Raw genomic sequence first — 218,597 nt, forward strand, 5'->3', positions numbered from 1 at the left:
TGACCTGCACATTTATATTTATATTTATATTTTTTATCTTTTATTTTATTTTATTCTCTTATTTTTTCTACTTTTCTTTTTCTTAATATCTGTATACTTTATAATTGCACTGTCCTTGGAGCGGACCTGACTTACATTTCACTGCTGGTTATACCCTGTATAATTGTGTATGTGACAAATAAAAATCTTGAATCTTGAATCATTGATCAATTTGCTGTTAACTTCACTAATCTTGAACCTTACCCTTTTTTTATTATAATGCTTTCTGTGAGGATTTTGGATTTTTCCCAAAACTGGGATCTCGAAATGTAAATCAGGACGAAGAGGAGTGTGCTTAATGTTTCAGCAGGCGTATACATGACACGCTATTATGGGACAAGTTGACCTTATGTTGGGCCATGGCGGTGTGGATCGCGGGCGCCCCCTTTCGGTCGCTACTGCAACTGCGGGCTTTCCTGGAGGTACAGATGAGGGAAGCAACCAGTTGCGTGAAAAAACTAAAAGACAGTTTAAATTACAGCAGCCGGACAGTGGTTTTTGCAGGTCAAAATAGCGTTTTGACAACTTTTTTAAATTTGTTTATAACACTGATAGAGGAAAAACAACACCATCACTGTTTAGGTATTGTAAGAAGGTTAATGGAATGCGCGAGGTTTCTGGAAAGAGATAAAATACCCGGATTGAGTCCAGAGAGAATACATTAGGCTGGAGGAAAAGTGAGCAAACTGTGACTACGCCACGTCTGAACCTGCCCTGTCAGTTCCTTTCAGCTCAAAACCCGCAGAAGAAGCCGGAGGAAAGAAGGAAGCTTTAATTAACTAACGGTACAAGCAAACAAGGAACTTTTTTCACTTTGTGTTTTGCCCCTCAGTTCTCCGAGCAGACGGAACAGCTGCGTTCGCTCAGCAAGCACAAAAACGGTTCCGCCTTTATAATATCCTCCAACGTCTGCTGTTATTTAAGGGGTTTGTTTTTAGTCTTTTCTGTGATCTCTCTCGGATATAAAGCGAAATTTCCGGAGGACGCCGTTCGGTTTATGGTTTAGATTTAAGAGGATTGTAACGTTTATTTTAGTGATGTATAGGTCGCTATTTAATGCCCTGTCAGCAGCCCAGCTGTATGCAAAATGATTTTGACGTCGGGATTATTAAAAAAATACCATGGTAACCATGTTTTCCGCCAGAATACCTTGTCTACTACAGTTGTTAACGTTACAGCTGTAAAATTTTAATAAATTCTCATTCAGTGTTATCTGTCATTGATTAATTTCTTTTATGACAGAAACATCACAGTTTTATCATAGTTACTATGGTATTTTTGAAAACTCTGCATGGTTACCACAGTCATTCTCAAGGCACCTGAGAATTATTTTATTTTTTCCTTTAGAATATTGTTGTTCTATGAGACGGGTTGTGGCTTGGACCCCGGGGCATTGAGCCGAGATTTCTGAAGCATCCAGAAGCAAGGCATTGCTAATGAAAAATTTGGTTACACTTTATTTCGATAGTCCACTTTAGACATGCTACTAACTATAAGTAACTTTGTAACTACATGTCAACTAATTCTCATTAAATTGCAACTACATATCTACTAACTCTCAGAGTAGACTGTTAGGGTAGGTTTAGGGTTAGTAGAAGAAGTTGACGTATACTTGCAAAGTTTCTGATTAGTATACGTTAGTTAGTATATTGTATGTTGTGGACCCATAAAAATAAAGTGTTAGAAGATATTAAACAGATAGTCTATTAATCCTCTAATGACTGCTAGTTGACATGTAGTTGCAAAGTTACTTACTGTTAGTAGAATGTCTAAAGTGGACTATCGAAATAAAGTGTTACCAAAATATTTAGGTAAACAGGGCTTGAATGTATGCCAGTAATATAATTAAATACAATAAATTAAAATCAAACAATTTTGGAGAGTTTCCATGAGGCTGGTGTCCTGAAGAATTGCAGGACCATAATCCATCCTCAGGGTTCAGTAGTTAAACATCAGTTAGTATTTGTAAAGGTAGATGCAGTAAAAGTGTGTACTAAAATGGGACTGGTTTTTATCCATTGAAGACTGACTAGAATTATGAAAAGTTGGTGTTACATACCAGAATAATAGGAGTTGTATGTAATTTTTTAACTGTACAAAAGCATAAAAATGGCTTAATATGTGTGCAGATATTTAAGAAACATGCTAAATTCAAATATTTGTTTCTCCAATATGATGCAGGCAATTATTCTGAAATGTGTGTTTCATGTCAGAATGTCTGTTTTGGTCTGTGTGATTCCACCCACTGCCTATTTACTTTACTGTATTTCAACACCCCGGGTTGCCAGTTGGTGGAAAACGTAGTGTCTTGCATCCATGGAAGCTAGCAAACCAACTGGGGTCAGAGATGGCAGATTCTACTCTGCCTAAAAAGCCCCGGCTCACCAACTTGCAGAAGTTGGAGTGCAAGTCTTGTCGCCATCTTTAGCATCGAGTCTGAAGTGGAGGGGGCGAGAGAAACAATGCTGTCCAATATTTTGAATTTGGACTGCAGAACTCATTTCAACTGCTAGCTGTCAATGTTACATACAGCATATTTAAGCATTTGGAAAAATAAAAGTGTTTGACATCAGTCGAAAAGAAAGTCAGAGCGGTGGAGCAAGAAGATAAACATTTCATTCTTTTTAATTTGGTGCAGCAATTAATGAAAAAATTAATTAATCCACAATATAAACTGGAATGTGTTGTATAAAGTAAATTAGATCAGTTTATTTTTTTATGTTGACTCTACTTAGAATTTGTGGAATGATATATTAATATTTCTCTCTCTTTTCTCTTCAGTCCTACAATGGTGCCCATTTCTCCTGTTCCTCTCCTGTTTCTACTAGTGTTGGCTCTGCAGAGCGTCTGGTCATCTGCTCCACAGGAACAGAAAGTTCAAAGCTCCCCTCAGCCAGAAATCTCCAGTTTACATCACCCCACCTGGAGCCTGGGGCTGCAGCTGTATAGGTCGCTCCGCATCGACAGTTCCCAGACCAACACCTTCATCTCTCCGCTTCTGTTGGCCAACTCCCTGCTGGCTTTAGAGGGTGGAGCTAAAGGATCCACAGCAGGCCAGTTTCATGATCTCCTGAGAATCACCAATAATGATAAGGTTGTTGGAGAAGCTTTGACCAAGGCACTGAAATCTGTGCGTGAAGCTAATGGAACCAGCTACACATTGCACAGTTCCTCCGCACTGTTTTGCAAACAAGTCCCAAAACTGGAGAAGAGCTTTCTGGAAAAGCTCCAGACCCACTTTGGGTTGCAGCATGTGACCCTGGAGGATGCACAGAAACAGACTGATATGGAGAAGCTCCAGTCCTGGGCTAAAAGTGGGATGGATGGAGAAGAGACAGCAGATCTGGAATTGGCACTGGAGACCAAACCTGGAGCCATGATCCTGGCCAATGCACTGCACTTTAAAGGTGAGAAGAAAGAATAAGTTGGAAACTAGTTTAGCTGGCTTCAAATAATGCTAGAAGAACACAATTCTAATATGATATTGTGTTGCGTTAAATAATGAGGATAAGGAAAGTTATTTTAATCACTGAGTGCAAATACCATATAACAGGACCTGGCATATCACAGACTAATAGATTAAAAAGCTTCTGTGAATAACATGCTTTAGGAACGGCCATTAGACACAGTTAAAATGAAGGTGTGGATTGTCTACTGTACTTAGGGGATCAGGATAGTTGTGTCTAATTTTGAAGCTTTATGGTCCATTATGTGTTTGGACTTTAGCCAGACAGCATTGCAGAATTCATGGTTTCATCCTTCTTCACTGATGCACTGTAAAACCTGACTTTACTTGGGACGTGAATACTATTATTTTCTATAATTTGAGTTCTTAGTGATGTTTTGTTTGTGAGCTAATCAGTGTTTTTGAATGAATTTTAGGCATGAAAGATTTGTAGACATGTGCATTGTAAAGATTATATTAGTGGTTGATTCCTGTTCTGTAATCATACAGGCAGATCAGTGTTCCAAGAACACTGATGTAAATTCTAACAGCAATGGGATTCAAATCATGAATTCATATGGGATTTGAATCATTGATTCAATTGATTTGTTTCAGGAATGGAACAAGAGACTGCTTGTATGGCTGTGTTCCACTTTGCTTTAGACACACACTTCTGAACTTCCCTAAGCACTTCCCCTCGGGGCAATCCCCGCAGCTATTTTGAAGTGCGTTCCACTTTGTGAAGTGGACGAGGGAAGTTTATATGGGCAGACCCTTGACCCCTCGATTTTGAGTCTACTTCATTTGTACACAGCTTCATAAACCACAATGCAACACTGTTGTGATGTCAACACAGGCCGTGTTTAATTGACCCGACCCCAAACAAATCTATGATACATGCAATCTCTTTTCAATATTTAAACAACCCCAGCATATCTATATACATATAGAATGTGTAATGTAATCAATGACGTACATCCGAGTCAACAAGATGTAAGATGAAAGTTAGTGAGAGAAGGACATTAACAACGAAGTGGAACACAGCCTATTTGTGAATCACTGAATCATTTATTCAACTGATTTGTTCAAAAGCACTTATTCATTCAGCAAACAAAAAGTGACTGCCACGAGTGAGTCATTGACTCTTTACTCAAATGACTCGCTTGCAAAATGATGTAACCTGAAAAAAGATTCAATGAACAAATCTTTTTGGTGAACTGATTCAAAAGAGTCAATGGGATTAATTAAAATCCCCAACCCTATATGTTATACTTATTAACCAGTTTATCTAATGCAGCTCTTAAAATTTAAGGCAACCATTAACCGTTTTAAAAACTCAAACAATAGGTAGAATATACATTTTGCTTAAATATTTGTAGTTGAACAATAAATGTGACATGTAGAATTTTAAACCTATGACTAAGAGTATTTGTATGATAGCACTAACTGTAATGGGGTAATCAAAATAGTCTTTTTATTCAATTAGTCTGTGCTTTTTTATTATTTTATTTTTTAGTTTAGTAAATGTAACTTCTGCTTTAAAAGCATATTGTTACAATATAATGTGATTTTAACCCTTTTTAATATATGCCTACATGGATGTATTCACTTTATTTGTTTAATCTAAATACAAAAGCGTAGAAAATACAGAGATATATACCGTATACCACAAATCAGCCAAAAAATACCGAGATATGAATTTTTGCTCATATCACCCAGCCCTAACAATAGGCTACTTTTTCACATGTTAGTTTTTCTCAGTTCCAATTCCAAGGTCATTGGTGAGTTAATACAGTTTTACACCGATATTGATATCCATTCGTACTGTATCTAAAAAAAAGGCAAGAAGTGATATTTGAGCCAAACAGGATCAGACAGAGTGGTCATAGCACCGCTGGACTTCCGCTCTCTTGCGTGCTGGAGAATTAGCTAGTACAGATTGTGTTGCTTCTTCTTGATGAATGGACTATAAGCAGTTGCACGACTGATGCTGAAGGTGAAAATTTGCTTGGAGGATAAGGAATCACACTTTAGGGGGTGTGCAAAACATACGTGTGTGTGTGTATATGTGTGATTGTAGTGATTTACACTGCCAAAACAAAGGAGATCGTTGTAGACTACAGGAGTCAAGAAAACAACAGGAGTCAAGAAAACAACACCCCCCCCCCCCCCCCCCCCCCCCCCCTACATAAATGGTGAGGAAGTTGAGAGGGTGAATGACATCAAATTCCTGGGTCTACACATAACAAAAGATCTCACATGGACCGTTAACACATCCCACTTAGTGAAGAAAGCGCAACAGAGACTTTTTTTCCTAAGAAAACTCAAAAAAACAAAAGTGCCAACCCAGCTCTTAGTAAACTTTTACAGGAGCACAATAGAGAGCACTGCATCACAGTGTGGTACTCCAGCTGCACTGCAGAAAACCGCCGAGCTTTGACCCGGACCGTCAAAACTGCTCAGAGGATCATAGGAATCAAACTCCCGAACCTTGACATGATCTATGCTAGCCGTCTACAGAAGCGAGCTAGCAACATCATCAAGGACCCAACTCATCCAGGACACAGACTTTTTGTACCCCTCCCATCAGGGAAAAGATATAGGACAATCAGAACCCGCACAAACAGACTAAAGAACAGCTTTTTCCCCAGAGCTGTAGCCTGTGCTACCCCCCCCCCCAACACACAAATAGTTAATCCTTCCTCTCTTCTCCCTTCCTCATGTTTGCTGCTAATGCACAAAGACACTTATTGGACATTATTGTTTGCACTAAATTACCACATTGTAAATAGTGTTATATTTTATTATCTAGACACTCTGTGGGACATTCATGTCTGCACTCAACTACTATACTGTAAATACTGTTACATTTCTATCCTTAAATTTATCTTGTCTATTATTATACTAAGTGCCTTTTTATTTTATACAGTAATTTTATACTTTTACTACATTTACTATGTTCTGTGTGCTGCTTTCTTGTTTTATTGCTGCTGGCCTCTGTGAGCTACCAAACAAATTTCGTTGTATAACTACAATGACAATAAAGTCTCTTTACTTTTTACTTTACTTATTTATGTTGGTGTAGCAAATGCATCTCTGAAGTGCATGTTTACTCATGTTTGTATGTATTTGTGTACTGTATACACACCTGTTTGTGTTCACGCAGGGAAGTCTGATTTATTTTAGCGAACTGGCGTTTAGTGAACAAAGTGGTTGAAATAAATGATTCATTATTTCAATACAGTTTTTATTACAGTTTCCATTACAGTTTCCAAACTACATTCTAGTGATTTACGCACTGTAAATCGGTCTTAACAAAGCATTTAATAAAAGTATCGGTTCAAAAGAATGATGCTTTTATAAATCAGACATCAGTAGTTCATGCATTCTCCTTCACACCATCATCAACCGTGTGACGACCATCAAAGTGTGGCCAATGGGAGCAGAGTCTGTACTTCAGGACAAGTTTCAACACATGGACTGGAGTATGTTTGTTTCTCAGGCTGCCAGTGGCTCTCACACGGACATTGATATCTATACCACCTCTGTACTAGATTACATCAATACCTCCATTGACCGTGTTACAACAGAGAAACCGATCACAACGTACCCTAATCAGAAGCCATGGATGAACAAGGAGGTGCAGCTCCTGCTGAAAGCCTGCAACACTGCTTTCAGATTAGATGACGCTCAGACCTACAGCATATCCAGGGCTAACCTGAAGAGGGGCATCAAGAAGGCCAAGCACTGCTACAAGCTAAAGGTAGAGGAACATTTTTCCAACTGTGACCCCCGATGCATGTGGCAGAGCATCCAGGTCATCAGTGACTACAAGCCATGCAACTCCACTCCGACGGTCACAGACGTCTCCTTTAATGAGCTAAATGTCTTTTATGCTCGCTTTGACAATAACAACAAGGAGACAGCCACCAAGATCACACTCTCAGGAGACCATCAGACCCTCAAACTCACCTCCACAGATGTCTGCACAGCATTGAGCCGGATCAATGCACGCAAGGCTGCTGGCCCCGACGGCATTCCTGGATGTGTGCTCAGGACATGTGCTGAGCAGCTCGCAGGGGTCTTCACAGACATTTTCAATCTGTCCCTCACCCAAGCAACTGTGCCAACATGCTTTAAGTCCACATCCATTGTGCCAGTGCTGAAACACTCCTCCCCGACGTGCCTGAATGACTACCGCCCCGTAGCACTCACACACATTGTTATGAAGTGCTTTGAGCGACTGGTCCTGGCACACCTCAAGAACTGCCTCCCACATCACTGGACCCACACATCGAAGCAATAGGAGTACTGAGGATGCAGTATCCACAGTACTGCACTCGGTACTCACACACTTGGATAACAACAACACATATGTACGGATGTTGTTTGTTGATTTCAGCTCAGCATTCAACACCGTCATTCCCTCCAAGCTGACCACTAAATTTGGAGACTTGGGTGTTAACACCTCCCTCTGCAGCTGGATTATGGACTTTTTGACCAACAGACCTCAGCATGTTAGGTCAGGCCACACCTGCTCCACCACCATCACACTCAACACCGGCGTACCACAGGGCTGTGTGCTGATCCCATTTCTCTACTCCCTCTACACCCATGACTGCAGGCCTGTGCATGGATCCAACTCCATCATCAAGTTTGCTGATGGCACCACAGTGATTGGCCTCACCAGAGACAACGATGAGACTGCCTACAGGGAGGAGGTACAGCACCTGGCTGCATGGTGCGCTGACAATAGCCTGCTCCTCAACACCAGCTAGACAATAGAGCTTATTGTGGACTTCAGGAAGAGGAAAGGTGGCACGCATGACCCATCCACATTAACGGGATGGTTGTTGAACGTGTCTCCAGCTTCAAGTTCCTGGGAACCCACATCTCGGAGGACCTGACACCTTGCACAAGGAGGGCAAGACACAAAAGGTCATTGCTAAAGAGGCTGGCTGTTCACAGAGCTCTGTGTCCAAGCACATTAATAGAGAGGCGAAGGGAAGGACAAGATGAGGTAGAAAAAAGTGTACAAGCATTAGGGATAACCGCATCCTGAAGAGCATTGTGAAACAAAACCCATTCAAAAATGTGGGGGAGATTCACAAAGAGTGGACTGCAGCTGGAGTCAGTGCTTCAAGAACCACCACGCACAGACGTATGCAAGACATGGGTTTCAGCTGTCGCATTCCTTGTGTCAAGCCACTCTTGAACAAGAGACAGCATCAGAAGCGTCTTGCCTGGGCTAAAGACAAAAAGGACTGGACTGCTGCTGAGTGGTCCAAAGTTATGTTCTCTGATGAAAGTAAATTTTGCATTTCCTTTGGAAATCAAGGTCCCAGAGTCTGGAGGAAGAGAGGAGAGGCACATAATCCACGTTGCTTGAGGTCCAGTGTAAAGTTTCCACAGTCATTGATGGTTTGGGGTGCCATGTCATCTGCTGGTGTTGGTCCATTGTGTTTTCTGAGGTCCAAGGTCAACGCAGCCGTCTACCAGGAAGTTTTAGAGCACTTCATGCTTCCTGCTGCTGACCAACTTTATGGAGATGCAGATTTCATTTTCCAACAGGACTTGGCACCTGCACACACTGCCAAAGCTACCAGTACCTGGTTTAAGGACCATGGTATCCCTGTTCTTGATTGGCCAGCAAACTCGCCTGACCTTAACCCCATAGAAAACCTATGGGGTATTGTGAAGAGGAAGATGCAATACGCCAGACCCAACAATTCAGAAGAGCTGAAGGCCACTATCAGAGCAACATGGGCTGTCATAACACCTGAGCAGTGCCACAGACTGATCGACTCCATGCCACGCCGCATTGCTGCAGTAATCCAGGCCAAAGGAGCCCCAACTAAATATTGAGTGCTGTACTTGCTCATACTTTTCATGTTCATACTTTTCAGTTGGCCAACATTTCTAATAATCATTTTTTTTGCATTGGTCTTAATTGATATTCTAATTTTCTGAGATACTGAATTTGGGACTTTCATTAGTTGTCAGTTATAATCATCAAAATGAAAGGAAATAAACATTTGAAATATCAGCCTGTGTGTAATGAATGAATCTAATATACAAGTTTCACTTTTTGAATGGTATTACTGAAATAAATCAACTTTTTCATGATATTCTAATTTTATGACCAGCACCTGTATGCTTGAAGGGCTTAAAATGAGTTTTTAACATGCCGGTGCTATATGCTGTTCTACTTCACCAGAGTTCTGTCTCTCTCTCTTTTTGTGCATTGTCTCAACCGCATGCTGGAGTCTTGTTCTACTCATCGATTTCTTTGTGTTTAAAATAGAATCAAAGCACCTGCCAGTATTACTCAGACAGAGCGATGGGAACGGAGCGGTAGGAGGAGAGCTTCTCTCTACTACCAAACGCAACAGGAAATAAAGTTTGGATTGATCTTAGGCTGATAAGCAATCTAATTAGTTTCTTTTGTTTTATGTTTTGACTTAATTACACCCCCCCCCCCCCCCCCCCCCGTTCGCAAGCAAGAAGCGGGAGTCGGTGGAAGTTCATTAATTCAGTCGATGAAATATACAAATTAGATCAGACAATAGATTGGGCCTTGTGAATGAGATTATGAAAATTGAATTCATAGTTTGGATTTATAATTTAAAGGCAGTCAGTAGTCGCACCGCTTCAGGGTTCTATAGTAATTCATTTAGTCGCCAGTGTAATATTAACTGTGTCCGAAGCTTTTTCATTGTCTGTCTGATGGGTCGTTTGTGGACTTTTAAGCTTGGTGTTAATCTGAGAGCAGTTTTCTCTGTTCTCCTGAAATCTGTTCAATCATGCATGTGCCTGCTTCAGACGTTTGAGCCAAGTGGATTTGGATTGTTGCTTTTAAAAAAAAATATTATTAGCATTTTTCAAGAATAAGTTACAAATGTTTTATAGGAAAAAGTGTTTAAAATTGCTGTGCCTTATGCAGATCATTTACTTTATTTATAACAGTAATATATAAGTAGTTATAATACTGTATCTATATATCTGTATGTATGTGTGTCTATATATATGTATGTATATGTACTCACTGAAAAAGTAACATCCTCTCACTTTCAATTGATTTTATTTCCATATATCAAAAGTCATAGTGAGAATGTGTGTCCACCAGCTGCTTTAAGCACTACAGTGCATCTCATACTTACGAACAGCCAGTTCTTCTCGTGAGATGTTACTCCACTCTTTCACCAAAGCACTTTGAAGTTCTTGAACACGTCTGAGGGGACACATGGTTATATGTGGTTTTCCACTCCAAGGACAATCAGCTGTCCTTCCTGTCTCCCTGTAGCACTGTCTCAGGCGTCTTACATTACAGACATTGCAGTTCATTGCCCTGACTACATGTGCAGTTCTCATGCCTCCCTGAAGCAGGACAATGGCATGTTCATGCAGGTGAGCAGGAAATGTGGGATTTTTACTTCTGGTGTTTTTCAGAGTCTGTATGAAGGTCTCTCTCTCTTTAATGTCCGATGTTATTATAACTGTGACCTTAATTGCCTTCTGCCTGTAAGCTGTTTCGCATGTCCATGTGCAAAAATTGTTTATGGTTCATTGAAAAAGTATCAGAAATATTGTTTAAACCCTTTCCAATAAAAATGTGTAAAGCTTAATTGGACTTTACAAAATTATCTTTAAAATACAGTATTAAAAAAAATATTATCATCTTTTTTGATGATATTCCTGCCTGGAATGAAAATAGTAGGATTGGCTAAAGTCCTCTGGTACATGTACAATTCATAATTCCAGGTACGCTGAAACAAATAGCCAGGCACCATGGAGAACTGGATTGGAGCTCACATTAGGGGGCAAATGGAGAGCCACAGGTGTGGAGTGAAGCAAAGACAGAGGTGAAAGATAAGATCATTTTGAGGGAATGGTCAAAGGCTTTAAAGGAAGAAAAAGGGTACTGTAGGCCGATTCCTGGTATGTCATGATGGTGGGAGACACCACACTAGCTCATTACCTCAGTCTTTGTGCTCTGTACAGCAAACCCCAAAAAACAAGCACACATACTTAAACCCCGAACAGCAGCCCTGCTCCGAGCACCAAAGAGAAGATGAAAGCACTTTAATTCACAGCGTTTTAGCTTTATTGTTTGTGGCTCGGTTATTACTGAAAATGGGCATGAGAGAGCCTTCAAGATGCAAAACCACACAATAGCTGCATTGTCTTTATGCTCTGTAATTAATGAAGAAGGTATGAGTGTCTCCCTCTTGCGAATGCTCGTTGGGTAATTCTGTTTCTCTCTTTCAGTCACAGAATCTCCCAGGATGTTTTCTTTCTTTTGATTGCCACCCAAGACCGCAGTGACAAGAATCCTTGTGTGGCATTTCAGAAACTCGCATGGCAGAATTCCCCTTTTAACGCTCGCAGTTCCAAGAGCTTTGCCACCCCATAATAACTGACAGATACCATGCCATGGGTTTTGAACTTTAGGCTGATCAAATTTCATCCCCCTGTATAATTATTGAAATCCAACTGCTCTGGCTCTTGGCTTGCGTTCACAAGCTTAAAGGGAACTGCTAGCATACCATTGAGGCACATGCAAAGCTTGGCACGGGGCCGAACGGAGAGGTTTGCTTTCCCTACACAGGATCAGGTGTTTCTCATAATAAATGACAGCTGAGCGACTCGTCTCGGGTTTATGAAATGAGACTTTTCTTTAAAGAGGAATTCTACCCTAGTTTCTGTCTCTTTGTTTTGTTTATTTTCTGGTTTTGTTAATGGTATTCTAATTATACGCAAGTAATATGTTTTGAATTCCGCAGGAGGATGTTTAATGCTGAAAGCAGTGGTTTTAGGACCAGGAGTGTTTAAGGGTGATTATGGAAATTTCATCTTGGGTGGCACATTCCTTTTTAAGGCACAGCAAAACTGAGGCCTGGATAAACTGTAGCTATAAAAAAACTAGCACCAAATTAAAAAGGGGCTAGTGATCATTATAATACTGGTAAAATATTCAACAACACTGAAAATATATTTTGAACATATAAGCCACATTTAAAGATGTATGAATGCCATTGCATCAGAAAAAAAAAGAATCAAGTGGTATTTATTTAAAGAAAAATAGCACAAGCACTCTATTTTTTTTTTTATTCCTGTGATGACAAAGCTGAATTTTCAGTGTCGCATGATCCTTTAGAAATCATTCTAATATGCTGGTTTAATGCTCAAGTAACATTTCTTATTATTAGCAATGTTAAAAACAGCAACAACAACATGATACATTTTCTTCTTCAGGATTCTTTGAAAGCTCAAAAGAACAGCATTTATTTGAATTTGAAAGATACTCTAAAAGTAGCTTTAATGTCCATGTTCGCAGTTACTGTAATAAGCTGCACTGATGGTGACTCAGGACACCTGTGTGACACATTTGCAGTGAACACATTCGCTAAAAATGTCCTTGGGACCTGTTTAAAAACAATTGTAAAAATGGCTCAAAAAACCAAAAAGAAATTCTTGCTTAATTTTTGCAGATGACACTTTAACATTTTGTATCGGACACAAGGAGATTCAGACATTTTAAGTGTGTCTTAATTGTAATACTTTTTGGGGCCAGTGCAGGTCCAAATAACACATGGCAAGGTTCAAATTGAGTTGCAGAGGCCGTTGAATGCCTTATGTGTTTGTCTCTTCTCTCCTGTTCAAGAGCAATATAATGCTTCTGGTGCCGCGAAATACAATAACATGGCCTGGCTTAACCCCATATTGTCTTGCAATCATCCTTAATATTTGATTTGACTTGATACTGCTTTTTTCGCACTTTCTTTCTCTCTCATTCTTTATCTTTCCCTTGACTAATCCAATAAGGTGAAAAGACTGTGGAAAAGAACATGTGACTGTAATACTGCTAATAGTCTCTTTATCGAATCTCATCTTTGTCAGTGAATTTAATGGGTGTAATGGGCTGTAATAATATGGCCTCTGCCTCCCCTGCACCGCTCCTCTCGCCTTTTCTTTCTTTTATTTTTGGTTCTTTTTCTGGCATGGTGTCTGTAATATTCCTTTGTATGGTTTGACTCATCAAAGCCTCAGTGTATGTCAGATCCAAACAGTCTGCCTGTAAGAGAATTGTAGCCGATGTTTTCTAATAGTTTGCGTCAAAATATTAAAATGCTTGTCCGGGTCATGACGTCCAAGTCATCTATTCACTGTCCTCATGTGATTTTTCTGTTTGTAGGATTTTGGGGTCGAGGCTTTTACCATGAAAACAAAGATTTGCGCAGCTTCTTAGGCACAAAATACACAAAAGTTCCCATGATGCACAGATCAGGTAAGTTTCACCATTCATTTATCATTGAAATACACAGCAAAGATATCCAAACTACCAAATGTTTGTTTTCCCAGGGGTATACCGTCACTATGAGGACATGGAGAACATGGTACAGGTGTTGGAACTGGGCCTATGGGAAGGGAAGGCCAGCATGATCCTGCTTTTGCCCTTCCATGTGGAGAGTTTGGCTCGGCTGGACCGTCTGCTGACCCCGGATCAGGTGGAGAAGTGGTTGGGGAAACTGAACTCCACAAGTATGGCATTATCCCTCCCGAGAACCAAGATAAGCAGCACGGTCAATCTACAGGTAATAGTCTAAATATTGTACATATCACTTCCTACACGGCCGTTATGAGTGTGTGAAATACAATTTGAAAACATTACGTTATAGATAAATATTCTTAATATACAATGTAGATGAGACTCGTTTAGAAAGCTAATGGAAGATATCCAGATATGATATTAGCATAATGAGAACGAACCATAGGTCATAGATTATTCTCATTCAGTGGGAAAGCTATTTTCCTTTTAATGGAAATTCTATTTGCGCTGAAATTGCAGTCAGGCTTTGGAATGTGGTTTTATGTCTTAGGACACTAAGTTATGGTCTTTATTCTTTAAAACATTTCTCAGATGCTCATTGTAAGTGCTTCGATTGTGCTGCTTTCTTTTTGAACACCAGCAGGCTGAGCGTGTTGCTTTGTTGACCTGTAATCAAGATACAGATTACAGAGTTTTTTTATCAAAAAAATATTTTATCTTTTGATGAATATGTCCTTTAAATTCACTAAATATTTGGTGTCATGTTAATTTTGGTCCATTTTAAACCATATTTAATCACATCTTAGGTGGCAAAAGCATTATTTTAATTCAAACTAGGTTTTATTGCTTGTCTGTGCAAAATTCATTGTACCAGGGCATTGCTTTCTTGACTTCTTTTTAGCCTCTTTCAAACGGTCAGTTCAAATCCGATGTTGTGCATATCCAATTGGAATCTGATCAAGACGACTGACTGTCCAAACAGTGTATCATAACTTTACGTTTTATGTGGCGTGATAATGTGAAAAAGCTTCGCTAAATCTGATCTGACCAGTCAGACTGAAACGGATTTCCAGGAATGCGATTTGAATAGGATTCAAAACCACATATGAATGTAGCTCCAAACGGATTTCATGTAGTGTGTTGCTGCTCAGACTATCTAAATATGACCGGATTTCAATTGGATTTGCACTAAAATTGGATTTGGACTGACAGTCTGAATGAGGCTGGTGTTTTAGGCGGCTGCTAGGCGTTTCTATGATATTCTGGTCCCTATATATAGTGCAGGTTACTAATTTAATGGGATCTGCCATGCGAGTCTGTCTTATACTGTAGATTTACAGTACAGTTCAAAAGTTTGGGGTCTGTAAATTTTTTTGGAAAAAAATTAATAGGACTTTTACATGATTACAAAAAAAACAAAAATCAAGCAATTGTTAAAGTATCACCTTTTAAATATTAAGCAACACCACTGTTTTCAACACCAGCGTATTAGAGTAATTTCTGATGGATCATGCGACACTGAAGACTGGACTAATGTTGCTGAAAATTCAGCCTTGCCATCACAGCAATAAATTAATTTCTAAAATATAGAAAACTGTTTTTACTGTTTTTATTTTAGTAAACTGAACACATGCACACCCTAAACATTCATGTAAATGTAGTAACTTTAAAATTGACACAAAGAAATTAACGTAACTGCTTCAAAATGCGCTTTTTTTTGTATGGGTGGGTGTAATTGACACTCTAGAGCAAAACATCCAAATTTCATCAGTTTCTGTTTACCACAGACCTTGTTTTTCTCATAAATTGAAAAACCCCATTTTAAAAATCCATAGTAAAACTAAAGGGAACCCCATGGTGTTTTAGTCTTCCGGATTTTAACATCACAGCTGCAGTACTCTGTTGGTGTTGTGCAATACAGACCTCAACAGAAAGTCATCCTATAATTGCATGCCTGCGATCCCTCTAAGTGTTTCCCATACAGACTAATGACTCTCCTGGCTTCCCAAACATTTGTGCTCCTTCAAGGCCTGGGCCCTCAGAGAGATGCCATGCTGGGTTAGAAGCTCAGCAGGAGTCTCTCCAGCAGCTCGGCCACAGGAAGCAGCCTGGACTTAGATAGCGAAGAGTGACAGAGTTTTAGAATAGCACAGATGGTTCTGTCTGCACTGCTGAACAGATCTGGATTTGGACGACAGAGAGTGACAGTGACTGTGGCAGGCTTGTTTGGGCTGTTGAGTTCAGTGGATGAGACCGTGTCTGGTATGATTGGCTCGTGGGTAAGCACATTTGGAGTCTTTGGTTTCTTGCGGTGGGTGGATATGTCAAGCACGTCTTCATAGTGCTCTTCTCGTGGATCGCGGAGGTGAAGTGTTTTGGAGCTTGATGAATGATTTTGTGACACATGCTACTGGCTTTCCTCTCTCCTCGCTCACCTTGGTCTTCTTTCTCCTTCCTCGTCCCTTTCCTGTCTCCCTGCCTGTTCTTTGTATTTGTCTTTTCTCTCTCTAGCTACCTCTTCGTCCTCCCTCTCTCAGCGTCTGACCTCAGCTCATCTATCTCCTGCCCGGAGTCCACTGGTTCCTCCCACTCATCTTTCATCTCTCTTTCTTTATTCATCACTTCATCCACCACCTCAATCTTTGTGTCTGCCCTCTCATTCGCTCTCATTTCTAGCTGGTCAGAGTCCCTGTAGCTCATCTTCTGTCTTGCCCCTTTTCTTCTCTCACACTCATTCTTTGTCAAACTCTCATATTCCCTCTTTACCGCTTTTTAATATTTACCTGTCTTATTTTTCTTATTTTCTTTAATTTTTTCTGTCCTCTAATATCTGTGAAATATTTCACTTTTTATTCTTTATTTAGTAGAATCAACTGTGACCTTTTGGACCTTTTTTGTGGTCAAAGACTACTTTTTTTCAGTTTTTTTATGAATGCATCTATTTTATTGTATGTACAGTATAGGTGGATGTGGTCTGTTTTTGCTTATTGTTTTTTTGTGAATTTCATGATAAAATTGACAATTTAAAAATTAGTTTTTGCTCATTTCTACACAGACAACTTTTTGTGACTTCCGATTCAAACTGATAAGAGTATGTCACATATGGGAGAGAAAAAAAAGAGTAAATAATATATATATATATATATATATATATATATATATATATATATATATATATATATATATATATATAATTCAGTTATATTATAATATATCACATATATATATATTATAATTATATATCATATTTACACAAATATATAGATATAAACACACACATATGTGTGTAATTTTGATTGTTTTTGACAGTATTTTACGGAAGAAAACAAGGTTTAATATATAAAATAAATGAATATATAATGAATGCACATAATATATATTTTTTTACATTCTAAACAATATAAAAATAAATATTCTTATTAATAGTAGATAATGATACAGTATATTATATATAATTGTATTTTCTTTCATTTTAATTAAATTTATATATATATATATATAAGCAACCAGCCTGATCAGGCTTTAGAAAGCAAAATGAAACAAATATTCCTTTTCAGTTTGATTAATGTAAATATGAAGTCGTCGTCAGGGTTAAACATATTTCCTTAATATCTAAATCTGTTTTTCTCTTATTTTTTGCTGACCCCTTGCACTCCCTTGTGGCCCCCATGGGTCCCCAGAGCCCATTTTGAAACCCTTGCTGCAGGGTCACTGTCCCTGGGTAATGCTGCAGGCAGATGACAAACGATCTAAACCACAAGGTTGGTTTTATCCTCATGGTGGACAGCAGATGTCAAGTCAAATATGTCAGTAGGAGTCCAGTGAAAGAGAAGGGTAAGAATTCAGAGAAGCAGAGGTTAAAAGACACAGAGTAGAAAAAAGGTACAACAAAAATTACAGTTGTTGAACTAGGCAGGTCAAGTGGGGCACAACCGTTCCCAGGGTGCACAGAGAAGTGAACGGTCGCTGTAGTGCAGGGCAGCATTTTGTTAAAGTCTTGTAATGTGGAGCGAGAAATATAAGCCCCCACATGCCATGTCCGCTTATGCAGCTCTGCTCAGAAGAACAAGATTTTGACATTAACATGAGCGGTAAGGATGCCCAAGAGAGACCTAGAAGCTTGCTTTAAAAGAAACCCACCGACAGCCCAGACATAACTCCCTTTTTTGGACTTGCTGTGTTCACATAAGTGATGCCCCAGTGTGCGGAAAGAGGCCGAAAAGTCCTGCCACGGCTGCATGACATGAATAGAGCTGTATCACTTCTCTGACAAGTCCTCCTGCTGCTCCCTCGCTCTCCACATCTTTCTGCTCTCTGTCTGTTTCTCTGCTCTTTCATGCTCTCATCTGGCTTTTTATTTTTTCTGCCACACACATACACACTCTCTTTCTTGTAATATCTGAAGAAAAATCACCGTAGGTCAGAGACACTCGATTCCTCTGCTTTTATATGGGCAGTGACAGAACAGACGCGCCGAGTGCAGCTTCCCTCTCCCTTTCCGATCGGGTTGAAGTGAGCAAACACAGTCTCCATCTCGAGGCGTTAATAGCGTTTCCACCTTTTATCTATCATCTCGCCTCAGAGTCTCAGCCTCCAACATGGCCGCCAGACGCTCGGTCACTCTCAATTCGCTCTAGGCCTTCTGTCACGCTCCTGCGTGGACGTCTTCGGTCTCAGGAGGAGCTGCCATTATCCTGATTTCCAATCCGTGCTCTAGCGTATGCGTTAATGTAGCCGTGCTGCGTAGCTATGGGGGCCTGGCTCGGGGCAGGATGACCCAAATTGGACTGACGTGCAGCTGGAGAGGTGAGTGGTTGTGAGGGAGGTGGAATGGGGTTGAGTGCTGGTGAGAGAGAAAGAGACGGGGAAAGGGCAGGAGAGCGGACGAGCCGGATAAAAATATCCGCTCTGGTGGTGAGGCAGCGGGGCCAGAGCTCAGCAACGGTTAGTGCCAGGCAATAGCGGCTAACAAGAGATTGAGTCTGGACTTCATAACGAGCATGAGGGGTCGAGGGGTCACCGTCTGCCTGATGCCTGGCAAACACACACAGCCAGACACACTGACCTTAAAGAGTCTGACGCAGGGATACACAGAAAACACTCTCTCTCTCACACACACACACGTAGCGTGCCAAGGCCTGTGGATGCCAGTGTGGCTGTAATTGGATTGCTCAGTTCTCTGTGTGTGCCAGAGAGACAGAGGGAGTCAAGCTAACATACACACACTCATTGATGAGGTCATGAAGTGGATGTGGTGTGTATGCCAGGACTTGGGAAAAGCCTGTTGTGTTTAGACAAGTGTCTTAGAGCGCTGTACCACGCCGTGATAAAATGCTTATTCGTAATCTAATACAAATATTAACATATCCTGTTTATTATGTATAATAATAATATACACTCACCGGCCACTTTATTAGGTAGACCTGTTTAATTGCTTTGTAACACAAATTTCTAATCAGCCAATCACATGGCAGCAACTCAATGCATTTAATTTATAATTTATTGAAGTTTAGAACTGGCTTTTTTAAAAACCATCATCACATTTGCCAAAAACAAGTGAATTTATATAATTATTTGTCATAAATATTTCTTGCCAGCCATGAAACTGTATTCTATTAATTACACTAATTATTTTTTTAGTGCTTCTGAAGAAAAAAATGAGACACTGTCCTTTTTTTTTTTTTTTACTGCCCTTATCAGTCCGGCACCAAATGAGGAGATCATTTCAGTTGTCAACAGAGAAAATGAGAAATAGATGTAATTATTGTAAAAGGTATTTTAATGAGGGACAGAAGTGTCATAAATGCAGTCTAATAATTAGCCCTAACTATATTAAATAAAAACAAACAAAAGTTGTTAGCACATGAATTAATTCTTTTTACAAAATGACCCCTGAAATTCTGCCATCAGTTTCTCTCATGTTGTTCCAAAGCCATTGAAACTTTGAAACACATATGAAAATATTTTTAATGAAACCTAAGAGATTTCTGTCCCTACACTGAAAGTCTATTACATCAAAACCTTCATAAATATATCTATATAATTGGAGTGGTTTATTCCAAGACATGATTGAAATATGATGAACAGATTTAATTTAGGCTTTTATTTACATATAAACATTGATCAAGTCACATACATAGAGCACATCAAAGTAAACATCTCTCAGGTTTAATAAATCCGTATTTGTGTTTTAAAGATGAATGAAAGATCTGTGAGTTTGGAACAACATGAGTAAAGAATTAATGACAACATTTAAAATTTTTAGGATGAAGTAACCCTGATGAAGTATCTGTTTACAGATACCAAAGAAATTAATATTTTAGTGCTGTAAAATGATCTCTGCCTTTTAAAATATATGTGTGTTTTCTCTTATAACAGTTATTTGTGTTAGCAGACTCCTGATGGCTACCCTGTATGACCCTATAGCATTATACATCTTTTAACTTAAGTTGGAGGCTCCCCCTGGGGGAGGGTTCTGTAACTGCTTAGACTGATTCAGAAGTGTTTTTGATTCACTGTGCAACCTGCTCATTTGGATATTGGTTTGCAGTGATCACACTGTTCATTTAAGTTGAGCATCAGTTGTTCCTCTATATAGTACAAAAAATTTTTTGTGATGTATTAAGTATATTATATATAATTTATAGCAAAAGTTCTGTTAACAAAATGAAACATTTAGGAAATCAATCACTTCAGATTTTTTAGATTTTATATATATATATATATATATTTATCCAATTTGGAATCAGTGCTGGTTTTCCCAGCACGGTTTATGTCATTAGCATTTGAAATGTCAATGAAATGTCAATGTCAATGACACACTAATTCTTCAACTTTAATATATCCATTTCATGTGTGTTAACACAGCTCTGTTTTGAACCAGTTTCTCTTGTGTGCAGTTGTTGTGATTGTGATTCCAGGAAGCCGATAAACAGTGTGAAGCTCTTTGTGACAAGTGTGATGCAAAGGATAAACAAATAATAATAATAATATTGTGTGTGAAGAAGAAGGGGACGAAAGTGAAAAAGAGAGAGACAGAAAATGTAAATGAGACATTGACAGTGATACAGAACTCTACCACTGAATAATCTCCAAGACGTTTTCTGAAAAGCAAACTGACTGCCGTGATGCTGCGAGGCTGAATACAACAGTTGCTGGAGCTGCTTCCATGTGCCGCTGCTGGGCCATCTCCACCCCTTACATCCCATGCACCATCATGTTATATAGAAAATGCAACATTCAGTCGACTCCAGGGCTGTTTCTTCTTGTGCGTTATTCATGAGCTGTATGTAGTTGTGTTTATTGATGTATGTGCTTGAATTATGCTACAGTATAATGCAGTTTGCTGAAAAATGGAGAGCAAGGGCTGCATTTGGAATACTTTGGCTTGAGAAAAAAACAGACAGAAAGAGAGAATGAGAAGAGAGGAAAATAGAGACGGTCCATTTCCACCCAATGAGCAGCATTAGAGCTGAACCATGTTTACACAGCCCTCCTCCTCGCTCCATCTCTCTCCCTCTCTTGTTTTCCTCCATCTGCCCATCACATTTACTGCATTAGTTGGGAGTCTGTGTGCCATATTACTACATGATATTTAATAGCCTCCTTTCATCTGTTTCCAGTGAAGAAACTACTGTACTCATCTGCAGACCCATCACTCAATCCCGCTACCTGCTGGGCATGTCATTTCTTCACAAACGTGTCATTAATTCATTTGGGGCTCACTGCACCTAGGGAGGTTTTACCTGTTCCTCCTCCGGGGCGTCCTGTGAGCTCCATCGAATTTTGTAGAAGCGAGGCCAAGCTTCACTAGCTTCAAATGACTCAAAGCTAATAGCTGTGTGGCATCTTGGAGATCTGGATTAAATGAATATGCGAAATGAGAAATGTTTTTGACCGTCGGGCCCCGGGGGGGCTTCTAGGGTGAACGCTTGCACGACGACAGCCCACGTTCAATATTTAAACGCTGATTGTTTTTAAAAATGAAGTGACCTCAGCAAATCCGCACATCCCGAGAGGTGCCGCCATCCCAAGGAGAAAGAGCGAGATGTAGCGAGACAAAGAAAGAGGTGTGCTATTTATAAATCCTGTCATAATGCAGGCTGTGAGATGTCTGCTAATGTTGCTTGTGACTCTAATTGCTGGAGACAGCATTGTCGTAGTAACACACGGCGCCATGTCATGGTTGTGGCAACAAGCTGCTTCAGGTCAAGGCTACGCATCCAAGGAGCGGATCTGCGTCTATAGTGCCGGAAAGCATCAAAGTTACAGTGGGAAAGCTGGAGAGGTTCAAGGATAAACCCTCGGAGACCACACAGAGAATTAATTAACGGGAAATAAATTTGCCCAATGCAGTGTCAGCCTGAATAGCAAGGACATGACCTACATTTCACTGCTGGTTATACTCTGTATAATTGTGTATGTGACAAATAAAAATCTTGAATCTTGAATCTTGAACATACAGCGTGAGAGAGGGTGAGAAAGCCTCAGGAGACAGAGAGGAAAGACCGTCACTCTCCGGAACATAAATACATGCTTAGATATAAGCCTGAAAAAGACAGGGAGCACATGAGAGCAGGCGAGAGAGGAATTAAACAAGTGGCGGATGGCCAGATGAGGGATGAGGATGCCACAGAGGTGGCTGAGCGGCCGACAGGATGAGGCAGTGATGAAGAGATGGAGGAAAGAGGTAGTAGAAGGAGAATAATGGATGAGGACAATAGAAGTGCATTAGTGCAGGTGTGTGCCGAGACTGTTAAGAGAGAGAGAGAACCGCAGAGGGTCGAACAGTGTTAGCACAGGTGACAGCCTCCCCCACCTCTCTGCCTCATTATCAACCTCTCCGTCCATCTTTCTTTTGTTTTCCACATTTTTTTCCCCTTTAACAACCTCTGATTCAAATCACTATGTCAGAGCCTGGGCTGGGTTGTGCACCCATTCGGAATTGAATTGAGAATGGCTTTTAATTGCTGAATTTGAATTGAGGTAGCAAAACAGGATGCAGAATTACTTCAAAGTCCCTTTCGAAGAAAAGCCAGTTCACTCTGTGGCCATATTTGCAATGCCTCCGGGCGACTATTTTAGGCATGCAAGACCAACTCCTATCTACTTGAACGAGAAAATAGTTAAATCTCAAAAACTGATTGGCAAACTCACATTTAAATAAAATTTTTCAAATAGAAACAAAACCTTGTCATGAACTATCCCATAAATATAGTTACTTGTTCTCAAATAGCATAAAAAAGCATATATTTCAAGGTCTCAAGACGTTTTTAAAAAGTCAGACTTATTTTAATTTGAGCACAATGCCAAGTCATGTGCAAGACTGTACAAAAGTCAAAGACGTGCGTTTACAGAGAACACTATGGGAAACAGAACCAGTGGAATACAAAAACGCATTTTGTCTGAACGCTTCTTTATTCTGCTGAAAGTGTGGGTTGCACTTACCATCTTGGTATATACAGTGTTTGAACGCAATTCAAGTTTGATAGCCTCATGGGCAGCGCCCAACAAACTGTATGGCGTAGTTGTGCTTCGGGTGTCCCAAGTTCGAATCCCACCATGTGGGCATTTCCCAATCCCATCCCTGTCTCTCTCCCACTCGCTTTCGTGTCAGATTTCCACTGTCATTTCAAGAAAAGTGAAAAAACAACAAAAAGGTTTGTATTTAAATAAATAAAAATGAATTCCAATGAATGCATACTGTAATTTTTACAGTATTAACTAGAAAAGCAAATTTGACCAAGCCTTGCTTCGTGTAAAAATAAATAGGTTTATAGAACTTTTCTTGGTCCCACTTTATATTAGGTGGCCTTAACTACTATGTACTTACATTTAAATTAATCATTAGATCCAATGCACTTACTGTGTACATACATGTTTTTACATTGTACTTATATTTTTTTAAATACCTATATGTAATTACATCTGTAATTAATTTCTGTAATTACATTTATAATTACACTGTTGACCCACCCCTTACACCTTAACCCACCCTTAAACCTACCCATACCACCCTAACCTATCCCACCTCAATAGCAGCAAGTGTTTTGCAATACAGTATGAACACAATAAGTACATTATACTTATTTTTTGATGTAAATACATAGTAGTTAAGGCCACCTAATATAAAGTGTGACCCTTTTCTTTTCCCAGAATGCATACGTTTGTTGAATTGCTTTTCTGTCATTCTAATGCAAATTCCAATTTAACTTCCTGTCAGGTAAGGACAATTCAATTAGATTTCCAACTTATTAATTGATTTGGAGCCAATTCTTTAATTCTGAGATTTGCACAAATCTAGCTAGCACGCCAACTCAGCCATTCCCAGTGAGCTTGCATCATTTTTGCAACAAGATAGAGTGTGCATGCGCTCTGTTTTAATTACAATAGTCATTTAGGCGAGAGTGCTTAATCATTCAGTTAAAGCACTTGCCATTCGGTCTCGGCTTTCACAAACACGTTGGGTGTCTCTCAATCTTCCCACAGCAGTTCACTTATTATCTCCTCTTCCTCATTTCGCCATCTCTCTCGCAGTCTCTCTCTCTCTCTCTCTCTCTGTGGGTAACTGTCGTTTACCCAGGATCTCATCCAGGGGGAATATAAAATACCTGTCAGCGAGCATCTTTCTGTCAAATTCATATCTGAAAGGAAAACAAAAGCGGGCCGAGGTCAGAGAGATCTTTTTTAAATTATTCATAAGGAGATCTCCCTCGGCCACCGTCTTCAGCTCCTGTCGCATGCTTTGTACCGCCCGCACTGCCAACAAGGGCATCTGTCATGCCTTTAAAATAAAGGGGAGACAATGAAAAGAGGAAACAACCGAATTTTTGAAACATTATTGATTTAGAGTGACACTCTTTATGTTTTGCTTTCATTTGTCCTTTCTGCCTGTCTGAAGAGGACTGGTCTGTGTGTGTGCGTTTTTCCATTTCCAGCATTGGGAGTCATAAAAGAGCATGAATGTTTAATTTTTCAAGGTCTCTATTGGCTCATAGTGGAGCTTTTCTTTTATGTAGTCTGCATAATTGATTCGCACCCTCTTAGTCATTTGGAGCAGAGAAGGATTTTGGGGTCTAGTGTTCACCTGCCTTCTAAATCAGAAATCATTTTGTATGAAAATACATTAAATTCTCTCGTCTGTTTTTTTCCCCTCTTTACTTTCTCTCAGAAGCAGCTAGCCTCATTAGGCCTGGTAGATGCATGGAACGAGACATCAGCTAATTTTTCCACTGCGTCAAGCCTGGGACGGGGGAAGCTCCATTTGGGAGCCGTGCTGCATTGGACATCCCTCGAGCTGGCCCCTGAGTCAGGCAGCAAGGACGGTATGCATGAGGATGAGGATGTGGAGAAGCCAAAAATCTTCTATGCAGATCATTCCTTCATTATACTAGTCAGGGACAACAGCACTGGGGCATTGCTCATGATTGGTGCACTGGACCAGACTGATGGCCCTGCAATTCACGACGAGCTGTAGAACCAAAATACTTCACCTTCTGGCACTGACAGTCGGCTGAAGAGCCCAAATGGCTGACCTATGTCACGCACAGATTAAAAATGTTTAATTTATCGGTTTTAGTATTTGAATTTTACATGCTGATTTCTATATCAATATATTCTATCATTTACTTATTGTTTATTTTTATACTAATAATTGTATATTACTGTTAAATGAAAATAAAATAAAAATTATATATATATATATACACACACACACACACACACACACATATATAATCTTTCTATTATTAGTCACTTCCCAAAATGATTTTTATTTTGTATTTGTTATAGTTTTTTGTTTTTCAATTTTAAATACAATTTTTATCAATACCATTTATCAGTTATTGGACATAATATATATTTTTTAAATTATTGGCTTATCAGTATCAAAATATTGTTTATCCTTACTTTTTAGGTTGGTAAATAAAAACAAATGGTGAAAGATTAAAGAAAACTGAAAGATTAGAAAGGGGAACTTTTATTTCTATATTTATTTAATCCATCAAACTACAAAAACGCAGACTTGTTACTAAAATTGCCTATAAATTGCTATCAGTGTTGGGAAGGTTACTTTGGAAATGTAATAGGTTACAGATTACAAGTTACCCTGTCTAAAATGTAATAAGTAGTGTAACTATTTCAATTTACTAAAGTAATGTAACTGATTACATTTTTTTATTACTTTTATAAATTTCTAATGTTTTCAACTGTTAATCATTTTCAAACATGTAAACCAGGCAGGGTTAACCTTACGGTACTCAACACTGCTTAGTGTCATTTTCAAAATTCTTCATTAAGATTATAATAATTTCATTTTAAAGCACAGCTACCACAAAATAAGACTTACTTTGAGATCATTCTGAGGTTAAATACAAATTTAAAACCCCAGTCACTTGATGTTTATTTCTGCTTTGTAGCCCTACCCAGTGAAATCTTACTGGTCCAAAATCCTGTTCGAATCAGAGTGCAGATTCTATGTGTGCCTAGTTACATTTAAAAGACCCAGTGTGAAGTGCTTTTGGTCAGTTAGGACACCAGTGAATACACTAGTACATGTGTTTCTATGTCTGCAAGCTCTTCACAGCAGAGACACTGACTGACAGCAACACTCACCGTGGTAGATGTGCACTGCGATGAGATCGTCAGTGGGAAGCTCTGGAGCTAGTGTGGTGGGTGTCAATTACACTCATATTGATACACTGACACAACTCATTCCCCACTGTTACTGTAAGGAAAACCACCATGGTGACAGCCGAGTGAATACATGCTGATGTTGAGATACTGCTACAGACACCACATACTCTTACACTGCAACGCAAAGTGATTCCAACCGCTGTCAACATGTAAACACCAGGGCTGCCTGCAGGATTTCATCTGAGGGCACACGCATGGAAGGGATTTTTGCAAAACACTAAAAAGTATATGCTAATGTTAAAAATCCCATTTGGAGAGTTGTTTTCATTTTCTATAATATATAACTATTATGCATATTATTCAGACCAAACGATCAATGAGAGCAACAGTACACTTCAGCAAAATGAAAGTCTCTTGATGCATTTTTACCTTTTAAAACCAACATGAAAATGGCAAAAACCAATGAAACACTCATTCATCTAGATGTTCATATAGGAAAACAACTCCGCAATTAGACACAAAAACACTTTTGAAGCAAATGACTGCTTATTAACATGAAAGCTAAATTTTCACCTATCCAAAAGTAGCTTTTTGTTTCAATCATATGTGAACATCCAGTTCATCCAGCACTTTTGTTCTTAAGTAACTGACTGAGAAATCGCTTCAGATAATTCTAAGAAAGAGCAGTCCAAATTAATGCAAATAAATTCAGACCATTTTGCAAACCTGTTTGGCCAGTTCAGTGAAAAGAGAGAACTGATTCAAAATAATTATTTTATAATTATAAGAATGGTTCACCCCAAAATTAAAATTTTCTGAAAATCTACTCACTCTCAGGGCATAAAAGATCTAAAGGTATTTGATGCGTTATTGGAAAATATTTGGAGAAATTTTGCTTTACATCACTTGTTTTTCAGTGGATCCTCTGCAGTGAATGGGTGCCGTCCGAATGAGAGTTCAAACAGCTGATAAAAACATCACAATAATTTGTTAAAACCTCGCAGCTTATTGCTTCAGAAGACATTAATTGATGGACTGTAGCTGGTTTCTGATGTTTTCATCAGCTGTTTGGACATTCTGATGGCACCCATTCACTGCAGAGGATCCATGAACAAGTGACGTATGCTACATTTCTCCAAATTTGTTTTGATGAAGAAATCACATCATGGATGGCATGTTTGGGTGAACTTTTCCCTAAAATCTTTCTCAGGTCAGACAAAGAGGTACACTACAGCTGTAGCTGCAGGCGCCACTGTGCCACGGTTTTGAAGTTTACAGTATATGTCTTCACTCATTCCTCTGAAAGATGTCACCTAACCTCGGCTCTGAGACAGGAAAGTCCCCGTTTTCTTTCTCGCTCTCTCCTGTCTCACATCATCTCTCTCTCTTAATTTCTCCCACCATTACTGGACAGACTTACCCAGGGACTCCAGAAGAGCAAGGGCTAAGCTGCCTGCGCTGTCCCTGCCCCGGGATCACTCTCTCGGGGAACCGGATCACTCACCCAGACTGTTATTGATGGGGTAGGCTTAATGCTAATGGCGCTAATGACTCCAGACTGCCATCAACAACGCAGACAGATGATAAACCTTTTAATCTTTTAATGCCTGCCCCAATCAATGAAGGCTATGGCCATACCACTTCATACCAGTTAAACGGTGAACAAATCATGCCATAAATTAAGAATTTGCATATTTATTTTGCACCCCAGGACTTAGCATTTGTTGACTGTGGTAGAAGGGAAAGCTCAGCTGTGCATGACTGGGGAAAAATGACTGTACTGTAAAGTAGTGTTTTGTAGAAGTGCATGTAATATGGCTTTGGGTTATAGTGCTGCGTTCAATATACTTAGTGCACCCAAAAGTTAAATAAACAAATAAGCAAAACAAGTAAAAATGCAATATCTTAAGCCAATAAAGCTGTTTGCAAGGCGGGTTTACAAGGCTATAAGGGTTTTAATGTTTCAATGAGCATATTAATCAGCTTCCATTTTATGGAGCGCTTTATTCATTTAAATTCTCCAGAGTGGAAACCTCTCAAAGAAACATAAAACGAAATAACGAATAACCGTGTTATAAAAATGGCCAAAGCTCTGTATCCTTATTCAACCCCTGTCCGATAATTACATGAGCGACTGGACCAGAGATATTAAAAGTAGCTGTGATATTGGAACCATCAGGCCTTTTAAGCGCAGACGCTAATTAAGGGCCGCTGGAAAAAGTGCAGTGGCCCGACAGATTTATCATCCTCTCAGTGACGGTTCTTTCAGCCAATACCGCACATAAACACAAACTGTTAGTTTCGTCCCTTCGCAAATGAATTATTGAGAAATAAAGAAGAAGGAAAAAAGAGAATCCCCTTGCTGCCATTAATCTTAAAAAAAGAGTGTCCCTACATGGCCATGTTTTATTAAAAGCTTTGAGGACAGTTTTATTTGATTACCTCAGAATGCTCGGTTCCCCGCGCTGGAAACATATTTTTAGAGGGCTATTATTTTTACAGACCGACTGTGTTTGCGGGTAAAAGGGGTTATGAAAGGGCATAGATGGATTATTTTAGATGGAAAAAAGTGTAAATGCATTGTACATTTGTCCACATAAGGAACATCAGATGTTTGGCCCTGTTCGTGATGAATGCATAATGTCAAAACGTGCGCATTGCTGCCGGCTGCTACCGCTTCTACAAGGCCTCAGCGTGCCCTGTGAATGCAGAGCGCAATATGTGACGATGTTAAAAAATGAGTTACGTAATTATCCTCCCTGAAAACCACAAGAAGAATGTCATTATTCATTTACAACTTCTAAAACTTTTAGAGGGACCCAGATGTTGTGTTCTGGTGATGACATAAGGCTTTCATAACCCTCTTGACTTTTATAAGCGTGTGTGAAACAGAACCCTGCATGTGAGCTTGTTTCCGCACACGTGTGTGAACGCGTCCATCCGTTTCGATGTATGGTCTTCATATATCATGTGCGTTGTGAACATAAAGCATGCTGTGCTGCTGTCTCAGAGTCTCTGAGGCCTGAGGCCGTGCAACGAGAGAACATTATTTTTGCCCAAGCTCTCATTAGCTTCACAGCTGATTCGTGCTCACTTTCTATTCCAGTCAAATTCATTCAAATCCATTTTATGGCGTGTCTCCCTGCTGAGACATACTCACCCGTACATATAGGGTGCTACAGTGATATATTTTGTAGGCTAACCTTGAAGTTATCTTCATCCTGTTTTCCTCAGCAAAAACCCAATAGGATTTTTCCATTTGTTTTTAGATTATTCCAGAAAATATGCTATGTGACCAACAAATGACTTTTTAGGATGTGGATGCATTTGCGATATTAGTGAAAATTTGATGGCAAAAAGAGATCCATTGTTTTATGTCAATAGCATAGCAATGTTTAAAATGCAGAACTCACTTTTAAACCAAGCAGCTTTCTATTGGTCAATGTGGTGAATTCACGCAAACAACTTGAAATGAGCAAAATCTGTAAAGGGATTTTTTTTGGTTTTACTCAAAACTTCTGATTGAGTGGATTCCTATTGGAATGACTCCAATTGGGACTGGAATTTCACTTGCAAAATTTTGCTGAGCAACAGTAAAAGTGAAAGCACCATTTTGCTTATCATGGTAATCTTCACCAATGAACACAACTTTTATGAATTTTGAAGCCTAAATCCATTCCCTATAGCTATAGATAATCGATAAATGTAGGCTATAAACGAATTACACCAAGGCTGCAAGCTTCCGACAACTCTTTCAATTAAACAATTCCCTGAAAGTTTGAGTTCGAATAGTTAGTACGAGCACGATTATAAACACAATGAGGCTGTTGAAGTAAACTAGTGAGTATGAGTTTATTTGTTCTGTGATGACAATTAACGTCCCCCAAAACCTTTGTAGTCCCATTTAGCAACTTGTTAGCATCCACCTTTTTCAAGACAATCAAAAGCTTTAAAAAAAATCGGATCACTGATGTATTTTATGTCATAAAATAAAACATAAGCTTAAGCTTATGTTAACCACAGACCATATTTCAAGCATTAAAATAAAAACCCATTCTAAAAACCCATTGACTTTGGGACGATGAAGAAGGGCAAAAATGCTTACTCATTTCTGAGGTTTGGCTGAGAAAAATATGTCATCCCTGAAGCTCTCTCTCTCTCTCTCTTTCTATTATAAAAAATTATCATACCTCTTTTGCCTCCATTTATTATTTCAGGCCTATATTTCACTGCTCAAGAGGATGATATTTTTGTTAGCTCATAATTTAATATACGGCAGAAGACAATCCAGTGAGCAATGCAAAGCTGTTTGCCATAGCATTACGGGGAGCGTTTTAGGTCCCAGTGGGGAAATATAGTTTGACTTGCACTCAGATTTTCGGAGGGGTCTGTCAAGGCATATATCTCAGTAGAATTTGCTTGGGTGAGAGAGAGAAATGTAGGGAGTGTCCGCCTATGTGTTTGTCTGTGTCTATAATCAAAAAGTGGAATGCATTATGGGTGGAGGTTGAATGAGTGCGAGTGACATTATCAGACACCAATAATGATTATAACCCCGATTATAAACCCGAGCCATGAACTTCAACTCCCATTGCTGCCTTTTGACAAAGTCCTGCTCCTCACCATTTTGATGCAGGGAATGAAAATGGCATCTGGGGATTTGTGCACCATCTGAGTAGCTGTACTTACATAGAAAGAGTGAATGGAGGCTCACAGATCGGCTCAGGGGTCAGATGACTTGTACAAATCCTACAGCTTGTCCATTTGCACTCAGAGCCATTTTAAGAGTGGTAAGATAAGAGATAAAAATGACAAACAAATATTTGGGGTTTTAAAAGATGTGGGGCAGTGCTTGAACTTTGATAAATCCACAAAGGCTGTTTTGGGGTCTATTCATGTATACATGTCTGTATCAGTGCACTCAGTCATTGATGATGCCTCCAGATGTTTTCCAGTTACTTGTGGAAAGGAGTTCAAAGCGTACTGCTGAGTTTTATTAAATAGACCTTCATCTTAAAATGGCCCTTTTATCTTTTACTAACTAAACAGTAGCTACAATCAGCATGTCTTTTTTCACCCATATTCTATATTTCAGTAGTTTAATGCATCCTTGAGCAAGCCTACTTTGAATTCAGTAAGGCAATAGGTTGTCATCAGTGCTCGAGAAAGAATAATAATCATGTCTTCTCTGGAGACATGGCCATGTGTGACATTGGAGTATTATAAACCAACATAATATATAAACATACTGCCATTCCACATCTGTTGAAGTCAGTCAGAAGGAAACCGCACATCTTCCCTTTCGCCATTTTCTGATCCAGCGGCACCGAGGACAAATGTTTTTCTTACCCCCACTTTAAAAAAATGCATTATAATTATTATTACATATTTACAACAGCAACCGATGGTTTATGTTTTCATTTACAGCGTCAATGACATAAGTAATAGCGCAGTTTCCATGGAGACGCGTCCACAGAGTTACCACGCGCAGCAGCGTCTGGTGTTTGCTGCTTTAAACCGTTTGAAAACTTTGACTTTAAGCATTTTTGGTTATTGATATAGTGCTATATTTAACTTCACACGGTGGAAGACGCTGTCAGAGGAAGTATTTCAGAGGTGAGAGTGATATTTTGCTTATTCATTTGAAACAATTCATCAGACTGTCGAAATTACACCGGTTGTTGCTTGAGAGTTTAGCAGTTACCTGACTTATTTAACTTAAATTACGTACTTATTTGGCTATTTGATGTCTTATTTTGAATGTGTTTCAGGAGAACTAGTGCAATTGAACTTTTCTAACAGCTTAATTGATTTAAAATAACCCTATCAATCCGTAAATGAAGAACGAAGAAAGATGATAATCTCACAGGATCATATTTAGATCTTTAGAAGCTTACAATTGTATTCAATAAAGAGCCTAAATTCCTGAAGTCCTTTATAATCAGCCTGTTGCCTCCCACAGTCTTGGCTTTGTCATTTCATCTGATGCAGTGTGGCTCACAGACTTATTTTATCTGATCAAACTCACCTGCTTTCATCTGATCTGATGGGATCTGCAGTTTTAAAATGTTTTCCATTACTCACAGACTCCCTGTCTTACCTTTTCATCCTTTTGTATTGCCTCCAAATTGTCTGCTTTATTACATACAGCACTCAACAAAACTGACAAGTTGGGAACTGAATCAAAGCTTCAATAAAAAAAGAGGGTCTGCTGGTGTTGACAACTCAATGTGGAAATGGAGGGAGAGACATCAGCTTGGAAAAGATAAATAGTTTATGAGCTAGATATTTTTGCTCTCGCTTCCTGACTGAGGCAGATCCAGTGAGGCAGATTTATCCATATCGCCTGTCTAGGAAGAGACTATGAGAGAACGCAATATTGTGGTGCTTGGAGACTGGTAGTACGCCTATGCTAAAAGGATCTTTTCCATCTCTGATGTTCAAAATGCCTGCTTGCATTAGCTGCTGCTTTTATTTACTTTGACCATGCATTGCATCTGGGGAAATCACAGAGCTCTTAGACAACTGATGAGGCATCATTAGGATGTTGAGCACATATTGTAACTGAACCTTTCCAACTGTCAAATCTATATGTGCACATTTATTTGTGTGTAGTTTGGGGTTGGTAAGATTTTGTAATGTTTTACGCATTTTATGCTAAACAAGGATGTATTCGTTTGTTAAAAATACTACAAAACCAGTAATACTGTGAAATATTATTACAATTCAAAATACCTCTTTTCTATTTTAATATATTTTAAGATGTAATTTATTCCTGTGATAGCAAATCGGAATTGTCACCAGTTATCATTCCAGTCTTTGGTTATAATATGCAGATTTGGGACTCGTGAAGCATTTCTCATTATTATCAATGTAGAAAATTGTCATATTTTTATGGAAACTGTGACTTTTTTCCCCAAAATTTGTTGATGAACTGAAAGTTTAAAAGAGCTAATTTTGTTCATTAGGTTGCATGCTGTTTTGCAAGCCGTATTATTTAAGGTATAGTTCATGTTCATGGCACGAATGGGATGCGATGAGTTATGTGCCAAAGTTAGGGGTTTGTTCAAATTCAGAACCATATATATAAACAATTATCACAATGATACCTATTTTAGCGAACACCTCTGAAAATAGAGTACTGTATGTGGTTATTGTATGACTAACTATACTTTTGCCTTACTCATGCTGAAAAGTAAGCGTGCCCACAGAGGTATCAGTCTCTCAGGATGGCTGACCCAGGGACCCCCCAGCCTGCCCGTTCATCTTCCAGCATATCTATGCAGTCTGATTCAGGGAAAGGTCACTCCAAGAGCAAACGCATATCCTCCACTCTGGTCCCCAGCGATGTCCCTCTAGAAGTGCCAGAGGTTGCAGGTATGAAATAGAAACAAGCGTCTTCGTGTTGTTGGTGTTTGCCTCCCACTTGTAATACTGTACAAGCAGCTCTCTGATCTGGCAGTTATTTACATTATGCTAAAAAATGCACTGACTTTGACGTCATTATGTATTTAAAATGCTGCCAGCGTAACGATATAGTGGTTCAGAGTTATTAAGACATAAACTGTGACAGAAAGCTCTTTTACAGCTACTGCACACTAACATTTAATGCACTCACACTTATTTTCCTTTTTTCTACTTGCTACTTTCATTTTTTGCCAAGCCAACAAGACGTGCAAAGGGGTTTTCAGTAGGGAAGGACCTGCAAATGGATTAGTTCTACCTTAATCTAATTGTAGGACCTGTGCATCTGTAACATTGTATATTTGTGGTTACTTTCACACTTCTTTTTTGTGTTCACACTTTGGCATTCTGACACATTTCGCGTGATATGTTTTTACTTATTCATCATTTCTTGATCGATTGTGTTTTCGGGCACCATGTAAAACAAAGTTATTGCAGAAGAACCATAATATTATTTTTCTGCTCTTTCCACTAAAGGTCAGCTAGACCTGAACTGTGGTGCAAAATGTTTTCTAATCTGAACTGTGCTGGTTGTTTGAATTATTCTTTGCATTATGTGTTTGTGTGTATGTTTTTTTTCTCAGTTGAGAAAGAGAAGCCTGTCTCAGAGGTGGATGCTTCAGCACAGGAAGAAGATTCCTACACAAAACGGCTGGTAATTCACTCATACATGCTAAATTACCAGCCTTTAGGCACAGACACTGATGAATCACCTCACAATGATTGGGATTCTTATCTGATTATAATCTGCAATTTATAATTTTTCCCGCTTGAGTCTCGCGCCTGCGGTCCTGGCTTACTAATCAGTGCTTTCATATCGGCGTTATTGAGTTCTTCTAATGATGTGAGTGAATATTTCATCCGCTCTCCACATGTTCCGTGGGCTTAAAGGTCTTGTTTTTGGCCCTGTTCACTTCTTAGACCTCATCATCGATCACACAAATCCGGAGGACGGCAGCAAGTTAGTGTGAGAAACATTGTTAAATTCCACCCAATGTTCTTCAAAATAGAGGAAGAAGAGAAGCATATTTTTGAACTGTAATTTCTGTTACAGGCTCATGCATACGCATGACGAGGTCTTTGGCTTAAACAAGATAGATAACCCATAGTCACAAATGATAGCTGATGCAAATAGCACAAGAGAAAGAAATGACTGAGAAAGTGAGAAAGGGCGAGTGGGCAGAGCCAGCCAGCGAATTTACAGCATCTTTGTCATTTCATCAATGAGGTTAATAGAATTAATTACAGCCCTCTGGCTGGAAAAAGGCAATGGCATTTACATGCCGTGGCTCAGTGTGTCCGCCCCTGCTGGGAGACCCTGTAGAAAAAGCAGCTGGTGAGCTGGTTGTAATGACATTTGTTATACAGTAGTAATGCACATTCACTGACATTAGCCCTTTAGACAAATATCAATGTTTTTGGTAGTTATGTGGTGCTTTTAGCACAGAGATAAGACTAATTATTATTGTGATGTGTTATGCCATGCAACTTCTGAGAGGATGATGGAGGTTTTGATGAGAGTTTTTCATCCAGTTTGACATGCAAAATGCTGTCATATAATTTGATGTTAAGCCATATCATGTTTCATCCAGTTTGGCCAGTCTGTTAATTCAAATCAGCTCATTCGCTCATCACATATGCCCTGCCACATGACAACAGTGTACCAGTGACAAAAAAAGTAGTTGCTACATTGTTAGTAGTGTCACGCCATATAAAAAATAATGATGTAAATATACATAATGTTACAAAATATTTCACAATATTACTGTTTTTACTTTTTTCTCAAATAAATGGATTCTTGGTGAATGTAAGAGTCTTTTTAAAAAAAAACAAAAACAAAACAAAAAAACATTTTAAAAATCTTACTGACCCCAATATTTTCAATGATTGTTTGAACAAAATTAAAAAAAAAATTATTTAAATTACTTAGAATGGTTATAATTAACTGATCTTTATTTCCACCAGAGAGAAGCATTTAAACGGTGTTTAGTATTGAGTGGTGTGTCCTGGACAGAGGAAAGTGAGCGAGCCTTGGATAAATTAATCTCAGACTTTTCTGTCAGGCTTCTCATTGTCTACCATGACCCTTTCACCGGCCTACTCGTGGACTACGCCATACCAGCTCAGGTATGCTGCAGCTCTATTTTGAGAAATGACATTTAGCGTCCCAATCAGAGCCTTTTGTGTCACAGTCTAATAAAGACTGTGAAGATTATTCAGGGGTTGGTCGTGCTTGTTTTTATAATAATATTTTGAGCTTCAATTTAATGAAGGAATTTGCAGGGGTTTCTCAATAAATTTATTCTTCATGCGTTGTGTTCATTTCTAATGCATCTGGTGACTTGCCAGGATACCAAAGATCTCATTGTTAAACTGTGTGTGATGACCTCTGGTGATCAATTAGCACTCTTCCATCACTCTCTCTCTCTCTCTCTCTCTCTCACTCCCCCCAGGTGGTTGAGCACATGTCCTACTTCATTCGGGCAGAGGACAGCATAATCACAGAGGAGAGTTTTAGGAGCTCGGTGCTGTTTGGTTCTATAAGGGGAGGGGCCATAGAAGGTCTCCTCAGGCTGATGAATGGCGTTCACACACCTCAGGTCACCCTCAGCACTGCCTGGCCAGAGACCGCCAAGAACAACTACTCTATAGAATTGCACCACTTCCTCAGCAAACTTACAGGTAATGACAGACAGTCACAGCGCCATCTTGTGTGGGTCCTCCTCAGACGGTAGCAGTAACCTCCTGTATACACTTGTAAGTTATCTGTCACGACTTTACAGTTGGCACAGCATGAAGTAACATGCATTAATAGAAAAGGGGGCCATGAAGGGTGTCTCGGCAGTTTTAAAATCGTGTACATTGGGAATAAAATTAAAATTTTTCAAAAACTATTTGTTTTCTCGGAAATTGCTTGTAAATTCCACAAATAATTAAGAAGAGAAACAAATTGAATTAAACACGAAGAAAAAAGCCTGAAATAGTATTTTCTTATAAAACATACTCCAGTAATCTTTATTTAGTTTTGAAAAATCACTTTTTACAGTGCATGTACAGTAGTGAGCTGCCTGAAGTACATACAGTCTTTGATTAATGTCTCAAACTCTTTCAAAAGAAACTTTGTGACACATTTTGCACAGAATTTTCTTTTTCATTAAAAAAAATAAATAATGAAAGTACAGCGTTGCAGCCCGGGTCCTTTATTATTTACATGCTCACTGAAGTGCACTGACCTCTCTTTTACTACCACCTTCTATTTCAATTCACATTTATGTTATTGATCCCTCCTTTCATTCATATTGCAGTCAGTGGCTTTCTTCATATATGTTTCTTTCACATTAGGCTAAGCCAAAGCACTACTGACCTGAGATCAGATTCCCATTTTGATTTGCTCTCCATTGGCTTAACAGGCATAGCTGATTCATAATCAGTGCTTTTGTGGTGGGGTTTTTTTGCAGTCTGACTGAGCTTTTCCACTGTCAGCCATTCAGAGGTAATCACAGGGCACTGGCACAGTGGAGCACCGTGATGATTCAATTATTATGCTCATCAGTCCAATCAGCACACCCACATCACCCAGAGCAGCACGACTCCGACTAAACAGAAATAACACAGCCACCAATCACAGGCTCTTCTTACACAGGGAAAGGCACTGCCGCAGTGCTCCCGGGTAATCAGAAAGCCGTTCGACAATTTTAAAAATTCGACTTTTGGTTCGCCTCTTTTGGCACATAATTCTGTAGATCATGTTTGAGGCGTTAAGACTGGGTGCCAAGAAATACATTTTCAACACCTATGGAGATGTATGGAAAGATGATTCAAATGCCATATTTTTGCCTTGAATCTGTTTTAATTAAGCTAACAAATAACAGTGAGTTCACAAAGTGCTCTTGAGTGATGTGTTAAGCTGGTTAAGTGGTGTAATTTAGAGGGAATTCAGGTTAAAAATGAAAGAAGTGAGTAAGAGCCACAGGTATATTGATGTTAGCCATGCCTTTTACAAAAATAACAGCACAGGCTCAGTTCATTCTTACTCCGTGAGGTAAAGCCTTGCCAATTCGTCTCTCTCATTTACCTATGCTGAAGAATTTGGCTTGGAATTTGTATTGAATAAATATAGACACTGTATACCCACTCCTACACAAAAATGCCACACACTCTATAGGATTAGACACACAAATATGCACACATGCACATTTTTCGCTTCTCAGCCAGCTTCTCTCGCTTCTCAGACTCATTCACTTTACGGCTTTTTTTTGTTGATGTCTCATTATTTTCTCTCTTGTGTATCCCGTTTGCTTGTCTCTGATTCTCTCTGTAAAGGCCAATCGAATGCTGTCATTATGTTCCTCCACTCTCTTTATTTCTGTCTCATAACTGCCGTCACAGAATGAAGCAGCTAGTCGAACTTGTACACATTGGCCTTGTTCCTTGTAATCTTTTCATCTCTCAATATGCTACGCACTTTTTGTATCTCGCTCTTTCTTCTGTCTCCCTCCATCAGACTTCTCCTTCCAAAAATGTTATGTGACAGACCTCTATTATCTTTTTATCTGCCTTTCACCCTTTAAATGCCTGTTAAAGTGGTTGCAGCAAGCATTGTTTTAATGTCCAGCTTGAAAGGAGCAGCAGATACCGTAGAAGCCACAAAGAAAACGAACAGCAGTCGTAAAAAAACTTTTTGACGGCTGACACGTGCCACACGGGCATAAAAGCATAGCAGTTTGCAGCACCGCCCAGAGGAGGCCGTCACGAACAGGAGTCTGGTGCAAAGGCTGGAGAGTAAGGCTGCGGTCGTGTGTGTATGGGTGCTTGTGTGTGTAAATGGGTGTGTGAGAGCTTGATTAATTTCTGGAGGAGTGGACTGTGAGGAATGAACAGTGTGAAAAGTACATAAGACGCTGTATGCAGGAAATGACATCTACCGTGACAGTCCGTGGCTAGAGTCTGTGAGTGTGATTTACACAGTAACCACAGCTGAAGGGCAAAAATAAAGGGCTAATTCAATTCAACACTGCCATGCTGCTCTAAGACGGTTAAAGGAGTCTTTATTAAATTTGGCGGTCCTGGAGGGGTCCAGGGTTCCCATCTCTCACGTCCTCCACTCTTCCCTCACACACTTGGACAGCAACAATGGGAATTATGTAAGGCTTCTATTCATTGACTATAGCTCAGCTTTCAACACTATAGTGCCCATCAAGCTGGCTTCTAAACTCACAGACCTCGGCCTAAACTCCTCACTCTGTGACTGGATTCAAGACTTCCTCACCGGCAGACCTCAAGTGGTGAAAGTTGGCCAGTTCACCTCAAACCCCATCACCCTGAACATAGGAGCACCACAGGGCTGTGTCCTGAGTCCCCTGCTTTACTCTCTCTACACGCATGACTGCGTGTCCTCTCACAGCTCTACATCTATTATCAAATTCGCTGATGATACTGTGGTTCTGGGCCTCATCTCCAACAACGACAAGACCGCTTACTTGGACGAGGTAGAGAGACTCACATCATGGTGCCAGGACAATCGTCTCTCTCTGAATGTGAGCAAAACTAAAGAGCTGATCATGGACTTTAGGAAGAGATAGCAGCAGCCCTACACTCCTCTTATGATCAGTGGGACCCCTGTGGAGAGGGTGAGCAGCTTCAAGTACCTCGGTGTAAACATCTCCGAGAACCTGACTTGGACTACACACATCCAAACACAGGTTAAGAAAGCCAGGCAAAGACTGTACCATCTGCGACAGCTGAGGAAATTCAGGGTCTCACCAGCAATCCTGAAAACTTTCTATTCAGGGACCATGGAAAGTGTATTGACTCAGTGCATCTCAGTGTGGTATGGAAACAGCTCAAATCAGGACTGCAAAGCACTACAGAGAGTTGTGCGCTTAGCTGAGCGCATCTCAGGGTCTGCTCTCCCCTCTCTGCAGGACATCTACCTCAAACGCTGCAAAAATAGAGCTGTCAAAATAATCAAGGACTCAAATCACCCTGGTAACCATCTATTCACTTTGCTTCCATCTGGTAAGCGCTTCCGTAGCCTGATGGCAAAAACTGAGAGACTTAGGAGGAGCTTCTTCCCCCAGGCCATCAGGCTCCTAAACTCTAACTCTGTGTCATAACATCACATGACTCCATGTAAATATCACCATATCAATAGCTATTCATAATTTTTCTCTACCTCATATTGCTGCTATTTAAATACCCTGGACAACTTTTTGCACATTCTTTTTGCACATTCCTCTTATTACTATTTAAGTCAACAACATACTGACCTGCACATTTATATTTATATTTTTTATCTTTTATTTTATTTTATTCTCTTATTTTTTCTACTTTTCTTTTTCTTAATATTTGTATACTTTATAATTGCACTGTCCTTGGAGCGGACCTGACCTACATTTCACTGCTGGTTATACCCTGTATAATTGTGTATGTGACAAATAAAAATCTTGGATCTTGAATCTTGAGGGTTAAAGGGACATACTGGGGGCATTTGGAGGAGTTGGAGAAAAAAGGTATTTTAGAAGCTAACTTCTAAAAAAAGAAACCACAGGACATGGTATGAATGATACTCCACTCTGGGTCTTTTACAGCAGGCCGCAGAGCAAAGACTGTTTGTCCTCCAAATGCTTTTAATTAAAATGTCTTCACTGTCTTAAAGTTATCTTTTCTTTATACAGGCTTAGTTTAATGTGTTTTAATATATACCGTTCAAAAGTTGGAAAGATTTTTTTTTTTTTTATGTTTTTAAAAGTCTATTATGCTCTCCAAAGCTGCATTTATTTTTATCAAAATACAGCAAAAAATATTGTGAAATATTATTACAATTGAAATGAACTGTTAAATTTTCAATTTAATATGTTTTTTTTTTAAAGTGTCACAAAATATGTGATGGCAAAGCTAAATTTTAAACAACCATTACTCTGGTCTTCAGTGTCACATGACAGATGAGATATGTGCTACTTAATATTTTTGTGAAAATTGTGATCCTTTTTTTAAGATTATTTGAAAGTTCAAAAGAACGTCATTTATTATTTTTTTTGGTAAAATTATACTATAATTTTCATGAATTTAATGGGTCCTTGCTGTATAAAATATTAATTTCTTTCAAAAAACAACAGACAAAATCTTACTGACCCCAAGCAAATAATATTATTGAGATACAGTATCTCACAGAAGTGAGTACACCCCTCACATTTTCGTAAATATTTTATTATATCTTTTCATGTGACAACACTGAAGAAATTACACTTTGCTACAATGTAAAGTAGTGAGTTTACAGCTTGTATAACAGTGTAAATTTGCTGTCCCCTCAAAATAACTCAACACACAGCCAAAATCGCTAAACACAGTCTAAATCGCTGGCCACAAAAGGGAGTAAACCCCTAAGTGAAAATGTCCAAATTGGGCCCAAAGTGTCAATATTTTGTATGACCACCATTATTTTCCAGCACTGCCTTAACCCTCTTGGGCATGGAGTTCACCAGAGCTTCACAGGTTGCCACTGGAGTCCTCTTCCACTCCTCCATGACGACATCACAGAGCTGGTGGATGTTAGAGACCTTGCGCTCCTCCACCTTCCGTTTGAGGATGCCCCACAGATGCTCAATAGAGTTTAGGTCTGGAGACATGCTTGGCCAGTCCATCACCTTTACCTTCAGCTTCTTTAGCAAGGCAGTGGTTGTCTTGGAGGTGTGTTTGGGGTTGTTATCATGTTGGAATACGGCCCTGCGGCCCAGTCTCTATGTCACAGTACATGTTGGCATTCATGGTTCCCTCAATGAACTGTAGCTCCCCAGTGCAGGCAGCACTCATGCAGCCCCAGACCGTGACACTCCCACCACCATGTTTGACTGTAGGCAAGACACACTTGTCTTTGTACTCCTCAGCTGGTTGCCGCCACACACGCTTGTCACCATCTGAACCAAATAAGTTTATCTTGGTCTCATCAGACCACAGGACATGGTTCCAGTAATCCATGTCCTTAATCTGCTTGTCTTCAGAAAATTGTTTGCAGGCTTTCTTGTGCATCATCTTTAGAAGAGGCTTCCTTCTGGGACGACAGCCATGCAGACCAATTTGATGCAGTGTGCGGTGTATGGTCTGAGCACTGACAGGCTGACCCCCCCACCCCTTCAACCTCTGCAGCAATGCTGGCCGCACTCATTTCCCAAACACAACTTCTGGATATGACGCTGAGCATGTGCACTCAACTTCTTTGGTTGACCTGTCCTGTTAAACCGCTGTATGATCTTGGCCACCGTGCTGCAGCTCAGTTTCAGGGTCTTGGCAATCTTCTTATAGCCTACGCCATCTTTATGTAGAGCAACAATTCTTTTTTTCAGATCCTCAGAGAGTTCTTTGCCATGAGGTGCCGTGTTGAGCTATTGCTGTATGTAATGCAGCATTACAAAAGCTTTCTGGTCCTGCATCGACAGCAACGGAACTACCACGTTCAAGGCCCAGAAACATAAGAAGGACATTGTTAAAATAATCCATGTGACATCAGTGGTTCAACCTTAATTTTATGAAGCTATGAGAATACATTCTTTGGTTTCTACATCAGAATGCCGGCTCCTGCGTCAGCAGCACCACACGCCAGCATCGTGGTACTGTGGTGAACGCACGGCGGTGAATGACGTGAAACAGAAGAATTGTTGAATAAAGTCATTATTTTAGTTTTCTTTGTGCACAAAAAGTATTCTCGTAGCTTCGTAAAATTATGGTTGAACTACTGACTACTATTTTAACAATGTCCTTAATACGTTTCTGGGCCTTGAATGTGGTAGTTATATTACTGTCTATGGAGGATCAGAAACTGGGGTCGACAATATAAATGGCCCGGTGGCCCGGACGTACTTTTAAAACCGTCAGGGCCACCAGATCGCTCCAACCACTAGCCCGGTGGGGCCAGTAAAAATAATGCCTCGATTAAAAAAAGTCTAATTTCACATTAATTACCTGTGGTTCTGTGTTTTGATTTCTGTTAAATCGTCTCGGTAACCACCGCTAACACGTTACGTGATCCCGACAGCCTTACAGATGCAGCGGGTTTATGCGCTCCGTCTGCACCGCCTTGCTCGCTCCCGCGGTTACGCGCGCAAACTGCACACTGCTGCTCAGCACCTACCTATAGCTACTATTAAGCTAGGCTACTTGTTTCTGAAACCCCCATCACCCGGCCAAACGCCGGGTAAAAAAGAGAAGGCAAGGAAGAGAAAATCACCATAGGAATTGAGGGAAAGCGAAAGGGAATACGAAAAGAAAAGGCAGAGAAAGTTTCAGCCCCAGTGGTGAGACCGCTGGAATTGGCTGGGCTTAGGGGTGTGCGATATGACGATTTTTGATCGTGGACGATAAAAATGTCTCCACGATCTGCTTTTGAAGAAATATCGTAGTATCGTGCTACAGCACACATTATGTCAAATACAGTTCTGGTGCCTCCGTCTCTATATACTGTACAACACGACATATAGCAGTAGAGTTACTCTGACAGGACACTGCACTTATTCACGATCGCAAAAGTACATTATTTGCACACAAGCCTTGCTGGTTAAATGTTTCATTCGCGCGCTGGTCTAACGTGCGCTTTTTCTGAGCACATACACCTGAAGCACGCGCACTAAAAAGCCTGTCTAACAGCGCCTGATTACTCAACTAACTTATCTTTTGCGCTAATACTGTCAAAACACACAACGTTTACATACAGACTCAGTTGGTTATCTCTAAAATGAAAGTAAATAGTTAAGAGAGAAACGGATGCGTGTCTGTGTTACACCCTGATAAAGGGGGAAAATAGACATAAATAAATGAAGACAGACTCGTGCTGTTGTCTCTGCGTCAGTCTGTATTGGCTGTGTTTTCTTTCATCAACAGGTATTACTTGAATAACAGAACCGTGAAATAAATGAGTACATCAGTACATTAAATCACATCAATATGTATCTGAAACCAATCGTACAAATACATCACTTCTTCTATAACAATTAACAACTTAACACCTTCCTGTCTGTCCTTTTCCAACTGATAAATGAGTTATTCCCTTGTGATAACAATACAGTTCTTTTGTGTTCACTATCAATTGATTCTTCAGTAACGATTCCAAATGAGAAAACGATTCAGAGTTCCAACTCGATAAACAGTATTTCAACAGTCCATTATAAACACTGAACTCATTATGAAATACACAAAAAAAACTTAATTACACATAACATTCAATTTCAATTAACATTGTACAAATATACCCTTCTGTTCCACTTAAACCACTGTGAGATGCATCTCATTAAGTTTTCTCCACCATTTTATGTTTAGCATGCCGATTAGCACAGACAACCTTATAGTCTTTGTTTGAATCAAACACCACGCTTTCTCATATATTCACGGATTTAACCAGTCTCATGACTACTATGTTACTTTAACTCATTATGAAAATACTCAGTTGTGTATTTCATACCTGATAAAGGGGGAAAATAGACATAAATAAATGAAGACAGACTCGTGCTGTTGTCTCTGCGTCAGTCTGTATTGGCTGTGACGCACAGCACAGCTCGCGTCAGTCACAACCTGCAACCTCAGAGCTCCCCCTAGTGGACACTCCAAATATTACACAAATCAAATTGTTTTTAACTTTTTCATTTACTATTTTTACAGTTGGATCATTTTGAATCCGTCCTTTATATGATCATTTTGATCTTTGATCTTTTTAACCTCTACACACTCCCCCGCAAAATTTAGATGTCGTCCCGACATCTTGAAATACATTTTTTTTCTTTCTTTCAACTTTGGCTATTCTACTTTAACCGTATCAGTATTTTCTTAGCCTGCATTATGCAACAGTCTAGCTCTGATATCCGTACATAAGATATGGGTAGGGATTATAAAATGGCACTGGACTTGGCCATGGTGGAAGTGCTTGCTGTCCAAGGTAAGACATATTCTGATACTGCTGAACTTCATCACTGCAGCTTGTATGATAGCAGGTGGGGGTTCCAAGGTAAGTAAGCAGTAAGTAATAAGTAAACAGTCGAGGGGCTCGTCTTTCTCTCTGTGGTCTTTGATGTCTCCCAGCTACCATAGAATCATTGCATGGCTCAAGTGATATTGTATTCTCAACTTCAATCCGTTCCTTTTCACGGTATCCTGTCACTAATGGGTCCTCTACTTGAATCAGCTCTGCATCCCCATCTTCACCTAAGCATTCTTCATGTGAAAGCTCAACAGTGTCCACTCTTTCTCCTACATCCTCACCATCCGTGGTCTGCCCGACCAGTCCACTAGTCTCCCTTTCTAACTCATCCGGATCTCTGTCACTCCCTTCTCCATGGTACTGCTGCTGGTTTGGTGAGTAATAAAGACAGAACTCGTCCTCATCCTCTTCTTCAATTTCATTAGATTTTACAGTATCATTTCTCTTCTGCTTTGTCATTCTTTTTTCTACATAATTAGCTGTGTCAGATTGTACTTCCATTGGCAAGTGATCACATGACAGCAAGAGGTTACGGTGCAAGACCCTTGACCTTCCTTTTCCTATCTCTGGCTTCACTTCATAAATCGGGAGATCTTCTTTCATTCTCCTCACGACAGTATGGATGGTCTCTTCCCAGTGGTTGCGCAATTTGCCCGTGCCTCCTCTTGGTGTCAGGTTCCTAACAAGTACACGGTCGCCCGGATACAGAGTTGTACTTCTCAGTTTCCTATCATAGTGTTTTTTACTTCGCACTGCAGCTTTTCCCACATTCTCTCTTGCTATTTTGTGTGCTTCTTGCATCTGTTCTCTCCATCTCTGCAGGTATTCCTGGTGGCTCACTGTTCCAGTGCTTTCTTCCAAACCAAAGAGTAGATCCACTTGTAGTCTGGGATGCCGGCCATAAAGAAGATAAAAAGGTGAGAATCCTGTTACCTCACATTTGGTGCTATTATATGCAAAGATCAGTTTATTCAGGGATTCCTTCCAGTTTGTCTTCTGTTTGTCTGTCAGTGTTTTGAGCATTTGAAGTAAGGTCCTGTTGAATCGTTCCGTCTGACCGTTCCCTTGCGGGTGGTACGGTGTTGTTCTGGAACTGAGGACACCACAATTCTTTGTCAGCTGGGCTAGAAGCTGGTTTTCAAATTCACCACCTTGATCGTGGTGTATTCGTCTCGGAAATCCAAATCGCAGAGCATAGTCATTAAACAGGCGATCAGCTACCGTTTTAGCAGACTTTGATGTTGTGGGGTACGCCTGTGCAAACCGTGTAAAATGGTCAACTATCACTAATATGTATTCGTATCCCCCCTTACATTTATCTAAATGGAGAAAGTCAACAGATACAAGCTCAAAAGGCTGAGTTGTCATGATATTAACGAGAGGAGCCCTTGTCTCCCTACAAGGCTTCTTTTGCTTCAAACATTGGCAGCTTTTTGCAACATAATGTTCAATCTCTTGTTGCATATGGGGCCAAAAGAAACGATCTCTGATCAGTGATATCGTACGATCAACTCCTTGGTGACCCATCTCATTGTGTAACTTATTCATTACCACTGCCTTGTATCTTTCGGGTAGGACCAGTTGGTGTCTATTGGCTGTCTTCCGCTTTAGGATGCCGCTCTCATCCAAATGAAGCTTCTCCCATTCACGAAGAAGACATCGGCTCTGAGGGGTAAGAGACTTCATTTGTTTGGGGCAAGGTCGGATACCAGTTAATTTATTTTTTATTACAGGCCCGATGTGTGGATCCTCCCTTTGACTCTGCTGTATTTTAGCCACAGGAAGAGGTTCATTGTCACCCATGTCAGGGGAACATGGAGACGAATCAGTTACTATGCAAGGTGAGGTATCTTCCTGCACTTCTACAGCTTGTGTGGTGGCTGCAATGCAGTCTGATGACATTTCCTCAGTACAGTGTTCTATCATCCCTTCAATGTCTAGAGGTAATCTTGATAAACTGTCGGCATCTGCATTCTCTCGGCCAGGGTGGTACTTTATTGAAAAATGGAAGTCGGCTAACTCCGCTACCCACCTACAGCCGGTGGCATTGAGTTTTGCACTGGATAGTACATACGTGAGAGGGTTATTATCGCTAAAGACTGTGAATGTAGGTGCGTAATATAAGTAGTCTCTAAATTTCTCCGTTATTGACCACTTGAGAGCGAGAAACTCTAATTTACCGGAGTGGAGGTGGTAATTTCGTTCGGCAGCTGTGAGGGTCCGAGATCCATACGCTATTACACGGAGCTTACCCCCCTGCTGTTGATACAATACTGCCCCCAGGCCTTTGTTTGAGGCATCCGTATGAAGAATAAAAGGCAGTGAAAAGTCTGGAAATCCAAGGATAGGTGGTTCAACCAGATGATTTATCAATTTTTCCAAGATCTCTTGGTGCTCATCCTTCCAAATTATTGGTTGGTTCGAAGGCACTCCTTTGTGCTTCACTTTACTTCGTCTGGAATTCTGGTAAGTGTTTTCCATTTCCGGGGTGTTCTTGAGTAAATCATACAGTGGTCCAGCAATCTTTGAAAAATTCTTAATATATTGTCGGTAGTAACTTAAGAGGCCCATCACAGTTCTCAGCTGCCCGACGGTACTTGGTCTCTTCTCCTTCCAAGCTCGCACAGCCTCCGTGTCAGCTGGATCCACTTTGCTACCTTCAGCCGACACGATCCTTCCGAGGTAGCGGATTTCCCTTTTGAACAGTCCACATTTGCTTGGCTTCAATTTTATTCCATATTGTCTAAGCTGCTGTAATACTTCCCGCACATGGTGGACATGAACTTCGAAGGACTTGCTGTAGACTAAGATATCATCAAGGTATGGCACACATATCCGGTCTCTCAAACTCTCCAAGCATTCCTCCATACACCTCTGAAAGGCAGCTGGAGCATTCATCAGGCCAAAAGGAATTCGTATCCACTCATACAATCCCCACGGAGTTACAAATGCGGTCAGGGGCCTACTCTCCTTTGCCATAAAGCCTTGATGATATGCTTTGCCCTGATCTAATAGTGAAAACCATGAATTTCCACCCAGGTTGTCAAGAATATCTTGGACTCTGGGAATTGGCTGACGATCTGGGTTGGTCTTCTTATTCAGCTCCCTGTAATCCACACAAAGGCGGAGGCTTCCATCCCTTTTTCTCACACAGACAACAGGTGATGCATAAGATGAGGTTGATTTAGATATCCAACCTTGAGCAATCAGGTCATGGAGGTAATCTTTTACTTCCCTATAAAGTGGTTTTGGCACAGAGATATATGAGCGTGCAACAGGAACTGTGTCCTTAAGGGATATCTTCAGGGTTAAGTTTTCTATGCACCCGATGTCATCATCTGACTTGGAGAATGACGCACATTCCTCTCGTAACATCTTGCATACTATTTCCTTTTCAGGCTGACTCAGATGACCGAAATCGACTGGAGGGTCCCAAGTGTTACTGGCAAACTCAGCACTGCTTGTTTGGATGGGATTCACTGAAGCAGGTATGGACTGAATTGACTGATCCAATGACATGGACGGATAAACAGCTTGTACCCTATGTGCTGTTCCTATGACTGTTTTTCCACACAGGATAATGTCATGGTCCGTAGGATTCCGAGCATCAAGTACAATGTATGGTGGAGCCCCCTTCTTAACCTTTAAAAGTGTCTCCTGGAACTCTAGCCCTTCTGCCCATTTGGGATCAAGATCGGGTTCAAACATCAAAGTAGTGTCCTCCTTCAGTGGGCTCATCTTTATTCGGCACTCAACCTGCAAAGAGGTACGCTTGGGAATTAATACCTTTTCTCTAGGAGTTCTCACCACATACTCATGTGACTTTTCTGCCTTTAGAAGTCCTAGGAAAGCTTGAATGTGATTTATCTCTAATCTTGGGAGAGCCATATTCACTAATCTCTTTAACTGTTCCTCACATGCTGGATCTGCGCTTTCACTCGTATTGTCCGTCACTATGAACTCAATTGCATTGTAACCAATGATGGGATGGGAGAGGTGTTTCCCCTCTGTTACAAGCATTGGAATGACAGAATCTATGCGGTCACTGTTTCCTCCTGGCAGCTGAAATGTGACTTCTATCCACCCAACATAAGGGATACCTTGTCCGTTTGCTGCTACTATTTGAAGTGTGTCAGGTGCATCGATTATTTCTGAAAGAAGCCTTAACCTCACATCAGGTAATATTTCATTTTTCCACCACTCATCGATGATACAAACTTGAGATCCAGTATCCCACAATGCTGTTGTTTTAACTCCCTGAATATAACAGTCAATGAGACACTGTTTTCCCACTAAAGCGGCCATGCTCAGTGATCTGTTTGAATTTGTTCTCATTGTGGCACTTAATTCTTTCATATCCGCCCGCCTTTTCTGCTGGCAGTCTTTCTTGTGTCTACTCCAGTGACGAGCCTGACATAACTTGGAGCAGTAGAGAGCTTTGTGGCAGGATGTGCATACTCTCAAATTGTGGCCACCTCCCTTCACCCCACACCCAGTGCATCGTTGATGGGACCCTAACATGTGGCAGGTTACTCCCGGTCCCGTGGAAGTAACCCTCTCTCGTTTAAATAAGCATCCCTGGATGAGTTTACTGCCCTTGCTCTACAGCCCGCAAAGAAATGCTCACTGCTTCCACATCTATAGCAGTGGGTGCAATAATGTTCAGTGTCACTCTGCTGACAGTTGAGGCATCTTCGTCGCTGGCTTCTTGTCTGGGTGGAAAGACGGTGTGGTGCAAATCCTTGCTGGAACTGAGCCGTTCTCCCTCTCTGTCCTGAATTGTAATTGGGCCAGTACCCAGGGAATGGGCATTCAGGGTGAGTAGCTGAGGCACAGTTTCGAAAACCTGGCAAGGACAGACCCTGTTCCACAGCTGTCTGGGGTAATTGAATCGACTCTCTGATCTGTGACACTTCAGCACTGAGGTTCTTTAATAGTGCCATGTCTGATTTTATTTCTCTGAGTTCATTTAGCAAATCAGGGTTAAGCTTATTTTTAGTTTCCTGAAATGATGTTTTTCCTTTCTTTTCTGCAGGTGCTGGGATATCGTTGCATTCCACCGAATGCACCACCACTGGACGATGCTGGACTGCAGTTTTCTTTTTGTTTTGTCTCTCTGTTTCAGTCATACAGGCAAGGTTTAATTTTTCTAACAATAGCTCGTCACTCACATCTGTTTGTTGTAGGTATGGCTTCAGATCCCCTCTGATGTAGTCATTTTGCAGACCGGTAAGAACTGTGTGCAGAAACATATTTTGCACCAGAATGGGATCATATTTGAGACTAGACTCCGCTTCCTGCGATGCAAATAAAATCTTCTGCCTAAGATCTAAAACACGAATTAAAAAGTTCTGGGGTGTTTCCTTACTGTCTTGGGCTTCTGACATCAGTTGCTTGTACAGCTCTGTGGCGCCCCTCTCCTGGTAATGTGAGCGAAGGATCCTTCTCAAGTTAGGCAGTGTTAGATTTGCTTTTCCCTCTAGATAGCTGCGTAGCTGCATGCCAGGGACGATGGCTTTAATTACTGCATGGACTATTTCGTGTTCAGGGACATTCTTATTTTTTCCGTTCTCGATTTGATGGGCCAAGCTGGAAAAACTAAGTTTATCTTTCTGCCCTGGTTCCCCAATCTGACCAGATATTTTAAACTCCCTTTGCCACAGAAATGATTGGGTAAGGTCTTTTGTTGAGGCACTGCCCTGAACTGTCGGATCTTTTTGACTCACTGTCTGTACATCCTGTTTTGATTCACTCTCTTTCGACTGCAATGATAACTGTAAAGCTAACTGAAGCGCTTCAATCTGTTTTTGCAGTTTTTCTTGTTCTGACATCTGAGTTACATGCAATTGCTCTTGCTGTGACTCTACTACGTTTTGTTTTGACAACTGAACTTCAGTGATTTTGTCTTTCAAGTTAAGGAGAAAAGACATACCCTGGTCTTCAAGTTCCTCTACCTCATCTCTTTCAATATAATTTACAATATGCGCGATCAGAAATGAACGACTTTTTCCCAAAATGTTCTCTCTTTGCGTACCAGCAATATTTAGAAAGTCACATACTGCAATCAGATGATCACTGTTGAGTGAGTAAAGTGTCCCCACTACTTCCAGTCTCAAGTCCTCCATTGTGTTCAAGTTGTTTGTGGATAAGTGAACGGTGTCAGTGTAAAGCAGAATGTCTACTTGGTTGGGAAGGATTTGCGGCTCTCCTGGTTGGGTGAGGAACCTCAGATTACTCGCACTTCTGCCCGTCCAGTTGTGAGACTACTGTACACTGCTGCCCTCTTATCGTGGTAGTTGTGGTTGCAAGGTGGGATGTCGTCATATGGCACTACCTCGATCGGCAGGACCAGGAACCATCCAAAACAATCCTCGCTGGGGCCTCCAAAATGTTACACCCTGATAAAGGGGGAAAATAGACATAAATAAATGAAGACAGACTCGTGCTGTTGTCTCTGCGTCAGTCTGTATTGGCTGTGTTTTCTTTCATCAACAGGTATTACTTGAATAACAGAACCGTGAAATAAATGAGTACATCAGTACATTAAATCACATCAATATGTATCTGAAACCAATCGTACAAATACATCACTTCTTCTATAACAATTAACAACTTAACACCTTCCTGTCTGTCCTTTTCCAACTGATAAATGAGTTATTCCCTTGTGATAACAATACAGTTCTTTTGTGTTCACTATCAATTGATTCTTCAGTAACGATTCCAAATGAGAAAACGATTCAGAGTTCCAACTCGATAAACAGTATTTCAACAGTCCATTATAAACACTGAACTCATTATGAAATACACAAAAAAAACTTAATTACACATAACATTCAATTTCAATTAACATTGTACAAATATACCCTTCTGTTCCACTTAAACCACTGTGAGATGCATCTCATTAAGTTTTCTCCACCATTTTATGTTTAGCATGCCGATTAGCACAGACAACCTTATAGTCTTTGTTTGAATCAAACACCACGCTTTCTCATATATTCACGGATTTAACCAGTCTCATGACTACTATGTTACTTTAACTCATTATGAAAATACTCAGTTGTGTATTTCATACCTGATAAAGGGGGAAAATAGACATAAATAAATGAAGACAGACTCGTGCTGTTGTCTCTGCGTCAGTCTGTATTGGCTGTGACGCACAGCACAGCTCGCGTCAGTCACAACCTGCAACCTCAGAGCTCCCCCTAGTGGACACTCCAAATATTACACAAATCAAATTGTTTTTAACTTTTTCATTTACTATTTTTACAGTTGGATCATTTTGAATCCGTCCTTTATATGATCATTTTGATCTTTGATCTTTTTAACCTCTACATCTGTATATTAGATGCGTGCAGCTCTTAAAGGGGCAGGACACTAAACATGCTGTCGACTGTCATTAAAGGGATAGTTCACCCTAAAATTTCATTTCTGTCATTATTTACTCACTCACATGTTGTTCCAAACCTCTATTAATTTCTTGTGCTGAACCCAAAATAAGATATTTTGAAGAATGAGGGTAACCAAACAGTTGCTGGTCCACATTGACTTTGATAGTATGAAAGAAAAATCCTATGGAAGTCACTGAGGACCAGCAGCTGTTTGGTTTTCCACCTTCTTCAAAATAGCATTTATGTTCAGCAGAAGAAAGAAACTCATTCAGGTTTAAAACAACTTTTGAGTAAATGATGGTATAAAAATAAAACATTATGACAGAATTGACAGACAGATGACAGAATATTTATTTTTGGGGGAACTATTCATTTAACGTTAACAAAACAACAAAACACAAAGAGAAAAATCACTCACTATTCTTGACTGAAAATCTTTAACACAGTTGCTTTAGGAATCAGTCTATCTAGTGTTTTATTTTTATATTTGTTCATTCAATTTCATTGAATGCTCTGCTAAATACACCTATTGTACCTGAAAATAAAGCACTGTTTGTTTTATTTGTATATTATGTGTATTTGTAATGTGTATCTTTGTTCTTATTTTTTAATAAGAAAGATAGAATGATGACAAAGATTTTTATCTTCTCCCACTTTGGCCTAAATATCTGCCATGTCTTTTTTTGTTGTTTTTTGTTACCTTGAAAGGCTTTGTCTTTCTAGTTTGGCTGTAATGCTCAAACAACTTGTAAAACCAAAATAGTAAAACCAACATGACAAAGAATCGTGATAAAATCGTGAATCGTGATATGATATTTTTCCCATATCGCCCACCTCTAGCTGGGCTACGATCAAGAAAAAAAAGAGGTTTACTGTGAGCTCTGCAGATCAATGCCCACATATGCAGACAAGTAAGTTAGAGAAAAGTTAACGTGTATGAAACCTATGGTATGAACAATGTAATGAATTGCTGTGTGACTACGGAGAATGAATCCTATGCAATAGGTTTATTTGCACTTGTTTCATGTTTTTGCACAGTTTGCTGCACTTTGCACTAAACCTACCTTAAAAAAAAATAAATGTTATTCATGTTGTTCAAGCAAACTGTTCTTTTTCGTGATTATTGGGATCAATACCCGACGCGTTGACCTGGGCCAGTGAACTTCAAAAGACAAATTTCCCTTATTGTCTACCCCTAAAGCTCTCGGATTTCATCCAGAATATCTTAATTTGTGTTCCAAAGATGAACGAAGGTCTTATGGGTTTGGAACAACATGAGGGTGAGTAATTAATTACAAGATTTTCATTTTTGGGTGACCTATCCCTTTAACAGTAATTTAATTCTAGTCAATGTAAGCTGGTCACGGCCAAAATGCCAAATAGCAGTAGATTTGAAAACAAGCATTACCAATGGGATGTGATGAGATGCTCTTGAGGGTGAACTTGACCTTCAACATCCATGTCCTCAAAAAGCCGCCTCTAAAGTGAGATTTGATGGAGTTTGAGGAGCAGAGTAGTCATCCAAAGCCACAACCGCATTCATCTTGCTCCATTCTAGGATGGAATACACACTTTTCACTATTCTATAATTGTCAAGTAGTTTAAATTTTAATAGTTAAATACTGCATGGTAGAAGAGTACTACACCATTCAATACAGCATACAGTATTTAATGAAAGATCATGCAAGGGTCTATAGAACTTTGTGAATGAAGGACATTTAAATGAAACTTTCTGCTGAATTCTGTAGCCAAAGATTCGGTGCAGAATTGCTGATTTGATCAAATAGAATGCAGCTCCTCACAAACCCCTTTTTCCCCTTTCTGTCTACCAGTGATGATGATCCACTGGACACGTCAAATAAAAGCAGTGCTGAGTGCTCAACCCGTAAGTGACATAGGAGACACATCGGGCCTCCTGGAGGAGATCTCTTTCTGGAAGAGCCGCTGTGCTGATCTGGACAGTATTAGTAAGCAGCTGCAGAAACCTGGAGTCTGTCATATACAGGCGATTCTGCAGCTCTACGCATCAACCTACATCCCACCCTTCTGTAAACTAGCCAAGCAGATCCAGGTACAGCTGAGCATCTACATGTGTGTGTGTCCATGGGTGTGTGAAAATATGTGTGGGGCTACATGGCAGGAATTGAGCCGAGGGGTAATGGGCTGAACAAGAACATGGCTGCTGATGATTTATATGCGGCTTCTGAATGGCTTCTCCTCACCCCTCGGAAATGAGCCCGTCTCACATTCAGGCTTCGCTATTACGAGTTGGCCCGGCTTCTGATTTCAACAGGAGACGGAGCATTTCTGTCAGCTCTACTTCAACGCTTAGTGTCGCACCCTCATTGCCCCTTAACATTGATTTTGGATCAGTTTATGGTTGTTCTTATAATGACTCAATATTGGGGTTAAGATAGAGGAAGCTAGTCCTGCATCAGTGTGGAGGACACGTGTCCTTTTTTTTTTTTTTTTTATACCTCCTGCTTCATACTGTGCAAAACTGCAAGGCTGCAGCAACTGCCGTCCTTCATTTCATACAATCGCCAAAGCCTCTAAAAAAATCAATGTGACCAGAGTGAAATAATTAAACATCAGGCCTATTTAACCTTCAGGGGCACCCATGGCTGCTTGTAATAGTGATGTTGTAGAGTCAGCTGTGCTTGATCACTGCCCCGTAACAGCCACTGTTGTGTATGGGGGCAGTCAACAAAGGGTGTTAATCCAAGAACAAGTCCCACTGGGGTAAAACCCTTTAAGCTTATTCGGATATCACTGAAGCTGACCTTAACTGTGCCAAACTAACTTTAAATGAGTGAAATCGGGGCAATGTAAAGGTGTTGTTCTCAGTTATTTGACCTGGTTTAGGTAGTGCTAAATTTGGGAGGAACATGCTCATCAAATCCTGTATGTTACAGTAAAAGGATATTTATCTCAATTATTTTATAACAAAACACAAGAATGTTTATCTCAATTCTATCTATCTATCTATCTATCTATCTATCTATCTATCTATCTATCTATCTATCTATCTATCTATCTATCTATCTATCTATCTATCTGTTTATTGAATTAAAAGTATTGCATGTGATATTGCTAAAATGCTATATTATGGATAATATGTAATCCTTTTTTTAGTATTATTGCATCATATGTACATTCTACAAATGCAAATCTCCTGTGCAGAATAATTGAGTAAAGCGATACATTATATGATAGGTTACCTCTTTATGATATCATTAAGTTAATTGATTTTCAGTGCTCCGACAATGAAGATTGATCCACTACACCTTTTTATTGTTATGCACAACCCTTTGTCTAGGCTCACAGATCAATCACTTCATGCATAATTTTGAATGAATCAGCTAAGCTCTCATGCTCAGAGGTTTTCCCTCAATCCACTCACACAGACCTGTACAGTCATACTAGTACCTGCTTCCTGGATCCCACATCCCCCCTCCTCTGCTTCCTGTACATCAAAGTTCGGATTGGTTTGGGCTCCGCCACATAGATAAGCCATCAACTGCAGTGGCGTAGCACATGCAACACATGTTCTTCAGATCAGAGGAGCAGGGCCTTGCGTCTCTACGCCACCCGCTCGCATCGCTTCACTTGCTTTTCATTTCCATCCCTGGCTCCTTGAGAGCATCAGGGAAACTGCTTCTGTAATTACGCTCTGACCCTTCCTCTGCTGAAATCACATGGTACCACTGCCACTTTGTTTCTCTCTCTTTTTTTGTCTGTTTCGTTTTTCTTTTTTCCTCTCTTTCATTCTCTTCTTTGAAAACACGTCAAGGCAAATCGGACTGCTACAAAAACATTTGGTTTAATTGTTTCCTGAGGGGTGAGATTGTGTGCACATGCTGAAATGCCCGCATTGAATTAGCAATTGTTTTCCAGAGGGACATTTTTTTTCTGTGAGGTCACATTTGCACCTTTGACCTGCATGTGCTGAATAAGTTTAAGCCTAGACAATCTTTTGCCGTTTGTTTCGCTTTTGTTCAAACTTAAAGGGATAGTTCACCCACCAAAAACACAGATATATCTAGAGCCCTTCTTTTAGTCTGCCATAAAATTACTTCTGTTCATCCACAACACTGTAATTCTTTACACACTCTTACCCAGGCCAAATACCTGTGGTTCAGTCAAGTGAGCTCTCTGCACTTTGTTCTTACTTTGTCAAATACACAGACTATCTAATGTGAAAAGTTCTATTGTGTTAGGTCAGTGCTTGTGCTATAAAAATGGCTTCGGTTATGCTATAATGATTTTTGAAGCGAAAGAAAGCTCTCTTCTACTGCAATGAAAACATTTACATTTATGCATTTAGCAGACACTTTTATCCAAAGCGACTTACAGTGCAGTGCATTCAGGCTATACATTTTTTTATCAGTATGTGTGTTCCCTGGGAATTGAACCCATGACCTTTTGCGCTGAACAGGATAAGAGCCTTCATCAGTTTACATGCATTTAATATATATATATATATATATATATATATATATATATACATATACAGTGGGTACGGAAAGTATTCAGACCCCCTTAAATTTTTCACTCTTTGTTATATTGCAGCCATTTGCTAAAATCATTTGTTCATTTTTTTTCCTCATTAATGTACACACAGCACCCCATATTGACAGAAAAACACAGAATTGTTGACATTTTTGCAGATTTATTAAAAAAGAAAAACTGAAATATCACATGGTCTTAAGTATTCAGACCCTTTGCAGTGACACTCATATATTTAACTCAGGTGCTGTCCATTTCTTCGGATCATCCTTGAGATGGTTCTTCACCTTCATTTGAGTCCAGCTGTGTTTGATTATACTGATTGGACTTGATTAGGAAAGCCACACACCTGTCTATATAAGACCTTACAGCTCACAGTGCATGTCAGAGCAAATGAGAATCATGAGGTCAAAGGAACTGCCTGAAGAGCTCAGAGACAGAATTGTGGCAAGGCACAGATCTGGCCAAGGTTACGAAAAAAAATTCTGCTGCACTTAAGGTTCCTAAGAGCACAGTGGCCTCCATAATCCTTAAATGGATGACGTTTGGGACGACCAGAACCCTTCTTAGAGCTGGCCGTCCGGCCAAACTGAGCTATCAGGGGAGAAGAGCCTTGGTGAGAGAGGTAAAGAACCCAAAGATCACTGTGGCTGACCTCCAGAGATGCAGTCGGGAGATGGGAGAAAGTTGTAGAAAGTCAACCATCACTGCAGCCCTCCACCAGTCAGGGCTTTATGGCAGAGTGGCCCGACGGAAGCCTCTCCTCAGTGCAAGACACATGAAAGCCCGCATGGAGTTTGCTAAAAAACACCTGAAGGACTCCAAGATGGTGACAAATAAGATTCTCTGGTCTGATGAGACCAAGATATAACTTTTTGGCCTTAATTCTAAGCGGTATGTGTGGAGAAAACCAGGCACTGCTCATCACCTGTCCAATACAGTCCCAACAGTGAAGCATGGTGGTGGCAGCATCATGCTGTGTGGGTTTTTTCAGCTCCAGGGACAGGACGACTGGTTGCAATCGAGGGAAAGATGAATGCGGCCAAGTACAGGGATATCCTGGATGAAAACCTTCTCCAGAGTGCTCAGGACCTCAGACTGGGCCGAAGGTTTACCTTCCAACAAGACAATGACCCTAAGCACACAGCTAAAATAACGAAGGAGTGGCTTCACAACAACTCCGTGACTGTTCTTGAATGGCCCAGCCAGAGCCCTGACTTAAACCCAATTGAGCATCTCTGGAGAGATCTAAAAATGGCTGTCCACCAACGTTTACCATCCAACCTGACAGAACTGGAGAGGATCTGCAAGGAGGAATGGCAGAGGATCCCCAAATCCAGGTGTGAAAAACTTGTTGCAGATTTCCCAAAAAGACTCATGGCTGTATTAGATCAAAAGGGTGCTTCTACTAAATACTGAGCAAAGGGTCTGAATACTTAGGACCATGTGATATTTCAGTTTTTCTTTTTTAATAAATCTGCAAAAATGTCAACAATTCTGTGTTTTTCTGTCAATATGGGGTGCTGTGTGTACATTGAGGAAAAAAAATTAACTTAAATGATTTTAGCAAATGGCTGCAATATAACAAAGAGTGAAAAATTTAAGGGGGTCTGAATACTTTCCGTACCCACTGTATATATGATATAGACTCTCTCTCTGGAGATTTTTATGTTTTTACTGTGATTCTATGAAATAACGTTGCCATTTTTCTCATGGCAGTTCCACCATGCCATGAATGTGCTGTGAGTTAAAATCACCCGCTAAGGTCCATTAATGTGCACTGACTTGAATTTTGTACCTGGTTCACAGATTTGGCACACTGTCCTATAGGACTGATGGGGGACCAACTTCCCTGGCCAAACTTGAAATGAAACATTTTAGAATAAATTGAGGAAACTGTTCTAAAATCAGAGTTTAATTGTGATTTCTATCAACACCCATAAACAAATACATCTAAATGGTCTGTAAAGTCCACCTAGCACTTTGGTGTCATTGGCTGCGTGCAGTAGCGTGTTAGCAGTGCTGTGTTTAATGAAGGTCAAATGGGCCCCGGTATTTGCACTCTTTTTTTAGTGGGTTTCTCCCCCTCTAAGACGTAAAATAACATAAGAAACCTGATTATTTCAGCAGGGAAGCATTTTATTGTGCTTTCAGTGAGGAAGGAGAGAAAGAGCGGAGGTAGAGAGAAAAGACATGGAGCAGAACTTGCTTTCTTGATTCAGTTTCCAGTCAGAGGTTTCCAGCTAATACTTTCCAATCAGAGGGCATTTGAGTCATGATGTGTGTGTTTGTGCGTGGATTTGTATGTGTGCACGACCACCTTCCCTTGTCTCTCCCTCAGGGCTTTAGCATTTATTTTATTTGTTTTTGGTTTGTTTTTCCCCCCGTCCTATTTCTCTGAGCTGGTAGAGCCTACATTGGTTTTAATATCATTTTCCAATCAGCCAGCGCTAGGGGCCACGGGCTTTGGACTCTGATGTGCTTTTCCGTTTAATACCAAGAGAAAAAAAACAAGAGGTAAAGAAAGAGTTCAAATACATAAGGCCTTCAAAAGAATAATTTGTAATAATTGTGCAGGCATTCTGAGACTGATGTGCTCATTGTTATTTCGTACATGGGATTCACGGCTCTATAAGCTGTCTGATTCCCACTGTCTATTCCCTGATATGAAACACCATCTGCCAGGGTTTCTTAAAGCTCAGCGTCTGTCATCTATTCTTACCTCCTACGTCCACCTAACCCTACTCTCAGCTCCCCATAGAAAGCCTAATTTTTTTCCCCTGCGCCAAAGTTAAGACACGCTTCTCTGCTGATTTTCAAGAGCTGCTGTGAAAGAAATGGAAGAAACATCTCTGATTGAACAAAGCCTTAGAAATCTCTTGAGATGCAGGCGTTGGGACATGTGTTGTCTTCATTTACAGATGGTTCTTTTTTTCTCTTCATAAAAAGAGGAATGAAAAAAATAAATATATTATGAACTCATATAAGCTGTTTAATTCTGTGGCTCTCTTAACCTTTTGCTTAAATGAGAATTTTGAGTCATTTACATATCAATTTAATTTCCTCTTGTTTTGTGCCTCCTTTATTAAAACAGGAATTTGCCTGGTACTGTAATCAGTGTGTAGTACACATTACTGCAGCATGGCACAAACACACACATATACACTTTTTCTTTCACATACACATTTTTCCACTTTCCCACAGAGACAGTGCCCTCCATAAGTATTGGAACTGTAAAGACAAAATTGCTCTGTTGGCTGTGGAGTCAAGACATTTGCAATTATGATTAAAAGATGAATATGAGACAAAATTACAGAATGTCACATTTTATTATTAGCTGTTTCAACACATACATGTTTTACCAAATAAAAAGAACAGCACTTTTAGAGTTCATCCCACTCATTGATGTGAGCATAAGTATTGGGACAGTTGAACATAAGGCAGATATAAAAGATTAAAAGCTATTATTTAGATGGAGATCCCTTGCACACAATCACAGCAGTGAGTCTGTGACCCATAGACATCACCAGACTCTTGGTCTCATCCTTTGAAATACTTTTCCCAGCCTTTAATGCAGCCAATTCCAATTGTTGTTTGTTTGGGGGAGTTTCTGCCTTTACTCTCCTCTTCAGCTGGTGAAATTCATGTTCAATCGGATTTAAATCTGGAGATTGACTTGGGCAATCTAAGACTTTCCATTTCTTTGCCCTTATAAATTCCTTGACTGAACTGGCAGGGTGTTTTGGGTCATTGTCCTGATGCAATATGAAGCACTTCCCAATGAATCTGGTGGCATTTTCTTGAATATTTGGTAGGCAAGATGTTTTTGTACCCTTCCAAATTCATTCTGCTACTGTCATCATACATTAAGTCATCAGTAAAGTTGAGAGGGCCTGTTCCAGAGGCAGCCATGCATGCCCATGCCATGACACCACCTCCACTATGCTTTACAGATGAGGCTGTATGCTTGGGATCATTTGCAGTTCCCTTTTTTTCTCCACATTTTTGCTTTCCTATCACTTAAGGTTCATAAAGGTTCATCTTTAACTCATTGGTCCATAAACACAGTTCCAAAACTCTTCTGGCTCACCTTTGTTCTTTTTTGCAAACTCTAATCTTGCCTTTCTATTTTTGGTGCAGGTCAGAGGTTTGCATGTTGCTGTGTAGCATCTGTAATTCTGTGTCAAAGTCTCCTGAGGACAGTAGATTGTCAGAGTATCACCCCAGCTTTCTGGAAGTTGTTGGTGATTTTACAGACACGTCTTTTAGGATTCATTTTCACAGCTTTTATGATTTGTCTGTCATCAACTACTGTTGTTTTCTCAGCCGATCAAGGTAGTTGTTGGTTGCTGGTGTTGCTGGTGGTTTCTAAACTCTTGATTTCTCCATGCCCTTTGTTTTTGCTATAGCTCTAATTGACTTCCTCTTTTTTTAGCATCCAAATTGCTTGCGTTTCTCTCAAAGTTAGCTCCCTCATCTTCATCCTGGTTTGTGTGTGTCATCATCGAATGCAAGATTCAGAATGCAGAAGTAATGGATATAACTGATACAACACATTCCCTGCTTTTAATATCTGAAGAATTAATGCAACAGGACACAGCTGATCACTTAGAAAGACCTGTGAGGCAACTATACCTTTAGAATTTCTACAGTTTCTATGGTTAACTGTATTACTAATACTACTTGTATGGAGAGAAATCTCAGAATTAATGTATTTAAAAAATATGATTCCCAAATTTGAAAGCTAATGTTTAAAGAAGTTTCTTATGCTCACCAAGACAGAATTTATTTGATCAAAACTACTGTAAAAAATGTGAAATTCTAATTTAAAAGAACTGTTTTCCGTTTTAATATTTTATAAAAATAGAATTTATTCACGTGATGACAAAGTAAATTTTTTAGCAGCTATTGTTCCAGTATTCAATATCACATGATCCCTCAGAAATCATTTTAAAATAGGCTACAGATTTGGTGATTAAGAATAAATTCTTATTATTATTATCAATATTAAAAAACGTTTTCAGTGATTCTTAATAATTTTGTGGAAACTGTGATACATGAATTTTTTAAGGATTCTTTGATGAATAGAAAGTTCAAAAGAACAACATTCATCAACACACACATACACATACTCAAACACACACACACACACACACACACACACACATATATATATATATATCATGGACTTTAGGAAGAGACAGCAGCAGCCCTCCACTCCTCTAATGATCAGTGGGACACCTGTGGAGAGGGTGAGCAGCTTCAAGTACCTCGGTGTAAACATCTCCGAGAACCTGACTTGGACTACACACATCCAAACACAGGTTAAGAAAGCCAGGCAAAGACTGTACCATCTTGCGACAGCTGAGGAAATTCAGGGTCTCACCAGCAATCCTGAAAACTTTCTATTCAGGGACCATAGAAAGTGTATTGACTCAGTGCATCTCAGTGTGGTATGGAAACAGCTCAAATCAGGACTGCAAAGGACTATAGAGAGTTGTGCGCTTAGCTGAGCGCATCTCAGGGTCTGCTCTCCCCTCTCTGCAGGACATCTACCTCAAACGCTGCAAAAATAGAGCTGTCAAAATAATCAAGGACTCAAATCACCCTGGTAACCGTCTATTCACTTTGCTTCCATCTGGTAAGCGCTTCCGGAGCCTGATGGCAAAAACTGAGAGACTTAGGAGGAGCTTCTTCCCCCAGGCCATCAGGCTCCTAAACTCTAACTGTGTCATAACATCACTTGACTCCATGTAAATATCACCATATCAATAGCTATTCATAATTTTTCTCTACCTCATATTGCTGCTATTTAAATACCCTGGACAACTTTTTGCACATTCCTCTTATTACTATTTAAGTCAACAACATACCGACCTGTACTGACCTGCACATTTATATTTATATTTTTTTATCTTTTATTTTATTCCTCTTATTTTTTCTACTTTTCTTTTTCTTAATATTTGTATTCTATATAATTGCACTGTCCTTGGAGCGGACCTGACCTACATTTCACTGCTGGTTATACCCTTCTTGAATCTTGAATCTTGAATATATATATACTCTAATCTCATACCCAGCCATACGATATTTGCCGATACCTCAAAAAATTCTATGATACGATTACGATTCGATTCGATATAGGAGTATATAGATATAGGATTCGATTCGAAGTCGTGGCCTAATGGTTAGAGAGTCGGACTCGTAATCCAAAGGTCACGAGTTCGAGTCTCGGGCCGGCAGGGATTGTAGGTGGGGGGAGTGAATGTCCAGCGCTCTCTCCACCCTCAATACCACGACTGAGGTGCCGTTGAGCAAGGCACCAAACCCCCAACTGCTCCCCGGGCGCCGCAGCATAAATGGCTGCCCACTGCTCCGGGTGTATGTTCACGGTGTGTGTGTGTTCACTGCTGTGTGTGTGCACGTTGGATGGGTTAAATGCAGAGCACGAATTCCGAGTATGGGTCACCATACTTGGCAGTATGTCACTTCACTTCATATATCAATATTATGATATATAATACCTATTTTAAACAACCATCTACATTTTTATTAACTCACAAATGCAACCAAAATATATAACATAAACATTTATCTGAAATTTTCACATCCTGTACCTCAATTGGGGACATTCACAAAAAAAAAAAAAAAAAATAGGCCTAAACCTTTTTTTAAATAATAAAGAAAATAAACAATTGGAAAAGCAATTCTGGCTGCTACTAGGGGCTTAGTGCTAAAACCTTTTCTACAGATAACCAAATTACAAGCAATAGCAGAAAATAAATAAATAGGACAAAGACACAAGCTCAATAAACAGTGCTTTTCAGGTTTTTCAGCTCAGTCTAAAATAAATTTTCAGGTACACTACAGAAATGTAATAATCAAATGTAAAATAACTGCATAGTCTTCACTGTATAAATTAAATATACATCAATCATTTTTGATGTTACAAAGGTCATTTAGTCAGGAGCAGTGAGCACTTGTATTTTTCTTTGACAGCATTAGATTTATTATTAGTTTTCTTTCACTTTTAAGAACGAAAGCACGGATTTAATATACTAATACACGTGTTTTCTTTCTCAACTGTTTACATTAAGACATATGCCTAACCAACTGTGTTTACTAGAATATTCACCAAAACGTGCATTTTGATGTAATTTTGTCTGTATTTATTCATCCATGCACAAAAAAGCGGAAGAGAGCTCAATTTAGTAGGGCTGGACCAGACTATACGATTCAATTTAAAATTTTGAGATTCGAATATCCTTTTTATTTTTTCTCTCGAACACCTGGCATCCCCTGCGAAACGGTTCTCAACTTGTCCGCCTGGCTGAACATCTGCACCAGCAACAGAGCGTTCGCCAATGAAAGACGTTCGTGCTGACCTATAGCATGCATATATTTCATAAAAAAATCTTCTATTATGAGCGCGCTTGCCGCACATTGACATTTGAAATAATGAACTTAAGCGCGCAAAAGACGGAACATGTGAACGGACCCTCTGCTATCACAAAACCGAATGCGATGCATGCGTTTTCTTCTGTCAGATGCGAGCGAAAGTCTTGGGTCAGCGTGCGGTAGCTCTTGTAGTGCAGACGAGATGCGCCGATGTGAAGCCGATTTGAGAGAGTGAAAGAGAGAAGACGCGGTACAGCCAGGGGCGTAGATTAAACGTAAATTCGTCCCCCGCACTTTTTCATTGGACAGTTGTGTTCTCGACATGTTGAGGTTTTAATGGAGCGATGTATATAAATGCAGAATGATTTAAAATTCAAAGAGACAGGATCATTTATACATGACGTTTACGTTTCAATGGCAATCAGTCACTCAGTTTGTGACGTCACGACATGCCCAGGTCTCGCGCCCGCGGTCCCGCGCTGTATCCATCATTCATTAGAGGTCGAGATGAGTTCAAAGCGGCAAGAAACTCTACACTACTTTTTTACGAAAAAGTCAAGCAGCGTAAGTTGGCATGTGGTATCCAACTTGATTTCTCATATAAACTTGATTTTCATCAAAAAATGATGGCTACGCCCCTGGTGTATATATATATATATATATATATATATATATATATAGTAACAATGTAAAAGTCTTTGTTGTGGTATTTGATGAGTTGAATGTATCCTAGCTGAATATGAGTATTAATTTATATCTTTAAAAATGTTGTGTTACCACAGCCTCTGTTTGGCTAGTCCGGATTCTATTTCATAGTCACCTAAATGTTTGCTTTCTTCTAGTTCTCTTCTGTCTGAGTCAGCTGTACATAGATAGTTTTCAGCGCCTGGCATTCCTTTCTATACAGTAGCTAATATAGAGCATGCTTTAAGCCTATATTATTTACTGCCGGTCCTCCTCTCTGTCTTTCAGCTTTATGGCCCTTCCTCTCCCTGTCATTTCCACCATCACCATCACCCAGTCATCTCAGCTTCTCCACACAATTCTTGCGCTCACGCTCTCTCTCTTTCGCAATGGAATTGATACCGCTGCTAAATGAGAGTGCCAAAGCTGTTCCGTGATTGCAGCCCTCCTGCTAAAAAGAACAGCATTTTACGGTGCGATGACAGAGTTTCTTCTTCAAAGTGATGGCAACTTACAGCCAAATGACAGAGGCTGAACACTGCAGCATCCATTTGAAAGGAGCTCTCTCAGAGTCATCTCCCAGAGTTTTTTACTGCACTTAGGTTTAGGATGGCGCTCCTTCTTCAGGTGTGGTGAAACTTTGCAATACTGTTTCATCATGTCTCAGCAGAATGTGGTGTCTGCTTCATAGCATTCTGCCGTAAACTATGGCATAACTCATGGTGGCTGTGATTTTTAAAGATGTTAAAAGTGTAGCAAATGCTGTATTGTTGAAGCTGAATGTAACAGATTCAGTGGGAGGGATACTCTGTAGAGAACAAACATTTATTTCCTAAGCAAGTCTTCCCTACAGGATACAGCCATTCAGTTATGGCTTTTAAAAACAGCAAGGGGCTCCAGAGGTATTTTGCGGAAAATAATGTGCGGTCAACCAAACACAACACAATGTTCTTTGTGGGTTACACCCTAAGGTCTCTCGCTTTCACCCCAACCCTGCAGTTTTTTTGCATTGCATCATATTTTTAGTGTTGTGGGCCTGCTGGTAGTATATGATGTTGGCTTCATTTGTTGTGATAAAAGCAAAGAGTTTGTTTTGCCCCGCAGACACAAGAGATCTCTGATCCTTCAGTTGAGTAGCTGACCTCATCCTTCAAAATACAGCCAGTGTTCAGACAGCACAAAGAATACAGTGTTCCACCTCTCCTCTCACCTCTCACTGTACAATGATTCTTACTCTAGATGTAGATGCAGAATTACCATATGTACTGGAAAATTGCAGAATTATTGAATATTTTTGTTTACTCACTATTCCTAAGTGCTATCAACTTTAAGGAACACAAGTATGCGTCTCAATGCAGCTCTTCTGTCACGATTTACTATTTAAAAGTTAAAACAGGCCTACCTTAATTCAGTCCCACTTTCCCTTATGGTCAATTATGGTTGCTTTGTTTGACTGTTTTATTTACATAAAATTTGGTGACAATCACATTTACTTAATTGAGTAGATTAATTAAACTTTATAAAGCCATGCAAATTCTTGTCTATGTGATATTTTGAAGAATATTTTTGGACATACAATGAAAGTCAATGGGATCCAAAACAACTTTGGTCCCAAAAGACCTTCACTGGACAAAAAAAAATGCTATTGATGTGCAAATGATGACTGAATATTTATTTTTGCCTGAAATTCCTTTATCATCCTCTTGACATTTCTTGATTCATAACACTGACAACACTGGCGTAGTCGTGGATCTGATGTTTTATTTGATGGAGGCAGCACGGACATCCAGGGTATTCATCAAAATGGTATACTCAGATTTGTGCTTCTGTTCTATAGAGTCTTGTTATTTAAATCCCACTTCAGCGATGAGATCTATAGTTTTTTTTGTTGTTTTTTTCAGTAAAGATACTATGTTTACTGAATGCACTAGAGCAGGGGTGTCAAACTCAGTTCTCGGAGGGCCGGAGCCCTGCAGAGTTTAGATGCAGCCCTAGTTAAACACACCTGATCCAACTAATCAAATCCTTCAGGTTTATTTGAAAACTACATGGGCCGAAATCGCCCCCTATACCCTCATTCACTATTCCCTACATTAATCCACTCATACAGATCACTTGAAGGAGTCAATAAAAACGAGTGAGTGAATTCGAACGCTGAGTGCACCAGAAGGACTGCCGCTTTTGCATAGTTTGCTTGCTGTTTGATAATCATTTGATACAGGCAGCTCCAGTAGTAAGATTGAAGGATTTATCCTGAACTCTGTCACAGAAATTATGTATAAACCCTAATAGTCAATTTACAATTAATTTTGTACATGTGTTGTATTATGCTGTATTACGTTGTGGACGAGCGCTTCTAAAATTAATGGATGGATGATTCAGATGCGGGTACCATCTTCTGGCGAGACGCGGGAATTCATTTGGCGTGCGACTCTCAGAGTGCATTCTGGGGATTCTCTAGTGTACATCGGTTGTACACTCGTTTTTGCGGTGCATTGTGGGATTGAATGAGTGCACTCGAGAACATCCACTATGGTTTCGAACACCACTTAAAATGGCTGTCCCCTCAAATAGTGCACTATTTGAGGGTATAGGGGCCGATTTCGGATACAGCCATGGTTTGTGTGTTTGAGCAGTGTTGGAACAAAACTCTGCAGGGCTGCGGCCCTCCAGGAACTGAGTTTGACACCCCTGCACTAGAGCATCAGGGTTTTAGAACTTGTGAATAGAATTGTTACAGAAGAGCATGTTAGTATTGTTATTATGAGCCATTTGTTGTTGCAGTACCATTAATGGCCTGCCAGTTGCAGCAATAATAGCCTGCACTCTTGTAGCCTGAGCCGATGGCAGCACTTGAACAGAATCGATTGCTGCACTAGTAAATTCAATACAGTGCTGCAACTAAAAACTTAAGGCACGGCAGGCCTCCGAGGTAGGATTTGATTGTCCCTGCTTTACGATGTATTGAGTGCGAGAGTGAATGCCCTGTGTAAAGCAGACAGCATTATAAATGGCCAATGTTAAAGCTGGATCCAGATGCTTGAGGTTTGGTGTTAAGCAAAGAAAGCCTACTATTTTCAGTTTGAGAAGGAAGACCGTTATGCACACACTCGCAAATGTCTTCAGAGTTCAGCTCTGGGTCGACGTCTTGGAGACTCGTGGTCATGTGTATTAGTAATAAACAGCAAGCAAATGCCCTTTATCATATTTTACCATCATTGTGTTGGTTTTTGCATTGACAGGAGGAGCAGAAAATTAGCAAGTGTCATTGGCACTTTTGCCGTTCACATCACGTCAGATACTTTCAAAGAAATGATTTATCAAAGCTGGCTGTCAACTCTATCAGTCTGGACAGCCATGAATCAAAGGTCACCTGTGTTTTTCTCCAGAGCTATTTTACTGGCATCATATGTATAAGTAGGGATCACTTAAGCTGGTTTGCTCAACCTCATGGTGCATGTGTATGTTTATATATGTGTGTGTTGTGACATGATTAATGTGGTGTTAGCAGCAGCATGCCCTTTATCCTCTGTCCTCCTGGTGGCCTCTCTTTCGCTCTCTCTTTTTTTGGTTTTGCATTTTCACTCACTTTATCATTCAATCTCTTTTTTTGTTGTTGTTGCATTGAACACTTTCTTCTCCACCTCTTTTTTCACTTTCACTCTCATATGAAAGAAAATCACAAAAATGGCATCTCTATAATATCTCAAGAGATGTTCCTGGACAGTAATGAGATTTAATGGAAAGCAAATGGAGTCTTTCCTGAAGAAATGATGTTACATGTTTCCAAATTTCAGAAGAGATCTCAACAGTAACACAACTGTGTGCTCAGATTTGCCAAGATACTGTGATCTGTAATCAAACATCAAAGGCTATGTTTTGGATGCAATACTAGCTTTTTAAATAATAAGTCACTGTCCGACATTTTTTTTTTTTTTTTGATAATCATTTTTACTTGGATGTACTTCACAGTACAGAAGAAAAGATGAGACAACGTTGATACTGAAATGAAACAAAACTGAGAACTTGAACTAAATGAATGAAATAGTGAAAAAATCAATAAAACATCAAACTCTTTCATTGTCTCCTCTTTGCCTTTATTCTTTCATTCAAGTTCTCTTTCTCTCCACCACTCTCTTTTCCTTTAACTCCCTCTTTTAATTTTTTTTATTGAATTTTTATTCATTGAATTACGAGTCAATCATGTCAGATTTTCTAGACAATACCTTTATGAATCGTAACCCTTGTGGTCAGCCTGGTTATTCTTCTGTATACTGATTTAGCTTAAAGACCTTCTGAAACACAGATGACCTCATAAAATATCTGTCATGGTTGGAAACATTGCCATGATACCACTGCCACTAACTGTTCAGGGAGTTGTGCTTTGAAAGAAAGATATGAAGATTATGTTTGTGTGCATGAGTTTAAATGCACAGAACATATTTTAACTGGTTAATGAGTCACACCGATTTACTGCTTTGCCATTTTGTTACATTGTGTGTGTGTGTGTGTGTGTGTGTATAAGACTGTTAACTTTAACACTAGATGTTCATTACATATTTAATTTTACAGATCAAATTCTCAATTTCATCATACACTTTTGATTTTATAGCATTTCTTAATGTTAAAATTGCCACTGACATCACAGCTATGATGAAAACTTGTATGACAGCTACCAGTGAGAGCGTTTTCATTCATGTTCACTTTTAACCTAACAACTTAAAGATAAAATGGGTGTTACTTTGAATTCACAGGCATAAAAAATTCAGACAGAAGTTGAAAAAAATTGAACATCCGAGAATATTTTTATGTAACAACAAAATCATTTTTTTCCCCTCCGACTGAGAGAGAATCTTATTACATTTAATTTAAACTGCCCCTAACACAGTTGTCACCCATCTACCTTCTGTATTGTCTGGTTAGGACCAATAATGGAGGAGACTTGTTGTAAATACTTATCTCATTTTAATTAATATTTTGTCTGTTTATGTGAAAATGCAGTCAGTTGTTTGCATTTCACTGATTTCACTCATTTATTTTCCTTAAGTACTTAACTTCTTAGTCTGATCCACTCTCTCTCATACTGTTTAAATCAACATCTCTAACCTTGCTGAATGTTGTAATAGCGTTTTATCATGGTTCATGGTATGCAGTAACTCGTTCAAAGGGATGTGACCCTGGAGCCAGAGAGCGTGTAAGAGAATAAACATAAAGAAAGCTTATCGTCTGTAATCTGTGTTACTGCCTATGTATGACATTCACCTCTGTGTCCTCCTGTGTGTTTAGACAGTGCATTCATCACTTTGGGCCCAATGACGACCTTCTCTGAGACCTACATCACTGGATCATGTCTCTCTCATAATCGCTTACTCTGTCTCTCTCTCTCTCTCTCTTTCCCAAACCAACCGTGTTCATCTCTTTTTGTCTATTATCCTTCCTTCCAATCCCTCTTTTAGTTGTACAAAAGTTGTCCTCCCCCGGCCCTCTTCCTTCCTTTCTTTTGCATGACAGCCGTTTATTGGAGCATTATTACTCCCCGTATAAGCCCCTCTTTAATTAGACACCAATTTGGACGGATTTACGCTTTTTCACATGCCAAAACATTCATATTGGCTGTTTATCCCCGTGGTTAAAGGGCATAGCTGTCAAACTGACCACAATTCATGGCAATATTAAGTGTTTCACAGTGAACTGAGCATCATGGCGCAGCTCCGTTCCTTCCGAAATAACATGGGCCTAACTGGTGATTAAGGATTTAAAAGACGAAGTGGAGATGCTCGTGCCGGGCGGTCCTGTAAATGATTCAGGAGAACTGATTTCTGGTGCACGGCTCACCGTCATTTCAATGTGTTTTTGAATCTCAGTCATTAAAGTTCAGGCCGCATTTCAATTTAAGCTCTAATCCTCCGCTCTGGCAACTATGATCTCTGTGCAAGGCGAAAATCGTAATTTAGTCGTTGCGCCAGACGGCGGTGGTTATTTTTCTCTTTAATAATAAATATATATTTTTTTTCTTTGCATAAATTAAAGTAGTATGAAAGATGAAAAAGGAATTTGGGTTTTATGCGTGGAGACCTTATCTGGTGGCCTGTTATTACCCAACACATTCTGATATAGGGGCCGCACATTAAAAGAAATTGCAAAACGCTGGCAAGCGGATCGTTCTAAATGATCAATGTCCCATTGTATCTTGACATTAGCTTTGAACTGTGAGGAAACCGAGAATGAAAGACAGAAATGGCCAGGTAAGGGGTCTGGTTTCATATGAGGACCAGTCTGACAGAGTTCTTAGCAGTGGCGATTTCTTTTTAAGACTGCAAGGGAAGCTCAGCTTCCCCTATAATGTCAAAAAATTAATGGTCAAACATGTACTGTGTTAACATTTTATTGATTAAAAATGCGTTAGAACACGTTCATCTCAGAGACGAGTTCGTTCAGAATCAGCTACATATAGCAGGTGACTCGATTTCCTTCTCATATATTCCGGTAGCATCAGTGTATTTGCCTGTTGAAGCCCAGCGTCCGTTGACTTCTATGGGGCTGCTTTGAACAGTTTTTTTCAGTGCTTCAAAACTAGACGGTCATTGGATAAATGCTGCGATTATGTCCCGCCCCCGGACGCTCAGCGTCTCTGGGGGTGAATGGAGGAGTGGGCGGGACTGGACTCCGGGCTTCTGCGTGATGATTGGAGGGTTTGTCGAAAGACTGCATCTCCTTTTGATTGACAGCGATTGTGTCCTATAAGAAGTCGCTGATGCTGAAGCTATTCGAGCCAGTGTTGCCAACTTAGACCACCCTAGCGACCCTTTTCCCCAAAAGTGACTAGTGACAAATCTAGCGACTTCTTTGACAAACCTTAGCGAGTCTCTGTGATCGCTGGTACTACCGCAACGGCGCGAGGTCAGCGCGCACGCACCTCTTTCTCTGTTCAGTGAGCGGCTGAGAGGAGCGCGTTCAGTTCAAATAGATATTATGTTGCTTCTCTAATTTTACATGCAAATATAGCCGAAATCACAGCACAGGAATTGTCTTATCTTGTATGTATTATTTGATTTAATCAGACGACGGCTCGATTATAAATTAGGATTTTTGTGCAGACTAACTTCTTGGGAGGGAGAGCTGGGTATTCTTAAAGGGCTGCGTTTCAGTCACTATTTCATATTTATCCCGTTGACTGACAACATAAACAGTAAAATATATAAAGGAAAACAGTTTTATTGAGAATTTGGCTGCATTAAAATACAGTATGAGCACAGAGAAGTTACCTAATGGTTACCTAATGGCCTAATGGTTACCTAATGGCCTAATGGTTAGAGAGTCGGACTCGTAATCGAAAGGTTGCGAGTTCGAGCCCCCGGCCGGCAGGAATTGTAGGTGGGGGGAGGGAATGTCCAGCGCTCTCTCCACCCTCAATACCACGACTGAGGTGCCCTTGAGCAATGCACCGAACCCCCAATTGCTCCCCGGGCGCTGCAGCATGGCTGCCCACTGCTCCGGGTGTGTGTGTGTGTGTGTGTGTGTGTGTGTGTGTGCGCGCATTTGTTCACTACTCACTGCTGTGTGTGTGCACTTGGATGGGTTAAAACGCAGAGCACCAATTTCGAGTATGGGTCACCATACTTGACAATACATCACTACTTTACTTTACTTTAGAGAGACAAACAAATGTAAAAGGCAATATGACGCGATGACGTAATGGATATGCTAATTAGTGCATGACGTCATCTGGCGACATTTAGTGACTTTTCAAACTGGCTTTAGCTACTTTCCATCGAAAGAAGTTGGCAACACTGATTCGAGCTCAGTCCCATAGTGGACTTTGCAAGTGTAGTCAAAAGACAAACTGCTGCAACCGATTTCTTGATATTTGCTTGGAGAAATTGCTGGCCAATTTTCATTATACATTTCACACAATTATACACCACATTCCTTGTTTCAGTTTAACCTAATTCCCACATTTCCTCCATCGAGTTTAATGTTTTTTTAGATCGTTTGTTCATTCATTCATTCATACAGTAGGCCAGGCGGTGAACTAGCCAGCTAGCAAACTGCACACGATGGCAGAATTTACGTATAAATAAATGGACAATTTTTATGATGTAGGCCGAAAATGAGCTTCCCCTCTTTGAAAGACCAGCAGCCGCCACTGGTTCTTAGTTCCAAGATAGCAATCCCTCTGAACAAGGCCATGGATTTGGTCTGTCCCTTTGACTAAATCACTCAATTTACATGTACTATCACGCCTATCTGGTAACAGAATCATCCCGCTGAAGGCTTAGGGTGCTTTCACGCTTGGTTCACTAGCCTGGTCCGAACCCGAGTTTGATTGCTCACCCCCTCCCCCTGCCCCCGCTGAACTGCGTTCATATTATATTATTTGGGTCCGGTTTGTTTGCGTCATCAAGCCAGCAGCTGTTTACCCCATTGCTTAGTAACGATGGCGCGGGAGAAGGCGGCAAAATGCATAAGATTGCTTTCTGCACTTTTATATATTTACGTTTTTGAACCGTTCGTTTTGTTTACAAAGCTTCAGTGCATAAAGCATTTGAGTCTCCCTTACGAATGTACTGCAAATATTCGAAAGAATGCTGAAGGCGAACAGAAATGAGACATACAGCTCTCAGTCACGCTCGTCAGGAAAGTGAGTGAAACACACACACAAACACATTTTGAACAAATAATGCGTCATTAATAGCGGTTCACTTCCGTGATTTGGTACGATTGTGTTCACATCAGCAGCGAACAGTACCAGAGTTCACTTGAACTGAACCACCCTTTTTAAGCGGACTCGGGTACGGTTCGTGGGTGCGCACCTGAGGTCGGAAGACAGCGTTCACATCATCCAAACGAACCGAACTCTGATGTCAATCAAACCCGGGTGCGCACCAAAAGCGCTAGTGTGAAAGCACCCTTACTCTCATTTTCTATATATCTCTCTTGCGCTCCCTCTCTTTTCCCCTTCCTGTGACCCTGGCTTCCTCTCTGCCCCACTAAAGGTGTTTGTCTGTGAGCGGCGGTGAGGATTACCTTTCCATCAGTAGAAGAATGAGGTGTGAAAAGCAATCTGAGGAACGCTAGGTCGGCTGATATGGAACTTTGGCGGATGCAATTATGCCTATGACAGATCATTTCTGACCTGATCCCTCGCTGTAGAAACAAAAATGAGGATGAAGATGTATTAATTTCACACTTTTTGTTTTTCTTGAACTCTTTATCTTTGTCTTTTTAGATACTCTTCCCAAGGGTGGTCGCTTGACCAGATTACCATTTTTGCTCTGGTGGATTCCTTTGTGCCGAGATGCAAAGATCTGATAGAGGTGAGCAAACACTACAAAATGATGCAAACACACACACACTCACAAACTGTTCATTTTCCAAATGCATGCAGAATTTTTACACCCTACTTTCTGAAGCAACAAATCCAGAGAATATCCTCTCACATTTCTCAATAATTCACATCTCTGTGTGTCTCTATTGCTTTCATTTCTCATATTTCCCAGGACTCCTGTCCTTGATGAGAGCAGTTTTTTATATCACTTGTCATTTTTATATTTATTCATGCACATTTTTTGCAGTGTGCTCCTACTAGTTCCTCACACTCTTAGTACTTTCCACAAATAGGGCTTGAAACTCTTTCTCTTTCAACAAATGGTTAGTGAGAGGAGATGCTTAAAGTCCCCCTGTAGTCAAATATTTTATCCCTTAAAACTTATCTTTGATCATCACAATTACATATTTAAATGTTTTTTCTTGTGAAAATAATTTTCTCATGCCTTAAAATAGCTCAACTCCCTTGCCTCATTTACTATACTCTAATCTATGAATATGCAAATTAGCCCCGCCTCCTGATCCACTGAACTGTTGTAAATACGAAACAATGGCATACACGGATAATGCCTATTTTTTTACTAGCGGACAACTACAGTGAATACTGTAAAATTCATTAAAGTTACTTACTTGACAATGTTGTGTCCTCAAAATGCCGTTAAGACTGAAAGCAGCCATTTGTGATTCTTCCCACTGCGCAATGTGACGTCGTAGTGACGTCTTTTCCATGTCATTTTGGACGTCCAATTTCCGTCCATTGATGGGGTTGTTTTGTAACGCCAGGCGACGTCTTTTTTCGACGTCTACCGCACGTCTAATGTGTATATCACAACTGCCATAGACGTCCAAATGACGTCCAAAACAAATAAGCCAGATTAGGTCAAATGTTGAACGTCAAAATGACGTCCAAGTTGGGTCATGGTTGGACGTCCAAATAGTGGACCTAGTTTGGACGTCGAATAGATGTCCAGAATTGGTCATGGACCGACGGACCCAATATAGACATGATCTGCACGTCTATCCGACGTCCAATGTTTAGCGGGTTAATTCACGCCCACGAGCATACGCGTGTGAAGTGCAGACACCGATGCGGGAGAGGTGGGCCTGACTCCGGGCTACTTTCGCACTGTTGCCACGGGTTATAATGCAAGTTAGCGGTTCTAAATCACATTAAACCACGGCTTTATGGGTTTTTTCCTCTAATTTATGTTTGGTTTTGTCCTGGTATTGGTAGATTTTGCATGCTAGTGATAGGAATCCATCCCTTGACGTGATTGGTTATTGGTTTGTAATGTAGCAAACCGAAAGCCGCATTTCTGGGAGTGTCAATGGGAAACTACAGTTTTAAGGAGAAAATACTCAGCAATGGTGTTGATTAATGGATTGGCACATGGTTTGTCTAAAAGCATATTAAAAACACCACATAGACAAATAAACAACATAAAAAAAATAGATTTTCACTACAGGGGGACTTAAAAAAATTTTATCTAAAAAAAAAAAATCTAATTAAAAAAAAAAATTGCATAGGTTTCTTTCTCTAATACATTCTCTTTATTTCAGGTGTGTGAGTGTCAGCAACAGTTTGCTCGATGGGAAAAGGGTGAGCGAGTGCCGTTGCCATGCTTTTTAGGATGTCAGGGGTCAGAGGTCACTCAGAGACTGCTGTACATAGAGGCATCCTTTGACAACAGCCTACAGGTCCTGCACTCTGTTAAGGACATCCTGGATGTCAGAAATCCCTCTTGGCATGAGGACTACAGCAGGTGCAGTGTGTTTGTAAATTGATCAGGGCACAGAGAAAAAGAGAGGTACTGTGAAATAGCTGGCTTTGATTGTTAAAGGAGCTACAATCTGTCCATGTGGTCAACACGATGTCTACACTGGAAGCGACCAGTGTTGCATTTGCTGGAAGCTGCGCATCACCTCTGAATCAGATGTGAGCTTTAGGTTAGACTTCATCAAGATTAAATCGAAAATGCATTCAATTAATATTAAAAGCCTACTTACATTTTTTACAAATGAGCCATTGGTATACAAATATTTTATGCATGAGCATTTTTAGGATAACATAATTTTATAATATAATAATTTAATATATAAATACAAATATGCCAATTTAAGTAATATTAAATACATTACATACATTCAAAAGTTTGAAAGAAGTCATTTACCCTCACCAAGGCTGCATTTATTTAATCAAAAATGAAATTACTGACCCTTTTTAACATTTTAATGCGTCCTTTCTGAATAAAAGTTTCTTAATTTCTTTCATAAAAAAATTACTAACCCCAGATTATTTTTAAATTATTTTTAAAAGTATATATAAAATGGATCTTCATACAGATAGGAAAAATAAGCTTGAGTTGCTGTGGTATTTGTAAAATGTAAAATCTGGCGCTTGCACTGTAGACGGCTCCATTGACTATAATGCGAGCGATCTAGTTTTGTTGTGTAGTGACACGCAAAATGCGTCAAATTGCGTGTCTGTCTTTCCGCTAGCCTGGCTATGAGACAGTCAGTTCTTCTGGTTGTCATGTATATTTATAAATGTTTGTCAATCTTGGCTGCTTATTGGCCTGCTGGCCTGTTGGGAATTTCCATACATCTCGTATTAGCATATCTTCATAAATATGCATATAATGACCCACATATTCGGATCATATAGATATTTTTTCATGAATATTCTGTCTAAATGTATGTGCAGTGGGGAGAAGATCACTTTGCCTTTCTGTCTGAGCCCAGCGTGCCCCTATTGTCATTCACAACTGTTTGTGACAGCAGGCAGTTTGGCTGCTTTTCCGAATACCATCATGACCGTCTGTGTGAGGGAACCTGGGCTGCCCAACAGCCTCCAGAGACCATTATCCCCTCGTACCCCCGCCCCAGGCACTGACGGACCTTGGGAAAGGGAGCAGTGTGTGAGCGGGCTTGTGCATCTGATGGCCATGATGGATTGGGGCCGAGGCGGGTCATAGGGTTAGGATGTTGTTGCCAAGACAAACAGCTGTGCTTGTGTCTGGGGCAGGTGTTTCATAGCGTCTCAGCATATTGAGAGCACCCAAATCAATACCAGCCTCCATTTATGGCTGAGAGTGTGTGTGTGCTGGACTCTGCCTTTGAATAGAGGGCACTGATTTGTGTTTGGAATGTGCTGTACAGCTTCTGCCCACTTCTGTTGTTTTGTGTCTCTTGTTTATCCTTGTGTGTGTATGTGTGTTTTTAGGTTCCGTGGTAAAGTGAAAGATCTGGAGATGATGATGCAGAATTTGATCACTTCAACCTTCGAGACAGTGAACTGTGTGGAGGAAGGAGTACAGCTGCTTGACGTGTTTCAGCACCTGTCTGGACGAGAGGTCTTTCTCACACACACTTAGCCTTCAATTCACACACACTTTATCACCTCTTTTAAAACCTTGCACACTGTCAGACTGCTACTCTTCTTAGCAAATACAATGAATACAAATGTCTCCGGCAGAACAGACCACACACAGACTTCTGATGTCACTTCCTTTTCACACTCATTTACTCAGGAGGTCAGTAGCAGGACCTCACGCACACATATAAGCCCACTGCTCTCTCACCTGTGTCACCAGTCTCTTTAGTTGTTGTCATTAAGATACGTTTACCTCGTTAATCACCGTCATCTCTCCTGGCTTTTGCCTTCCCCTTCAGTCTTATTCAGTTTTTTTCTCCTTCTTCCTTTCATTCTGTTATTCATCTTTTCAATTTCAAAATTTGAAGTGCTGCACTGGCTAGAATATTTTACATGCATTATAGCTAAAGCATTAGAATGAATAATAAAAAGTTGAAAACAAAAAGGTGCTAGTGAAGGTGAAACAAGCTAAAATAAAAAATAAAATAAATAATTTATAGAATAACAAGGCATTTGGCAAACAGTATAAAGACAACTAGTTAACAACGATCATAGCAATAATTTGTTAGGTTGTGGTTTCTGAGCGTGTTCATTCACATAAAGAGGCAAGCCATAAGAGGTTGTGCATTACAGTCATTTTACCACAATTTACCACATTTCCTGAGTGTTTCTCTTTTATATATTTCTTAGGCAATCAAGCGGACCATTGACAGAAAGACGGTGGATGTATACGCACTGCTTAGTGCTGAGCTGAGTGATATCAATTTGGTGATGTGCAGGCTGTCATCTCTCACTCCTGCTCAGATGCCTCAACATGCAGGACAGGGGCATTGGACCCGAGCACTCCGATCACGGATAGAAAGACCCATGGAGGTGATTTTAACATTAAAGAGAGGTTAACATTAAAAAAAACAAACAAAAAAAACTATAAGATCAGGGTTGTGAATCAAGAACTCTTTTTGATTAAGAACTGTTTGCATTTTTTTTTTCATCCAATACCAGTACACAATGATTTTAATGAAATTCCGACAATGCAAAAATACTGTCAGAGTGTTTTCTGTACTGGTGAATTCAGAACCTTTCATTTTAACGTTTTAATAATTTTATGTGCTTTTGTCATAGCTTTAATTTTTATGTCAGGTTTAGTAATTTTGGTAATTCAACTTATTTAACTTATTTTGGTATTTAAACTTATTTATTTCACGTATCTCAAACTAAAATGACTCAATAACAATTTTCTTTGTAGTTGATTTAAAATAACCCAAGCACTTAAAGGATTAGTTCACTCCAGAATTAAAATTTCCTCATAATTTCCTCACCCCCATGTCATCCAAGATGTTCAAGTCTTTCTTTCTTCAGTTGAAAAGAAATTAAGGTTTTTGAGGTAAACATTCCAGGATTTTTCTCCATATAGTGGACTTCAACAGGGACCAATGGGCTAAAGGTCAGAATTGCAATTTTATTGCAGCTTCAAAGGGCTCTATGATCCCAGCCGAGGAATAAGGGTCTTATCTAGCGAAACGGCCATTTTCTAAAAAATAAAAAAAATAATATCCTTTTTAACTACAAGTACTTGTCTTGCACTAGCTCTGCAATGCGTGTCCATGACTTGACGCATTATGTAATCACATTGGAAAGGTCACGTTTGTTCCTAGTGGAAGAAATCTTTTAGTTTTCAAAAGATTTAAACATCCAGGATACACACAAACAGACCAATAAACTGATACAGAGACATAAATATTTGTCATTCAACATAAAACAGCTTTTGAACAGTCCTCCTTCTCCACACTTGTAAACACTGGGTCGATACTTCCGCCTACATCACGTGTGACCTTTCCAACTTGACTATGCAATGCGTGAAGCCATGGACGCGCATCGCAGAGCCACTGCAAGACAAGCATTTGTGGTTAAAAAGCATATATAAAGACAAGAACCTTATTTGGCTAGGATGGTTTAGAGCCTTTTGAAGCTGCGCTGAAACTGCAATTTTGACCTCAAACCTGTTGGTCCCCATTGAAGTCCATTATATGGGAAAAAAATTCTGGAATGTTTTCCTCAAAAACCTTAATTTCTTTATGACTGCAGAAAGAAAGACATGAACATCTTGGATGACATAAAGGTGAGGAAATTATCAGAAAATTTCAATTCTGGAGGGAACTAATCCTTTAAGGTTTTGTGAGATCAGTGTAATAAAATGGACTTCCTCAAAAAAAAAAAAAAAAATGAATGGAATTGCTGAATCAGACTGATGTTATGTTAGTATGTCATGTGAAAATGCCCACAGTCAAATCAAAGCATCACAGGTTCCTGAAATATGCACCAACAGGATGTACGTTAGGAGACCACATAGTGACTAATCAGTCCAATCCCAGCATGCACTAGGCCGTACCCTTTTTTCTCACCCTTTGTACAGTAGGTGAACTCTTGTTGGGTTTTATGGACAATGAATCAGATTCCAACCCAAAAACCTCCATCAGGGTAAATTTGAAAGGTGTCACAAGAAAGCTTAACTCTATTGATGAGCGCTTGTGTTGAGCTCAGAGCCTTGTGTCAGAGGCCAGTGAGGGGCCCCAGCAGAGGCCCTGGAGCCTAGCCAGCATCCAGCCACACAGGCCCTAATGAAGTGACATACTGCCAAGTATGGCGACCCATACTCGGAATTCGTGCTCTGCATTTAACCCATCCAACGTGCACACACACAGCAGTGAACACACACACACCGTGAACACACACCCGGAGCAGTGGGCAGCCATTTATGCTGCGGCGCCCGGGGAGCAGTTGGTGGTTCGGTGCCTTGCTCAAGGGCGCCTCAATCGTGGTATTGAGGGTGGAGAGAGCACTGGACGAGACTCGAACCCGCAACCTTTGGATTACGAGTCCGACTCTCTAACCATTAGGCTTCTAACCACGACTTCCCCAATGCTATTAAAGCCATCTGTGCCGCCACATACTCGCTCTCTCGTTCTTTTTGTCACTTTCCATTTCACTCACCCTTCCTCTCTATTTCTCTCTCATGCTTTCTTTTTTGTTTCTCATCTTTCTCTCATTCTTCAGTTTGCTTACAAAGCACATCGCCTTCTCCATTGTGTTTAAATTCATTTTCCGCTTTCTTTAAGAAGGGAATTAAGAGCGAACATAAGCTTTAATTGGACACAGATATGATTGTTGCATTTCCCCACAATTGATCCCAAAAAGGCCCATAGAGAAACAAAAGGGAGACAGAAACCAGAGCTTAATGATGGTCTGATTAGAATGTTTACATAGTTACTGCATAGCCTGAGACATTCCTAGCAGGAGTGAAGTTTAGCCTTCAGTTGTTTTTATGTTTACCTCTGGTTTGTTTAGCTTAGCTGTGCTCTGATGGTTGTTTTGATTGTTTGTGACCTTGCATGTGTGAGTCGGTAAGATTTCAAGACGTTGTTTGTTTGTAAGTGATGAGATGTGTGTTCACAGAAGGCTCTGCATTCTCTCTGAGCTCTTCCCATCTGTTTGCATGGATTTTTCGCACGTGTGGTCTAGGTTCTCCGGCGCGCTCATTTCCTGCCACACATCAGCAGTGGAGAGGAAGTGCATGTGAATTATCCTAAACTGTGTCAGACTCTGGATGAAAAGGTGAGGAGGATCTTCACAGACTGGAGTCAGAGTCTGAACAGAGAGTGTCTCAGCAGTCTCAACCAGCCACTCATGATCCGCTGTAAAAGGAAGACAGGACTGCTGGACATCAACTTTAACAAGTACGTGATTACACAAACACACATGCATACAGGCCCTCCAGTACCTCTGTGCTCACTGTAATTGTCAGTATAATTAGACATGCCTATTTTACTGACCAGGGATGTTTTTATCCATGGTTTTATGGCACAAGATTCAGTGCACTGCACGCTATAAAAAATATATTTGTTTTTGGAATTTTTCATCAGAAAAACATTACCTTTTTCGCTTTAATGTAGAGAACAGTATACAAATATCATAGAACATCTACTTCTGCTGATGGAAATAAATCATATTAAATAATAATATTAATCCAATTGATCGCAATGGATTAAATCCTATGCTACACTGAATATTCTGTTAGACTTGAAGTTGAATACATTTTGAATGCAGTTAATTATTGTCCTTAAGCAACCCATTCAAACCCTTTCAAATATTTAAATTATTTGTCATTGCGCTGGTCTTAAATCATTTATGCTCTGTAATCATAATACATGACCATTACTGAAGTTGTGTTATACATGATGAATATTCTAGTGTAAGCACAAATGCACAGACTTTGAATGTACAACTGTGTTTATGTGTTCAGGAACCTGTTGAAGATGTTTAATGAGATTCTTTACTGGGACCGACTGCTCTTCGAGATCCCTCACTATGTCACAGAGGTGTATCAGCGCAGAGAGGAACTCCACAACCTGAGAGAGAATGTCCTCCTAGTTGTTAGAGACTATAAGAGGTTGGTATGGCTGACAGAGACTGACTTTTTGGATGTCCCATACAGTACAAGTTTATTCTTCATAAAACATTATTTTTTTAATAATAATAATAAAAAAATGGTATTTTCCACAAATCCCAAGTTTTTATTTGATATTTATTATTTTATTTAATATTATATCTATTTAGGTGTGATATTTTTACTGTTTATTGCTTGAAAAAAACACAATCTGAGAAATTAGGCTTTTAAGTTGTATTTGCAAACATTATGTAAAATAATTAAAACAGCTCATAAAATTTAGTTTTGACCTCCTGCAGTTGATACGGAAGATTCTGTCATGGTTAAGCACCTCCTTTCACTGTTTTAAAAGGACATTTTTTAAAGTTTTTCTGTCCCAATTTTGTACTTTATGGAAAGTTCCACATCCTAACTCAATGCCTTCCAGACATTTGCATTTGAATTTTTTGTTCATTCTGTTCTATTAAATCTTATGTTTGTATTAAGTTTATAAAACTATTTTTTATATATATATATATAAATTGAGAACTAAATTAAGAAGTTAGATGTTATATATTTGTGAGGAAAGTTTCCACAACTTATTTTTCATAAGTACAAAAAAACAAGTGCACTTTCACACACGGATGCATACTTACCAGTCACATACATATTTAAATGGTGAACTTGTCAGGTAACTTCACATCTTTAATATGCATTGATATTACTTTTCACCTCTTCGGCCTACACACACTTGCACTTCGATGCAAACTGAGTATTTACATTCCATCTGCCTCAATATACACATCTCTATTCAAGACTTAAGCACATCCAATCTGGAGAAAACACTTGAATTAAATGCACACACACACACACACATACTTCCACTGAACAAAACAATTCACACTTATGTCCCTCATTCTGTAGTGAATAATAACCTCCTCCTGTCTCACATAAGCGCATACACACACACGCTCTTCAGACTGAAGGACTCATTGTAACTCTCAGAGGGACAGAGTGAGTCATCTCTGTCAGTATTGTTACCACATTTAATGCATTCTACACATGCCAGCTGGAAACAAACACTTAAAGCCAACACAAGCTAAACAGGCCACTTGCCCCAAATGGCAAAGCACATCCACTAAGACTTGTTAATACATTTTTACCACCCTCTTGTTCTGTTATGCTTTTAAAATGGCCTTGCTTGTTTTTGAAAAATGCTGTGAAAGAAACTTGTCAATGCCTGTAAGATCTAAAATGAAAAAGGGGAAAAAAACAACAACAGTGAACCTAACCTTATATGTTTGTGTTCACTCTCAATTAGAATCATTAAGGCTCTAAATGCAGATGAGCTGGGTCTCTTTTCTGAGAGAATTCGGTTCCTGGATAGGAAAATCCAGCACTGGTCCACAAAAGGAACAGCCAGCGTCTTTATCAATGTCTGCAGAGTGCACGCCAACAAGGTCAGTAGTTTCTGACACACACACAAATACACACAACAGAAAACTGTGGCCAAAAACCGTGTCTCGCTTGCGACGGACGCTCCCTCACCGGTTGGGGTGCGGTCACGAGTGCCCACCCTGCCCGCGGTCTGTGGAGTGGTCGCCACCTGACGTGGCATATCAACTGACTAGAGATCCTAGCAGTTTTTCCGTGCACTCAAGCACTTTCTCCCAGACCTAAGAGACCACCACGTGCTGGTGCGCACCGACAGCACAGCAGTGGTCTCTTACACCAACCACCAAGGAGGTCTGCGGTCGCGCCCCTTGTACAAGCTGGCACACCAGATCCTTGTGTGGTCCCAGGGCAAGCTCCTATCACTGAGAGCTGTGCACATTCCTGGGTATCTCAATGTGGGAGCAGACATCCTGTCGAGACAGGGGCCGAGGCCCGGGAAATGGATGCTTCACCCCTGAGGTGGTGAAGCAGATTTGGAGTGTTTTTGGGCACAGGTGCACAGGTGGACCTCTTTGCGACTCGAGAGTCAGCACAATGTCCCCTCTGGTTCTTGTAGCCCCTCCAGCTCCTCCGGGACTGGATGCTATGGTACAGACCTGGCTGAGGCCTCGTCTGTACGTCTCTCCCCCCGATCGCTCTGCTCCCGGGAGTTCTGGCGAGAGTGCGCCGGGACGAGGTCAGTCTACCGTTGGTAGCGCCGTTCTGGCCGGGCTGAGTATGGTTCTCGGACCTGATTTCTCTTCCAGACGGCACCCCGTGGCCGGTGCCGATCAGGAGAGATATCCTCTCACAGGCCAGGGGCACCATCGTGCACCCTCGCCCGGAGTTGTGGAAGCTGTGGGTGTGGCCTCTGAGAGGGCACAACTCATAGCTTCCGGTCTGTCAACCGAGGTTGTCGAGACCATCCTCCAATCCAGAGCTCCCTCCACGAGGAAACTGTATGCCTTGAAGTGGAAATTCATCACTTCTTGGTGCGGGGATCACCAGCTCGACCCAGTCAACTGCCCGATTCGTGCAGTTCTGGAGTTCCTGCAGGCCCGTTTCTCCGCAGGGTTAACCCACTCCACTGTTAAGGTCTACGTGGCAGCTATTTCGTCATACCACACCGGCAGCTATTTCGTCATACCACTTATCGGTGGCCAGTCAGTGGGTAGACACCCCCTAGTTACACGTTTCCTCCGCGGTGCGCTGAGGCCGAGGCCGCCTGTACGATCACGTGTCCCCACGTGGGACCTGGCTGTGGTACTGGAGGCTCTGTGCGTGGCACCTTTTGAGCCTTTTGAGGAGATAACAGACAGACTCCTCACCATCAAGACCGTCTTCTTGTTTGCCATCACTTCTCTGAGGAGGGTGGGTGACCTTCAGGCCCTGTCTATGGCCCCTTCGTATATTGACTTTGCGCCCGGCTAGGACGAAAGTACTTTTGTACCCCCATGCGGGGTACGTACCGAAGGTTCCAGCGGTCGTACCACAGCCAGTCGTACTCCAGGCCTTCTGTCCTCCTCCCTTCAGGGAGCCAGACCAGGAGAGGCACAACTGTATGTGTCCAGTGCGAGCACTGTGCACGTACGTCCACAGAGCTGCCCTGTGGAGAAAGTCAGACCGACTGCTCGTGTGCTTTGGTCCGCCTAAGAGGGGTCTTCCTGCTACGAAGCCCACTCTTAGTAGGTGGATAGTGGATGCCATCCATCTGGCATACGAGGCCTCGGAGCGTCCCCCGCTGTCGGGAGTCAGAGCGCACTCAACACGAGGTGTGGCAGCCTCCAAGGCCTTCTTGGCAGGTGTCTTTATGCAGGACATCTGCAACGCTGCTGGGTGGTCCACGCCCCTGACATTCGCCAGGTTCTATAACCTTGACATCCGAGCCACTCCAGGCTCCTCCGTCCTTTCGTCCTGACACCAGGCAGGGACTTGTCAGTCTGGCGGCGTGGTATCTCGTTCCCATAGCGTTTTCGGATGCAGCTCGAAGTTCCTGGAAGGGAACGTACCATGTTACGTATGTAACCCAGGTTCCCTGAAGGGAACGAGAGCTGCGTCTTGTAGCCACACTTCCGGCATCCCTGCCAGCGCTTGCTTCATGACTTGAAGCTAACGCCGGCTCCGCCGCACGTGCTTATATACTTCCTGGTCATGGCGTCACCCCGCCCGTGACACCTCGCCCTTCTATTTGACTGATTACAGGTGATATTCAGAGCGTGGTCACGCTGAAGGCGTTCCCATAGCGTTTTCGGACGCAGCTCTCGTTCCCTTCAGGGAACCTGGGTTACATACGTAACCTGGTACGTTTCCCCTCCATAGAAATGCATTTTTCACTACATTGAAAAAAGACCCAACCAATTAATAATATAATTTTTTTGTATTTATTATTATTTCCTTTATCAGTTATATATTTCATTTAATAGCTATTTATTTAATAATCTGGTATGCAAAGTTTCACCCTTGTCCCACAGGTTTTATTAGTGGCACACAGAGTTTTGTGAGTACCGCAGGGCTCTGGTGAGTGGGGGTTAAGATGTGGTCTGAAATTTGAACTCTGTAACAGACAGCAAATCCTGCTCTAGAATTAGTGGTCAGATATCTGGCAGGTGCTGTTTTTATTAAACAAGATCAGGAAGGCCAAATTTAAGCTTACTGTTTAAAAGGTTATAAAGGAGACATCCATAGTGAATGACAGATGTTTACAAGAACGTTTAGACAAGAACGTTTGGAATTCAGTTATAGCTCGTTTTTAGGAGTTTAGAACTTTTCTCACATGTTGGGAGTTCTCACATGAGGGTTTGGACTGTGAGAAGAAGGGCTGGCTTTGACAAATAAATATAACAGTTGGCTGGAACTTCATTTGGAAGACATCCAAAAGAAAATATGAAGAATTAAATCAACTATATAAATCCCATATTATCCCATTCATACCACCATTCAAAGGTTTGGAGTCTGTAAAGTATTTGAAAGAAGACACTTACACTCTTTCTAAGAAAACCGTAGAAACCGTGATACATTTTTTTAGGATTCTTTGATAAATAGAACATTTTAAAGCATTTAGATTAGATTAGATTAGATTAGATTAGATTAGATTCAACTTTATAGTCATTGCACATGTAAGGTACAGGGCAACGAAATGCAGTTAGCATCTAACCAGAAGTGCAATAAGCAGAGGTACAGGATATACAGTGCCTACAATATGTTACATATGTACAGAATATACAGATAAGGCAGTAGTACTATGGACATAATTTACAAGTTTTTAAATACTATCAGTATGATATACAGATGGGTGATATGAACATACTATACAGATGGATTGTGCAGTAAATGTATGTACACTATGAGCAAAAACTATGAAAATAATTACAAATGGATATGAATAAGCTATAAATTAAGATATATAAACACTAGTGCAATGAACATTGAAAGTGCATAGAAATAAAAATTTACAGTACATAGTACTCAGTGTGTAGATTGGTTGTTTTTTTGTTTTGTTTTTTTTAATCGATTTGATGATGGGGAGGGGTGAAAAGTTTGTAGTGGTGTGTGAGGGGGGGGGGGGTATTATTGGGCAGAGTTTAGTAGGGAAACAGCTGTAGGGAAAAAGCTGTTCCTGAGTCTGCTTGTCCTTGTTCGGAGGCTCCTGAAGCGCCTCCCAGAGGGCAGTAAGTTAAACAGTCTATGGTCAGGGTGAGAGGAGTCCTTAAGAATGCTGCGAGCTCGACGTAAACAGCGTTTTCTCTGGACGTCCTCAATGGCAGGAAGTGGTGTCCCTGTGATGCGTTGGGCGGTTTTCACCACCCTCTGTAGTGCCTTGCGGTCAGCAGCTGAGCAGTTCCCATACCAGACTGTGATGCAGTTGGTCAGGATGCTTTCAATTGCACACCGGTAGAAGTTCAGCTGGATGGTTGGAGACAGGTGGTTCTTCTTCAGTGTCCTAAGGAAGAAGAGGCGTTGGTGTGCCTTCTTGACTAGGCTGGATGTGTTGGTGGTCCAGGTCAGGTCCTCCGAGATGTGGGTTCCCAGGAACTTGAAGCTGGAGACACGTTCAACAACCATCCCGTTAATGTGGATGGGGTCATGCGTTCCACTTTTCTTCTTCCTGAAGTCCACAATAAGTTCCTTTGTCTTGCTGGTGTTGAGAAGCAGGCTATTGTCAGCACACCATGCAGCCAGGTGCTGTACCTCCTCCCTGTAGGCAGTCTCATCGTTGTCTCTGATGAGGCCAATCACTGTGGTGTCGTCAGCAAACTTGATGATGGAGTTGGATCCATGCACAGGCCTGCAGTCATGGGTGTAGAGGGAGTAGAGAAATGGACTCAGCACACAGCCCTGTGGTACGCCGGTGTTGAGTGTGATGGTGGTGGAGCAGGTGAGGCCTGACCTAACATGCTGAGGTCTGTTGGTCAGAAAGTCGATAATCCAGCTGCCAAGGGAGGTGTTAACACCCAAGACTCCAAGTTTAGTGGTCAGCTTGGAGGGAATGACGGTGTTGAATGCTGAGCTGAAATCAACAAACAATATCCGTGCATATGTGTTGTTGTTTTCCAGGTGTGTGAGTACTGAGTGCAGTACTGTGCCTACTGCATCCTCAGTGCTTCGATTGCTTCTATAGGCAAATTGGTGTGGGTCCAGTGTGGGTGGGAGGCAGTTCTTGAGGTGTGCCAGGACCAGTCGCTCAAAGCACTTCATAACAATGGGTGTGAGTGCTACGGGGCGGTAGTCATTCAGGCACGTTGGGGAGGAGTGTTTCGGCACTGGCACAATGGATGTGGACTTAAAGCATGTTGGCACCATTGCTTGGGTGAGTGACAGGTTGAAAATGTCTGTGAAGACCCCTGCGAGCTGCTCTGCACATGTCTTGAGCACACGTCCAGGAATGCCGTCGGGGCCAGCAGCCTTGTATGCGTTGATCCGGCTCAATGCTGTGCAGACATCTGTGGAGGTGAGTTTGAGGGTCTGATGGTCTCCTGAGAGTGTGATCTTGGTGTCTGTCTCCTTGTTGTTGTTGTCAAAGCGAGCATAAAAGTCATTTAGCTCGTTAAGGAAGGAGACGTCTGTGACCGTTGGAGTGGAGTTGCATGGCTTGTAGTCACTGATGACCTGGATGCCCTGCCACATGCGCCGGGGGTCAGAGTTGGAAAAATGCTCCTCTACCTTTAGCTTGTAGCAGTGCTTGGCCTTCTTGATGCCCCTCTTCAGGTTAGCCCTGGATATGCTGTAGGCCTGAGCGTCATCTGATCTGAAAGCAGTGTTGCGGGCTTTCAGCAAGAGCCGCACTTCCTTGTTCATCCATGGCTTCTGATTAGGGTACGTTGTGATCTGTTTCTCTGTTGTGACACTGTCTATGGAGGTATTGATGTAGTCCAGTACAGAGGTGGTATAGATGTCAATGTCCGTGTGAGAGCCACTGGCAGCCTGAGAAGCAAACATACTCCAGTCCGTGTGTTGAAACTTGTCCTGAAGTACAGACTCTGCTCCCATTGGCCACACTTTGATGGTCTTCACTGATGGCTTCACACGGTTGATGAGGGGTGAATACTTGGGGGTGAGAAACAAAGAAAGGTGATCAGACTGTCCGAGGTGGGGGAGGGGAGTCGCGATGTAAGCTCCAGCGATGTTTGTGTAAACATGATCCAAAGTTTTTTCTCCTCTAGTGTGGCAGGAGACATGCTGATGGAATTTGGGGAGCACTGTCTTTAAGTTGGAGTGATTAAAATCACCCGCAACAATAAATGCAGCTTCCGGGTGTACAGTCTGTTGTTTACTAATGGCCGCATGCAGTTCGTTCATAGCAAGCTTGGCATTAGCATCCGGTGGAATATAGGCTGCAGTTATGATGGTGGAAGTGAACTCCCGCGGCAGATAGAAAGGTCTACATTTAACCATGAGAAACTCTAGGTTAGGTGAGCAGTGTTTTCCAACAATGTCAGAGTTCGTACACCAAGCTTTGTTTACATAAATGCATAATCCTCCGCCTCTGGTCTTGCCGGAGTCATCTGCCGTTCTATCTGCTCGGAGCGTGTAGCGTCCGGTTAGATCAATAGCATTATTGGGTATGTCGCTATGTAGCCATGTTTCAGTGAAAACCATGACATTGCAGTCCAAAAGTTTCTTACTATGGGTGATGCGAAGTCGTATCTCATCCATTTTGTTCACCAATGACCGCACATTAGCGAGGAAAATGCTGGGTAAAGAGAGCCGGTGCGGTGTTAGCTTTAGCTTAGCTCTTAGTCCTCCGCGCTTTCCCCGCCTTTGTTTACGATCTCGGCGCCGCCTGTGAGCACTTCCGCCCGGCCGAGCAGAGTGCGTAGCCTCGGGTGTTCTGGAGATCTCCGGGATGAGTCGATGATTGGTTATAAGATTGTTGGAAAAGTGCAGACCGATATCCAAAAGCTCCTGTCGGGTGTATGATGTTAAGGCAAAGCTGTTCAGTGAGAACATTTACATTTACATTTACATTTAGTCATTTGGCAGACGCTTTTATCCAAAGCGACTTACAATTGGGGAATACAAAAAGCGATTCATCTTGAAGAGGCAGTCAGACAGAGGAAGTGCTCGTAACACCAAGTCTCAGTCATTGTTCAAATAAGTACAAGCTAGTAGGTGGAGAGAAAGATAGAGGGAAAGTTTTTTTTTTTTTTTTTTTTTTTGAGTTTAGGATGAAGTCAAGTACTGCCGAAAGAGATGAGTTTTCAGTTGTTGCTTGAAGGTTGCCAGAGATCCGGCGTTCCGGATAGGGGTGGGAAGATTATTCCACCAGCCAGGAATGGTGAACGAGAATGTTCTGGAGAGTGATTTTGAGCCTCTCTGTGCTGGTACCACAAAGCGTCGCTCACTAGCAGATCTCAAACTTCTGGAGGGGATGTAGGTTCGTAATAGTGAGTGGAAGTAGGAGGGTGCCGAGCCTGTGGTAGATCTGTACGCAAGCATCAGTGACTTGAACTGGATGCGAGCTGCCACTGGTAGCCAGTGCAAGGAGATGAAGAGAGGTGTAACATGCGCTCTTTTGGGCTCGTTGAAGATCAGTCGTGCCGCTGCATTCTGAATCATTTGTAGAGATTTGAGTGCGTTTGATGGCAGACCAGCCAGAAGAGCATTGCAGTAGTCCAGTCTAGAAACAACCAGGGCCTGGACAAGAAGTTGCGCAGCATGCTCTGTCAGAAAGGGCCTGATCTTTCTGATGTTGTGTAGTGCAAACCTGCAGGAACGAGCAGTCTTTGCAATGTGCTCTTTGAAGGTCAGCTGGTCATCAAAGATTACACCAAGATTTCTGTCCGAAGTTGATGGGGTAATCATTGATGAGCCGAACTGAATCGTGAAGTCATGCCGTAGAGTCGGAGTGGCAGGGAAGACCAGAAGTTCCGTCTTTGCCAGGTTGAGCTGCAGGTGATGTTCTTTCATCCATGCCGAGATGTCCGCCAGGCAGCCTGAGATCCGTGCAGCTACCGTTGGGTCATCTGGTTGAAAAGAGAGATAGAGCTGCGTGTCATCGGCGTAGCAGTGGTAGGAGAAACCATGTGCATGTATGATGGGACCCAGCGATGTAGTGTACGTGGAGAAGAGGAGGGGTCCAAGAACCGATCCCTGAGGAACTCCAGTGATCAGTTGATGTGGTTTGGATACCTCCCCTCCCCAGGTCACCCTGAAGGATCTACCGGTGAGATAGGATTCAAACCAGCGAAGAGGAATTCCAGTGATGCCCAGTGAAGAGAGGGTAGACAGGAGAATCTGATGATTGACAGTGTCAAAAGCGAAGCATTTAATGTAGGTTTTTTGATCAGTGGGGTTACCCGAGCCTGCTTGAATGCTGTGGGGAAGACGCCTGTGAGGAGAGATGTGTTGATAATGTGTGTGAGTGCCGGTAAGAGTGTGGGAGAGATTGTTTGGAGAAGATGTGAGGGGATCGGGTCGAGAGGACATGTTGTAGGATGGCTGGAGAGGAGAAGTTTGGATACTTCTGCCTCGGTGAGGGGACAGAAGGAGAAGATGGGAGCTAGAGCGGTGGATGTGGGTGATCGGAGGTCCTGCGGAGTTGAGAACTGGTTGCTGATTGTTCTAGTTTTGTCTGTGAAAAAAGAGGCAAAGTCATCAGCGGTTATCAACGTGGTGGGAGGTGGAGGGGGGGGACAGAGGAGAGAATTAAATGTTCTGAAGAGATTACGCATGTCTGGAGCACTGGTGATCTTGTTGTGGAAATGTGAGGATTTGGCAGTGTGGACTTCAGTAGAGAAAGATGAAAGCAAAGACTGATACCTACTCAGGTCCGACGGATCGTTTGATTTGCGCCATTTTCTCTCTGCCGCTCTGAGTTTGGTCCGATTCTCTCGAAGAACATCGGATAACCAGGGGTTAGAAGGAGCAGCCCGTGCTGGCCTAGAGGAGAGAGGACAGATGTCGTCTAGACAAGAGGTTAAGGTAGAGCATAAAGTGTCAGTGGCTGCATTTACATCCAGAGAAGAGAAATGGGTAGGCGAGGGAAGAGAGGAGGACACTACAGAGGAAAGAAGGGAGGGGGAGAGGGAGCGTAGGTTGCGTCTGAAAGTAACCGGTAAGGGAGATGGAGGCACCTGAGTTGCAAAATGTAACGTAAATGTAATGAAGAAATGGTCAGAGATATGAAGTGGTTGTACCAGAATGTTATCTGTAGAACAATTGCGTGTATAAATTAAGTCGAGTTGGTTACCAGATTTGTGCGTGCTAGTAGTGGTGAGAACAGACCCGAGATGAGCAGGAAAAATACTGCAAAATTGCAAAAACTGGTGAGACGCTGAGCCTCGCGATGTGTTCGCGCCGCCATCTTGGTCATCTACTTTATTTATGTGAAATAGTAATTTTTTGGAAACAATGTAAGTCTTTACTGTCACTATTGATCAGTTTAATGCATCTCTGCAGAATAAGAGTATTCTTTTCTTTTCTCTCTTTTTGAACAGTGTATTTTTCAATCAAATATAGTGCAGAATACATCTTCTTGGCAGGTAAGAAATATTTATGGCTAGTAAACTTTCTCACGTCAACCACTATCGGCAGGTGTAGCAAAAAAAAGAAAAAAAAAAGTTAATTTGTACCCTAGCTACGGTTATTCAGGAACAGAAGATTTTGCTCTTGTTTTGTTCTGATACAGCCGTGTCCTTTTTGCTGGCCGATATTGCTTTTGTAATGCAAGAATAAGGCACCAGGCTATACTGAGAATGGAAGCGCGACTCAGTGGAGACCAATTGTGAAATCTATTCACTTCCTCTGCTGGCTGTCCATCACTCCTACGTTGTACAAGGCAATATGATATTAAAGCACTGGCAGTGCCCTTTAGCCATGTGGTAAAGACACACACGCACACACACATACACAAAGGCATGCAAGCAGAATGCCCCATCTACTTTAATAGAGGCCACACAGGCATCTCTCAGTATAAACAGCCCCAGCGTTCACAATAAAAGGCAGCCAGCCTCTTTCCTGCCGCCACTGTGCCCGGTTTTCTCTCACTTGCTGGAGAGAGCTGGGGGGGAGAGATCAGGTTCATGTCAGAGTCAATGTCAGACATCCTTCGAGCCCAAAACAGAGCTGGCAACAGCTTCAGTGGTAATGGAGAAGTGTGGAGAACATGACACATCTGAGTTTACACACACCCACACACACTTTGAAATGCAAGTATACATTCTACACCCTCCTGCACGTAGAGTAATCTTCCCCTTTGAGGCTTATTTCATGTGACATGTTTTATCCCATGAAAAGTCATGAGACGAGCTGGATCCAGAGCTGGAAGGAAGAGTGAGATTATGCGGCATGTAAGATGCTTCTGAAAACCTCTGTGCAAACTCTCAAAAACATCTCAGTATTGCTGCCCTCCACAGATTGAATAGAGAGCTGTTGGATGAGAAAGCTTGATGCTTTGTGGATAAGAACGGCCTCCTTTAATTTTAAGCACAGGGATAGGTTGAAATCAAATGCTCTATTTCTGTAGACGAGTGAGAGAGGGAGACATGAGCTGGAAAATCCTGCTGGAAAACCCCTGCTGCTCTGTTTGAATGTGTTTTCCATTCTTCTCCCACCACATTCCTTTCACACCCGTTCTGCCTTTCCTTTTCTTTTCTTTTCTTTTATTTGTTGTCTTTTGTGTTGTTTTTGCTATTTTTTTGTTTGTGTTTTAGGTTGTTTTTAGTGTTTAAGTTTTTTGTTTGTGTTTTGTTACATACTTACGCCCTAGCATTGTGGTGGTAAGTTCTGCATTGGCAAGCACCACTCAGATTTTAAACCAGACTTTTTTTTGCTAAGCAATGCAATGCAATTTTCCTCATTAATTTGGTCATTAGATTGGACAGCCTAATGGAGGAGCACCTGAGCTTTTAATGGTTGCTTTGTGCTATAACTGTTCTCAGAGCATTTAGTCAAAACTAATTGTGTGTTGCTCCTCACTACACAGGTAAAACATGTATTCCCATATGTAAATGCTAAAGTAATGTTTCACAATAGCTTAGAGTTTTTGGAACGCCGAAAGACCAGTAAAGTGGAAGCTCATTTTAATAATAGTGCAACAACATCAAGAATAGGTTATGCCGTGCAATTTTGTCTGCAATATGCATTAGAACATTTGTTAATGTAAACGATCCAGGAACATAGTGTTTGACATTGAGACCAGCTTGCTACTGAATTGCTGTGTTGAGAAGCTTTGTGTACAAAACTGTTATAAAGGAAATGATCAAATCCTACAGTTTACTAAGATGTGTGTTTTGGGATTAACATATGCACTCTCTCTTTGTTTTTCTGCTTTCTCTGATTTTGATCTCTCATCTCTCCCACAGGTGCAGTTAATGGTGGATGAGTATAAGGCAGCTAACTTAGCCGCCTCTAAGCTCTGCGAGCAGATCAGTGAGCTGCTTTTGGTGCATGTGGATGGCAAGATTGTCTATGGAGACCTGGAGTTCCAGGAGGATCAGCAGAGTCATCAGCACAGCCAGCTGTTCCGACTGCAGAACGCTCACCAGGACATCATTAAAAATCATGGCCAGAGTCTGCGGGACCTTCCACCTAGATGGCCCAGAGGTTGGGCTGTCTCTTTGTCGTGTCTTAGGATCTTTACTACTAAAGCAATACACTTTTTGAGATTGTGATTTAATGATTTACCTTGTTTAAGGAGTTTTGTTGGTGTAAAATCAGCACAATGCACAACCTAAAGTAGCCTGAGGCTGTCATGGTAAGGACTTCCCATTGACTTCCATATTTGTGTGTTTTTTCATGTGCAACAGCATTGGGTGTCATACATGGAGAAGATGGACCGAATGGTTGAGGAGGCGTTTCGTGTGAATATAAAGCGCTCTCTACAGGAGCTCTCTAAAGCCATCAATGGAGATGGCAAGACATCCCCGAACCCCTTATTCAGAGTAGAGGTGGTACTGACACAACAGACTCCTCGATCTCCTGCTCAGGTACACACAGACAGACTCTATTTGTCAAATCTAGTAATGCAGTGGCTATTGATAACATTGCTTACATGACGAGGTGACCCTTACCTAACAATTAGACATCACAAACATGCCCTTTGTGATTTTAAGGCAAAAAGTATAAATACAATAACTGTGTCAGTGCGAATCTTTGTGCTGGTCACGGAGAGCTGCTGGCCATGTGTTTTACATACAGCATAAAGACACTATCATACATCAAGCAGATGGCATTTAGAACACCACAACCTCTATAAATCACAGCTGTGTCAGCACTGCTGCGTTATTCAGCACTCTACTCTATTGCTCAGCTCTACAGAGGTATATTTGGACTAAGGCCTATGGGTAATGTCCCATGATGCTTAGTCAGCTAAACACTGTGAGAAAGGAAAAGCAGAAACGTTAGTGTGACTTAATTGAGTGTATTTTAGGGACAGTGGTTGCATTGGTCTGTGGAGACAGACTGCCTCAGGCAAAGCGCTGCCTCAGGCAAAGTGCCAGAGGGAAGGGAAATGCATTAATGCTAGCTCAGGACACACCATTAAAGGCCCTTTCACACTGAATGCAAAATGAATAAGCAAAACAAATCATTGATGAATGGTCTGTTAACACCAAGAGCGAAACGAATATCCGTCAGGCTGATCGACAACCGAATTCACACTTGTACAATAGTTGCTGCGACACTCCTTTTCCAGCTCTTATAGTGACATAAACCACAAGACACTGGACAAGCTAGCAAGATCAAGATTCTGTTATATTTCGGCAACAAAAATAAAAATTGATTTTGAGACACATGATTCCATATTTGGAAACTTTCCTACATTAGAGTAACATTTACATACTTTTGTGATGAAACTTTACATGAGAACAGTCAAAACATTGTTGGGCTATCAACATGAAAATTGATGCAGTCTTCATTGACATAATTTGATTATTTGCATTTTTGTGAATAATTTTGTGAACAATTCCTGTTCGGTTCATTTACATATTTATTTCCTTAAAGCTGTGTTAATGTGTTCACTACAATAGGAAAAATACACAAAAAGTTTGGGGGAGGTTTAACAAATATTAAAAAAAAAGAAAAAAGAAAAAGTAAATATTTACAATTCAAAATAGCTTTAATATATTTAAAAAAATGTAACTAATTCCTGTGATGGCTTTAATTAATCCAGTCTACATTGTCACATGATCCTTCAAAAATTATATGCTTAAAGGCTGATTTGGTGATCAAGAAACATTTTTTTATGGTTCTTTGAATAAATATGTATATATTCTTTGAAAGTTCACAAAACAGTATTTATTTTCAACATAGATATTTGTAACATTACTCTGTTGCAAAATGTCTTTACTATCACTTTTGATCAATTTAATGTATCCTTGCTGAATAAAAGTATTAACAAAACATACTGATACCAAACTTTTGGGCTATAAATAAATCACAAAATTAATACCATTTAATTTTTGTTATCATTTGGCAGCCCTAGTTTGTTTTTAATGAATATAATGATTATAAATCGTTTCCCCCTGTTTGTTCCACAAATTGTTTTTCACTGTATATGTTTGTGTTTGTTTGTCCAGGTGGATTTCTCCCCTTCTCTCCAGAAACTGGCCCACATAGTGAACAGCATTAGCTCTCAGCTCATCAAGACCATGTCAGGGATCAAACGTCTGCCAGACCTGCTGACCCGCCAGCTCTCGCAGTGAAAACCTATCCACAGCATCATCGGTACACCATCTCCATCTCATTCGCCATATCCCCCCTACATTTACCATGTATGCCCTCTTTTTATTCCTCTTTCCTCACCTTCATGCCAACTCATATGAATTTCTTCTATGGGACACAAAATGAGAAATTATGAAGAATTGTATGGATCCACGCTCTTTATACAAAATCCTCCTTTTGTGGTCCACTGAATGAAGAAAGTGAATGACACATGGGTGACTAATTGATGATGAGAATTTTCATTTTTAGGTAAAAAAAAAATCCATTCACATCATAATTTGTGTAATGCTTAAAGTAATCAGCGGTTGTTTGAGATCAACAATGCTCCCTCTTTTTCTGTTTCAGAGCAAGATGAAGCGATCTGTAAGATCCAGGGAGCCATAGCTGCAGGAATGGTGACTAATGCATCTTACCTGCAGACCTACCTGAAGACCTGGGATAAACACAGAGAGATCTGGGAAATTGAAAAAGACGGCTTTATACAGCGCTACCAGCGCTCAACCCTACACTAACCTCCTTTGACGCTGACATAGCCAGGTCTGTAACTTTCCTTCATTCTCTTTTTTTAGAAGCAAAATACATTTTTAAGATTGTAAGCAGGGTCTAAATGGTCTAAAAAGTATGCGCTAGTAAGATTTGTGAGCTTATGAATTATTTGCAGTGCTACTAGTAAAATAAAAGTTTCTAAAGGATTCACCATGTTTCTCTCACCATCATACATGCATCTGTTTTCATTTAAAATGCATGAGTTGTGATAGCACACTAGAGCGCTGTGTTTGAGGTCACTTGAGAAACGATGTGATGGCCTTTCAGACTATTGACGTGTCTGTAGCACAGAGGTGCCAGTCCTGAGGGTAGGGTCAACATCTCTTCCTTATAGATTTGATCTGCACTCGCCAAATCGTTATCATGTCAACAATGGATGCTTGGGTGTGTGGATCAGAAAGTGAGTGTGGGCAGTGACTGTGAGACAGAGACTTTGTGTGTGATTGTGCATTAATGACCTTGTGCATGTTGGGAGGACACTTATGTGTTGCCTGCTGCCCCGTTAATGTTTTAATGGCGGTTTAAAGTTTTTTTCACATCAATTAATGCATGCACAGACAGATTTTATTTTAAATGATTATGTTAATGTAACTCCTTGCTTTATCTTCACACTCACAAAATCAAATGATGCTGAACACTGTTTTTTTCTTGAAAAACTAATTTAATTTACAGTAGGTATGTTGTACTGAGATGACAAATTAAATTGCTATTAATAGGGCAACCATTATGAGTGTCTTTGAACTCTTTTGAACTCCAGTTATATGCAAAATTGTTGCTTTCACAAAATACCATAGAGTGTTGCCATTTTGAAAACTTGCTTGATAATCACAAGGTGGTTTTTATTATATTATAATGGTAGTCATGGTAGAAATGTTTTTTTTTTTACACAACACCAAAAAATGTATTAAACCAAAATAAGACATTAAATGATTGGTAATCTTTGTTTAAGAAGGAGCACATCTCTTGTGTTAAAATGTACATAATATAATTTTTTATATATACATTTTCATTGTGCTATGGTTTAAGATTAGTTTCATGAGAATCATCTACTTCATTTATGCTCTGTCTCTCTCTCTTTGTGCAGATACACAGAGGTGGCGAATAACGTCCAGAAGGAGGAGACAGTGTTAAGTCTGCAGTTTGTGTTGCTGGACTGTTCTCCACTCAAATTCTCTGTTGCAACATTGTAACGAGTGGCAGAGCAAGTTCACACAGCTGCTCAGCCTTATGGCCAGTGCCAAACTAAAGGAATTGCACAGCTTCCTGCAGGAAAACGCTCTCAGGTGTGTGAGAGCTCTGTTCCAAAATCCTGCCTCGCTGACTGCTCTCTATATAAGCAGCTGGGATCCTAACTAAAATGAAACCTCAAAAGTGACCGATTTGAAATGCTCTTCATGGGCAACGACCCTTTTAATAGTCACTCATGCATGCCACAGCAGTTAACACCCCTCACGTGAAGAGCATATGAGACTCGACAAACCTCTCTGTTGATTCTAATAGAGTCTGGCATTAGCTTGTTGCTAAGCTAATGGCCTGCCACTCTAATGAATAGTTCAATCGACTAGCAAGAGAATATCGCGGAGATTCAGGGATGGGCTCTTTTGACTTGAGCCAGTGTTATTTTGATATCACTAACCAGGTTTCCATCCAAGGATTTTTTGGCGAAAAAATATTTAGCGCTTTAAAATGTTTACGATATAGCTGCTGGAAGTGCCAATTATCGATTAAATTCTGTCGACAAAATCTTTTTCCGTTTAACTTTAGCGCATAAATTCCATATCGATACTTCAAATGTCGCAAAAATTTGTTTGGAAACACTTTTTGTCGAGAAAAGGGGCTTTAACACAAATAAATGTGGTGTCACGTGACAGAATTAGCCTATAGGCAGCATCTGTGTTCATGGTGTTGCTCACGTTAAAGCAGCGTTTCCCTGTAGTTCAAAAGTGCATTAAATCATATTCATATTATTAAATTGTATCTAAGATTATTTTATACATGGTAAGAAACCTCTCAAACATACTTAATTTGGTGTTAGCAGGCTAGCCTACGTTTACATGATTATTATTATTATTTTTACAGTGCACTGTTCAGTTTAAATAGCCTGTAGTCCATGCCTTTCAGCTTGATCACCATAACCCCGTGATATTATGCCAAGCATATTTTGTTTTACATATTGGAACATGAAGTACAAAAGTTTAAATGAATTAGTTTTGGCTTGTTAGCTTCTTATATTTTTATTCTTGCTTTGTTCTGAGTTCTTTCTACCGTTAAATTTAAATGATTTGTTGTGGAGTGAGGGGAAATAAAATATTTTTTTCATGTTTCTTCGATATTTTTGGCTGATTGTATTTTATTATGATATGAAACCGCTGCGTTGTGAAGTCAGTAGGCTATGCTTAAATGCGCGCGAGGCGCCGGCACGATTGCTTGTTTATTTTTTTTCCCTTGTAAAAGTGGAAACAACTTGCACTAGCCTACTCCTTCATTTGTGGTCATATAAGAGTAGGACATTATTCAAAACTATTCAAAATATTTATTTTATTTGTGTACATTCACAATAAAAAACAAAACATACTTTTGTGAAATAAAGGAAAACTGCCGCTTTCTCAAGAGTGCATCACAAAAATGAACCGACATTCTGCATATAGACTGCTAATTGTTGCAGTTTTTTTTCTTTCGTTTTGTTAATTCATTAATTATTTAGAAAAATATATTTTGCATATGGGCCTGTTTCTTTTATATATAATAGCTTATGTTTTTGTCTGTTTGCAGAAGCGCTGCAGGTGCATGAATCCTCACGTTCATGTTGTTTATGCTGCTTTTTGCGTGTGTAAAATAAATCCCTGGAAAGCAAATTTAGGTGTTTGTAATGGGTCAAGCCACCTATCAATTTAAATGTAATTTAATTGTAATTTAACATAATCTTGTCGGTTAACGGTTAATATGGCTTAACGACCGTCGGTTAGGAGAAATAAAATAACTGAATGAATATTCCTATTTCCTATAAACATTAATCAGAAAAATGATAATAATACAATTGCAACTGTTTATGATCATTGCTTGATTATCAACAGTGCCCTATCTATATAGTCTATAACAAAGTACAAAAAAAAAAAAAACTCATGACACTTAATAAACATTATTTTATGTAGGCCTATACAATAATATAGGCTTTTTTTTATTTGTTTCAAATGGATGAAGAACAGCTAGCCTAGCCTATAATTTACACAATAGGATAAATTATGCATGGAAACAGCTCAAGGGCAAACTTTTTTTGCGATACACCAAAACTTATGCGACAATTAGTTTTTTTAGGGATGACGTCATTTTATCGGTAAAAGGCCAGTTGGATGGAAACAGGCTGTAGACAGCAAATTTCGCAAAGTTTTTTTTAATGCATATCTCTTTGTCGATAACAAAACAGTGCAAAATCTGGATGGAAACTTTATTACTGAGATACTGTTATAGTTTTTAATTAATATTTTGAATTGGCAGTAGTTTTTATTTCTGTTTTCATTTGATTGTAGTTAAAATTTTTGCAATTTTTAGCACTTGATTCAATAGGCATTAAATATTTACCATGCACATAGAATCATTGGCTGTGTGTGTGTTTTCAGGGTGTCTCAGACTCCGCCGGAGTTGGGAGAGAGTCTAAAACTTCTGGAAACTCTGCAGGCAGATCTGAGTAAAATAGAAAGTCAGATTCTACCCATCCACGAGCAGTTTGCCATCCTTGAAAAATACGAGGTTGCCGTCGACCCCGCTGTTAGTGTCGCGCCACACACACATACACTCCCTCAGGTGTTCCAGTCAAATCGTCTTCTAAATACACTTTCATCTCTTGCCTCCATTCCATATTTAACTGTGCTTTTATTTGACTCAGCACACTTAGATTTTCTTTTTCTCTTGCTCTTTCTTTCCATCTCTGTAGGTGTTGGAGATGCTGGAGGCTCTGAATTCAGACTGCGTGTGGTTCCAGCAGGTTGTGATTGACAGTGACATCATGTTGAAGAAACACAAATACATGATGAAGAGTGGGTTGATCCTCTCCTCTGAGGAGTTTAAGAAGAAGACGCAGTCTGCCCTGCAGAGCTTCAATAGCAATGGTGAACACACATACACATCAACGTGAGAGATTTGAATGTTACAGAATGGGAAAACACACAAACACGCGGTCAGCAGGATGACTGCCAATGCTGTCTCAGACCCTACTGTGAGCTTCACATCCCAGCATGCCTCTTTTTGTGTAGGTCAGTTCGCTACATGGGCGGCACCGTAGGCCTTTGCTTTCTGGGACCGTGGGTGTTCTGCGTGCTGGGGACTGCTGGGTAGAGCCATCAACCTCCCACATGCCCCACGGCACATCACAACCAATTAGCCTTGAGATAATGTTTCAGAACGCCATGGAGCCTCACCTACAGTAGAAGTGACCATCACGCTGACATCCTGCCCTTGACTGCACTCTCAGCCTGTCTGCCGCCCTGTTTCTTTCTTTCTCTCTCTCTCTCTCTCTCTCTCTCATTGTACTGTAATGCTGCTCCACCTCCTGCTGGTGTCTCTGCGCTGGTTATTCTCTGCTCTATTAAAAACGGGATTGAAAAATAATTTTTTCTGTCTCGGGCTGCCACCTCTTTTCACGAACAAAGTCACGTTGTGCCGAACTGTATCAAAGAGGACAGAATTTTCATCCTACTTTTCCTTCCCCCTTCTTTCATTCTTCCCTTTTTCTTGCACTTCTTTGCTCACTCGCTCCCCATCTCGTTTCCATTGTGTTTGCGTTACCTTGTGATCGTTGATAGCTCTGTGAAGTCTGTTGTTTTTCAGTTTGATCTCCTGCCATTCCTTCACTGTCTTTTTCTTCTGTTCTTCTCCTCCCAGTATGAGTCCAAAAGCCTTTCCGTCTTGATTCAGACAAAGTTAGAGTTTGGGCACAGCCGATTAACACGAAAGCTTTGCGCTAAATCAACACGTGGCAAACACACTCAACGCTCACCGTCATTATTTCCCACAACCCCAGAATTTCCGAATGTGGGCGGCAGCTGCTTAACTTGTTGAGAACGGCAGGATTGTTTGGATTGTTCCTGCAAACAATGGCGGGCTCCTTCAGGTTAATGAGGCCAGGAAGCAGCTTTGTGCAGGGAGAAATTTGTATTCAAGAGAGAGACAGTTTCAATAATATCATTCATTCAGTCCAAACACATACTACTGGCCCCTGCCAAGGTGCCCCTTCAAAATCTCATCTCCTGCTCTCCATGGAACCAGCGTGACTTTCCCTCTCAGATCCGGCACGGAGGAAAAATACAACATTGCATTTCTCAGCGCAGAGCCAATTAAACATGTATGATTGGTTGAAGTCTCCAAGGCAGATTTATCAAAAATTTAGTTTCAAGTTTATTTGTATAGCGCTTTTTACGATACAAATCATTGCAAAGCAGCTCTACAGGAAATTAAGTTTCCACAATATATTTATATATTGCAGAACCTTAATATATTTAACTTATGGCAAAATTTGGTAATTCTGTATGTTGTCTGAGCGTTGGCATCCTCTGAGGTCCTCTGAGGGGTTGGCATTATCTTTTCTCAGGTGTTCGGTCATCTCAGATCAGAGTGTGTCTGAACCCCGAACGTTATCAGGAAGGCTATTCCAGAGTTTGGGAGCCAAATGTGAAAAAGCTCTACCTACTTTAGTGGACTTTGCTATCCTAGGTACTACCAAAAGTCCAGAGTTTTGCGACCTTAGGGAGCGGGTTGGATTGTAGCGTGGTAGAAGACAAGTTAGGTACGCAGGAGCTAAAACATTTAGGGCCTTATAGGCAAGTAATAATATTTTGTAAATGATACAGAACTTAATAGGTAGCCAGTGCAGAGACTGTAAAATTGGGGTAATATTATCATATTTTCTTGACCTGGTAAGAACTCTAGCCGCTGCATTTTGGACTATCTATAGCTTGTTTATTGAAGATGCAGGACAACCAGCTAGCAGTGCATTACAATAGTCCAGTCTAGAGGTCATGAATGCATGAACTAGCTTTTCTGCATCAGAAACAGGTAGCATGTTTCGAAGCTTGGCAATGTTTCTAAGATGGAAGAATGCTGTTTTTATAACATGGGAAATATGATTTTCAAAGGACAAGTTTCTGTCTAATATAACACCCAGATTTTGGACTTTAGAGGACGTAACAGCGCATCCGTCTAGTTGCAAATTGTAATCCAAGAGATTCTGTGTAATGTTTTTGGGTCCAATAAGTAATATCTCTGTCTTATCTGAATTTAATAGGAGAAAATTATTGGTCATCCAATCTTTTACATTTTTTACACAATCTATTAGCTTAGATCGTTTAGAAGTTTGATCTGGTCTTGTTGAGATATATAGTTGAGTATCATCAGCATAACAATGAAAACTAATCCCGTATTTTCTAATAATATTACCAAGAGGCAACATGTATATTGAAAATAGCAGAGGACCTAGGACCGATTCTTGTGGTACTCCATACTTTACTGGTGATAATTGAGATGACTCCCCATTTAAATGAACAAAGTGGTAGCGATCGGACAGGTAGGATCTAAACCATCTTAAAGCCTGCCCTTGAATACCAGTATAGTTTTGTAATCGATCTATGAGTATGTCATGGTCTATACTCTATAGTGTTGAACGCAGCACTAAGATCAAGTAATACTAGCAATGAGATGCAGCCTTGGTCTGAAGCAAGAAGTATTTGTAATTTTAACAAGTGCAGTTTCTGTACTATGATTGGGCCTGAAACCTATCTGAAATTCTTCATAGAGATCATTTTTTGCAAGAAGCAGCACAATTGAGCAGACACAACTTTTTCTAAAATTTTAGACATAAACGGAAGATTTGAAATGGGTCTGTAATTTGCCAGTTCATTAGAATCTAGTTGTGGTTTCTTAATAAGAGGCTTAATAACCACCAACTTGAATGGTTTTGGGACGTGACCTAAAGATAACGATGAGTTAATAATACTGAGAAGCGGTTCTTCTGCTACAGGTAACAACTCTTTCAGTAGTTTAGTGGGTACAGGATCTAATAAACAAAAATTTAGCACATTTTAACATTTGCTAATTAGATTTTCTTTACGTTTTACTCAGGCACAACGGAGAGAGAGAATGGGCGTAATCAAACCTCTCAACACCCGTGCTCCTGAATTCGTTCTGCTCCAGCGACGCACTTCAACATATGCTAAATGCTTCAGTAAATCAGACTTTACACAAATATTGACTGGAGAGCCCCGATGGATCTTCTCATGCTGCTTAATGGCTCGCCTTAATGCTGAATTGTGTAAATGTGTGTTTTTTGTAATTGCCGGAGATGCAAGTGTGTGACTTAGCCAGTGTATTTGATGGAATCCATTATAAACGCTGACAGACGTAAACAGTCGCGCCTATAAACATATCACAGAGGCCTCTGGGGCAGATAATGGGCCCTGCTGCTGTCTGTGTGAATACATTTCTGTGTGTTACTGTAAATGTTGTGTGTTGTCGTCCTGAGATGAATGAGGCGCTTTTCAAAAGATCAAATATCTCGTAAATCAAAGCTGTCGCAAGTGCGCGTGGATCGTGGGAGTCCGGGCTTGTGAGCTGAGCTGGGTCTGAGCCAGAACTCACACTCTGCTCAGGAAAGAGACCTACTGACCTGCTGAGCTCCCAACTGTGAAACCACATTAATAGCACATCGTGAGAAACATGCTCACTTTGCTAACTTTCTGGCCAATAAGAATCCATTGAGCTTTTTTTAGAGCGACAAGCTGCTCTCTGGGGAAATGACAGCTGAATGTGCAGTTTTTTAATCATTAACCATATGCATCTGTGTGCTTGTGTGTGTGGTCTTATCTTTGTCTTCATGTATATGATCTTATTTGTGTGTATATGTATGTGCAGGTCCATTTGGCAGCAGTGTAGCCCCAGATCCTGCACTGCAGCAGGTGTCAGAGCTGCGTGCCCAGTTGGAGACTCTTAAAGAAGAGCAGCAGAACATACGCTATGGTCTCAACATCTTTAATATTGAACAACCAGCCTCTAAAGACATCCTCACTCTTGAGAAGGTGCCTATTCACTGCTGTTACAGTAATAAAAACCTTTCTTCGTACAATACATCACAGACACACAACACAAAGCAGCACAACAGAGCGCAAACTGGCTAAGGGCGATTCATTGGTCCTGCGTGACAGCAAATTGAACAATATTGATACTGTTGGTGAAGGTCACTTCTGGTTCAGTATGCACTGATGTTTAGATTGTGTTTGTGTGTATGTGTGTGTGTTTGTAGGATACGAATTACCTGCAGCAGGTATGGGAAATTGCCCAGCAGTGGGAGGCTCTGTGGGACGAGTGGAAGGGGGGTCATTTGGCCTCTCTACAGACCTCCCAGACCATGTTCAAGAGACTCCACACACTCAGAAGAGAGTTCAAGGCAAGCCAGCGCAAAACACATCCTATACCTTTGGTGGTAACTCAACTTTAGTCAGTTCCATGGCTAAACTGACATTTATGGGAGTTTCCAATAAACAATGTTAGTCTTCAGAATAGTACAGAATTTGTTTAGGCTATGTAGTTTTATGACAATTACACAAAAAAATTGTAAAACATAACACTAATACAATACATAAATATTAAGTATATAAAAAAAAATGCATAAAAAATATATACTTTTTTTTTTTATTACGTTTTTTTTTATGTAATTTTTTATTTTTACACTTTGATTTGCTAATATACCTGGAAGTTATGCACGTGTTTCATCGTTTTCAGCACAGATTCTTGTTTCTTTCCAGGTGTGGTACTATGTATAATATATAAAAATAATACAAATATTACTTGTTAATATGCATTTTTAATTTTAAATTTAATTAAGCACCACTATGAACAGGTAGAGTACTAAGACCTTCACATAAAAAACTAGCAGCCATCAGGACCCACTTAACTGTTATCAGCGGCGTCAGTGATGTCTCAGCCTCGCACTCATCTTCTACTGTACTCACACACATACTGATGCTACTTCATTAGGGTCCAGCAGAGACTCTCATTTCTTCGTTTCTCTTTGTAACTGTGATAAAAGCCCTTTTGTGTAGCTAATTACCCTTTAAAGCTAATTTAGCTTCTCTTCTCACCAGCCTCTCATTATCCTGACATTTAGCTTTAAGCAGATTAGAAACACCTGCTTAATTCAGACCCTTTGGGTGCTTTTCCACTGACAGGAGATCAGTCCATCACAACACAGCACTCAGCATTTTACACTGCAGCTTGCAGTGGGATCCTGACTATTCCAAATGTGTGTGTGTTCTTTCAGGACAAACACTGGGAGGTTGCGGACGTCTCTAAGAGCAGGATCGTGCAGTTTAAGAAAATCATCCCACTGATCACAGACCTCAGAAATCCAGCCATGAGAGAGAGGTGGGTGTCTCTCTCACGCACACACACACACACACACACACACACACACACACAAAGACACACACATGAATCAGTGTCCTCAGCATAATGAAGTGTCATTCTCACACTAATCCTCCTTATCAAGAGTGGTTCCTGACAAAATGACACTGTCGTCTTTCATGTTGTCTCTTCTGTGCACAATCTCTCTTTGTAACTTCTCTCTGTTTGGGATATTGCCCTCTGTAGTTTGTGACCTGAGGTCTGCTGTAAAGTCTGACTGTGATAATCATCAGCGGCAGAGTTTGCTGTTCTAGGATCAGCTGTAATCCCACACCTTGATAGCCAGCCCTCAATTACAACTCGTCACCTCTCTCTTTTCTATCACGCAGAGCGTTTGTGCACTCCGGCGCCATCCCTGCCGAGAGAAACGTGACGTTTTCCGCTCTTCATTTTTCTTCTGCGCTGTCATTCGCTCCCTAAGCCATCTGATTTGATCTGGCATTCCCAAAACAACAGCCCATCGGCCCCAATCAGGCGTGCTACAACAGCTCTGTTGGAGATGGCAGATACAGGCCTCACGTTCCCCTGATGACAGTCGGCTAATCACACTGATGTAACCCTCTGAAAGATCTCTGTTAGCGTCTCCCGCTGGCCGGTGCTGCACATCGGGGAAGCAGATGAAAATAAACAGAGCTCCAGCCTCAGAAGTCCATGACCGACAGAATGGGAGACAAGAGGAGCGAAAGAAAAACAGGCATTCGTAGGAGAGATCGCATCCCAGAATGCTCGGGCCCGATCTCAGATGGGCCAGTCATTGGCAGGATGTTTTTTTGAAATAGCGGTGTTGTGTTTTGTTGTGGATCAGATGTACTGACGGTCTCTGTGGATTTATTTGAGAGAAGACAACAAGCTGTGCATCATGGCTGCGGGATCTCTCACAGGAGAATTCAATCCTTGCGCTGTCGCCGCCTGTCACACCTGTTTATTATGACAAAATCTGACCGTCAACATGACCAGTCTTTTGTGACAGAGCAGCGCAGTGGACTGTTTTTCTTCAGCTCTTGAAATATTCCAAAGAACACGCATTGTTTGTAATTTTAGCTTAGGAATTTTGTTTCACACCTTTAATCAATGAATTACTAACAACATTTCTCCTAACGGCCTACACAATAGCGCTGTTTCAAAACCTATTGGGCTGTATAAGCATGTATATATAGACATATTGACATATGTAAACATTGGATAAGATCATTTATTTTTAATTACAACTTTTTCTTACATATACAGTATAATACTGAAAATTATACATACATACATACATACATATATACATATATATATATATATATATATATATATATATATATATATATATATATATATGCATTAGAATGTATTAGAACTTTTTAATGATTTAAAAAGAAATACTTTTCCTCCATCATGTATTTATCTGTTATTGTATTTCAACGCAATGTATTCTGAGATTGTCTTTTCTATGAAGGTTACATGCAAGTTTAGAATTTGGACAAATTTCAGGAGGCAGCATAATTAAATTCCTTTTGGAAAAGCCTTCATCTCAGAAACTGTGTCTATGTTGTCTTAAAATGCTGGCCCGTAAGCAGCTCATTAGGTTTTGGAATAGATCAAATGGCTTTGATAAAAGGTTTTTCCACCCTATGAGCTCAGATTCATGTCTGTGTCAATGTCAAAGCGTCTTGGCCAGTCAGATTTTATCTTCAAAAGATGGTGTGGATCTGTTTATTTTAGACATTGGGATCAAATAAGGCAAGAAGTGCAGCAAACATTTGACCCGACCAGTGCAGACTTCACTCTGGAGAAGATTGTGGCTTTGGGTCTGGACCACATGCAGAGCGGATCAGTGACATATCAGGAGCGGCCAGCAAAGAGCTCTCAATAGAACACGTAAGATAGCCTTCGTCAGAACTCTCTCTTTCTCATTTGGGCTAATTTATTTCCTTTTGTCACTTCAGACTGGAAAAGATTCTTCAGTGAAAGATTTTAGAGTTAATAAGAAAAGTTCTTTTCTGAAACGAAAGGGCAACAAAGAACCCATTTTCTCATTGGTTTTGCCACTGTGTATGGTTTATTCAAATTTAGTTGTTAGGTTCTTCAGATCAGAGTATTGGATTTGGGGTTTTTTTTAAGCAAAATATAAATTGTCCCTGATCCTTCGAAGGAGTTTTTGAAAATGTACTTTTACTGATTAATGCACTTAAATCATTGTGAAAACCTGAAAGCCAAATTATAACATTATAAGTGGACCTCATAGGGAAAAATTAAATGATTAAAAAGCATATCATATGATTCAGAAAGTGTGAAGCTGTAAAACCCTTTCGATTATAACTGGAACCTTTATTTTTAAGAGTGTCTTCCTTATTCACTTTTGTTTCTATCTCTTTTGTCTCTGTGTAGGACTGTAAGTTCATCAAGGTTCAATTCTCTCTGCTCCTCTCACAGTGCATAAGCTCCTCAGAGGTTCGGTATGTTAAAGAGAAAAGAAAAGTCACTGTCAGGAGGATTATGGTCAGAGGTCGGGTTTAGAAGGTCAAAGATGATATCCTCAGGGTGACATCCGGTAGTCAGACCGAACCCAGCAGAGAATCATAGCAGAGAGCCCCAGTCTAAGAGGCTGTAGTGCAGATGTGGTTTTCATTAGTCAAACAGTTTGAATGTAAAGTCAGTAGTGTTCATGAGTACAAAGCTATCAGACTGCTCTAGGGTTATACTACAGTCAGATTTTAATTTTTTTGAAAACAAAGGCCTGTCTCACATATTGCATTTGTGGCACTACAGGCACATTTATTTGGATCCCATTTGGTGTCCACATTACAGCATTTCAGCACATGAGCAGCAATAAAAGTAGCACTTCAGTGCTAAGTTTTGTTTTACTGCATGTCATTACTGGTTTCTGTCTCAGAGTAAAAAATAAAAAAAGGTAAATTAAATAATCATATTATGACATAAGTCACTATTATGAATAATATTTACAATTTACAACTTTTAAAATCACATTGAGTGAATTAAAGTCACAATCACAAGATATCAAGTCGCAGTTAACTTTTTTACTCTACTGCTCTGATGTTTAGTTTTTTAAGAAGTTAATGTTTTTATTTAGCTTGAAAGCAATAAATTAAAACACCTTTACAAAGTTATAACATTAACATTAGTTATAAAATTAAATTCTCTTAAATTTCTATTAATCAAAGAATCCTAAAAAAATACATAGTTTTCCTCAAAATTATTAAGCATGCATATGTATAAATTACATTCTAAAATATTTTCAAATACGAAAGTTATTTTAAATTGTAATAATATTTCACAATATTTAACAAATTTTGCTGTCAGGTTCTGTGCTCTGTTATGCCTTAGATTCACCACTTGATGGTGCTATTTTCCCTGAGTTTCCTTGTCTCTGCTAATTAGGATTATTAGTTCCAGCCCTGACTAGTTTCCACTGCATAGTACGGCACGGTACAGTTCAGTACGGCACACTTTTGAGGGGTTTTCCACTGGGTACAGTACCTGGTACCTGGTACTTTTTTAGTACCACCTCGGCCGAGGTTCCAAGCGAGCCATACCATTACTAAAATGTGACGTGTAGACCCTGCTGATCACTGATTGGCCGGAGAGAATCATCTCTGCCTGCGTCATTGAACTTGCAGCACGAGACACAACAGACCCGCTAGATTTAAATCAGCACAGCCAGAGAAGGATCGAATGCAACTGTTTTGAATGGGCGCACCTTTTTAACAACCAAAAATGGCTGTTTCGTTGTCTGTTGAGGAAGTACAGACTGTCCTCTGGTTGATAGCCGAGGAGCGGATCCAGTGAGAGTTTGATGGAGCGACGCGGAATTAAAAAGTTTTTCAGGAGTCACGGCAGTAGAGGCAGCACGAATATAATGACATGTGCCGTGCTGTTCTGAACCGTGCCGAGTCGTACAAAATAAAAAAGCGCCATATGTGGTCTTTTTTTTGTCACTCTTGCTTGGTTATTTGAACTATGCTGGTGCCTCTGGCTTCTCTGTAAGTTTACTTCAGTTTCCTTTTGAGAGGATTTTTGCTCTTTGGAGTACTTTATTTTTTGGAACTGTCTATTGTTTCCAAGACCAGATTTTTGTTGGGGATTGTATGCTAAGACCTTTTGTTTTTGCTCTTGGCAATAAATAACAAATTTTTTGTGACTTTTTTTTTGGTGTGCTTTGGATTTGGGTCCAATACCCCTCTGTGTAACAGTGGTAGAGCATCACACTACGGCACCGGAGACCTGGGTTCGAGTCCCGGTCCTGACAGAATAACCAAGCCATCACATGGACCCAGCCGAGTCCTCCGCTAAGGACCTTTTGGGAGTGGTTGCTCAGCATGAGGCCACGGTTAAGCACCATGAAGCAGCTCTGTCACAGCAGGAGGCACTCATGGAGAAACGCTCCCACCTACTTTCTGATCTCACGACCTCAATGCGCCACTTGTTTGAGAGACTGCCCCAAGCCCCGGACCCTGCTCCTGCTCCCACACCTGCCACCTCTTCTGCTGGTGCAGTTCCCCCATCAGTTGAACCTCGCCTACTCCCTCCTCAACGGTTCTCTGGAGATCCTAAAGCATGTGAGGGATTTTTGACCCTTACATTCCAGTTGCAGCCGTCCACCTTCCCCTCTGACCGGGCCAAGATTGCTTATGTCCTTACCCTCCTGGCAGGTAAGGCCTTGGTCTGGGCCACGGCTGTCTGGAATGCCCAAGCCTCCCTGTTGCACTAGTTACTCTTCTTTTAAGGGAGAGTTTAAGCGGGTATTCTATCATCCCCTCTCCGGTTGACAGGCTTCTAAGCAGCTTCTAACTCTTCGCCAGAGAACTCACAGTGCAGTGGAATATGGCATCCAATTTCGTACGTTTTGAGAACGGGCTCTCGGAGGAGCTCAAGGATGAATTGGCTACCCGAGATCCAGTGTACTCTCTGGAGAGGCTTATCGATCAGGTCATTCTGTTGGATAGTCACCTGAGACAAAGACGGACACGTAGACCTAACACTCCTTCTACTCAGTCCTTCCGCCAGCCTTTTACCTCGGGTTCTGTACCCCTTGAGTCTCCATAGCCCATGCAACTAGGCAGAACCCGGTTGTCCACCCAAGAACGAACTCTCATGTCCTGAGTTGAAGGAAAATGCCCAGTCCCGAGCAGGAGGGGGAGAGCTGTCTCGGGAGTAACCCAGTTAGTCTCTCCAAGGAACACTGGTTTGTTCCTGCCAGTCACTCTCGAGAGCGGGGGCAAGCTACACCAGTTGCAGGCCTTAGTGGATTCTGGGGCCGCAGGAAATTTTATGGACATTGCCATGGCTTCCTGTCTCCAAGTGCCTGTTTAACCCTCTGTCCTCCCCTCTGAAAATCATTGCTTTGGATGGCAGATCCATTGCCCCTGGGTCTGTTACCAAGATTACCAATCCCCTCACTGTCTCTGTATCTCATCATCTTGAGAGTATGGCTTTTCATTTAATCAGCTCCCCTGAATTACCCATAATCTTAGGACACCCCTGGCTCACGCGTCACAACCCCCAAATCAACTGGTCAAGCGGGGAGGTTTTGAGTTGGGGGTCACTGTGCCAAGACTCGTGCCTAAAGAGTCCTAGGATTATTCCCGAAGACCTCAAGTCCATTGACCTTTCCAGAGTTCCCTCTGAGTATCATCACTTACAGTCTGTGTTCTGCAAAGAAAAAGCCAAGGTCTTGCCCCCCCACAGACCTTATAATTGCACTATCGAGCTGCTGCCTGGTTCATGCCCTCCTCGAGGACGCATCTTTTCCCTATCCTTGCCTGAGCGGAGAGCTATGGAAGCGTATATCAATGAGTCTCTTGCTGCTGGGATCATTAGACCATCCACATCTCCCGCTGGAGCTGGATTTTTCTTTGTTGGGAAAAAAGATGGTGGGCTCCGACCCTGCATTGATTATAGAGCTTTCAATCAGATCACTCCCACTCATGACTTCTGCTTTTGAGTTGCTTCAAGATGCCAAGATCTTCTCCAAACTTGACTTTTATCAGGCCAGGGGATGAGTGGAAAACTACTTTTAACACTCCTTCAGGGCATTTATGAATACCTTGTTATGCCCTTTGGCCTCACTAACGCCCCTGCTGTTTTCTAAGCCCTTATTAATGACGTGCTCCGGGACATGCTCAACAAGTTCGTTTTTGTCTACCTCGATGACATTTTGAATTTTTCAAGATCCCTTCAAGAGCATGTGAGTCATGTCTGAAAGGTTTTGGGACAGCTTTTAGAGAACCACCTCTACGTCAAACCTGAGAAGTGTATATTATTATATTATATTATTGTATTAAATTATGGCTGTTATCGGAAGAAATACGCAATGTAGTAAACCAGCAGTCACTTTATTTTCGGAGCTGTTACACAGCAGAAATGCCTTTAGTGTACAAGCACATGCTACTGTTGCAGACACAGGGTGTGTGAAACAGGCCTATTAGTCGACTGGTTTACAGTTCTACTTTAGACTTGAAAAGGAAAATTTCCTGGACTGTGTTCAGTAATAGTGCAGTACAGAATGAGCGCAGTGCTGCTGGAGGCGTCTGTCCCCAGGCTGCAGTCACAGGTCATGTGTGGCAGCCACAGGAGAAATGAGCCTTGCGCTTAATTTCCTTCAGCACAGCCTTTACTGCCCCTGCAGAGGAGAGCTGCCCTGTCCAGCTGTCAGACTGTGGGAGGCTGTACTCCTCCCCTCTTCCCTCTCTCCTACTTTCTTCCTTTCTTTCTTCTCGCTTTCAGCCCAGGGAGATTCCCAGACGTTCTGCTCTACGCTCGCAGAGGTTACAACAACACAGCTTTGGTTCGAGAGCGGCAATGGGAGAGCAAACCCTCATAACCCCCAAAGCACAGAGCGGTTCACCTAGAAGTCACTCGCAGAGAGAGAAGAAGAGAAAGACAGATAGGGTGTAAATGAGAAGCATCGTTGGCATGGTGCACGTCTGGTGTTTCTGGAAAGACCCCATCTCTGATGTTTATTTGGGGGGAACTTTGCAGGGGCCACGATTAATGATATTTTCCCCTAACAACCTCACAATATAGGTGGCTCCCTTTTTTTTAGCTCTAAAGGTGTGGTCACGTGTAATTTTGGCCAAATTTTGCAGACAAAAATGATTCATTGTCTGTTGCTAATAGTATAGCGATGTATGATTTACAGCTCATACAGAAGTTACTTTTAAACTAAACAGCTTTATGTTGACTACAACAAAATCCTGCCTAAAAAGGCAGCTCACATTTTGAGAAAAAACTTGAGCATTTAGATAGGTAGGTTGCAAAATAGATTTTGAAACATTTTGTTTCATTTTATGTTCAGCTATTGAATCTCTAAATGCTCCTATGATGCCAAAAATGCTTTGTATGTGTGCAGATCTCTAGGTTTGAAAAAACAACCAGTGTTTAAATGTTTGAATGCACTTATGATGGCCAAAAATGTTGTCTAGTTTGACAGCGCACTATATTTGAAGCGTAGCAAATGTTCGGACATGTCTGTGAAATTTTGTCTAGGTGAGCAGCTCACTGGGATTTAAAAGACAGCTAGTGTTTAAATGTTTGAATGATGTCCAGAAATGCTGTCTAGGTAGGCTGCTTGCTTGGTTTTAAAATATGTACAGTAAATGAGAAGTGTCATTGGCACATGTCTGGTGTTTCTAGAAAGACTCCATCTATGACGTTTATTGTGGGGGGAACTATGCAGGGGCCCCAATCAATGATCTTTCCCTGTCACTAGCAGTCTAACATCCCCACGAGACCGATGGCTGCCCTTCCAGCTCTAATACAATGTGGCGTTCAGTGCTGAGGTGAAATGTGTCTGGAAAGATTAGTGCTAACATTAAAAAGCCTAATGCTGACCTCTGATTCACAGACACTGGAAGGCATCACGAAGACATGGGAGGAAACGTCCCTGGACATCACACCCTACAAAGACAAAGGTCACCACAAACTGTGGTGAGGAGCCAGAGGTTCCAGAAGGTCAAATGTCAAAAGGTTGCAGAGGTGCTCAATAAGCAGAATCTTAAAAAGATGATAATGATGATTCAGCTTCCTGAGGTGGTAGATATTTTCTGTAAGTCCCTGGCTTGAGGACCTATTCACACAACAGTTGATGCAACTAAACTAAGTATTACTAAGTATGTTTAGCAACTAAGTATTTTATTTTCACAATAGATTTCATTTGCAGCATAATTCCCTTCAGAAAAATAAAACACAAGAACAAAGTTAACAAAACAAAAAAAAGTTCACATAGTGAATGTCTGAAACACTTATCAAGTCTTCCCTAGCAGCTTACTACAACCTACAGCTTCCACCAGCAGATTTTCTATCCTAATTGGGGAGTTGTCCTAATTGACTTTGCCTAATTGATATATTGTTTTTTTTTGTTGTTGTTTTTTTACTGAGATTTAATTTTCCCATAACTTTCATGCTTGTCCAGTCGAGGGGTAATTGCTAAATTGTTTTTTTTTGGCAGACTCCCTGTCCACCTAGGGACTGTTTCATCCATGCTGTTACACCACCGTAATGTGAATATATTAGTGCCAAAAACAAGCCATAGCCTAAAAAACACCATTTCTCAACATGATGGAGCGCCCTGCTGCAGGGGAGAAACGCCACGCGTGAGGAGCCAGTAACTCCACATTATCATATTACTCTGTGTGACACAGAGAAAGAACGAGTAAATGAGACAAAACACTGGCTGTGTTTTAAAACCTAGTGAGCCGCCTACTGCCTACTGGACAGAAATTTGGGCATTACAGGCATATTTTTGCTCACTAGGTTTTGAAAGACAGCCAGTGTTCGAATGGACCTTTGATATCCAAAAATTCTGGCTAGGTATGTAGCTCAGTAGGTTTTGAAACACATCCAGTGTTTAAATGCACCTTTGATGCCCAAAAACGCTGTCTAGGTGGGCAGTTCACCAGGGTGTGAATCGCAGCCACCGGCCGGACAGTATCGCTCTCTCAGAGTCCGGTTCAAATCCGTGTTTGACAGCAAGCCATGTTTTAATACACAGACTGAATAGCTTATCAATGCCAGGGCACCTTGAGCTCTGACACAAACATAATTACTATCAATCTCCTTAGAGAGCAGGACTCAGAATGGCTGCTTTAAGCCTTCTGGGCAAACAAGTCATGGGTCCAATAAAGAACATAAACTGACTGTCTATGAATGAATAAATATTAGCGGGAAAATATGTTGTTATTGCACTGCCAAATGTAGAGAGCGCATTTTTGTAGCGCGAAAGTAGATTAATATAATGCGCGAGCGCGAATCTCCCTGCTCTGGCACTTAAAACGTGTCTCTCCTCTTGCTCAAGTGTGCATGTGTGCACTCAAACTTTGTCCTGTGCACTCGCACATCTCTCCGTGCTCTTGCGCTAGATATTCTTTTCACTCCTGAATTAAACATCAAAAGTTATCAACCAATTCAGATTTTTCTACGACTGACCCGATGAAAATACTAGGCCTACGTGAAGAGGGAACTGGTCCTGGAATTTCTCTACAATTTAATCATATTTAGTCTTATCAAATGTATATTAGAAATGGCTAGGAATCGGGTGCTTGGATGATTTATTAAAAAAGAAAAAAAAAAAACTAGTTTGTCTAATTGTTTGGTCAAACCCCTCTGAGCGATTTATCTAAACAAATAAACAAACAAAAAAGTATATGATTCTTAAAATTCATGGGTTGAAATATATATATATTTCAGGGACGGATATACAGGTGCTGGTCATAAAATTAGAATATTATGAAAAAGTTGATTTATTTCAGTAATACCATTCAAAAAGTGAAACTTGTATATTAGATTCATTCATTACACACAGACTGATATATTTCAAATGTTTATATCCTTTAATTTTGATGATTATAACTGACAACTAATGAAAGTCCCAAATTCAGTATCTCAGAAAATTAGAATATTGTGAAAATGTTCAACATTGAAGACACCTGGTGCCACACTCTAATCAGCTAATTAACTCAAAACACCTGCAAAAGCCTTTAAATGGTCTCTCAGTCTAGTTCTGTAGGCTACACAATCATGGGGAAGACTGCTGACTTGACAGTTGTCCAAAAGACGGCCATTGACACCTTGCACAAGGAGGGCAAGACACAAAAGGTCATTGCTAAAGAGGCTGGCTGTTCACAGAGCTCTGTGTCCAAGCACATTGATAGAGAGGCGAAGGGAAGGACAAGATGTGGTAGAAAAAAGCAATAGGGATAACCGCACCCTGAAGAGGATTGTGAAACAAAACCCATTCAAAAATGTGGGGGAGATTCACAAAGAGTGGACTGCAGCTGGAGTCAGTGCTTCAAGAACCACCACGCACAGACGTATGCAAGACATGGGTTTCAGCTGTCGTATTCCTTGTGTCAAGCCACTCTTGAACAAGAGACAGCGTCAGAAGCGTCTTGCCTGGGCTAAAGACAAAAAGGACTGGACTGCTGCTGAGTGGTCCAAAGTTATGTTCTCTGATGAAAGTAAATTTTGCATTTCCTTTGGAAATCAAGGTCCCAGAGTCTGGAGGAAGAGAGGAGAGGCACATAATCCACGTTGCTTGAGGTCCAGTGTAAAGTTTCCACAGTCATTGATGGTTTGAGGTGCTATGTCATCTGCTGGTGTTGGTCCATTGTGTTTTCTGAGGTCCAAGGTCAACGCAGCGTCTACCAGGAAGTTTTAGAGCACTTCATGCTTCCTGCTGCTGACCAACTTTATGGAGATGCAGATTACATTTTCCAACAGGACTTGGCACCTGCACACACTGCCAAAGCTACCAGTACCTGGTTTAAGGACCATGGTATCCCTGTTCTTGATTGGCCAGCAAACTCGCCTGCCCTTAACCCCATAGAAAACCTATGGGGTATTGTGAAGAGGAAGATGCAATACGCCAGACCCAACAATTCAGAAGAGCTGAAGGCCACTACCAGAGCAACATGGGCTGTCATAACACCTGAGCAGTGCCACAGACTGATCGACTCCATGCCACGCCGCATTGCTGCAGTAATCCAGGCCAAAGGAGCCCCAACTAAATATTGAGTGCTGTACTTGCTCATACTTTTCATGTTCATACTTTTCAGTTGGCCAACATTTCTAAAAATCATTTTTTTTGCATTGGTCTTAATTGATATTCTAATTTTCTGAGATACTGAATTTGGGACTTTCATTAGTTGTCAGTTATAATCATCCAAATTAAAGGAAATAAACATTTGAAATATCAGTCTGTGTGTAATGAATGAATCTAATATACAAATTTCACTTTTTGAATGGTATTACTGAAATAAATAAACTTTTTCATGATATTCTAATTTTATGACCAGCACCTATATACAGCAGGGACGGATCATGACGCAGAGGTGCCCTGATGGGCACAGACTGATTAAAGGCCCCCTCAGTCGAAATTGCAGTCATTTTTCTTAAGTTCAAATAGCAATGGATTCTATCTAGTGAAAATATCAGTATTTTTTAGCGATATGTTATTAACACTAAGTGCAAATAGCTATAGATTATATTTACACTGTTAAAATAGCAGGATTTTAAAATAGTGGCAATTATCTGCACCTCAGTATTGCATTACTTTATAAAACAGTATGCTATAATAACGTATTGCATGTAAATTATCATTTTAATTCAGATTATTAAATGCATGCCACCTTATTGATAATAAAGCCCTCCCTGCACCTACCCTAACCCTACCCGATACTTTATTTTCAACTTTTTGGTTATTTCTTTAATTTTTATTAAAAATAAATGCCTTTACGATGTGATATGAGATTTGAAAAGGGAGAAATAAAGTTCGGCAAAAGGCCAATTTTCACGTCATAGTTCAGACGGGGGCCGGGCCTCGGGTCTGTTTTAGGTTTCTCCTTATTTTTATATTTTAGACATCCATCAATTAGTGATGAAAAACATCACCGCGCTGGTGGAAACAACAGGAGACCGTGCCGCGACTGTCAAGAGCAGCTCGATGGTGTTTAGTGTCCCGCAGCAGCAGGTGCGCAAGTGTCTTCAGCGCAGCGGAATAGTTCTGCGCTCAAATGCACGCAATAGGCAAAAGCTTGCTGCAAAGCCCCAGCAAACATAACCATGAATGTGTCCGCGCGAAATATTAAGGGGGTATTTGAATTATTTACTAATATACTAGGTTTTCTGAGTCCGTGCCGCAAGGATGAAATTGCTGATCCTGACTCCCCATGTCCTCATTAGAAGCGCCTTTAGAGAGAAATGCATCTTTATTGATTATGATCAAGATTATAATAAAAGAGTTTTTGTTTTCAATTTTTTTATTTCGTTAAGTGATAATTTAAAGTTGTCTATAGATATATTTATCATGTCTGTGAGGCATGTATTCGCTCAGCTTCGGTTCATTTTTGTGAAGCGCTCCTGTTCAAGACGATAAGGCAGAAAACGCATCATGTTTGTTTTCTTTGTTTTATAAAAGCACGTGCCCACAAATAAAAGTAGACCCTTTACAGTTCCGAATGATGTATTACTCTTACCTTTATCATAAAAAAATTATGTCGTAGGCTATTTTAAGTTGTTTCCACTGAAAAAAAATGCAAGTGTTTGCGCTGGTGCCTCCATGTCCTTCAGAGCACGCTTTAGCTTCCACTCTCCGCACAAACACATATAGGCTAGCACACATTATTATTATAGCGCAGGTTTAACGTTTAAACATTGTTATATGCTTGAACTGTTTTAGTATATCAATAGATTTTATTTAGGCAAGTCGTGATGATTTGAGAAGGCTAAATTGACTAAACGTATAGGCTATGATCAGCTCACTGTCTGCCACTGGCCGCTAGGTCGTTACTTTAAAAAACATAAACTTAGGACTTATTACTATATTTAACGAACAAAAATGCTCCAAACGTTTCTCTAAATTAACTTAATAAAAAAACGAAACGAAATATAATATAATCATTTTGCCATTACATACAAAACATAAAAAAACGAAACAGTAGTAGCCTATAAACTGTTTTGGGAGAAGGGGGAAAAAAAGACAGGCTCGGGTCGGACTCGGGCCGGTAATTCTGATAAACTGTCGGACGTGGGCCGGGCTAGGGCCTAAATTTGAGGCCAGTGCAGGGCTCTAGTCTCTGGCTGCCAGCCAGCGAAGTTGAGCGAACGCAGCTTTTAATTTAGCAGTTGATGATGTGCCGCACTGAATGATCTAATCACACAGGTGTGATCGTTTATTAAATATAAAAAATATTATTCTGCTATTTTTTTTTTTTTTTGTCTTTTGGATGCTGCATTCAAAATCCACTTGCCTCAAAAATCTGAGGGGGCACGGTTGAAATCGCGTTCTGGGAGTAGCGGTATTTTGGTTGGGTCCCCCTCTGGTGCAGAGCCCTGGCCAGGTGCCCAGTAGGCCCGTGCGTTAATCCGTCCCTGGCAGACAGTGTCATTACCTATAACTGTATATTCACTGTTTTAGAGGAGAGTGCCATTGAATGTGTTGCTAATATGAAGTGAGTTTTCATGAAAAGAAAATCTAACTAAAATCTGAACTGAAAACTGGATTAAACATTTTTTGAAGAAGAAGTGACATACTGCCAAGTATGGTATGTACTTGGCATACTCATACTTCGTACCCATACTCGGAATTCATGCTCTGCATTTAACCCATCCAACGTGCACACACACAGCAGTGAACACACACACACACCGTGAACACACACCCGGAGCAGTGGGCAGCCATTTATGCTGCGGCGCCCGGGGAGCAGTTGTGGGTTTGGTGCCTTGCTCAAGGGCACCTCAGTCGTGGTACTGAGGATGGAGAGAGCGCTGGACATTCACTCCCCCCACCTACAATCCCTGCCGGCCCGAGACTCGAACCCGTGACCTTTGGATTACGAGTCCGATTCTCTAACCATTAGGCCACAACTTTCTATTTAAACAAATATATAAATAAAAAAACTCCCAATAAATGTCCAAACAGCGATTCTATCAGAGCATTTAGTGTGTTATGATATCATCATTTACAACTATTTTTGCATTTGATGTTGTTTGATAGGAATTGTTACTTACTATTGCCAACAACTGAGAATTTATTGCAATGATTTTAAATTCAGTTGCGATATCTGACATAATATGACATAACATTGACCTTTTATATTAAGTCTTTAGAGCCATGGGCTGTTTTTAGATAAATCGAGGGGTTTGACCAACCATAGTTGGACAGAGGTTATTTATATGTATAAATCATACAAGCACCTAATTTCTAGCCATTTCAAATATACATTTGATTAACATTGCTAAATATAATTAAACTGGAAAGAAATGAAAGATCCTTCTTTGTCAAAATATTTCACAGAAAAGAACAAAATACAAACATAAAAGATATAAAGTAAAGCAAAGTAGCCTACAATTGTCATGAGTCCGGGCCCGGCAGTTCTTCCCGTCTCCACCAGAGGTCACCATCTCCCTTCCTCCCGGACTCATCTCCCGTAACCACATACACCTGTCACATTACATACACCTGTCACATTACACACACCTGTCACACTCATTACACCCGCAGCTGTTCCCCATTGCCACGGACTATATAGTCTCCCCTCTCCCACCGCTCTGCCTGGGTTCATTATTTGTTATTTGTTATCTGATGTGTTTTGTATTTCTAGTGTTGGCTCTGGTCTGGGATACATGCACTTTGTTGCCGTTTGTATCCCAGTCCTTTTCTGTTTTGCTTTTTTGTGCCGTGTTGGCCTTTTTGTTTATTATTAAAAGCACCTCACCTGCATCTGGACCCTGACTACGTCTTTTCGCGGCGCTTTCTTCGCCGTTCCGTGACAACAATAACCAGTGTGTTAAAACAAAAATGCAACAATAAAAATAATCAAGGAATGGCCCTAATGAAGAAATCTGTTTCAAGATATTAAAAGTCATTTTAAGATATTAAGTGCATAATGATAACTTTTGACAACGTTTAATTCAGGTGCAAAAAGAATTAATCTTCATATATATATATATATATATATATATATATATATATATATATATATATATATATATATATATATATATATATATATATGTCCCAAGTACACAATACATGTATGACCGCATGAACTTTAAGAATCATATACTTTTTTATTTGCTTGTTTAGATAAATCGCTCAGAGGGGTTTGACCAAACAATTAGACAAACTAGGTTTTTTTTTTGGGGGGGGGGGGGGGGGGGGGGGGTTATAAATCATCCAAGCACCCGATTCCTAGCCATTTCTAATATACATTTGATAAGACTAAATATGATTAAATTGTAGAGAAATTCCAGGATCAGTTCCCTCTTCACGTAGGCCTAGTATTTTCATCGGGTCAGTCGTAGAAAAATCTGAATTGGTTGATAACTTTTGATGTTTAATCCAGGAGTGAAAAGAATTAATATCTAGCGCAGAGCACGGAGAGATGTGCGAGTGCACAGGACAAAGTTTGAGTGCACACACGCACACTTGAGCGAGAGGAGAGACACGTTTTAAGTGCCAGAGCAGGGAGATTCGCACTCGCGCATTATATTAATCTACTTTCGCACTACAAAAATGCGCTCTCGACATTTGGCAGTAAAATAACGCCATTGGAAAAGCCATTCTAGTGTTTAGATGAGCTCAAATGATGCTGTTGCTCTTTGGGTTTGATTGAGACCGTTCGGGAGTTTCACAAAGTGTTTAGTGCTTACATTATACAAATGAGCTGTGCGCAGATAAGAACTGGAGAGGATGCTTTGTGCATATGGCAGCCACACAAAAGCTCTAATCTAATAGAATCATTTGTACAAGCAGCCTCCTTCCCAAGGGCTGAAAGTTTTCTGAAAATGCCTTCGGGCCTGTTCGTATTTAGCTGGAAGCAGTGTGTGTGCACGTGTATCAGCGTGTTTATGTGCGAGTTGCGTGGATGAATCGAAAACAGGTCAAAAGCGTTCTTTGTGAAATTCTTTAGCTGTTTGTCCGTTTTGATGTAAGAGCAGTTCCATAGTGTTAACTTGTTTTTTTTTATACGTCTCTACGGAGACTTCTCATAGATTTTTGCGTGCTAATATAATTTTAGTCAATACTGTTTGTGAGGCTTTACCTCTGGGGACAAATTAGTCTATGATATTTCTCATGTGAATATACAATACGCTCTCACACACACACACACATTACTGTTGCCTTTCTATCATCTCTAACCAGTCTGCCCATTCTCCTCTGACCTCAGACATCAACAAGGCATTTTCGTCACACAACTGCTGTTTTATATATAATAAATAAAATTATATATAAAACAGTAAAAGCTATGTTATCCTTGACGGATAAGTAAATGTGTTTGTACTTAGCTGCGGTTTTGGGGCAAAATTGTTCCTTAATGTTAACTAAATCTGACAAAACCTTCCTGTGGAGACATTCTCAATAGGAAAATCAATGCATAAATAAAGCAAACACTAAAATAAATATATTTATAAATTCAAGTTTCTTTTGGGGCTATGAATTAGCCATTAATTTTTGTCTGGTCTCCATTAAGATACTGTACTTTTGTCCTTCATAGTTTTGTTTTCATTTAGATCAAGTAAAATACCCCATACATTTCCATACTGCCTAAAAAGAAGCAGCTCAGTTGGAAACGTGTCTGTGTGTATGTTTAGTAATGCACTAATACGCAGAGTCATAAAGACTGCAGCTCTCTGTGCTATAAGCTGTCATATGCGTCAGTGTCTCACACCCACCTGAGAGAGGCAGAGAGCGAGAATCACAGGGGGTGGTGTCTTGCTGACAGGTAGGCATAGGGGGGGGGGGAAAGCAAGAGAACAGATATATAGAGAAAGAGGGGGAAGATTCTTAGATCCTGCAGAACAGAGAAAGGATGTGGTCTCTTACTTGCTGGTATTGTTCGTCCCCGTCAGTGCTGCAACAAAAGGTGGACATATGCTTTATCTTTAGTTCTCCCTCTCTCACTCGTCTTTGATCACTCTATTTCTTCCTCTGCTTTTTTGTCGGTGCAGGGGTTGTATGCCATATCAACAAATACTGTGTTTAGTATTCAGCGGTGGGGTTGTATACAGGGGAAATAATCAATTCCAAATTACTCAGTATTACTCTCAATAACGGACAGCTCCGTCTGCAAGGAGAAAAGATGATTAATGATGATAGTTTTCATGATAGAAGCTGAAGTGTTCGCACACACAGATGGAGCTGTGTGTGCGTTAATGGTCCTGCAGTGAAGAGTCTTTCTGTTTGCTGCCGCGTACTTATAATTAAGCGTTTCCACACATTTAGCAGGACGGAGTGCAAATAACCTGTAATGACCACCTACAGCCCCGCATTGTACACACACACCCATTGTATAAACCCGGCGCATAGAAGCATCTCTTTGCCTGCTCTGCAGTTGCACGAGTGACAGTTCTGCAGAATATGTGGTAAAAATGTCCTACACCGAAGGTTCGACTGACCAGTGTACTCTCCCAGCAGTCATAACTAGTCTTTAATGGCGCGGGACAAAAAGTGTATGCAAACACTTTTAGCATATGCTTCTGTAATTAAATTAGACACATACACTTTCCTTACCAACACTGTATTTTATTTAGAGCTTGCTACAGTGCACAATTTTGTCCTTACGCGCATATGCTTCTGTTTGGACGCACACACACAGCTGCAGATGAATGTCCTAGCCTAGTTTTGCTGATGACTAGCTATTTTGAGAGGTCATGTCCTCCTCTATGCGTTTTTCTGTTAGTACACTGTAAGTTTGTTAGTGTGTTTGCGAATTTGTGCAATTTAGTACCTATAGGCTGTTCAAAATGTAGTGAGATGCCTACAAAGACAGCATTTTTAGACATAGTGGCTTCAATTTGAACATCAGTATGCATTTAAGAAACAGCCTAGGTTGGCACTTTACTTGGTAAGCAGACTGAGTTTACTCTATAGCCATAGAGAAAAGCTTCACATTCTAACTCGCACATGGTCACTTTCTCTAAATGATCAGCATTAATTGCTTTATAATGGCTTTAGGGCTATAACTGTGACTCACTGGGCCAGGGTAGTACAACACTGCCACCTAGTGTGTGTGCATATGTGTGTGTTTATGTGCGCTTATGTGTGCATATACACGTGTATGATGTTTGCATGTGTGTTAGATAAAGGAAGCAGGAATGCCTTGACCATCTGCTGCACATTAGAAGGAGACCCTCAGCCCAATTCAATTAACATCCACAAGCCCCCTGATTGGGCTCAAAGAGAAAGAGAGAGATGGGAAGAGAGATAAAGGCCATTGCAGGAGTTACTACCCTGCAGTAAATATGAGTTTAGGCATTCTCTGATGAATTCTCCGCATGACAGCGGGGCGAATGGAAAAGTCATTGATCAAACACACGCTCACACACACACACACACTCACCCACCCACCCAAACAGTAGACTCATTCAAAGAGGTTATGTATGCTTGCTATGAAACAGAGGAAGAGATAAAGAAATACTCTTGATCTATGGAGTTGTTTGAAGTCTTGTTTTAAAAAAGTTTTTTTAATGGAGATATGGAAGGACTCTTTAATTGGTGGTTCTCTTTATTTATCCTTCTTGCTTGCTTATCTTTTACTGAAGTCATCTAAATCTGACAGAATTCAAAAGGATGTACCCCATTTAATTTTTGGTTGTTTTGTTTTGTGTTTTATTTTGTATATACCATTTTAACCTTTTTTAAAGCAGTTACAAGCATTTTGAAACGTTGGATTAGTGTGTAGTAATTATAATTAAAGTATTTATAATCAGAAAAGAGTCAGAAATGAACCATGGCTTGGAGGAAAAATGTCACTGGAAGTGACAAAAATGTCCTAGATACAGTGCCTTGCGAATGTATTCATATCCCTTCATTTTGTTCATGTTATGTTGCAACCTTATGTTAAACTGAGTTAATGTATTACTCTTTTTTTCCCCACATCAATCTACACTCCAAATTATACAAATTTATTAGAAATAAAAAACAGAAATGATTCCATTGCATAAGTATTTTTCTGGGACACTTGAAATTTAGCTCAGGATCACTTGTAGATGTTACTACACTTCGAGTTAAGCTAATAATGCATATCAGAGCATAAAACAAGCCCTGAGGTCAAAAGAGCTGCCTGTAGTGCTCAGAAACAGGTTTGAGTTAAGCCACACATCTGAGGAAGAGATAAAAAACTCTGCTGCATTGAAGGTTCACAGAAGCATGTAGCCTCCATTATCCATAATGGAAGAAGTATGAAACAACCAGGACTCTTCCTAGAGCTGGCCTCCTGGCCAAACTGAGCAACTGATGGAGAAGGGGCTTGGTTATACTGGTGACCAAGAATCTGATGGTCACTCTAGTTGAGCTCCATGATCGTATGTGCAGATAGGAGAAACCTACAGAAGGACAAACATCACTGCAACACTCCACCGATCTTAGCTTTATGGTAGTGTGACCAAACTCGATCCTCTCCTCAGTGAATACACATGAAAACACAATTGGAATTTACAAAAAAGCACCTAAAGGACCCTCAGACTCTGAGAAACAAGATTCTCTGGTCTGATGAACCTAAACTCTAAGCATCATGTTTGAAGGAAACCAGCTCTGCTCATCGCCTGCAGAGTACCATACCAAAAGTAAAGTGTGCTGGTAGCAGCCTCATGCTGTGGGGCTGTTTTTCAGCAGCAGGGACTGAGGGACTCATCAGAGTAGAAGAAAAGCTTAATGCACCAAAATATTGAGATAGCCTTAATGAAAACCCAGTCCAGAGCATTCAGAACCTCAAACTGGGCAGAAGGTTCACTTTCTAACAGGACAATGACCTGAGAGTGGCTTGTAGACAACTCTGTGAATGTCCTTGAGTGGCCACAGCTTAGATTTGAACCCAATCAAATATTTCTGGAGAAATACTGAGTTAAGGGTATGAATACTTATGCAATGTACTTTTCTTTTTTTTTTTTTATAAATTTGCGAAGTTGTCACAAATCTGTTTTTTGCTTCGTCATTATGGTGTATGGAGTGTAAATTGATGTGGAGAATAAAGTAATTTAAAGCAGTTTAACATAAGGCTGCAACATGGCAAAATGTGAAAAAAATAAAGGGGTATGAATAGTTTTGCAAGGCACTGTATGTAAATGTTAATAGTATACTAGTGAATTTGTCTGTTATGTAATATATGATAGTTTTGTATTTTGTTGTAATAATGGGTTTAGTGTCTCTGCAGACACTGTAGTGGCTGTAACTCAAATATCTGCATTTACTGTCTCAGAGGCTGGTGAGTGTGTGAGTTTTTATTTTATTGATATTTTGTGCATTATTTGTAGCTGCTTTTGTATTGTATGGCGATGTTGATTTTACAGATAACAGCCATAATTGTGCAGAGAATTTACTGCAATTGATTCATTTCAAGTTACTGTCATAAATGGACAACGTACCTGTTTGGTGCCTTTTATGCCATTATAAAAGTGAAAATCAATTCCAGGTTGCAAATATTGCTGCTTAAAAAGATTTTTTTAAATGACACGGTCCCTTATTTTGATAGCTTTATGTGCGTATGTGATAATGATGTGGCAGTAGTAATCTAGTCAGGGATTTTCAGCTCTCTCTCTCACCTGCTGCTCCTCTGCGAACAGCCTGCAGTGAAGACACACAGTTAGATGATGTGATGAGAGTGATGAATATGACAGATCAAGAGCTGCTGTGCTGTGTGTGTATATATGAGAGAGACCAAGAAAATGAATCCTCTAATCACTGCACCTTTCCCTCTGCTAATGTTCATGTGTGTGTGAGGCAGAGGCAGAGAGAAAGAAAGAGTTGAGAGCACAGCAGATTGAGCAGGTCTCTGGTGATTGGTCTGAATCAGAGGCCTGCGGCAGGCGGGTGAAATGTGGGATCACTTATAGCAGAGGTGATAATTTACAGCCTTTCTGAGTGTGTGAGAGAGATGCCGCCTCTCATAGCAGCCGTGCTGTATGCTTCCATCCACATTTAACAATATCTTAGTTTTTTTCCATAACAACAGATGTCTTTCAGAACAATATTATTAAAATGATAGCAATGGTAGAAAATAATAGACAAAACACCAATATATATAGGAAAATAACATTCGAGTAAAAAAGTATACATATACTAATGTCTACACTATCGGTCAAACATTTGGGGTTGGTAAGAGATCGCAATTCTTAGATATAAACTCGCAATTCGCAGTTTATATCTCCGGAGATATAATATATCTTCAATTCGGAGATATAAACTCGCAGTTTATATCTCCGAATTGCGAGTTTATATCTCCGAATTGCGAGTTTATATCTAAGAATTGCGAGTTTATATCTAAGAATTGCGAGGTTATATCTCCGAATTGCGAGGTTATATCTCCGAATTGCGAGGTTATATCTCCGAATTGCGAGTTTATATCTAAGAATTGCGAGTTTATATCTCCGAATTGTGAGTTTATATCTAAGAATTGCGAGGTTATATCTCCGAATTGCGAGTTTATATCTAAGAATTGCGAGGTTATATCTCCGAATTGCGAGTTTATATCTCCGAATTGCGAGTTTATATCTAAGAATTGCGAGGTTATATCTCCGAATTGCGAGGTTATATCTCCGAATTGCGAGTTTATATCTAAGAATTGCAAGTTTATATCTTCCATAGAAAACAGTTGTGCTTACTTAATTTTGGAGACATTTCTTCAGGATTCTTTGATTTATAGAAAGTTTAAAAGATCAGCATTGTTTGAAAAATAAACCTTTTGTTAATTGTCTTTACTGTCACTTTTGATTAATTTAATGTGCCTTTGTTGAATAAAAGTATAAAAAAAATTTCAATTGAGCACCTGTTGAAGTGTTGAACCATAACCAAACAACGGCCAATTTTAGTCATTTTATACATTGATCAGTAATGTTGGGATTAAAGTTATGTAATATTTCTGGAGTTATATGCATCCTGATAATCCACTTATACTGTTATATCTTAAAGCTCATATTAACTGTCTGGGTTTGGGGATTTAAGCAGGTTCTCTGCCATTCATCTTCAGATATATCCTGTTATATTCTAATATATGTTTTTAATGCCTTCTTTGATGATCATAATCCAAATCTTTGTCAGCAGAGGAGCTCTTCATGGGTCATTTATTCATAACATGCAGAAATGTTGAGCGTACTAACACGATTTCTTCTTTCTCAACCATCATCATTCGCGTTTATTGTGCTATATTTTTATGGTGGCCTCGGGGCAAAACACCAAATGCTCAAAAGTGCACTTAAACTTGATTAAAGCTGTGTTATGATTCAAAGGGTTCTTCCCTCGTGTTCTCTACACACGGAGCAGGGGATATATTATATTACATTAATACAGCAATATATGAATATTATATTATATTAATATGATGTTATATATTATAGGATGAAACATTTAAATAGAACACACATTGTTGGTAGCGATAGCCTATTGGGCAGTGCACCGACATATAACGGCATTGCGTTACGGGTGTCCCAAGTTCGAATCCTGTCTCGAGACCTTTCCCGATCCCGCCCCCCTCTTTCTCTCCCACTTTGCTTCCTGTCTGCACTACACTGTCCTGTTCTAATAAAGGCAAAAAAACAAACAAACAAACAAAAAACACATAAAACATACTAGAACCTACTGTGATCTTACACTAATACTTCTGGGATCAGTAAGATGTTTTTTTTTTAAGAAGAAATTAATACTTTTATTCAGCAAGGTTGCATTAAATTGATCAAATGTGGAAGTAAAGACATTTATAGTATTACAAAAAGTAACTGTTTAAATAAATGTTGTTCTTTTAAACTGTCTATTAATAAAAACATTCCTTAAACAATTGCTAAAACTGTTTTCAGCATCAATAATAATAATAAATTATTAGATTATTCATTATTCAGCATATTAGGGTGATTTCTGAAGAATCGTGTGACACTGAAGACTGGAGTAATGGCTGCTGAAAATTTAGCTTTACTATCACAGGAATTAAATTAAATGTTAAAATATTGTCAAATACAAAACATTTATTTCAATATTATTTCAGTGTAATATTTCACAATATTTACTGTATTTTTGACAAAATATAAGCAGTCATTTGCAAACATTTTTTACTGACCCCAAACTAGTGTAATTTAAACATTAAAAATATTGAATCTAATTTAAAATAACCAAAAAGGTTTTACAGAAAGTTTAAACTACTGTGCATGAGAGAATGTACTCTGACCTGTTGATCTCATTCCTAAAAATGTTCATGATATGCAACTATCAGCCATTACAGACAAAGTGGCTCACCTCAACCATAAATGCTCTTGGACTTCACTTGTGTGTGTAAAGTGTTTTTCCTCAGGCGCTGGTTCAGTGATGTATGTCGAGTGCTATATGTGTCTGTCATGTTGCCTGGACTCGAAAACAGACAGATTATTCCTCTGAGTGTGTGGCGGTAGGTGCCGCAGGCGAGAGATTGTGCCTCGTTTCATGCTGTCGCTCTGGAGGTCAGGTGGCCCACGACTGTCACTCACTTCCTCTTATTCTCTCCTCCTCTCTGAAACTCTCTTCGCCTTTCTTCTTTCTCTCTTTCCTCAGTAATGCACTACAAATAAAATTCACTCTTTCCCATGAGCCATGTGCGCCCTCTCAGCCTTTTTCCTCCCTCTAAGAGAAAGAAAGATTGTGTTTTGAGGTATTTACACTAATCCTTTTCTATTTTTTCTTTCTTATCCAATCCTTGTGTCCTTCACAAACTAACACCGCTGTCCTGGATGTGCAAAGTGTGTGTGTGCAATGCTTCTCCATTGCTCATATGCATACACTCTGCATGCAGGGGCATCAGTTCGAGCTCAGGGAGATGGAGAGGCAGAGACAAACAGAGATGAATGACAGACACACACCTGCGGCTTCAATCTGAGAAATCAAGAGATATGTGACGTGTTTTGTGCCTGTGAGAGTGTAAAAGTCACCGTGTGTCTTTCCTGTGGGTTTATGTGTTTGTGTTAATGTATTAGAGTGTGTGTTTGTGTGTGTGCATGCAGACATCAGGTGCCGGCAGTCACTGTTCATCCCCGCAGTGAGGCTATGGCTCCACCGTTGGCATGGATGCGGCTGAGGCTGCTGCCATGGCAACGCAGTATGCCAAGGAGGGGGGTAGAGAGCCACTGCTGTTCACTTTGTCCTCTCTTTGTTTGTTTCGTACATCTAGCTGTGTGTGCGCAGGCTAGAAAGTGATGTGTGATAGTTTGTCCAAATTATTAACAGTCTGAACGTTGTGCTCTTTATACCGCCTTCCTTTATTTCAATTATATTGCGACTGGGCCTTTATGAATAAGCTTTGAGTCCATGTTCAGGGTTGGCTGCACTTATGAGGGTCAATGTATTCACAAATATAGTAAAACAGATGTTTGAAGCCGTCTTCGTTATTTCAAATGGCAGGCTAACTGTTCTGTCTTTGGCTGCACTGATGAGCACAGAGCACTATTTAGAGTCCCAGCCTCAGAGGAGACAAGAGAGCAGTGGATTCATTGATTTATACATGCATATTACACTGCTGCCACACAGATCTAATATAAACATGCGATTTCTTTCACAGCTGTTTACCTTCTGTGGTGTCAGGCCTCTGAGAGGTTTTTATTGAACACAAATAACACAATAAAAGTGTCCAAAAGGGGATAAAGTGTCCAAAATAAACAGGGGATCTGGTGTCCTTGTCATGCTGTGGGGTTTGTGAAGGAGGGGCAGTGTTCTGGAAGGAAGGGTCCAGGTAAGGGGTGGAGTTCGGCGGCCACACGCGCTCCCCTCTGAGGTCCGGGGCGCAAGGGGCGGTGGCTTTTCCAGCGGCTTCGTCTACCTCTTGGCCCATGGTGCTTGACGGGACTGGTTGGTCCGGCATCCTGGCCCGACGGCCGTCTCGCGGGTGCGGTTTCGTCCGGACCGCGGGTCTGGCGGCTCACGTCTCTGGCGGCACAGAAGTCCCTCCACGCTCCCTTCCTGGACCCGCGAGGACACAGCATGCATGCACATTTCAACAGCGGCGGTGATGAGGCCCCATTCGGTTCAGGTGTGCCTCATCACACGCCACCAGCCCTAGCTGTTTCAGCGCCCCTCCTCTCTCACACACCCACTCCCGTTGGGAGCCTGGTGAAGGGCGGTGAATAAGGGACGGGGTGGTGATGATAGTAAGGGGGAGGCAGCCAACTCATCACACTTCACAGACATAACTGACTGTTTTTGTAACTTGTGTGTGTTTTTAACAAACTTGTGTGTATTTGACAGTTTAAGCACAATAAGACATGAAAGAGAACTTAGTTTAGTACTCACATGTAGTGAGCTTCGGATGTGTGCGCTCAGAAAACTGTCAGAAGTTTAAACTAATAGAGTTTATAATGCATGATTTTAGCACGATAGACATGATAATCAAAACCAAACAGATATTTTTTAGCAGAGTATCTGAGGTACCAGCTGTAAAGGCACAGCCCTATTCTGGAAAAGGGGGCGGGGAGCAGCAGCTCATTTGCATAAAGAGACGAGCATGAAAACAGCCTGTTTCTGCTTCCACTCAAAATAGGCATTTTCAAAATGACATAATTAATTATCTGTAGGGTATTTTGAGCTGAAACTTCACTGACACATTCTGGGGACACCTGAGACTTATTACATATTGTAAAAAGGGGCATAATAAGCCTCCTTTGATTAAAAATGCCAGTTGTTGAAAGAACCAATTAAAATAAAAAATGTCTGGATTTTTAGCTGTTTTAGCATATTTTAAAATCGCTTTTAGCATTTTTCAGCATTGGAAGTGTTATGAGGCCCCTTAGTGGGTCCCAGCCCACTGGTTAAGAACCACTGGTCTATGAGATGTTTTTACAAATGTATCTTCTAAACTGTGTGCGTGTTTGTGTGTGCTCAGGGGAACAGATGATGTGTTCCATGCTGTGGAGGATAACCAGGTGACACTCTCTGTAATGAAAGCATCTCGGTTCGTCAAAGAATTTGAAAAGGAAGTTGACCACTGGGAACGTAGTCTGTCTCTGGTGCTGGAAGTCATCGAAATGATCCTCACTGTACAAAGACAGTGGATGTATCTAGAGGTACGCACACACAGCACTTCCTACAGTTTTATAGAGCACATTACTCATCCAAATGCTTCTCTTGTGCTTTAAAAGTCTGTGGTTACATTATCCAGGCATATGCTGTACACAACACACTCCTGAACTTCCTCACACCCTGCTCGTTCTTAATAAACACCAGTTACAATCCACTGCTTTAGATCACAGTGGTGTCCGCTCTCTACATGTGATGCACAAACTCACTGTAAAAGATTAGCGTCTCATAGACACACACATAGCGGAGTTCAGAGTCACATATCTGTTCTCTCGTAGCTGATGAGGAGAGTAAACAGTTGCTGTCAGCCTGGATTTCCTGTGTGTATGAGTGTTTGTAAACACACCTGTGATGGCTCCAACCAAGCACCAAACTGTTTTATCTTCCCTTCTGTGCGATTCTTCATTTTGGTCGTCCGCTACCACATTTAAAAAAAAAATGTATTTGTTTAGAATATCTTTCTTGCAGATGACATACGTAAGCAGTTGGTTCGTGAGACAGCTGAATTTGATGACGTCAACTCCAGTTGGAAGATCATCATTGACCGACTCGACAAGGACAAAAATGCTCTCAGAGGAACACACCATCTAGGTAATGAAAGGAAGGTGCTGGAATTCACCACACTCAGCGACTGTAAAAAGCCTTTACTGGAGCAAGTCAGTTCACTTGGCAGCAATCTTGGCAACACCCTGGACAGATGAATGAAACGTGTCCAGGTCATATTTCACCTGAAAAAAAAAACAAACAAACAAAAAAAACATTTTTTATGACAATTAAGCACAGCCATAATTCATTCAGTCATTTCACTTTTTTTGTTTTTGGCAACTTTCATTATTCTCAGTGGTGATTCTCATTACTGTACTACAGGGACTTTTTTGTTAGGCAAACTCTTTTACCTAAAATATTTACTTGAAATACCCTCTGAGATTGAGATGATGTATATAACCAGTTCTACTGTAAAAAAAATGTATTACACTTTGAATAGGAAGACAGAGAAATGTCAATAAAAGACAAATCCTTTTTGTCTGTTGTTTCAGGTCTTCTAGAGAAGCTCTCAGAAATGAACAATAAGTTAGAGGAGATTCAGAAGTCTCTGGACATGTACCTGGAGACCAAATGGCAGATCTTTCCTCGGTTTTACTTTCTGTCTAACGATGACCTTCTGGAGATCCTGGGCCAGTCACGCAACCCTGAAGCTGTGCAGCCGCACCTCAAGAAGTGCTTTGACAACATCAAAAGTCCCCGCATCAACAAGGTACATATGCACCAAAATTTTATACTGAATGATTTTATGTCATGTTATTTATATGTTTTGAAATTTCGGAAATGTATGGGGTTAAGCTTGAGCATTAGTTTAAATATTCTGCTTGTGAATATGTAGGTTAGGATCAATAACAACAAGTCGGAGGCTAGTGGGATGTTCTCAGCTGATGGGGAATTTGTTGACTTCACTCATCCCGTTCTTCTGGAGGGGCCAGTGGAGGTGAGTTTCCAACCTAAAGTCCAACACAGTCTTTCTTGACAAATGCACTATCCATTGAGCTTTTCATCTTATATGTGTAGGCATGGTTGTGTGATGTCGAGCGAACCATACGTTGGACTCTAAAGGACTGTTTGAAGAACTGCTCGATGGCTCTCAAGAAGAGGCCAGGGAAGAGGAGTAAATGGGTACGAGACTGGCCTGGACAGGTGAGTGTGCATGTCTGTATGCCTTTCTGTATCTGTGTGAATGCAGTAATTCCACTTCAAAGTGCTTTGCTTGTCTGTACAGATGTTGATCACAGCCAGTCAAATCCAGTGGACCACAGATGTCACCAGAGCACTCATGACCAGCAAAGAGAGAGCAGATAAGGCTGCTCTTAAATCACTAAAAAAGAAACAGGTGAGAGGAACTTAGCAGTTACAGATTTGGGCCAGTGATCTAAAGGTCACCCGTTTAAACCAAGAGTGTCTCAGATGTCGTGAAAAGTGAAGCTGCGTGTTCTTTGATCGCTCCCTGGTGGCTGGCTGCAGTACAGGTCATAAACCCCGCCCTCTCCATGTAAACGAATGGGACTAGAGTCATAACAAACAAATTAATTACACTTCCAATACAATTTTCCAAAATATGATTTTGGTCATTTAAGGTAGTTGTTATCACGCTGATATATGTTCAATTGTTCGTTTTTGTGGTAAGTTTGATTTTAGCTAGTAATTTGATGCTATAAAAACGGGGCGTGTCGTTATGGTTGATTGGGTCTGCGGGAGTTTGGGCGGGAGTTTGGTTTCCGCGGCTCCGCCTCACGACTCTACTGCGCAGACTCTGGCTCCAAACGAAGATCTACTGCGCAGACTCGGGCTCCAAACGAAGCTCTACTGCGCAGACTCTGGCTCCAAACGAAGCTCTACTGTGCAGACTCTGGCTCCAAACAAAGCTCTACTGCGCAGACTCTGGCTCCAAACGAAGCTCTACTGCGCAGATTCGGGCTCCAAACAAAGATCTACTGCGCAGACTCTGGCTCCAAACGAAGCTCTACTGCGCAGACTCTGGCTCCAAACGAAGCTCTACTGCGCAGACTCTGGCTCCAAACGAAGCTCTACTGCGCAGACTCTGGCTCCAAACGAAGCTCTACTGCGCAGACTCTGGCTCCAAACGAAGCTCTACTGCGCAGACTCTGGCTCCAAACGAAGCTCTACTGCGCAGACTCTGGCTCCAAACGAAGCTCTACTGCGCAGACTCTGGCTCCAAATGAAGATCTACTGCGCAGACTCGGGCTCCAAACGAAGCTCTACTGCGCAGACTCTGGCTCCAAACGAAGCTCTACTGTGCAGACTCTGGCTCCAAACGAAGCTCTACTGCGCAGACTCTGGCTCCAAACGAAGCTCTACTGCGCAGATTCGGGCTCCAAACAAAGATCTACTGCGCAGACTCTGGCTCCAAACGAAGCTCTACTGCGCAGACTCTGGCTCCAAACGAAGCTCTACTGCGCAGACTCTGGCTCCAAACGAAGCTCTACTGCGCAGACTCTGGCTCCAAACGAAGCTCTACTGTGCAGACTTTTTCCCCGTTTTCTGTGTCGATCTAGGTAGAAATATGTGGGATTCTGTGGAATGGATTACAACATGGTGTTAAATGAAGCTGAGAGTACTAAACTCTTGTTAGTAGCTGAAGCTAAATAAAATTAGCCCAAATATTTAATTAACAACCATGTTAGCAATGAGGGATTTGTAGAATTGTAGGAATGACAGGTGTTCTGCAGAGCTCTCTGTGGAGTTCTGCGGGCACTGATTCAATGCGAGTCTGTTAATAACTAGTGGATGAATTCCACATACACTGCTGACTTCACTCAAACCCTTTATTGGAAATGAGTTATTCGTTTCATGTGTATTTGTACTTGGAGCACAGGATGCACTAGATACACAAGTTAATTAAGGACGGCAGCTCAAATGAATTTAATCCAATCGCATTTTATAAGCCAAAGCCAGTGAGACACTGAGAATGGCTTAGGCCTGTCTCTGTGCCTTTGAGAGTTGAGATTTAGTTTCAGAGCATGGCTTCTTGAGCTTTAGTTAGGTTTGATCTGGAACCCCTGATCCATAAAATTAGTTTGCGTTGTGTCTGAGTGTGTCTGTTTTCTAATAATCAGTGTTTTCATTGTGTTACCCAGGTGTCCATGCTCAGTCAGTACTCTGGAGCCATACGAGGGAACTTATCAAAAGATTCTGCGCTTGAAGATCGTCGCCCTGGTCACCGTTGAGGTCCATGTCCGTGATGTCATTAGCAATCTGGCCAAAGCAGGCTGTTGTGATGCCAGTGCCTTTGACTGGCTGTGCCAACTCCGCCTGTACTGGGACAAGGTTAGGGCGGAGACAGGATAGTGTATAACAACTACAACTCTTTACAAAAGGGTCGAATTATTATGACAGGAAGAGCTTGATTAAATTGTTCCCTTTTACTTGTTTGTTAGACAGTAACACCAAACACCACCAAAACTAGTCAAAATAGACAAAATAGTCCCAAGCGAGAAAGTTCATAAACAGGCTCGTTGGCTGCATCACACCAGTCCATTAGTCCATAGGAAGGGAAAAAGAAAAGAAATATAATGATAGTACTTATCAGTCTGTCGTCTCAGTCCTTTGTTTTTCCTTTAGGGTGGACCACAAACTGAAAATCCAGATGAGACAGAGAAAAAATACAACATCCCCCAAAAAAACAAAAAAATATAATCCACTGGTTCAAGGCCCCACAAAAAACAGGTTATCCTCCAGCTGGGGAAAAAGGTCCTCAGATTATAGTCCGAATCTGTATATCTCAGCATGCATAAAAAAAACATCTCCTAAGTCTAATACACCAAGCCTTTTTTATAAGAGATCATTTTGGACCATTGCTCTGGAGTTAAGCCAATGGAACATGCCACCTCACCAAACATACCACACTTTCAAAATGGCCTTCCTTCCTTATAGGTGGACCCATCATAACTTATTACGACTTACGACTGCATCATCAAAAAGACTAATACCCACTTCCGCTATGGCTACGAGTACCTTGGCAACTCTGGTCGTCTGGTCATCACCCCCCTCACAGACAGATAACATATCAATCAATGTATCAATGATTAATGTATTTGAAGAGGATTTAAATGTGTAGAGTTTTTTTTTTCGGTCATATGAAAAACCTTTGGATGCATGAATTATTACGTAAATCACAAACACAACAAATACTGTTTTGTATTACTTATAAAAAAAAAAATGCTATCTATTTTCTGCCCAGAATGCTGTATTATATAGTAGTAGATATTCCAGAGGTGAAAATGAATAATAAAAAATGTCATTAACATTTAAATGTCATGAATATAAAAAAAAACATCTAAGCATATAAAGAAGAAAGACCTCCATGGTGCTTTGAATGTAACATCAAACAGTCTAAAGTGAGGACATACTTTTTTCTTTTCTTTTTTTTTCTTTTTTATTTCAGCCACACTTTATATTAAGTGGCCTTAACTACTATGTACTTGTACTACTATTAATCATTTGGTACAATGCACTTATTGTGTACATACACGTTTTTACATTTCACTTATTTTAAAAGTACCTGCATGTAATTGCATTTGTAATTATTTCTGTAATTACATTTATAATTACACCCATCCCTTACACTTTAACCCTACCCTTAAACCTACCCACAACACCAAACCTGTCGCTAACCTTACCCGTATCCCACATCAACAGCAGCAAAAGTGTTTTGCAGTACAATATGAACACAATAAGTACATTGTACTTATTTTTTGATGTAAGGACATAGTAGTTAAGGCCACTCAATATAAAGTGGGACCTTTATTTCTTTTTTAATTTGCACATTTTAGAATAAAAAGTAAAGGCTAAAATAAAGAATTAAAAGTCAGATTATTATGTGGTGACCAAAAATGAACTGATTGAACAAATTAGAAATGTATATTTTAGGTTCTTTAGAAATTAGCCACTCTTTATTATAAATTACATCTCTGCACACTCTAAAGATTCTCTCAATCATCTTTATGAAGGGCACTAAGGGACGCTTTTTTTATTTCCTCTATATGCCATGCACTTTATTGTCTGCTTTAATTCACTTTCTGGTCCAACTCATCCATTTCAGATTTTTTTGTTTTTTAAGTTTTCCATTGGAATTCATACGTCTTATGTTTGTCAAAAAATAAAAATTTGTCAGGCTTTTTAAGAATGAACCTTTAAATCAAAATATCTAATGACCAGCTCCCCCAGCTCACCAGAGAACACACAGTAAAATCAGAGTGAAGCCTGTAGTGTTAGCTTACGCTGTATATAGAAGTATTAACACCACCAACAAAAATAACCTTCAGCTGAGATATAATCACCTACACTCTCATATTATACTATAACTCTCAGATTGCTAGAGATATCAATATCCTGTCCTGTGTGACAGTCAACTCTTGCATTTGACTGATGCGATCAGCTGGTTTATAATGATCATTATGGGGACTCTGATGTCGTTATCTGACTTCAGCCATTATCCAAGACATTATGAGGAAAAGACAGAGATCATGTCATTAACCTTATCAGTCAAGCTCTTACCTCCCCATCAGCAGAGCACACCTGTACATAGAGGAAGAGAGAGATGATCTCAGATGTCTCTTGTGTGATAATAGAACAAAAATGCAAAAATGTTCTTCTACATGAAATTATGCAGCGATTCCTGCTAGGAAGTGGAGTCAGGAGTCAATGGCGGATTTCCTGTTGTGTGCCTTCAGAGGCTGCTGAAAATCAGCTCCAGTAGAATGAAAGGAAGGATCTAATCCGGGTTTATTATGTTGAGAGGGTGACATCTTAAGCCCACTCAAGGACATGGACAATGTGCTTAAACCTGTCTGTCTGTCTCTTCTCCATGTGTGTATGCGCTTCCGGATGCATGTGATTGGAGCGAATGTCAGTTTGTGTGCCAGTGTGTCTATCTCTGTTTCTATCCTAGCCCTAAGGATTGCTAAAACATTTTCACAAAATCAGTTTCACAAATCCTCCTTTATGGGTAAAATGATTTGGAAATAGTCAATAAAACATGAAATAGAAAGTGATAGATATGGTCTCTTCCACGCATGTCTATATCTTTGCCATAACTAGCCATGATTGTGACAGAATAATTTTGTCACTTCCATAGCTCTTTATTTCTGTAGTTTCTTGCCTGCAGTGCTTGTATGAATGTCTGACTGTCATAATGTACAGTCATGGCCAAAAATATTGGCACCCTTGGTAAATATGATCAAAGAAGGCTGTGAAAATTAATCTGCATTGTTAATCCTTTCGATCTTTTATTTAAAAAATTCACAAAAATCTAACCTTTCATTGGATAATAAGAATTTAAAATGGGGGGGAAATATCATTATGAAATAAATGTTTTTCTCAAATACACGTTGGACACAATTATTGGCACCCCTAGAAATGCTTATGAGTAAAATATCTCTGAAGTATGTTCCCATTCATATTCACAATTTTGAGCACTCCAGGGTGATTATGAACATGAAATTATCCAGCCATGGCTTCCTGTTTCACAGAAATATAAATAGGAGGGAAAACAAAGCCCAAATTCTCCTTAATCATCCATCACAATGAGAAAAACCAAAGAATATATTTCTGATGTACAGCAAAAGATAATTGAGCTTCACAAATTAGTGAAGTGGCTTTAAGAAAAGAGAGCAGTGAAAATTCCCATTTCCACCATCAGGGCAATAATTTATAATTTCCAATCAACATAAAATGTTTCTGTCACGAATCCAGTCCGTAGCCTTCCATCTGCTCACCACCAGATGTCGTCTTCTCTTTACATTGACTCTCACACCACATAGACTTTTACATGTCACTCCGGACTACAGTTCCCATGATCCATTGCACTGACACACACACACACAGCTGAATTCACTGATTACACAGCCGATTCCCATCAGACATGCTACTTAAGCCATGGACTTCCTCATACAGATTGCAGAGTATTGTTCTAGCGTTTAGCACTTTCCTATTAGCTGCCTTACCGAGCCATTCTGTGTTCCTGTTTAGTCTCTAGTATTGTTCTGTGTTTATCACTCTCCTAGTGATAGCTGCTTTACTGAGTCTAGTTTCCAGTTCTAGTTAGTCTTGTCATTTCGTGTTGCCTTGTTTCCTGATTCCTGCCTGTGTATCTTGTATTAACCCTTGTCTTGCCATTCGGACTCTGTTTGTACCTTGTTTGGACTATTGCTCATGTTATTGGACTACGCCTCTTCTCAAGCCCTCTGGATATTGTTCGCCGATCAAAGACCCACGCTTGCCCTAGGATTACTCTTTGTCTTGTCTGTGTTATACCTGTTTGCTAATGTTTTGACCCTGCCTGTGTTTTGACCACGTTTTAGAATAAAGCTTGCAAATGGATCTGCACGTCTCACGTCTCGTTCTCTCCGTAACAGTTACGAAACTGCCTGGAAGAGGACGTGTGTCTATATTGTCCTAATGCACTGTAAGAGATGGGTTGTTTTTTGTGGTACGCTCAACGGATGAACATTTAGAGACTGAAAGTCTATTGGGGGATACATTCAAGGTTGCAGACTGGTGCAAATCATATTCAAGGATGCAACTGATGCAAAACAACATCATTATCTCCTTGAGAAAGAACAACGCGTTTAGGACTTGGTTACATCTTGACGTTGATATGTACTGGGTGCAGACTTCTGGCACAATATAGTTATTGTGAAACCTCAGAAATATTGCTGAGTAATGGTTCATCTTTTGTAAATTGACACAAAGTGCACCCAACTGAGAGGGGGATCGAGCCTGATCAACTTGCTTTCTCTCTCACTTGGAGGGTTGTTCTTAACCCGCACCTAATTTTGAAGTATAAAACATGGGGTTTCTTTCAGTTTCAGTGGAAGCTCAGCCGTGGGATAAGTGCACGTCGCCTGGCATTTCTCGGACAGGTGTTGGTCTTCTACTGTGTCTGAAACGGGCTCCCCAGTCTTTTGAAGAGTGAAGATGATAGCACAATTCTGAGGTTGTATATTGGTTATAATACTGTGCTTGGGGTTTTAGGTTTAGTGTATGCTCAAGTTAGTGTATTATTCATTCACGAATATTATCTTTTATCCATTTACTCATGATCATTCATATATTATGCACTGGCTTATGATGATCCTTCTTTAATGTGTTTATTTTTGATTATCACTATTCTTTTATGCATTTACCTATGATCATTATCAGTATTATTGATATCAGCTGTGTGCACCAACAATAAACAGTTGTAATTGCTTGATTAGTATGGTGTACGGACCTTTTTATTGACACCTTCTCTCGCCGAATTAGCGCCTCACTCGTCTCACATCAGATTTGATTATCAAAACAGAAACCATACTAAAACATGCACGGTGAGAAGGAGAGTTTGAGTGGCTAAAGACTCTCCAAGGACCACATCTGGAGAATTGCAGAAAATAGTTGAGTCTTGGGGTCAGAAAACCTTAAAGAAAATTGTCAAACAGCACCTACATCACCACATGTTGTTTTGGAGGGTTTCAAGAAAAATTCTCCTAGCTCATCCAAAAACAAACTCCAGCATATTCAGTTGTCAGACACGACTGTAACTTCAAATGGGACTGGCTTCTATGGTCAGATGAAACTAAAAAATGAGGTTTTTAGCAGCAAACAGTCAAGATGGGTTTGGTGAACACAGGGATAAAAAGTACCCCATGTGAACAATGAAATATACTGCTGTATTTTTGATGTTGCGGGCCTATATTTCTGCTGGAGGTCCTGGACTAGGGATGTGCGGGTCTAGTCGACTAAACGGTACAGCTCCTACTAGTCGACACTGAAAACAATAGTCGATTACACGAGAGAGAAAAAAACAAACAAAAAAAACATGATTTTATCATTCAAATTACCATCATTTTAACGTTACATTTAAAACATTTTAAATAAGTTAAAATAAAACTTTTGAAAAAGAATACATATAAAAATATTTAAATATATAAATATTTTTAAAAGCGTATCTGGGCAGAAACTACATTTTTACCTCAGACCTCTCATGCGTTTTCTTCATGTCAGTTGCGGCGAGCTCAACCAAGCGAAAGACCAGCAAGGTGTGGGATTTTTTTTTATTAGAAGGAGATGGAAAAGTTGTGTAAACTGTGCAATGTCAAACTGGCTTACAATAACTCTACTGGATCGATGCGTAATCTTATTGAATACGGCCACACATGCCAAAGCCAGCAAATGTCACTCTTTCATACATCGCTGCGGTCCGTGATCCCATCCGCGCGATCTAGGCCTATTCTTCTAAACGAAGACCCACTTCGGTGGTGCTGTGGGATTTCCAGGCTCTTTTAGAAACTGTCTGCTTGCTTGTAGTTATCGCCTGTGACTTCAGTTTCTGCCGAGCGATTTGTTTTTTTGGGGGTTTTTTTCAAGTGCAGAATCGTCTAGTCCCATTGTAACACAGTTCGTAGAACGAGAGGCAAACATTTTAAGAATTTAATAATCAAAATAAACAAACACAAAAGTAAAGCGGCAGCCCCTCACGTACAACTGCCGCACACAAAATAAAGTCCAGGCCTGGTCCTCTCTCGTCTTCCACTGTCGTCACTCCTCCTTTTATCCTACTGGAGTTCCTCCGTGGGACTCGAGACCGGTGAGTGGCGCAGGTGTCGCTCATTATCATTAACTCCACCTGCCTCGTTCCGCTCCCACGGCTCTCGGCCCCGCCCACTCACTACACCCGTCTTTCGCCAGACCACGTTAACGTGTTAAATTCACTGAACAAATGCGCATGCTCCGAGTAAGTAAAACTAGCATTCTTTTGTTTTTAGACAATATAGCCAACATGAAGTACATTTTTAAAAGCCATTTTAATGCTATTCCTTGATAAACGTTCCTTTTTTTTTTTTTTTACTGTTGTTTTAATATGTTGGCTAACTTTATATGAAAATGAAGAATTCTGTCAGTCTATTGATTGATTTTCCATTTCTGCATTGCTCCAGCCAATCTGAATAAATAAGCTATGCACCGGTTTATGTTGAGTGTATGCTCTTTCTTTTTTTCTGTTTAACGACCACCTAATATTAAATGATGATAACGCGAGGCAAGCATATGGCATAATCATGACCTATTTTTAGCAGAATTCATTGACGGATTTGACTGTGTGATTCAAAGATTTAAGTATTTCAAGTGTAGCCTGTTATATAGACACACTACATTTTTTTTTCTTTTGCCATTTTTTGGGTGTTTCTAGCTTTTAGACTAGTCGACTAGTCGGATACAAAACTTCCGTTTAAACGACAGTCAAATTAGTCGTAGCGCACATCCCTATCCTGGACATCTTGTTTAAACACATGGCATCATGGATTCTATCAAATACCAACACATAAAAAATCAATAAGTGACTGACTCTGTTAGAAATCTTATAATAGGCCATGCTTGGATCTTCCAACCGGACAATAATCCAAACACAAACCTCAAAAACAACACAAAAATGAGTCACTGAGCACAAAACCAAGCTTCTGCTATGGTCATTCCAGTCCTCTGACCTAAACCCTGTAGAAAATGAGTGAGGTGAACTGAAGAGAAGAAGCACCGTCATGGAGTTGTGAATCTGAAGGATCTTGAGTGATTCTGGATGAAGGAATGGTCTCTGATCTCTTGTCAGGTGTTCTCTAACCTCATCAGGCATTATAGGAGTAAATTTAGAGCTGTTAAACTGGCAAATGGAGGTTTCAAAAAGTATTGAATAAAAGGGTGTCGTTAACTGTGGCCAATGTGTATTAGAGATAAACATTTATATCATAAAGATATTTCCCCCCCATTTTAAATTCTTATTATCCAATGAAAGGTTATATTTTTGTGAATTTTTTTAAATAAAAGATCAAAAGGATTAACAATGCAGATTAATTTTCACAGCCTTCTTTGATCATATTTACCAAGGGTGCCGATATTTTTTGGCCATGACTGTATATGTGCTGTATGTATTACAGACAGTGTCCTTGTTTTTGGTGTAGGTGCTATATGACTCTTACCACAGCACTGCATCTGCACCGGGGCGGTTCTCCCAAAGGCCCTGCTGGAACTGGGAAGACAGAGACGGTTAAAGATCTGGGTAAATCTTTGGGTATGTACGTGATTGTGGTCAACTGCTCAGAAGGCTTGGACTTCAAGCTTGGTCTGGTCTTGTGGGATCTTCATCACTATGAACCCAGGTACGCAATCTGCTTGTTGTTCTAAGAGGAATGGTTAACTCAGAAATGAAAATTCTGTTATTATTTACTCATCGTTATGTTTTTCCATCACATCAACTTGCTTTGTTTTGTGAAACACAAAAAAACATTTTCCCCATATATTGAAAGTAAATGATGACTGAGGCTGCAAAGCTCCTAAATGACAAAAATGCACCAAAAATGTATCTTAAAAATAGACCCATGTTATTTTACAGGTTTTCTGAAGCCATATTATAGCTTTATGTGGAATAAACTGACATGGGTAGAGGTGATTGGGTGATCTATGCCTTTAACACTAGAAATCCCAGAGTTTTTTACCCCTCCTTTAGCCAAGTGGATGCTAACTGGCTAGTCTTTTGGCTATCATTAGCATCAATTCATGTGTAAATGTGGTCATTACCTGAGCAATCTGCAGGGGGGTTGGGGGTGTGTGTGTGAATGGTTGCTGGTGGCTTGTTTGTATGTGTGGGGGAGGGAGGGCTGCTAAAAGCAGAGAACTTCATTGACCATGTCTCACATTGGCATAGCCAAGTCAGCAGTCTTCTCCATTATTGTTGTTTCAGTGAAGAGATACCCAGAATTTATACTGTAGGGATGGTCATTATTTGAAACTCAAATGTAAATATTCTAATATTTTGAGATACTGATTTTTGACTTTCATCAGCTGTAAGCTATAATCAAACAAAAAACAAAAAAAAAACTTTTGAAATGTTTTACTTTACATGCAATGAATCTAAAACATATGAAAGTTTAACTTTTTGAAATAACTTACAAGAAAAAATGAACTTTTTCACAACATTCTAATTTATTGAGATGCACCTGTATATTTAACCGTGGTAATATTTTAATCCCGGTTTGTACTAAACTCATCTGGTGGGTTTGCTGCCAAAAAGCTCTTTTTTCAGTTTCTTCTGACCATAGAAGCCAGTGCCATTTGAAGTTCCAATCGTGTCTGACAACTGAATTTGTTGGAGTTTGTTTTTGGATGAGTGAGGAGAATTTTCCTTGAAACCCTCCCGAACATGTAGGTGATGTAGGGGATGTTTAAATGTTGTTTTTAGGTTTCTGACCCAAAGACTCAACTAATCTTTACAATTTTACAGCTGTGTCCTCTTCCAGGCAGATTTTTAACATCTTTAGTTGATTGGAAAGAATTTTTCAATGCTTTAACTAATTTCTTATTCTGCACATCAGAATTATATTCTTAGGTTTTACTCCTTGTGATGGATGATTAAGGGAATTTGGCCTTTGTGTTCCTCATATTTATAATCCTGTGGAACAGGAAGTCATGGCTGGACAATATCATACTCTTAGTCACCCTGGTGTGCTAAAAAATATAAATATGAATGGGAATATATGCACATACACGTACATATATAGCTACATATACGCGTGTGTGTGTTATATTACACAATTCAAGATAAGGGGGCAGGGAGGGCTGCTAAAAGCAGAGAACTTGATTGACCATGTCTCACATCGCTGTCACTTGCGCATAAACTCCTTAGCCGGAAAACCACCATCCTCGGCACAGTCAACAAGATTCGCCGGGAAATCCCTCAATCCTCTAGACACACAGATCGCAATGAATTCACCACTCAGGTATGTTGCAGGTCTTTTGTGGTTCTATGTTTATGTGTTTCTAATTTTTAGAATCAACACCGCCAAGTGTGTCATTGTGTGTAAAAGTGCTATGAAAATAACAATTTATCTTATTTATTAGGTGTTTTCAACCACTGCTGCTACGCTGACGGCGTATGCGCCCAAACGGAAGAAGACCGTCTACATTCTTAGCAGCATGCACAGCGTGATTCAGACTGATAATACCACCAAAAGGAAGCCAAACACTGTCACCCTTTACAACACCACAAAGTGCGGCGTGTACTCACTCACTTTTTAATATCATTTGTAAATGTGTACAAATGGTTGGTTTCTTTTTTATTTTATTTTGTACTGTTTTTATCAATAAATCTCAGCAACAAAGGAAAAAAAAAAAACATGTGTGTTGATTTCTCCCTAAGATGGCAAAGTGAAACACCAGTTTCCTTGAAGTGGCTCAGCATGGCCCCACATTGTTTACATAACAAAAGCAACTGTTCACAGCCAATTAAGGATATTAGCCTAAAGCCTTCCAGCCCATCGGCTGTCCTGCGGGTTTTATAGGTAGAAATATATAGAGTTGGTAATATGTGTTTCAGTCTGTGTTAGTGTGTTAGTTTGTGGTTCACATCCCCTCAGTTCCTGTTGTTTCTGTGTGTGTATGTTTCTTTTGTAGGCTATGCTGGCCGCACTGATAATTTGAAGTCTATGTTTCGGCCGATCTCTATGGTGGTGCCAGATTCCACCCTTATAGCTGAGATCACGCTTTTTGCAGAGGGTTTCAATAACTGCAAGGTATGCAGACAACTCTTCATATTCATAGTCTGAAAGTTCTTATATCTTTAAGCTTTAAATGGTTACACAGCATGAATAACACCAACGATTTCAAACAAAAAATGGACACTTAAAGGATCACTTTTAAAGCATTTAGAATTAGGTCTCATCTACTGGCAACCTTGAGAGCAAAAGAGATGCACCTTTTTCGCATTTTAAAGCCTAATACTTAATGGTGACGTGTCAATGCTAAAGTACTTTTTTATTGCGATTTAATGTAACTGTTTTATATTTTAACATATAATTTAGTCCTGTGATGGTAAAGCTGAATTCTCAGCATCATCACTCTAGTCTTCAGTGTCACATGATCCTTCAGAAATCATTCTAATATGCTGAACTGGTGCTGCTTGATATGTTTGTGGAAACCCTTTTTTTCAGGATTCTTTGATGAATAGAAAGTTCAGAAGAACAGCAATTGTTTAAAATATGGATTTTTTTGTAACAATGTTATTTTTGATGAATTGAATACATCCTTACTGAATAAAAGTATTACTTTCATTCAAAAAACAAAACAAAACAAAAAAAGTACAAACCCCAAACCTTTGGATGGTAAAGGATGTATATTTTACACAATTCTAGAGGGGCTTCCAGGGTTTTGCAGTGCAGTTGCTATGATGTTCTGAGTGGTTGCTAGGGCATCGCCAAATGGTTTCTCAGGTGCTCCGAGTGGTTGCTAGGAGGTTAATTACAGACATAATTCAAAAAAGCTCACACCAAGTCTTTATGATGCAGCCATTATATTGTCCAAAGTATGCTTCACTTGGTGCAGTAATAGCACACCTCTACTCAAAAAGCATTTGAGGCATCATGCATGTCCGTACCACTAACACCACTAACTAATCATTTTTAATTGAGTAATTTCTTTGAGTTCAGTGTATACGAATAGAAAACTATAGCTAAAGGAGGTGTGAGTGTTAGTTATTATGGGATATTAGGTTCTATTGAAGATGGAGGAGATCAACACAGTTAGGCAAACACAGATGAACTGGCTCACACACACACTTACACACTCCAGGGGGCTGATCCTGCCATCGGATTACCTCCAACACGCAGCAGGCATGCCAATTGTGTGTTTACGCACGCGTTTGTGCTAGAGACATCCGACCGACGCGTAATGCCAACCCCTTCAATCACACACTCTACAAACACACACCCCTGTGGTTGACCAAATCCCACAAGTTTCCACTGGCTGCTTCCCCTCTCGTCCCTCTGCCTGTGGGAAGCCTCATTTGTTAATGCCGTACACAGGCCCGACGGGCTGGCAGCGGCACTGGCATGGGGAATTGGACTCAGAATTACAAATAATGGACTTGAGATTAAGAGAGCTGGGAAGAGAACCAGCACCGGCCCCAGCCAAGCACAGAATGTCAATGGCAGATTTGATTGTCCCGCATACTCGGCCCTCATCCAGACGCCCTTCTGCATAGTCAATACGGCAGAATCATCGCGTGCTGTCGAGAGACAACTATTACCTTTGCAAATGAAAGGAAATGGACATATCAATGGCGAGCCATGGTAGAGAGAGAGAGCGGGAGAGTATTTCCCCGACGCACCGGAGTGTGCAGGTATTATGAGCCATAACTGACAGCGAGATGACCGTCCCCTGCGAGTCCATAGTCTGCTCAGCCTAGCGTGACTCTGGCGCGTGTTTCTGTGTGTGCGTTGGTGTCTGTATAAGTAAGGCTGTTAGCGGGCAGTGTGGAAACGGTGCTGACACGGTTACCCTGACTCGCACACACTGCTTCCTTCTGTTACATATTCACGGTATTCATGGGCACAAACATGCACTCACCATTATGCTTCAGCCTTTTTTTGCATTCTGTATCTCTCTCAGTCACAGATATAAATTGCACCCATTGTGTTTGTCTGTCATTATTTTTAATTCAAAAACAATTGTGCTTTCAATTATTGTCTTTCCAAATATATTTCATGAATTATTGTTGACATGCAATTGCATTATGGGCGTTTAACACATGTATTGAAGCAAATTTAGAGCTTCTCTCTCCTGGCAAACTATTTTTCATTATGCATTTTTACATTTGCCAGAAATATTTGTTTTTCATTACAAGTTTTCTTTGCCTTTTTTTTGCTGGAATTTTAATGGCTATAATTTAACTCCATAAATTAATCAACACACATTTGCTGTAAAACAGGGTTTCCTGAAACCTTTTTTGGTAACCAAATTCTTTTGACCTAAAATATTTACTTGATGATAATAGTTCTCTGATGACAACTAATGGTCACATGACATTAACGTAAAGAAATTAAATATTTCATGGTTTTTTAGTACGTTTATTTTTATTTGATTTGGTTTTAAATTAGATTTTTGATTTAGTATTTTCAATTAATTATTAGCTTTTCATCAACTCAACAAATCCATACCAGTTACCTCAAAAAACTCGCAAAAACCCCTGCTGTAAAACAATGGCTTACAATACAAAACATACTGATTGTGGTTTTGTTGAGGTCTTGCAGTCTCTGACTTTTTGGATTTCTTGGCTTCTGTTTCTTCGTAGATGAAAAAAATCTGCAATAAAGGTTATTGAATTTGTTCGTTTACACCCCTCTCACTCCCTCTCATGCTTTTTCTCTACCTGTCTGCCTGACGTATTACTGAATTACTGTCAGATGTATTGCTGTATCTCTTCTCGTGGTTTCTGTTAGCTGTGGAAGATCAAGGTCACATAATTCATTTTCTTATTCCCATAAGATATTTCTTTAATGTTAATGTCAACAGGAACTGAAAACATTTTGGACACTATTACTTTCTTACCGCATGTTCCTGGTCTTACTGTGAAACTTTTCACAATTAAACCAATTCTCAACAAACAAAATTAGCTCTCATTCTTTCTTTTTTCTTCCCTGTTTATTCATTTTCACTTTGGGAATATTAATGGGTTGTGAATGCAGTTTCATGCTATCTGTTCTCATTATATTCTCATTGTATTTTGTACAAAAAGACATTATATTACACTTTTAATCTCTGTCTCTTGCTCTCGCCCTCTCAGGTGTTGTCTAAGAAGGTCTTTACTCTGTATTCTCTGGCAATACAGCAGTTGTCTAAACAGGACCACTATGACTTTGGCTTGAGGGCTCTCACCTCTCTGCTTCGCTATGCTGGAAAGACGCGCAGAGCTTGCCCTGACATTGTCGATGAAGAGGTGAGACACACAGACCTGCAGCATCCAATAAATCCAGAAACATCTCTCTCAGAGGCCTGCTTCACCTGAATACATTTCAGTGTATACTCAGTAAATCAGACCGTTTTTGTGTGTATGTGCACGGAATTATCTGTGTCTGTGTGTGTGTGTGTGTGTGTGCGTGTGTGCACGTTTATGTGGTTTATGAGGACACAAATTTGTATAATGACATGGGTATGACAGAGGTATTACAATATGAAGGTGGTTTATGAGGACACTGCCTATGTCCCCGTAATTCAAAAGGCTTAAAAAACATACTAAATGGTGGTTTTTTGAAAATCTAAAAATGCACAAAGTCTCCTGTGAGGGCTAAGTTTAGGTGTAGGGTTGGTGTAGGGCAATAGCACACACAGTTTGTTCAGTATAAAAACCATTACGCCTATGGAGAGAGTCCCAATAAACCACAAAAACCAACGTGTGTGTGCGTGTGTGAAGAATGTACTAATGATGACAGGGACATGTCACTAAAACATGCTCCTCTCTGGCTATGATAAAAAATTTATCAAAGGGGACAAAACCTAAAAAAGGGAAGTTGAAAAGGACTCATAAACCTCATATGAGTGCTTATCTCACCACTCTCTGTCTCTCTCTCTCTTTTTACCTGAATATCATCACCCATGCAAAAGGTGCCCCATGTTTATTTAAAGGTTCACATACAGTATGTGTAAGGCATGCTTGTTAAAATAAATGTCATTCGGAAGCAGTAAGGCTACCGCTTTTGATAGCTGAAGAGCAAGGGTTTTAAGATGTATCTGAGGCCCGTTTCGCAGTTTCCTCCCCATAAATTAAGGTTGACATTTGGTCAAGTGAAGCTAGCCTGCCTTAGCTTTTGAAGATGTACTCCTGCACTGAGCTAATTTAACATAATATTTTTTTCTTCTTACCCTTTGACCTCAGATCCTGCTGATGTCTATGAAGGACATGCACATCATTAATGGGATCATCCAGGATCTTTTCTCTGCCGTGGAGACACCCACTATTGACTACGGAAAGGTAGCCTGTCCCACCATGCATCTGACCTCATAATGGACTCATAAAGCAACTGAAAGTCTCTGTATATTTGTGTATGAATGTGTGCTCTGACTCACAGCCCTTAAAAGCATATTTTTGTGTGTTTTTGATTACACCCATCCTATTTTTCAGAGAACAGCTCTCACACAGATCTCACTGTAACACCTTTCAAAAGATCCATTAAAGCCTGATGACATTTTCCTGCCCTGTCTATACACAATTCACACAGTTCACTTCTTTAATACAGATAAAGGCCAATGCAAAGGTGTTAGAGGGAGCTTAGTGGATAAATATCCTAACAAGCACCGCAAAGATTGCTGTTTTAAAGCCAAGATAGTCTGATCTGTGAGCTGGAGAGTTATAGAGTTCCCTGTTTTACTTTGTGCCTTTAAAGTGAAGTGTGTAATTTCTGTGCCAATAACTCTAACACAAGAAGTCCACCTAGAAATGGCCTACTTATAGTTTTCTCCGCACTCCCTGCTTCCCAGTCTAGGTAGGTTTACTTGTCTTAGCTGGTCTCTCATACTGGTCACCCTGGTCTGTTGGCTGGTTGTAGAGCAGTGGTTGATTCCAAGGCTTTCTCTTCTAGTACAAAGTGTACTGTAACTGTTGGTAAGAAGTGGAGAATAATGGAAAGCCAAAACGTTTATGAGGTGTATTTGATATATATGATTCTCAAAATACTTGATAACCATCTTCAAGAACTTCAAAACTTGGCTAAACCTCTTACTAAACTGCCTTCTGCTGTTTTGACTGCTGTGATTAATGCATTGTCCAAATACACAGTTTACTTTGTAAAAAAAAAAAAAAAAAAATGGCAGAAGATTCTAAAAGTCACATGAATTATGGCATGTTTAAACCTGTTCTGCTGAATACACACTGTCTAAGAGAGAAATGTTCTTTCTGAGGAAGAGTTTATGTTGTTTGCGAAAAAGGTTTGGAGAAATAAGGCAGATACCTCAGAATGTCTGCACAGCTGCTTCCTGCTTCTTCTGCAATCAAATGTGACAAGGACAAAATTGGAGGCAGAGTGTGACACACACACATAGACAAAAAGTAGTGCTGTATTTCTCCTTTTCTGCCTCCACTCATGCACATCATACTGTGTTTTTATTGCTGTTTTATATTACCCATCCTGAATCTCCACCTTACTCCAGCACAAACGCCTCAGAGCCGTTCCCTTTATTCCTCCTCTCCATCTGTTTAACGAGTCGAGAGAGAACTTTGAGAGGGAGATTAAATTAACCTGAGAGTTTAGCATGGCTGCTTTAGTGGCCCTGGAGCAGTTCTGGTTGGTGTGACTTCACTCAGGGGTGCAGTATCAGCGGGTGTTTTTATTAAGATGGCCGCCCACCTCTTGCCAGTTCATTTGTCTTTAGTGTTTCAGTGGGATTCACCTCCACCGAAGGGATGTTTTTTCCAGCTTCAAGAGTTTATGCAATGTTATGAATCAATTAACACACATTTGGTTATGAGAACTTACAAAAATTTTCTTCCTTTTTAACTCTAGCTGAAAGAAGCTATAGAGGCATAACTTCAACAGAACGGTCTCCAGGTGATTCCCTTCACCGTGACCAAGGTAATTCAACTGTACGAGACCAAAAACTCCCGACACTCCTCGATGATCGTGGGGAAGACGGATAGCGGCAAGACGGTTACATGGAGAGCCCTTCAAAATGCGCTCAGCACCCTGCACCGCAAGGGAGAACTGGAATTCAACATCATACGTGTAAGACCTTCTCCTTTATCTCAGCCTCTGTCTCTCCATCCTTTCTCTGGATCAACAGCTAGCAGTCTTGCTTTTCATGTTGTCTAAAGGGCAACAGGTCAACACAAGGTTCCTCAATAACAAAGTGGCCCCGTTAGCTTTATCGAAATGAGTTGTTTCCATTCATGAGTAGTTTTAAGGGCAAAGAGCATGCATCTGAAACAAATGTTTTTGCAGCAGCTGTTCTAGAGCCTAAAAGGCTACGCCAACCTTCTATCCCTCATTACCATGAAAATGAACCGCCGTCAGCGGCCACGCTTATTCAGCACCCGATACATTTACCACCAAGACAACAGTGTTTTCTTTAAATACTCTTCGCTGTTTAGAGAACATGTGGCAACAAGGACTTAACACTCATTAAAAGCCCCCCTGACAGACTCTCGGCTCACTCGTGGGTGTTTTGAAAATAATGGCATAGTCAGGACAGCAGGTAGCACTAATTGCCGCGGCTTATGGTCTCTTTCTTTTCACAGTTGGTTTGGCTGCGGCTAAAGGAGCGCCACTCCACGCTGTGCTTTTAACACAGTCGTCTTTTCACCCATTCACCTGAGACTCCTCATGTCTAAAACCGTGTGTTTAGCGTTCATGTTTGTTCTGATCTTTTTTGTTTTCGCTTCTGTTGTTTTTCCTCATCTCCTTCATTCTTTGTAACCCTTTTCACGTGTCTCATCCTGATGTGGGTAAAAATAGAAGAGTGGGATGGGGTGGGGGTAATATGTGTTTCTCAGGTTTTCCTTCTTTAATGATGTTCCTGGAGTTTGTGTGTGTGCGAGAGAGAGAGAGGCAGGTGGGGTCTGACAGACTGTTTTTATGCTTTGCTGATGTTGTCAAAGTCTCTTGTTTCTCTGTTTAGATGCTATCCAAATTTCCCCTTTTGTACTGCACTCTATAACATGTTAGGAATAGTATACTACTCTTACCGAGTTTAGTTCCAGCCATGTTCCAACACACCTGGCTGCAATTTTCAAGGAACCCTAAAGACCTTGATTAGTTTGTTCAGGTGGGTTTAATTAGAGTTGGAACTAACCTCTGCTGGGACGAGAAATGGGGAGCACTGTACTTGATAAATTAAACATTTAACATAATGAGGCACATATAATCAGGCACATATGCAAACTGTTGTAATTCCTACACCGTTCACCTGATTTGGATGTAAATACCCTCAAATTAAAGCTGACAGTCTGCAGTTAAAGCACATCTTGTTTGTTTCATTTGAAATCCATTGTGATGGTGTATAGAGCCAAAAATGTTAGAATTGTGTCGATATCCCAATATTTATGTACCTGACTGTATGTATGGATATATATATATATATATATATATATATATATCGCTGTTCAAAAGTTTGGGATCAGTAAGATTTTTAATGTTGCTCATCAAGGCTACATTTATTTGATGAAAAATAAGGAAAAACCAGTAGTATTGTAAAATATTAATGTAATTAAAAATAATGATTTTCTATTTGAATATACTTCAAGATATAATTTATTCCTGTCGTGCGAAGCTGAATTTTCATCAGCCAGTTTTTTACATTTTCTCTAGTCTTCGGTGTCACATGATCCTTCAGAAATCATTCTAGTATGCTGATTTAATGACCACTGTATTGCACTCACTGAAAGTTATGTGACAAGTGACAACAATGTATGATACTATTGCATAATATGTTCTCTGTCACAATCTTTTCCATTCCAAACATATTCTGAATTACTTAATTATGTTTCTCATTTTTAGTAAGTATACTGTGCAGTATGCAGTTAGGACTACACTAGTATTCTATTCTTAATGTATTCCATAAACTTTTTATGTACTATTTTTAAAATTGTAGTAAGAGTACACTACATACAGTGTAGGATTCAGTAAGTAGGTAGTGTTCTATTCTGAGCATAGCCTAATTCTTTCTCTCCCTCCAGTGTTTTCCCCCGTCCCTGTCACTGTCTAATTCTCTGTGGGTTTGGGTACCTGTGGTGACTGAGTGTCTGTGTGGGTTTGGCATCCTGGTGTTAGCATATGAGTGTGTGTGAGTCTAAATCTCTGTTGGTTAACATCTCTAGATACTTTCTGCCTAGTGTGTGTAGTTCTTTACATTTTTGGGGGTCCATCTTGTTCTCTGCTCTCTCTGTGACTCAAGCTGCCTTTTCTATTTGCATCCTCCCTTTCTCTCTCCCTCCTTCTTTCTGTCTCTCCATCTCTCGATGCCTGTCTCCTCACTCTTTCATATCTGACTCAACCCCACAACCCTCCCCCTCTTTGCATATCTATTTCTGGTGCCTATCTCTAACTCTCCATGCAAAGTTCAAACATCACCTCACCCTGTTTCCTCATTACCTCCACTCCATATAACACACATACACACTCACACTCACACACACACACACACACACACACACACCCTTGAGTCTCCTGTGTATCAGTGTCTCATCGCTGTATGACTCCACCTCTATTTGATTCCTCTCCTGTAGTTGAGTCATTCTCTCTTTCTTTGAACTCTGACCTTTGAATTTTGCTCATGACCCTTTAGGAGTGTCCACTAAACCCCAAGGCAGTGAGCCTGGGAGAGCTGTACGGAGAATACAACCTCTCCACCAATGACTGGACAGACGGCATCCTCTCCTCACTTATGAGGACAGCCTGTGCAGGTATGTTTTTTATTATTTGTTCTTTTGATGTTTTTATAGTTTTTTTGTGTGTGTTTTTTTATGTGTACCCTGTGTAAGCTGTGTAAATGTCAACTTAACTTGAGATTAAAGGTAGGGAACAAAATATTGTGTAACATTTGGATTCAGCCATTTGTTTGAATCACACTTGTAGTCAAATATATGTGCATATAAAGACAGCAGTCTGCTGTAGATTTCTGCAGCAGTGCACTTTAATCGTTACTCTTGCGCTTCTCTCTTCTTCACATCAATACAACGTCAAATACATTTGCCTCCAGAACTGTCAAAACTTGTTAAAGAAAAACAAGTTCAGGTGTCTCTTTAAAGGGAGAGGAAGCTACTTGAGTCTGTTTTGCAGCCTTAGTATTGATTTGTTTTTAGTTTGAAAGAGTATCATTGTAATAATACACACTTTAATGATATTAATCATAATGCTGAATAATTACCAGTTTAATTGAAATTTAAGGAAACACGTTTCTGGTGTGGTCTTACTGATGGGGCTGTGGAGGTGCATAAGACTCAAAAAATAGAAGAAACCGTTTTTGGCCACTTTTGTACATACTACAGCCTTTCAGATTCTGGTTAACACAGTTTAATGCTGGTCAACATTCATTCAGGTTACAGCAATGATTGCAAATAACAGTAGAAATGGGCCTTGCATTTAGATATTTCATAGTTTTTCATATAGGATGCCCACTTTCAATTCATGATGGATAAAACAATTTATTTTCTCATTAAATTTATTTCTGAGTGACACATTACATAAGTAAAAGGCTGTGAATGTGGTTTCTTTAAGGCTTGTGCTCCTCAAGAAATTTAGAAATTTTCTGACCGAAATAGCAGTCGCAGATAGCAGGTTCGATGTCAGCTGAAGCACTGAGGAAAGAGAATGAGTCAATGAATCCTGATGTGACAAAAAAACAAAAACAACCAGAAGAGAGAAAGAAAGAGGCAAAGAACGAGTGAAAATTGTTGTAGAAAAGTTTGCTGATTTGTTTTCTTTTTGCCATCCCGTCCATCCTGGTCTCTTTCCACAAACCCTCTCTGTCTCTCTGCCAGTCTCTTGAGTATCACAGGAAATCACAGAGCTTGTTTTTTCCAGCCTTTCTCTTTGATCACTATACAGCTCAAACAGCAGGGATTGGCAGCACTTGTGTGTGTGTTTTGTCAGTTTGTGTACTCGTTTTCTGTGTACAATCCAATATGAAGTTTGTCAATCTGTCCGAAGAAGACTCAAGTCGTTCACAAAGGATGCAATGTGTTATTCTGATATTTCTTAATTATTGGTCTATGTACTCATGCAGAGTTATGTCTTTAGTTGTCGTGTCTCTCAAAAATATCAATTTTTATTATTTTAATTAAATATATTAAAATAAGGTGTCATTTTTGTTCTTTATTGTAGTGTATCTCTGTGTTTTGTCATTTGTAGCTGCTGTCACACTGATCTGGTCTTTTTAATGTTCCCTGTCTCTCTCTTCATCTTTCGCTTATCTTGCACATTAGTCTGAACTTGACCAACAAACAGCTCAAATCCCCTCTCTTTCCATCTTTTTCTCTCTCTCCCTTTGAGTTTTTCAATTTCAGTTTGATTTATTGACATGACAAATGAAATTCTCTTCAAGGAATTCCTCAGTTTCCTTCATTAGGCATTCTCTCTACTGATAATGCTTTGGGGGTTTTTTACCTTTAAACTGTTTTTAAGAAGCCTACTGAGCCAAATTCCCCTTACTGAAGGCATATTTAGAGGCCTACAGCTTAATATAAGTGTTCTATCTAAAATAGATTGTTGAATCTTCAATACATACTTCTTAAGAGTGTTATTAGGCTAAGTTGAACATGGTTTTACAGAGTTGACTTTTGCATGAATTAAAAAAAATTGTATTACTACAGTGGGTCTCTGATGGTTAACACTGGAGTCTGTGTGTGTGCACTGCATTGTTCTTTTGAAACTGTCTGACAGAGCCAAAAATGTGCCTTTCCCCAGATGCTTGTGTTTCTCTCTGGACTTCTGCAGTCCCTTCCTCCCTCTCTTTCCCTTTGAATGTTTCAATGGGCTTCATTGGCATGACAAGTAATGGTGCATTTGCCAAAGAGAATGAGTCAGTGAGTATTAAAAGGAAAAATACAACATTCAATTCAAGTTTATTTGTATAGCGCTTTTTACGATACAAATCATTGCAAAGCAGCTCTACAGGAATATAAGTTCCCACAATATATTTACTTTTACTTACTTACTTACTTTTGTCATTTAGCAGACGCTTTTGTCCAAAGCGACTTACAAATAAGAAAAAGTAACTAAAAAGTTACAACTCTATAAATACTATCTACCCACATATTTAAGAAAATAAAGAAATTAAATAAAATTGACACATGCATATAACAACAACATTTCAATAATAAACATATCAATGAAAAAAATTAAATAAAAAGCTACTACTATCCCTTGCCGGTGTCCCTGCCCGGTGGAGTCGCACGGTAGAGTCGATGGTCTTTACACTCTTTGGTCTTCACACTAAGAGGGCTTCACACGACGACTGCCGCGACCGCTGCCGCGGTATAATAACCTTTATTATACCAATCTAACAAATGATCATTTCAATTCAGCTGGACCCACTTTCCTGTTTATCAACTACAAATGGCCAAGCAAGTGCACACACTGACAAGATACACGATACAGTACGAGACCAAACGCGATTTCAGCAACTCTCATCCTAGTAAACAAAATAAGCGTTTCCTAGCAACGGCAAATGCGCTAAACACTGAGACAAGTAAATACACTTACGAGCTGATTTTAAACTTCCGCTGATAGACTGCTTCTCTTAAAGACCACTTCCATTACACTGCCTTCTGCTGGCGCTTGAACCCACTTTCCTGTTTATCAACTACAAATGGCCAAGCAAGTGCGCACACTGACAAGATACACGATGCTGCAGTACGAGACCAAACGCGATTTCCATATATTTTTTATATTGCAGAACCTTAATATATTTAACTTATGGCAAAATTTGGTAATTCTGTATGTTGTCTGAGCGTTGGCATCCTCTGAGGTCCTCTGAGGGGTTGGCATTATCTTTTCTCAGGTGTTCGGTCATCTCAGATCATTTAAGGGTTGGATCCAGACTGAAGCTTCTGTCATTCCTAGTTACCACGGGCTGTTAATCCTGTGGCAGAAACAGAGAAACAAATAGAGACATAATTAGCTGCTGTTCCATCTAAGCAAAAATTATTTGTTCAACCCAAGCTAAAGAATAATAATAATGTACATTTGATCAGATATACTACAGTACAAGATTATAAGATGCATTATGTGAATGCTTGTCTAAAGATATGTGTCTTTAATCTAGATTTAAACAGAGAGAGTGTGTCTGAACCCCGAACGTTATCAGGAAGGCTATTCCAGAGTTTGGGAGCCAAATGTGAAAAAGCTCTACCTACTTTAGTGGACTTTGCTATCCTAGGTACTACCAAAAGTCCAGAGTTTTGCGACCTTAGGGAGCGGGTTGGATTGTAGCGTGGTAGAAGACAAGTTAGGTACGCAGGAGCTAAAACATTTAGGGCCTTATAGGCAAGTAATAATATTTTGTAAATGATATGGAACTTAATAGGTAGCCAGTGCAGAGACTGTAAAATTGGGGTAATATGATCATATTTTCTTGACCTGGTAAGAACTCTAGCCGCTGCATTTTGGACTATCTGTAGCTTGTTTATTGAAGATGCAGGACAACCAGCTAGCAGTGCATTACAATAGTCCAGTCTAGAGGTCATGAATGCATGAACTAGCTTTTCTGCATCAGAAACAGGTAGCATGTTTCGAAGCTTGACAGTGTTTCTAAGATGGAAGAATGCTGTTTTTATAACATGGGAAATATGATTTTCAAAGGACAAGTTTCTGTCTAATATAACACCCAGATTTTTGACTTTAGAGGATGTGACAGTGCATCCGTCTAGTTGCAAATTGTAATCCAAGAGATTCTGTTTAATGTTTTTTGGTCCAATAAGTAATATCTCTGTCTTATCTGAATTTAATAGGAGGAAATTATTGGTCATCCAATCTTTTACATTTTTTACACAATCTATTAGCTTAGATAGTTTAGAAGTTTCATCTGGTCTTGTTGAGGTATATAGTTGAGTATCATCAGCATAACAATGAAAACTAATCCCGTATTTTCTAATAATATTACCAAGAGGCAACATGTATATTAAAAATAGCAGAGGACCTAGGACCGATTCTTGTGGTACTCCATACTTTACTGGTGATAATTGAGATGATAACCCCATTTAAATGAACAAAGTGGTAGCGATCAGACAGGTAGGATCTAAACCATCTTAAAGCCTGACCTTGAATACCAGTATAGTTTTGTAGTCGATCTATTAATTTTAACAAGTGCAGTTTCTGTACTATGGTGAGGCCTGAAACTTGACTGAAATTCTTCATAGAGATAATTTATTTTGCAAGAAGCAGCACAATTGAGCAGACACAACTTTTTCTAAAATTTTAGACATAAACAGAAGATTTGAAATGGGTCTGTAATGTGCCAGTTCATTAGAATCTAGTTGTGGTTTCTTAATAAGAGGCTTAATAACCACCAACTTGAATGGTTTTGGGACGTGACCTAAAGATAACGATGAGTTAATAATATTGAGAAGCGGTTCTTCTGCTACAGGTAACAACTCTTTCAGTAGTTTAGTGGGTACAGGATCTAATAAACATGTTGTTGGTTTAGATGCACTAATAAGTTTATTTAGCTCTTCCTGTCCTATAGTTGTAAAGCACTGCAGTTTTTCTTTTTTCGGTGCAATGAATGAAGCTGAAATACTATGCAGTAGAATCTACATTTGATATTGTATTTCTGATGTTATCTATTTTATCAGTAAAGAAATTCATAAAGTCATTAATATTAAACTGTGAGGGAATATTTAGATCGGGGGGTGTCTGTTTATTTGTTAATCTAGCCACTGTGCTAAATAAGAACCTTGGATTGTTTTGGTTATTATCTATGAGTTTGCGGATATGCTCTGCCCTGGCAGCTTTTAGAGCCTGTCTATAACTGGACATACTGTTTTTCCACGCAATTCTAAAAACTTCCAAGTTAGTTTTTCTCCATTTGCGCTCAAGATTACGAGTTTATTTCTTGAGAGAATGGGTATAACTGTTGTACCATGGCCCAGTGCGTTTTTCTCTAACCTTTTTCAATTTGAGGGGGGCAACAGTAATAATTAACAGTAATAATTTAATGTATTAGAGAAGATAGTGCCCATGTTGCTAGTCATTTCATCTAGTGCATGTGTATTTATGGGTACACAGAGCAGTTGAGATAAATCAGGCAGGTTATTTGTGAATCTGTCTTTGGTGGCTGGAACAATAGTTCTGCCCGGACGATAATGTCACAGAACGGCCAGGCTCTCCCATCAGCCAATTACCACGATACACTTCACCTGAGTTCTGATCATGCGCACCTGCACCCCATCACCATCATCACCCAGAACCACATAAAAGCACTCACCTCCATTCACCCAGTGTCCGATCTCGTTCTTGCAACGTGGACTCTCCCCCGACAGACTCCAGCAGTTGAGTATTACCTCTGCATTCCTTACCTGTTGAAACTTCCCTCCTGTTCTCTTCCTCGTTGTCTTCCCCGTCTCCAGACCGTCCTGTGTGTCCTTGGATATCCCCGCTCTCCTGTGTTCCACATCACCGCCTCGTCCAGCACCTGAAGACACGAAAGACACTTTAGAAGCACGAATCATCACCTGCAAGATATCTAAAGTTCACGACTCACCTCCCCATTCACAGTTCCCACTCATCCTGTAAAATAAACATCTATTCTTTTGCACCTACCTCCGTGTTGGGAAGTTACTGTAACAGATAACGCGGAGCCATATAATAAATATCAGTAAAATGCAGCATGCACGATACAAGGAAATGATCAGTAACATCATCACTTTGAGGTACGATATCTATATCGGTAAGATCAATTCCATGCGGTATGATTAAATCTAGCGTATGATCTTGAGTGGGCCCGGTGACGTTTTGCTTGACTCCAAAAGAGTTTATTAGGTCAGTAAACGCAAGTCCTAACGCATCATTTGTATTATCAACGTGAATGTTAAAATCTCCGACAATTAGCAGTTTATCAACTTTAACCAATAGATCTGAGAGGAAATCTGCAAATTCTTTTAGGAAATCTGTATATGGCCCTGACGGTCTATACACCGTAGCCAGAGCAAGAGATAAGATAGATTTTGCATATCTAACAGTGTAACATTAAGCAGAAGTATTTTGAATGAGTTAAGCCTCCTGTATCCTGTTTTCTGAGTAACATTGAGAATATCACTATATATTGTTGCAACACCGCCGCCATGACCAGTCTGACGGGGCTCATGTTTATAACAGTAGCTTGGTGGAGTAGACTCAGTTAGACCAAAATATTCTTTGGTTTCAGCCAGGTTTCAGTCAGGCAGAGTACATCAAAATTATTATCTGTGATCATTTCATTTACAATAACTGCTTTGGGTGCGAGTGATCTAATATTTAGGAGCCCAAGCTTTAAAAATAGTTTTTGTTCATTTATTTTGCGTTTTTCTGATTTAATCACGATCAGATTTTTTCTAGATCCTGCATTAAATTTATATTTTGACCTCACTATTCAGGGAACAGACACAGTCTGTATAGATTGGACAACGCAAGTACTTCTATCATTTAAGTGGGTAGAACAAAAGTCATAGCAGTTATTTGAGAGTTGGCTTACTAATCAGATGGAGCGTAGCGTCCTGGAGATGTTGTCCGACAGGAGTTCTGCTCCGACTCTGCTGGGGTGCAGGCCATCAGCACGGAAAAGCCTAGCACGCTCCCAGAAAAGATTCCAATTATTAACAAAGAGCAGTTTCTGTTCTTTACACCATGACAATAACCATTCGTTTAAAGCAAACAGTCTACTGAACCTTTCGTGTCCTCGTCGATACGTGGGAAGCGATCCTGACACGATGATCGTCGTCGCGGGTGATGTGCTGCATACCGTCTCGATCAGGCTCCTGAAGTCCCTCTTCAGTGTCTCCGTCTGCCGCAGCTTGGTGTCGTTAACCCCCGCGTGCAGCACGACAGCACTGATGCTCTCGTCGCCCTTCAGGATCGCGGGTATCTGTGTAGAAACATCGAGAACACGAGCACCAGGGAAACAGTGAGTGTGCACTTTACCTTTAGCTAACGTAGCACGGACGTGCCGGACGATGGCGTCTCCGATGATCACAGCGTCGCGTTCTGTCTCGCGGAGGGGAGCGAAGCGGTTCCGGGTGGAGATCTCGATGACCGGAGGCGGAGAGGTCGTCGCCCGGGGCTTGGCTCGCGTCTTCCGCTGATGGTACACTCAGGGTCCGCGGTGTCCCGGCGCCGGAGTGAAGGACATCTGGGAAGATCGCGTCCTGGGTGCACAGGGTCTGTGCAGAGAAACACACGGAGTAGAGGTGGTGGGAGTGTTAGCAGCGTGCTGTATACTTACCCCGGACTTGTGAGCATCAGCCCAGTATGTTTCCAGCGCGGCTCTCTGCTCTCTCAGCTGAGCCTGCTTCTCCACCAGGTCGCGGATCTGCTTCTCCACGGCCTCCAGCTCCAGCTGCACCGAATGCAGCTCGAATGTGTCCTCACCTGCACTCAAAGGTAGACACAAATCCGCCATTTAAGCAAGTAAGAGTGAAACAATGGTAATGTGTGTGAATAGAGTATTCGCAATCTAAGCGAGATTAGCGGCAGCCACGCTGCCGATGCTAACGGGCTATAAGCTAATAGCAGACACGAGAAATCAAAATAAAACTAGTGATAACAAGGCGCTCTGATTGGTTTTGTTTTAGAATGCTATAGTGGATATATTCACACGTTATAGAAATGAAAATGTTAGTGTATAAAATTGTTTTTAAGATAGAAAATAGACGATAAAGAATCAACTTGACGGAGCTCAACTCAAAACACGCAGTCAAATAAAAAGGAGAAAATTTTAATTAAGCAGTAAGGTACAACAGACTGCGAAATTGTGAATAATACAGTACAGCCTTGAGTACCTTAATGCTTATATAAAACAATTAGGACACAAGTGTTTATTACAGAGTCTAATTTTTTTTCATTAAAAAAATATTTGAAAAAATTCATCAGGTATAGTTCACCCAAAAATTTAAAATCTGTCGTCAGGTTGCTTACCTACTGTTCCTCATACAGTGACAAGTATGGTGCATTCTTTTCGTTCTGCCGATTATAGAGAAGTTGTTAAATTGTGATATTTTTAAATACTTTTGAAGTTTTCATTGAACTTTGTGCATTGAGTCATAGTGAAATACAGCTCTAGCTGAGTTTTGTTTGGTTTGCTCTATAAGAACAACCATTCATCTTGTTCTTTGTTTATTTTGCCATGTTTTCAGCCTGCTTGTTCCCTTGCTGGGTAGTTTGCTGAGTGTAGACCTAGTCAAGACAGGTGTACATTTCTGGGCCAGATAACTTTGCATTTGTTTAGGTTTCCCAGTGTGTTTAATTTAATCACATTTCATTTGTGTTCTAGTGTGATTTAGTCCAATCACAGGATTATTCTGCTCTTGAACCTCAGTCTGTAGTGAAAGGCTTGTTTTGCTAAACTCTTGAATTTACAGGATTTTATACTGTATGTTTGGAGACCACTACTTTCTAATTGGTTTCAAAGTTTAATTGCCTGTTTTGTGTCATCATAGTTAATGGATATCAGCCTAATTATACACTGCATGCATTTTCTCTGGAGTTCCATGTACTTTTTTTTTCTTTTTTACAGAATTCAACAGCAAGGTCTCAGTTGGGTGTTTTCCCCATTTGGCGAGTTCTTGGTTTGTTAGTGGACCACACACCTCGCTGCCATAAAAAGCAATGGCCTCAATTACTGATTCTAATATTTTCAGCCTCATTTTAATTGAATTTTCAACAGGACATTGCCTTTTTTACGACACAGTGGGCCCTGTGAGCCATTCCTCTCAATTCTTTCACCGCAGGGTTGATGTTGCCTGTGGACTTGAGTTTCCTAATTGTACTTTGATGAATGTGTGATATAATTGGATATGAATATGTTTTTCATGCACGTACGTACATCTGGATCTTGAAGGTCAATATTCGAGTTTTTAATTTTAGGTTTACTGCCAGGGTAAATGGTCTAGTCTGTCAGTATTGTTCTAGTAGATCCAACTTTTGCTGTGATCCTGAATCAGATCCAGGTCTGACCCAATCTGAGTGATACCAGAAATTACAGATGCTGATTGAAAGTAGTTGGAAAATACTAGGCTCAAGCAACAACTCTCTATGCTGTAGGGATTTTGTTTTTCTTGTATAGCTGTAATTGTATTCAAATATGTTCAATTAGTTTATGCTTTCTGTCAACAATTATTTATTGTGAATTACCCCCTTCAACACTTAAAATTAGAATTATAAGACAATGTGAATTCAGCAGGACATTATTACAAAATAAACCCACGGTCAGGTGGTCAAATCTTGCATAACCCAGTGTTGACTATTTTGCATTAATGACCTGCTGGCTGTTCATTAACCTTCTTATTAAACGGTTCCTTACCAGAAAACTGAATGAATGGACATGGAATATAGATTTGAATTGGAATATTGAGTCTGAGTTGGAGAGGTCAAAGAGTGATGTCGGAAATTGGTTGGGCCGATGGACAGTGCAATTTAGTGGCCATTTATACAAAAATATTTGACTTCAGAGTGCAACGATCGATCAGTCAGGATCAGTGTTAATTTTGGCAGGCATTTTTGATTTAGTCTTAGTCTTTATCTTGAGACGAAAATGCTTAATAGTCTTAGTCACATTTTAGTCATTTGAGTCTTTCATAGTTTTAGTCTAAATATAAATATAAATTAAACTCATTTTTCAGATACAGTAGGTTTACTTAACAAGTATACATTTATTTAACATCTTTTGTTGGTTAACATTTATGACAGATAATTAGGAATGCTGTCCATTTAAGACGGAAGGTATGCATGTAATAGCCTACTGACACACATTCAGTTAAGCTCACTTAAACCATAACGGACTGTATTTCCGTGAGATACTCTACATGAGAGACATGTGGACTGCTGTGTGTGTATTTGAGCACTGAGAACTGATCGCGCGCTGTATGAGAACTGAAGAAGTGGAGCGTGCGCAAGAGAGAGCACTTCAATTCCGCCTATCGCACCTTCACTGACTTTAAGTTAATCGACAATGAATTGTGACTCCCGGAAAAAACGGGACGTCTGGTCACCCACTCCCTAACCCTTCGGGTGCTGAGGCCATTGTTTGATCGCTAGTTCGCGTTTTGGTAGCCTATCCGTCCACTGCGGCTGCCATACAAACGCACCTTATCCAATGACAGAGACACACATTTTGAAAGACAAGACAGTTAATTTAGCCTATAGGATGTATTTTGAATGTCTGGTAGTCCTCAAATAACATTTTAGTCCCGTCTCGTCTTGTTAACGAAGACGTGCATAAATTTCGTCATAGTTTTTATCATCAGATATTAGTTTTAGCTCGTCTTAGTCACAGAAAAAAGGTTCGTCGACGAATATTTTTCGTTGTCGTCTTCGTCAACGAAATTAACATTGGTCAGGATCAAATATTCCAGACAGTTATGCAATAATGTCATCATTTTGTAATGTCAAACAGCAGGCAGAATGGAAAGCTTTTAGAAAATTATGGCAAAAATCTTGCAATTTTTGTTTGATATTTATTTCAATGAATGTGAAAATCAGATGTGCTGTCATTTTTGGTATTAAAAAGTCAATTTTACTTCTACCCAGGAGATTGTGTGCTTTTTTGAGGAATTCTAAGAGTCTGGTATTGATTACTACAAAACAGCCTTCCCTAGTTACCTCCCACACAAATGCTTTAGTCATTATTACGGATAAATTCATTCCCCCTTCAAGAGCCATATTGAATAGCTTTTGGAGAGCAGACTGGAATTAGTATATTTAGCTCTAGTGCATTTGCTTTTTAATGTGGTCGTTTTGTCTTGAAGCTCTTGTGCGGTAATGCAGAGATCTAATGGATTCTGATCTCAATAACTGATTTGAACACCTCAGGCTGTTTATTTATTTAATTTTGCTTAGAACTCTCTTTTTCTCCTGTTCCCCCTGCAATTAAATTTTCCTTTAGTTTGTGCCTAACTTCTTCCTCATACTTTAAACCTAATTTGTAGAGCCGTTTTGTCTGTATCCGTTATACTGTATACATTAAACTCTTTCCATCACACAAACAGAGTGTGGAGTTTCCTATCAGTCTTGAACTCTGTGACCATGCTGACCAAGAAGAAGACTCAATTCGCAACCAGTCGCATCACCATTCTCCTGCCAGTGATAAGTCCAATCAAAAGTGATTGTTCTTTTTGCAACCCAGAGCCATTCTCTGTTTTTTTTAGGAGCTCCTACAGTTTCTTTTCTAGCCCAGGTATCAGTAGGGGTCTTAAACCAGTCAAAAATTTTCATAATTTGCTTACTCTCATTTCACGAGTTCACACTTTCATATATTTAGCACGAGTTACATAATGTGTATTTGGCAAGTATGGTAATACGTAGTTGGCGTGCTGTCCTGGGGAAGGGCTCTGAGCTCGGTAATGGCCCGAACCCAAAGTATCCCCCCATAGTATGGTGAGAACTTAATGATATTGGTGGAGAAGGGGTGGTGGAGGGATGCTGATAGACCGTCAAATGAGTAGAGGTATGTAAGTATTTGACGTGCTCCTCCCGAACATTGTTAATAAAACATCATGTTGTTTCAAACCTGTACGCATTTCTTTCTAGAAACTAGGGATGCACGATATTGGAATTCTGCTGATATTCGATATGCCGATATTTTTTAACTCATTTTGGCCGATATCGATGCCGATACCGATATATTTCCTTTTGTTTGGAAACAACACCAAGTCTCTCCTGTGCAGAAATTATAAGCAAAATATTATTAATTTTGGTTAGTTTTTAACAAGAACTTATTTATTAGAATTAAATAAAAAATAATAAAGGTTTTTTAACAGTACATTGAAGCTTTGAAAATAAATATAAATCAACTATATCAATCGCTGCATTTTTTCCCCCAGAAAGATGCAGTGTTAACCCTAATATTTTATTTTAAGATTTAACATTTGTAGATGGTCTAAAACAAAAGAGTTGTAAAAATTCTGAAAATCTTTTAGAGCTCATGATTTGTTTAAAAAATAAAACGTTACACATTAATGAATAAATCAGTATATATAAAATTATTTAATTTACAAGTGTCATGTTTATGATTTTTTTTTCATGTAAGCTATAGCTTCTGACCATTAAATCAAAACATACTTATTTTATTACATCAATTACTGCTTTATTTAATCAGAAACACAGTCTAAATGTTATTTGTGTAGGCTATTTTACTTTTAATTTAATTAGAAGTAGGCCAACTGCGCCCCTACTATTAAAACTACTTACCGAACGGGCATTAGGACCTGGGGGAGGCTGTCACTGCTGCCCCTGCTTGTGCTATAACTGTTTACTCTATCCCACACCGAACGCGTCATTCTGTACATGCCTTCACACATTAAATGCAGCGATCCAAAACAGTCAATCTATTCATCATTCAGACAAAACTTTGCTTTAAGAATGAGCCACATTGCTGACGTGATCTAATCGCTAGCACACCCTGAGCACATGCGAGTTAACCCCTTCCCCTTATCGGCAAGACATATCGGCATAATTTTGCATGTCAGGCCGATGCCGATATTTACATTTAAAGTCATTATCGGCCGATTTCGATATCAGTCCGATAATATCGTGCATCCCTACTAGAAACCAAAAATAGATATTTTGAAGAATGTTGGGTGCCCAATAGTTTTGGTTACCATTGACTTCCATTGCATTTTTTGTTCATAAAGTGGAAGTAAATGGGAAACTGAAACAGTTTGGTTATTAACATTCTTCAAAATATCTTCTTTTACATTCCACAGAAGAAAGGAAGTCACATTTGGTACAACATGAGGGTGAGTAAATGATGACAGAATTTTACTTTGTGGTAGGTTTATCCCTTCAAAGGTATAAGTTACCCAAAAATGAAAGTTCTGTTACAATGTTGCATGTACTGTACAAGTTTAGGTGGAATGGACTTTAAATAGAGAGACAGAAGTCTCAGGTTGTTAAATATATCTTCATTTCTATCATGACAACCCTCGATTTTTAGCATGGTAATGGGTGTGACAATGTTAATGTTTTTGGTCTTGGTGGAATAGATTTGCTACGCTGCTAAATTGCTGCTGCTGCTGGTTATTGCTGTTGTTGATTATTGCTGCTGCAAAGTACAATAACTTGCTACTGCCAATACATATGCCGATATGGTGCTGTGAGTATTTAAGAATACTGCTGCTGCACAAATATGAAATAACCCATAGCAGATCTATGCAGGTGGAGCTGGGGAAGGTGGAGGTTTTCAGAGGAACTCTGAAAGCGTGCCCCGATATGCTCTATTAAATGCTAAACAGCCATTTAAATGTAAAGCAGCTAGCTCTTTGGCTGCATATACAACATGAACAAATCAGCTTGTGCCAAATAGTTTAACGCTGTGAATATCATTGGTTTGTGTTGAGGACCTATCAGCCTGTGCCATCTAGAGTTTCATGACAGAACTTGGCATTTATTTTTTGAGGATGAACAAGTCTTTTGGGCTTAAAACGTCATGTAGATGAGAAAATGATGACAATATTTACATTTTTGGATGAACTATCCCTTTAAGCTGTTGTTTGATATGTGTGTGTGAATGCTTTTCTGATATAATTTTGAATGTAAGCTCATGGTTTGCAGTGGCTCAGTGCAGCTTGTATCTGTTGCCTGTGTCCCCTCCTCCCTGTTCAGAGAGGGAAGATGGCCCAGAGGAGATGTGACACTTCCTGTAGCTGTGTGTGACAGGTCTGGTGTTATTCATTTACCCAGGCAGCCAGCAGGCCTGCTGCTTCCAGACAGGGCACGTTTGTATGTGTGTGTATAAGACAGATGGGCTGTGCGCTGTGTTTGTGTTTTATTGTTTAGAGTTCAGTAAATGAGACACACATGGGCTGATAAAGGGACAGGAAAAGATAAATGATCAATTAGAGGCTTCATCACAATTGCCTGCAAGTCTCTCTGGTGTCTATGAAACCAAAGTAGGGAAATGAGACTGACAGAGAGAAGAAGAGAAAGGGAAAATGAAAAATAGAGAGACCAAGAGATCCAGGGTGTATTAGGAAATTCACATTCATTCCGTGCGTGTGTGTGTGTGTGTGTGTTTGTGTGTGTGTGAGAAGCACTAACACTTCCTCTCTGTGTGGCCGAACTCAGATGAGAAGTCTGATGAGAAGTGGATTGTGTTTTACGGGCCAGTGGACACACTGTGGATCGAGAGCATGAACTCTGTAATGGATGACAACAAAGTCCTCACACTCATCAATGGAGAGAGAATATCCATGCCCGAACAGGTACCGGTGCCAGCTGATACTCGGCAAACACTAAAACCTCTAATGCTGCCCTCCCAGTGTTATTTCACTTCTGATTCCAGACCTGATACTGTGCACTTCACCTCACTAACCCATCAGGGTACTACAGAGAACTATTTAGTATTTCCTGCACTTATGAACTTTTTCATCAGTTATTGGGTGAACCTCGTGTAGAAATGCCTAAGGCATATAAAAAAAGCCATTATTCAAAGGTTTGGGTTCAGTAATTTTTATTTTTAAATAAATTAATAATTTTATTCAGCAAGGACACTTTAAATTGATAAAGTATCAGTAAAGGTTTATTCTATTATTTTATTGTAATAGACCCTTTTTCTGTTTGTAAACATTGTGGTGTTTTTCTGTGGGCGGAGCTTAGTGAAGTGAAGTGAAGTGACATTCAGCCAAGTATGGTGACCCATACTCGGAATTCGTGCTCTGCATTTAACCCATCCAACGTGCACACACACAGCAGTGAACACACACACACCGTGAACACACACCCGGAGCAGTGGGCAGCCATTTTATGCTGCAGCGCCCGGGGAGCAGTTGGGGGTTCAGTGCCTTGCTCAAGGGCACCTCAGTCGTGGTATTAAGGGTGGAGAAAGCGCTGGACATTCACTCCCCCCACCTACAATTCCTGCCGGCCGGAGACTCGAACCCGCAACCTACGGATTACAAGTCCGACTCTCTAACCATTAGGCCACGACTTCCCAGGCAGAAAGATATATTCCCTCCAGTTGACTGACTCGCATCTAACGTATATAGTAAAGACAAACTCACCGTGTCTATTTTTACAGATACATTGTTATTCCAGCCACAATTAATCACAACAATGTATGTATAATTACTAATGATTAAACGTATAAATCGTCAGTTTGTTATTTTACACACATGCAAATAGACATTATTTCATACACAACATAGTCATGAGATGCATAAGAAATCTTTGATTCAAGATGATTCGATTCAACAAGATGATATTTTAAGCTCCTTATGTAGACTAATCTGCGCTGGTTTGAATTGGCCTCCTCCAGTTTTCCCTTTGTTTTGCCTCCAGCTAGCGCTGTGACGTAATTGTGACGTTGGCCCTAAAAGGGTCTATAATATTTTACAGTATTTCAGCTTTTACTGTATTTTTTTATTAAATAAATGCAGACTTGGCGAGACTTTAAAAAAAAAACTTTCAAAAGCTAAAATAAATAAATCTTAACAAGCCCATACTTTTGAATGTTAGTGTATTTTGCATCAAGAACATTGCATAGTGACATTATTTTTATGACAAGCATATTTTCTCCCTAAAATCTCATTACGATTATGCATTACTATAATACTAAAAAAATGTTGCTGTAATGAAAAATAAAAATCTTTGTAATGCAATAATGTTATACAATTTTACTTGTTTATTTAATAATTAAAATAGTGGGGGAACTATGACGTCACTTTGTAGGCAGATCAGTTGTTAGCATCATACTGGTTCCTTCGACAAAACGCCAATAGGATTTTTCCATAGACTATTGGATTATCGCAAAAAATAAGATGTGTTCAATCATACTTCATGAAATTTACACGTTTTGTCCATCAAGATAATCTTCACAAAATAATATAACTTTTATGAATTTTGAAACCTAAATAAAAGCGCCAGAACTTAAAAGCTAAACTTAGGCTATAAACAAACTACACCACCACGATCGCTCGCATTCAACGTCACTACCACCGCGCTCCCGACAACTTTTTCAAACTTATTTTTAACGTGTTTAGCGAAAAGGATTTACTCTGTGAATGAATTTTAATCCATGCTACATGAACCTTTTCATTTAAACTGGAATAAATACAAAACTAGAGTCAAACTAAACCTGAAATGAGAAATTAGTAATAAATAGTATAGTGAATAAATGAAATAATCATAACTAAAGTACATATGAAAGCACGTATTTCTGTACATTTTGAAATAAGGTGCATTAAAAGTCAATAAATCCTTGATTAATATGAATATTTTAATTAAAAACATGTCTCCACGTACTATTCAATAAAATTCTAGTGCATTTAATCTATTAAAAAACAGCAGTGAGCGAGTTTTTGGATATGGTAAGATTATACTTATTTTAGTGAATTAAGTACCACATTTCAGCTATTATTTTGTTAGGGAGGGTACACATAATGTTATTTTATCCTTGCTTCTAGAAAATCCTCAATCTATAACAGCTTCATGTGGCCGTAAACATTTATTTTTAACATGGCTTTAAGCACTGTGCATCGTTAGTTTCACTTTCACCGTGACTAAGCCGGTAAATGTGGTGTTTACATGGAATAATCGTAATAGGAGTTATCCTATGGTGCGAACCCAGAGTCTCCGCTTTAGTAGGAAAGCGATAAACCGAGCATCTTCCATCCGAAGACTTGCGTTGCATTTTGGGGCAAAACAAAAAAACATTGTCGAACAACAATATAAAATGCGGGAAACTATTAACTGGTTATTCTACAATTAATTGTACTATAAAATATACATTACGATTGGAAAATAGTGTAAATTGATAAACTGTTCGGCGTGATGACGTTTAATGTCTCTGACTGCGCCTGTAGTCCCATTTAGCAACTTGTTAGCAACCGTCTTTTTTAAGAAACGTAACAGTTTAAAAAAAATCACAAGAGGGGTGTAACTGGTGTGTTTTATGTCGGAGAATAAAACGTGAAAGTATCTTGAGCTTGTGTGAACCACGGACCTTATTTTAGGGGATTTAACCAAACTCCCATTCAAAAAACCCATTGACTCTGGGACGATGGAACCGGAAGTGCTAAAATGCTAACTCGCGTCCGGGTTTTTGCATAGAAAGTGACATCTTTCATCTTTCATTGATTTCTTTTCATATACTGAATGCAAAATAACATTTCTTAATTATTTATTTTGTTTTAGTGTGAAATGGGATGCTGTCATGTTCTTGACAGGTTTCGTGAGATTCACTTTTCAGCTAAGTGACAGTTCTGTGCTTATTTGGTTGGGTTTAAACATTAATGAGAGAGTGCGTTGCAGGTCTCATTATTGTTTGAAGTGGAGGATCTAGCTGTGGCATCTCCTGCTACTGTGTCTCGCTGTGGAATGGTTTACAACGACTACTCTGATTTGACCTGGAAGCCTTATGTTCAGTCCTGGATGGAAAAACGGCAGAAGCGGTCAAACAGCAACAGTTTGGGATGCAATGTGAAGCTTCGTGTTATACATTTGGCAAAGTGCAACCTCTCTCTCTCTCTCTCTCTTTTGCTCTCAGGTTGAATTGGATCAACTCAGGCAGCTGTTTGACCGCTACATAGATAAGACCCTCACCTTTAGGAAGACTCATTGTAAGGAGCTGGTGCCCATTACTGAACTGAACGGAGTTCTCACTGGCCACTCGAGAGAACGGGGTCAGAACACTTTAACTTCTTTGACATGTACAGCTAATATTGCAACTGTAGATGGACCGTATAACTGACAATCATTCATGGAACATCAGTGTATTACTCACAACATTTAGAATGACATGAGGATGATTTTTGTTAATGGGCAATCTAGTCCTTTAAAAGCACTTTTCAGCGCTAATTCTTCACTGCGCATCTTTAGTAGAACCTGAGAGTACTATTTTAACGACAAAATACCCTTTTGCGCTGGCGCAAGCTCTTTGTAAAACTGGCCCTAACTCTCTCTGGCTGGTCAGGTGAACCCAGTAGATTCTGAAAACTCTGGCCGTATGGTGGAGCTCTGGTTCATCTTCAGTCTCATATGGTCTGTGTGCGCCTCCGTAGATGAGGATGGACGCAAGAAGATTGACAACTTCCTGCAGGAAATAGAGGGAACTTTCCCTAATAAGGTATACAGTGGGCCAAAATGTGTATGAACCCTTAAAGATGAAGTGTGTAATTTCTGTGCCATTAATGTCACCAAATAGAATTGCAAAATAGTGACTTAAATACATGTGAAGTGATTTCATTTTTTGTTATCTAGTTCGCACGTTTTTAAGTATCCAAATATTTTTGGGGCCGCAGTAGTCTACATACAGTGTGAAATAGATAACATGTTTGTGTAATTAATGTAAATATATGCACGCACATGCTAATGTTAGATGAAAAGTACTGATGCTCTGGATCTAGAATAAATGTTTAAGCCTTTTTGTCCACAGAAACAAATATATTACTGGAGAAATAATCACCTTGTATTAAACCTCAGGACACCATCTACGAATACTACGTGGACACCAAGAACAAAACGTGGGCGTCATTTGAGGACAAGCTGCCCAAAGGCTGGCGCTACGCCTCCAAGTGAGATTTGTGTGTGTGTGTGTGTGCCCCCATCCTCCCCCTATTCAGGGGTCTCTGCCAGCCGCCTGCGGGCTCAGTCAAAGGCCGCTCGCCTGGCTCCCTCCCAGACTTCTGAATTCCCCGTCTATTCATATTTCTCATCTTTTTCATCCTTCTTCATCTCTCTCTTCTCTCCCCTGCTCTCATTTGTCATGTCAGTCCAACTCTTTCCCCTTCATTGTCCTTTGTCCTCTTGGCTCTCTTTGTTGGCTGTCCATTTTTCCATCCTGGCGTTCTTTTTTTTTTCTTACCTGACTCTTTTTTTTTTTTTTTTTTTTTTTTTTTTTATCCCTCTGTTCATTTGAAATGTCTCGCTACATCTTTCAATTTTCAGTCTTTCAATCAAGACTTTTCACCTCCTCTTCCTCCTCGATATTCTCATTCATTCTGCTCTCTCAACTCTATATCCTCCCACCCTTTTTTGCTCTTTCTTTCTCTCTCTCTCTCTCTCTTCATTTTTGTCCTCCTTTTTAAAGCATGTCTCATACATAGCCCTCCCACTTTTCAACTTTCTGTCTGGTGTCTTTTTAATTATCATCTCTCTCTCTGCAGCGCTCCGTTCTATAAGATCATGGTCCCCACAGTGGACACTGTGCGCTATCATTACCTGGTCAAAGCTCTGGTGTCCACTCAGCACCCTGTGCTCCTGACGGGTCCAGTGGGGACAGGAAAGACTTCAGTGGCCCAGAATGTCCTGCAGAGCCTGGACTCCGTCACGTGGGCCATGCTCACCATCAACATGTCCTCACAGGTGATGAGAAACACTTTTAGTATTAGTAATAAGGTGAATTTTGATCTCAGCAAAAGCACTTGATAAATCCCAAGGATGATCTAAAAAAAAAAATGATGATGATAATTTTTGCAGTAAAATATCTAAGCATCTTCAGGAAAAGATATTTGAGAAGCAAAAGTTTGGTAAGGTAACACTTAAAGCTGCAGTCCGTAACGTTTCTGTGTTCAAAATTTATATAATAAGCGAGTACATCATGAATCGATTTTCCAAACTGTGTTTTTGGCTTGTCCTGAATCACTACTGTACACATTTAATAAGTGTTTATATTCTGACTATTTTAGACTGGTTCGGGTAGGTACCGCAGCGGAGTAGCCCAGTACCTACGTGGTTCATCATAAACATGAACGGAGAGAAGTAGTTCCAGCTACAATGTTCTTCCTCAAGACGCACACAGTTCTGTTTATTAACCGCTAGAGCGCCAAAAGTTACGGACTGCAGCTTTAAGCAAGTGTGCAGGAATGTGAATATATCTTGAAATATTTTTAACCATAAAATGTATCTTTTTTGTTATGTTTACTTTGCATTTATTTATTTATTTGTTTATTTTAACAACAAATAAAAGCACTGTTGTATTGGCAAGTGAAATATAAGCAAAGAAAACTTGAAAGATTGGACTGAAAGAAGAAACGTTGGAAATGGCTATTCATGAACCATCACCAGGTGTCTCCAGGGGGACTGCTCCTGTAATAAGTGAGCTGTAATTTGGGTTGAATAAAAGAATAAGTAATAATGAATGAATAATAGGTCATTTTAGTTTTGTTAAGAATATTTTGTAGCATAAAAGACTGACATATTAAAATAGTTATGAGTTCTGGTGCTTAGAATAAAAATATCTCCAGAGAACAAAAATGAAGTGTATTATTACTTTCAAAATTTTGAGGTTGGTAAGATTTTGCATTTATTTATTTATTTATTTTTTAAGTTAATGCATGATCATCGGGGGTGCATTCATGTGACCAAAAAATATAGTAGAATCTATATATATTTTGTTTGTTTTCTTTTTTAATATATTGTAAACTGTAATTGATTCCTGTGATGGCAAAGCTGAATACTCCAGTCTTCAGTGTGCCGTGATTCTTCAGAAATCATTCTAATATGCTGATTTGGTGTTCAAGAAACATTTCTTCTTATTATCAATATTGAAAACAGTTACTGTGGAAACTGCAATACATTTTTTAAGGATTCTTTGATTGATAGAAAGTTCAAATGAACAGCATTTATTTTGCATACACATCTTTTATAAATGTATTTAACTGTCACTTTTGATTAATTTAATGCATCCTTGCTGAATAAAGTATTAATTTCTTTCAAAAACAAAACAAAACAAATCTTAGCCACCCCAAACTGAACAGTAGTGTACACTCATACACAGAACTTTTATATCAATCACCTCCAGGATGCTCAGAGCGCTCTCTCTCTCTGTGAGCGTGTGTGTGTGTGTGGTTAATCAGTGTGTGCAGTGATATTTTAGTAGTCCACTCTCACATCTGTAATGAGCTGAGTCATTGCTCAGATGGCCCAACCTGACGAGCAAATATTGGAACACATGGTGAGAGCTCTACCATCATCATCATCATCATCATCAATCTCCAACTGTCATCATCATTTGTTATTATAATAAAGAGTTTTCCACTAATCTCCAAATCTGCAGTCACGCTCCCTGAATATTTTATCGTCTTTGGGTTTACTTGCTAACGTTCTTGTCTTTATAACATTATTTTTCTGTCTTTCTTTCAGACTAGCTCTAATATCGTGCAGGAGATCATCGAGTCTCGAGTGGAGAAGGGATTAAAGGTGTGTATGTTCCAGTGGGAGGGAAAAGAATGGTTGTTTTCCTAGATGATCTCAACATGCCCACCATGGACGACTTTGGCTCCCAGTCTCCTCTGGAGCTGCTCCGCCTCTGGATTGACTATGGCTTCTGGTACGACCGCCAGAAACAGATCCTCAAGTGTATCAAGGTAAGACTGTGTGTGCGCATTTTATTAGTTTTTATGAGTATATATTTTAGATGTGCATAAAAATACATGTCTTCTCTCTTTTTTGCCATGATCTAAAAGGACATTTTTCTGCTGGCTGCTATGGGGCCCCCTGGTGGAGGGAGGACTCAGATATCAGGACGCCTTCAGAGTCGCTTTAATCTTATCAACATGACATTCCCTACAGTGAGTAGAGATTGACTCTAAACTAGGTGCAAATGAAAGGGAAAGGGAAGAGAAGTGGTGTGTGGCCAAGTATGGTGACCCGTACTCGGAATTTGTGCTCTGCATTTAACCCATCCAAGTGTACTCACAGTAGTGAACACACACCCGGAGCAGTGGGCAGCCAATGCTGAGGCACCCGGGGAGCAGTTGGGGGTTCGGTGCCTTGCTCAAGGGTCTCACCTCAGTCGTAGTATTGAGGGTGGTTATTCACTCCCTCACTTACAATCCCTGCCGAACCCGAGACTCGAACCCATGACCTTCGGGGTTACAAGTCCAACTCTCTATCTATTAGGCCACGACTGTCCAAATTGATGAACTTATGATGGAAGTATGACTGCAATGCTTTCCCGCTGGTGCACAGCATGTAACAGCTTTATAGTGTAGAGCAGCTTTTGACAAATAACTAAAAAGAAAAGAAAAAAGTCATTTTTTTATGCAAATAAATTAGAAAGTAAAAGGACTAATCACAATTCAGTATTAAAATATTATGATGATTCTATAGCTGTTTTTTTTTTTAACTCTGCACTGATGTATGAAAACTTTAATCATACAAGTATTGTTGAGCACATGTAAGGATGCAAAAGTTGAGTGTCTACACTAAGTGGTTTGAACTGGATTTTATTCCAGTTGTGCAGAAAAATAGGCATAAGAAGAAGAAAGTAATAGTAATTTCAAAGCAGTTCTCGTATTGCAAGCACCATAATAAACCATGCTTTAAACCATGACTACAGATGGTATATTTGGATTGAACCAGAGGTTATTATTTTTGTCGCAGCCTACTTTGAAACTAGTTTAAAGCCACTTGCATATAAGAAGAAACACAAGCAATTTATCATAAAGGAGTAAATAATATTAGGAGTCAGTTATTTAAAGTTTTTATTGAAAAAAATCTGAACTATTGTATTTCAGTTTTGTCACACTTGACATAATGAAAACAGTTTTATTAAAAAAGAATGAAAACTGCATACATTATTTCAGTTGTTAAATTCTGAATATATAATTAACATATTATTTCTTTATAATATTTTTGTTGCAAAAATGCATTAAACATTTCATTATATATATATATATATATATATATATATATATATATATATATATATATATATATATATATATATATATATATATATATATATATATAAATGAATACATAAAAGGGATACTGTTTTACTTGAAGCAGTATATTCACCCCAAAATGAAAAATCTGTCATCATTTACTCACCCGTATGTAGTTCTTTCTTTCTTCTGTAGAAAACAAAAGGGATGAGATGCATGAGGGATGAGAGGATGATGATTGTGACTGTCAAGCTCCAAAAAGCACATAAAAGCACTGCATCATAAAAGCACCATAAAAGGGGTCCAAATATCTTGAGCTATATTCCAAGTCTTATGAAGTCATATGATAGCTGTCTGCAAAGAACAGACTAAAATTTAAGTCAGTCTCTGAAAATCTTGCCCACCTCCCATTTGAACCTGCTTCAGTGATATATGCAATAATGTTTAAACCTCATAAGCGAAGCACTCTCTTTTCTCAGAAGGTGGTTCAATATGATGTTTCTGTGCATCAAATTCACCAATCACATTTCCTCTTTTGTCTTATCTGCTCTATTTATCTTCTGTTTTATCCACCCCTGTAATTCCCTCTCCTCTTCTATTCTCTCCAGGAGTCTCAGATAAATCTATGGCACCATGATCAGTCAGAAGCTGCAGGAGTTTGAGGAGGAGGTGAAGCCCATCGGGGGGGGTTCTGACTCAGGCCACCCTGGAGCTCTACCACGCCATCATCGCCCGCTTCTTACCCATGCCCGCAAAAATACATTATCTCTTCAACCTCAGAGACATCTCCAAGGTACTTAACATCATGTATCATGTGTGATTGTCTCTCATCTGGAAAAGGAGCCAAATGTGGTTTAGGTACACCCAATCTGAGCGTAATATCACTTCTATTCCGACCGACTAATTCCAGAAAGATGAAAGAAAACATATCAGTCCACTTTGCCAATTCAAGACCACATGCCTAAGATTCAGATGTGTTTGAGGAAAAGAGTGACTGACTGAAAATGTCTGTCTCTCACTTTTAATCAGAGACATGTACATGGTCGTACAAAATAACACCTTTTCAGAACATGCTTTGAAAGCATCTGAGACTGCAAGGACACTTAGTGTATTTCTTTTGAGCTTGTTCAGACAAAAAAAATCTATTTTTTATACCTAACAAGAAATTAGACTGAAGGCTTTGTCCATGTTCAATATGTCCTCCAATGCAGGTGTTATTGCAAGCACACAAAGATTTTCATGACACCAAACCTAGCATCACCCATCTCTGGATTCATGAGTGCTTCAGGTACAAACAGGCACAGACCTGCACATACAGATACTTGCGTTAGAGGGAGAAACCAATAAAGTTTTGTGTATGTTTCAGGGTCTTCTCTGATCGACTGGTGGATCATGCAGACATGGAGACTTTTGTGGGACTTCTGTCAGAAAAACTGGCTTCTTATTTCGATGTCCCCTACCACACAATTTGCCCCAACAAACAGCCTCCTCTATTTGGTACACATATACACACACACACACACACACTGCTAATTTGTGTTTCACTGGACACTCCTAGCCCTAATTACAGTTTGTATGTGTGTTTTTATTGTAGGTGACTTCCTGAGGGAGCCACATGTGGACCTGTTGGACTTTAAAGCTCTTAAGGCTCATATGGAGAACGAGCTAGAGGATTATAACCTCACGCCTGGTGTGGTGCCCATGAGCCTGGTGCGCTTTAGAGATGCTATAGAACATGGTAAGAGCACAGTCAGAGAGAATGGAGTAGTTTAGCATAGTGGTTAAAGATCTAGGCCAAAAGGTTGCAAGTGTGAGAACTATCACCATTGTGCATTTGAACGAAGATGCTTCTGGGTGACTATATCAAGGTACCATTGAATTATGACATCATATAAAAAAACTAATTCCACTAGTTCTGTGCTTTTGGAGCCATCGGTATTCATGGTGCAGTTATATTACAGCTTGTTTGCTTACATCCATATTGCAATACCCATGATTCAGTGCGCACTCTCGAGTCCCATAATTCAGTGACCAGTCTCCTCAGTTCTCATTCAGTGCTCGCACAAATATAACTTTCTTCAAAATCACACGCACTTCAGCCCTCAGATCCCCCACGAGCATGAATAATTACCCACAAAGAAGAACGCAATCGCATTACAAGCCCCTCAGCAGGGAGACTAATTATGCGTCCGGTTCCCCAGCCTATATGTCACTCACCCGCATGCAGGCATTTACTGTCAAAGGTGCATATAAGAATGCTTTATATGCATCCTGTCACGCACACGCCGCGCTGTGACATTAAAGCAGTCTCACATTCAGCTTGGTGAATGCACCTCGCACGTCAAAACACTCAGTTCAATGACATGCCCCTGCGCATAGATGATTGATTACAAAATTAGCAAGCATAGTGTGTATGTTTATATGCCTATGTGTTCATAACTAATTATGGTTTTGTGCCAATTATTTTCCTTTGTGATCGGTTGTTTGTTTGTCCTCCTGCAGCAATAATGTGTGCCTGTGTGTTTGTATGCAATGACGTTTTAATGTATAATACTTTGTGTTTGTAAATGTTGCATTGACCAAATGGCACACATGATTCATGCAAGTAAATGAACTCTTATGATTCTTATGATGGAAACAGCGCCCTCTTTCTGCCCCCTCAATAACACGTTTGGTGCGTGTGATCAGTCAGCTCCGGGGGAACATGTTGCCAGTCGGTATTGGTGGCTCAGGCAGGCAGAGTTTAACCAGACTCACCGCCTACATCTGTAAGTTTACGGTCTTCCACGTGGAGGTCACCAAACAGTACCATAAACAAGAGTTCAGAGAGGGTGAGTTCTACACACAATTTATAACTTGCATTTACTCATGTGGCAGTTGTTTTTATCCAAAGCGACTCACAGTATATTGAAGGTGTACATATTATCATCATGTGTCATTCCTGGGAGTCGAACCATGACATTGGCATTGCTAGCACCAACAACAGATAAGAAGCCTCTCAAAACATCTCATGAGCTACTTCATATAGTTCATGTCTTCTCTCAGTCCAGCTACTTGACCAAGGAAAAGTTAATTAAGTAGCCTGGTTGGGACGCCAGCAAACCAGCATCTAAAGCCTTTTTGCCATTCAGGCATGTTAAATTGTATTTCAAGACCAACTCATGTAAGGCAGTTGGCTGAGTTATATTTTCAATTTCAGATCTCGAATATAAAGCTATTTTGATATATACCAAAGGCTTTGATATTTTGTCCTGTGGCATGTTGTAGTAAATGTTTCCAAATGCTGAGGAATAACGCCTCTTGCCCTAGCACTCAGGACCAAAGGATCTAATATATTATGCACATTGTAGCCTTCACAACACAGTTTAATGTGGCCTCAATGGAATATTTGACATATTTCTTCTCCCCATACAGATATTAAAAAGCTTTATCGGCTGACAGGAGTGGAAAACAAGCCCACTGTGTTCCTGTATAATGACACACAGATCGTGGACGAGTCTTTTCTTGAAGACATTAACAACATTCTGAGCTTAGGGGAGGTGCCCAGTCTCTATAAAGCAGATGAGCTCGATGAGGTGTGTGTGTTTTTATATATTTTGAATGCGTGTGACTGTTAGGTTTAGTCTTCTAAGTGACAATGAGAGCAGATTTTTAACATGTTTTGTTTGTGTAGATTCACAATGCTCTGTCAGACTCAGCCAGGAAGGACAATATCCTGGAGACATCAGACGCCATGTTTAACTACCTGATAGAGCGCGTCAGAAACAACCTGCACATTGTGCTGTGCATGAGCCCTGTAGGAGATCCATTCAGGTGCAATTTTGTTTTAGCGTGTTTTATTTGCATGACAAAAAACAGCATTAATATTGCTAAGCATTTGCAGCAAAGCTTCATACAATAAGAAATGGAGAAGACAACAGTGCAAATGGAATAAAAAAATGTTATGTCACTTATAAAAATGAAAAAAATTTCAATTTAATTATACTGGGTTGTGAATTTTCTGTATGATCCACAAGAATTGCATAAATCCAGCGAAATAAATTGCTGCGTAATTTTACTGTTGTTCTGTAAAATCTAATAATATTAACACTTTATTTTACAGTATAATTGTATTATTGCCATAGTAATTTTTTTACTTTATTGATTCCATTTTATAATTTAAATAATAATAAAATTATTATTATTATTAATGTGACATACTGAATTAATTTAACATTTTTATTTATTAGGCGTTCGATCAGCTACTGTTTTTCAATAAGATTGCAATAATAGTAATAATAATAAATAATATTAACAGTAAGAAAAACAGCTGCTGAGCGCATGCCTAATTATTAAAATAAATGAAATATGTAAAACTAAGCATAAATGTAACAAATAATATATTTAAAAGTATTAATAAAGATTAATTTAAGAACTTGTACTGAGCAATGTGGCAATTAGTATTAATAATGAACATAAAGGAGTGTACATAAAGACAATGAGAAAATGCAATCAGTATCCTTCATAGTGTGGCAGGCAAAGACATACTGTGCTAGTTACTGTACATACTATGGATATGTATAGGCATGATTGTAACCCGCCACCACTTCAGCATTCAGTCTCCACAAAATCCCATGTGCGTGGATTCAATAGCTGACTGTAATACAGCACACATGCATGCCTACTGTTTATAATCTAATGTGCTCAAATAGTGAGTCAGCCTTGATTACCATGCTAACATTGAGATCCATCCTGTAGCTTCTTATGACTTAAGATCTCTCTCTGTAGGCTTGATTCACAGTGAACGGCAATATACGATTTAACCGAGCAGACCCGAGCACAATATAGCTGCTTATGAATCAACCGATGACTCAGTGTGCGAGTTCAAAGTGGATGCGAGATACAACTATGTGAAATTAGAGGAAACGACGGGTGTAAACCTCTCTGCCACTGTCATTTCACGCACATCAGAAAGACAAAGCTTTGTCCTCCATCTACAATCTCTTTACTGTGTGCTCTCGTAAACTCACAAGTGTTCATAAACGATGTAGTAAATTTGGCTTTGCCTTTCTCTCTTTCTGTTTACTTTTCCATCTTTAGCTTGCTGTGTCTCGGTCAATTTCAGCTTCAGTGGCTTTATTGGCATGACAAACAACAGTGCATTTGTATTGCCAAAGCAGTAGCTGCTTAGCTGCAATCCATAGTTATAGTGTGCCAAATCAATAATGATAAAATATGACAATGAAAATAACAAGGAAGAGCTATAATACAGGTAAATATTAGGTTAAATGAGAGCCGGTGATAAGTAGACGCAGTACATTGCTCACTGACCCCCAGACACCGGCTGGCATTCTTGCTTTGTAATTATGCCTGTCACACTTGCAGCACTAAAGAACCATGCATGGGAAATGTTCTCGTTAATCACTCATTTGCATCTGCCGTCACATGAAGGAGGCGGTTGTGCGTAATGTGACCCGTAGGGCCCTGACTCATTAAATATGAGAGCCCGAATCATCTAAGCACTCTGATTGGTCTGGCAGTGGTCTGACTTTAATAAGCATGATTGGACCGGTAGGTGATATTAGTGTTTGTGACAAATCAATGCAAACCATCTTGAACTGTCTACATAATAGAGGGTTTATGGGTGTGTTTGTTTGTGTGTGTGTATTTGTTAAGGAACCGTATTCGACAGTACCCAGCACTTGTGAACTGCACGACGGTAGACTGGTTTTCTGAATGGCCATGTGAGGATGGGGTGAGACACATTAAGAGATATTCTGAAACTCTCTTTTTTCTTTGTTGTCTGAGAAGCGTGACGAGCTTGGAGAGCAAGTGTCTAAGTTGAGAAATGGCTTGTTTAAGATCGACGACACACGCAGTAAGGTGGAGGCCATGTCTGTAGAGTTGGAAGAGGCCAAGAAGAAAGTGGCTGAGTTCCAGAAACAGTGTGAGGAATATCTGGTTGTCATTGTGCAGCAGAAGAGAGAGGCAGATGAACAGCAGAAGGTGCGTGTGTTGGTCTGTCTAATGTTGAGGCTCTTTATTATGGCTAAAAGGTATGACCAAACTCTTATATTATGGTATGAATAATTACTACTTAGCACAGTAACATTAAACATTATACATTGTGATATAGTAATTTTTGTGGAAAATCAACCTTGTAATGTTTTAAATAATACACAATCATATATTAATAGGGGATTTCATAGTAAAAGGGACTTAATCTTTTTTTTTTAAGTAAGATTTTCAAACAGTTTAACTTTGTAACATTAGCGTTAAACACAAGACTTTGAATGTATTATACAGTAATATATAATAGAATTTATGTATTTATTGTGCTTTCTATTTATTGTACATCATAAATATGGTTGACACATTTCTGCCATCAGATGGTGTATATCGTCATACTGCTTAGCAATCCTTTTTTCCTGTTATTGCATACTGATTTTTGTATGCAATAACAGGAAAAAATTTGCTAAAATTATCTGTGTCTGTGTGTATTTGTTTGTTGTTTTTCTTTGTATGTGTTAGGTAGTGTGCATTCTTGGAATATTTATAACCTTCTAAGATTGGTGTGTTTCTTAATGTGTGTCTTTGTGTAGGCGGTGGGTGCTCACAGTGAGAAAATAGAAGCAGAAGAAATCAAGTGTAAGGCCATGGCTGAGAACGCTCAGAGAGACCTAGATGAAGCACTTCCTGCTCTAGATGAACCCATGAAGGTCATTCTGCATTCATGCGACTATTACTTTCAATACGACATCATACAGCTACAGCACCAACTGAATATGTGATACATAATGTTTTCATCAGCACATGAAAAAACTGTGGTAATCTTGTTGGACTGTCTTCAGGCTCTGGAGTCTCTGAATAAGAAAGATATGATGGAGATCAAGTCTTATGGCAGACCTCCAGCTCTTGTGGAAACCGTTATGCAGGCAGTTATGATCCTCAGAGGATGTGATCCAACTTGGGCGGAGGCCAAGAGACAACTGGGTACAGAAAGTTCCAGATCTTTATTAAATCACTCCATCACACTGATGTCACACATGGATTCAGGCACTGGCTCAGGCATGAAATCCATACCAGACTACTGTATAACCAAAATCACATGAGCCAAACAGAGAAAAGGGAGGGTTGGGTGATTCATTAGCATGCCAAGATATATTTAAAAAGGTCAGCACAATGCGGTAGAAAGCACATACCACAGAACAGATTGCAGAAAAAAATGAAATATGTGCTTGCCTGAGGCTGAATTCAAGCCATTTGTTTTAGGAGAGGGCAACTTCATTAAGCAGTTGGTGAATTTTGATAAGGACAACATCTCCGACCACGTGCTGAAGACCATTGGACAGTACTGCACGCAGCCCGACTTCCAGCCTGAGATCATCGGACGGGTTTCGCTCGCTTCAAAGTCCTTCTGCATGTGGGTCAGGGCCATGGAGGTACAGCAATCATGATCAATTACAACGGTTACGACACCAGAATGGTGTTATGCTGCCCTTGCTATTAAAGATATATATATATATGTGTGTGTGTGTGTGTGTGTGTGTGTGTGTGTGTGTGTGTGTGTGTGTGTGTATTAGGGATGCTGCGATCAGGACTTTTGCAGCCGATACCGAGTACCGATTTCTTGTCATGGTGATCGGCCGATACCGATTCTGATGCTTCAAGCTTTATAAAACCTATGTAATAATGTTATATAAATAATCACAAAAATTATTCCTTATACAGTGAACATTTTAATATTCCTTTAAAATGGTGTTTATGCATAATCAGGATACTTAATTTAAGACAAAAATAAATGCAAGAAAAATGTGTCTGATGCAACCCAAGGCAGAGAGATGGGCTCGGACTCGAGTCGCATTTTTATAGCCTTCAGACTTGACTTGACCTGAAATGACTCCAGATTTACTCGACTTGAGGAAAAGCAACTCGAGTCTTTTATCCTTAAATACTTATATAACTGATTTTCAAAAGGCGGACCTCATCCGCACCCCGGCATCCATCAGGACCGCGAGCCGTAACAGCAGCACCATTTTAAGTGAGCAGCACGTCAACAGCGGAGCGGTTCACGTAACAAGCGCTCAGGGTCGTTTATGGTAAATATCATTCAGCGCTATATACTCTAGTATTTTTATCTAAAGCTAAACGCGCTTTATTCGAGCCCTTTCAGCTCCGTGCGCTTTCTCTCTCTCAAGTTCGAGAGCTGCCGCGGTTATTTTATTTTATTTTTATTTTAACAACAACAGAAACATGGTGAGTGGCAAAATTATAGATTACTTTCACTAAAATACATAAAACAATGCTGCAAATATAGTTATTTTTCTTACTATCTATTTATCTATCTATTCTATAACCTACGACTCAAACCAGATGTAACAAGACGTTTCTGATCTACATTTAGCTTCATTAATCTGTAAGCTAAGAACATTTATATATATTTAAACACCAATATGGAGAAGTCTGATGTATCATAAGGTTTAATACTGTCCAATATAAGACTGAAGAGGAAAAAAGAAATAGAAACATTAAAACTACTGAAAGAACAAAACGGAGTAGTTTGATCACGGTTATCCACGGTCGGGTAATAAAAAATGCATTCTGATTATTTGCGGGCGGATAAAATAAATCATAAATGGTGCAATATTTAGTACTTTTTTTTATATATATATACATTTTTTCATTAGGCAGACGGTTTCATTTGTGTGTGTGTGTGTGTGTGTTCGCCTGATCGGGAAGTTGCAGTGACAGAAACGGTGACATTCCAGATAAAGGAGTAAAACCTGTTAATGCTATTGAGTAGACTAATATGGCCAAAGAAGATATTATGTTTTATGAATAAATGTTCATAGAGCGGTTCCCGTGGAGCCGTAAAGCCTGTGCTCCTCAGACGCGTGCATTGATGAGAAGGGTCTGGCTGCAGACTTGGGCCGTTTCTCAATACCAAGTTCGCAGAGTCTGGACTTCCGTCCTTTCGAGTTTGGAGTTGCCAAGTTCGACTCAGAAGAACGAACTCTCGAGGACGGGAGGACGAACTGAATTCTGGGTTATGGCCCGTATCAAGTCCGCACAAGTCACCTCTCGATGCATCCTCGGTAAAAGGGGCGGATCAAGAACACATCCGGGGATTTGAACTGGACTTGGCTAGATGTGAACTTTGAATTGGAACAGTACTTCGGCAGCGACTGATGACGTTTCACAAGTCCACAAGAACACAAGTACAGACAAGTACGCATATTGAGAAACGGCCTTGCACTTGCACTCTCAGGCACCTGCATTTCCTCTGCAAGGACGCCACTTCCAGTCGACACCCGCAGTCTCCTGCCACGTCACTTGCAATCAACACAAATAAACCGGAAATAAGTTTCCAGCCGTTCGAGAAGGCACAAGGGGCCTTTGTAAGGTCGCGTGCCAGATGGATTGAGGATGGAGAAAAGAACTCTTCTTATTTTAGTAATTTAGAAAAAAATAGACAGCAAAGGAACTCCATTGATAGTTTAATAATACAAGATGAGGAATGCAAAGATTTAAAAAAATTTTTTGAAAAAGAAGCGTTTCTGTTTTATTCTAAATTATTTTCTTCAGATTTTTCCTCAGATAAGTCAGATATTTTTTTTGCTAAAATCCAAAACAATATTCCCCATATTGAGAACTCATTTAAGGGATTTTGTGATTCAGATCTTAGAATTGAAGAATTAGACGCAGTTGTTATGAAGATGCCCTTAAACAAATCCCCTGGGACAGATGGGCTCACCAATAATTTCTTTAAATTTTTTTGGGGGGCAATTTGAGGAATTTACTGTTTGCCGCCCTGAAGGAATGTATTGACAAGAAAGAGTTGACTGAAAGTATGAAGCAAGGCTTAATTACACTCATTCCTAAAGCGGGAAAAGATAAAAGAGTTTTAGATAATTTGAGACCTATCACTTTACTTAACACTGATTATAAATTTTTTTCTGGGGCTATAGCTGCTAGATTGAAAAAAGGTATTTCTACCATAATTAGTGAAACGCAATCAGGCTTTTTGGAGGGAAGGTCAATCCATAACAATGTTAGACTGGTTTTAGATTTACTCGATTATAGTGTATATAATCACAGTTCTTTGGTGGCAGCCATGTTGGTACAATATAAAGGTCACCTATGTAAATGTTCTTGCCCTGCAGGATATTGTGTATACAAGGCAGAATTCAAAACATGTACTGTAAATACTCAAGTATTGTAATTTTTTATAATATGTACACTGTACCAACATGTATTTCTTAGTATCTAAATATATACTCAAAATACCTTTGACTGTGCAATGCTTTCAATCAACTGAAAACAACTATTTCCAATCTGAAAAAAAGTATATAATTACAACGTGTATTAGGACTTAATGTAAAAATAAACATATAAAGCAATGTAAAACAGCCAAGATCTTACAGTGGACTCCATGTCTCTGTTCAAGCCCAATGTCCAAAAGTCAGCACGGGGTTCGAACAATCAGCTCATTTCATGCTCTCTCAATGTCCAGTATATAGTTGAGCTATAAACAACAACAACAGCTTTCAACATCCAAAAAGCCACAGTACCACAGAATTAAATTAAACTGTTGTATTAATTATTGAAAGTAACTAGTTCTTTTTGAGCTGGATGACTTCCCAAAGTCCATGACGCTCGACAAGCTGCAATATTTTCACACTTAGTGAATACTTCACATTGAGGTCCACAGTTTTCTGCATATATTAAGACAAAAGTATAAGCATAAAGACAAAAAAAAACATTGAAAGTTACAAGAAAAAACTCACCAAAGTCTTTCTGGTTTAACTGATGTGGATGGTGCTGAACAGTTTCTCTGTCACTGGCTTGTTGGGCTGAGAAAGAAAGGGTATAACAAGTTTACTACTGCGATTTATAACAGAAAGCAGTGCAGCATAGTTTTTGGCTACTAACCTAGAATTGCTTGTCCTATAAGTCAGAAAGGGTGATATTTTGAAGACCATGAGGTCTGTGACCACGTTGCAGCTGTACTTCCAGAAGCTTTTGGTTTGTGGAAGTGTTCTTGTGATGAACAATGTTGCGCATAATGAAGATGTGCGTTGAAGGTGCCATGTTGTTGAGGAAATAGTTGTTTTTCCGCAAGCTTGCAAAAAACTGCTCTGCAATTTGACTATTCAGCCAACCCTGTAGCTCTGGGACCAGGCGAATTCTTCTGAGTACATCCTGGGGGTCGTTCGCGTTTGATTCATGTAATTTGTCGTACAAAACGTAGTGCTCAGATGATCCAGTTATGGGATGGCCTTTGGAATCTGAATTGTCTGTTTTCTCAAACAGCCAAGGAAGAGACACCTTCAGTTTGCCCTGCTTTGCTGAACTGATGTTTTCTGGTGTTGGCTCAGCAAGTGTCCCTTCGTGTGGATGAAACGGGATAGCTGTAGGTACACGCAAATTGCCATGCGTGGCCAAGCCTCGTGCAAAATCATAAATACTAACATTAGGAATGTGCTTCCATGACAACAGCAGGTCCGCAAAATCTCTGGGACTCTCTGCTCTCAAATTAAACTTTATGCTATACACCACACCATGTGGGCATAGGATGACTGACCAACCACCTGGATAAGCTACAATACAAAATTAAATAAGGACATGTAAAAATTGCTATTTTTCAATAGTTATCTCATGAAAGAAAAATATAATTATTCCCACCTGACGCTCCCCAAATTTTCTGGAACATTTTGTCATAGGACTGGCTGTTCTTCATCTCTGCTCGCAATCTTGAAATGAGATCCATGCGAGAACCTTTAGAGTCAATATTGCAGGCCTTGCAGAGTTTTCTGACAACACCAACCTGCTATATAAAGTAAGAACATAGTCAGAACAATTCTTTTAACAAAGGGAACATGATTCAACTGTAGCAATTAGTTGAATTTTCTCAAAATGTATACCTTCTGCTTCATCAGCTCATCCACGAGACGGTCTTCTGACACATTCATCATTTGCACTTCAGCTGACGTGACCTTTGCTGTTGCAACTTTTGCAAATTCTGTGTTCAGTACAGTGTGATCAATCCTAGTTTTGTGTCCTATCCATGGAGCCCACCTTGAATAACTAGGTTGCACAGCAAATTGATTTTTGGTCCGGCCTGAGACAAATGCACATATTTAGAAGTCTGCATTATATAAACACTGAGACAAAGTGCAATTTCCTTGTGGGTTAAAAGAGAAAACACTTACTGGGAACAAATCCTCGAGCAATCATCTCAAGATTGACTGATTTCCAGAAATCCTCAATGTCAACTTCCCCTCTAAACTCAGGTGGAGGCTCTTTGAGGTCACTCACTAAGGAAAAAAAAATTCTATAAATATATACAAGTACATTTACTTTGTTACTTTGATTATCATATTATAGCAAACAAACTCTTACCTGACATGCTAAAAACACCCTTCTTGTGCAAATCCATAATAACTACAGGGGGATGGTAACCGCAGTTAACACAAGAATATATGTAGTCGGTATCTGTCAAGGCCTCGAAATGACAGTACCCATGGAGTATGGTGTCTCTGTTGGGGTATTTTACTCCCTGGAGGCCCTCCAAAGTGTCTATAGCCCTGGAAACTGATACGTGGTTCTGGAATAGACATAATGACAATGGGTTAATTAAATTCTCTGAATGGCTTCTTTACTGGATGGGAACATTAGTTATAAAATACTACGTAATAAAGACAAACCTGTAAACTGTGTCTTAGATATATGCAAAGTTCGAGACTCAGAAGCACATGATCATCAAAATTGTGGAGACCATCCTGCCATTCCTGGTACCTATATATCATATTACACCCTAGGCATCTTCTGGTGTAAGTGGAGATGTCTAAAAATAGTCAAAAAAGAAATAACATTCATAATGATTATGATACAACCTTTTATAAAGCAGAAACATAAACAAATGCTTTGCTTAGTTCTGAGCTGTTTCTTTTCATTTGAATAATGAATGAATATATTTGAATATTGAATTTACCATCAATGACACTTTCCATGGTTACAATTTTAGCTTTCGCAGTAATCAGTGCTGGCTCATCAAGTGCAATTTCACCATCGCAGATCATACAAGTCGTCTCCACTGGAAGATACCTTGATGGAAATGTCTTTGATTTGGCCGCTGCGTCTTGGAGATTACCTGGAATTTTCTTTTTGTTATATATATATATTCCACAGTGCTTTGAAGGTCAATTGGGGGAGTGTCGATGTGCTCATCTAAGTGCTGCGGACACGAGGTGTCACTCAATTTAGTAGCGTTCTCTGTTGTGAATAAGCTCTTATTTGTTTGGAATAAGTGCCATTTGGCAATGTTTTTGTGAGGGCAAGACATTCGGGGCTTTGCACATGGGCAGTGCCAAGTACCAGCAGAGGAATTGTATGTGACCAATACTCTCCCAAGGCGACTGTAGTGATGAATAGAAGGCTCATGTATGGAGAGGGTGATTTGCTCTTGAGATTTACCTAATGCCACCAACACTGAACATGGGACATGAGCTGCCTGTGCTGATTTTTGCCTTTACAAACAAACTGCCTTCTTTGCTTCTCTTATGAATCTGAGCTTCACCATCTCATCGAGGACACTTGATTCGAAGAACTCCTCAAATGCTCTCTCACAACAATAATCCAGTGAATGAAGGTGTTCACAGAGACTAAATGTGTGTCCACTCCGGTGAGCAAGTAGCTGGTATTGGCAACATTCCTCCAAGTCGCACCTAACATAATGAGCTTTGCCCCACGTCTTTCTCTGTACATGAACTGGTACAGAGAAACCATGACCACTTCTTTGAACTGCTGACAGTCCATTTGATGAGTCAATACACACACTAGAAAGATGTGATTTCATTGTAATATCTTTTGAATGGTCAGTATGTTTTCGGTTAATGTGGATTACCAAGTTCTTTTTTAGCACAGTGACTGAACAATGTGGGCATTTAATCACATTTTTGTTTTTTGATGACTGTGAACCTGTTGTTGCGGACAGAGGAACCGGTGCAGGTGTCATTGTCGTTGTGGACACAGGAACCGGTGCAGGTGTCATTTTAGAGGGCTTTGAAGCCAGCCCAGGTGTCGTTGCAGTCAGAGGAACCAGTGCAGGTGGTGTTTTAGAGGGTTGTGAAGCCAAAGAGGGGAGGGGTACATCTAAGGATGAGCATATCTGAAGGTGAGCTTCCATAACATATCTCCTGAGAACAGTGTTGCTGCAATTGAGGCAATGGTAATGAGCCTCAGTTCTGCAGGGCAAATGGCAACGACATAATCTTTTGTCTGTAGATAAAGCACAGTATAAAAATCAGGAAAAACAATACCAAAACATCATTAGAAATCGATATTCAATAAATTTTGAAAAATCAATCAATAGCCAGGTGATGACATAATTAGGTACACTAACTTTGAAGTCTTTATTTAAATAGTGGTTTACACAGCACAAATTGTGTCAGAGCAGCACACTGTAATGTTTATTTTAAGGATAATTATCTATGACTGTGTTTGAGCCTCTATAAGTAAGCTACAGCTACAATAAAATAGAGTAACGAACCTACCTTGGAAAACAATTGCCTTTTTTAAATGGACTTCCCAGTGTTGCTTCATTTTTTTTTTTTCAGGGTGGTTGGCTTCAGGGCAGGGCATAAACTGCAGTGATACATAGTGCAACATGAAGTGCACTGTGGCAAAAGGGGATTTTCCGAAACTAATAATATTGATTGATGCATCTGTAAGAGCAGGATAGAAGAAATATAGGAAATGCCACTCAAATGTAATAATCTGAACTGAGAAACAGGTACCGAAGACTGCAGGTGTCGACTGCAAGTGACGTCAGTTGCGGAAGTGCAGGTGCCTGAGAGTGCAAGTCTGAGAGTGCAAGTGCAAGTCTGCAGCCAGAGGTGTATGGCAGTGATGCGCAGATCAGCTCTAACATCACTGAATCTGCTGTTAAAAATGAACCATCCATTCATCATATCATCATGCAAAACATACACGACATATAACGAATTTTTCATTGTTTCTCGAAACGTCATATCATTTCCACACTGGAGATGACTGCAGCATATGTCCCCACGCATCATATACGTCGTCATGCGTTGACGTCATCAAATTGCGATCGGTTCGTGAGATCGGTCAAATGTATGAGTACCGATCAAGTCATAAAATGTGATTATCGGCCGATACCGATCTCCGGCCGATCGATCCGAGCATCCCTAGTGTGTGTATATATATATATATATATATATATATATATATATACACAAAGGCAAGTTCACAACAAAAACTATAATGGTAACTATATTACCATCAGCACCAGTGGTTTATTCAAAGCACTTTAAAGTCACCATGAAATCCAAAATGACAATTCTTATTGTACAGGTCCTTCTCAAAAAATTTGCATATTGTGATAAAGTTCATTATTTTCTGTAATGTACTGATAAACATTAGACTTTCGTATATTTTAGATTCATTACACACAACTGAAGTAGTTCAAGCCTTTTATTGTTTTAATATTGATGATTTTGGCATACAGCTCATGAAAACCCCAAATTCCTATCTCAAAAAATTAGCATATCATGAAAAGGTTCTCTAAACGAGCTATTAACCTAATCATCTGAATCAACTAATTAACTCTAAACACCTGCAAAAGATTCCTGAGGCTTTTAAAAACTCCCAGCCTGGTTCATTACTCAAAACCGCAATCATGGGTAAGACTGCCGACCTGACTGCTGTCCAGAAGGCCATCATTGACACCCTCAAGCAAGAGGGTAAGACACAGAAAGAAATTTCTGAACGAATAGGCTGTTCCCAGAGTGCTGTATCAAGGCACCTCAGTGGGAAGTCTGTGGGAAGGAAAAAGTGTGGCAGAAAACGCAGCACAACGAGAAGAGGTGACCGGACCCTGAGGAAGATTGTGGAGAAGGACCGATTCCAGACCTTGGGGGACCTGCGGAAGCAGTGGACTGAGTCTGGAGTAGAAATATCCAGAGCCACCGTGTACAGGCGTGTGCAGGAAATGGGCTACAGGTGCCGCATTCCCCAGGTCAAGCCACTTTTGAACAGAGAAGCAGCACTGGACTGTTGCTGAGTGGTCCAAAGTACTTTTTTCGGATGAAAGCAAATTTTGCATGTCATTCGGAAATCAAGGTGCCAGAGTCTGGAGGAAGACTGGGGAGAGGGAAATGCCAAAATGCCTGAAGTCCAGTGTCAAGTACCCACAGTCAGTGATGCTGGTGTTGGTCCACTGTGTTTTATCAAGGGCAGGGTCAATGCAGCTAGCTATCAGGAGATTTTGGAGCACTTCATGCTTCCATCTGCTGAAAAGCTTTATGGAGATGATTTCATTTTTCAGCACGACCTGGCACCTGCTCACAGTGCCAAAACCACTGGTAAATGGTTTACTGACCATGGTATTACTGTGCTCAATTGGCCTGCCAACTCTCCTGACCTGAACCCCATAGAGAATCTGTGGGATATTGTGAAGAGAAAGTTGAGAGACGCAAGACCCAACACTCTGGATGAGCTTAAGGCCGCTATCGAAGCATCCTGGGCCTCCATAACACCTCAGCAGTGCCACAGGCTGATTGCCTCCATGCCACGCCGCATTGAAGCAGTCATTTCTGCAAAAGGATTCCCAACCAAGTATTGAGTGCATAACTGAACATAATTATTTGAAGGTTGACTTTTTTTGTATTAAAAACACTTTTCTTTTATTGGTCGGATGAAATATGCTAATTTTTTGAGATAGGAATTTGGGGTTTTCATGAGCTGTATGCCAAAATCATCAATATTAAAACAATAAAAGGCTTGAACTACTTCAGTTGTGTGTAATGAATCTAAAATATATGAAAGTCTAATGTTTATCAGTACATTACAGAAAATAATGAACTTTATCACAATATGCTAATTTTTTGAGAAGGACCTGTATATCTTTTATTTTTTTTATGTATTTCAGTGTTTAGTATAAATTATTTATCCATGCACATTCTCCACCCCCTCACAACAGTGTCTTGTCTCTGATAACGTGTGCATTGGCGCAATGCCTGGCCAATAAATTCCTGTCACCTGTCACTTACATGAGATCACAGTAATTAGAAAACAACAACCATCCAATTAATTCCAAATAGACAAAATCAAGTCCCACCATGTTTTGTTTTTTTTATTATTTGAAAAGCTGTTTCTCTTAGATAAAAGTCACAATAGGGAAGGAAAGACAATAAGACAATCACAATTTCTGTTTATTCTGATTTTTATTGTCTTTCAATATTTTTATTGTTCTTTAGGCAAGGCAAGGCAAGGCAAGGCAAGTTTATTTATATAGCACATTTCATACACAGTGGTAATTCAAAGTGCTTTACATAAAAGAAAGTGAAATAGACATTAAAATCAATAAAAACATGGAAATAAAAATAATAAAAACAAAGAATTTTAAAATGATATAGAGATTGATTTAAAATGAATTGAAAGAAAATGATTATACATAAAATGTATTGCAGTCAGTTCGGACATATAGCACAGTGCTCATTCAACAAATGCACAGTTAAACAGATGAGTTTTGAGTCTTGATTTAAATGTGGCTAATGTTTTAGCACATCTGATCTCTTCTGGAAGCTGGTTCCAACTGCGGGCCGCATAATAGCTAAAAGCAGACTCCCCTTGTTTTGTGTGAACCCTTGGTATTTCTAACTGACTCGATCCTAATGATCTGAGTGGTCTGTTTGGTTTATATTCAGTGAGCATATCAGCAATATATTTAGGTCCTAGGCCATTGAGTGACTTATAAACGAGTAAAAGTACTTTAAAATCAATCCTAAATGTAACTGGAAGCCAGTGTAAGGACTTGAGGACTGGTGTGATATGCTCAGATTTTCTGGTTCTAGTCAGAATCCTGGCAGCAGCGTTCTGGATGAGCTGCAGTTGTCTTTAGCTGGTAAAACAATCATTCCTACATAAATTCCTATAATACTATATTTTATAGTGGGTTCTTCTAATGTGCAGTCAAATCTACTGTTCTACTAAATACAATCTACTAAGAGTTTTGTGTAAGAGTGAAAAAGTTCCCCACAGATTTTCAAGTTGGTCATGCAAATTTGCCTTGTTTTTCTGTTTGCCTTGTTTTTTAATGTGACAGTTTTTTCTATACTTCTTGCTACACTTTTGAAAATTTACTTTTTTTTTGCCTGCAAATTTCAGTAATCTGACTGCACCTTTAGAGTTTAAGATTTTTTCTTAGATACTGTTAAAGTTATCATTCTTGGTGTCAAGGGGTCTTGACACTAAAACATTTTTTAATGTTCTCATACCTTTGTGTGTGCATATATCAGGTATATGGCCATATCTACAGGGTGGTTGAGCCTAAGAGAGCCAGGCTGCATGGAGCAATGACTCAGCTGGCTGAGAAACAGGCCTCACTGGCTGAGGCCCAGGGCAAACTCAGAGAGGTCAGCGTGTGTCAGTCTGTCCTGCACTATATTTGTACATGCATGTGGGCGTGACTTTGCTAATACTATTCGAGTTATATAGTGCTAAAAAACATGTTTGTGTATGTGTGTCTATAGGTAGGAGAGAAACTGGATCAGCTGAAGCAGCAATATGATGAAAAGCTGGCCCAGAAAGAGGAGCTACGGAGGAAATCTGAGGACATGGAGCTCAAACTGGACCGGGCCAGCAAGCTGGTGTCTGGACTGGCAGGAGAGAGAGTTCGCTGGGAGGAGACAGTGGCTGTACGCACAAACACACACATAGTCACCCTCCAGTCACCTTGATGTTTTATATGTGGATGTGAAAATGCAGCCAGGGGTCTCTGATGTGATTGTGAATGTGTGTGATGGCTCAGGGTCTGGAGAAGAACATGTCCTGTCTGGTGGGAGACAGCCTGCTGGCTGCTGCTTTCCTGTCCTACATGGGCCCTTTCCTGTCCAACTACAGAGATGAGCTGGTCACACATATCTGGATGAAACAGGTATCTGTCTACCGGTCTGTTATCCTGTCTATCATTTTATTATTTTTTTGTTTTGTTTGTTTTTGATGTTCTTTTTTTCTTTCTTATCTGTCTGTCTGTCTCTCTTTCTTTCATTGTATCATTCTGGCAATCTTTCTGTCTGCGTTTTTCTTTCTATCTATCTATCCATCTATACATCTGTCTGTCTGTCTGTCTTTGTCTGTCCGTCCGTCCGTCCGTCATTGTCTTTCTGTCTATTTGCCTGTCTGCCATTATTTCTATCATTCTGTCATTCCATTGTTGTAGGTGTCAATCTGTTTGTCTGCCTGTCTTTCTGTGACTATTGTTTTTTATGTTACTATGTCTGTTGTTCTGACTGTCATTTTCTTTGTCTGTCTGTCTTGCCTCAGCTCATCTTTAGCAACCAGTATAAACTTGATGCTAATTAATTTTATAGATAGATAGATAGATAGATAGATAGATAGATAGATAGATAGATAGATAGATAGATAGATAGATAGGGTTGCGTCAGTTTAAAAGAAAAAAATAGGGTTACTCTTAAAAAAAGTTTGAAAACCACTTATTGCACACTTCACAGGTTAGAATATATGACATTATGCAGGTGACAGGTCTAACACTTCATTTCTTTTTCCTCTCATTCAAATGTCCTTGCCCGAATCCTCCGCTACCCTTTTCATCTCTAGGTGAGAGAATTGGGGGTGCCGTGTTCTCTGGGGTTCAGCTTTGCAATGTTCCTGTTTAAACCCACGGCAGTGCGCGAATGGAATATCCAAGGCCTTCCATCTGATGCCTTCTCCACTGAGAACGGAGTCATCATCACCCGTTGTAACCGGTCAGGCCGAGAGAGCCAATCCCTTAACGCTAATTAGAATAATGATGATATCTCATGAATAATGAGCAGTAATGAATAGTGATTGGAGAATAATTAGCTAAAGATAATAGTAAGCTCAGTTTTCTTTTATTGTTCATTTATAGCTAATGCTAATTTCCTCTCTTACACACACACCAAACAGATTAATGGCATTTTGAGATTATGGATTATTAGGAAATAGCCTATTTATGGATAATGTGACATGCATTTATAGTGAGAGCTAATGTTTCTCTCTCCCTGTCCTTCCTCACAGATGGCCACTAATGGTGGACCCTCAAGGACAAGCGCTTAAGTGGATTAAGAATATGGAGTCCAAACGGGTGAATAACACACACACACATATATGAGTTCATAGAATCATTGTACTGAACTCAGACTACATTATTTTGCTGTAAATGTCTTGATAACAAATACAGATAATGGAACCTGAGACTGCCGTGATTATTAGACAGTGCTAGATCTACTTCTCCATGGAGAAAAACATAACCCACATTCAGTGCCAACATTACCTGCTCAGAGTCACGATGCCTCATCACATGACTCACCGTCTAACCCACAGACAAGCCGTTTTCAGAGCCCTTAATTAGAATCCCAAGAACTCCAAACTCAATTCTCCTCTGAGTTGGAAACTGTGTCCCCTGTGTGGCCACATCTCCTCACCTGCTCTCCTTCAGCAGAATACACCTTCCATTTATCACTCCCTCTGAACACAGATGCACATTAATACACTCACTCTCTGTGTCTCTGTGCTGGGGCAGAGTTCGTTTGCTGAACGAACGAACGAATGATGGATAGATAGACAGACAGACAGATAAAAGGTCTTTTCACACTTGAAATTGTTGACCCCGGATAAACGGAATCCTGGGTTATCTGTAATCACATTTCACACTGCTCATACTATACCTGGGGTTAACTGTTAATCCAGGGTATTCATTAACAGATGTTTCACACTGTACATTCCTAAACCCCGTGTTAACGGTCTTATTTGCATATTTGGGGTGTAACTGTCACTGATTGGACGAACAGTATGCAACCTGTTTACACAGCTTTTCCCACGTCTTGCCAGTTATTAAAAAACAAAATTACCGTTTTAAACCTCATGAGACACACAAAGGCAAGAAAACAAAGACAAACCTCCTCATCACTCCAGTTCACACACTTTCTGTCTTGACATTTCTTACTTTTCTCTCACCAGCTGCTGTCTACACCATAGATATGTGTAGATGCCCTATTCGATCACACCGGATACGTTGATGCGTCCGCCATCTTGGAACGGTCAACTTGACGTCATTCACCATAATAATCAATGAATATTCAAAGATATTCAAGTGTATAACTTGCTGTTGTAGATGCATACAGTCAAAGCGCTCATGGTTTGCAGACCGTTCCAAAAATGGCGGATGTCTTGCGTATCGGGGTGGGTTTTGTTTGCTGAACAAACGATAGATAGATAGATAGATAGATAGATAGATAGATAGATAGATAGATAGATAGATAGATAGATAGATAGATAGATAGATAGATAGATAGATAGATAGATAGATAGATAGATCGAAAGACAGACACAAACAGATGGATGGGCAGATAGGCTGTCAGATATGTTCAGAAGGAGACATAGGAAGACGCATGCTTTCGTTTCATCTCTCAGGATTATTTGCTGTTCAGCTTCAGCCTCTGTTCTTCTTCTCTCTCTGTCTGTGACCTTTTCCTCCTCTTCACAGGTCTTTTGTCATCTGTAGTGGTGAGTGTCTGGAGCACCGAGTGCCGTTCACATGTTACAGTTAAACGTTGACATTTATGAATAATAACAAAATGACAGAGCCGAAGCCTCTTTTCTGCCTCCTCCAGCTCTTCTCCGTCTTTTTCACATCCCATTTTCTTTCTTCGATGTCCATTTATCATGTTTGAATCATATTTATTCTCTCTGCTACCTTTACTTTTTTTCTTCTTAGTTGATGTCATTATCTCGTCCTCTGTGTGTCCTTCATGTTCTCTTCTAGTCTCATGTTGTCTCTCTCTCTCTCAGGGCTTGAAGGTAATAGACTTGCAGATGCCAGATTTTTTGCGGATCCTGGAGAATGCGGTGCAGTTTGATTCCCCAGTTGTTTTACAGAATGTCCAAGAGGAACTAGATCCTTCACTAGCCCCCATTCTCAACAAGTCCCTTACAAGAGTTGGTCAGTCCCCTCTATACACACACACAAGCACACACATGACTCACCATTGACTGATAACATCGCTTAACAATCAGGATGACAGAATATGCAGGATGTAATGGGTTCAGGTTGTGTATATATGAATGTGTCCGCTAGAAGCATTTTTTTATGTTATAGCAGTGTAATTTACTGGTATAATGCTAATTAAAGGTTATTTTATTTGAAAAAGCATTTTTGCTATAAAATTATCTTTACATCATGCAAACTGGAATAAATTTTAAAAAATCTGTATTTTGTTTCTAATACTTAAAAATATCATAAGAAAAAATGTCTCAGGGCCAGAGAAACTGTCACCAGGGCAAATAAAACTTGGCACAGTGATTAAAGATTTGGCCTGGCAAGGTTATAGGTTCGAATTCCAAAAGGAATGATCTGTGGAAATATTGCATATCTCTTTTGTGTGTTCTGCAGGTGGGCGTTTCTTGTTAAAACTGGGAGATAAAGAAGTGGAATACAGTCCTGAATTCCGTTTCTACATGACCACCAAATTGTCTAATTCGCATTACACTCCTGAAATCTCTTCCAAAACCACCATTGTCAACTTTGTTGTTAAAGAACAGGTCAGTGTGTATGTTAATGAACTTGTTCCCATGACAGAGGTCTTTGAGGATGAAACATAACTCTGTGTGCATCAGGGTCTGGAAGCCCAGCTGCTGGGGATCGTGGTGAGGAAGGAGCATCCTGAGCTGGAGGAACAGAAGGACTCTCTGGTGATCAACATCGCCTCTGGCAAGAGGAAACTGCAGGAGCTGGAGGACGAGATCCTGCGGTGGGCGGCACACACGCTCACACATGTCACAGCTCTGCATTAGCACCTTCATACAAGTGTCACTAACACATCAGTAATTCTAATCAACAGTGTATTTATACTAGCAAGTCTCACATTTTGCACTCATCCATTTTGTTTATGTGTGTGTACAGGTTGCTGAATGAGGCATCTGGCTCCCTGCTGGATGACGTTCAGCTGGTGAACACCCTGCAGACCTCCAAAGTCACGGCCACGGAGGTCGCAGAACAACTGGAGATCAGCAAACTGACCGAGAGCCAAATCGATACCGCCAGAGAGGTGAGAGAGAGAGGGGAGGATGAGGGGTAGGTCAAGGAGAGAGAGATGGTGTGAAGGAGGGCGCTGAAAGGGTTGCCAAATTGGATTAAAGATTGCGCCTCTGAATAAGGCAGAGAGATAAAAGGCTGCTGAGATGAGGATGTTGATAGCAGGAGAGGCAGATAAAGTTATAGACACCACTCTGTGTGTGTTTGTGTGTGTTCAGGCCTACCGCCCCTGCGCCCAGAGGACATTCATCCTGTTCTTTGTACTGAATGATCTGGGCTGTATAGATCCCATGTATCAGTTCTCTCTGGACACCTACATCAACCTGTTCACCCTGAGTATAGAGAGCAGCCCCCGCAGCCACAAACTGGAGGAGAGGATAAACAACCTCAACAGACACCACACTTATGCCGTCTACAGGTCTGAAACACAAACTCACACACTCATACACATGCATATATTTACAGAGGTGTTACTTTGTTACTGTGCGGTTTTTGGAGTTTTTTCACTGTACTTGCACTCTTATGCCCCAGAGGTTGATTTTTATTAAAACTTGCAGATGCCTATCACATGTACTTTTTCTAATTTCAAAATGCCTTTTAAAAACAAGTTTTGTCTTAAAGCATAAAAATCTCAAAAATTTTATTCAAACTAGTTTAATTGTAACAAAAAAATGTAATATAAAAGCTATTTTAATATTTGTGTGAAAATTATATATACTGTATATACACTACCAATTCAAAAGTTAGGAATCAGTATGATTTTTGTTTTTAAATGGTTTTGAAAGAAGCCTCTTGTGATCACCAAGGCTGCATGTATTTGATTAAAAAAATGCAATAAAAACAATAAAATTGTGAAATATTATTATAATTTAAATGACTGTTTATAAATAAAAGTATTTTCACGTCATTGTCATTTATTCCAGTGATGGCAAAGCAGCTAGAACTCCGGTCTTCAGTGTCACATGATTCTTCAGAAGTCATATTTCTTATTACCACAACTGAAAACAGTTGTGCTTAAAATATTTTATGGAAGGTGTAATAATTCTTTTTTAACTTGAAAGTTTAAAGAACCACATTTATTTGAAATGTCACAGACACTTTTAATTAGTTCAGTCAATCTTTGCTAAATAGTATTATTATAAGTATTATTTTCTTAAAAAAAAAAAACTCTCCAAACATTTGAACAGTTGTGCATGTACAACTATGTAGCATAACACAATGTTTAAATCTTCATATGTCTCATGCAAATGTAAATAAGTTTATTTACTCATGGAAAAAATGTCATAAATGATGCACACACACATACAGCCACATATATAATCATCATGTAGTGCTTGCTCGTTGTCATCTCACATTTTTTATGATTTTTTAAATCATATTAAGCTGACTTTCAGAGTGATATCAGAGAGTTTGATCTGTTTGCAGATACACCTGTCGAGGACTGTTTGAGTGTCACAAGCTCCTGTTCAGTTTCCACATGTGTGGCGTCCAGGAAGCTCAACATTGATGAATACAGCTTCTTTCTCCGGGGGGGGGGGGGTCTGGTGAGAGCTGCAGGGTGGAGCATGTTTGTGAGTGTGTTCTGGTTCTGAAAGTGGATTTTTGGAAAAGATTGTTTTGACTTGTTTAAAAATTAGTCCTCATGTTACATAAAGCAATCTGTGTGGTATGTGTGTGTTAGGTTCTGGATAAGGAGAAACAGATGGATAACCCCTGCTCTAGCTGGCTGTTGGACTCTAACTGGGACAACATAACTGAACTGGATAAACTGACTAATTTCCATGGACTCATGGCCTCGTTTGAGCAGTACCCTCGAGACTGGCACCTCTGGTACGCCAATCCAGAACCAGAGAAAGCACCGCTTCCTGGTACATGTGTGTGTGTGTGTGTGTGTGTGTGTGGCCGTCAAGTTTTGTGTACCATTGTGGGAACCTAATTTTATGATATAAGGTTTGGTTTGGGTTAGGAATACTACAATCAGAATGATTCTGGCTACTTAATGGTTCTTAATGGGAATTAGAGCCAATGTCAAAGTTGTATGGATTTAAAATGGTGTTCTGTCCACATTGGCAGAAGAATGCATATACCATTAGCCTGAAGCAAATATCATTCAGTTCTGGTAAAAAAAAGAAGGTGCCGGTACTTAAATGGTTCATGGTTCAGAGATCCTTGTTAGGGAATTGAAAATATCATTAGAGCAATATTAAAACAATACAACTCAATGAAAATTCCCCTTTTATAGTTAGTGAAGTGAAACACATTATCACCTTCTTTCTTAATTTCCCTCTTCATTTCTCTTCCCTCTCTCCCTTCCTGACCTGAATGCCACAATCTGCCTCTTTGTTTTGTTTTTCCTCTCTTTCGCTCTCTGCACAGGAGAATGGCAGAAAAACTGCAATGAGCTGCAGAGGATGCTGATTGTACGATCTCTCCGACAGGATCGTGTCTCTCTGCGTCATGACTTTCGTCATCAATAACCTGGGCTCTCAGTTCGTAGAGCCGCCCATTCTCGATATGAAGGACACACACACACACAAAGACGTCTGCTCACCTTAAACCTTAGTATGAAAACGAGCAAAGAAGAACTTTTTTTTGTTCTTTATATCATAGTGGCTCTTGGGTGAGATGTGAAAATTGCTAAGTTTTGTGTTACATTAAGGTGAAATGTACTCAGATTGTCAATGACACCGTTCTATAAGAAGCTGACATTTTCAGCTTTTGAACTCAGAAAATTGAATGTGAGAGTGCTTTTTAACTCTTACCTCTCTGGATCTCTGAAGCATAACAACCAACACATCTTACCAACACCAGGGCTTTTATTTTTTTGCCGGCCTACGTCTCCCTCTAGACAGAGTGAGAGACTGCATGAAATAAATCAGATATGCTTCAGGGTTACCTAAATGCAATTGATTTTTCCCCTTTTTCATTTTTCTCTCAGTTTTTTAGTATGCGTTTTGACTTTTTCATTTACTTAGAAAATAGAAACAGTCAAAATCATCTGCATTTGTACGAAAACCCATTTACTGTGTGTGTGTGTGTGTGTGTGTGTGAGTGTGACGCCTCAGGTTTTAGCGGACAGCACCACGAAGACTCCTCTGATCTTTGTGCTGTCCCCTGGTGTGGACCCAACAGCAGCCCTGGTTCAGCTGGCAGAGACGTCAGGCATGGGTCAGCGCTTCTTTGCCCTCTCGCTGGGTCAGGGCCAGGCACCCATCGCAACAAATCAGCATATTAGAATGGTTTCTGAAGAATCATATTAGACTGAATACTAGAGTAATGGCAGTGGTGTAAAGTGTTTGAGTAAATCTAATTACTTAATCAGGGCAGTCGTGGCCTAATGGATAGAGAGTTGGACTTGTAACCCAAAGGTTGCGACTTTGAATCTCAGGTCCGGCAGAGATTGTAGGTGGGGGGAGGTGAGACCCTTGAGCAAGGCACCAAATCCCCAACTGCTCCCCGAGCGCCGCAACATAATGGCTGCCCATTGCTCCGGGTGTGTGTTCACGGTGTGTGTGTGTTCACTGCTGTGTAGGTGCACTTGGATGGGTTAAATGCAGAGAGCTCAAATTCCGAGTATGAGCCACCATACTTGGCCACACGTCACGTCCTTTCCATTTTTCTTTTCCATTAATCAAAGATATTAGCAACTTTTACTCTCTACTTGACTACATTTTTGAATAAGAAGGCTATATGTACTCTTTACTTTACTATGTTTCTGATGAGTAATACTGTTACACATTACATTTTGCATGGCACCTATCAGAGTGAATGAATAGCATAGAGACTTGGGAATTTTGTCTTTAGCCAATACGCAACGACCTAGCAATTTCATAGCAACATGTCTTAAAAGCAGTTTAGCAATCTCATTAAAAAATAAAAAATGTATAATAATAATACCGGCAAACACAACTCACATTGTCTTCAGAAAATTTCAAATCTAATGTACTTTTACTAAACCTACAAATCAAACTCTCATTCTCTTTGGCAGGTCATTGGGTGTTCTTGGCTAATTGTCACCTGTCTCTCTCTTGGATGTGTGAGCTGGTTAAGATAGTAGATGAGTTACAAATCCAAGAATGTCATACAGATTTCCGACTGTGGCTAAGCTCCTCCCCTCATCCAGAATGCAGACGGGCATCAAAATCACTACTGAGCCTCCTAGGGTACACATATACACACTTTTCACAGTATAGTGAGATGTTTAAAATGGTGTGTGCTGTAATTAAAGTGGTCTTGGTGTGTGTGTGTGTGATCGTGTGTCTCTGTAGGGGGTGAAGTGGAATATGAAGCGTCTCTATCAGCGGGTGACTGAGTCTCAGTTTTCATGCTCCTCGCAGCCGCTGCTGTACCGTAAACTGCTCTTCACTCTCTGCTTCTTCCACAGCTTCATCCTGGAGAGGAAGTTCCTACAGCTCAGCTGGAACATTGTCTACAGCTTCAACGACTCTGACTTTGAGGTAGAGAAAGAGAGACAAGGATGTGAATTTTCAATAGTTATGTGGATTTCTGTGTTTTGCAAAGTATGACCAATGTGAATTGCTTAAATCTAAGTAAAAAAAACAATTTCATGTACATTTAAAGTACATTTATTTCATGCATTTATTAGTGCATTTATTTTATAGCTTCCACATAAACTCCATATGGACATGTGCATACCCTTTTCCCAAATAACAGTAATTATTTATTTTCACTTTTTATGATTATGTTAAATATGTTTTTATTTTTTGTTAAAAAAGTATGAAATCCTGCACACGAAACAAAAAAAAATCTTAAAAAGTACAAAATTCTTTATTCATAAAAGTACAAAAAAAGCACAGTGCAAAGACAAAACTTTTTCAAAATCATACCATCATCAGTGACTACATGTAGATTAGACCCCTGATCTCATTAAAGATCTTTCACCATACTACTTCTAAATCAAGTCAATAAAAAAAAAAACATGTATACTTCAATCATATAATAAATATATACATATAAAAATACATATACCCAAAATATATTTAATGTATAGGGAAAGCTATTAAAATGTCACATTCAAAATATAAACAATAATCCTCAAAATCACAAACTTTCTGACATTTTTAAATAAAAATATAAATACAATTATTTTTTATAATTGAATAATAAATTAACAAATTCTTCTTGTACAGTCACATCGATTTAGGAGAAAAACGGGTTTTCCTTCTTTTTGTCTGTAGCCGATCTTATTTTATTCCACTACTCATTTTTGTAGGCTGCAAAATTATTAGGACTTTGGCAGCTTGTCAAAGTCATTAAAGTTGAAAGCATGCATGTTATCCACGCACATACCCTCAATGAATCTGTTTGTTCACCTTTGTGTCCTGGTGATGCTGTAACTTAAATTTTGCATAATATTTTAAGCTCAAGATAAGCTGCCTATGGCTATAAAATTGAAACAAATATGTTTTAAAAATATATCATTAATAAATCTGTGATCTCGTAAATCTTGTATGCATCTCTGACAAATGTATGGGTTTGTGAAGACTGACTGTTTAGTAATTATTCCTCTTTCTTTGTTTTTCAGGTGAGTGAGAGTCTTTATTTGGATGAGTATGAGAAAATCCCCTGGGATGGAGGACATGTGACTGACGACTGGGACCGACGTTTACTTACCACCTACGTCAACCAATATTTCTGTCCTGCTGTTATAGATACGCCCTTCCTTAAGTGAGTTCATACACATAAAAAATGTTATGAAGTTAAATGGGAACATCCGTTGTTTAAAAAAATGTAATTAAATCAAACCCTAACCTTACATCTTAAAGAAAACTTTTTGCATTTTTATACTAAAACATGAGTAATTTAATTTATTAATATCCCTAAAGTTCTGGCAGATTTGCCTCACTTCTGGAGACAAATTTGTCCCCACACTACAACCTAGTAGACCCAACCAGACGCACAGAATCTCTAATGTACTCTCTGGTTGGTCCAAACACTGTACAGAGTCTTAAGTGTTTGTATTATGTCACTCTTAGTCCCAGTTTTTGAACATTACGAAGAGATAGAGCGTCCCCATATGGCTAGACTGTTTGCCTGGTTGCAAAAGAGCAAGAAAATCTCACACACTCACAGACAGATCTTCTCATTACTCGCTCACACACAAACTTTGCATTGAATATATGTCAAGCCATCACACACACACACACACCCTTTGATCCCTGACACCCCTCTTTACCCTGCTGTGAGGATTCCCATGTGTCCTCTTCAGCCGTGAAGTCTGCCGCCACAGTTCTGATCTAATGAAGACCAACAGCTCCCCCATGGGGCCGAAAGATGAATCTCATAGCGTCTGGAATTAAATGTGATCCATTTCCTCCGAGTCCCCTGGTCTTTCAGGACCCAGCAATACTGCATACATGGATGGAGCATCTGTTACTATAGCAACCACATCCTATAATTACTCTCAATCAGTGCCTCCATGGTGACTTGAGTGCAAAGCAGAGGCAGCTCTAAAGTTTTAGGCAGTAATAGAAATGAAATAGCATGGATTGCAGGACTTGGAGGGTGAAATAGGAACTGGCTAGAATTACAGTATCTGTGAAGTTTTACTGGCTAACAGTTTAGCTACTATCAGTTATTTGAAATGACCTGTAGATGAAAACTAAAGAAAGTGTTATTTTGAGAATGTGAATGAAATAGCCCTACAGCTTTACATTTTTATGAGCCAATACAAGGATTGTTCATGCCAAGTCTGGCGCAGAAGTATAGCATTCACAACTTTTGCTGATTTTTCTTTTGGCACCTACACTGTTCACTACAAATCCAATGCAACTAAATAACACAATTATATATATTACTGTGCATATTTACTAGCTTTAGCAACTTTTTAGCACATTAAACTATTTCACGGTTCACATCAAATCCTTTGTTAAATACTGCCATGTAACTACATGATAAAAAAGTATGGCATTCATAATCTGTTATTTTAGTATAATTTATATACTGCTGTAGTTTTTTTATTATATTTAAAAAAAAAAGTAATTTTTATTCATTTTTTTTAAATAATCTATAATCTCTATTTAGCTTTTTTAAATTTCAGTTTTTGCCATTTTAGTGATTCAACTTACACTTATTTTATTTCCATTTTAATTAGGTTTTTTGAGCCTTTAAAAGCTTTTTGTTTGCATGTATAGGGTCTCCTCGTTGGTGCATTACTTGGACTTCATTGGTCAGTTGCCAGCACTGGAGCACCCAGAACTATTTGGACAACACCCCAATGCTGACATCGCCAGCCAGATCACAGAGGCTCGAACCGTCTTCCACACATTGCTGTCCCTACAGCCACAAGTCACCAGCACCGATGCCACCAGCACTGGAGCCAGCAGGGAAGATAAGGTGTGTATAAAATATATATTGGATTTACTGTTCTGATGGCATTTTTAGAGATCTTTCAACATGTGTGACACTTAGAAGTGATTGTGTAACTCTGTGTGTTTAGGTGTTGGAACTTTCTGCTGATGTTCTGCAAAAGATTTCTGCTGAGATGACTATGAGGGTACTAGAAAGTTGCTAAAGGATGACCTTTCATCTCTAAATGTAGTACTGCTGCAGGAGATCCAAAGATACAATGCACTGCTGCACACCATCAGGTCTGTGTGTGAGAGCGTAATAGTCATATTTGATTATGAATATTAATATGCTAACCGTGCTCTATTTGTTTGTGTAGATTGTCTCTCTTAGAGCTAGAGAAGGGCATTAAAGGTCTGGTTGTTATGTCCAGCAGTCTAGAGGAGATATTTCACAATATCCATGATGCTTGTGTACCTCCTCTCTGGGAAAAGGTAAGTCAAGTCAAGTCTGCTTTATTGTCAATTCTTTCACATGTACGGCACATACATACATACTCTCAGACCCTAGGTGCATACAGATAACATTAAACACGTTGAAATACAGATAACACAGTTTAAACATATGTGCATACAACTATACAGCTATACAAATGAGGACATTGTAGAAAAATAAAGAAATATATAAAGTGGCATAAGGCACATGGCAGAATAGATAGAGTGCAAACCAGTTAAATAAAACAAAACTGTGCAGATGTATGTGTAGTGCAAGAAGAGCTTGTCAGTAGGGAGAACAGTCCTTCTATCAGACTATCCGAAGAGGTAGTTTGCGGTCAATGCTGGGTGAGGTAGTGATCAGTCCAATGCTGCACAAGTGACAGGTGCTGGTCACAGTTTTTAAGTTGGTATGGGGGGGGGGGGGGGGGGGGGTCTCATAGTGTCAGAGTTCAGTGTTGCATGGGGTAAAAGAGGGGAGGGGGGCAAGGACGGGAGGGAGTTCAGCTTCCTGACAGCCTGATGTATGAAGCTGTCTTTCAGTCTGCTGGTCCTCGCCTGGAGACTCCGCAGTCTCCTCCCTGATGGCAGCAGACTGAAGAAGCTGTGTGTCGGGTGGGTGGGATCACCTGCAATGCGGAGGGCTTTGCGGGTGAGACGGGTGCTGTAAATGTCCTGGAGGGAGGGGAGAGAGACACCAACGATCTTCTCAGCTGCTCTCACTATGCGCTGAAGTGACTTGCGGCAGGATGCGTTGCAAGCGCCATACCACACAGTGATGCAGCTAGTCAGGATGCTCTCGATGGTGCCTCTGTAGAAGGTGCACATGATGGGGGTCGGGGCTCTGGCTCTTCTCAATTTGCGGAGGAAGTAGGGACGCTGCTGTGCTTTCTTGGCCAGTGCTACAGTGTTTTTAGTCCAGGAGAGGTCCTCTGTGATGTGCACACCCAGGAACTTGGTGCTGCTCACTCTCTCCACAGTTGCACCGTTGATGGTCAGAGGGGCATGCTGAGTGTGTACTCTCCTGAAGTCAACAACAATCTCCTTCGTCTTCTCCACATTCAGAGAGAGATTGTTGTCACTGCACCACCTGCCAGGCGGCTCACCTCGCTCCTGTAGTTTGTATCATCTCTGTTGCTAATGAGACCCACCACAGTTGTGTCATCCGCAAACTTAATGAAAAGGTTGGAGTTGTGTGACGGTGTGCAGTCGTGGGTGCAGAGTGAAGAGTGAAGAGGAGGGGGCTCAGCACACATCCTTGGGGGGCCCCAGTGTTCAGTGTGATGGTGCTGGATGTGTTAATGCCGACCCGTACTGCTTGAGGTCTCCCGGTCAGGAAGTCCAACAGCCAGTTGCACAGAAAGGTGTTGAGCCCCAGCTGGACCAGTTTGTGAGTGAGTTGTTGAGGGATGATTGTGTTGAATGCTGAACTGAAGTCTATGAACAGCATCCTGACATATGAGTCTTTTTTGTCCAGATGTGTGAGGGCTGGGTGGAGGGCAGTGGCAATGGCATCATCGGTCGAGCGGTTGGACCTATATGCAAACTGGAAGGGGTCCAGGGGGGGGGGGGGGGCAGACTTGATGTGGTGCATGACTAAGCCGTTCAAAGCACTTCATGAGAATAGGAGTGAGTGCTATTGGACGGTAGTCATTGAAACAGGATGGAGATGACTTCTTCGGGACTGGAATGATGAATGACTAAGAGAGGACATCTATACACTACCATTCAAAAGTTTTTCAATGTTTTGAGTCTCTTAGGCTCACCAAGGCTGCATTTATTTGATCAAACATACAAAAAATTATTATGCCATGAAATATTATCACAATTTGAAATAAGTGCTTAAGTGGATATTTGTTCATATTTTAAAATGTAGTTTATTACTTGATGACAAAGCTGTATTTCAGCAGCCATTCCGTGTCACATGATCCTTCACAAATCATTCTAATATGTTAATTTGGTGCTTTACAAACATTTGTAAAAACTGTGTTACTTTCTTTTAGGATTCCATGAAGAATAGAAAGTTAGTTTAATGCATTATTGATGAATAAAAGTATTAATTTCTTAATAAGCCCAAACGTTTGAATGGAAGTGTACATACACTGTATATCTGGGATTGCCTTCTCTGCACAGAATACATGCTATGCTTACAATTTGGCCAAAACAAGTTATTTAGAGGGTAACATATGCTCCCTCAGCTGCCTCTAAAATGCTATCTAGGTAAGCATCTCACTAGGTTTTGGAGAAGTGCTTATAACTCTGTGAATCACACACACCAGGTCATGTTGTAGTTGTAATACAGCCGTGTGTGAAAGTGGGCTGTGAGGTCAGAGGTGTGTGTTCAGCGGAGGGCAACAGGAGTGTGTGAATGAATGGTTGAGAGGATTGCTCTGTGAAGGAGGAGGTGAACAGAGCAACATTTAGAGGATTAAACACACACTCGTCTTGGGTTTAAACACTCTTAGTTTGTTATAGACTGAGAGCTGCCCGTATCATGTCAAGAATGCACAGGCCTTTAGATGTGTTACTAATGCCCTTGTGTGTGTGTTTAGGTCAACAAGAGTAGATGTTAGACCTTGTATTATTCTGATGTAGATTTGTGTGTGTGTGTGAGGGAGGGGGGGGTTTGGGGCAATTCTTGGTTCATTTCTAAGGATAACTGGACTCAAATAAACTGAACAAACAAAACCATGTTTACTTGAAGATCTTTGGTAAGCGTATGGCCTATATACTAATCCAAATGCCAATCTATCCATCCCTCTATTCTGTCTCATTTTCCATCTTTCTGCGCCTCTTTTACAAAGTAAGTGGAGAGCATCAATTAAGACTTCCTCTCCAGCTGGGACTGTCCTTCTGCCGTCTGCAGTGCCTCATTACTGTCTTTCTCTTTTTCTCTTTCTTTCTCTCTCCATCCATCAGCCTATCTTTAACACGGAATGCACTGTCTCTGTCTCTGTCCAGTGTTATATTTTGACAGTGACTCGTTGCATCTTTGCTGAGATGTATGACTTTCATTTGCCACTGACTCTCTCTGCTGTTCTTCACTCATCATTTCTCTTTTTTTCTCCCATCTTCCTTTCTTTCATGCTCTTTATAACTGCTGGTTTGTGAGTGGTGGAGGTGTCAGGCCTCATACGTTACATTGACACGGTTGACATAACCCATTGTGACCTCAAAGGCTATTAAAAGATAACACTCACACCATTTATTGAATCTGGTCTTCTTTTTTCACTGACCAAGGATCAATGGTTTCCAATCTGTGGCCATTTCTGAGTAAAAATACATTAATTATAGCCTAATTGTGACTTTGTTTCCTGCAATTTCATCTCTCATAATGGTGGCTTCATATCTCAGAATAATGACTTTATATTTCACAATTAAGATTTTATGATAATAAAATAATGTGTCTTTGTCACAGTTAGCCCTGTGATGCACCGAAGAAAATGGATGTAATGCTGTAAAATTAATGTCATTCATGTTAGCTTAATGATTAAACGAAATTGACATCACAAGCATTACTGACAGAACTAAATTAGAGTTTTAAAAACACTTTTGTTCAAAAGCCTCTGCTTACTTTCATAACTATCAAAAGTATAATTTTCTTTACTAAAAACAAATTAGGAGTGCATAACCTCCATTACTTTGCACAATTTAAGTCCATAGCCAGTAAGTGTAATTTTTGTACTGTTTGCATACTTTTAGTAATTATTAATTTTGAATAAGCTTTTATTTTTGTATTTTCAGTTTTCATTTTAGTTTATGCTTATTAATTTTATTTTATTTGGATATTTTTATTACTTTTTTAATATTTCCATTTAGCTTTAATTTGTTTATTCTAGTTCTAATTTTAGTAAATTTAGTACTCAAAGTTCAAACGTTTTATCACCTGTGCGGAAAGCACGAGGTTATGTTAGTAGAAGCTAATTAATTTATGTGCAATTCATTAATGTTATGTGCCCTTAACGCTAGCTGATCTCTGCATGCCAGTTAATTTGTTTTGCCATTTCTAATAGCATGCATATATGTTTTTTCCTCCCCATTTTTTTCATTGTCACTCATTGTTCAGTGGTGCTGAAATGTTGCTGTTTGATCAGATTTGTCTTTAAACTGCCTAGTTAAGAAAATCAACAATTGACATCATACACTTGTTCTCATGATTGTGATTAATTTGTCAGAGCAAGGGTTTGGTTGATTATTTAGGGCACCCCATTTTCATGCACAGCTTCGATTTGGTGCGTGGGTGGTTGGAAAGTTTGGGAACTACTGCTCTGGAGTGCTAGATCAGATTAAAACATCAGCAGATACTCCATCAAAACCTTTTATCCTCATTTATATCACTCCATGTTGTCCCAATTTTAAAGGGTAAAAGCGACAGAAAAGCGCCTAGAAATATCTCAAAACGTTCTTATTTTCATGCCAGCGAGAACCTAAATGCATAAAGGTTTTTTTATGGAGCAGTGTGAAATGAAACTAATCGTGAGTATTTTCCTAGTGCTGTGTGGCAGTTGCAGCATTTGAAATGCTAATTCCTTTGGCACAAGCCACACTCACGTTTGATTTTTCTTTCTTTTTTTTTCTTTTTTTATCAAATCCAAATATCATCGTTCTTTGAACACCAAAATAACATTGAAGGGTGAATAATTTCTCGAGTCCCAAGAATTCCAGAAAACATGGCACCATACTGTTCTGCACCGTCAGATTTATGTTAGTTTAATTGCTCAATTCGAATTGGTTATGCAAGATTTGTTTAAAACTCTTTCGAGTCCAGACGTAATATTATACTCTGTGGCTCAATCACTCGATATTCTTCATGACAGACAGTAATGCATCTCATCCAAACCCACAGAAACTCTTCCTTTGTATCCTCTCAATGGCCTTGAGCGGCAGTTCTCATAAACCAGCTGAACTCGAAGTTACACAATACTCAATGAAAGGCCTTACTGTAAGCGGAGATAGATGGCACTAAGCTATTTTGTGCCGTTTGAAGTTGATGTTATGCCCTTGACCAGATTTAATTCATCTAGTGTCAAGTTCCTGCTGAGAGCAAGTACTGTTGCAGAACAGTAAGATAATTTTAATTACACCACTAAAAACGACACGCATCAGTAATGAGACGCTCTCCATCCTTAGGCGTACCTGTCTCTGAAGCTCGCCCTCCTGTTCTCTTCTGGCTGTCTGGATTTACCTTCCCTACGGGCTTCCTCACCGCTGTACTACAGAGCTCTGCATGCCAGAACAACGTGAGACTCGCACACACAAAGTCAGCAACACATCATGAGACTCATACATATTCACACATACTTAGAGTCTTAGCACACTCATTAAATTTGTAATTATGTTCAAATAGAAAACAGTAATTGTTATAGTAGTTCACAATATTACAATTTTACTGTATTTTTTGATCAAATGCAGCCATGCTGAGCATAAGCAATTTCTTTCAAAAGAATTAACAATATCTTACTGACCCCATACTTTTGAATGGTAGTATAACTATAGGTAACTACCTAAATTAACTAGGTAAGTATCTGAACTAGATTAAGAATCCATGTAATCAAAGTCAGTAGGGTCCAAACAAACACTCGACCACACTGACTTTCACTGTATGGTCAAAAGAAAAATGCATCATTTTGAAAATATCTTCTTTTGTACTTGTTTTTTGGGCGAACTGTCACTCTAAACAAAAATGACAGAATCATAGCTGGAGCAAATTCCTATTGATTGTAATAAGTTGTAACTTTGAATGTTAACTGTACAATTGATTTCTATGCATTGTGTGTGCTATTAATAATGAATGTCAATAAATCTTGCCCCAAAATACAATTCATTCAGCCAGATTATGAGGCAACATGCTTGTGTGTCTAAGCAGTACTTCCCATCATTCTCTGTAGAAGAAAAAGAATGATAAAATACACAGATAGAGCATCAATTACACACCTAATGTCAGTCCTCTGCACTTCGTTTTGGTGCACCAGTCTCTAAAACATCTTCCTGGGGATTTAAAGAGAGAGAAAGTAGTATGAAATTGTTCTGTGTGTTCATTTTATTCTGAACAAAATCAATTCAGTGCACATCACTTCATAATTACAATTTCCAAACTCACAAGTGGAAACTTCCCAAGTGCAGCATTATATTTCTCATATGGACTTCAATCACAGCAAACCGATGGTCTGTAATTCATTCGAGTAACATGCTTGGTTACACATTTTTACCACATTCCATTTACTGACACTTTGAATTCACATTCACTTACTCGCACATTCTGCAGGGGACGCAGCCCAATTTTGCTCCATTACCTTTCCAATGCCCCAGTGATGATGTTTATTCTCGGGTCCTTTTGGGATTTGCAAACAGGAGCTCGCACACACTCCCCCAAAATCACACTCTGCTCAGCTGCTCAATAGCTTCAGGAGCACAGCAGCAAAATGAGCTGCATCTGATGATCAAGAGACACCTGCAACGCTTCGGGGCAGCCAATTCTGCAGCAAATGGACTGAAAAACAAATGTCCTACTGTGTAATGGCCCCACACACTGACAGGTGGCTAGTTAGAACTGAGGATAAACTTAAAGTGGCCATATCTCGGCAGTTCTGTAACTGTGTGTGTGTGAGAGAGAGAGAGAGAGAGAGAGAGAGAGAGATTTTTTTTATTTATTTTTTCTGCTGGCAGTGATTCTGATATCAGTGTTGTGTTTGCTGTGCAGGTGTCTGTAGACACTCTATTCTGGGAGTTCATTGTCAGCACTATGGATGACAAGAATCTGCATTCCCCTCCCAAGGTGAGTAACTGCTGCCATCCGCTGTCCATTAGGAGCTGATGCACCTGACATTTGCATCTCTCTCATTGCATCTCACTTGTTCTCTCTCTCTGTCTCACTACTCATGTGGCATGCCTCCAAAGCAGAAAATCAGCCCATGCCAGGGCTCTATGCTAACATTTTTAATTGTTTGCCAGTTTTTGGTTGCACAGTTAAATATTTTGTTGACTATTGTTAGTAGTCCATAAACCTTCAAATATATTCTATTCAAAAGTTTGGGGTCAGTAAGATTTTCTTTTATGTTTTTGAGAATTATCTTATGCTCCCCAAGGCAATATAACAATACAATATTTTGTATTACTATTCAAATATAAAATAACTGTTTTCTATATACATATATGTATATATATATATATATATTTTTTTTTTTTTTTTTTCAGAATAAATTACTCTAGTCTTCCGTATCACGTCACATGCTTAATATTTTTCAGGATTAGCTGATAAATAGAAGGTTGAAGACAACTGCATTTATTTGAAATAGACATTTCTTATAACATCATAAATGTCTTTACTGTCACTTTTGTTCAATTATGCATTCTTGCTGAATAAAAGTATTAATTTCTTAAAAACAAATCTTGCTGAACACAAACTTTTGAATGGTAGTAGTGTATGTCAAACTATAATTAAGCTCATAGTATTTAACATCTCCACACATTTATTTGCCAGTTAAATTCTTACACTGGAGCCCGATGCGTGCCCTCTCTCAATGTCTTTGTTTTGCACTCGACCTCTTGTTTTTCCCCTTCTCTCCTCCAGGATGGAGTGTTCATCCATGGGCTGTATCTGGAGGGGGCGGGCTGGGATAAGAAAGATTCCTGTCTGGTAGAGGCAGAGCCCATGCAGCTAGTCTGCCCCATGCCTTCCATCCACTTCAAACCTGTGGAGAGCCGCAAGAGGGTCGCCAAGAGTGAGTACACAGTCTTACATACATCCCTGTATTACAGAGTCTTCTATTTTGAATTCAGCTGTCAACTTTGTCAGTACATTCAGTAATTGTTGATGTTCTGGGGTGTGTGTGTGTGTGTGTGTGTGTGTGCAGATATGTACTCCTGTCCCTGCTACTACTACCCCGTGAAGTCCGGTGGTAGTGGTTGGCCGTCATTTGTGGTAGCCGTTGATCTGAAGTCTGGAGCTGTGCCTTATGATCACTGGATCAAGAGAGGAACTGCTCTGCTCATGAGCCTTGTTAACTAAACACACTCACACTTTCAGTGACACTTGATTAACACTCCAAGTCTAATTTCATGCAATGCACAGAAGAAGACAAGCACTTGTTATATCCTTTCCCAAATTTAATTTAAGAAGAGAATTTAATGTGCTAAATCACAAGAAATGAAATTAAAACACTAGCAATTTGTTAAGTTTTATGGAATTAATTTTAATGTTTAATAAAACGGCTCAAAATTTTCTCATTTATTGATAGTTGCAGATTTTCCAGACATTTTATCAGACAAAAAATTAACAACCAATAATTTCACTTGATCTGACTATCGTCATGAAATTCAGTATATGCCTGCAGGATGTTAGCAAGATGCTGTGTATCGAATTTTGTGAGAATTGGTCACAAGGTGGCACAACAATTGACTTTTTGTGATCTCAGAAATGAACTGAACTGGAATATAAATTAGATTTTTTTCTGGAAAAAAAACCTCAACCGTTTTATTTATTTATTGCCGTTTTATTTATTTATTTATTTTCAATTAACATTTTATTGACAATGTTCTACTATTTGAATTTTTGGAGGAAACTAAGCCGTTTCTTTTGATTCAAAAGATTTTGATTCAGCATCTGACGTGACAATAGTAATAAGTAAAATGTTGGCCAAATTTGTTATTCTGTTTGATATAGAAGGATGCTCTTGAAAGAATAAGGAGGTGAAGCCACAATCTAATCCTGTTTCCCAGAAGGATGCTCTTGAAAGAATAAGGAGGTGAAGCCACAATCTAATCCTGTTTCCCAGTAGGATTGTGTTTACAGACTTGTTGCTTTGACAACAACTCTGTGATGAACTGAACAAACCAGGATTGTCAAATCAGCAGGTCCAGCTAACTCAGTTGTCTGCAGATGAAAAACAGGGCCTAGGGCAATCTAAGTTCACATGCCTGATTTCTAGTAATAGAGGGTGCTATAATTTCAGAAAATTCTCAAAATTGTGCAACTGTGATCCAATTAGTTGAAATTTACCACCAAATCATCTGTATCCACAGGAATTATTCCTTCAAATTTGACAGTTGTGGTCATTTACTCCACTTTTCCAGTCGTCTTGGACCTCGATGATTGACGTGTGTGGCTATATTTGTTCTATAGAGCCGGAGGCAATCTTCTCAGGGCACTCAAGGTTGAGGGAAATTCTTGGAAGAGAACAAGAGAGCGGAGAAACTGGAACAGAAGAATAGTTCTGAGGGAAGGGGAGAGAGAAAGCGAGAGCAAGGGTGGCCTCCGTGTAAGGCTGCATTCACTCTGCCATCCTCTTCTGAAAGAGCCAGACTTGCTCAGACTGTAAGGAGCTCTTTATTCAGCCACAGGTCTGTGTGTCTCTGTACCTCTAACTGGTTGTTGGGGTGCTCATAGCAACATGTCTAATTCACATTCAAATTGGCCTCCAAGGCGCCATTGTAATCGTTTAGAGCACTTCAGATTTTTTTCTTAAAAAAATGGAAGT

The 218,597-nt window shown here is 40.0% G+C and overlaps 1 protein-coding gene and 1 pseudogene across 3 annotated transcripts; both read left to right on the forward strand.

The window, feature by feature from the left end:
* Positions 1-436: 436 nt before the first annotated feature.
* On the forward strand, positions 437-25,487 carry LOC306865834 (serpin H1-like). 2 transcript variants are annotated; one of them, XM_079410663.1, is made up of 5 exons: positions 437-824; positions 2,821-3,446; positions 13,680-13,772; positions 13,847-14,079; positions 24,988-25,381. In XM_079410663.1, exons 2-5 carry the CDS (start codon positions 2,828-2,830, stop codon positions 25,288-25,290), a joined length of 1,248 nt encoding a protein of 415 aa, XP_079266789.1. In that variant the 5' UTR covers positions 437-824; positions 2,821-2,827; the 3' UTR covers positions 25,291-25,381. The 2 variants fall into 2 exon arrangements, with proteins under 2 accessions (XP_079266789.1, XP_079266788.1); XM_079410662.1 differs by having other exon boundaries at positions 449-824; positions 24,985-25,487.
* Positions 25,488-33,676: 8,189 nt separating this feature from the next.
* LOC306869862 (dynein axonemal heavy chain 2-like) lies at positions 33,677-217,129 on the forward strand (annotated as a pseudogene). Its single transcript has 84 exons — positions 33,677-33,824; positions 34,496-34,566; positions 35,877-36,038; positions 36,365-36,642; positions 38,632-38,693; positions 54,095-54,353; positions 74,083-74,170; positions 75,741-75,943; positions 77,404-77,533; positions 78,244-78,426; positions 81,073-81,287; positions 81,854-82,000; positions 83,298-83,436; positions 94,213-94,474; positions 94,657-94,836; positions 96,427-96,574; positions 96,917-97,108; positions 98,202-98,400; positions 100,735-100,882; positions 101,049-101,223; positions 105,017-105,180; positions 105,405-105,548; positions 106,422-106,525; positions 108,272-108,427; positions 114,414-114,496; positions 132,397-132,577; positions 133,043-133,181; positions 133,628-133,845; positions 133,972-134,073; positions 134,154-134,279; positions 134,362-134,472; positions 136,238-136,447; positions 137,057-137,158; positions 144,089-144,286; positions 146,577-146,695; positions 149,743-149,895; positions 150,832-150,927; positions 152,456-152,674; positions 155,232-155,349; positions 169,700-169,836; positions 172,883-173,020; positions 173,118-173,253; positions 173,544-173,696; positions 174,053-174,144; positions 174,736-174,934; positions 176,714-176,937; positions 177,037-177,141; positions 178,848-179,032; positions 179,451-179,527; positions 179,606-179,736; positions 179,834-179,977; positions 180,903-181,070; positions 181,654-181,814; positions 181,913-182,052; positions 183,895-183,973; positions 184,021-184,224; positions 184,821-184,937; positions 185,070-185,211; positions 185,491-185,660; positions 196,542-196,658; positions 196,776-196,940; positions 197,054-197,179; positions 197,863-198,011; positions 198,304-198,370; positions 200,077-200,227; positions 200,678-200,826; positions 200,902-201,035; positions 201,188-201,332; positions 201,538-201,737; positions 202,745-202,863; positions 203,001-203,187; positions 203,696-203,860; positions 204,385-204,574; positions 205,308-205,482; positions 205,588-205,776; positions 206,865-207,007; positions 208,474-208,675; positions 208,779-208,929; positions 209,007-209,121; positions 211,674-211,689; positions 214,252-214,361; positions 215,822-215,896; positions 216,692-216,842; positions 216,975-217,129. The product of its transcript is annotated as a dynein axonemal heavy chain 2-like (transcript).
* The last annotated feature ends 1,468 nt before the right edge of the window (positions 217,130-218,597 follow it).

The sequence above is a fragment of the Barbus barbus genome, assembly GCF_936440315.1.
Source record: "Barbus barbus genome assembly, chromosome: 1".
Classification (NCBI taxonomy): Eukaryota; Metazoa; Chordata; class Actinopteri; order Cypriniformes; family Cyprinidae; genus Barbus; species Barbus barbus.

Bases quoted from the DNA above. Each gene is read 5' to 3' on its own strand.
- LOC306865834 (XM_079410662.1), top strand. From the start codon at position 2,828: ATGGTGCCCATTTCTCCTGTTCCTCTCCTGTTTCTACTAGTGTTGGCT. The intron at 3,447-13,679 runs GTGAGAAGAAAG...TTCTGTTTGTAG, and splicing joins CAATGCACTGCACTTTAAAG to GATTTTGGGGTCGAGGCTTT. The intron at 13,773-13,846 runs GTAAGTTTCACC...TTGTTTTCCCAG, and splicing joins TCCCATGATGCACAGATCAG to GGGTATACCGTCACTATGAG.